Below are 266,821 nucleotides of genomic sequence, written 5' to 3'. Positions count from 1 at the left end.
TAGGGGAGAGAAGAAGCTGCAGTTATAAGGCAAGGAAATTTAAACTGTATCTAAAGACAAAACATTTTGGGGGAATAGTTAGAACCACAGTCAGACTTTTATTGCAATTGGTGTCCACTCGGGGGAGATACACCCCTCAATTTTTTTTAGTACCAAAAGTTTTTTAAACCATTTGTGGAATTCTAAAATGCCTACAGCATTATTTGCTCTGAACAAGTCATACATTTGTTCATCAGAATGCTGTTCATCACTGCTGCTGGATACACCTAAATACCCCCCCCCCCCCCCCCCACCGAGGCAGAGGACATGTGAAGAAAAACATGTAACTGAAATATGAAAGACTCTCATATTTTCAATCAAGAAAGTTGTTTTTTCTTTTTGTTTTAGCTTGCAATGCCTTGTCATATCATTCTGCTGGGGTGCCTTGGCAAAATGCCTAAAAAGTTGCTCCACTTGTCCAAAAATTTTTAACAAGGCAGCAAGTGAATCAAGTTTGCCACTGTTTTTTATTGTGAAACATTACAACCTTGGGCACCACATGGGCCAGCTGCAGGCATCCTAACAACTGATGAAATCATAGATTAATAAGAAGGATGTTGGTTGCCTGGGAATGTCCATTTTGCCCCATTTTTGATAAGTACTGGGATCATGTTAGCTGACTGAGAGAGAGAAACTGAGAAAGAAGAGAAATGCTGGAATACTAATCAGTACCAGTGTGCAGATGAATTTGCTTTGTAAAAATAAATCACCTCCAATGCTGGGTGTCCTACATGTGTGGGTGCTTCTTCAAAACTCAGTGTAATAATCTGGCTGCAAACACAAATTGTGTAACACCTCACAAACAATATGCATATTGTTTGTGAGGTGTTACACAATTTGTGTTTGCAGCCGTATTATTGCACTGATATTTGTTAGGTATTTCTGGCGCAGCACTTTTATAGGTATTTTCTTCTGCAAAACTATTAGTTTATTTTTTTACATTTTAGAATTGGGTGCCTTGAGATAGTGTCATTTTTAAAGGGCGCTTTTACTGTAAAAAAAACTTACAGAAACACTGTGATTTGCAAGAACAAATTCTCCTTCTTCTCCTGATCATTGACACGTGCTCTGATTGCAAATTCCTTAGCAGGTCAAACATGTTCTTTGGGCAGGACAGCGGTAGAACTGGTCTTTTTGCATTCAGAACACATTTAGCATTCTCCTTTTCTTTTCTTTTTTTACAGAGTACAATTAATTTAAAACTAGAAATGAATCATTCTTCCATGCCAAACATGTCAAATTTGTGGCCATGATGCTCCTTCTTTGTGGCTCTCAGTAGTTCATGTATTTAAAATTGAATGATGCCCCAGTTGTTTTTCTGTTGATGGAGGTTACTTTTCTGAACCTAACTCTGCAGCTCAGTACTTTAGGAAATGTTTTATGGACCCTTTTCTCTGGGATAATATTAATCCATACCAAAGTGCTACCAAAGTTGGTTCGGCCCTCACTGGATATAATGTGGCCCCCTTAAAGATGTATTTCACTCAGTTTGGCCCACTGTTTTATTGGAGCTTGACATACCTGTTCTATACAACAGTGGATGAAGTCACTTGTGCAAGAACAACTGTTGAGACATCCATTCCACTACTGCCATAGATACATGTAGATGAAGTAGTAGCAATACCCTGAAATAGGGATAAGCGAATTGGCCTGGGTTTGGTTTGTGGGATGTTCATTGAACCCATTGTGAAGTTTGAAAATGTTAATCTGAACCCTTTTGAAGTCTATTTCGAGCAAATCTTGAAATTTTAGTCTAACAGGCAAGAGTTTGTTGAAAAAGGGCAAAGGGAGCTGGGCACTGCCATCTGGGACATGTACCAATAAAAAAAAAAAAAATATATATATATATATATATATATATATATATATAAATATATATATTGTAGAGGGTCTTTGTTTTCATGCAGCTGCAAGGGGAACATAGGAAAATACCATGGGGTGGATTTATTAAAGGTACAGTATCTCACAAAAGTGAATACACCCCTCACATTTTTGTAAATATTGTATTATATCTTTTCATGTGACAAGAAATGACACTTTTCTACAATGTAAAGTAGTTCGTGTACAGCATGTATGACAGTGTAAATTTTCTGTCCCCTCAAAATAATTCAACACACAACCATTAATGCCTAAATCGCTGGCAACAAAAGTGAGTACACCCCTAAGTGAAAATGTCCAAATTGGGCCCAGTTCGAAATCTGCTCTCCCCAGTGTCATGTGACTCGTTAGTTACAAGGTCTCAGGTGTGAATGGGGAGCAGGTGTGTTAAATTTGGTGTTATCACTCTCACTCTCTAATACTGCTAACTGGAAGTTCAACATGGCACTTCATGGCAAAGAACTCTCTGAGGATCTGAAAAATTTCCAACTGAATTCCAAGTATTCCAACATAACAACCCCAAACACACCTCCAAGACGACCGCTGCCTTTCTAAAGAAGCTGAGGGTAAAGGTGATGACTGGCCAAGCAGGTCTCCAGATCTAAACCCTATTGAGCATCTGTGGGGCATCCTCAAACAGAAGGTAGAGGAGCACAAGGTCTCTAACATCCACCAGCTCTGTGATGAAGGAGCAAAAGAGGACTCCAGTGGCAACCTGTGAAGCTCTGGGGAACTCCATGCCCAAGAGAGTTAAGGCAGTGCTGGAAAATAATGGTGGCCACACAAAATATTGACACTTTGGGCCCAATTTGGACATTTTCACTTATGGGTGTACTTACTTTTGTTGCCAGCAGTTTAGACATTAATGGCTGTGTGTTGAGTTATTTTGAGCGGACAGCAAATTTACACTGTTATACAAGCTGTACATTTACTACTTTACATTGTAGCAAAGTGTCATTTCTTCAGTGTTGTCACATGAAAAGGTATAATAAAATATTTACAAAAATGTGAGGGGTGTACTCACTTTTGTGAGATACTGTATATAAACTGTACACTCTCAAAGGCAGCTGCATTCTGCAAGTGCAGTTGCTCCAGACCTTGGTAAATGGGTTGAAGCTTTACTTTACAAAGAATACACAATCATGTGCAAGGAAATGGGGGGGAAAAACATTTCTTTCACATGATTGGATGATATAAGTCAACAGAGCCTCCCCTTATTTAATAAGCTTTAGAGTAACTGCATCTGCAAATTGCGCATTCTATTTGCCTTTAGTAAAGCCACTTCCTTTTTATTACATGCTTGGGAGAGGCCTTAAAGTGGTGATAAACTCAAAGGAAAAAAAATCTGGTCCCCTGCAAGTTTGTCATAATGTGCTAATATGCATTGCAGTCAGTCCCCAGCTCTCTGCTCTACTCATCCAGGAGCACTGGGCTGTGCAGGGGGTGGGAATGGCTGGCCCAGGCTCTCAGCGGTGTGCTGAGAGGCTGAGCCAGGTGCTCTTCAGGCATCTGGGTGGATCCCGACAATAAAGTCAGGATCTCTTTAAATCCTGGACCCGCTGAGTGACATCAGCCGGCAGTGGGCTTTAGCCCACTGTTTTCTGAATACGGGTCACTGGAGTCCAGAACAAAGTGCACTCTTGTGACCCACAGGAGAAGTAAAGCCAAAACAGCTTTGGCCCTACTTCTCATTTAACTAAAAAAAATAGGAATTGTTTACTGACTCCATGCACACTATGTAAGCACTTTTATTAGGCCTGGGTTTTACAAGTAGAGAGACAAGGCAGGTTTTAATCAAGAAATAAAAATCGAGGTGTATAGTTTCAGAGACATAAAACCAGAAATATTGTACTGACTTCATGCACAACATTTAAGTAGTTTCATTGGAACACAGTGTCACAGGGAGACACTAAGCAGGTTTATTATGAAGAAACCAATTTGGGAGTTTATTATTTCCTTGAAAACAGACAGAAATTTTGTATTGACTCCATGCACATGTCTTTAGGCACTTTTATCAGGTTGCATTTTCAGAAGGAGACACCAGGCAGCTTTTAATCATGAAATGAAAATTAGAGTGTATCATATTGCAGAGAAAAAGCCAGAAGCTTTGTACTAACTCTATGCGCAGTCATCACTTTTACTAGGCTGTATTTTTATAGGAACCCCTGCCCCTATTTAGGAGATTGTCTACCTTTATTATCAACTATGGCAATAGACAGAGGATATAGTGCAATGTGGTGATTTGGTTCCCCAAACTGTACCGCATTAGTATGCTGTGAGGTGCTGCAAGCAAAAGGCAGCTTTGTCTGTGTTCAAGTTCACACCGCAGACCTTGAAAATAAAAAAACATAAAAAAAACCCTAGCAAATTTATATTAAAATAAAATATACCTCTCTCAAGAAAAAAAAATACAACCAAAATACTAAACCCAAACCCTATATATTTTTAGTAATAAATATGAATACATAAGAGTTGAGGCTAAACCGCAGATGAAGTGTTTGCTAACACACACAAAAAAGGTAGCCTTAAGGCTGGGTTCACACTTGTGTTTCCTTTGCGGGTTTCTGTATCACACCTAAATCGCCAGTGGTTCACACTGACATATACGAACTGTAAAGTTAATGACACCTCCAGATCGGTTCGCAGTGCAAACTGTGAAATGATGCAGGAATCAGATCACATTTGTGTAAAAAACCATGTGATCTGATTCCAATGCAGACCAAAAAAAGGGTCCTGCACTATTTGTGTGTGAATGTGATGCGATTTCAGTCATGCAGTTTGTATGGCTGAAATCACATCGCATGTGATCTGCACAGCATTATGGTGCGAATCACATGCGATGTCTGTGATCGCACGAGTGTACACCCAGCCTTAAGGACTGTTGGGTCTATGCGCTGTGACCACAGAGGGATGTAAACAATACTTGAAGCCCACCACACTGCAATTTACAGCAAAGTAGCACAATACAGCAATTTTTATAGTACTGTATAAAACATGGATTAGCATAATCCATAATATATGGATTATATATAATATAATAATATAATAATATAATATAATAATATAATATACATAACATAATAACATAATATAATAATATAATGGCAACTATTTCTCCCTGCAAACACTCTGTCAGCTATATACCCCAAGTCTTCAACTTACCCTGACAAAAGGCTGCTGGTAACCCTAACTTTTATAGGGCGGAGACTGGCACATAAGAAAACCTTCATTATCGGCTCTTAAGTCACCTGACCACAGTTCAGAGGCCAGGAAGTGCATTATAAGAGATATGTTGAAATCTATTGTGTAACTAGCAAACATAGACTTGCTTTTTAAAAGGATGTTTTTTTTTTTTTTTTTTTTTATTTTTTTTTATGTTTGATAATCAAAGGACTGTGGTACAGTTGAAGAGCACATTCTAAAATGATGCATTAACTCAGGACCATTTTGGGGCATATTTTATTAACATGTCTGCCAGTTTAGTGTGCAAAGCACCTTGTGCAGTGCCACACAGGGTCTGCCGAGTGTGATAGCATTCACTTTTAACATGTCATGCACCATCAAAGTTTTCTAAAGACCTGAATGTACAGCATTACTGTTTATTTCATACTGTGACTGTTTTGTAATGTAGGATTGCACACTATAAAAGGGCCACCTTTGACTCTTTATATTTGGCACTCTCCTGGTTGAGGAAATGTTACCTGTTTCCTATCTCGGAAATACAACAGGAAGTGAGTGGAAATATCTACAAAGTGAGGTGAAATCCCAACTTTGACAGTTTGTAAAAGGTCAATACCTATCCTTATCTCATATTTGAAAGACAAGGGTGAGATATCTGCTCACTTTGTATTTAAGAGTCGGTTCACACTATGGCGACACTACTTCGGGGCGACTTGAACAAGTCGCCGTGCACCGCGACTTCGGCGCGACTTGCACGGACTTCACATAATGGAAGTCAATGCAAGTCGCTCCGACTTCGGACAAAAGTATTGCAGGAACCTTTTTCTAAGTCGGAACGACTTGAGTCGCTCCTATTAGAATGGTTCCCATAGCACGGAATGGAGCACGACTTGTCAGGCAACCAAGTCGCCTGACAAGTCGGAGTAGTGTGAACCGGACTTAGTGACATATGTTACCAGGACAGGAAGAAATTTCCCCAATCACAGACACCAATCACACCTGACAGAACTTCTGACCCTTTCCCACTCTGAAACATATTAATGGATTTAGTTGCACGTTAAGGCTCCTTTCACACACTCTCTCCGTTGGACGGAGTCCGTTTTTCTCAGCGGGGGATTGAGCTGAGCAGCAGGAGGACAGCTGTGTCTCCGTGCTGTGTGCGGAGACACAGCTGTCAGTTCCCCAATCATCTCTATGGGGGAAATCGGATGGGAACGGACCGTCGGTCCGTTCTCATCCAATGCCATCTGATCCGATCCGCTGGACGGATGGAAAATAGTGTTTGACGGATCGGGTCGGATGTCAGCGGACATGTCTCCGCTGACATCCGATGCCCCATAGGAATGCATGGGGGAACGTTCAGATCCACCAAAAAAAAAACGGACAGGCGGATCTGAACGGTCCGCCTGTGTGAAAGGGGCCTTGCACTGTAGATTTTGAATGTGTTCACCTGGAAGCATAGGCCAGAGATATATAATCTGTGGGTTGGTACCACAAACTGGACTTTAAAATCATTTTTTGGGGCCCTTGAGTTATTGGATTATTTTAGTTGAAACTCCATCTGCTTGTAATCTTCAAATAATTATGAATCAGAAGGTAAGGTCTCAGAAACTGGGAAAAGTGGGCTATCGCATTAAAAATAAAAAAAAAAACAGGTAATCTGTGGTGCATTATTTCGTTTAAATGTGCTATTTTCATTGGTTATTGACTAAACATCATAAAGTATGTAAAAGATTATAAAGTAGAAGTATTAAATGCATTTATAAGGAATATGTGATATTTGATTTCTTTCTGTTCAATACAGGACTTTAAAAAGTTTTCAAGGATTCCATTACTGACAAGAAGAAAGGAAAATTGCAGTCCTTGTACTATGGGTTTTTCCCAATGGATGTATCCACTGACTAATTATTCAGATTTAATTATATGTCAGGATCAAGATGAGGATGTTAAGAAAAAAGCCTATGCCAGGCAATCCCACACAAACTCTCATATGCCATCAAATGCCTCCTTTGATTTGCAGCAGAATACCAAGAAAATAGACTTATCCGTTCCTTATGGAGACTTTTTTGAAGACATGGAATATCGGAACACTCATAATCCAGATCTTTTAAACAATGCTTCCTATAACTTACAGTCTGAGTTCCAAGTGACAACTAATCAGCCAACTGATAATGACAGTGGATCTTTGAAAGGGCTAGAAGATAATGGTGACATGCCTCTCCCTAAACTTAAACCAATTAATGACCTCGATCTAACATCAGGATTATTGCCAAGTGTTGTTGTCAGTGATGCTTGGGAATTAGTGAAAAAGGGAGAATGTACAGAAACCTTTCCACCAGTTTCACTAATGGACGTAATATTACCTGGATTTCCAAATGACCATGTAGAAGAAAATACCTCTGAAAACAGTTTACCAGAACATAGTAACGGCCTTTATAGATCGCAGCAGCCTGTGGAAGATTCACCATATTCATTTACTAATGGAACTTCTGTCTGTGAACAACCATACAGGTTACAACATTAACGTAATCATTTATCCATGCAAAATACTTTTAAAGACTTTCAGAATATTTTGGGGGCATTTATTTACTCATGAAATGCCCAGTGGTTTGTCAGACTATGTGGTTGTATGGTCAATGACGAGAATTACACCTAGCACAACAGCACTTTATTTTACCCACTGAGCACTAGCAATATATTCCTGAAGTATGGTGTAATTGTGCAAATGCATGTGCTGGAGCAGTACAGCAGTCAAAATATGTAAATCTGGTCAACATAAACCTTTATTTAAAGCTTGCCTGCAGATAAACAGATGCACACACAATATAAATACATATGGGAGCTGTTTATCCTGCTAAAGGATGTCCATCCAATCTCGATATTCACACAGACCTACTAGGCAGCACATTCAGCCTGGTGACCTTACTTTTTTCTGTGACATTTAAAGCGTTATTATAGGCTAATTTTTTAAAAATAAACATGATATACTCACCTGTTCTGTGCAATAGTATTGCACAGAGCGGCCCCAAACCCCCTCTTGTAGGGTCCTTTGCCAGTGCTCTAGGCATGTCCTCTCCTTTGTCTGCCCCCATAGCAAGCTCTTGCTATGGTGGCAGATGTGCAAGCTCTGTGAGGGAAATTTACTAAAACTGTTGCACACAGACTCTTGTGCAGCTGTGCCTACTAACCAATCAGCTTCTAAGATCAACTTGTTCATTTAAGCTTTAACAATAAAACCTAGAAGCTTTTTGGTTACTATGCACAGCTGCACCAGATACTGTGCACACCAGTTTTAGTAAACCTCCCCTTGTGTGTCTATTGACACGCACAGTGCTGCTTCTACAAGTGACACCCTCTGAGACAAGTGGCTCCCCAAGTATGTATGTTTTGCTTTCTTTTACCATACATACCTTTTTCCAATTTCTTCTGGTTGGTCATGTGACATGCAGGGTCCTCATTTATTTCTAATTTTCTCCAGTGGTGGGTGGTTTGTGAAGACACAGAGAGCAGTGCTGATGTGATTAGGTCAATGCTGCCCTCTGCATGAATACGCTATTAACCACTTAAGCCCTGGAAGATTTTACCCCCTTCCTGACCAGGGCCTATTTTGCGTTTCGGCACTGCGTGACTTTAACGGACAATTGCGCAGTCGTGCGACGCTGTACCTAAACAAATTTGACGTCCTTTTTTTCCCACAAACAGAGCTTTCTTTTGGTGGTATTTGATCACCTGTGCGATTTTTACTTTTTGCGCTATAAACAAAAAAAGAGCGTCAATTTTGCAAAAATAACAATATTTTTCACATTTTTTTATATGAAATTCCCAAAAAAAATGTAAAAATCAAAATTTTTTAACATTTTTGGCCAATTTGTTTTATGCTACATATGTTTGGTAAAAAAAATTGCAAAAAGTGTATTTTGATTGGTTTGCGCAAAAGTTATTGCGTTTACTAACTAAGGGAAAGATTTTTGTCATTTTTGTTGTTTTTTTTTTTAACGCGTAATGGCGGCGATCTGCAATTTTTTTGCGGTACTGCGACATTGCGGCGGACAGATCGGACCCTTGACTGACATTTTTGTCACTTTTGGGGTTACCAGTGACATTACTGCAGTAATCAGTGCTATACATATGCACTGTTACTGCAAAATGACACTGGCAGGGAAGGGGTTAACTTTATTGGGGAAGGAGGGGTTAAGTGTGTCCCTAGGGGCGTGCTTCTAACTGTGATTGGATATGGCTACTGGTGTAGGAACAGTGATCAACGGTCCTACATAGTAGAACCGTATGATCACCATTCCTACCCAGGGGAGAATGACAGGCGGCTTGCTTACATCAGCCGCCTACCTTTCTCCCTTCACGGAGGACGATCGCGAGTGACCGGCGGACATCGGGTCCGCCGGTCACACGCACGGACTTGCTAGGGAACGAGCCGGGGTGGGAGCGCACCTCCGCAGGCGCGCGCTCGCCCGCTATTGGCTCACAAGCAAGTGACAGGCTAGTGACGTATATATATGTCACTTTGCCTGGCCGGGGCTGACCGCCGCCGTATATAATCGTGCGGTGGTCGGCAAACCGGTTAAAGTGTCACTAAACCTAGGAGCCTGCATTCACTGTATATGGTCTCCCACAGTACACAGAACATGGAAATGCAATTATTTTAGTAAATATAAACTGCTAAATACCTTTTCTCATCAGCAGTATATAGCAGTCTTGTGACCTATATCAGTGTCCAGCCAAGCACTGGTTAAGCTAGTAGGAGGAGTTTTCTGACTCTCCTATAAGACTGCAAGAACCCTGACCCTCTGTCCGGACAGTGTTGCTTGGCCCTGTACTGATCACATGCACCCTCCAAAGAAAAAAAAAAAACTTCTCTAGCAATATACAGCAATCAGAGCATGTGCAGGCTGACACCATAAACTCTGTGTTATCAGGAAATGAGCAGGGGACAGTGGAAGAAGGGGAGGATCAAAGAAAACAGGATCAAACAGCACTTTTACACAATGTGCAGGATTACCCCTTAGGTTCCACAGTGAGTATAACAAGCATGCTTTACTGCATATACATAATGATTTTACTGTTGTGTGAGCTGGTTGCCCACTGAAATTAATTCCAATGAAGAAAAAAGTATCCAAGAGGTGCTGGGACTTTGATGTGAGTTTATACAAAGTAGTGAGAGGACAAAACCATTCAGAGAGCTCACTGGCTCAGGTTAGGCTACTCACCACAGACAAGGTTACCCCCCCCCCTTCCCCAGTGGGTACCCTAGCAGGTTACCAGAAAAAAGCATACACCAATGGAAGTAGTGCCAGACCAAAGGATAAGAGTCCAAATTCAGTTTGGCTCTTCTTTTGTATAAACAAATAAATTCATTTGGGCTCTATTATCCTTCCATTAGTGCACACTCAAATGAATTGGCTGTCTCCATACAGTGCACATCAACGCATGGCATAGCACACAGTAATTTATGTGCCCAATTACTTTGCATTGGACTGCACAATCTGAACAGTAAGAACTCATTCAGACCAGCCTGGTTTGCAACAGTTTGTTAAACACATGTGTTAGAGAAGCTGCTTCATTTAAATGGGATGCCCAGTGCACCACAACAAAACAAAAATCACACCTACATCATTTTCGACAGCACACTGAAAAGCACGTTATGCCGCAACGACAAGGATGAATGTCACCGCATTGTAGCAATGCATGTAACATGTATTACCTCAAAGTGATCTCGTGATTGGCCCGTAAGTTCATTAATTGTGAAAGATAAAGAGCTCATGTCATCAGTTTCTTTATTCCAAGCATTGTAAATGTCCCTTTATTGCATTCTTCTGTAGGTGTATAGAAATAAGGGCCACTGATGTTGCATAATTAAAGTTTGCATGTCTACATTGTATCCATTCTTTAAGGCTTAATTGCTTTAATTTCCATCATACAATAAAATAATATTTATTGACTTGGATTAGATGTAATGTATCCTATGAGAAACCATCAACTATTGTATAAAAAGGTTAAACCAACCAAAAACCTTTTTTTTTTCAGTTTTGGATAGAGGCTGTGTTAGGTTTTTATGGTTGTTAAAGAGCAGATCTGCCCTCACTTTCTACCCCTATATGCCACAAGTATAAGAAATTAGGAGAATAGGTGTCACCATAAAAAGAACGGCATAGACAATAAACCTCATACAGTTTCTTCCAAAGAAAAACACCAGATGTATGTCTTTTAGGCTGTGAAACCCTGGAGCGATCTTTCCTTTACAGAGTCTTAATATTTTTAGGAATCCTCCTATTTTACAAGCCCAGTATACATCTTTTACAATAATACCAAGCCCTGATTAAGGGGAGCCCCTGAAATGCATAGGATTTTTAGAATTCAGGACTCCACATACAATTTATATCAGGACTTTACAAGACTATCATTGGGTGTTTTCCTCCTTGCATACCAGGTTTTAATATGGTTACCAATGGACTCTCAGCTAAAACCTCTTGAAGAGTAATTTAAAGGACACTTCTCTGTACACTGAGATCTCCAAACTTTCTAAACAAAGGGCCACTTTACTGTCTTTCAGACTTTAAGGGGTTGGGACTAGAGCCAGTGGGAGTAGTAAATGTCCTGGCGTTTAGTCGGAATCAATAATGCCCTATCTATGGTGTCAGTGGGAGGACGAGTGCCCCATCATTAGTGTCAGTGGAAGGAATAGTGCCCCATTCTTGGTGTCAGTTGGAGGAATAGTGCCCCATTCTTGGTGTCAATAGAAGAAATTCTGCCCTATGGTTTGTTTTAGTGGGAGAAATTGTGCCCCATTGTTGGTGTCAGTGGAAGAAATTGTGCCCCACTGTTGGTGTTAGTGGGAAGAATTGTGCCTTTTTGATGGTGTCAGTGGCAGGATTAATGCCCCATTGTTAGTGTCAGCGACAGGAATTATGCCCCATTTTTGGTGTCAGTGGATGGAATAGTACCTCAAGTGCCAAATAAAAGTAAGCAAAGGGCTGTATCTGGCCCCTGGGCCACAGTTTGGAGACCACTGCTCTCCACTAAAGGACACTCAGTCAGGAACATCAAATAAAACACATGAACAAGCAATATCAATAAAAACCTTAAAAAGTTCTAACCCCTGCCCACACCATGAAAAAAAAAAGTATTGGCTGGAGTTGGGTTTAAAGGGGTTGTAAAGGCAGAAGTTTTTTTTTATCTTAATGCATTCTCTGCATTAAGATAAAAAGCCTTCTGTGTGCAGCAGCCTCCCCAGCACCCCCTAATACTTACCTGAGGCTCATCTCAGCCTTCCGGGACTCTCCCTCCTGATTGGCTGAGATAAAGCAGCGGCACCATTCGCTCCCGCGGCTGTCTATCAAACTCAGCTAGCCAAACAGGAGAGAGAGGAGGCAGCTCTGTGTCTGAATGGACACACACATCTGGGCCCGGGTGCCCCCATAGCAAGCTGCTTGCTGTGGAGGCACTCGACAGGAGGGAGGGGCCAGGAGCAGCGAAGAGGAACCCGGGAAGAGGAGTATCTGGGCTGCCCTGTGCAAAACTAACTGCACAGAGGAGTTAAGTATAACATGTTTGTTATTTAAAAAAAAAAAAAAACGAGACTTTACAATTACTTTAAAGCTGAAATCTGGGATGAGCAAATATTCTTTAAATATAAGAGACATGCATATTGTTACTTGAATCTTGGTGTGCTTTGTGTATTTTGTCCAGATCTCTGAAGTAATCCAGTGTGAAGCTTTGCATCTGTGCAGGAACTTCTTGTAGTGACTGGTCTTGTCTGGGCCACTCTACAGTTTTTTATAGGCAGTCTGTAGTGGCTGGAGCCTGCTGGGCCCCTCCCACACTCTCCTCTCTGTCCAGGCTATGTACATGTAGCACTACTTCCGAGAGGGCCGCTGGACATTTACCCCGGTTCTGCTCCCAGTGGATTGACCTACAGCCAGGCACACAATCATAGTTACTCCTTGGCTCAATAACAAGTCCAGGGATGTTATTTTTAAAGTAACTGGGATAGGGTTGAGGAAATTGAGTGGGATACTCCAAAAAGAGAACTATACATGGATTGAGGACAGTGAACTCCTTTCAGAAAAGCTGAAGCAAATTGACTAGGCTTTGTAGTAGAAGCAAGAAAAAGCAGGCTTCTTTCTTTAAAGCACCAAGAGCAAAGTCCCTTCACAAAGCCCCTCAGTCAGCTCTCTGTAGCTTCAGTATCCAGGCCCTCAGGTCACCCACCCAAGGCCTCATGAACAGCAAGCACATGACAGCACTGCCCTGGAGGGTAGTAAGCCTTCTAGGCTGTATTCTTCTCCTGAATGAAAAGACCTAGAAGCTCTGTGTTTCAGAGTATTTATACAGACACCCAGCAGTCTTCAGGGCTATCCTCCCTGGGATTGGCCATAGCTGTATAAATATTCATGATGCTATTTGCATTGCTTTACACCTATGTTCCAGGGAGTTCTCAAGTTCTCTGGATAGCAGAGGAAACAGTCTAAATTAGCAGTAGCTGACAACATGCAGCTGCACTGATTACAGTGAGCACAACTAAGTATAACCAACACAACAATGACAGCCTCCCTGGTTACAATGAGACAAGCTAAATTTACCTAACAAAAACAGCTCCACTGAGTACAGTTACCCAGCACTAAACCTAACTAATCCTAGCACCTATCTAGGAGGGTGCTACTTACAGTACAATGATGATGTCACTTTTATTTAAGGATAGTGATCATATAAAACCATTTATTATCACATAGTTGTTTGTATCCTTTTTAAATCATAATGATAAAAGAAATCACCAAAAAATGGCCCCAATCAAAATTGTACCTACCCTGGAATGTTAGGCCTTGGTACAGACACCCAAGGTGACACACACAGGTTGAAATGGCAATTTAAAAAAAGTTCCCATATCTGTGGCTTTTTAAGTTGCAGTTAGTGCCTGTATATAAATAGTTAATGACTTTGTTAGCTCTTACATTGATGCACTGAGCAGGCTAGCTACTGAGCCATAGGGAGAAGAAGAAAAGACCTGCATAACAAGGTATTATAACTTTATAAGAGATGAAAAAGGATATAGAAAGATATCCAAACCTATGAATATGCCAGTCAGTACTGTTCAATCACTAATTAAGAAGTGGAAAATTCAGGGATCTATTGATATCAAGCCAAGGTCAGGTAGACCAAGAAAGATTGCAGCCACAACTGACGGAAGAATTGTTCAGGATACAAAGACCCATGTGTAACCTCAGTAAAAATACAGGCTGCTCTGGAAAACACGGTGTGGTTGTTTCAAGGAGCAGAATATGATGATACTTGAAAAAAACATTAACTACATGACTGAGTTACCAGAAAGAAGTCTTTTGTGTGCCAGTGCCACAAAAAAGTTCAGTTACAATATGCTGCAAAACTCCTTGACACACCTAAGCTTCTGGCACACTGTAATCTGGAATGATGAGACCAAAATAGAGCTTTATGGTCACATACAATACCTACTGTGAAGCATGGTTGTGACGCACTGATGTTTTTTGATGTGTGAGCTTCTAAAGAACAGGAAATCTTGTAAAAATTGATGGCAAGGCGAATGCAGCTTGTTATCAGAAAATACTGGCAGACAATTTGCATTCTTGAGCACGAAAGCTGCGCATGGGATGCTCTTGGACTTTCCAGAACGTCAGTGACCCTAAGCACAAGGCCAAGTTGACCCTTCAGTGGTCACAGCAGAAAAAGCTGAAGGTTCTGGAGTAGCCATTACAGTCTCCTGACCTTAATATCTACAAGCCACTCTGGGGTGATCTCAAACATGCAGTTCATGCAAGACAGCTAAAGACTTTGCATGACCTGGAAGCATTTTGCTAAGACAAATTGGCAGCTTTAAGAAATGGGCTACAAGAATTCAGACAGTTATTACAAATGACTGCCCACTGTCATTGATGCTAAAGGGGGCAATACACAGTATTTGTAACTAAGGGTATGCAGATTTTTGAACAGGGGTTGTTTCATTTGTTTACTTGTTGCCATGTTTTGTTTTACGATTGTGTAATTTGGTTATGACCTACAGTTGAATATGAATCCCAAAAGAAATGTGTTTTCCTGCTCACTCATGTTTTCTTTCAAAATGGTACATACTGGATATTACCAATTATCCAAGGGTATGCAAACCTTTGAACACAATTGTATCTCCAATGTTGCTAATGAGGAATGTATTTACATGAAAGTTTGTGCCCGTATTTCGGCCTTAAGATCAGTATTTTAAAATGCAGAGATAGTAGATTGAAAACTTCAAACTGAATAACACTGATCCAGCAATCTCCATCATAGCACATGGAAAACATGTCTGTCTCTGGCTGGATTTCTTGGCTAAATATCTACGCTGAAGGACAGTTCTTTATTAGAGGACTGAACTGGCAGGGGTTAATGAGCTGACACACAACAACTTGCACTATGCTGGTATTCTGCGATAATCTCTTGCACCTGCTCCACCGCAATAATTCTCTGAAACTCTAGAATGTGCTTGCTGTCTGAAGTCTGCCATAGTGACATTCGTCATCCTTTACTATGCTACTAGTTTTTATGGTTTCTGAACAAACCTTTCATAGACTCCACTATACGTAACACAGGGATAAGAGACTTAAGCCTAGTACACACGCAACGAATTTCCCCCCCGACCGGTCGTCCGTCTTTTGTCCAGAGTGGTGTCTGTTGGTTGGAATGTGCTCTAGACTGCACACGAATTTTCCCGCACGACAGAATTCTACTTCAGAAGTGATGTCATGTGTTGGTTTGCTTTCTTTGTGTTCTTTCTTCTCTGAGCATGCCCAGTCTTGCTCATAAGATTTTTCCCTGTCGAAATCTGTACTGACTGCGCGAAAATCGGATGTGTTTTGATGGAGGACAAAAATTTTATAGCCTGCACACCAGAATTTTTTTGGGCCGAAAAGTCGGAGTCGGTTGTTGGAAGCATCATACTAACAAGCCGAAAATCGGCAGATCGGTCATCAGACGAAAATTCCCAGCCGAATTTCGACTCATGTGTACGGGGCTTTAGAAGCTAAAACATTAAAATGTATGTATAGCCGCCAACACCTTTTTTTTTTTTACGTTTGGATAGAATCACAAAGGATAAAAAGTTTATATTGCTCCCTGTTTCCATGTTGGGTAGATTTACCCTCTCTATATGTCCTTTTACCATTGTTACTGGGACAGAAAGTGACTGAAAATGCCAAATGTTATGGTTGTCACCAAAAAGAAGATATGAGGAAAAGTCTTCCAAAGGGGGTCACCTGACATGGTGACAATTATCTGAGGCTGGGTTCAGACTGAATTGGGAGCGACTCTCAGCAGGGGGTCGTGTGCGTCCCCATGCATTGTTTCAGGTTCAAATTCGGTCCGAAGACATACAGGAGTTTTTTGCAAGCCTCTCTGCAGCTGACATGGAGCTGTGAGAACCGACTCCATTGAGAGCAAGGCACAGACTTCTGTCATGTGAATTGGATGCAGGGAAAACCCACATCCAATTCGCAATAGTGTGAACCCAGCCTAAGAGGGAAATTTCCTCTTCTTTGTAGAGATTTCCACCAATGTGCTGTTCCTTCACTGGGACAGAAAGTGAAGGGAACTCTCCTCAATTCGACACATACAAAATACATAACCTGGAAATTGTTTTAGTCCTTGCCCACTCTATCCAAAAAATATATATAATTTATCATATACAATTGCCTCATGGCCACTGTGTACCCAGTAATGCAGGGCAGCAGTTTGTGCTCATACTGCAATGTGTGCTGTTTTCCAGCCAAGTCCTAATTACTTTACTTGTGTTGCCAGAAAAAAAAATGGTCATGTGGTTTATTAGCTTTCATGGAGCACCTTGTATGTTTATCAATGACTACAAGACATTTCACGATTGGCTGAGGTGAAGTTTGTGACATCATTTTCCAGCCTCTTTACCTCAGCCAATCAGGGCACACCTTGCATTCATTGATACAAATTTAAATATCTCCTTAAATGGCTGATATACAACATGACCAATTTTGCTTCTTTCCGGCCACACAAGAAAAGTGGGTAGGACTCGGCTGGAACATAGCACATATTACTGTATGAGCAAAAACTGCCACACTGTATTACTGGATACACAGCGTCCAAAGCCTTCTGTAACCTTGCAACTTTTCTCATCAAAATACTAAGTTTTCACCAGCTGATTATAGTGAACCAAAACCTCCTATTCACAATCAGTCTGCAAAGGACATTGTAAAACAAACGGCTTTTTCTTTAGAGCAGAAAAAGGTAGAAAAACATTTTTTTTAAATCCCTGCACTGTACATTGATCGCCCAGAGGGGATTTTTTTTTTTTTCAACAATAGCAGTTACAATACATTTAGTGATTTTTCTTCTTTTTTTTTTTACCAAGGACAGTACTTACAATGAATGAAAAGTGTCCCTTTTGCTAATGTGTGCTGCTTAAAATCGTTAGCCCTTTTTCCGCAGGATATCCCCATAACTGTGATCTTCTGGTGCTATGGGACTTAATGGTTCTAAAGGCAGAAGGTTTTTTATCTTAATGCAATCTTTTCATTAGGTTAAAAAGCCTTCTGTGTGCAGCAGCCCCCCTCAGCCCCCCTTATACTAACCTGAGCCCCATCTCCACTCAGCGATGTTGCACGAGAGGCTCAACTGTCCAGGACTCTCCTTCCTTATTGGTTGAGACACAGCAGTGTGCGCCATGTTGCTGTCAATCAAAGTCAGTGAGTCAATGAAGATAGAAAGGGGGCAGGGCTGAGCCACGGCTTCATGTCTCAATGGATGCACAGAGTAGCGGCTCGGCTCGGGTGCCCCCATAGCAAGCTGCTTGCTGTGGGGGCATTTGACAGGAAGGAGGGGCCAGGAGCGCCCGCAGGTGACACAAGAAGAGGAGCAAAACCCCTGCACAGAGCAGGTAAGTATAACATATTTGTTATTTTTAAACAAAGAAATACAAGACCTTAATGTCACTTTAATATGTGTGGCTTCACCTGTCCCAAGCATACATCAAAAGTGTCGGGTACACCTGCCCTTCCCAGCTTTATAGAAGCTGTACAATTGGTTCCCACAATGAAAAGCGTTCTGTGAAAGGAGGAGAGGCAGATGATTGAATGGTCCCTCTCTTCCATTCATAGATTGCTTTTTATTGTGAGAATTAATAGTATGGCTTTCATTCACACAGTAAGCACTTGACCAGTGCCTGTGACAGATGCAGCTGCAAATATTAACTCCAGCAGCACTGGAAGATTACAGCTGCAGGGGTATCTAGAGGGGCAGAAGCCTTAAGATTCCAAGCAACACAGCAGCCACCAGCAGAAGGGACCCTTTTCAATCATGGAAAGTACCATCCCTGGTGGGCAGTAAACTTTAATCTCCTAGGTGGACTGGTGTTATGTCAAAGAGATCTTATTTTTTCAGTATTCAAGCCATTTAAGAAACCAGGAGGTGACTTCATACCTACTATTCACATTATATAACTAAAACATCAGTTTGGACTGGTTTAATTAAGATTACATAATTTATTTTTTTTCATTGCACGTTGTTGGAATGAATCTGGAACAGCATTTGATTATGTCATACAAAAGTTGAACTGGGTTATGATCAACAATAAGTTGACTTGCATTTTACATAACCACCTAACTATTTTTGAAAATGCGTGGTGACCTTGGTTACATTATTTATCTATGAATATTAGAGATTCATGAAAGAAAAACATTGGTTGTCCTTGTCTTGCCCACATTTTTTCTTTCTTATCTTTTCTTTATTTCTTCCTTTTTTCTTTTTTATATAATTTATTTTATTTTGAAAACTTTAAAAACACTATTCAGTTGATTAGCGATTAATAACATCGATACCTCTTACAATAAGTAAATGCTACTTAATATAGTACTATTACTATATACTGATCCTTTTAAAATTTTGTTTAACCACTTTACCACCGGAGGATTTTGCTGTCTTACGTCTGGGCCACTTTTTGCGATTCGGCGCTGTGCAACTTTAACTGACAATTGCGCGGTCGTGCGACGCCGTACCCAAACAAAAAAAAACCTTTTTTTTCCCACAAACAGAGCTTTCTTTTGGTGGTATTTGATCACCTGTGTGATTTTTACTTTTTGTGCTATAAACAAAAAAATGCGTTTATTTTGAAAAAATAACAATATTTTTAAAAATTTTTTAGATGAAATTCCCCCCAAAAAAATGTAAAAATCAGTTTTTTTTTAATTTTTGGCCAATTTGTTTTCTGCTACCTGTGTTTGGTAAAAAAAATCACAATAAGCGTATTTTGATTGGTTTGCTCAAAAGTTATTGCGTTTACTAACAAAGGGAAAGATTTCTGTCATTTTTGGTGTTTTTTTTTTAATGCGGGACTGCGACATTGCGGCGGACAGATCGGACCCTTGACTGACATTTTTGACGCTTTTGGGGGTACCAGTGACATTACTGCAGTAATCAGTGCTATAAATATGCACTGTTACTGTAAAAATGACACTGGCAGGGAAGGGGTTAATTTTATTGGAGAGGGAGGGGTTAATGTATGCCTGGTGCTTACTAACGTGTGGGGGGGGGAGGTGACTGAGTGACACAAGGACAGATCGCATGTTCAGCTATGCTGAACACTGCAATCTGTCACTCCTTGTCACTTAGGAGATCCGCCCGCTCTGTTTACACAAGCGGGCGGATCTCCAAACTAGATTCCCCGACGATCGGGGAAGAGCAGCGGCGATCGCTGCCACTCCTCCCCTGGCCCGACTCCCGCTGTGACTGAAAACAGCGGGAGCGAGCCTCCGGCTGCGCGCGCGCGCCGCCGAGAGAGGGGAATGTCTGGTGACGTAGACCTACGTCGCCAGACGATAACGAGCCACTGTGCCGCAGTAGCAGCACAGTGAGCAGTGGGGAAGTGGTTAAACATGATATTAGTCTAATTGTTTGATTTTGTTAACTATACTGCCTATTTTCTTTTTTTATTAGGGAAAAAATTTAACGTCAGTTATATTTCTTTGTTCTTCTTTTACTTATTTAATACCTATTTAATACCTAATATTATATCTTATATTATTAACAATGTGTTAATTATATTGTGTCAAGAAAAAAACAATAAAAAATCTTGAACTTCAAAGATGACATAATTTTGTATTATTTGAAACTGTTCGAATACACATTAACATATCACTTGGTTTCAATCCACATGTTTGTTCAAGGAAGCTTCTTTGAGTAATCTTGTGGACTCTTGTCACCTTCAGGATTTCCACTGGACACCAATGACAAGCAGCTTGCACTCCTGCTGTGCACACCTTCCCGAACTGGATAGCCAAATTCACCTTAAAGGCAAGATTGCTGGAGACTTTGACAATGCTTCACTATAGCCAAGACTGATCATTTTAAACCTGTCAGGATTCATAGCAGCTGATTACCTAAACTATTGCCTGGGATGTGAAATGTAATAGAAGGTATCAGTGAGGTGTCAGAGCCTGACATCTGAGGAATAAGAGTTTGGGAGCTCCCTTTTGGTCTGTAAATAGCAACAGCAAACTTTACTTTCCATCTTGGTGGTATTCCAATGTGTTGTGATTAAATCAATTAAAATCTTTAAAGCTGAACTTCAGGAATTATATTTTTTCATAACTACTTTAGGCCAGCTTCACCTGGTGTATTCATATATGATATCTAGATTGCCACTGAGAATGCCTTAAATCACTGTAGTAGTCCACACTACATACAGTGAGATTCATGATTATCCATGTTCTGTGCAGGTGGCTTCCCCTCTACACATAGACAACAGGGGGTTGCTTACTCAGCACCTCTGCCATTCATAGAATGCCTTGTACATTTTTTAGGGGAGGTGATGCTACAATCTTTACCTCTTCCAAAAAGAGAACACATTGCATTTATTTTTATTTTTTTAAAAATAGGTGTTCTGTGAACGGTGGAGGTGCTAAGCAAGGTAAGCGGCTCACACAGAGCCCACAAAACCATGGCTCTCACTGTATCTAGTGCATACTAATACATCAATTTAAAGCATCCCAAATGACCCACAGGATATCAACTATGTATACTTAAAACGAGCCAAACTTGGCCCAATGTAAGTATGCAGAAAATTTAATTCCTGGAGTTCAGCTTTAAGGTTGTGGGTACTCATAATGCATAAAGGAATTAGGAATCGTAAACCAATCTAGTAAGGATTGACCAGAAACCCAATAATGCTAAAAAAAATTAAATCAAATTCTGCAAAGTTTTAATAGTGTTTATATTTAAAATGTTTAAATATAATGAAAACCTAACTCCTGCAGCATTAAGAAGGTATCATATTCAAACCACTGTCTTAAATACATATAGGGTGGAAAGGGGAAAATGAAGGTCATAAGCACAACCTGGATTTGGGCTTGAAGTTCAACTTGAAGTCTACCATCTCAGTTTGGGAACTGTACCTCTGGCTAGTCTGCAGGTGTATAGAGCACACTCTTTCCTGATTATTTGGTTCTTTGCGCCTGTTGTTTGCCAGGCCTTCAGCAAATGCAAGTAGGGCAAACCTGTGGGCCTCAACCCAGGAGTTGTTTTTACAGCAATTTCCCCAACTCCTTAGATGTCATGCCTCAGAAGAACTCGCGGCCACTGTTGACAACAGTTAAAATGAATGTTGATAAAAAACGTTTTTACATTAGGCCAAGGTAATAGCTTTTCAACTACACAGGCTTCGGGGTTGACATGATTGTGTCTTATGTGAGTCAGCATCTTAACCAGGGAAGTAGATGGTGACCCCGGAAATGCTTGAAGAAAGATGGCTCTGTACTTCTGGAGAGAAAAGTATATAACAGTGGGATTTTTTTTATCTCTGTGGGGAGAAAAAAAATATATATCTGTAAGTGTTACACTTACTGTACACATTACATAAAGTGTATGTCCAACCCAGGGCTGCTGTTAGAAATTATGGGGCGTGGTACAGCCCACCAGACAGGGCCCCCTACCCCTGAAGATAAGAAAACATATTTTAGCTAATAATACACTAAAATCTGTATTTGTGGACATAAACACAACACAACTTCCTACCAAATGTAAAATTAAAACCTGTATTGAGTTAATAAATAAAGGTTCGTGTGAATGTGGTCTTTGGGCATATACACATGGGCGCTGTGGAGGCGCTGTGAATAAGCATTTTTTTTTTGTTTTATGTGGCTGAAGCTGTGTGCAGGCAGCCTATGTTACGCTATGGGGACACAGCAGCTGTATGAACACAACCACAGATCCTAATTTGACAGGTGTGTGGATGCAGGTGTGTCGATGCAGGTGCATGGTCCCGAACACAGACAGTGTGCATTCCGAGCCATCTGTCCACCTGTCAAACTAGGACCCGCGGCTGTGTTCGTACAGATGTTGCATCCCCATAGAACTACAAGTGGCTCAAGCTGCACAAACAAACCACGTATTCACACTGTATTGGCAAGTGAATGAGATTGATTTGTGTACAAACAGCCTGTCTGGATTTCACGAATGACCAGCGCCACTGGCTATAGTCGGCAACACTGATCATTGTATTCTGCCGGCAAAATATAATAGCTCAATGGAAGGATTCTCCCATCTGCATCAAATGTGTGAATGGGGAAATCAACTTTTTATTAATCATGTATGGCCTGTTTTAGTAATTGAACCTAAATTCTGTACAACTAAAGAGGTGGAAATCAATATTGTCAATGATAATTCTTTGCTGAGTGATGACTTCTTGGGTCTCCCTCTGATTACCTGCAGACAGTCACTAGGGGATTTTTTACACATCCATCCTTACTCCCAGTTGCTCGTTACTCAATAAACAGTCCAGGGGATTTGGTTTACACATCCATCCTTACTCTCAGTTGCTCATTGCTCAATAAACAGTCCAGGGGATTTGGTTTTAGTAGTAGTAAATAAGGGCAACTCTCACTTGGCCTCACCAGGGTATTTGTGGAAGCAGACATACTGCTTTTACCATACTGCCACTTGTATGGAAGAATGAAATCCTCTTGCTCTCAACAGCAGCAGACTTGATGCAACTACATTATCTTCAGGACACTCTCTAGCATCCCCTTGACATACACCCGTCCACTGACTCTACTAGCATAAGGACTGGCCCTCACAAGGCATGCCCCACGACACAGATCTGTACTCACTGTATGCAGAATCAGATCCTTTCCAGTGTCTCCCTTCCAGTCAGTTCTGCAGTACCTCTGGGTTCAGCTTCTCCCTGACTCTCAGGCCCTCAGGTCGACCACCTGAGGCCGCATGGCATCTTCAACAGAAGAGGGGAAGCCTCCCCCTCCCTCTGGGATCCCACTCTCCAGCTGAAAGTCCCCGAGCACATGTGCCCTTGACATTTATACAGTATTCCAGCATGCACCGGGGCACTTTCCTCTGCCAATCACCAGGGCTGTAGTATATGCATGTGCCCTCATTCGTCAGGTTTTCTCCCACTGTTCAAAGTGCCTCCCTATTGGACCAGTGTGAAACACTTCAGACAAGCTGAGCTGCACCTGAGCACCATAACCAGACCTTACCAACAGATCCTGCTCTCTGGTAGGCAGAGCGCAATATAAATTCCCCTGGCAATCTCTTTGGTAAGCAGAAAGACCCAAAACTATACTCTCTCTTCTAGCACCTACACAGGAGGATGCTACATAATAAATCAATAACACTTTAACACTGCAAGTAATTTCTCTTTTTAAATGTCAATGTACTGGATTTAATCCACTGTTGATCAAACCCCTCCCAATGGCCTTTCTGAAATCCATCTTAATCCCTGGTATATTTATATACCCATAGTGAATTCTCTCATCCTGTTATAAAATAGAAGATGGAGTATGCTCTGAAACTTTTGTTGAGATAAGCCCAGAGATTGTTTTGGATCACAGTTCACAAGGCTCATCCTTTCATAGTGCAGCTATTTATGTAAGGCTTCGAATTGCCTTCTTTTTCTGAGAGTTGTCTGTATTGCAGAAGGGGGACATTGGTGTTATCTCTTGAGCAGAACACAGTTTCACAGTCACTGCAAAATTTGTAAGTATAATTGATTTTTCTGTTAGTATTTCAGATTTATGGTAATATCAACTTGAATTTTTATAAATATGTGGACGTGTGTACAATTTATTTATAGCACTATTAATATTATTTTAAATAGCACCATATTTATTATAGATTGTACATTTATTGTATACCCTACTGAAAGGTTCTACTGATATAAGTAATTATAATGAAGAAGGCTATGGAATAAATGCAAAAATATAAAATCTACTAAGCAGAACATGACACACATTAATAGACAAGACATAAAATCAGGGTATTTAAAGTGGAAAAGGGTCATTGAGCTTACATTTAACCTGCTCTTAGAATATTCCATAAACTTATCTATCATGAAGAGCATAAGGACTTATTTGGGCATTTTGTGTCCTTCTAGTTAACACACAGTACATTTGTGAAGCATTTTTAAAGGATAAAAATCAGTTGTAGAATATTCCATTGGATTATATGGATCCGCTGCCTGATTTGCTTTTGCCATTTGTTGCAGTGTGTTTTCAAAAATGGGCCATATTCTTTTCTGCTAAATTTCAAGTGTGAGAGTGTTTTCCAAAAGTCTGAAAAGCTTGTTTTTTTGTGACCATGCATGAGCTGAATACATTTGACTAAACTGACTTTGGTAATGATGAAATTGTACAAAAACAGTTTTTGTTCTACAGCTGCTCAGAAGGAATTTGCTGGAAAATATATATATCTTTTTTAAATAGAGTGTATGTTTTTTTTTTTTGAGGGGTGAACTCAGAGTAGTTTAGTTTATTTAATTTACTTCTTTTTTGTGTATTTTGTGTTTTTTACCTTTTGATATATTTGATCAGTATTTGTATACTGACACTTTTATTTATTTATTTCTTCTTTTTTTGCTGTATTTTTTTAATATGTGAAAAACAAAGCATAAAGGAGCTTTAAAAACACCATAAACCCCCTTGATTTTGCTTTTCTTACTGATTTCAATGCATTTCGCCAAAATGATAACATTTTGGTTAAATTCCACTGATTTTTAGGCTGTTCACAAATTTCTACTTTGCAAGGGAATTTTATCTACTTTTTATCTTAAATTGTATCTTAACTTAATTAATGAGGTGAAGCTCTGCTGACTTCAATCGATCAGTCATTTGCAAGCAAATATCCAGTTTTTATTTTCCTTGCATGTGATTGGATATTCTTTGCAAAGTAAATTTTTTACCACATTCAGTTGGTTGAAAATCCTCTTTGTAAAGTGAACGTGACACAGAAGTTAGTCCCAGATGATCAGTGACATACAATTGCCATCATCCCAAACAGTCAGTACATAAGAATAACACTAAAAAGTGTTAATCTCCTCTTGAAAAAGGGGGGGGGGATTTTTAAGGCAATAATTACTGAAAAAACAATGGATAAAATGTAAGTTACTTATTATTGTAATAAAAAATGACAAACCATGTCACTGATTGACAGATAAGAAGGTTCCATGACCGAGCGTGGAAAACCACAACAGGTCATGGATCACAAGAGTCACAAAGCATACAAACAACCAATGTGATACATTGAAACATAACTTGTAAGGAAGCAAGGGATATATACTCCTCCCGCGCCGGGATGTGAACCCCAGGCGAGGGAGAGTGTTCAATCCAACGCGTTTCGAGTAGTTTACTGAACTTTTAAGTTCCAATCTTCGTCAGGGATATGTGAACAGGTGGTCCCTTTATTTTAATACCTAAAAGGAAATACCAACAAACAAACACATAGAGAAGGCTGTTATAAAAACATTTTAGGTACATGAATGCGTCACCAACCTTGCCCCACACTCCCACCTACGGACATGAATATTGAACAATTGAAAAAAGCAGGCACATATGCATAGAATGATACCCACCAAATCCTCTTTGTAACAACAAGTAATTTCAGTTGCTGTGAAGATCCAAGCCTCAACGAAAGGGTAATATACTGTGACTGTTGACCCAAGGAGGAACCAGAGCGGCTCATAGGCTGTCCTGGATATGAAGTTTGGCACATAAAGTCTGCCCATCCAGTAGGCCCACGGGGTATATACCGACAAGAGTACCCCTTAATATATGGTGCCTAAAAATAAAAATAAGCAAATATGTATGGTGGTAACTAAGCAATTGTAACCCAATAGCCCAGGCTAAAAAAGAGAAAGGGGGTTGTTTGCAAAGGAATTCAGCCAGAAAGCCATGGTGCCTGGCTGAGGGTAAGAAAAACACCCCCAATGCTCAAAGCTCAAAATATATACAAATATAGATGTTACTTACAGACAGCCAAAGAGTAGAAGTCCCCAATAAGGCATAAGCCGAATTCAGGCAGATCCAGATGGAGGTCCGTGATGGCTAAAAATAGTATACCACAAGTATATAGGACCCCTGGCTCCCTCCTACAAAGTGGAGGAGCGTGAGGATAAGGCACCGGCTGTGGGTCTTGGCGTCCTCTATTTAAGGAGAGGCGTGGTGCAGAGCCATGCCCTCCTTGCACTCCCGCGGGTTCGCGCTACCCGGAAGTAGCTGCGTTCCCGCACATGGACCGGAAGTGGCGCACACGGCACGCCGGAAGTGACGTCACCGTCATCTTCTGGTTTCCGAGGGGAGCGATATAGAAGACTAATAGCCACCGACACTAATAGAAACAATGCACAGCGTGGTAGAACTGACTCAAACCCCGCTAGGCAATGTACTATGGCCCCCCACTGGTGTATATCCAAGTGCAGGGGCCCACATGTGCCGGACCGGAGGGGCAGAGAGACCACCAAACAGACACTTTTTACCCTCTATTTGGTCATGAGAGCAAGCAAAAAATTGTATATAAAGAAATATATGATACAAAAAAAGGGGCTTGGATCTCAGGAGGAGGAGGAAGAAGGGAGGAAAAAGGGGGAAACAGGGGGAATGGACGCCCCCAAACCATGCCAAAAAGTGCCTGCCATGATCAAAAAATATTCATAATCCATAAATAGAGAATGTGGATGGTTTCGCACCACACATGCATGCCCAAATGTATCAACCAAAACAATTACACAAGGATGCGAAAAAACAGAAAATGTATTAATCAAAGAAAAGAACAACAAAAAAATAATAACAATTGTGCAAACAATTATTATTAACCACACCAAAAATTCCGCTCTGTTGTTTGAAATATATATCAAATGGTAAGACAAAAAAAAAAAGAAGGAAAAGGAAGGGATGGGAGGAATGGGGGGTGCTGGGAGGGATTTAGTCGGTCTTGCCCGAGCTAAACCCTTGTAAAAAGGGTCTAAAGCTCTCTGACTCGTTTAAGCCTGGCAGCTTGGTAGCATCAAGAATCTGGATTCAACGTGCCTCCCTCTGGAGTAATTGCTTGTTCCAATCGCCGCCCCTTGGTGGAATGTGAATTCGGTCCAAGACGGTGAAGTTGACTCGAGGCATGCGGTATTGGTGGTCCCAGGCTACATGTCTGCCCAGGGGCAGATAGAGGTTACCAATACGCATGCCTGCCAGATGTTTGTTGCAACGAGCCTGAAACTCTTGCTTCGTCTTCCCGACATAAAATGAACCGCATTCACACTCCACCAAGTAGACGACCCCCCTGGTCTTACAGTTCGCAAAATGGCGCAGTCTATGACTGTCACTATTAGGGAGGATGAAGGAAAGTCTCCTCTGCACATAGGGGCAGAAGGAGCAAGAACCACAGGGGAAGGTACCCCGCGTACGACAGGGGTCGTGTCTACGGTCCCCTTTGAATTCTGTAACGTCCAAAAAATCAATCTGTCTCTCACTGGCCACCATGGTGAAAAACAAATTGAAGACGTTCCGGTTAAAACATTCCAAAAAAGTCTCCAAAAGATCCAGGGAGCCATCCCAGACGAGGAAAACGTCGTCTATGTACCTCTGCCACATAAGTATATGGCAGGTGTACATAGACAAAGCCTCGTCTGAGAAGACCGCCCGCTCCCACTCCCCCAGGTACAGGTTGGCATAGGTGGGGGCACAACATGTCCCCATAGCCACACCCTGCACCTGGAGGTAGTGGGAGCCCTGGAAAACAAAAATGTTATTGTAGAGGATGAAATCCAGCATGGAAAGGACAAACTGGTCGAAGGCCCAGTTGTCCATACCCTTCTGGCCCAGAATCTTGCTGATGGCCTGTGTCCCTAGATCGTGCGGGATGCTATTATATAAACACTCCACATCGATGGACACAAGTAGGGCTGACTGAGGGACTTGCACGTTCTCCAAAATTTGCAAAAGGTGTAGAGTATCCCTGGTGTAGGAGGTCAGGCCTAGGACATAGGGACGGAGGTAGGCATCAATAACTCTACTGATGCCCTCCGAGATCCTACCATTGCCAGAGATAGTCGGCCTCCCTGGTGGGTCGTCCAAATTTTTATGCACCTTTGGGAGCGCATACATGGTGGGTGTCCTTGGATGGCGAGTCCGGGCAAAATCCCAAATATCTTTGGTGATAGTGCCAGCCAACCCGGCTTCATCCAGAAGGTGATAAAATAGAGAATTGGACTTACCCACCAGGGAGGCGGATACCCGGCGGTACCATCTCGGGTCCTGAAGGATTTTGAGACACATGGGTACATATTTCTCATTGTCCATCAGGACAATATTGCCCCCCTTGTCGGAGGGCTTGATGGTGATGCTTGTATTGTCCTGAAGGGCTTTGAGGGCCGTCTGTAGAGTGGGACTCAAATTGTTAGATGATTTACTGGCACTGATGGTCTGTAGGTCCTTCATAACCCGTTTGACAAACAGTGCCAAGGAAGGGTTGGAATCGAAGGAGGGGAATTTGGATGACCCTCTACGGAGGCTAGATAAAGAGGGGCCGGCGGAGAGTGTCTCTACAGGACCGTGGGCCTCTTCCTCAGCCTCATCCCAATCCTCCGAGCCACTCTCCAATAGTAGGAGGTTCAAGTCCTTGAGGGCCCTGAAATCCGCAGCCGTGAGTCCCGATTGTACAGTTGGCTCCTGATTCTCAGTTTTGTCGAACACAGTAGAACTGCTACTGTCATTCTTGGTATTAGCCTTGGTTATGTTTTCCGATTGATTGCCAGAGGGGTTGGCTCCCTTTATTGATTTTTTATTCTGTGCCAAACTTCATATCCGGGACAGCCTATGAGCCGCTCCGGTTCCTCCTTGGGTCAACAGTCACAGTATATTACCCTTTCGTTGAGGCTTGGATCTTCACAGCAACTGAAATTACTTGTTGTTACAAAGAGGATTTGGTGGGTATCATTCTATGCATATGTGCCTGCTTTTTTCAATTGTTCAATATTCATGTCCGTAGGTGGGAGTGTGGGGCAAGGTTGGTGACGCATTCATGTACCTAAAATGTTTTTATAACAACCTTCTCTATGTGTTTGTTTGTTGGTATTTCCTTTTAGGTAGGAAAATAAAGGGACCACCTGTTCACATATCCCTGACGAAGATTGGAACTTAAAAGTTCAGTAAACTACTCGAAACGCGTTGTATTGAACACTCTCTCTCGCCTGGAGTTCACATCCCGGCGCAGGAGGGGTATATATCCCTTGCTTCCTTACAAGTTATGTTTCAATGTATCACATTGGTTGTTTGTATGCTTTGTGACTCTTGTGATCCATGACCTGTTGTGGTTTTCCACGCTCGGTCATGGAACCTTCTTATCTGTCAATCAATGACATGGTTTGTCATTTTTTATTACAATAATAAATAACTTACATTTTATCCATTGTTTTTTCAGTAATTATTGCCTTAAAAATCCCCCCCCCCCTTTTTCAAGAGGAGATTAACACTTTTTATTGTTATTTTTATGTAAAGTGAACGTGTTCTATTTCTTTAGTAGATCAACCCCATTGTGTTTTCTTTCACCATTAGAAACATTTTATTTACAGAAACAGATTGTTTTGGTTTTTACGTAAAAATGCAGCAAAAAACATCAGCATACAAAGAACAATTCAAAAAAAATAAGTTTTAAAATTAGCAATATAATTAAGAAAATCTTTCTATACCTCACACACATAAAGTATCTGAAAAATATACAAGCAAAAAAAAAAAAAAGTACTAAAATTTAAACAATCCTTTTTTATTTTAAACTTTATGCTTGTTAATCCGACAAAAGAGGACATGGGGGACAATTTAGTATTAAATATGTACACGGAACCCAGACCCTAAAAATAGCATGAGATACAATTAGGATTAAGACAGTAAAGATTACATTAAGCAAAAAATGAAATGTATACAGTAAAGATGCTGCAATTACTCTGTCTGCCAAAATGATCTATGAAATAGTTTTCCTGGCAATAAAGTGGTTGTAAACCCTCAAATATACCCAGTGAAGTGAATAGCTTTAGATAATGCACTGAGATTAAACAAATCTACCTACACAAGATTCACATGTATATCTGCTGTCTCCCCCATTCTTTGGAAAGTGTAGGTATGGGTAAATAGTTTGGCCCGAGCATGAGTTCAGGTCGAACATTTGCCTGTTCGGCCGTTCGCGGAACACTCGAATTTGCAGGGTGTTCGCCCTGACGAACAGTCTGCAATGTGCTGCAAAATGCATTCTGCTCCCTGATTGGGCAAAGCTTTGCCCAATCAGTGCTCAGTGTAAGCTGGTTTTTAAGGAGTGTGGCCAAGATGTCGGCCGCGGAGTCCTTAACAACTGATGAGTCATCAGCTGTCAATGGGTTTCCATGCAGACAGCTGAATAACAAAAAAAAAAATAGAAAAGTGCCAGTAAAAAAAATAAAGGAAAAAATGGCACGGGGTCCCCACCCCAGCCCATACCACGCCCTTCGGGTCTGATATGGATTTGGAGGGTAACCCATGCTGAAATTTAAAAAGAAAATGACGTGGGGTCCCCCCCAAAATTCATACCAGACCCTTATTCGGACATGCAGCCTGGCAGGTCAGGAAAGGGGGGGGGAACGAGTGAGCACTCCCCCCTCCTGAACTATACCAGGCCACATGCACTCAATATGTGGGGGGGTGTTTTGGGACAGGCTGCTAACCCAAAGAACCTTATCCCCATGTTGATGGGGACAAGGGTCTCTTTCCCAAAACACTGGGCTGTGGCTTTGGGAGTCTGCGGGCAGGGGGCCTATTGGAATCTGGAAGCCTCCAGATCCCGCCCCCACCCATGTGAATGAGTATCGAGTACATAGTGCACCCTACCTATTCACCAAAAAAAGTGTCAAAAAGTATTAAACACAAGAGATAATTTTTGACAATTCCTTTATTAGAAAAAAAAAATAGTGCCCCTCGATGTAAATCCATCGTCAATTACACCGCCCACCGGATTGCCGAGTCGAAAAATAAAAAACGCTCCCACCTCCTGGGAGGCCTCCCATCATATGCCTCCTCTGTGCTTTGACATTTCCTATATAGGTGAGGGGCAGGACCACCTGGCCATGTCACTCTGTGGCACCACCCCTTCTGAAGTCACATGCCCTGCATGCCCCAGTCTGTGATGTCAGAAGGGGCAGTGCCAACCATGTTGGGGGCATGTGGCCTGGTATGGTTAAGGAGGGGGGGGGGGGCGATCGCTTGTCTCCACCCCTTTCCTGACCTGCCAGGCTGCAAGTAGGGGGCTGGTATGGATTTTGGGGGGACCCCACGCCGTTTTGTTTTTTTTTTTAATTTGGTGTAATTTTTTTAATTTTGGTGTAATTTTTAAGGCGGCACACACTGCCTCTCACAGAGATTTCCCTTCATGTCCTGTCCCACTGTCAAACAGGAAGCAGGAGGAAATTCCTCAAAATAAAGGGGATTCCCTGGGGACCCTCAGGTCACCAGAACTAGTGTCCCCAATGGAAGTTTTCCCCTCTATTACTTTTCTGGGAAAACCCAAAATGTGGGATTTTCTTTTTTTTTCACTTTCAATGATAATGGTAAACAGGACAAATAGAAAAAGAGTGAATCTCCCTCCTGTGGCACAGACAGCAATAAAAACTGAATTCTAATCCCTCACCACTCTATCCAAAACAAAAAAATTTAACTTTGCCTTTAGTTATACTTTAAAGCTCAAGTTTAACTAAAAATTAAATATAAATAAATTAATAAATATAAAAATGGGCACAAAGGACATAATATATAGTTAGAATGATGTGTCCCATGTGCTGATTCCTCTCCTTTCAGTAGAAATCTTCCTCTTCCATACTACAGCTTCTATAAATAGGGGATGGGCAGGTGATAGCTCTGCCCCTTCAGTTCACAGATCCTATGTCATACATAGAGGCTGCAGTTCGACTTCTATAAATCATGGATCTGGCAGAAAGGTAGGCATAGTCAAGCCCTTTTTATGAGAGCTCCTGACTGGTCCTTAGTTGTATTAACCCCTGCCGCACCGGGAGATTATGGCAGTTGGGGTGGGGTAGGACAGAGGAAGATTTCTACCTAAAGAGAAGAGTCAACACAAGGGACACATCACCCTACTGTAAGTTGTGTCCCTTATGCTGATTTTTATGTTTTTATCTTTAGCTAAACTTTGAAGAGATCTGAGCCTGCATGTGAGGCACTCTTCTACATTTCTTACACATCACTCAGAGTAGGTGCTAAGGTGTGAAAGGGTAATCCTGCACCGATCAGATTTTGGCATATGTATTTTACATGCATATAAGCCTCATATTTTGTGAAGCCAGTTATAAACAGCACTCTGAGAAATAAGCAGATATGAATGTCATGTATTCGTCTTTTTTCGCTAGACTTGTGGATTTACGATGAAAAAGAGAATCACATATTCCTATGCAGAAGAAGAAGAATCTGAGCAGAAGAAACAGAAGTTTGAAATGGAAACTTCAACAATGAAAAAGAAATTTAGAACAAGGTCAGGTTCTGTTAATATGTCTATGTTTTATTGGTTTTTGTCTTTCCTGGTATTCCAAAATAGGACTGGTTTTAACACAGTGAGCAATTACAAAGCTAATACACTTCACCCCACTTTTACCCCGATAGAAATGGCAATGCCTATTGTAATAACTAAATAAATAAAAAAAAGGATTCTACTAATATGAACGTTTACCATATCTGATCATTAGTGACCATTTCCAAGAATAAATTACTCTAAAAATAAAAGGACATCAGTCCACATGAAAAATAGAATTGTTGTTCCTCCACTTACATATCTCTCTTGCTGTTTTGATAAATAATAGTCTCTTTAGTCCAGTTGCATGTATACATCTCCAACTCTCCCAATAAAGGGGCATGTAGTGAAGTAGTAATATTGCTCAATCTATATGTGGAAAAAGAGTCATTTATAGCTGCTTTATCCATTATATTGTTATTACTATGCTTTTTTGGGACCTGGAGTTTGGAATATCTTGATTGCAGTGGATATTCTTCTTTCACTACAGCTCCTGAGAATAGCCATCTAGGCAAGTCATTGCACTTGTCACAAAATAGCAGGTGGTGATTACAATGTCATTCTCTGTCTGGCTGCCATTTGTATCCAACACTTGTGTGTGTGTTGGATGCCTGGTCTCCCACCGTGCGCTGTGGTTCCTCCCACTGAACCCTAAGTCACTACAGTAGAAAGAAGATATATCTGTGCTCAGATCTCAATAGCTTGTACATGCATATACTCTTCCAGGTGCTAAAGGGGTGTGACCATATTAAAACTAAATATACTGGATGAACCTTCTGCACACTGCTTTACCCTTTCAAGCAAACTTCGCAAATAGAAAGCAAGACACAGTAGTGACATAGAGGTCAGCAGGAGTAACTACTGTGCCCAGCAGGGATCCACGTATTTGAAACAAACTTGGAAGTGTCGGTCATAGCTGTGCAAGATAGCAAAGACTGGAGTAGTCGTCTTTTATACAGGGCGTCTTTTGTGACATTGCGCATTCCCGCTATACGTTGCTGATCCCCTCCATTACTAAAAAAAAAAAAAAACAATAAATCAAAATTCCATAAATATATATCATAGTTTGCAGAAGCTATAGTATTCACGTAAACCAATCAATATATGCTTACTGGGATTTTTTTTAACAAAAGCGGAACAAAATACATACTGGCCTAAATATATGAAGAAAATTAGATTTTTTAAATTGTTTTTTGGATATGTTTTATAGCAGAAAGTAAAAAATAAATAAATATATATATATATATATATATATATATATATATATATATATATATTATTTTTTTTTTTTTTTAAATTGTAAGTCTTTTTTTTTTTTTGTTTATAACGGAAAAAAAAAACAAAAAAAAAACAGCAAAAGAAAGCTCTATTGTGGGAAAAAATGACTATTTGGGTACAGTGTCGCATGAAGGCACAATTTTCAGTTAAAGTAACGCAGTGCCGTATCGCAAAAGATGGCCTGGTCATGAAGGGGGTAAATCTTTTGGAGGTTAAGTGGTTAATAATCATTAATATTCATGACTATTGCTTACCCTTGATTCATGCTACTAATGCACTCATATTAATATAAGCTGTTAATTGCTGACAGTAGAATGTTCCATATCATTCTTTGCATGACTTTGAAATTCTAAGGTGAAGAATGTGAAAAACAGTTGTGAGATATTTATCCCCAGGCTAACATTGTTAGCATTAAGAAAAAGATGAACCCCGTACGACACCACCACCACTACCTAACCTGGCAGATCAAATGGCAAATATTTATGCATGTTTGTATAGCATGATAGAATTACATAGGCACTAATCCTCTCTGGCATTGAATACTGTTCTAATTAAAATAGATGTATTGGTCTTTGGAGGAGGTTAACATAGCTTTAGCTGAATGTAAAAATAAATAGGTGACTATATATTTTAAATTAGTTTGGAAGGCTATGTTCTTCAAGATACAGCTTGTGTATGTATTTTAAAAATATGATTGCATACTGTATAATCTGAATAAAGCTACCTAAATACTCTCTATGTGAAAGAACAGAAAAGCCAGTCCACTGGGGCATGATGGCAGAAAACACCAGCCTATCCTTGTTTTTCAAGCCAAATGACACCCCCCTCACACACACACACACACACACACACACACACACACACACACACACACACACACACACACACACTGGACCTGTACTTATTGGCTTCTAACATTGCATCTGGGATGCTCTTACCAACTCTGGGGCTTCAAATTAAAGTAGATCTAGATCTATAGGATTTTTTTTTTTTTTTTGGATAGAGTTAGGGAGGGTTATAACCCCTGTAAGATTTTTGTTTGCCACCTGTGTCCCATTTCAGGGATTTCCTTTCACTTCCTGTCCCATAGCCAAACAGGAAGAGAGAGAAAATCTCTGAAAATCAAGGGAAGTCCTTGAAGACCCCCAGGTCACCATTACTAGTGTCCCCATTGGAAGATTTCCCCTCTATTACTTTTCGGGGGACAACCTGAAATTTGGGATTTTCTTTTACTTTCATTTTTAATGATAATGATAAACAAGATGAATAGAGAGGGGGAATCTCCCTAATAGAGACACAGACAGCAATAAAGGCTGAAAGGTTTTCTAATCCCTCCCCACTCTATCCAAAACTAAAAAAAAAAAAAAAAAATTTGCCTTTAGTTATATTTTAAAGATGAGCATACTTTCCAACAAAGTGCACTTATCCTTTTTGCCTGCCCAACTTTGCTGTGCTAAACAAATCTACCCTCCCCCAATGCAGAAATTCAAGGTTGGAAACATCCAAAAGGGTGGCCAGTAGAAGCCTATTTCTGTTTTCCAAACCAAATGGCACCCACCCCCCCCCCCCCATCACACACAAACACACACACTGGGCCTTGTTGGTTTCTAAGACTGTATCTGGGATGCTGTAAGCAACTCTGTGGCTTCAAATAGAAGATGAGCATACTTTCAAACCAAGTACACTTATCCTTTGGGCTCTTTCACACGGTCCGCCTCCGCAGGCGGATCCGTGTTGCTCAGCGGGGATCGATCCGCGATCCCCGCTGAGCCGGGCGGATGACAGCTCCGTCTCCGCTTGCAGAGTGGAGAGGGAGGTGTCTCAGCACCCGCTGCCCTCTATGGGGGATCGGAGGAGAGCGGACCGCTTGTCCGCTCTCATCAGATCCGCCCCGCTCCGATTACTGAACGGATGGAAAAATAGGGTTTCCATCCGTCCAGATTTCAGCACAGGATCGGATGCGGATGGCAGCGGGTGTCAGCGGAGGTGTCTCCGCTGACACCTGCTGCCCCATAGAGCTGCATGGAGGATCCGATCAGATCCGCCTAAAAAACTGACAGGCGGATCTGATCGGACCGCCCGTGTGAAAGAGCCCTTTCTGTCTGCCCAACTTTGCTGTGCTAAACAAATATATCTTTCCCTAATGCGGACTTACCTAGGGTTCTCTTGGGTTCACAATGTAGGAAACATTTGAAAGCGTGGCCAGCAGAATCCAACTGGAAGCTACTGAACAGATGTGGCCAGTGTCCTAAAGGTCTCCTGGTGGGATGTAAACAAACACCTGCAGCTATAGGCACAATTTTAGGTGCGCTGTCCCTTTAAAAAAATAAACATAAAAATACATCATAATCAACACATATAATCCATCATGTGAATGAGCAATGGTGATGAGTGAATCAAACCGTTACATTGTAAAAGTCCCAATATAAGAGTCCACAAAGAGGAAGAGAACTTCTAGATGTGACAACTGAAATTAGCCAGGTTCCACAGGAAAGAAAAGTGCTGCCAGTCCGCTCCCCCAAAGTGATAAAATACACCAGAAGGACAGTACCCACAAAGAGATTATACAGCGCCTTGTTGCCCCGCGGCATCATTCGCTCTGGCTGTTATAATCCAGTAAGGGTTTGCTACATGGATTCACCCAGCAAAAAGAATAAAAACCCATAGTGTAGTACGATAAAAGCTGTATCACATACCAGGTAGCAGAGCCTGATATGATGAGGAAGGCCTTTCTTGCACCTCTGACTTGGGGCCCCTGGTAGTGTGAACAGAAGGCGTTGGAGTGCAGAGTGGCACGAGTGCCTGTAGGTCTTGCCAGTAGAAGAGCGGGTATCCATGCCAGTCAGGAGAGGTCATCAGTAGACTTCATTGTAACACGAGGGCTGGTAGACAGTTGGTGAATGGCAGACTAAAGCAGGCTGGTACAAGTGACAGCGGGCAGGTGAGGCATTCATTGGTAGCAGACTGTAGAACAGCAGGCACAGCAGGATGTGAGAGGAAACAGAGTCAGGCAAGCCGGGTCATACACTGGCAGGACAGATCAGGTATAGAGGAGCAGGCAAGAGCATGGTCTGGGTGCAAGCTGGGTCAGGAGCCAATCAATGGAAGAGAAGTGTAGGGGAAACCCCAAAACATAATGGGTTTCAGTAACATTTTGACTGCTGAAGCCATATTGAAAAGTAAATGCATTTATTTTACAAGCATGTAGGTAAATCTACATGCAGGGAGAGCAGTGCAATACATGGTGTTGGATTCAGTATTGCTCTAACTGGCTAAGGACTTCTTCTAATACAATTTATATGGCCTAAGATAAGTGGCTGACTTTCTTTGAAATTAGATTTGTGTCTCTGGTGGGACTTATTGAGATGCAAAATATTTGTTTACTGTTACTTTCAGTGGTTTTTGGATGAATGATTGAAAAGACAGAGAGCCATCTTCCCAGCTGGAGGTGTAAATCACATTTTAACACATGTAATACAGTTGTTACACAATACGACTACTGATAAAATATACATCCAATATAACTGCTTAATCAGAAATAAAGGTTTGATAATAATAATTAAATGTTTGATAAATAAAATGGCTATTCTATTTACCCTATCAGAAGCAAATGGAGCAGACAGAAGCGGAGGTCAAGGACAAGCCAGGGTTGGTGCAGGCAGAGTTTAGAGAGTGGTCAGACAAGCTGGTACAGAATCACAGTGTCACAGGATACAGGGAGGGCTTAAAGACAAAGCAGCACTGATCCTGTTCACTGGCACAGTTTAAATAGCCCATTCGCCGTCAGCATCTACTAATGCGCATGAGTATCCGCATGCCCTTATGCATGCACACATGTGCATAAGAATTAGCCTAATTCCTACGTGGAAGCATAAATTAGCCTGTGAAGAGGCACAGAAGTCTGTGTAGAGGAACCATGTTATCTACTGGCATGCCCTTCCTGACAAGCTGCTCCAGTTTATTTAGCAATTACACTTATATTGACTGTATTTCACATCAGCATATCATACACAGTATGCACTGCCAGATCACTGGCCGGCACGCGTGATGACGTCACGTGTCCGGCCCCATCCAACACATTACAAACGCCTTTAGGGAATAAAGGCTTGGTTACGTATGCAACTGGGGGAGGAAAGGTGGGTTAGTTTAGCACAGGGCAAGAAGGATGATTACACTTTATGTAAAAGTGCACTTATGCTTTAACCTTCCTAGCGGTATTCCCGAGTGTGGCTCAGGGTTAAGTTTCAGAGCAAAAAGCGGTAACCCCAAGCCACACTCAGGGTACCGCTAGGAAGATCCCTGGATCCTGAAAGCAGGGTTACTTACCTTGTCACCGGGATCCAGCGATGTATCCCGTCGGTGTCTGGCGGCGGATCTTCCTCCCGATCCTCTGTGTGCCCCGGTTTCTGTCTCCTGCGGCGTGACGTTCGCAGGGGGGGTGGAACCGGCGGCAAATTCAAATGTAAAACACACCAAACACACTGATACAATGCAAAATAAATCACATTCATTTTCCCCCAGTGCCCTTTCCTGCAGTTTTACTGTACTTTTTATGTATATGTGTATATATATATATATATATATATATATATAGTGAAATTGTCACAGCTCATTAATTTAGAGTTAACTGTAAATGATGGCCCTAGAATTATTGTTCTCACTCTGTTGAGTGACAATGCCTAATATAAGTGGTGCAATTATAATTTTCTTCTACATGCACACTTTGAATAAATATTTGCATTAGTATGTCAGTGGAAGGGGGTTTAAACTATTTTCTGTAATTGTATCTATTAAACTTATAGCGAAGCTCCACCCAAAAGGAGAAGCCTTGCTTGTCTGCCTCTTCCTCCCCTCCGGTGCCACATTTGGCACCTTGTAGGGGGAAGGGGGGAGTGGGTACCTGGTTTTGACAGGTACCCGCTTCCACTTCCTGCTGAGTTTGCCAGCCCATTTAGAAAGCACAGCGTGATTCGCACATGCGCAGTAGGAAACTGGTTTCCCTTACCCAAGATGGCAGTGCCAGCGGCTGCAGACTTTTAATTTTTTGGTGGGGGGGGGGGCTGGAGCTCCTTTTTACCAATTGCCGACTGCTTTCAGTAATCCTACTGCGGCAGTGCTGCTCCCCTGGGTCCAGCTATGTAAACCTACGTCGCTGGACTCCTAGTGATTTCGGCAGCGCGCGCCGCCAGAGGCGCGCTCCCGCTGTGTTTACACACAGTGGGAGTCAGGTCGGAAGAGGAGAGGTGGCGATTGCTGCCTCCCTTCCCCGATCATCGGGGAAACTGTGAGAAGATCCGCCTGCTTATGTAAACAAAGCAGGCGGATCCTCTCAGTGACAGACAGGAGGAGATCACAGGATTCAGCATAGCTGAACCTGCAATCTCTGTTTGTGTCACAGAACCCCCTCCCCCCACACACGTCAGTAAGCATGAGGCATACATTTAACCCATTGATCACCCATAGGGTTAACCCCTTTCCTGCCAGTGTCATTATTACAGAAACAGTGCATATTTATAGCACTGATTACTGTATTAATGGCACTGGTCCCCCCAAAAGTGTCAAAAATGTCAGTTAGGGGTCCGATCTGTCCGCTGCAATGTCACAGTCCCGCCAAAAAAACGCAGATCGCCGCCATTACTAGTAAAAAAAAAACAATAAAAATGACATAAATCTTTCCCGTAGTTAGTAAACGCCATAACTTTTGCGCAAACCAATCAAAATACGCTTATTGCGTTTTTTTATAACCAAAAATATGTAGCAGAAAACAAATTGGCCTAAAATGTTAAAACATTTTGATTTTTAAGTTTTTTTTCGGGAATGTTATCTAGCAGAATGTGAAAAATATTGTTTTTTTTTTTTTTTTTTCAAAATTGTCGCTCTTTTTTTGTTTATAGCGCAAAAATGTAAAACCGCAGAGGTGATCAAATACCACCAAAAAAAAAAAACTCTATTTGTGGGAAAAAAAGGACGTACATTTTTTTGGGGTACAGCATCGCATGACCACACAATTGTCCATTAAAGTAACGCAGTGCCGAATCGCAAAATAGGGCCTGGTCAGGAAGGGGGCAAATCCTTCCGGTTTTAAAGTGGTTAATTATGTTTTTTGAAAAATTATTTTTTCTAAGCTCAAATTTATTGCTAACTTTATTTGTTAGCATTGTGCAGGTGTCAGGTTATCTTCAAGAAGCTACCAGGGACTGATTTTTTAGTTTATTAGGTGACCCCTAATGTTACTTCTGTGCACTGCTGAAGCTGATGGAGCACAGTACCAAATTCTAATTCTCAAATCTGTTTTACTATAATAAATATTTGGAGGGGCATTCTCACTATATTACTATGCTTTCAATTATTAGAGTGTTTTTGCCCATGATATAATGCTGCATAATAGCTCTGGTCTACAGTTGTGACTTATTGTAATGCTTTTCTAAATTTTCATTTGATCTGTGATTATTTTAAGACGGTACCAAATTCTGCATTCTCCAAGTCTATTATTAGCTTGTGATATGAAATGGGGTTTGGCTGACCTAGGCCTGTATAATTACCCTTTCAGATCCCATCTAATTGGTAATCTTGGTTTGAGGCCAGCTTTTGACATTATGGTCCTACACAAGTGTTGCCATGATATCTGAGCTAACCCAGGGCAATGTTAGCATCCTGAAAAGTGTCAATGAGTGTGAACAGGTGTTTATCACAGGCAGCAATCATTTATATGATAGGTATTATGACACACTGGGGTTGATTTACTAAAACTGGAAAGTGTAAAATCTTGTGCAGCTGTGCATAGGAACCAATCAGCTTCCAAATTTTTTCTGTCAAAGCTTAATTGAACAAGCCAAAGTTAGAAGCTGATTGGCTACTATAGGGTTGATTTACTAAGTCTGGAGAGTGCAGAATCTGATGCAGCTCTTTAGAGAAAACAATCAGCCTGTTTTTTTTTTTAATCAAAGCTTAAAGAGGTTGTAAACCGAAAAAAAGTGTTTTTTTTTTTTTCACCCTGAAAGAGAAAGACATAATGAGCTAGTATGCATCGCATACTAGCTCATTATAAAATACTTACCTTCAAAAAATATAACAAAACACAGGACAGACAAAGACAAAACAGACAGAGAGACAAAGACAGTTGGGACTTTAAATGAGGCGGTGCCTGCCCAGGGCTAGCCGCCTCCATCCCTGTTCATTGTATAAGGGGGGGAAGGGGAATATGAAGGATAAAATGGGGGATAAAAAGGATATTGCAGGGGATCGGCATGTTGGTAGAATATATATAATGTGGTATGAATATATATAAAATAAAAGTACATGACATAGCATCAATGTAAAATAGTTTATAGAAAAGCCGATGCCCTATATAGGTATTGATGAGGTAAAACGGGAAAGGGGGGGACAAAAGCGGGACTTTAAATGAGGTGTGCGGAGTCGGTGGTCACAATGAAGAATGCAATTTTATAAAGATAAAGGTTTTAATGTATGTCATGAGGAAATAGCATATATGGCATAAACACATTGATACAGGTGACATCAACAGTACATGTGTGAAATGGCATAATCCCAATGTAATAAAAGGCATCGTAAATACCAAATCATAACTCAAGAAATACACAATGAGAAAAATAGATCATTGATAAAAACATTAAGACAGGTAACATGTTAATATTGGTAAGGAGTGCATCCATATTGGACTCGACGCGTTTCGTGGATACATTCCACTCGTCAGGAGCCAAGTGCACCCCAAATCATAATTTCAAGGGAAGGTCATTTCATACAAGATGTTGTAGATGGGTGCTCCCAAGGGGTCAGAGAAGTCTGTTCCGGGAGCTGTAGGAGCCCAGACTGGGGACAAAGGCACACCACACAGGCATTCTACGATGTCATGAAGGTGACAAAAGTGTTTGGGAGATGATATCAAGATGTTGATCTCCAAGGATATCTAGATGAATTAAATTCAATTAATCGAGGGAGATAAGCTGAATCATCTGAAAAACTTCAGGAATGCTAACGTCCGCAGCGATGGGGCTCCTAGCGTCACGTCCGTGCTCAAAAGTGGAGGAGGCGCTGTCATGTCCAGGATCAAAGCGCCGTTCTACAACATCTTGTATGAAATGACCTTCCCTTGAAATTATGATTTGGGGTGCACTTGGCTCCTGACGAGTGGAATGTATCCACGAAACGCGTCGAGTCTAATATGGATGCACTCCTTACCAATATTAACATGTTACCTGTCTTAATGTTTTTATCAATGATCTATTTTTCTCATTGTGTATTTCTTGAGTTATGATTTGGTATTTACGATGCCTTTTATTACATTGGGATTATGCCATTTCACACATGTACTGTTGATGTCACCTGTATCAATGTGTTTATGCCATATATGCTATTTCCTCATGACATACATTAAAACCTTTATCTTTATAAAATTGCATTCTTCATTGTGACCACCGACTCCGCACACCTCATTTAAAGTCCCGCTTTTGTCCCCCCCTTTCCCGTTTTACCTCATCAATACCTATATAGGGCATCGGCTTTTCTATAAACTATTTTACATTGATGCTATGTCATGTACTTTTATTTTATATATATTCATACCACATTATATATATTCTACCAACATGCCGATCCCCTGCAATATCCTTTTTATCCCCCATTTTATCCTTCATATTCCCCTTCCCCCCTTATACAAAATACTTACCTTAGAACGAGCCCCTGCCGTGCCGCCCGCTCACCTCTATGACGGGCGACATGTCCAGTCGCCTGTCTTCAGGGATCGCGGCATCCGGCCATCTGATTGGCCGGAGCCGCGGTGACGTCACTCCCGCGCACGGGAGCCGACGGTCACGGCACGGGGCTCTGAAAGAACGGCACGAGCGGCCGTTCTTTCAGAGCGCATGCGCCAGTGACGTCACTGGCTGCATGTAAGGTAAATATCTCCTAGACGGTACATGTTTAGGAGATATTTACAGTACCTATAGGTAACCCTTATCATAGGCTTACCTATAGGTACAACTTGCAGAGGAGGGTTTACTTCCTCTTTAATTGAACAAGCTGAAGTTAGAAGCTAATTGTGTACCATGGGGTTGATTTACTAAAACTGGAGCGTGCAAAATCTGGTGCAGCTCTGTGTAGAAACCAATCAGCTTCCAGATTCTTTCTGTCAAAGCTCAATTGAACAAGCCAAAGTTAGAAGCCGATTGGCTTCCATGCACAGCTGCACCAGATTTTGCACTCTCCATTTGTAGTAAATCAACCCCACTGTTCCTAAACACTCAAGCACTTTTCACAGAAATATTAAAACAGCTCCAGGAGCACTTTAAACTATCCTCAAGAACAGGAACTAACAATCGTTTGGCCTTCAGACATTACCTGACCAAAAATAAAATGCTTGACATATAAAAAAAGCCATTTTAGATTTATAATTGTGACTATAATATATTGAGTCCACTAAGCAATAATGTTTTAAACTAATAGCACTTCTGACCTAGAACAGTATTCAGAGCTGTGTAAATGTTCTATGATTTTGCTGGCTAACAAGACTAATTGTGGTTGGGTAGCCTACAGGAGCTTACAGTGGTCCATGTATGAAATGATATGTCATTTGCCAAGTGATTTTCTAAACAATGGGGTATATTTACTAAAACTGGGGAGTGCAAAATCTGGAGCAGGTTTGCATAGAAACCAGTCAGCTTCCAAGTTTTTTGTCAAAGCTTAGTTGAACAAGCTAAAATTAGAAGCCGATTAGCTACTATTGCACCAGATTTTGCACTCTCCGGTTTTAGTAAATCAATCCCACTGTGACTATTCCCTCTTATCTTCAAATGCATGCTTCTGATGTTCAACTTCAATGGATGAGAAGAGGAGAAATCTCTTCGGTTGAGGACACAAACTGCATCAAGACATCTTTTTTCAGTTAGAACTCTCTATAATGCCTATGCCTTTGTGTCCCAGCAACAAACCCTCTAACATTTCTTACTGTCACGGGGACAGGAACTGAGGTTAAATCTCTCCAACAGGGTACGGATAGCAATAAATACTCAACAGTGTATTTACTCCTCCCAAATCTATCCAAAAAATAAAACTGGCTGGAGGCAAGCTTGACAAATAATTAAATAAGAAATCGACACACCTGGAAGTGTCGGATTTTCCATAATCTTCAGCTGTAGGCTTTTCTTCAATACTGCAGAGACTGATGGCATTGGAAGCAGGGGAGGTGAGTATTCTATGTTTTTTTTTTTTTTTTTGCAGGAGGACATTCATTTTGAATCTGTATTTTAGTCACTTTCAGAGTCACCCATTTAGACAACCCCTTGAGTAACAAATGAAGCTGTAATCTTGTCAAAGGCACAGTGATGTATTATATTTTTGTTTTCAAAAGGTTTTTTATCTGTCAGTAAGTAATGTATTGTACTGAACTATGCGAAGAACAAAATAATGATTGATGTTATTTTAATCTGTTGTATGTTTCAGCATGGAAGAGCTTGTGGATATTCCAGTTTCATCTATTGATTTTTCAATAGCCAGGGCAGAACAAACATTGAGATCCACATTGTAAGTAAACAAACAGCTACTTTTCTTTGTTCTAAAAATGAACACAAAGTAAATAATATTATTATGTTGGACTATTATGAGGTGAACAAATCCAATTGTGAATGTTAGTTAGCTATTTCTGGCTAATCACAATTTAGACAACAATACAGACCTGCTCACGGATATAGAAATATGGGACAACTTAGGGAACAGTGACCATAGGTCAATTGGTTTCAGTATTAATTACAGTAATAGGAAACACAAGGGTAATATAAGGACACTGAATTTCAAAAGAGCCAATTTCCCTAAACTGCGCTCGCTGCTAGAAAATATCAAATGGGATAGAACCCTGGGAACTAAGAACACGGAGGAAAAATGGGAGTGCTTCAAGAGCATACTTAACAAGGGGGTGGGTCAGTGCATTCCACAGGGAAATAAATTTAAAAGAGCAAAACTAAACCCTGGGTGGCTAAACTCCAACATAAAAATGTATATTAGAGCTAAAGAAAAGGCCTTCAAAAAATACAAGACTGAGGGGTCATTGGCAGCATTTAAGCACTACAAAGAGTGTAATAAGAAATGTAAAGACGAAATCAGGGCGGCTAAAATAGAACACGAGAGACATATAGCGGAGGAGAGTAAAAAGAACCCCAAGAAGTTCTTTAAGTATATAAACAGTAGGAAAGCGAGGCCAGAGCACATTGGCCCCATAAAAGATGATAACGGAAAAATGGCCACTGAGGACAGAGAAAAGGCGGAAGTGTTAATTTCTTTTCTTCAGTCTTCACAAAGGAATCGGGGGGCTACACGAACCCCGCTTGTAAGGCCGAACTAAATAATACACCTCAGGAAGTGCCGCCATGGCTAACAGAGGATAGACTTAGAGCTAAACTAGAGAAACTTAACATAAATAAATCCCCGGGACCGGATGGCTTGCACCCAAGGGTTCTTAATGAGCTCAGCCAGGTGATTGCCAGACCATTATTCTTGATCTTTAAGGATAGTTTACAGACGGTATGGTGCCAGCTGATTGGAAAAAAGCCAACGTGGTACCAATATTTAAAAAGGGGCCGAGATATATCCCGGGTAACTATAGGCCGGTCAGCCTAACATCAGTAGTCTGCAAAATTTTGGAGGGGATGATAAGGGACCACATACAAGACTTTAGTAATGAAAACGGTATTATAAGTAGTAATCAGCATGGATTCATGAAAAATCGTTCGTGCCAAACCAATCTATTAACCTTCTACGATGAAGTGAGCTGCCACTTAGATAAAGGTAAGCCTGTGGATGTGGTGTATCTGGACTTTGCAAAGGCCTTTGACACCGTTCCCCACAAACGCTTACTGTACAAACTAAGGAAGGTAGGTATGGACCATAAGGTGAGTACCTGGATAGAGAACTGGCTCCAGGGGAGAGTCCAGAGGGTGGTGATTAATGGGGAGTACTCGGATTGGGCGGGTGTGGAAAGTGGAGTCCCCCAGGGTTCTGTCCTGGGACCAATCCTGTTTAATTTATTCATAAATGATCTAGAGGAGGGGATATCTAGTACAATCTCAGTATTTGCAGATGATACTAAATTAGGCATGCCAATATCTTCTATGCAGGATGTGGAAATCTTGCAAGCAGACCTGAACAAAATAACGGGATGGGCAACTACATGGCAGATGAGATTTAATGTAGAAAAATGTAAAGTAATGCACTTGGGGGCCAGAAACCAGAAAGCAAGCTACCCACTAGGGGGGGAACCTCTGGGTGATTCTAGGATGGAAAGGGACCTGGGGGTACTGGTAGACAACAGGCTTGGCAGTGGCATGCAATGCCAAGCCGCCGCAAGCAAAGCCAACAGAATACTGGGTTGTATAAAAAAGGGGATTCACTCCAGAAATAAAGAGATTATTCTTCCACTCTACAAGACTCTGGTCCGGCCACATCTGGAGTATGCTGTCCAGTTCTGGGCACCGGTCCTCAGGAAGGATGTGCTGGAACTGGAGAAAGTCCAGAGAAGGGCAACAAAAATAATTAGGGGAATGGAGGACATCAGCTATGAGGAAAGACTACAAGCACTGAACCTACTCTCTCGGGAGAAGAGACGATTGAGGGGGGATATGATATCAATGTACAAATACTGTACTGGCAACCCTAGCATAAGGAACAAACTATTCAGAGAAAGGAGATACAATAAGACACGTGGCCACTCACTAAAACTTGAGGAAAGGCGGTTTAACCTTAAAGTGCGTAAGGGGTTCTTCACTGTAAGAGCGGTAAGGAAGTGGAATTCTCTTCCACAAGCAGTCGTATCAGCGGGGAGCATTGATAGTTTCAAAAAACTATTGGATGGACACCTTAAAGACCACAACATACAGGGGTATACAATGTACGGTTAAAAGCAAACACACACACACATCATAGGTTGAACTGGATGGACTGATGTCTTTTTTCAACCTCACTAACTATGTAAGTGATTTTCTTTTTTGTGCTGGTTCAACATTGAGAACTATACAAATCAGAAAACCTGATTGCCAAGTCAAGAGAAAATTTTCTATTAGCTGGAAAATATCCCATTAATTATATTCTCCAGATGGGCTAGTTCACAGATTGGTATGTGCACTGTATTACTGAATTGCCTAAAATAGTTTGCCTAAGTACAACACTCAACAGGTAAAGTATCTGTAGTAAATTAGCCATGACCATGGTAAACTATACATTTCAATTATATTTTTCTAAGACCACTGTAAAAATATGAGATGCAGCTTTCAATCAAACTAGTGGTTCTTTTAAAGCAGCTACATGACAATGGAAAGAAAATTAGGGGGTCTTGTACTGCTTCCAGTTGCACTTAACTAAAAGTTGTAAACTACAATGGGCTGCTTAGGGCAATGACTATGTGATGTGCCTCCATGTCAAAGATATTAACGGCCCTTCTAACCTCCATTCCAAGGCAATTACCCTAGTGATACATTATATGAATTGCTTTCATGGTAATTGCATAGGGGAGTTTTTTCGTTTAAATACTAATGCTACCAGCATAAATTACGTTGTCATCAAGTGCCGCATTCTTTGTGTTCTTGGGCCTCATAGTAGTCCCATTAACGGCTATGGCTATAGTTCAACCCTTGAGACGGCATAATGATGTTCACATATAGGAAATCTCCTCAGAGATATCAGGCAGACATGATGGGACAACATTATTGTGTGGTTTTACTAAAGCCATGTGATTTGTCCTTTGGACTGCACTAAGCTTTAGCCTGCCTCTTTGGATTTTTCTCTTTAAAGCTGAGGCCATACTTGATTTGGAACAAAGTCACCCAGTGCTAATAGAAAAATGGTAACCAAATATTTAAATAAAATCCTATTTGTGCATAATTCCCCTTTAGTTAACATACTCTGCTACTTTGGAGGTTCTACTAGGTGAATATTGTTTCCAAGACTTTGTTAGAGCTTGAATTTCTTCTGGGATAACTACTGATACAGCAGATTCATTAATGACATATTTTTCATAGCCTTGCTGTATTTTTTAATTTCCTTGCAGATTTTTCCCTACTATATTAGTGTCATAATTGTGAGCATGCTGGCAGCTTTATGGATCTTGTTTTTTACTGTTGTGAGGGGAGGTCTGTATTAAATGTACTATAAAGTAACTCCTGTGCATTTGTTATAAGATAAAATCTTTAAAACTGTAGTATGCGATTGTATACATCTAAATTTATCTGTAACCGCTGAAATGTATCAAAGCTAGGCTCAGTTATGCAGCCTGGTTGTAGAAGTTTCAATTAAAAATGAGAATCCCCGTGCTCCCGTGAGGTCCCAGCTGTCCAGCCGTGTACTACAACGCTGAAAACCGAGAGCCTCCACATACACCAGAGTCCTGCCGAACACTCTCGGTGACTTACAGGTCCTCCTCATGTGCCTCTTTCTTGAGGTCCATGTTCCCTGTCACTCATTCACTCCAACCCCGTCTGCTCAGCTCCCCAGAGCTCCTGCGACCTGCCCCCAGGGAGGCCTGCTCACATCCCCAGCTATGTAGAGGGCCTAGGGGGGTAAGGAGAGAGATGGTTGGGTGGGAAGAAAACTCAATGCTGCATCAGTGGGATGGGTCCACCAGGAGCTCCTAACACGAGCTCCCTGTCGGTGCCATGTTAGGCTCCTCCCCTGTCTTGGAAGTATGGTTGTTGTTTTTTGATTATTGTTGCACAGCTATGTTAGTAATATGATAACATAACATAACGAACACACAAGCAATTAGTTCTAAATATTTTTTAACAAGTTCTGTTTTATTAATTTGCATCATACAATTACAAATGTACATGTACAACACAGTACAAAACAACACAGACAAGCGTACACAGTTCGACAAGAGACATCTGTCAACAAACAGTCAACAAACATGACATGCTGCACCCGAATATCTCTTAAGTTTGAAAATCATCCCAAAGTCAAAATAGTAACATATCATGCCAGAGGGGTATGCAATACCCATCATGTGGGTCCAATGGGTCCATAAGGCCTAAAAAGCAGCCATTTAGGACCAGAGGTGTTTGAACATTGGTGACAGTTAAAATAGCTTGTGTGATCTGGGACCAATAACTACTGATATTTGGACAGGTCCAGAAGATGTGTAGGAGACCTACATTAAAGTGATTGTAAAGGTTTGGTTTTTTTTCTTTTTTTTAAATAACAAAAATGTTATACTTACCTGCTCTGTGCAAGGGGTTTGCACAGAGCAGCGCCGATCCTCCTCTTCTGGCGTGCCCCAGCGTCACTTCTGGCTTATCCTCTTCATCAGGTGCCCGCACAAAGGGCCGCTTTCCATGGGGGCACCCATGCAGGCACGCTCACGAGTCCCGCTGCTGCGTTCTTTGACACAGACAGCAGGACTCTGCCCCGCCCTGCTCTCGTGTCACTGGATTCGATTGACATTAGCGGGAGCCACTATCAATCTATCCAATGAGGACCCAAGACAGCGACTGGAGCTGCTGGGCTCATGCTCGTTGCTGAAACCTTCGGGTTCAGGTTAGAATGACAGGGGGTCTGGGGGGGGGCAGCTGGAACCAAGGAGGTTTCTCACCTTATTGCAAAGAATGTCTTTTTTTACAACTCCTTTAAATGCATCCCATCATCAGCATGTGGTCAAAAGGTCGTTTGAGAACTTAGCAAGTCTCTCAGGTACAAGGTAACAACGGTGGATGATCTTGGATGATCTTGAATTGGATAAGTCTATCCCTGACTGAGACCAATTGTTGAAAAGGATAACGCAAGACATCTTCACAATCATCATTATCTAGGTTAGGGACATCCAGAGACCACCTCTCTCTCCACATTTATTTAATCCATGTGAGATGGGCTGTTGCAGGGCCTTGTATAATGTAGAGTGTGCCTTTAACAAGGGCTCATCTAGCAGAAGAGATTCCAAACTGTGGATAAATGGATGTAGAGTAAATCGAATTGAGAAGCATGTGCATGAAGCAGTTGCAAGTAACAATAAAAATACCAGTTAGTTAGAGAGTATTTAGATTGTAATTCTGAAAATTACAGTAACTTAGTATTAACAAATGGTCCTCTATGACCTTTCAAAACCCAGATGACTGGGTCCAGTAGCTGGAAGATATGGGGGTTAGTTATCAATATTTAACACTTGCAGTAGTTTAATTGATCAGTCATTTTAAGGTTTCACATTTTTTAATGATTTATACTTGTTAAAATACATGTTTTATGTTTTTACTCAAGGTATGTTATCTTCATCCCTGCTTTACTACCTTGAAAATCACTGACTTAGAATAAGCATTCAGCTGTGAACTTATTAAATCTGACTGACCTTTTCATTAGGGATGCACCGAATATTCGGCGGCCGAACATTATTCGGCCGAAAATAGAGAAAATAGCACTTTCGGTGTTCGGCCGAATAAGTCAAAAGGCCGAATAATTTTGTGCCGAACAATGTCAGCTTCTGCCCGGACCGCTCCCCTTCCTCATTGCGGCTCCCGGCTCCCTTCTCACACGCCGCCGGTGTCCTGTCCGGCCGCGAGTAGGGGGTGTGACGTCACGCGCGTCCCGCCCCCTGCTCCTGACTGCGGCTCCTTCACACTAGGTCCAGCGAGCGTGACACTATGTGCACGCCCCGCCCCCCTGTTCGCGGCTTTTGGCTCCGACCTGGCTGCAGTTCAGGTATGTGGAGCTGAGCACATTTGGGGGAGAATACGGTAGCTGCACAAGCATTAGTGTGCAGACTGCCATATGTTGTTGCCACTTGCCATGCTCATTACATTAGAGTGCCCTATAAAGTGCCCCTTAAAAAAAAAAAAAGAAAAAAAATGTGCCCAACAGAGTGCTCCCTTGACATAAAATGTGGCCATCAGCGTGCCCCTTATTTTATGCTAAGGGACATGCTGATGAGCATATTTTATGTTAAGGGGCACTCTGATGAGCATATTTTATGTTAAGGGGCACGCTAATGGGCACATTTTATGTTAAGAGCAACGCTGATTTAAATGTTTTGTTTTGCCCATCAGAGTGCCCCCTAACATAAAATGTGCCCATCAGCGTGCCCCCTAACATAAAATGTGCCCATCAGAGTGCCCCCTAACATAAAATGTGCCCATCAGCGTGCCCCTTATTTTATGCTAAGTGACATGCTGATGAGCATATTTTATGTTAAGGGGCACTCTGATGGGCATATTTTATGTTAAGGGGCACGCTAATGGGCATATTTTATGTTAAAAAATGCGAAACACCGCGTTCGGTATTCGGCCTTCGGCCTTCGGCCAAGCATTTCATTATTATTCGGCTTCGGCTTCGGCCAAGAATTTCATTTCGGTGCATCCCTACTTTTCATGCATGTTCGCTGTCATTGTCTCAGCCCTAGATCCTTGAAACTTTTGATACAGATCAATGACGCCAGTATTGCACGTTTGCCTCAAAGCCACATTCATAGTCACATTCTTTGAACTGTTTCTGGACAATCACATCCCTGTGGCAAAAATACTTGACAACTGCTTTTGGGTAATCAATTCCAACTGTCAGACAAATATTTAGAGAGAAATGCTTGCTAAATGAGCATCACCCCATTAAAGTATTTGGACCGAATTGGGGTTGAGGTATTTAAAAATGTTGCAATAGTAGGAATTATGAAAAGTAATTTTTAACCTGTGTAATGTTTGGCGAATCAGCTGGATCGCAGGACACAGGCGTTGCAATCAAAGGAACGTTTATTAACTTAAACAGGCTTCACAGCAGCAAAATAACACAACAAAGAATAACTGTCTCACCAACTTGAAGAGTTCAGAACTGCTGTTGCAGATAAACAATCCAACTTTTGGATAGGGTACCTTCCCCTGCCAACAGGTTTCCAGGCAGGATACTCACATGCACCCTCACAGCTGTACAAAAATCCACCATTTTATACTCCTTCACACCACACCTACAACTTCCTGTCTTTTTTAAACCCACTTCCTCTGACCAGTGAGTTAAACCTTTTTGTTCCCTTAAAGGGACCACAGTCCAAACAGAGGGGAAATATAGCATCCTTCCAGGGTCCAGCCTCGGCGTCCTGTACATATCCCCCCCTCACCTCCTGCCCCAATGGCAAGAAGGCAGAGGCAACAGTGGAGCTAAGACAATGGGCTCGGGAGAGGGCATCTGCATTTAGATGCTGTCTCCCGGGCCTGTGCTCCACTACAAACCTAAATTCCTGGAGTGCCAGGAACCAATAGGTAATCCTGGCATTATTCCATTTACCTGGTCTCATCCACCCAGGGCATGGGGTAGGCGTAAAACTTTGAAACTTTATTACAGAACGGCAGAGTCCCGTTGGGCTTCGGTACCAACACAATTGGGCTTGACTCCTCACTCTGCGATTCTTCAATATTCTCTAGGTCTAACATCTTCTTCACTTCCTCTGAAACAGCCTTTCTCTGAGCCTCTGGGATACAGTAAGGTCAGACACAAACTTTGACTCCTGGTTCTGTGACAATATCATGCTTGATGACATTAGTAGGACCTGGCGAGTCTGAAAATGTTTCTTTATTTCTCTGCAAGAACTCCTTTGCTTGCTGACTTTGGATTTTAGACAGGGTATTTGCTACTTGTACACTCTCCACCCCAACCTGAGGCTCAAGTCTTGCACCAGCCAGGGAGGTCACCAGTTCCCTGTCCGTACAGGGCTTTAATAAGTTTACGTGATATATCTGATACAGCTTCCTCTTGCCTGGTTGGTGGACTTTATGATTTTACCTCCCCTATTTTTTCCACAATTTCAAAGGGACCTTGCCATCTGGCCAAGAACTTACTTTCCACAGTGAGAGTTAGTACCGCTAGTCGATCACCCCATTTGGAAGTGCCTTATTTTAGTGGAACTATTTTATACCCTCCGTTGAGCCTCCTGGGCTTTTTGCAAATGTTCCTTGACCAGTGGCATCACACTTATGTTCCTTTACTGCATTTGAGAGACATATTCAAGAACACTTTTATGCTGAATAGGTTCACTTTCCCATTCCTCTTTAACAAAGTCAAGCGATCCACAAGGTCTCCGCCCATGCACCGGTGAAAACCCGTGGAGGCCTGGGGCACTTCCAGAATAGCAAATAGGAGAGCCGGTAAGAGGAAGTCCCAGTCTTTCCCATCCCTTTGTACCACTCTCTTGGGCATGGACTTAAGAGTCTTATTAAAGTGCTCTACCAAGCTGTCCGTTTGGGTATGGTAGACTGATGTGCGTAGCTTTTTAATTTGGAACAGCTTGCACATGTTGGCCATAACCTTGGACATAAATGGAGTGCCCTGGCTTGTGAGTATTTCCTTAGGAAAACTGGTCCATGTTAACAACTGGAATAACTCTGGGGCAATAGTCTTACAGGAGGTATTCTGCAGGAGTAGCGTCTCAGGATATCGGGTGGCATAGTTGAGGATCACCAGTATGTAGGAGTGACCTCGAGCAGACTTTACCAAGGGACCCACTATATCCATTGCTATCCTTTCGAATAGGACCTCAATTATGGGCAGAGGGACCAAAGGGCTATGGAAGTGAGTCACCGGCGCAGTAAACTGACAGGTGGGACAAGAGGCACAGTATTTCTTTACCTCGGCTTTCAGACCTGGCCAGTAAAACCAGTCGGTGATCCATGCCTCTGTCTTCTCCATTCCCAGGTGTCCCCCTAAAGCATCATTATGGGCCAGGTCAAGGACCTTCCATCGGTACTGTTGGGGTACCAACAATTGTTCTACCACATTTTCTCTTATTTTGTTAACATGATAAAGCAACCTATTCCTGTGCCTGGGCCAAAGTGGGGTCCTGCATCTTGGCAGTACCAAATGCCCCCTGGAGAACACCCAAATGTGGTAGGGCAGTGGTAGAGGCCCCTTTCTCATCCTCTGCCCCCCAGCATTACCTGAAGTGGAGAAGGTCCCCCCCCCTCGGTGTTCAGGTCGGTCTGAAGACCACGTATTTTGGCATCCTTAACAGTATCAGTATTTTATCACCATCAACCAGATCATTAGCATTTTCATTATCCATATCAACCTCAACAACATTTGGCAGTTCCGGGGTACTCCCCTCAACAGCAGGAACAGAGGGACTAGTTTCTTTCCAGTCTCGTTCATGTAGTTGTCCCTGTTCCCACAGTTTTGTAAACAACAAACACTGTCGTCTAATTATAAAATCATGCACTAAGTTATTTACCACCCCCACCTCATAAGTACCAGTACAACATGCCGTGGAGCGACACCGAGATGAGTGGGCACTCTCTACTGTCCCCATGAATGCACACAACCCATAAAGTTTTGCTTACCGGGCCAATCCTCCCAATTACTCTGGGATGAACCAGTGTCAGCATGCTTCCTGAGTCCAACAAAGCCCTGGCAGGAAGGTGGTTCACTCGAACTTCACACTCAAACTTCCCCTCACCAAGATCCAGATGTGTTGTGAATGCTTTATGGGCATAAAAAGACCCCCTCCGGAGAACCCCCTATTCCTTGGGCTCCTCTTGTAGTGGGCAGTGTGCCCGGGTATAGCCCCAGGAATGACACCGCTATCATTGTACATCTCCCACTTTCCAAGCAGGAAAAGACCTCTGAGGAGGCACGGGAAGTGACTCTTGGCCTTGCGGGATGAGTGTTCCATGGTTTCATGGGAATTCCTTCCAAGGGGCTGCAGTTGACCGAATAGCCTGTGCTGGACTGGGCTCTTGGTGCTTGGTGCTTGGTGGGGCAGAGCAGATCCTCCCCTACTGTCTATCTTTCCACCATCTCAACAAGGTGGTTCACTGTTTTGGGCTCTCCGTGGCTGACCCATCGTTGAAGGTCGTCTGGCAGGGACCTCGGGTATCGGTCCAACACAACTCGTTCCACGATTTGGAGGCCAGGCAACACCTCGGGCTGCAGTCATTTTTTTACCAGCTGCACCAGGTCATGCATTTGGGACCCGGGTGGCCGGTCTGGACGATACTTCCATTGGTACACTCATTGGGCCCAAACGGCCGTAGTCACCCCCAGATGAGCCAGAATTTCTGCCTTTAGCCGTTCATAGTCTCTAGCTTCATCAGGAGGCAGATTAAAGTAGGCCTTTTGAGGATCTCCAGTGAGGAAAGGAGCCTTAATGCCAGCCCACGGGTCCTGGGGCCACCCATCTCTCTGCCATCCTCTAAAAGTGTAGCAAGAAATGCCTCTACATCATCGCTCAGGGACAACTTCTGCAGAAAATGGCTTACCAGGGTCACCTGGTTGCCAGGGGCAAGACCTGTTTGCTTACGACTCAGAGAAGGATACTGTGCTGCCTCTTGCAAGTCAGTCACCTGAGTCTGTATAGCCCCTTGCTGGGCTGCCAGCTGGGCCAACAACAGGTGAGTACTTTCTTGCTGCTGAGCCAGAGCCTCTTTTTGGTGAGCTTGTTGTACCTCCAGCTGGGTCGCTAATCGCTGATTAGCTTACACATGGTAAGTCTGCGCTTGCATATTAGCCAGGGATAACTGTTTACTTAGCTCCTCCATTGTTTCAGCTTTTAGGGTTTGTGCAGATTTAACCACTTGCTGACCACCCCACGCAGATTTACTGCGGCAGGGCGGCTCGGCTGCACATAATAACATAGATCTACATGATTATGTGCACACGGTTTCGGCGGCGCATGCGCCACCCGAGACGCACTCCCGTTGTGATTAGACACAGCGGGAGGCAGACCGTGGGAGAAGGGGGCTCGATCGTCGCCAGCCTCCCGCAATCTTCGGCAAAACTGACAGGAGAGCCACCTGGAATGTAAACAATGTAAGACAGCTCTTCTGTCAGAGAGACAGGGAAAGATCCTGTGATAAAGCTAAGCTGAATCACCAATCTCTCTCTGCCTCTGTTCAATCCATCCCCCCACAGTTAGTAAGCAGAGGGAACACATTTAACCCCTTGATCACCCCCAGTGTTAACCCCTTCCCTGCCAGTGTCATTTATATAGTGACAGTGCACATTTTTAGCACTGATTACTGTAGCAATGTCACTGGTCCCCCCAAAAGTGTCAAAAAGGTCAGTTGGGAGTCAGATCTGTCCACCGCAATGTCGCAGTCCCGCTAAAAATCACTGATCGCTGCCATTACTAATAAAAAAATTAAAAAGTCCATAAATATATCCTGTAGTTTGTAAACGCTATAACTTTTGTGAAACCAATTATTATACGCTTTTTGGGATTTCTTTTTACCAAAAATATGTAGCAGAATACAAATTGGCCTAAAAGATTTTTTAATTTTTTTTTTCTCAATAGAAAACTTTTATTTATGAGAATAAACAAACAAGGAACAGTATGCAAATTTTTTTATTGGGAATGTTTTATAGCAGAAAGTAGAAAATATTGGTGTTTTTTTCAAAAATGACGCTCTTTTTTTGTTTATATTGCAAAAACAAAAAACTGCAGAGGTGATCAAATACCACCAAAAGAAAGCTCAATTTGTGGGAAAAGAAGGACATTAATTGTATATGGGTATGGCTTCGCACGACCGCGCAATTGTCAGTTAAAGCAACGCAGTGCCGAATTGCAAAAAATGGCCTGGTTATTAAGGGGGTAAAACCTTCTGGAGCTGAAGTGGTTAACATCAACTCTATAAATTTACCCATATCATGTAATGACATTGATAAATAGCAGTGATTAATCAAAGACATAAATAATATGTACTGTCCCAATAAATGTCAGTTTTACGTCCAATGCAAAAAAAAAAAAAAAATCAGCTGGATTGCAGGACACAGGCATTGCAATCAAAGGAGCGTTTATTAACTTAAAGAGGAAGTAAACCCTCCTCTGACACTTTTACCTATAGGTAAGCCTATGATAAGGCGTACCTATAGGTACTGTAAATATCTCCTAAACATGCACCGTTTAGGAGATATTTACCTTACATTCAGCCAGTGACGTCACTGGCGCATGCACTCTGAAGGAACGGCCGCTCGTGCCATTTCTTCAGAGCCCTGTGCCGTGACCGTTGGCTCCCGCGCGCGTGCGCGGGAGTGACATCACCGCGGCTCCGGCCAATCAGATGGCCGGATGCCGCGATCCCGGAAGACGGGCGACTGGACATGTCGCCCGTCATACAGGTAAGCGGGCGGCACGGCAGGGGCTCGTTCTTAGGTAAGTATTTCATAATGAGCTAGTATGCGATGCATACTAGCTCATTATGTGTTTGTCTTTCAGGTTGCAAAAAAAAAAAAAAGTTTCATGGGTTTACAACCTCTTTAAACGGGCTTCACAGCAGCAAAAAAACACAACAAAGGATAACAGTCTCACCAACTTGAAGAGTTCAGAACTGCTGTTGCAGATAAACAATCCGACTTTTGGAGAGGGTAACTTCCCCTGCCAACAGGTTTCCAGGCAGGATACTGACATGCACCCTCACAGCTGTACAAAAATCCACCATCCACAGTCTCCTTTATACTCCTTCACACCACACCTACAACTTCCTGTCTTTTTTTAAACCCACTTCCTCTGACCAGTGAGTTAACCCTTTTGTTCCCTTAAATGGACCACACTCCAAACAGAGGGGAAATATAGTGTCCTTCCAGGACCCAGTCTCAGCATCCTGTACACCTGTTAACAAGAAACAAAAAATGGATATACAGTGGGTACGGAAAGTATTCAGATCCCCTTAAATTTTTCACTCTTTGTTATATTGCAGCCATTTGCTAAAATCATTTAAGTTCATTCTTCTTCCTCATGAATGTACACATAGCACCCCATACTGACAGAAAAACACAGAATTGTTGACATTGTTGCAGATTTATTAAAAAATAAAAACTGAAATATCACATGGTCCTAAGTATTCAGACCCTTTGCTCAGTATTTAGTAGAAGCCCCCTTTTGATCTAATACAGCCAGGAGTCTTTTTGGGAAAGATGCAACAAGTCTTTCACACCTGGATTTGGGGATCCTCTGCCATTCCTCCTTGCAGATCCTCTCCAGTTCTGTCAGGTTGGATGGTAAACGTTGGTGGACAGCCATTTTTAGGTCTCTCCAGAGATGCTCAATTGGGTTTAAGTCAGGGCTCTGGCTGGGCCATTCAAGAACAGTCACGGAGTTGTTGTGAAGCCACTCCTTCGTTATTTTAGCTGTGTGCTTAGGGGCATTGTCTTGTTGGAAGGTAAACCTTCGGCCCAGTCTGAGGTCCAGAGCACTCTGGAGAAGGTTTTCGTCCAGGATATCCCTGTACTTGGCCGCATTCATCTTTCCCTCGATTGCAACCAGTCGTCCTGTCCCTGCAGCTGAAAAACACCCCCACAGCATGATGCTGCCACCACCATGCTTCACTGTTGGGACTGTATTGGACAGGTGATGAGCAGTGCCTGGTTTTCTCCACACATACCGCTTAGAATTAAGGCCAAAAAGTTCTATTTTGGTCTCATCAGACCAGAGAATCTTATTTCTCACCATCTTGGAGTCCTTCAGGTGTTTTTTAGCAAACTCCATGCGGGCTTTCATGTGTCTTACACTGAGGAGAGGCTTCTGTCGGGCCACTCTGCCATAAAGCCCCGACTGGTGGAGGGCTGCAGTGATGGTTGACTTTCTACAACTTTCTCCCATCTCCTGACTGCATCTCTGGAGCTCAGCCACAGTGATCTTTGGGTTCTTCTTTACCTCTCTCACCAAGGCTCTTCTCCCCCGATAGCTCAGTTTGGCCGGACGGCCAGCTCTAGGAAGGGTTCTGGTCGTCCCAAACGTCTTCCATTTGAGGATTATGGAGGCCACTGTGCTCTTAGGAACCTTAAGTGCAGCAGAAATCTTTTTGTAACCTTGGCCAGATCTGTGCCTTGCCACAATTCTGTCTCTGAGCTCTTCAGGCAGTTCCTTTGACCTCATGATTCTCATTTGCTCTGACATACATTGTGATCTGGAAGGTCTTATATAGACAGGTGTGTGGCTTTCCTAATCAAGTCCAATCAGTATAATCAAACACAGCTGGACTCAAATGAAGGTGTAGAACCATCTCAAGGATGATCAGAAGAAATGGAAAGCACCTGAGTTAACCACTTTAATACAGGGCACTTCCCTCCCTTCCCGCCCAGGCCAATTTTCCTCTTTTAGCTCTGTTGCATTTTGAATGACAATTGCGCGGTCATGCAACACTGTACCTACACCAAATTTATGTCATTTTCCCCCCACAAATAGAGCTTTCTTTTGGTGGTATTTGATCACCTGTGCGATTTTTACTTTTTGCTAAACAAATAAAAAAATACCGAAAAGTTTGAAAAAAAAAAAAAAGTTTTTTTGTTTATGTTATACAATTTTGTAAATAAATAAGTTTTTTCCTGCACTGATGAGCACTGATGAGACTGCACTGACAGGCACTGATGAGGAGGCACTGGTGGGGTGGCACTGATGGGGTGGCACTGATGGGGTGGCACTGATAGGCGGCACTGATAGGCGGCACTGATATGCGGCACCGATAGGCACTGATATGTGGCACTGATAGGTAGCACTGATATGCAGCATTGGTGGGCACTGATAGGCAGCACTGCTGGGCACTGATAGGCGGCATTGATGGACACTGATAGGTGGCACTGACGGGCACTGATAGGTGGCACTGACGGGCACTAATGGGCACTGATAGGCGGCACTGGTGGGCACTGATGGGCACTGATGGGCAGCACTGATCGGCACTGACGGCGGCACTGATGGGCACTAATGGGCACTGATAGGCGGCACCGGTGGGCAATAATGGGCACTGGTGGGCGACACTGAAGGATGGCAATGATGGGCACTTGTGGGCAGCACTGATAGGGAGGGCACCGGTGGGCAGCACTGATGGGGAGGGCAATGGGGGGCTCCCTGAGCCCTGATTGCCATCCCTGGTGGCCATAGTGGGCATCCCTGGGGTCATAGTAGGCATCCCTGGTGGATCTAGTGGCATCCCCCCCCCCGAGGGTCTGCACTGGTAATCAATGATCTGATTACCAGTGCCGACCCCCCCCCCCTGTCAGGAGAGCCGCCGATCGGCGCTCCTTTACTCGTGCCTGTCAGGCACGAACTAAGGAAAGCCGATCAACGGCTGTTCCTATTTACTATGTGACCAGCCGTGATTGGACACGGCTGATCACATGGTAAAGAGCCTCCGTCAGAGGCTCTTTACCGAGATCGGAGATGCAGGGTGTCAGACTGACACCTCGCATCAACGATCGCCGCTCTGCGCGCCCCCGCCGTCATATGACGTCCGGTCAGGATAACACAACCACATTCCCGCCGTCATTCTGTTATAGGGCGGGCGGGAAGTGGTTAAATATATGAGTGTCACAGCAAAGGGTCTGAATACTTAGGACCATGTGATATTTCAGTTTTTCTTTTTTAATAAATCTGCAACAATGTCAACAATTCTGTGTTTTTCTGTCAGTATGGGGTGCTATGTGTACATTCATGAGGAAGAAGAATGAACTTAAATGATTTTAGCAAATGGCTGCAATATAACAAAGAGTGAAACATTTAAGGGGGTCTGAATACTTTCCGTACCCACTGTACTACTGCCATGAAGGCATGTGTAGTGTATATGATTGGTTATGTTGGTTTAGAAATTCTAAGGTGCAGAAACAACAGTTTTATCAAATGCCGGGGAATGCCATATCCGCACACCCTTCTGCATTACATTGCCACAGTACGTCTGTAGTCTCCTGTTCTACATAATTTATGTTCAAAGATTGTTCCCCCTTCCTGTGCTCCCCCACATGAAGGAGTCTTGTTCAGATTTAACACCAGCTTATGGCTCCTACTTTCATCTCTTTGTCTGAGCTTAGATTTTATATCAACAAACTTTTTGTGGTGTATCATAAAAATGTTTTTAATAGACATACTAAACCATGTATTTGTAGAAATTATTATTCCTCTTTTTTATCATCTCCCTATCATTGTATTCTGAGCCTACTGACCAATAATGAATGTCATTTTTATGATGCACAAGTATTTTGTGTTGCATCATAAAAATGTTTTTAACTACTTCTGGAACGGAAGGTTTTACCCCCTTAATGAGCCGACCATTTTTTGCAATACGGCACTGCAATACCACTTTACCACCGGAGGATTTTCCTGCTTTACGTCCAGGCCACTTTTTGCAAGTTGGCACTGCGCAAATTTAACTAACAATTGCGCGGTCATGCAACGCCTTTCCCAAACAAAATTTACGTCCTTTTTTTCCCACAAGCAGAGCTTTGTTTTGGTGGTATTTGATCACCTCTGCGCTTTTCATTTTTTTGCGATATTAATAAAAAAATTTGACAGTTAAAAAATATCCAATATATTCAATTTTTGTCATATATTTAGGCCAAAATGTAGTTAGCTACATGTCTTTGACAAAAAAATCCTCAATGAGCGTATTTTTAACCGCTTTAAGACCGGAAGATTTTACCCCATTCCTGACCAGGCTATATTTTGCGATTCGGCACTGCGTTAGTTTAACGTACAATTGCGCGGTCGTGCAACGCTGTACCCAAATTAAATTTATGTCCTTTTTTTCCCCACAAATAGAGCTTTCGTTTGGTGGTATTTGATCACCTGTGTGTTTTTAATTTTTGAAAAAAAGAGCGACAATTTTGAAAAAAAAAAAAAAAAACATTATTTTTTACATTCTGATATATAACATTCCCAAAAAAAAATGTAAAAATCAAAATTTTTTAACATTTTAGGCCAATTTGTTTTCTGCTACATATTTTTGGTAAAAAAAAAATCACAATAAGCGTATTTTGATTGGTTTGCGCAAAAGTTATCGCGTTTACTAACTACGGGAAAGATTTGTCATTTTTATTGTTTATTTTTTTTTACTAGTAATGGAGGCGATCTGCGTTTTTTTTTTTGCATGACTGCGACATTGTGGCGGACAGATCGGACCCCTAACTGACATTTTTGACACTTTTGGGGGTACCAGTGACATTACTACATTAATCAGTGCTATAAATATGCACTGTTACTGTAATGATGACACTGGCAGGGAAGGGGTTAACTTTATTGGTGATCAAGTGGTTAAATGTATGCCTCATGCTTACTGACGTGTGTGGGGGGAGGGGATTGTGTGACACAGACACAGATCGCAGGTTCAGCTATGCTGAATCCTGTAATCTGTCACTGTCTGTCACATAGGAGATCCGCCCGCTTTGTTTACACAAGTGGGTGGATTTCCTCACTCGATCCCCGACGATCGGGGAAGAGCGGCGGTGATCACCGCCTCTCCTCCCCTGGCCCGACTCCCGCTGTATTCAGAGCGTCCGGTGGCTTAAGTTTGAGGGGAGTGCGTGACTCATCGTCTTTTGCAGGAAGCAGAGTCCCAGGAGGGAGAGTTACGGCTGTCTCCCCTCCTGTCAGAAGAAGCGGATGTCTCTGGCTGCTGCCTGAGAATCCAGAGGGTGCTGAGTTGAGCTGAAAGGGATCTGGTGTGCCAAAAACCAGCGGAGAGAGAGAGAGGGGTTCAGTCCCAGGAAAGCATACAAAGGTCGTGAGTACTGTGGATTGCCCCTGGGGGGTCTGCCTAGTGTCAGAGGGGCCCACTCCGAAGGAGGTTCTGGGGATCCAATTGTCATCTAGCTGTAAAGGGGGTGCCTGGTCAGAGGACCCTGAAGTTAGAGGAGGTACCTAGTCAGAGGGCCCTGAAGTGTCAAAGAGGGCACCTGCAGTTTGGGCCCTGAAGAGTCAGTATACAGTGTGGAGTGTACCAGTTGAGAGTTGCAGCAGCACAGGAATTCACAAAGAGCTACCTCAAGCCAGCGCAGGGCCGGAGGGAGCCAGTCAGTGACTTTTGAGTAAAGCAGTGTCAGAAGTTCAATATTCTACAGTCCTGGATCTTCTGGACTAAGGTCGAGGTTCCAGCACAGTTTTCAGTGTTATATTACTATCGAGCGTCAGGAAGCGTCGGCTGGCATCAAGACAGCGCTAACAAGCACAATTTTGCTAAAGAGTCCCAAAAGTGTACCTAGTTAAGCCAGAGGAATATCCCACTCATTCCCTTCTCCCATCCCCTAAAATACAATAAAACAACCAAACAAAGATGCCGGAATTGTCATTGTCTCAATGCTCACACCTGGGGTCGCAGCTCACATGGGCTGGAGAGGTAACCGGTAACAATGGCAGACCCAATGCCTGGAAAACCTGCTACATGTATATTAAACCATGTATTTGTAGGTATTATTATTCCTCTTTTTAAAATTCTCTCTCCCTATCATTGTATTCTGTTATACTGATCAATAATGAATGCCATTGCAGTTATCACATACCAAAATGTGACGTGAAAGACTTGTGGTTCGAAAGTAGAGGGCAAAGAAAAGGTGGATTCCGCAATGATATGGAGAAGATGGAAATCAAGGTGCTCCAGGCCTGTAGAGCCTTACGTGTAAGGACTGATCGCAAAGCCTCATATAGGAGGGTATGTCCTTTGACTCTTTTGTGTGATAATTGTATTGTCCTGCTTGCATGTCACTATTGAACACATTAACCACATCCATACCGACGCATAGTAATATGACGCCGGCAGGATGGCTTTACCGTTCCGGGCGGCCGTCATATGACGTTCGCCCGCTCTAGCTTCTACTGCGCGCCCCCGGGGGCGCACATCGCAGCGATCAGGGATGAGGCTCGTCCCTCGGACATAGCCCATCCCTGATCAAGGTAAACAGCCAATAGAAATTGGCTGTTTACCATGTGATCGGCTGTGTCAATCACAGCCGATCACATGAGCGGCTCCAGCACGAGCCGCTCGTTCTCTCTGCAATGCGCGCCCCCGGGGGCGCGCAGAGCAGCGATCGGGGACGAGGCTCGTCCCTCGGACAGAGTCGATCCCCGATCTAGGTAAAGAGCCAATGTAATTGGCTCTTTACCACGTGACCGGCTGTGTCCAATCACAGCCGGTCACAAATGTCAACAGAGAACACGGTAACTAGCTGTCACCGTGTTCTCCTCCTCACACACTGATCCTGTGTGAGGAAGAGAGTGTGGTAACAGCTAGTTACCAAATACAGTGCACCCCAAACACACTGATTGCCCCCCCCCCCAATAAAGAGCACCTGTCACTAGCCCATCAAAGTACCCGAGTACCTGTTACCAGCCCATCAGGTACTCTGATGACAGGTACTCGGGTACTCTGATGGGCTGATGACAGGTACTCGGGTACTCTGATGACGGGTACTCTGATGACAGGTACTCGGGTACTCTGATAACAGGTACTCGGGTACTCTGATGACGGGTACTCGGGTACTCCGATGACAGGTACTCGGGTACTCTGATGACAGGTACTCGAGTACTCTGATGACGGGTACGCCGGTACTCTGATGAGGGGTACTCGGGTACTCTGATGACGGGTACTCTGATGACAGGTACTCGGGTACTCTGATGACGGATACTCGGGTACTCTGATGACAGGTACTCGGGTACTCTGATGACAGGTACTCGGGTACTTTGAGTACCTGTCAACGGAGTACCCGTCATCAGAGTACCTGAGTACCTGTCACCTACCCATCAGAGTACCCGAGTACCTGTCACCTACCCATCAGAGTACCCGAGTACCTTCCACCTGCTCATCAGAGTACCTGACGCCTGAAGTACCCGAGTACTTGCCGCCTGCTCATCAGTACCCATCACGTATCAGTACTGATCATCAGTACCCATCAGTACAGTATCACCTATCAGTATCAGTACTACTCATCAGTACCTATCACCTGCCTGTCACCTGCCCATCAGAGTACCCGAGTACCTGTCACCTGCCTATCGGAGTACCCGAGTACCTGCCACCTGCTCATCAGTACCAGAGTACCTGTCACCTGCCCAACAAAGTACCCGAGTACCTGTCACCCTTCATACAGCCACCATGTCCAAGTCCAAAAAGGTTTATATACGTCCTCCGTTTAAACCTAAATACCGGTGTTATGGAAGCAGATAGCTGCCATAACCCTTGTATTTTTTTAAACGGTGGACGGTTGGCTTTCCGATAAGGGTGGTCCCAGCGGCGGATTCGCTGTGGGATCACCTCCCGCCGCGTCCGGTCCTTTTCCCCGCTTACCGGACCCGCCGGCAGCGGGGAAAACGATCCGGTCCCGGATCCTCACAGACAGGATGTTGAGTGAGGGCAAGCTTGCCCTCACTTGACTCTATGGTCTTGGAGGACCGGAGCTACGGAAAATGTTGTTGCCTAGCAACCGGTTTAAAGGTCCTTTTTTTTTTTTTTTTTTCATTTTATATAATAATTTTTTTTTTCTATCTTTTAGTGTACTTGTGAGATCTGAGGAATTTTTGACCCCAGATCTCACAAAAAAGAGGTCCTGTCGTGCCTATTTCTATTACGAGGAATGTTTACATATCTTGTAATAGAAATAAAAATGATCATTTTTTTTTTTTGTTAAACGGTGTAAAAATACAAAATAATAAATAAAATAAATAGTAAAAAAAAAAAAAAGATTAAAGCGCCCTGTCCCTGTTAGCTCGCGCGCAGAACCGACGCATACGGAAACCCCGCCCACATATGTAAACGGTGTTCAAACCACACATGTGAGGTATCGCCGTGATCGTTAGAGCAAGGGGAATAATTTGAGCCCTAGACCTCCTCTGTAACTCAAAGATGGCAACCTGTAGAAATTTTTAAATTGTCGCCTATGGGGATTTTTAAGTACCAAAGTTTGTCGCCATTCCGTGAGCGTGCGCAATTTTGAAACATGACATGTTGGGTATCTATTTACTCGGCGTAACATTATCTTTCACATTATGGAAAAAATTGGGCTAACTTTACTGGTTTCTTATTTTTTAATTAAAAAAAGTGAATTTTTTCCAAAAAAATTGCGTTTGGAAGACCGCTGCGCAAATACGGTGTGATAAAAAATATTGCAATAATCTCCATTTTAATCCCTAGGGTCTCTGCTAAAAAAAATATATAATGTTTGGGGGTTCTAAGCAGTTTTCTAGCAAAACAACTGATTTTAGCTTGTAAACACCAAATGTCAAAAATAGGCCTAGGCAAGTGGCTAGGATGCATGATGATGCTCCTTGGATGTTGGGCCCCTCTATATGGCTAGGCTGTGAAAAAGTCTCACACATGTGGTATTGCCATACTCAGGAGGAGTGGCAGAATGTATTTTGGGGTGTCATTTTTGCTGTGTACATGCTATGTGTTAGGAATATCCTATAAATTGACAACTTTGTGTAAAAAAAAAAAGTTTTTATTTTTTTCCCACATTTTCCAAAAACTTGTGGAAAAAAATGACATGTTCAAAGGACCCATAATGCCTCATAGAATATACGTTGGAGTGTTTGCTTTCCAAAATGGGGTCATTTTGTGGACTTTTCCATTGTATTGGTGCTCTAGGGCCTTGAAAAGTGTGATAGGTAGTAAGAAAGTTTTATGTGTATTTATGCTCCTAAAATGCCTTATGGTGCTACTTGGACGTGGAGTCTCTTTTTGTGGCCAGGCTGTGTAACAGTCTCACACATGTGGTATCACCATACTCAGAAGGAGTAGCAGAATGAATTTTGGGGTGTCATTTTTGCTGTGTACATGCTATGTGTTAGAAATAGCTTATAAATTGACAACGTTTTAGGAAAAAAAAGAAAAAAAAATGTTTTTCTTCATTTTCCCAAGAATTGTGGGAAAAAATTATAACTTCAAAAAACTCACCATGCCTCTTACTAAATACCTTGGACTGTCTACTTTACAAAAAGGGGTAATTTGGGGGGCATTTATACTATCCTGACATTTCAGGGCCTCAAGAAAGGAGATAGGCCATCAGTACATCTGGTGTGATCAATTTTCAGTAATTGGTACCATAGCTTCTGGACTCAATAACTTTCACACAGACTAAATAATATACACTAATTTGGGTTAATTTTACCAGAGATATGTAGCAGTATAAATGTTGGCCTAAATGTATGAAGAAAAATAAATTTTTTGCAAAATTGTATAATAGAAACTAAAAAAAAGTGTTTTTTTTCAAAATTTTTGCTCTTTTTTTGCTTATATCACGAAGAAAAAAAAACCCAGTTGTGATCAAATACCACCAAAAGAAAGCTCTATTTGTGTGAAAAAAATGATAAAAATTTTGTTTGATTACAGTGTAGCATGACTGAGCAATTGTCATTCAAAGTGTGAGAGTGCTGAAAGCTGAAAATTGGTCTGGGAAGGAAGGGGGTCTAACTGCTCTGTATGGAAGTGGTTAAACATGCTACCCCCGGTGAGTTTACCTCTAAAGACGAGCTCTGATCAAAAATAATGCAGGATACCTTTAAACAATAAGCCACTAAAAAAAATTAAAACCATTGAAAAGAGTCTTGAGAAATGTGTCCATCTTCTTCTACCATGTAGTGCTTGAAGATTGATAGCTTGAAGATGAGGAGGGGTGCCACACAGAAGAGATCCTAATAAAATTTGTGTACCCTTCCTTGAAAGTTAGGACGATAGATTTATCACAAGCAGCATATTTTTTGCAGAAACAAATATAATTTTAAAAAATCACCTTGAGTATGTTTTGTGACCATTTTAGATAAAAGCTGGGCTGGAGGAGTTCATCCTATGAATTCTAAATGTATCTTGCTTTACATACCAGTAAGAGTTTACTGTTTTGTGAAGGTGATTACACTAGGGCAATCTTAATGGTGGCTTATATTTAGAAACATGTTAAAATATTTCAATGCATGGCAGGTCAAAAAATGTTTTTGGTCCACTGTGGTTATGCCAAGTGCAGAGAAATCTAATGTCTGACCACAACTGTGTGTTTTTTGACTATGTGCAGGCTGAAGAGAAATCCAGACAAATGAAAGAATTCAGAGAGCTGTGTGCAAGACGAGCACCTATGTTCTGGATCCCGCTCAGGGCGCATTGTGTGTGGGAACGGATGTCTGTCACGCTAGTGTGCACTGTAATGGGCACACCTAGGCCATCTGTACAGTGGTAAGAACATTTCACGCACGTTTACGAATGCATTGACACTGTGCTAACAATACACTACTGGGAAATGTTTTTGTGTCTGCACCACCTTTCCTTTAAGCATCATTTTCAACAGACAAGAAGAACTAGGTTCAAACTTCTCATAGGCATTTAAAACCCCATAGCATGTGCACCTGTCTAAGTATACGTGTACTATGGATCTGCATTGACCCCAAAATTAGATAACTTAGTAAGATATAACATTCAATGAACCACCCAATGAGTAATAACAGCTTGTCTCTTTTTTGAGCAGATGAAGCTAAGCACAAATGGAACTTACTTACTGTGTGTCTTTTATTTATTACAGGTACTTATATAGTGCCATCAATTTACGCAGTGCTTCACATATATACTATGCATCCAAATCAGTCCCTGCCCTTAAAGAGCTTACAATCTAGGGTCCCTAACTCACATTCATACATATACATAGTAGGGCCAATGTAGACAGTATGCAATCAATCTGCCATCATGTCTTTGGAGTGTGGGCGAAAACCCTCACAGGCACAGGGAGAACAGGCAAACTCCAGGCAGGTAGTGCCATAGCTGAGATCCGAACCTTTGACCCAAGTGCTTCTAGGCGGAAGTGAAATAAAATGTATAAATCAACTGATATTTGCCCAAAAAAATTATCATAACCCAGATAGTAAGGATAGCTTGCCACATTTTCACTTGCAAGTTGTACACTTGCAGAGCACTTGAAGCACAAGTTCTAGTTGACACTTTTGCAATTTGTAGCAAATTTGCATGGCAAATTTCTAGCAAGAGCAAGAGCAAAGTTGCAGTGAAGAGTCTACAGCAAGAGCTCTGCAAGTCTACAGCATGAAAATTCAGCCACAGTGACCCCTGTGGTGGGATGACTATTGCACAAAATAACTGAACCAGAACTTGCAGCAGACTTTCAGAATGTTTGCAAAGAAATTTGATCTGGAGTCAGGCAATGCAGACTTTGCTGCAATTGGGCAACAAACTTGTGACGCCTGGCAAGTCTAACAATAGCTTAGCAAGTCATTTTCATCTTTACAGCACAATTGCTTGGTATCTGGGAAGTAGATTGTTTATTATATAGCTTGCTACATATACTCTGCAACGGCAGATTTGACACCCAAAGACCTAATATGACATTTAGAGAAGAGTCAAAATCCAGCCTTTGAACTGGTTGTTTAATTAACTAATTAGTGAAAATTCATATACACATAATGCATATATTAAATGGGTGAGTGGGTGAGAGAGTTGATAGTAATAAGGAAGGTAATTAAACATCTTTTGGGGTCCCTACCAGGGGTGTTGCTAGGTTTGTGAAAGACCTGGCTTACCCCTTGGCAGTCCAAGTAAAAGAATGATGTGCTGCATGTAGAGCACTGCAGCGAACAGTGGGTGTTGGCTCACTGCACTGCACTACAGTTAAAGGCTCGGGTCCACATTGCCATGGTGTCACTGAGACACTTCCTGCCAGATGCTTTGTGGCCCCTGTCAGCTCCTCTCCTCCCCTGAACCAAACCTTCTACTTCCCTACAGCCTCGCATCTCCCCTAACCAACCCTTCACAGGTCCACCCCTCACCTTCTTTAACCCACCCTCACAGAAGCACCCCTCTCCTCCTTTAACCACTTCAGCTCCGGGGAGGTTTTACCCCCTTAATGACCAGGCCATTTTTTGCGATTTGGCACTGCGTTGCTTTAACTGACAATTCGTGCAATGCTGTACCCAAATGCAATTGATGTCCTTTTTTTCCCCACAAATAGAGCTTTCTTTTGGTGGTATTTGATCACCGCTGTGGTTTTTAGATTTTGCGCTATAAACAAAAAAAGAGCGACAATTTTGAAAAAAACACAATATTTTTTACTTTCTGCTATAAAACATTCTGAATAAAAAAATTTTAAAAATCTAATTTTATTATCAGTTTAGGCCAATTTGTATTCTGCTACATATTTTTGGTAAAAAAAACTCCCAAAAAGCGTTTATTAATTGGTTTGTGCAAAAGTTTTAGCATTTACAAACTACGGGATAGATTTATGGACTTTTTTTCAAATTTTTTTTTATTAGTAGTGGCGGCGATCAGCGATTTTTATCGAGGCTGCGACATTGCAGTGGACAGATCAGACCCCTAACTGACATTTTTGAAATTTTTTGGGGACCAGTGACATTACTACAGTAATCAGTGCTAAATAATATGCACTGTTACTGTATAAATGACACTGGCAGGGAAGGGGTTAACACTGGGGGTGATCAAGGGGTTAAATGTGTTCCCTATTGTGCTTACTAACTGTGTGGGGGGATGGATTGGGCAGAGGCAGGGAGAGATCGGTGATTCAGCTTAGCTGAATCACACAATCTTTTCCTTCCTCTCTGACAGAAGACCTGCCTGCTTTGTTTACATAAGCAGGCGGGTCTTCTGTCATTGTAGCTGAAGATCGCGGGAGCCCACTTCTCCTGCAGTCTGGCTCCCGCTGGGGGACAGGAAGTGATGTCAATGGTTTCAGCGTACCGCAAATACATCAACACGTTTCGCCCCACCTTCCAGGGCATCATCAAAGGATAGTAATGGCCTTTGATGATGCCCTGGACGGTGGGGCAAAACGCGTTGACGTATTTCTGATTCGCTGAAACCATCGACGTCACTTCCTGTCCCCCGCGGAATGCATGTTGGAACGGCGTCCCCCGGAAGAACTGTATCTCATCTCACAGGCGCAATTGTTTCTATGTGCTTGTAAGTAGATATTTCTTTGTACTACAATAAATTGTTCAACATACTTCACAATGGCAGCCCTTTATTTATGTTTGAGCCTTTCAAGATCCTGTCATTGGTGGGCAACAGAGTACTACATCTATAAGAAGCAGTTGTGCACCATACCAATTCTAAGCTGTTTTGACCCCAGACTAAAACAGCCATGGGGTCTAATATTTTCGGTGAGTGGGGACACAGGAGAGGAGTGAAGCACCCCGCACCGGCTGATGATTGTTCAAGAACTTTGACATTTTATATATTTTCAAGCACAGTTATGCTCCTTTATGGACTTTTTTGAAGCACCAATGCACCTTTAGTTGTTGAATATTGAATTTTTAATTCACATAATATTGTATTTGCTTACTATTTATTTATTGGAGCACTTGTGCACTTTTATTTACATTTCTTGCTAGCGCTGTTATATTTACAAAAGTAATTTCGAATCACCATGGCGACCAGGCACCTGGTATTTGTCGAGCCCTGATGTAGTGTATGGCCCCACATATAGAGTGCAGTGATAAAGTGGATATATTGTGCAGTGCAGCCCAGCATTCAGAGTGTGATGCATGGCACATGCCCTGGGTGCCTGACGCTAGAGACATCCCTAGTCTCTACAGTAAAGAAAACAGAAATGTTATCCGGTGTGGGCAAAGTACAGTTTAACCTAAAATTTTTAAAAACAAATAAAATAGTTCAGAAAAGTCAGATATCTGCGGTACTGCTTTGATCATCCACCACCCTCAAAAGTCATCCTTCATGTATTGTTACCGTGCGCAAAAGTGGCATTTCAGAGGATGTTACCATTGTTCAGAGAAGACAGAGCCCTCACTTGTATGCATGTAAAGTCTGTACTTCTATATTCCAATTCCACGACGAAGGTAAGTAGTTGGAAGGGGGTTAATATTGAAAGCGTTCTGTGTATAAAGTGTATCGGCACTCGCGCTATCACAGTGCATGTAAAATAGATAAACAAAATGTGGGGGGTTGCTGCTAGCACTTTATAGCTTATCCAGAGCTATTTGAACAAAAAGTGTAATAATAAGTGAATAGTGCAGCACTACCTTTTCGGTGATATAATATATTACTATTCAAAATATCATAGCTTAAATCCCCAATTTAAATTAAATAATAAATAGTGACATTTCTATGCGTAATGTAACATCTTGCTGACATAAAGTGCATAAAACCACACATGTAATCCTCCAAAAGTGCACCCTGCAATTGTGCAATGAACACAGGTGTGAATAATAATATATATAGAATAATCACAAACGATAAAATAAAATATGAGCTGAAATTGACATAGGCAAAATGTCCTTAGTATATATCCAGGTGTATCCCTTCACCAATAGAAGTATTCGTGTATGATGCTTCTCTTCATCCAAGTGGCACCAATGTGCTTTCTAGCCTCACACCTGAGAATTACTTGAATTAAGCATATGGCATTATATCCTCATTAGAGTTGTTATGTGTCTTGTTCACCACTAGATGTCCTGTGCTTCTCCCCAATGCTTAATTAACTCTGTAGCTAATGGATGTTCTCAGAGGCTTGTCAAGGTACTCTCGCCATAAGATGCAGAGTGGGGATATATAAAGGATACTCTCATGGTGTAGTATATTAAAATATTTATTGAAGATAAAACAGCATAAACTCACATTTAGGTTAAAAACTTCCGGCAGCTTTTCCCTGAAGAAGTCACGTGGTATGACGTAACGAGTAGGGCACAAACTGAGGTTACCAGAAGTGACGTAGGCACTGATACAAGCATGGTGCTCTGGAACAGCTACCAGATGTTTTTAATCGGTAGCTGTAGGCCCAAGGCTCTACATGCCTTATGGATGCATAGAGCAGGGTTCAGCAGCGAGCATGAATCAGTGTCCCTACATTAGGCAGCTTGCTATTGGGGGGACTGGCCAAGGGGCAGGAGCCAGGAGCGCCAGTGGCAGTGTTAATTTCGTCAACGAAAATGTTTTTGTCAAAATTTTCATCAGTGGCATTTTTACAGTGGTGAAAACTAAACGAACTAACTCTCATGAACTAACCTCCGGTTTCTATGGAGCTCCACCTGCTTCCGCTCTCAGCAAGCAAGTGACTGTGCAGCCAACATTACAGGCCTTCGAGTACTCAGATGACCATCCAGAGCAGCACTGTGTGTTACAGGCCTCCCGAGCCCTGACGAGAGTCCCACTCCCGACTCACGAGTCACGATGACGATTAGCCAAGAGCAGAGAGAACCCACTGTGAGTGTGTACAATTACAGGCCTGAGACCTCCCCTCAGACCGCCGTTCGTCCAGAGCACTGAGCGTGCTTTACATGCCTTCTCTGACCACCGGCATCCAGTGTACTGTGCAACACAGGCCATCCCCCAGACCTGAGACCACCTTCCAGCACTGTGCAGCATTACAGGTTCCCCTGACCACCGGCATTCAGAGCACGGTGCATTACAGGCCATCCCAGTCAGACCCAAAACCACCATTCAGCACTATGCAGCATTACATGCCTCCTCTGACCAGTGACCCCTGGCATCCAGAGCACTGTGCATTACAGGCCATCCCTCATATCTGAGACCACCATTAAGCACTGTGCAGCATTACAGGCCTCTTCTGACCAGTGATTACTGTCATCAAGAGCACTGTGCATTACAGGCCATCCCTCAGACCTGAAACCACCATCCAGCACTGTGCAGCATTACAGGCCTCCGCTGATCACCGGCATCCAAAGCACTGTGCATTACAGGCCATTCCTCAGAGTGACCACCGTCTAGAGCACTGTGTGTGCATTACAGGCCTTCTCTGACCACCGGCATCCAGAGAACTGTGCATTACAGGCCTCCCCTCAGAGTGACCACTGTCTAGAGCACTGTGTGTGCATTACAGGCCTTCTCTGACCACCGGCATCCAGAGCACTGTGCATTACAGGCCTCCCCTCAGAGTGACCACTGTCTAGAGCACTGTGTGTGCATTACAGGCCTTCTCTGACCACCGGCATCCAGAGCACTGTGCATTACAGGCCTCCCCTCAGAGTGACCACTGTCTAGAGCACTGTGTGTGCATTACAGGCCTTCTCTGACCACCCGTATCCGGAGCAGTGTTCAGCATTACAGGCCTCTCAGACCACTGTCCAGATCACTGTGCAGCATTAGAGGCCTCCTCAGACCACAATTCAGAGCACTGTGTGCATTACAGGCCTCCCCAGACAGACCTCCTTAGACCGACCAGACTGGCTAAATCTGTATCTGTGAGTTTGTTTAATCCTTAATACCAATAAATAATAACATGATATTAGATTTTCTTACTCCAGGAGTAAAAAAATAGTTTAAAAATTCTATAGAGATGCTTCAATAATGCATTAAACATTAGATTTTAGTTGATTAAAATGATTTTATTCAATTAAAATGTACTGGATATTTTATTTGACTACAATACGACTAAAAACTAAAACAATTGCAGGTGACTAAAATGGGACTAAAACTAAAATGGCATTTTAGTCAAAAGACTACAACTAAAAGAAATCAAAATTTGATTCAATCCTAAAAAAAAGAAAGCTAATGCAACAATCACACCCAAAAATTGGTAAGCTGCAATATATCACATTTTTTTTTTTTTTTTTTAAGTATTTTAAGTATCGAAAAAGAAATTAGGCAACAAAACTTCAACTTTTTTGCATGAAAGCCTCCCAGTGGAATAATAGTCTTTTAAACCTTATTTACAAAATCCAAATGTGAATATTCTTCATGTGTGGTGGGCTTGAAATGTCTACTATCCAGCAGGTTTGACTCGAATTTATAATCCCATTCAAATGTTTTTTTAATTTTTTCAATTTTTTTTTTTTTTTTGTAAATGAATGACAGCAGACCCCCTTTTATTCTGTGTACCAAAAACCAACTACTTTATATTCAGAAAAACGTCTTATTGCTAAGCAGATAGAGCTGTTTCAGGTCTATCTGCACCACCCGCACTAGTTTTCAATTCAGATTGAGATAGAAACTAGCACAGGTCTTAACAGAGGGAATGCAGCTGTCACTGACATGGCATGTGACAAATACGCCATGTCGCAGATACAGCAGAATGTCAGACACGTAACAGAGAACTGATCACTCCGAATGAACAAAGTAGCTTGTGCTCCTTTTCTTACTAAGAAGTAAGAAAAATGTTGAAAATAGTAGTTCCAGCTTGTACTTGCACCACTGTTAGTTAATTCCTCCAATGTATTTATTAAGACTGAACAAAGATGCCCCAAGTGTATTAAAGAGGACCTGTACTGTGGAAGCTGTACTAAAACGCGATAAGCAGAGAGGAAAGGACTAGTCAGCAGTACTGCCTGTGGTCTCCCAGCAGTTGGTCTTGTCCCCATTACTGTCTTACCATGCCTTATTTTGCATTGTGTCTGTGTGTGGAGGTGGCCATCCTGGTAGAAGAGCGTGGCTTTTCTTCCTTATTTCAGAGCTGCATCCCACCATATAACTGATCTGATGACTGGTGGGGTAATGATCAGACATAAGTAGGAAAGGTTGAGGAAGCACAGAGCTATAGAATGAATGAAGCAGAACCAGAACAACCTATGCACTGCAGATCCTCAGGTACAGCTTTCTATCCAGCAGAAGAACTGTGAGCAGCAAGGTGGTAATGTCACTTAATCTCACTCTGAACTTCATGAAACTAGTGGTCAGAGACAGCAGTGCCAATGATCTCACACTGCAGATATACAGCCATTAAGCTATGAGGTTGCTTTAGAATTTTCCCTTAGCTTATTGAATGTGGTGAAAATGAATTTCGCAAATAGTATCCAATCAATTGCAAGGGTGCAAGGAAAGTCAAATACTGTTTTTTGTTTTTTTTTTTTATTTTTTGTTTTTTATTGTTCATGATTGAATAATAGAAGTCAGCAAAACTTCACCTCATTCGGTAAGCTAAGGGTATATTGCTTTGCAAAGTGCAAATTCTTTTACAAATTGAACAACCATTTTGTCTTTAGTAAATCTCCCCTGTTAAGCTCAGGTCTCTTATAAGACATAGCAACTAAGGAGAATTATTTATTTCAAGTGATTGTACACAATTACCTTGTAAATCAACCCAATTTAAAATAGAAATGAAATTCAAAACATGAGTGTATAGATATTAATTTTAAATATCTTTTTTTTTTACTTTTTTTTTATAAATTATCACATTTCCTATGTTCTCAACTGCATAAGAGCTGGGGGAGGAGATACAGCAGCACACTGAGCTTCCCAGTGAATGGCTGTGCAGGGGAGGCATGTCAGGAAAAGTCTGATCATTGGAAGAGGATAGGCTGAGTTCCAGCATAGCTAGAGAACTGACCACGATGTATTCTCCTGCTTAGTGTGGTCAGTTTTTAATAGGAAAGCAGAGGGACTGGAAGGAACACCTGTGATCTCACATAAAGGAAGCATACAAAGAGAACAGGATACTTTCTCATACAAGGACATGGTACAGCAGGCACATATCAGGAATATGAAGTGTTGGGGTAACACTTTATTGGTCTTGCTTCAGTAAACCAAGCCCTGATTAGTTGTTATGGTTATATTTACACATCCTTATTGATTTACCAAGTAAAGCTGATGCCAATATTGCCATCCAATGTACACAATCCATAAGTGCATTTTATTGCATTAGGCACTGCACAACAGCTTGTCCCTAGCATTCCCTTCAGAATCAGCTTACCTGTCAGACTATGAGACTTGTTCAGATGATCTGGTTTTGTTGGAATAAATCACAAACTCAATTAGCCCATTTTGCTTTAGGGATGGGAGTAAAGCAAACCATGTGTGCTATTTCTAATTCACCATCAAAGGAAAAAAAAATGTAGTATTTACATTTTTGTGACGCCAGTGTGAACATTAGAGATGCATACCTTATTTGTAGATTTTCTACAATTCCAGTACTAAAGGTATACATTACCTAAAATGTTTATTTTAGATTTGGCATGGTTGCTATTAAAGTATTATTAAAGCTTCACATTTTATTTTTTAACAACAAACATGTTATACTTACCTGCTTTGTCCAACAGTTTTGACCAGAGCAGCTCCAATCCTCCTCTTCTGGGGTCCCCCTACAGGCATTGTCTGCTCCTCTCCTATGCCGAGTGCCCCCCATAGCAAGCCGCTTACTATGGGGAACTCATGTGTGCTCACTCCTGAGCCGGCTCTGTGTGTTCATTGACACAGAGTGTGGCTCAGCCCCAAACCCACTTCCTCTTTGCTGGCTGTGATTGACAGCAGCAGGAGCCAATGGCTCCCACTGCTACCTCTGTGTCCTATGAGAGAGAGAGCCACTGCTCTCGTAGACATCGCTGGATCGAGATCGGACTCAGGTAAGTACGAGGGAGGGGGGGCTGCGTGAGGGGGAGCAGCACACTGAAGGTTTTTTTTTAGCTTAATGCATGGAATGCATTAAGGTAAAAAAAAAAAACCTTTAGGCTTCAGAACCACTTTCAGTTGAATCACACGGTCACATCATATCTTTTGGGGTCCCAAGTTGTAACATGCCCCTTCCCGTATTCCTGTTTCAGCTGAGCTGCTCTAGCTATTAAAAAGCCAATTGATATTATTTCCCTCTCTGTGCAATATATGTATCAATAAATAAAAACAACCAATTGTAAAAAGAGACATCTTTGTTGTGGTCCTGTGGGCTGTTTTGGAGCCACAAGCCTCTGTGGGGAAGTGTCATCAACTGAGTCTCTAAAAGATAGAATAACTCTGTAAGATGGATCAACTCAACATCCTTCCAAAATATATTTTGCATTCATACAGTATACATATTTAAAGTGTGTTTTACATGAAACTACCATAAGTCTGTCTTGATAACAGTTTAATGTAATGCAGAACAGCACTAAGACTGAGAGAGGAAGAAAAAGTGCTTTGGGCCAGTGCATCCAGGGGCAAACTAAGGGCAACTAAGCACAGCCCAACAATGTTGCCCCTTCAGTCTATGGGACTGTTGGCGTCTATGGGTCTCATCTACATTTGTCTCCCAAATGGGAGACGAGGGTAGATGAGCCCCATAAAAGTCTATGGGGCTATAATACACCTGCGTGGCCGGGAGAGAGGGCACTAATAAACAATGGAGGCTGAAGAAGTCAGATCTTGGTAAGTATACATTTGTGGAAGGGGAGGTGCGATTTGTTAGCTCAGTGCAAAGAAACAAAAAATGTTGGGTACATTTTTTTTTTTTAATGTGCACTCACGCTTTAAGTGCATGATAGCTAGGGGAAAAATATGTTGGGCCCCCTTCCCTTGGTCCCCTAAACACATGCATATTTTGTTCCATGGTTATTCTAGCCCTGGTTCCATTGCTTGCCCAGTAAGGGCTGTGGGGGATCGGGGGACAGATGGATGAGCAATGTGCTACAGCTCCATCACTTTCCAGTTACAGGTTATGGTCGGCCCTACTCCAGATCATTTTCCAACAACAGGTGCGTGCGTGTTAGTATATATATATGGCAGGAGATCTTTCTCTCCATTGCTACATAGAGCAATAATGCTATTGCGCACTAGGTGGTTAGCGTGTGCCTAGGCACACCCAGCACACCCTGTGTGTATGCCTATGGTATCAGCAAATGTTCTCTGGCAGGGTTGCTTGATTTAGAGGACTGACTGAGAAGGATTAGAAATCCTTTGGCGGGTAAGGCAGTTCACATATACTCTATGTATTTTAACATTGTAACTTGTATGTTTGCTAACAGAGTTACAGACAGAAAAAAAAATAAATAAAACTAAATGCAGTGCAACATTTTGCATTGAATGTAAATTATACAAGCACTCATCAATTATCTAAAATGCACATTTTGCTGCTGTAGCTACCTACTGTATATATACTGTTTACTCTCAATACTAACTCACTATTATACTGGCAGCCTATGGTTCTCTTATATTTATTGCCTAAGAACATAAAATATTTATTTGCAAATTAATCACTCCAGTTTAAATAACAAGAAAATGAAATATTTTCCTGTAAAGGTCAAAAATGTAACAGAACAAATACCAACCCTGGGACTGTATAACTTGCATTGTAAGAAAACTAGTAAGTAAAAGAAATTCTGGTTGGTTATGTGGACAAACCCAGGATTAATAAATAATGGGCTTGATGGCACCAACATCCCATTGTAATGAATACTTAGAACAGAGAAGAACAAAAATAAAGCATTAAAAACATTGACACATCTAAGTATCACCATTGGAAGACAATACATAGTATAGCTTTTAGATTATATTGCTGTTTCCACACTTGTATTTCAACATTTTTTGCTGTACGGGCTTCTTCAGGAAAAAGCACAGTGTAGATAGCTTCTAGATGAAAAAACATATCTCACAAAAGTGAGTACACCCCCCCCCCACATTTTTGTAAATATTTTTTTATATATTTTCATGTGACAACACTGAAGAAATGACACTTTGCTACAATGTAAAGTAGTGAGTGTACAGCTTCTATAACAGTGTAAATTTGCTGTCCCCTCAAAATAACTCAACACACAGCCATTAATGTCTAAACCGCTGGCAACAAAAGTGAGTATACCCCTAAGTGAAAAATGTCCACATTGGGCCTACAGTGTCAATATTTTGTGTGGCCACCATTATTTTCCAGCACTGCCTTCACCTCAGTCGACGGCTCGTTGGCCGAAACGCGTCAGCTGACCCTCCTGCAGTTCCTGGGACACGCCATTGTGATTGTACACTGCGGATATTGATTGTGCACCTACTAATTTTATCAAGACTACATGTAGGTTACTACCATAAATGTGCCCTTTGTTAAATATACTGCACTATGAGTCTATTCTCTTTTTGGGGATTGAACTGAATCTTCTGTCAAGCTTATCTGTCATCTGATGTTGTTTGGTATATGAACACTATCTCCCTGTGCATGAGGATTCAGCTGTCCATTACCATCAAGACTATTAGCTTCATTATCACCGTGCCTGTGGATTACCACCACCAGGATTGTCTGATTTTCTGCTGTATTATTAGTTTGTCTGCTAAGCAGCTGGTTTGGACATACAAGTGTGTATCTTTTCCATCTACATGGCTTCTTGGTGGTGGTTTCTATTTATTAATCATTTTTGAGCCTAGAATACTACACTATAATATTTTTTCTTTGGTAATATGCTGAGTTTTCCGATTCTGGCTTCTGGGTTGTGCTGACCGCCTGATATGGGAATCCAATTAGTCGGATGAGACAACATACCTATCTACATCGTTTATTATTACTTTGCGTCTGGTAAGCAACCTGTTAGTACACTTCTGAGTGTGTTGTGCAAACGGGTTCTTGGTGGCGGCCTCTCTGGATTTAATTTTATGTACTATACCATGAGATGCTCTCTTGTTTGATTTCATATGTCTCGCCTCTTCTGCTGAGCGGAATCGGCCAGTATTGAGAGAACCAACACCAACCTTGTTTGATGACAGGCCTGTTATTTCTTTCCATTTGGTAAGCAGCGTGGATCACACTTGTTTATGAAAACGGATTCTTTGAGCGCCGCATGCAAATCTTTTTTTACTGCCTTAACTCTCTTGGGCATTGAGTTCACCAGAGCTTCACAGGTTGCCACTAGAGTTCTCTTCCACTCCTCCATGACGACATCACAGAGCTGGTGGATGTTGGAGACTTTACGCTTCTCCACTTTCCGTTTGAGGATGCCCCACAGATGCTCAATAGGGTTTAGGTCTGGAGACATGCTTGGCCAGTCCGTCATCTTTACCCTCAGCTTCTTTAGCAAGGCAGTGGTCGCCTTGGAGGTGTGTTTACGGTCTTTATCATGTTGGAAAACTGCCCTGCAGCCCAGTCTCCGAAGGGAGGGGATGATGCTCTGCTTCAGTATGTCACAGTACATGTTGGCATTCATGGTTCCCTCAATGAACTGTAGCTCCCCAGTGCCAGCAGCACTCATGCAGCCCCAGACCATGACACTCCCACCACCATGCTTGGCTGTAGGCAAGACACACTTGTCTTTGTACTCCTCACCTGGTTGCCACCACACACTCTTGACATCATCTGAACCAAATACGTTTATCTTGGTCTCATCAGACCACAGGACATGGTTCCAGTAATCCATGTCCTTATTTTGATTGTCTTCAGCAAACTGTTTGTGGGCTTTCTTGTGCATCACCTTTAGAAGAGGCTTCCTTCTGGGACAACAGCCATGCAGACCAATTTGATGCAGTGTGCGGCGTATGGTCTGAGCACTGACAGGCTAACCCCCCCACCCTTTCAACCTCAGCAGAAATGCTGGCAGCACTCATACCTCTATTTCCCAAAGACGACCTCTGGATATGACGCTGAGCACGTGCACTCAACTTCTTTGGTCGACCATGGCGAGGCCTGTTCTGAGTGGAACCTGTCCTGTTAAACTGCTGTATGGTCTTGGCCACCGTGCTGAAGCTCAGTTTCAGAGACTTGGCAATCTTCTTATAGTCTAAGCCATCTTTATGTAGAGCAACAATTTTTTTTTTCAGATACTCAGAGAGTTCTTTGCCATGAGGTGCCAAGTTAAACTTCCAGTGACCAGTATGATTGAGTGAGAGCGATAACACCAAATTTACCACACCTGCTCCCTATTCATGCCTGAGATCTTGTAACACTAACAAGTCACATGACACCGGGGAGGGAAAATGGCTAATTGGGCCCAATTTGGACATTTTCACTTAGGGCTCTTTCACACGGGCGTTCCGTATGTCCGTTTTTCATCCCATCCGTTTGCGGATGAAAAGCGGACATAATGTATCTCTATGTAAATACGGATGTCATCGGATGATCATCCTCTGATATCCGTTTTTTGTCAGTTCAGTTCAGTTCAGTTCAGTTTTTTTGAACGGAGGAGAACCCTATTTTTTCTTCCTTTCAAAAAACGGAACGGAAGCAAAAACGGATGTCAGTGGTGTCATCCGCAGACATCCGTATTTACATAGACATGCATTATGTCAGTTTTTCATCCGCAAACGGATGGAATGAAAAACGGACATACGGACCGGATGACACAAGTGTCATCCGTGTCCGTTACAAAAAAAAAAAAGGACCTGATCGGGCAAAAAAAAAGGAACGCCCGTGTGAAAGAGCCCTTAGGGGTGTACTCACTTTTGTTGTCAGCGGTTTAGACATGAATGGCTGTGTGTTGAGTTATTTTGAGGGGACATCAAATTTACACTGTTATACAAGTTGTACACTTACTACTTTACATTGACGGAACTGCATTCCCCTACATTCCCGCTAAAAAAAAAAAAAGCCGCTGGTCATAGGTCTTTTTGGCTGCTATCCCAGGGCAAGCCCTTACCAAGAGACTGTTCTAAAAAGGCCTACCACTGCCAAAATACTTGTCCTATTTTTGGGTATCCTGCACCCCTACACCCTTTCTCCTAGAATTGTGTTCAGCAATAAAAAGTTGAAATACAAATTTTTCTTACTATACACTAAGAACCAGAATCTGAGATTGATATGTTAGCCTGTAACACCTTTTAAGGGTCATTCCACATAACCCTAAGAGGAGGAGTGTTACTGTTACACACATATTTAAACTTTCAGGCTGCAGTAGTATAAATCTATCCCTGACCATAATTGAAAAACTCATAGTACCAAAAAGTACCAAATACCATATGCCAAGAGATATGTAAAAAAGAAGCCGTGTGTGTGTGATTTTTTTTTTTTTTAATGAGTAGGGGTGCAATGTACACCATACTCATTCACATGGGGGGGCAGAATCTGGGGGCCCCCTTGTTAAAGGGGGCTTCCAGATTCCTATAAGCCCCCTGCCCACAGATCCCCACAACCACCCTTCAGGGTCAACATGGAGACAAGGTGCTTTAAGGTGGGGGGGCCCTAAAGCAACCCCTCCATGTTGAGGGCATGCGGCCTTGTATGGTTCAGGAGGGGGCACTCGCTCGTCTCCCCCCCCCCTTTCCTGGCCCGCATGCTCAGATAAGGGTCTGGTATGGATTATTCGGGGGGACCCCACACCATTTTTTTTTTATTTTGGCCTTAAAATTTATACCACACCCAAAGGGCCTGGTATGGCTTGGGGGAGGGGGGGGCCTCACATTGTTTTTTTCACATTTTTTGTATTGCCGGCAATGGTTTAAAAGCTTGCAGCTGGTAAAATCAATTTAAATGTCATTTTTGTTTCTTTATATATGTAAGTTTTGCGGCAGCAGGTTCTTTACACGGCATAGATGCACCACTTTACAGGGAGACTAAAGGGATCTCCCAGGCACTATATTTAAAATATTTTTTTTTTTTTATTGCTTCACTCTAAGCATCAATAAAATCACTGCTACCGCACTGATAAAATGATCTTTTTTAAAAACAGTTTTTGCATTCATACATGTCCCCCATAAACTTTAATAGGGTTTGCAGTTTGGGCCTTATGCGATGGTCAAGAGTTATGAATCAGGCGTGTTCAGCCCAACTGTGTTGCCAAGACATTGGGTAACACATGTGATTTCCATTTTGAACCTAGCTATAAGATCCCTAAATTTGTGTTAAGCATGATTCAGCAAGTTCAGATGATATTATTGCGCATTTTCCCATAAACACTCCATTAACATGTCAATATAATGATGGATATTCATGTGTGAACAGCCAAACAGCCATAGAAGATGCTTTCTATTAGGCGATAACTTCCTTATTGAATTCCTTACAATATTTGGCTGCATGAAGACTTACTACTGCCAGGTTCTTGGAACACAGGATACAGCTGGGGACTTAGCATGCAGGATACGGTTTCTTCCTCAGTACAGCTCACTATTCCATTAATGTACAGGTCATGCTACTTGTGCTGGTAGAGCATGACCCTGTGCTAACATTTCTGTTAACACTTTAGACAAGTTCTTGGTCCAGTTAAGAGTAAACTGTTTACTGATCATGAGAAAATTGGCATGTTTCATAAGAAATGGTGGTAAAAGTGTGGCAATTCTCCAAAAAAAGATACATTCACCAGCTCTCATTATTGCTAGTTGACAATTAAACCTAATTTAAACCTGTTTCCAAAATCATATTAAAGGCAGAGGTCTCAGCTTCATATATTTAACTAAATATGAGATTAAATAGACAGGAAAATGTACCTGTATTTTACCCGACCGTCAAATCAGTGACCCAGACTTGCAATGGGTAGCTGGATCCCTTTCATAAGTTAATTTAAATATTGCAAAGAGATAAAGCTAAAAGTTAGTCATCTGTCCATAGATTAGGTAAATATGCACTTCTCTGTGCAAATTCATTATGTACTGCTCATATGTTTACTTATCTCACTAGTGTGCCAGTCTCCGAATTGCATATAGGAAAATGGTCATTTAACAAAGCTTTTTAGGATCTTTAAAACTATAAAGAGTAAGGCTGGCTATACATTATACACTTTTCATGTACAGTTTTCCTTTAGATTTACCAAAACTATAAAATATGAGGTCAAACCTAAACATTATCATTTTGTATGCAATCAGGTAGGCCCTTGCACTACATAGTTGAAGGTAAATCTAAAGGAAATTGAGCAATAAAATTGTATACTGTATGGCCAATTTAACTGAAGCTTAACTTGAGAAAAAATAAAACCCTCTGCTGATTAAAGTACATTGCAACAAACTTTAAAACGATTTTAACAAACTTTGTAGAATATTCCTACCTTTTGTTGCATTGAAAAAATGACTCTTTATTTCACCTTGTCCTGCGCATGCTAAAACACAATCCTAAAGAGCAGTGGGACTTTCAAGGGCCGATATAAGAGGGATGGTCACAAATAGAGCCAAAATATTTTCATGTTAATATGTAAATATTTTGGCTCTATTTGTGACCATCCCTCTTAGCCCCGGTTCACACTTGTGCGTGTGCAGGGTTTGCATGTAATGTCGGAGCGCACTGCTCCGACATTACATGCGATCGGCTGTGCGGTGCGAGTTTAGCCATACAAACTGTATGGCTAAATTCGCATCGCACCCGCAGCAAACACGCACAGGAGGCATTTTTGCAGCCGCATCAGGATCGGATCGCACAGCAGTTCACACTTGTGCGATCCGATCCTGTGCGAACTGCACGATCGCACTGCGATATGCGATCAAACTGGGGGTGTCGTTAAGATTACATTGACACCCCAGCGGATCGCATATGGCAGTGTGAACTGCCGGGGGTGCGTGTGCGATGCGGGAACAGGCTGCGGATTCGCAGCCTTCCCGCATCGCATATATGTGAACCAAGCCTTATATTGGCCCTTGAAAGTCCCACTGCTCTTTAGGATTGTGTTTTGGTGTTTCATATCAGGATGATGGCCAGTTAATCATGGTACATTGTTTAAAGTCCTGTGCATGCTGATTCTGAATCAGAGGGACTGTTTCATAATAATCAGCTGGTACACTCTCAGTGTTCTAATAACGCCGTAGTATCCCTTTAACATTTGGGGAGTATGTCACTGAAATTGAAATTCTTATTGCAGGGGTGCTTAAAATTTGGCATGTATCTTAGAGCAGACTTGTGGGAAAATCAGTAAGGTAATCACACTAGCATCATCAGCTGTATACAGAAAGCCTTTAAAGAGGAAGTAAACTTCCATCACTAAATTGTACCTATAGGTAAGCCAATAATAAGGCTTATCTATAGGTAGTGTAAATATCTCCTAAACATGCACCGTATAGGAGATATTTACTGTACATGCAGAAAAAAACAAAAACGTCCAGCGGTTTACAATCGCTTTAAGTTGCCATATTGCATTAAAATTTTACAAAACATTAGAGCCACTGCAGTCTGAAAAGGAAAAGTAATTTTAATAACATTAATTTACAACATGGCTTGTGTATGTAGCGATATCCCTGTAGATAGGATGGGTCCTTTGTTCTTTGCCTCAACCTCCCCAATGGCAACAGACCCCAGGTCAAGTCCACAAAGCTTATAGCATTACAGAAATCATTAAAGGTAATACCAGGTACACAATAATGATGCTGCATCAGAGAGCAGACACCAAATAGGTTAAGGAAGGTAAACCTGAATATATTGTCACTCAGTATGGTTAGGAACCAGTGGCAGCTGGTGCTCCATGGGCTGGGGGGGCATATGGACCGCACCACCCCCCCCCCCACCGGACCACACCAGGCCACACACCATACCCCCCCCAGGACCACAGCAGGACGCAGGACATACCCCCCGCCTCACTCACCCTGCCTGGACATCTGAAAATGTGCAGCAGCAAACGGCGGCGGTGGCTTCGGCTTCTTTCCCCTCAGGCTTTTGCGTCTCCTCCCTCCTCCTCCATGCCCAATGGCATGGCTTCTCCTTTCGGCCAATCGGAAAACTGGTCTCAGGACCCGCTTCCTGATTGGCCAGGAGGAGGATCCGTGTGAAAATAGCGAATATTCATTTGCTATTGTCACAAAACTGTTTGGGCCCGGGGCGCAGTGCTCTGTGCCCCAAGCCCACCCTTTTTTTTAGCCTATTAGAGCCTCTGGCTCTAATCACATGGTTAAAAAGAAAAAAAATCCCCATTGAACTCTATGCGTCTGGCGCCCTGCATGTGGATTAGGGGGTTTGGATGCATAGATGGGGGGCGGCGCCCCTGCCCCCCAATGCACCAGCCGCCACTGTTCGGAACGATAAAGGCATAAAAGTGGATTTGCAGTAGTAGTATTAGTGAAGTTTAACATACAATATAAATGGTAAAGATTGAAGCACAAGAGTAGATTGGGATTAGTAGTCAGACAGTTTAACATACAGTATGATCATTAGTCAGCAGCTGACATACAATAACACCATGCACCAGGATCACCATGAAAAAGTTGCAAGGTCACCGTCAAGGCAGCAATGTTGTTGAAACTGAGACTGAAATGACCAGGTTGGCTTCTCTTGTATCTCTAGCCCAAGTCCCGCTAAAGGTGGAACTGAGGGTACCAAAGGACAGGAGGAAAATGAGTGCCAGCAGTCGTTGATAGGAGCACTTGCAGCAGGAGATGCAGACCCTGGCAGGCAGGAACAGTGGCTGATCCAGCCAAAGTTAAAGGGGCACTCCACACAGGCTGCAGGTTCAGATGTGAAACAGGAACAGGAACTCGCTGTGATGAGCAGAGCTGAAACAGATGACAGCTGGATAGGCACTTGAACCAGATGTGAAAGCAGAGTTGGGAACAGCAGTGTGGTCACATGTATAGCCGAGGTCAGCAGCAGGTGGGCAACGAGGTACCAAGATATAAGACAGAGACGTGGTCAAGAACGGAGTCAGGGTCAGGAACTGGCGACAGAGCAGAAGCAGGATCCAAGTTCAGGTCAGAGGCAAGCCGAGACAGCAACAGGGGAACAAGCAGAGTAATAGCAGGATACAGGGAAAAGCTAAAAGACCAGTTAGCACTGGAGCAAGAGCAGGGGCCCATTCAAATAGTCCATCTGGCACCAACATGCATTGAGTGCATGCCCCTGTGCACATGCGTACGCCTAGTCTCTATTTTGGTGAGAATTCTGCAAGCATGTGCATTTCTTTTAGCTATTCTTTGTGCATGCACATTTCTGTTAGCCAAACATCTAGCAGTAGTTCTCAACAAGATTACACTGCCAGAGTGCATTAGGGTGACCATGCTAGGCCCAGGCTAACTGAATGGAGGCACCCTTTTTGTGAGTAACAGCTAGAGACTTGTAAATCACTTGATAGGGGTAGTCCTTTACTGTGTTCTTCTGTTGGCTAAAGTTAGGGCCCTTAAAATAGCATTGGCGCACTTAGCAACAGTGTTGAAAATCTAACATGCCGTATAGGTGCAGTGTAGATGTGGTTCAGGAGCAGTGTAGGTGTGGTATACTTATTGTCCTACCTGTAGTGATTCGCTCCCTACAAGCAGTGTGGGAAATAGGCAGTGAGCCCTCTCACCAGTTCCTGGGGTGCGGCTGTGAACTCTCTCTGAACAAGGGATTCCCCCTCACTCTTTTCACATAATGCTTCCATAGATTCCACAGACGGAAGTAGATGAGAGGATGCTCTGATCTCCCTACGGCAACGGTGCAGATGCGATCTCTGTGGTCTGTGCTGAACTGCCTCCGGGTCTATGCTGGACTGGCCTCTCAGCAGTGTGGTCAGTATGCAGCAAATGTGCTCTCATTGATTCCCTTGGCGCCAAGAGAGAGAGCCTAGCTGAGCAGTCTCAGAAAAGCAGCTCCACTGCTCCTCCTTGACCCAGTGTTTTTAGGGAATTATAGTGCAAAGGCTCTATAAGCTCCACAATATGGCTTATCCATGATCCTCAGCGTTCTGCATTAGAATCCATAGGTTTTTCGGCTATAGTTCTCCCTCTGCTGACTGGAGGGGATAGTGCAACACAATATTCAGCTTAACAAAAAGTGAAAAAAAAAAAAAAGAGAAAGTGAAAGTAAACTGAATGTAAAGAGGGATATGACTTCTCCACGTTTCTGTAGTCCGGCACCTGACTACATGTAGCAACTGTATATGTGATTTTATTTTATTTTTTTTGTTAGATATTTTTCCATGAAAGTAGAGTTTACCTTTAAAGGCTGCTCTTGGCTACTTCACTTTACAGATCATCTCTACTCTGTGTACAGTCTTATTAAAGAATCTATAAAATGTGGGTTATAATTTTATGGTAACAGTCACCTGAGGATAAAATAAGGTTGCAACCTTTTGGTGAGCCTAAGAAAAAGGTCTAGTAACCAATTCCAGTAACCATTTACTACAGATCTTTTTCAGGTTTAAAAATGGTCAGCCTATTGAACTAAGAACATCACCTCCTGGAAAATACAGAATACTTAATGAATATGGGATGTTAACTTTAGAGATCCGCAGGTAAGAGATCCCCTGGACAAGAAAGCAAATGTTTAGGTTACAGCGGCTTGTTAAGTCTTAATTAGCAGCAATATGGGCATGCAGAGTAGACAGAAAACAATGTTTCAGTTTATTCTCAAACCTTTTTTACACCCATGCACCTTGCTAATGGTTTGTAGGAAGTTAACCACTTACCGCAAAGTGACGCAGGACTACGTCGGCAAACTTTGCGGGGTTATACCGGGATGATGCCTCTAGCTAGAGACACCATCCCGGTACCATGGTTTAGAGCCAATGGTCGGCTTTCCATCAGTAACGTCCGATGCGGCTCGGGAGCCGCTCGATCGTTACCCGGATGAGCGGGAGGGGACGTTCCCCGCCCCCCTCCCGCCGCCTTCCGTGACTTTCAATCCCATCCCATCCGTAGACCCGAGCACCCAGCCGGCAGGTCCGCCGGCTGGATGGAGTCCCGATCAAAGTCGGAAACGGCTTCGATCGGGTCTCCGATGACGTGACTCGGCTAATACTGTTTAGTATTTTTTAAATGCAGTGAAATGTGATTTTTCAAAATTTTTCCAAAAAAATGGCAAATACCGCATGACAAAAAATATTGCAATGACCGACATTTTATTCTCCAGAGTCTTTACTAAAAAAATATATATAATGTTTGGGGGTTCTAAGTAGTTTTCTAGGAAAAAATACTGGTTTTAACTTGTAAACAAAAAGTGTCCGAAATAGGGCTGGGGCTTAAGTGGTTAAGATATATAGAAAGCATATACTGCCATCTGGTGGAAAGATCAGCTATAACAATAACTGTTAGGAAAACCATATGAAATATACTATATTATGAACAAAAAAAGATATTATCCCATCTAATACATACGTTACAGATAATTAATTGAACACAAGTCCATATAATGCAAACAACTTAGTATAACCAGACACAGGAAAAGCATGATCTAGTGAGGTGTTCTATAGTATGTGATTGAAGATTAGCGAACTGCCTTGCTGTTATAAAAAATCAAGGCTGTTAGTTAGAACCATTACCTAAATGATTTTCTTCTCAATGATGATTTTACTTAAAATGCCCTGGATTTTACCTATACCTGAACATAAGCGCATTGATCAAATATGCTGCACAACATATTGAAAAAGGACACATAGGAGATGTATATACTGTGTGTATATATATATATATATATATATACAGTATATATACAGTATATATATATATATGTATATATTTTTTTTAGATATATATATATATATATATATATATATATATATATATATTGAAGAAATGACACTTTTATACAATGTAGTGCGTGTACAGCTTGTATAACAGTGTAAATTTGCTGTCCCCTCAAAATAACTTAACACACAGCCATTAATGTAAACAGCTGGCAACAAAAGTGAGTACACCCCTAAGTAAAAATGTCCAATTAGCCATTTTCCCTCCCCGTTGTCATGTGACTCGTTGGTGTTACAAGGTCTCAGGTGTGAATGGGTAGCAGGTGTGTTAAATTTGGTGTTATCGCTCTTAATCTCTCATACTGGTCACTGGAAGTTCAACATGGCACCTCATGGCAAAGAACTCTCTTAGGATTTGAAAAAAAGAATTGTTGCTCTACATAAAGATGGCCTAGGCCAGTGATGGTGAACCTTGGCACCCCAGATGTTTTGGAACTACATTTCCCATGATGCTCAACTACACTGCAGAATGCACGAGCATCATGGGAAATGTAGTTCCAAAACATCTGGGGTGCCAAGGTTTGCCATCACTGGCCTAGGCTATAAGAAGATAGTCAAGATCATGAAACTGAGCTGCAGCACGGTGGCTAAGACTATACAGCGGTTTACCAGGACAGGCTCCACTCAGAACAGGCCTCGCCATGGTCGACCAAAGGAGTTGAGTGCAGGTGCTCAGCGTCATATCCAGAGGTTGTCTTTGGGAAATAGTTGTATGAATGCTGCCAGCATTGCTACAAAGGTTAAAGGGGTGGAGGGTCAGCCTGTCAGTGCTCAGACCATACGCCGCACACTGCATTAAAATGATCTGCATGGCTGTCATCCCAGAAGAAAGCCTCTTCTAAAGATGATGAACAAGAAAGCCTGCAAACAGTTTGCTGAAGACCAGCAGAGTAAGGACATGGATTACTGGAACCATGTCCTGTGGTCTGATGAGACCAAGATAAACTTATTTGGTTCAGATGGTTTCAAGCGTGTGTGGCGGCAACCAGGTAAGGAGTACAAAGACAAGTGTGTCTTGCCTACAGTCAAGCATGGTGGTGGGAGTGTCATCGTCTGGGGCTGCATGAGGGGAGCTACAGGTCATTGAGCGAACCATGAATGCCAACCTGTACTGTGACATACTGAAGCAGAGCATGATCCCCTCCCTTCAGAGACTGGGCCACAGGGCAGTATTCCAATATGATAACGACCCCAAACACACCTCCAAGACAACCACTGCCTTTCTAAAGAAGCTGAGGGTAAAGGTGATGGACTGGCCAAGCATTTCTCCAGACCTAAACCCTATTGAGCATTTGTGGGGCATCCCCAAACGGAAGGTGGAGGAGTGCAAGGTCTGTAAAATCCACCAGCTCCGTGATGTTGTCATAGAGGAGTGGAAGAGGACTCCAGTGGCAACCTGTGAAGCTCTGGTGATCTCCATGCCCAAGAGGGTTAAGGCAGTGCTGGAAAATAATGGTGGCCACACAAAATATTGACACTTTGGGCCCAATTTGGACATGTTCACTTAGGGCTGTACTCACTTTTGTTGCCAGCGGTTTAGACATTAATGGCTGTGTGTTGCGTTATTTTGAGGGGACAGCAAATTTACACTGTTATACAAGCTGTACTCTCACTACTTTACATTGTAGCAAAGTGTCATTTCTTCAGTGTTGTCACATGAAAAGATATAATAAAATCTTTACAAAAATGTGAGGGGTGTACTCACTTTTGTGAGATGCTGTATATATATATATATATATATATATATATATATAAATATATATATGTGTGTGTGTGTGCGTGTGTGTATAGACACATACAACAGTATGTGCGTATAAAATGAAAGCAGATTAAGCTGTATCAGTAGTCCCTGTATAGTATTCAGAGCTTTATTTTTGTGAGTACTTTTTTTATTAATGTGTGGACAAGCTATGTTCTCACTCAGTCAGTATGCACAAAGCAAATATGGGGCTATTATGTTGTCCCTTCTCTCCTAAATAGATGTTCCATGGAAGATTCTGCTGACTACAGCGTTGTGGCTACTAATGATTTTGGCCAGGCAACCTCCTTCGCTAATGTGGTTGTAAAAGGTAAGTAGTTTAAAGCATCAAAAGCAATCGATATGTAGACAGAAACAATTTTCTATTCTAGGCCCAAAAGAATAGCATAGAAACATACAAACACCTGCTGTATTTCTTTGCTAACTTCTCTCTGGGCCCCATCTCCTAGGCCTATAGAAGATTCTTTTCAAATCTTTATACATTGCATGCTATTCTTTGTGTTTTTTGTTTTTTTTCAGAATATCATGGATTAAAAGCAGGCTGGGACTCGGTTTCATATCCTGGTAAGTGAAACAGGAATGAGTTTAATAATAAAGAGTTAACAACTAGAAACTGAACAAAAATCTCATTGACCCAGTGGTGCATCAAAATGTTTTGACTCTCATGGTAAAGGTGAGAAAATGTGTACAATGAAATTAACACTGATAAGGATTATAATGGTGCACTGTAGAGAATGCACATTTACAAAGTGAATGTTTGCCTTACTTAGTACATATGGTAAAATTGTTCACTTCAATCATCTAATCATATGCAATGCAAAATCCTGTTTTTTATTTCATCTGCACACGGTTGGAAGAACATAGGTTTAAGAAACAGGTTTATGTTAATCCAGACTCCCATAGCTGCTCATACTATACTTCGTTCACCCATAGCAGCTCATATAAAACACCTTTCACCTGTGGAGAAGACTCTTTTTAAGCTTCAAGCCCATAGGTGTGCACAGCCTATTTCATTACAGTGTGCACCATAAAGCTCAAACACACATGCCTTTCTCTGCAGCCTCAGCTGCACTGGACAGTGAATGAATAGGAAGTGCTCTGTGCTGAGCAGCTTCCTGTTCATTCACAAACCGAAGCATAGTAGCACAGTTTACTATGCTTCAGTTATGAATGAACACTGTAAGTAAGTGTGTTTAATGTGTTCATTTCGAAAAAGGAAGGGACCGGTAAATGACATATTGGCTAGCTCTTTCCTCCGCTTTCCTGAAATATCACCCACAGCAGCCGAGGGGAGAGGGGAGGAGGGAAGCCAGCAGCACTGCGGGGGGGGGGGGCAACAACATGGGGGAAGCCCTCTGCGCATGCTTATTTTTAAGCCACAACTTGGAGCTTACACAGAACTTAGAACTCTTTCCCTACAGCATGTGACAGCTTTGCGTGCCTAAATGAATGGCCTGGTACCTGCCCTGGCACATGAAAGGAGGGGGAAGGGTAGGTCACAAGCTTCTCTATACATGAAAGTACTAGGTATGCCACATTGTTTCCCCAAGGCAGGTGAAGCAAATGTAAGTAAACATCTGTGGGGACTGGAGATAAATAAATAAAGAAATAAAGTCAACCCGATGCAAGGTCTGTGTGGTGCCTATATTTAAAAAGGGATCAAAGTCTTTACCAAGTAACTACAGACTGGTTAGTTTAAAATTGTTGTAAACCTCAGACATGAAATATGAACAAAGCATATCCCTCTGTAGTGTGTACTTGTCTAAATTAGAAGCACTAAGGGGGTTATTCACAAAACCTGGAAAGTGTTTGGCGTGTCCGGCCGTGTCCATGTAAGCAGCACTCTCTCGCTGCTCCTCCAGCACCGCCGGCTTTCTTCACTGATCCTGTTGGCACAGCGGATCGGTGATCATATTGCAGTACACCCATGGATATTCCATACCCTGCTGCACCCAGCTAGATGGTTAGAATCAGGCAGAACTTGCCCAAATGGTAAGGGGACCGACTTTCAGCGGGGTCCCCCAGAGCTCTCAGGATGGCGGCGGGCCGACGCTGCTTCCTTCCTAGCCGCAGATGGAGAAAGGACAGAAGTCTCCAGCAGCTGCTCCTCTCCCTGGGACAGGTTAAAAAAAAACCCTCTGGCAACCCCTCTGCCTGGCTACAGTCCTCCTCTACTATTAAGGACCATTTTAAAGGTCCCTTGCCCCCTCATAGTTCTCCTGTATACACTGCCTCTGAGAATACAGCGGGGGGGAACTGGGGAGAAGACATAGAAGAAGAAGGCTACAGCCAGCCTCTTATTAATGATGTCTCTATTGCCACTGACTCTAGTGATGATTCTACTCTTACTTTGAAAGATGGTATGGCTGCCATTCAAACATGCCAGACTGTACTGACTACTCAAATAGAATCGGTCAAAATGGACCTATCGCCTGTGTGCCATGATATGCAGAAGATTCGCAGAGTAACCGCAGCTGAACAAAGAATCAGCGATGTGGAGGATGCTATTACCCCTTTAGCTGCTGAGGCCCGTGCCACTCAACAACATGTTGCGGACCACTCGGCTAAACTTAATGACCTAGAACAGGGGTCTGCAACCTTTAAGACATAAAGAGCCACTTGGACCCGTTTCCGAAGGAAAAAAAAAACTGGGAGCCGCAAAACCTACAAAAACCTACCGGGGGGTCGAAAACAGGGACGTAATTAGAAATCACAGGGCCCCATAGCAAAATTTGCTATGCCCAATGATCATACCCCAATGCAGAGACCAGCGTACCTGCCCCTTTCAATGCAGTGACCAGCGTACCTGCCCCTTTCAATGCAGTGACCAGCATACATGCCCCTTTCAATGTAGTGACCAGCATACATGCCCCTTTCAATGTAGTGACCAGCGTGCGTGCGTGCCCCCTTCAAAGCAGTGTGTGGGCCCCCCCCCCCCCCCAATGAGGCATCACTTCACTTACCTCACACTGGTGCCTGGCGTGCTGCTGCTGACGGGAGTCTGGACGGACGTCTTCTTCAACCTGCATGCGCGCCGCTGCCCTCCTCTCTGACAGCGGGCGGGAAGGTGACGTCGGGACGGTGCGTGACTAACGCACGCAACGCCCCCCACGCGACATCACAGCCAGGACAGCGCCACAGTGGGTAGTGTAACGGGGCGCACAGTGCGCCTCCTCCCCTCGCTAGCATCCACCCCGGAGCCGCGGCAAAGGTTCAAAAGAGCCGGGGTTGCCGACCTATGACCTAGGAGATAATTTTTGGCAAAATAACCTGCGTTTCATTGTTTTCCCTAAAGGTGTAGAGGGCAGAGAGCCTGAATGATTTATGGAAACCTGGATCAGATCTATTAAAACTCACTTTTGTCACTGTTTCCTATTGAAAGAGCTCACTGGGGCACCTCCTCGGCTTATCTTGTTGAAAATCCTGCATTACCTGGATAAGGAAGCCATTCTTCGGTCAGCTAGATCATTGGGGAACATAACCTACAACGGCAACCGCATCTCCATATTCCCAGATTTCTCGGCGGCCACTCAGAAGCAAAGAGCTGCTTTTACAGCTTTTAAACGCAGGCTGCGGGAAAAAAAGTCTCCCGTTTAGCATACTATATCCAGCGAAACTTTGTGTAGTTGCTGATGGCAAAGTTCAGTTTTTCACCTCTCCTATGGGAGCTTCTAACTGGCTTGACCATGTGAAGTGATTTTGTTTGCCTTCTCGGCTAGCTCACTTTGCCGCTGTGCCTTCCCCCAGACCCCTACTGGAAAGTTGGGTTGTCACTTCCTTTCTGACATCCGGTGTGCTGGAATAATCCTATGAATGGATAATTCAGTCATAGGTGTTGCTGGTGGACAATTTTTTGTTATTTTGATTTTTTCTTCCTTTTTGTGTTTTTTGGTATTGCTGTTCTCCTTCTTTCTCTGTTACAGGACTTGTTACAGATGCTTCCCTCACAGGATTCTGTTGGTTATGGGTAAAAGCCCGTCATATGTTTCTTGGTCGAGGCCGGGTGGGGGGTGGGGAAGTTTTGGTTTTGTTTATGTTTTTTTGTTTCACCTGAATCAGATATACTTATATGCCTATCTACATGTCCTGGATGTCACCCTTGATTTGCACTTTATATTGCCCCGATGCATAGTTCTCCAATCCTATGCCCATGTCTATAGTTTGAATCATGATGCTTAACATCTTATCCTGGAATGTCAGAGGCCCTAATACTAAAAATAAACTCTCCCTAGTTGTTGGTCAAATCAAAAGGGCTAAACCTCATATCATATTCCTACATGAAACACATTTTTTGGCTCCAGAGTAATGGCCTTGAAATGCCCACACATAGCCTATGCTTTTCATGCTACCTATTCCTCCTACTCTACAGAAGTATCCATTCTACTCACCAAGGCCCTATCAGTGCAGATTGAAGTGGTCTCTGACCCAGGAAGGCTGTTATATTATTGTTGTAATTAGGTACCTGGATTTCTTCTATAGTTTGGTTAACATTTATACAACCCCGCCATTTGATATCTCTAGACTACTTGCCTGTAGAGGGAAAATTCTCCAAATAGCTAAAGCTACTATACTTATTGCTGGAGACTTTAATGCAATGCTATCTCTCACACTTGACAGACTAGAGAGATCTTCTCAAATTGCTTTGTATGATTGGATGGAGAGCTATGACTGGGTGGAAATATGGCGATGGAAGCACCCTGATAGTAGGGAATTCTCTTGTCAATCTGATTCTCATCATACGCTATCCAGATTGAACATGGCATTTACGCAGCCGTAATCTCTGTTTAGAGTGGTATCTTTACAATACAAACCAAAGGCTTTCTCTGATCATGCCCCTTTGGTCTTGCAGTTGAGGAGCTTGGGGTCTTCTGGCTTGCGTGTGTGGTGTGTGGCATATGAGTCCTTTTTGGATGGCTGATCCCATGGTTTTGTATGAGTGTAAGGATGATTTGAGACATATCTGGGCTGAAAATGGGCCAGAGGTTACAGAAGGGTTCTGTTGGGATGCTTTAAAAGCAGCAATGAGAGGCTCCTATATGAAAGAGGTCCATGAGCTCAAATGGACTAATGATTCCAAACCTACTTAGCTAGCAAACAGTGTTAAGGATTTAGAATCTACTTACGAAACGGATCCCACAATAGCTAGTTATCAAGCTTGGAAACAGGCTGAAAAGACATATACCGTGACCCTCACAGATAAGAATAAAAAAAAAAAAAAAAACTCTGCCCAACATATTTTTGAACAAGAGGACAAGAATGGCAAACTTTTAGCATTTCTGCCCAAACCAGCCTTTGAACCCTTCACTATCCCCAGAATATTAGAAGCCACGGGCTGAATGAGAGAGTCTACTGAGCAGGTGATGGAGGCTTTTCTCCAATTTTATACCAATCTTTACACTTCTAAAGCTCAATACTCTAATGCAGAGCTCTCAGGCTATCTCCAAGCTTATCATAGGTGTGTGCAGCCTATTGCATTAGGGTGTGCACCCCAAAGTTTAAATACACATGCATGTGTTTTCCTACATGTATATGGCCCCGGTACATTACTCTCCCTGCTGGCAAAGTGAAATAGAAGTGTGTGGCACTTCTCTTATGGCAGAGCAGGTCCGAGGGAGATCTTTCCCATCTCCTCACTGGCAAACAGAGCGATAATGCTAATGTGCCCTAGGTGATTAGGGTGTGCCCAGGCACACCCGACACACCCTGTGCGCACGCCTATGAATCTTATTACTAAATTATTCGCCACTTGTTTGAATACTGTTTTTACCTGGTTAATCAACCCGGATCAAACTGGCTTCATCCTAGGACGCTCCAGGTATATCAACCTTAGAAGATTGTATACTAACCTACAAGTCCACAATGATTCGGATACCCCTAAAGTGCTCATGGCACTGGACACCCATAAGGCATTCAACTCTATAGAATGGCATTTCTTACTACAAATATTACAAAAATATGGTTTTGGGGAAACCTTTAATTCCTGGATTAACATCCTTTATACCTCGCCTAGGGCACATTTTTAGGGCTAAACATATCATATCTGAACCCTTTTCAATCCAACTGGGTATGAGACAGGGGTGTCTGCTCTCCCCTCTTTTGTTTGCTATGGCCATCGAACCCCTAGCGGAATTACTCCAAATCTCCCCTCAGTTTTGGGGCCTCCGAAATGGTTCACTAGAACAAAGAGTTTCACTATATGCTGATGACATGCTTCTATATGTGACTAAGCAGGTGTATAGTATACCAAATATCGTAGGGACCATTCAAGAATTTTGGCAATTCTTGGTGTTCAAAGTCAGTTGGACAAAATCTTGCATTTTTCCTATTGATTTGGGACTTCCTCTCTCACTACCCCAGAATTGCCCATTACAACTTACAAACTCCTTTATATTTGGGGATTCATATTCAATTACCACAAGCAAAATACTTTGCCGCTCAGTTAGTATACCTGCATTGGTGGATGTTTACGCAGATGAATAACGTGGCTACAGCCGCCGAAGCAGTCATTGTCTCATCCTATGAAACCCTAAGTAACCTTATTTACAGGCGGACTGTTAATACTACTCAAGGGACTGTAACTTTGAAAGCTTCCTTACAAATCTACAACCATTGTTTAAACATCCTTAAGACAACTAATCATATAACATCTACCAACCAGCCCTTGTGGTTTAATCCCCGCCTACACCACTTTCACACCCTAGAGGATGTGTTGCACTGAGCAGAACAGGGCTTAAAGTACTTACATCAGCTGTATGACCAAGGAGTATTTAAGCTGTTTGTCCAATTGCAGCGTGAGTTTAGGGTACCTCCAATATGGCATTTTAGATATTTACAACTTCACCATGCAGCAGAGACTCAGCTGGGTTCACAAAAGGTGCAATTAACCAATTCTAAGCTAGAGAAGGCACTTCTTTCACCTGACCACCCCAAAAAAATTATGCGCTACTCATGGATAAACCTTCACCACAATTATAGAAGGGCCGGGACAAATGGATGGCAGATATACCATCATGGAGTACGACTTAGTCCCAAATTGCCGGACAAGTCGCACAAGTGTGAACCGGCCCTAACTCGTTTGCCCTACAGCCTTGTCACCAAATTTGCAAAATCACATGCAGTATTATCACTAGAGGTTAGCACACTGATTTGATTATGAAATGCAGCCTAATATTACATAATGATCAGGAATGGCCAGCTATAATTCAGTCCACCTTTGGCATTGTATAGATAAGTTCCTTTAATGTAGTAGAATTGAGCCTAAACTCTTTTTTTCTACTTTGTAGCTTTATTGCCACCCTATGAAGGAGAGTTCACCAGTGTCTTGAGGCCTGTGTTTACCAAAGAGAAGGAATCATTTGCCTTGTCCTGTTCTGTTTCCTCCAGCCTTGAGAGACACAAGCCAAGTGTCCAGTGGTTTAGGGATGGTATGTTTTCATTTTCCTATATGCAATACAAGAAACTTTATTATCTTTAGAAAAAAAAAGAAGCCAAAAAGAATACACATATATATATATATATATATATATATATATATATATGTGTGTGTGTGTATATACAGTATATATATATATATATATATATATATATATATATATATATATATATATATATATATATATATATATATATATATATATATATATACTGTATATATCGAAAGAGATAGAGAGAGAGAGACACCTGTTCTAGTATGTGTAGTCCAGATTTTCTCAACTACCAGTTTGTGGACTACCAATTTAAAATATACTTTACAAATTACTGTCCTACCTGAAAGCGGAACTTCACCTGAAAAGGGAAGTTCTGCTTATCCTCTCCACCTCCTCGACCACTATTGGAACAGTTTTTTTTTTTTTGGGGGGAACATATTCCTATTTCTGACAAGGTCGCTTCTTCTTCTGCCTAGGCAAGCAGAGCAGAAGTTGCCCCCCGAACCCACAACCTGTGGGATCATTGAGATCATTGATCATTGGGATCATTGAGATCATTGAGAAAGCACAGCAGGGATTCAGTAGAATAGGGTAGGCCTGGCCACAAGAATATATTTCATAAATTTTTTCTTCATCTCGATTTGTGTCATGGAATCCTAGAGACATTAGGGGTTTACTATATAATATTGCCTCGATAGTCAGAAAACTGTTCCCCACTTCTTTGGCATCTTCTAGTGTACATATGTCTCTACAGCCCTTGCAGTCCTGCTTATCCTCTCCACCTCCTCGACCACTATTGGAACAGTTTTTTTTTTTTTTTTTTTGGGGAACAGATTCCTATTTCTGACAAGGTCGCTTCTTCTTCTGCCTAAGCAAGCAGAGCAGAAGTTGCCCTCCCGAGCCCACAACCTGTGGGATCATTGAGATCATTGATCATTGAGATCATTGAGAAAGCACAGCAGGGATTCAGTAGAATAGGGAAGGCCATAGCCACAAGAACATATTTCATTAATTTTTTCTTCATCTCGATTTGTGTCATGGAATCCTAGAGACATTAGGGGTTTACTATATAATATTGCCTCGATAGTCAGAAAACTGTTCCCCACTTCTTTGGCATCTTCTAGTGTACATATGTCTCTACAGCCCTTGCAGTTGATACACACTATACAATGTTTGTTGATCGATTTCCTTTAGATTTACCTTCAACTGTGTAGTGCTAGGGCCTGCCTGATTTGCATACCAATTGAAAGTGTTTGGGTTTGACCTCATATTATATGGTTTTGGTAAATCTAAAGGAAAAAATCTAAAGGAAAAAAATTATAGAAAAGTGTATAGTGTGTATGCAGCTTTACTCTCACGAATCGTTATCCTATGAGTTTTATACCTCTTATATTTTATTTCGGACTGTTGTCTCTTCCACTTAGCTCTTGGGTAAAAAACCAAGTACAAACTTTATTGTCATTCTAAACGCACTCATTGTTACTGTGCTGTTCTATTTTCTCTGTTATACTGGAAAATTGTAATAAAAATTCAGTAAAAGAGAAAGCACAGCACATCTCCAGCTGTGGAACACAAGGTAGTCACAATGTGCTTTCCACACACAAGATAGCAGCACCAGGGACCCGAAGATCAGAGAAGCACCCACCCAGGTGATGACACTGGAGCCCTGGGTTGATAGGTGTCTATCAGAATTTGTAGCTGTGGTCTTTTCATTTTTTATTGGAACTGAAAAGATTCAAACTCATACACTGGTTTGGGGTCAATGTTATTTTAATTTTTAATAGTAGTATTAGGCCCCGTTCCACTGGGGCGACGCTACTTCCCGGGGCGACCTCCGAGGTCGCGGCACGCTGCTCGCACCGCGACCTCGGATCGGCCGGCACGGACTTCATAACATTGAAATCTATGCAGGTCGCTCCGGGTCGCCCAAAAGAAGCTCCGGACCCTTTTTCTAAGTCGGAGCGACTTGTGTCGCTCCTATTAGAACGGGTCCATAGCTTCTCAATGCAAGGCGACCTACGGCGACCTGTCAGGCGACCAGGTTGCCTGACAGGTCGCCCCAGTGTGAACAGGGGCTCAATAGTCGTTTATCTGTGTTTTTTTCTACTATATGTATACAAGCTTTCTTTTGCAAATACACATTGAATGACAAAGGATTCCCAAAGCATTATGGATTATCTAAAGGAGCAACGCAGCAGAAGCAGCCTGCCTCATGGATGGCTTTGTCAGAATAAAACTTTGCATTGAGGATTAAGGATTACCTAAAATCCGCATTAAGGTTTACCTACAGAAAACAGACAAAAACAGTGTACAAGTCTAATACAAAATGTTAGTGGCATTAATTCTTTGGTGCAATGCATTTGTGTAACACTTTCTTTCAAAAAATTCTGACCAAGGGCCAGAGATCAACATTAGTAGGCTTGTTTTCTTTAGGGTTGATTCACACCTGAATCACACAGGAACTCAGTCCGCATTCCTGTGCAACTCATTGCACCATGGTTTTCTGCCTATTTATTTAAATGGGCTTAAATCGCACAAAAAATAGTGCGCACTACTTTTCAAAAACACACTGCATCAGATCGCATGGTGCATTGTTTGCGATCTGCACTTGGAGTGTCGTTAGGAATAACTGACATCTGCAGCAGATCGCACACCCAGTGCATTTTGAACGCAGTGTTGAAAAGATACATGGAACAAGGGTTCCCAGCACTGCGTTCTGGTGGGCATAAGCCCTAAGTAGATATAATATCACAATTTTTTATTTTTTTCCTTTTCATTTCATTAGGAACACCACTAAAAGAGACAGAGCACCGGGAAATAATCTGTGAGGGGTGTGAAATTTCTCTTCGTGGATCCCCGGCTTTCAAAGAAGATGAAGGATTCTATACGATCAGTGTGCCTGCTGCATCTGGTCACCAGGAGCAAACTACCTATATGTTTGTAAGGGGTGAGCAGAAAAAAAAATGCACCTTTTCTTATAACCTGTTCCTTAAGATGAATTATAAGGAATGATTTTTAAGGAATGCCATGGATTTTCATATAATTAAAGCTGAACTCCAGACAAATAGCTAAACATACAGATAAAATACACTTAAGGGAGCTGTTTTACCTGTTGAACGGTTCTTATTTCTGACTATCCAGTCCTTAGATGTACACACCTCTGCCACGCAGCACAGCCCTGTCTGGTAGGTTAGGAAACCTTATCTTTCTCTGATGCAGCTCAGTAACACTTGCAGATCCTCTCCTCTTATTGTCGGTTCACACTATGGCGATCCGACTTCGGGGGCGACCTGTGAAGTCGCGTGCACAGTGACTTTGGCGCGACTTGCACGGACTTCACATAATGGAAGTCAATGCAAGTCGCTCCGATGTCCCCCCGAAGTAGTACAGGAACTTTTTCTAAGTCGGAGCGACTTGAGTCGCTCCTATTAGAACGGTCCCCGTAGCACAGAATGGACCGCGACTTGTCAGGCTGACAAGTCACCTGACAAGTCGCGGTAGTGTGAACCGGGACTTAATGTGACTGAACAGTGAAAAAAGAAGCAGTAGACAGGTAAGCTCATCTCTTCTGATTCTGATCTTTCTTCATGTCAGCTATGGATGAGCTTAAGGTACAATCAGTTCTTTGAATTTTGTATGAATTTTACCACTTCTGGACCAGAAAGTTTTACCCCCTTAATAACCAGGCCATTTTTTGTGATAACTGACAATTGCCCGGTCGTGCGACGCTGTAACCAAATAAAATTGATGTCCTTTTTTTCCCACAAATGGAGCTTTCTTTTGATGGTATTTGATTACCTCTGCAGTTTTTATTTTTTTGCGCTGTAAACAAAAAAAGAGTGACAATTTTGGAAAAAAAACTAAATATTTTACTTTTTGCTATAAAACACGGCCAATAAAAAAGTTTAAAAAAATCTAAATATTTCATCACATTAGGCTATAGTGAACAAAATGAAAGTGGGTGCTGGTACTAGTGTTGTAATGACCAAACAATAAATAGTAGACAAAGCAAAGTGCTTAAAAAGTGCAAAAATCGATGTAGCACCCAACCGGGTAGGTGCTAGGCAAAGTATAGTGGGCCTTGGCTGCCTAACAGCAGGGCCATGATTTTCAGCTGGGCCGTCATGTCTCCCAGGTGTTGCTATTGAGGCTGGGGAGTCTCCCCACTGGCTCCATGAGAGGGGTTCTCATTGGGCAGTGGAGGAAACCCAATCAGTGGCACATTCAGGCCTGTATCTACCCCAGAAAGGCAGACTCTGCCGCACAGGATTCTGGGAGTGGGTATAAGTATCAGGGGAATGCATGACACAGCGTCTTTGGTGGCAAGCAGAGTCCCAGGAGGGAGGGTACGGCTGTCTCTCCTCCTGTCAGAAGGATTGGTTAGGTCTCGGGTGGCTGCCTGAGAGTCCAGAGAGAGAGCTGAGCTGAGTTGCAGAGAGGATGCGGTGTGCCGAGGACCAGTGGAGATAGAGGTGTTCAGTTCCAGGAAAGCATGCCAAGTTTGTGAGTACTGTGAATTGCCCCTGAGGGTCTGCCTAGTGTAGAGGGGACCACTCCGGTGAAGGTCCCAGGGATCCAGGAGCCAGCTAGTGTCAAGGAGGGGCCTAGTGAGAGGACCCTGAAGTGTCAGAGGGGGTGCCTAGTGAGAGGACCCTGAAAGTGTAGAGGGGGCACCAGCGGTTGGGCCCTGAAGAGTCAAGTGTACAGTGTTAAGCCTTGCAGCAGCACAAGCAGGTACAAGGAGCTACCTCAGTCAGTGAAGGGCTGGAGGGAGCCATTCGCAGGACTTTTGAGCTAGACAGAGTGGAAGAGTCAAGAGTTATTACAGTCCTGGATCTTCTGAGCTAACCAAGGAATTAAAGCCGAAGTTTCAGCACATTTCAGCAAAAAAAAGTATTTTCAAGCGTCGGAAAAAGTTGGTCGACATTCAGCTGGCATTAGGGCAGCACTAACAGACATTTTTCCTACAAAGTGTCCCAGTTAAACCTAGTTGAGCCAGAGGAGTATCCCACTCATTCCCTTCTCCCATCCCCATCACAAAATAAACAAAACAAACCAAAGATGCCGGAATGGTCATTGTCTCAGCTCTCACACTTGGGATTTCAACTTAAATGTGTTGGATGTGTTACCGGTAACAATGGCAGACCCACCTCAGGCCCAATGCCTGGAAATATTGCTACATCGATATAGTACAAGTGAAGTGCACAAACATACGAATACTGTTAAGACCCTATATGCGGTGCTTTAGTGTATATAAGAAGTATATATAATCATGTGATTAACGTCTGTGAATACGTAATATAAAATACAAGGATAAAAGGCAATTTTTAAGTGTTTCCAAAAAAATTCCGTGCAATATTGCCCAACTAAGATGTGCCAATTGAATGTAATCCACCTCATGAGCTGTGATACATGTATGTGCTCACCAAAAATACGTAGGTCACACAGACCTAAAGCGCTTAATCAGCAATCTAGATCCCTGGAAATGGACACTTTCTTTTTCCTCTCTCCTCCTGAAAGGGTCCCCTGGATCACTCATTCAGTGGGTATAAATGGGAAACAAGAATCCGCAAATAGTGTAATCCTGCCTTTATTATAAAATCATGAAGCAAAAGAATATAGATTGGGTGCTTACATATAAAGGGCCCTCCTGGCACAGGAAGAAGAAGTTGCTCAGTATAAATGCCAGCCATGTAGAATCTATTTCTCTCTGATAGACTGGTAGCGTGGCAGCGGTCAGCATGCGTCCCACCACTTGAGGAGTGCCAGCTGTGCAGAGTACGTCTCTCCCTGTTAGTCTGGTAGCGTGGCAGCGGTCGGTGTGCGCTCCACCGATTCCAGAGGAAATTACGTCACTGGTTAGAGTTTCCAGGCGATGCTTAGACCACAATGCATTTTGTGGATTGCGTCATCAGGAAGTCTCATCAGGGGAACTCCATGCCATTTTTTGTGTGTTGGGATTGCCCATTGACATCCATATCAGGCCCTCGTCTAGGAAAAGGGTCTGGTATAGATGAATAGACTTCCTGTTTGCTTTGTTTAGAAACATAACATGTCATTTTGCCGACAATTTAGACACACTGTTTTGTAAATGTCAGTGTTGCTGTAGTTTGTTGCATAGATCCCACAGATATGCCCCCTAACATGCAGGGTCAGAGTGTCCCCCTGGAATGTTACTTTTGCATTTTTTGTGTTTCATTTTAAAGTGGTTATAAAACTTAGTTTATTTTTGTTTTGTTTTTTAATAAAAATAATAAACATGCCTTTACTTACCTACTCTGTGCAATGATTTTGCAAAGAGCAGCCCTGATCCTCTTCTTCTGCGGTCCCCCGCCAACACTCCCGATTCCTCCTCTTCATCTAGTGCCCCCAGGGAAAGACACTTTCACTCGTGTGTGCTCCCTCCCTCCCAAGTACTGCTGCTGCATCTGTTGACACAGACAGCAGAACATGACCCCACCCCCTGCTCCTGTGTCACCAGGTTTGATTGACAGCAGCGGGAGCCAATCGTTCCCGGTGTTATCAATCTGTCTAATGAGGAGAGACACAGCAGCAGGAGCCGCTGTGCTTTTGCACATCACTGGATCGGATGGGGTCGGGTAAGGAAAAGGGGGGAATCTGGGGGGTAAGAAAAGGGGGCGGTCTGGGGGGTAGGGAAAAGGGGGGATCTGGGGGTAATGAAAGGGGGGATCTGGGGGGTAAGGAAAAGGGGGGATCTGGGGGGTAAAGAAAAGGGGGGGTCTGGGGGGAGCTGCAGCACAGAAGGTTTTTCACCCTAATGCAAAGAATACATTAGGGTGAAAAACCTTAAGGCTTTTGAACCACTTTAGGTATTACTAAGATCACTACTCCCAGACAAACACATTTTTTTTCACTTTTTATTTCTTTGTTATATTTTTTCAATGTCAGTGCTCAGCACTCCATGCCATTTGTTTGACAATCCCTAGCCTATTAGCCTAGAAAATAGCCAGACCTGTTTTTTTTTTTTAACATTAGGCTCCCATTGACTTAGTGGGGTTTGGATTCAGAAACCCAACTTTAGTCTTGTTCCCCAAACCTTTCTCAAGCTGTTTTTGACTTATCACTAAAATCAGCAAACACCTTACATTGTAGCACACCTTACTGACTCCTTTGGCCTCTCCCCCCCCCCCCCCCTCCCCTCAGCTCTGCTGTACAAGGACTGCTAGAGGCTGATACCAAGTCTAATTCAGGTGCTTAAACTGATTGAAATAATAATTGCAATGTCTTTTTATATCTCCAATGGCCTTCTTGTAAAATCTATCAGATTTGCTTCCTTCGCAACTTAAAGTGGTTCTAAAGGCAGAAGGTTGTTTATCTTAATGCATTCTATGCATTAAGAGTGTGCTGCAGCTCCCCTCTCGATCCAGCAATGTTGCACGAGAGACTCGGTTGTCTGGTACTCGCCCTCCCGATTGGCAGTCAGTGAGCCAATGAGGAGGGGGGGGTCCGAGGTGCGGCTTTATGTCTGAAAGGCTCTTGTGTACTAAGCATTAGGCAAGGCTCAATCTCCACTGCCTCTCTGAAAAGCCATCTGTGTTTGGCTTGCGGTTGTGTCACTTCCCATTGACTTCAGTGGGCGAATTTGACAAGCAATGCTGACTGTAAAACTGAAAGGCTGACTTAAATTTGCCCCAGTTGAGAAGCAAAGCATTTTAACCACTGCATGTGTATGACCCCCTCTTACAATTTAGGTATGGGAATGCAAAATATGTATTTAAAAGGCAGTAATCAATCGAAAATATGAGTTACTCTAATTTAAAAAGACAAAATGCCAAAAACTGGAATACCTCCATAAACCTTTTTTTTGTTTTGTTACTGGGATAGTGGCCACCAAGTAAGAATAGTTCTTCCAGTGGTGTCAGTGGAACAGTGGGACCAAGGACCAGTGGGTCGTGACCCAATAGTTAAGAACCACTGATCAAGATTACTCTATTGTTTCAAATGCACATTAAATGAATGTCAAACAACACCTGTCTGGATGAGTTCTTGCACAAGTAAGCTCTGGCCAGATGAACTGAGAGCTTACACTGGGCTTTTTCTCCTCACCTCTGCATGGACACAGCATACATTCACTTTAACCACTTGCTGCCCGCCCACCGTCAAATGATGACAAAGTGGAGCGGCTCTCATTCTGGGACGACATCATATGACGGCGCCCCAGAACGGCTGCTCTCGCGCACCTGCGGGGGTGCGCAGTGCGGCGATCCCCAATCTTGGTAAAGAGTCAATGGCTAGGCTCTTTACCCATGTGATCGGCTGTGTCCAATCACAGCCAGTCACATGTAAATGAGGAAGTCCTGTTTACCGGCTCTCCTCGCCTCACGCTGTCAGAATGTGTGGCGAGGAGAGCCGATCAGCGGCTCCTCCTCAAAGGGGCGTCTAGTACAGATTACAGTAAAGTAAAAAAACAGTGCCCACAATCAGTGCCCACAGTGCCCACAATCAGTACCCATAGTGCTGCCAGTCATTGCTTATCAGTGCCTTCTCATCTGTGCTGCTCATCAGTGTCCAACAGTGCCACCCGTCAGTGCCCATCAGTGCTGCCCATCAGTGCCCATAAGTGCTGCCCATCAGTGCCCATCAGTGCTGCCTATCAGGGCCACCTATCAATGCCCATCAGTGCCACCTTTCAGTTCCCATCAGTTCTGTCTATCGATGCTCATTAGTGCCGCCTATCAGTGCCACCTATCAGTGCCCATCAATGTGGCATATTAGTACCTCCTCATCAGTGCCACCTCATTAGTGCCCATAGGTGCCACCTCAACAGTGCCCATCAGTGCAGCCTATCAGTGCCCATCAGTGAAGGAGAAAAAAATACCTATTTTCAAAATTTACTGACAGAAAATAAGAAAAACTAAATTTTTTTCAAAATTTTCTGTCTTTTTTCTTTTTTTCTAGTAAGAAATAAAAAACCCAGCGGTGATTAAATACCACCAAAAGAAAGCTCTATTTGTGTGAAAAAATTATAAAAAAAATTTCATATGGGTACAGTGTATCATGACCACGCAATTGTCATTTAAAGTGTGACAGTACTGAAAGCTAAAAATTGGCCTGGGCAGGAAGGGGGTGAAAGGGCACTGTATTGAAGGGGTTAAGCCAACAACAGAATATAAGAAGCATTGCTAAGAGTTTTAAAATTTGTGATCATCCATCTATATCCATATCTCTGTGATATATCTATTGCCCAGGTGATGACAAATATAAGATCTGAGAGGGAACAGTCAACTTCCTAACATGAAAGCCTCTAAGGGTGGTAGAGAGGACACCATCTGCAGGCCAAACTATAAAGTGCAGCATTGATCCATATGGTGTTTGTGAAGAAGAGGTGACTGGCGCATACAATTGCTATGAGATTGAACATCACTGCCGTGCATGTCACCTGTGTACGGTGAATGTCTGATTGCTGCAGCTCCCTCCCCACACATAGCTGCACACAAAGAGCCTGTCTCATGTAAACTGGGTTAGTCCGCGCCTGGGTATGATAGCAGTGTGACAGAAAGCCATGGCTTGGCAGGAGGGAGGCCATGACCTGAGGGTTGTGAAGCACTGATTTAAACAGAAGGAGTAATTTTTAGAAGCTGGTGGAAAAACTTTTTGAGTTGAGATTCAGGAGATTCACCCTCTCTAACTGTGCTGTTTACCATTATCATTGAAAGTGAAAGCAAAAGAAAATCCCACATTTTGGGTTGTCCCCAGAAAAGTAATAGAGGGGAAATCTTCCAATGGGGGCACTAGTTCTGGTGACCTGTGGGTCCCCAAGAAATTCCCTAATTTGCAGGGATTTTCTGTCACTTCCTGTTTGGCTATGGCACAGGAAAAGTGAAGTGAAATCTCCCAAATAGGACATAGATGGGCAAAAGAAATCTATAAGGGGTTATAACCCTCCCTTGTTCTATCCAAAAATTATTTTTTTTAAATGTGCCTATAGTTCTACTTTAACTTACCTGGCAGCTAACCAAAACTGAAATATCTGTTTTAAAGGAAACTGACTTGAAAAAATGATAATGCCAAAAATTATTGCCAATATCCCACGTTATCCAACCCACTTCCTGTGAGTGTAGGCTGCCATGGACATGCCCCCTGGAGCTTACAGTACTACTAGACTTGAGCACCCTTCAGTCCAGGATGAGAAAAAGCACACAATGCTAAGGAAGAAGGAGTGCATGTAACATGACCAATCTGGCCTAAAAGCTGCAAGAAAAGAAAATGATCCAAACTGTATTTTTTTTTTTTTAAGAAATGCCATGGGCAGGTTCCAGTTGAGGGGGGGGGGGGTTACTTTTATTTTTTTGGCAGGATTACATTTCTTACAGCTGCTAATCACATTCAGACCTCTTTTTTGAAAGTTGAATGTGATTGGTGATATAGAATGCAGAGGAAAAGAAGTTTCTATACATAATAAAGGCTCCAGAAAGTGCACTGCTACTGTTACCATAGGTAACTATGCACATTGTGTTTGCTTTTTGTGCTGCTTTTTTAAAGCCTGTAGATACTGGGCACTTTTAGGAAAACAATATTTTACTAAAATTTTGTATTCTGACCCTGTCACTTTTGCTGGACTTCATTTTGAGAAATTTGTGAAGAAAATTGTAAATTAAAGTAAAATAAAAGGGAATGAACATGCTGAATATTATCTCTATATATTTATTACCAAATGCAGTTATAAGACTGCAACAATGGTAAAAAATAAAAATTCCATGATGTACTGTTAACACTAGTGTGCTAGAACACCAGTCTAGTTGTAACACCAAGTTATCCTTTAACCTTTTTACCCAGAGGTTTATGAACCCAATATGAAATTCTCTTATCTCTTAGAGAAGAAGATCAATCACAGTACAGATAAAGCTTACAGCATGCCACATGCAAACAAAGCATGTAGTAAAAAAATTTTAAGTTCTACACTCTTTCCATTCTATTCAGCACTATGGTATAGTTTTGGTTTTAACGTTTCTATTTAAGTAGTAACAAAATAATATGTTATGTATAATAACCACTACTATATACAGTATATACAGTGTGTATATATACAGTATATTATATATATATATATATATATATATATATATATACCAAAAAAGAGAGCGGCACTCACGAGTTTTGAAAGGTAAACACACAATGACGGTTTTAATCAACGTTTCGACGAGGCACAAGCTCGTCTTCCTCAGGATGGAAGTAGATTCCTCCTGAGAAAGATGAGCTTGTGCCTCGTCGAAACGTTGATTAAAACCGTCATTGTGCGTTCACCGTTCAAGACCCGTGAGTGCCGCTCTATTTTTGGTTTATATGCGCTGCAGTCTCTGCTGTGCACCCAGGCCTTTTGTTTATCCCTGATTTGTGTGCGGTGGCAGACATTGGCTATCATATATATATATTTATCTATTTCAGGTACTTACCGTATATAGCGCTGTCAATTTATGCAGCGCTTTACATATACATTGTACATTCACATCAGTCCCTGCCCTCAAGGAGCTTACAATCTAAGGTCCCTAACTCACATACATACACAGTAGGGCCAATTTTTTAAACAGGATTCAATTAACCTACCAGCATGTCTTTGCAGTGTGGGAGGAAACCGGAGTACCTGGAAGAAACCCACGCAGGCACAGGGAGAACATGCAAACTCCAGGCAGGTAGTGTCGTGGTTGGGATTTGAACCAGCGACCCTCTTGCTGCTAGGTGAAAGTGCTAACCACCACTACACCACTGTGCCGCCCATATATATATATATATATATATATATATATATATATATATACACACACACACACAATAGGATGATGTTAAGCTTTAGAAGCATTTGGGAGAGAGTGAATAATTTGTATCGATGTGCTTGTCTATTTTTTTTATGAAATTTAATTTTATATTATCAACTTGGAATGGCTATTTTTTCTGCATTCATTAAATGCTTAATGAAAACTCACTGGCAAAACAAGCCAGAAACTGGGGATATTTAAAAACTTATTATAGATTTATGCAATAATTGTTTGTGAACTTACTTTGCTGTCTAAAATACCCTGCTAATACAACACAACTGATAGTGCAATAAAACCATGGCAAAGTCCACAGACACATACGATAAAAACTTTAACGAATACATACCTGAGCATTGATTAACCACTTGAGAACCTTGGATATAGGACTTACACTCTAAAAAAATGTTTAGAGTGTCTCTTCTACACCCTGCAACTCTTCCCCTGTTGCCATGGACATGATACCCTGCCCCACCCCCGTTTTTGCCAGAAAATGTGCATTTTTTTATTTTTTTGGAGCCTGTAAAGCATTGCACCAGTGATCAGCAGATCATTGGTGCCATGCAGGTCTCCTGCAGATCTGTCAGTGTATCTGTGTGCCTGTACATTCTGTATGGGCAAGCAGATAGAATCTGACTGGAAGAGCTCCACAGCACCATAGTGGTTCATTGAGAACTACAAGCCGTCAACCACAAAGGATGTCGGGGCTTGTAGTTCATGCACACACAGAACTATGTGAATGAATGCCACGTGCATGTGGGCAGAGCCCTGCATGGCCACACTGATTTCAAAAAGTGACAGATAGTACAATAAACTACTTTTCTTCATAATGCTGTCACAGGGAGTGGAGAGGGGGGGGAATCGGGCAGTCGCTGCAGCATTGGGTCCATGCACACATAGGCTTTTACAAGAGTTTTGAAGTGGTTAGGGGAAGTTCAACCCAATCTCCCCTTCCTGAACGCGAAATAATCGCGTTCAGGATAGAAACGTTTTAACCGTCGGCCTCAAAATGCAGCAAAATCAAGGTAAAATTGCGCCTCAATTTTGCCACGATTTGTTAGCATTTTTCCCATGACTGGTGGTCAACTCATTTGGTGTGTACATGAACCCTAAGTGTATGGGGACATAGTACAGCTGCTTGTCCTAGTCTGACAGGTGGGTGCTGGTGAGGGGTCCCAAACACAGACAAATGCATTCAGGGCTACTCACCTACATCTGCGTGCCTGTCAGATTAGGACAAGCAGCTCTGTCCATGCAGCTGCTGCGTCCCCATACACTTTAATGGGCTGCCTGCACAAAGCACTTAGTGGCTCAAGTCACCCATATAAACAACCAGACCATTCATGGTCTACAGGCCTCAGCACCTGTGTGAATGGAGCCTAAAGCCCCTTTCAAATGGGACAGATTCTGTTGCGATCAGTAGGGGTTCTGTGAGTTGATGTCCTGCTGATTGGAGCAGAGTGGGCAGAAATACAACCGTGTCTGCTCAGTATCTGCAGAGTGGACATGGGCAGAACGCACTCTACTCTATTGGTGGATGGGAGTAAATGGACTGTGCTGTCCGATTACACCCAGCCAGCTAACTCAATTCGCTTCATCTAAAAGGGAGAAGATGGAATCCTCTCTGTTTTTTTTTTAGCAGGCCTGATTAGACCCAGAGGTAGGTGGGCGTAAGCAGACACAAGACTGTTTACACCCACCTGTCCATAGGGGTGAACGGACCTTCCAATCAAGTCAGCCTGAAAAACTGACAGGTGAATTTAATTGGAACGTCCATCTTAAAGGGGTCTTAGAGGTATACAGGTGCAAGTGTTGAGGTGGTTAAACAAAAGTAAGCTATACTGGTATAAACATAGTTTAATTTCCAATACTTTATATTTATATTTTCAAAAAGAAAAAACATATGTAAGGTTACAAAGCCAAATCCTACAGCAATTTAAAATGAATTTTATGAAAGTTGTTTATATCTCAAATTCCATTGTCTTTTTGTCTTACCTGTTGGAGTGAAATACATATCTGACAGGATAATAAATAAGGGAACAACTAATCAGGAAACAGTAAAGTAATGGTAGGGATCTTTGAGGTGCCTATTGTGGCTTTATAAACTGACCATGGCATTACTGTATATTTTTGTTATGGAATAGATGCTGAGCCAGAGAATGCCGGTGTGCCAGGATCACCACTCTGTGTGCAGTGCAACGACATACAAATGGATTGTCTAGTGTTATCTTGGATTCCTCCAAGTGATGATAGAGGCAGTCCTGTGTGCGGTTACTACATTGAGAGGTAAGTACCTATGAGAGCACTTTTGCTGCCATTATCATTACTACATGCAGTCATTCTTGATTAGCAAAAGACAACAGAAGCCCATCATACATATCTCTTCAATTTTTTGGAAAAGAGAGGCACCAGAATTTCTGGACATGTCCCTAAAATTTAAAAAAAAAAACTTTGAAGAGGAGCTTCAGTCTCCAAAAAAAAATAAAAAATTAAAAGTCAGCAGCTACAAATACTGCAGCTGCAGACTTTTATTATAAGGACACTTACCTATGCAAAAAACCAGCGATGTTGGCACACAAGCCAATTCTTCAATCAGCTTCGGGTTCCGGTGTTGGTATTGTAATCAAGGGAAACCAGCTGTGAAGCCTTACGGCTTCATAGCCAGTTTCCTACTGCTCGTGCGTGAGTTGTGCTGCACTTTGTGAATGGTCCCGTAGTCTTCTGGGACCTGTGTGTGTCCCAGAAGGCTGCTGGGGGAAGGAGGATGGGCCGAACATGCTCGTAGATTGCCACGGCGATCTGAGCTCGAAGTGGGAGCAGGTACCTGTCAAAACCAGGTATCCGGTCCCCCCCCCCCCCCCCAAAAAAAGTGCCAAACAAGCAGAGCTTCCAGTTTTGGTGGGAGCTCCACTTTAATCACCTCGAAAAAATGAAAATTGACATCCCATAAATGTTCACCTACACGACTCAAATTGGGAGTAGCAGCTGTGTCTGTGCAGCCAGTACGACCAAATTGAAATGAATGGTACTGCCAGCACAGAAAAGCACGGAACACCTGTGCACCTCCACATGGGCAAACATAGCCCTTGCACTACCATGTGCTATAGAAGGCAATCATTCTGCACATTTGGAAGTACAGACTACCAGCAAATGAATCTTATTTCTGACCGTTTACTGCATTCAATTCAGTATAAAAAAACAATTCAGCATCATGTATATCTGCATTGTTTACTGACATTTTTCTGTAAAAAAAATTTTCACACTACATATGTTTGTCGTAAAAAAACAAATTCCTCAGAAATCCTACCTATGTAACGGCTTGACACCTAATTTATGGTATTTCACACACAATAAAGTAAATCTTATGAAAAGATTGGATATTTTTTTTTTCTAACTATTTGCCCTAAAGTGTATGTACACCTAACAATGGACGTCTGTTAAAGTGGAAGTAAAGGAAAAATCTAACTAGCTCTAATTCTACTCCCAGCCGCATTCTAAGCCTAATCTATCCAACCCTGTAAAGAAAAGATCGCTATACTTACCTATTCTGAAGCCGGTCTGGTCTCCAGCGGTTCCTTCTGTCTACAGGAGACAGATGACAATGGCTAAGAAGTGACGTCACCCATAGACTTACTATAGGGCATCTGTTGTTGCTGCCTGTCCTACATACTGAAGCCACTGCTGACAGCTCAGCCTGGGACCGGACCAGAGTGGCTCAAAACAGGCAAGTGTAGCAATCTTTTCTCTACAGGGTTAGATAGTTTAGGCTAAGAATGAGAGTGAAAGTAGGTTTAGAGTTAGTTAGCTTTTGTTTTTACTTCCACTTTAAATATGTAGCACTGTTCCCGTAGTGCTTGCTGTATAATGACTTCTCTTGCCACCTCTGATTACCAGCACACAGTCACTTTGAGAACAGATCACACATCCCTCCTTACTCCCGATGGCTTGTCATACAATAAACAGTCCAGGGGTATTGGTTTTTAGTGTTTATTTTGGAACTTGGATGGGAGAAGGGAATAGTGGGATACTCCAACTGTAACTATTCACAATTGATAAGAACAACTCTTGCTTGGACTCACCGTGTTGTTTGTGGAAGCAGCTGTACTGCTTAATCCATACTGCCACATGTATGGAAAAGGTTAAGTGTCCTTGCACTTTTCTCTCCAGCAATAGAATTGGTGAATCTACATTATCTTCGGGACACTCACTAGCATCCCCTTTACTGACACCCGTACACTGACTCTTCTAGCTGCAGGGGTGGCCCCCCTCAGGTCAGGCCCTTTGACATAGATCTGTACTCACTGTACTGCAGAATCAGATCCTCTAGTGTTTCCCCTTTCAGTCAGATTCCCGGGCCTCTGGATTCAGTTCCTCACTAGCACTCTCCAGGCCCTCAGGTTGACTACCTGAGGCCGCATGGCACCTCTACAGAGGAGGAGGCAGCCGCCCCCTCCCTCCAGGATTACGCTGTCCAGCCCAAAGACCCCGAGCACATGTGCTCCTGGCTTTTATACAGTAGCTTCTGGCTTTTTACAGACACTGCATGGTTGGAAACCCTGGTGATTAGGTTGTGCCCAGGCACACCCCTTGCGCACACCTATGTCCAAGCATTTATTTTGACCCTGTCCGAAATCTTGTGAGCTGATAACTTTCTGCCTGTTATGCACTCTTATCAATTATATTGTTCCCAATGCTCTCTGAGGTCTACAGTACATGTTATGGGGGTGAACAGTGGGGGGGGGGGGGGGTGTTCTATAGTCCTGTCTAAGGATAACAGGGTTGCTTTTCAATAAATACAGTACTGTGAGTGACCATTGTTATCCTTGGACAGGCATTGTGTTACTGGCAAAGAAAAAAAAATCACAACCATTTTAGAATTTAGGAGGAACCTTGCAATGGGGACACTTGTTCCGGTGTCAACTGTCTGAGAGGTGATTTTCCTCACTTTGGGAAGATTTCATCTAACTTCCTGTTGTGTCTACAGGATAGAAAAAGAAGGCAAACCTTGCCAATGAGACAAAAGGGGTTGATTTACCAAAGGCAAATAGACCTTGCACTCTTCAAATGCAGATGCACTCTGGAAGTGCACGTGCTCCAGAGATTAGCAAATGATAAGAAGATCCATTATCCAATTTTGTGTATGCAAAAATGCTGCTTTTGTTTTTTTTCCTTGCATGTTACTGGGTATTTTTTATAAAGTGAAGCCTCATCTTATTTACTAAGCTCTGGAACAACTGCACATGCAAAGTGCAACTGAACTTGGAAAGTGCAGTCTATTTGCCTTTAATAAATCAACCCCACAGATGGCAAAAAACTGACAGGGATTATAATTATTCTCTGCTCTAAATGATATAGATAAAAATGTTGCAGCGCTCAATAATTAATAAAAAACGTAAACACAGAAAAAAGTCCTAGAAAATTAATCCAAGTAAATGTTCACTAAGGTGATCCAGTGCTGAGATGATAAGCAGTAATCACTCGTTATAGTTATCCTCCACCATATAGATAAATGTCGCACTCACCAGAGCTATAGGCTCTCTAAATTATAGGACAGCAATAGCGTGTATATCTACTGATGTCTTTATCCTGGAAAAACGTGAAGATCGAAATAACCTCTGCAGGAATCTTCCTCCAAACGATTGAGAGTTTCAATATATCACATATGTGCATCAAAATGAAAAGGAAAAGCTCATAGTGTAGCATAAATGTGAAAGGGTTTAATGAAGCAAAAATACAAAATAAAACACTGACCAAACAGTGCAACGCATAAAAAACAGAATCCAATGGAAAAATACAGGGGGCAAAACATGAAATGATCACTCACATCATAAGCCACCACACTGGTGGCTCCTGAAAACAGCCGTAGAGCCATAGAGCTACCAATGCATGCCCGAGGTCCAGTTGCCACTCTGATTACTTAGTGTGGTGGCTTATGATGTGAGAGATCAGTTCATGTTTTGCTCTTTATATTTTTCCATTGGATTCTGTTTTTTATGCGTTGCACTGTTTGGTCAGTGTTTTATTTGTATTTTTGCTTTATTAAATCGTTTTACATTCATACTACACTATGAGCTTTTCCTTTTCATTTGGGTGCACATATGTGATATATTGAAACTTTTTAGATTGCTCTAAATGATAGGTTTTGGTTTTAGATAGATTTTAAATATCACTTGGAATACCCACACTGTATAAACTTTAATAAAAATATGAAAAGGTAAGGAGATAAAAATGTAAAAACATTTAGTAACCATACACTGCAAAAATGCTTTTTGCTTTCCTTAAGCTTTGATACTTCAACAAAAGAGTGGAAGAGGTGCAATGAAATTCCAGCAAAGATCTGCCGATATCCTGTATCTGGTCTTATTCCTGGGCATACATATCAGTTCAGAGTAAGAGCGCTCAACCAGGTTGGTGTCAGCCATCCATCAAAACCAAGTGATCTTGTGACTACAAGAGATCCAACACTGGAAGAAAGAACAATAGGTTTGTTCTGAACCCATAGTATTTACTCAATCATCAATACAATGTAAACTGTCATTTACATGTGTGAACAATAATGTGAACATCAATAAAAATAATTTTGTAATGTTGAGAAGTGAATTTTACAACATGGATTACGAGTTTACTTTTAAAAACTAAAACCCAATGGCCATCACATCTCTATTTTCAGCTTTGTAGTCAAATGTATATATGCTGCTGCCTGTATATAACAGAACCACAAAAAGCTTTCAGTCCAGATCCCAAGTTTAATCCCAACTCATTACAGTGCAGTCCTTTTACCCTCTGAACGCAATATGCTGCCTTTTGGCCAATATACTGCTGGATACTTAATTAAAGCCCAACTCCAGGAATTAGAAAAAATCTACAGCTAGCTTGAGATGATGTATCATAGATCATACAATCATGTGTATCCTGGTGCCAGTACTATTCTTAAGCCGACCATACATGGATCCAAAATTTGGCTGGTCCAGCAGGGATTTCATTCCTTGTAAGGGCAGGCTTGTTGTATACAAGTCAATCTATTGATCAACTTGTGTACAACAAGCCTATCCGATTAATGTCCAACCATCAGTGCCACCTGCTTTAGCCAGCGACATTGATCATTGTATACCGACAGAGGGGACGTTTCTTCGCTGTCAGAATACAGTAGCTCAGTGGGAAGGAGTCCCCCATTCACATTGAATGTGTGGAGGAGGGAATTGACTTGTTTTTTTCATTCAACCCTCGAAAGAAAAAAAGGAATTACGTATGGCCGGCTTTAGCTGTGTTTATAAATTTATGACAGAGGTCAACCCCCCAGCTTAAGCCTTTCACTTTGTGCTACAAAGTTAAAATGCTGCAGTCTAATTACTGAGTAAAAGGAGACTGAGGAAATACTGATGAAATCATTTCAGCCTAGGTAAAACCTTGACTGGAGATTACGGGCTGCTTTTTAGTGATGAAAGGTCAAGCATTTTAAAATAAAAATAATGCTTCTGTATATTGTGGCAGTCCAGTAATGTACTAACGGTGCCTTGTATAGAGACCAAAAGTCAACTTTAAAGGTATAGTGTGCTCAATAAATCATCTGATTTTGATGCATAAACAGTACACTAAAAATTTGTCCAAAGTACAGTCCCAAGTACCAGTGCAAGTAGTAGCATGGAACAGAGTGCGGCTAGTAAAAATGTCCGTGTACCACCACCAGCAAGCCGTGATCACCCATCAGATTGGAAACTCACCAAATCACGGATAAAAACAGGCCTGTAAATGTCAACGCTGGCTCCTCCACCGAGACCAATTACACCAACCGTGTCCCTTACTTCCTCCTTGGTCCAGAAATAATACATGTAGGGTACCCCTATACAGTCAGAGCGTTATGGTGACTTTCCTCCATTTATGGCCCCATGCTTTGGGTCATTCGTTGTCTTCAGAAATCTCTTTTTTGCTCAGAGACTCTGCAGAGCTGAATCATCAACTTCATAGACCATGGTTCCAACCATTATTGGAAGCAAAATAATCAATTATCAATAATCGATTATTTTGCTTCCAATAATGGTTGGAACCATGGTCTATGAAGTTGATGATTCAGCTCTGCAGAGTCTCTGAGCAAAAAAGAGATTTATGAAGACAACGAATGACCCAAAGCATGGGGCCATAAATGGAGGAAAGTCACCATAACGCTCTGACTGTATAGGGGTACCCTACATGTATTATTTCTGGACCAAGGAGGAAGTAAGGGACACGGTTGGTGTAATTGGTCTCGGTGGAGGAGCCAGCGTTGACATTTACAGGCCTGTTTTTATCCGTGATTTGGTGAGTTTCCAATCTGATGGGTGATCATGGCTTGCTGGTGGTGGTACACGGACATTTTTACTAGCCGCACTCTGTTCCATGCTACTACTTGCTCTGGTACTTGGGACTGTACTTTGGACGAATGCTTACCTATACATCAGCAGGAGGTTTTGACCACTGATGGACATATTTTATTATTATTTTATTGTTTGTTGATCAACCATTCTTAGCCATGATGTTTTAAATATTTTAATTATTTATGATATATATATCCTGTAGCGCTGCTAGTGTCACAAATCAGTTTATGCAAGCTATATTTGTTGCACCCTGTTTTAGATTTCTCTTTTTTATAGCAGCAGCTTTCACCTTTATGGTTTTATGCATTAATTGCTTGTTCTTATAGTGGTTTTTAGCGCTGGGTGAGTAAGTGGTTTTACACATCAGTGTTTTGATTTCTTGTTCTTATAAGTACACTAAAAGTGATCCTTCTAACATTGCGAAGACTACAACCTAATGTGTTTTTGTGTATCTAAAGTTGGAGACATTTTGGCCATAAGTCTTTCTAAAGCTTAAAGAAGTCAGGAACATCAAGTGAATATTAATTGAGTCCTGCTTATGAAAGCATCTAAGTGATTGTGTTCTTCTGATCTATTGACTTTCCAGCTTTTGTTCCCTACTGTTGACCCAGGTGTATCTGTTATAAAGAACAGTCTACTTCTTTTTGTGATATGCCCAGCAACAGAATGGCTGCATCAATGATAGAGTATTTTTTAGAAATGTTATTCTGACTAATCTCTTCTTATATTCAGTAATACCATATAATGAAGGAAGGAAAATTACTGTGAACAGAGGTGAACTGAAAGGTCAGTAAGTACTGCATTCTAGATTACATCTTTTATGTGTGCTAAGGAACATTATGTGATGAACAGGTTGCGATAGCTGGGGTCATGGTAACCACATCTTTTTTTTTTTTGTGTTTGGTATGTACCAAATGTCTCCCCTCTCTTCAACTACTTGTGTGCAGCCTTCTCAGTGTTTTCCGCATTTTATCTAAATGAATAATGAACAAACATGTCCTTTTCAATATATGTGCTATGTGTTCTCATTCAATGAAATCTTGTATCATTCTTCTAATTCAGAAGATGTCAAGGTGCCCTCACCCCCAAGAAATGTTCAGGCTTCTGAGATCACAGAGGACTATGTTGTACTTTGTTGGGAAGAGCCAGATCCTCGTGGCAAGGAGCCTCTAAAATACAATGTAGAAAAGGTATTAATTCATTCATTTTTAATCAGCTACATCGCAATATTGATAAACACAATAAATTATAACTGTGTACAAGAAAATGAATAAATGCAAAAACAATATCCTATTATTATGTAAGTTGGTATTGGTACTGTATTTTTATCTACTTGCATTACCACATTATGCAGTTAAATTAATAAATAAATTCAAAATAGGAATGGATTATTTTCTAATTCAATATTTAAAGAATGAAATAAACTGATCTGGCTGCCCTGGAGGATTTATCTATCTAAACTCAATGGGGTTGTTTTACTAAATTACTTATTCATTTTATTAAATTTCCACATGGTTGGGTATTTACAGTGGACATAGTATCTCTTTATTCACTAAGCTAAGTGATTGTTAATCTTGCTAAGTAAACATTCTCTACCCCTTAGTAAAAAAATATCTAATAGTGCTCTTTCACTATTAGATATTTTTTAAATGGAAAAATATGTAAGAGCGTATACCAGAATAGTATATTCAACAGAAAAACAAAATATCTTTCCTCTGTTCACTCTAACTGCGGTAATAGTCAAAGCTCTATGCTGGCAGACGACCTGAACAGTAGCTGCAACTGATTGGATGCAGTTTGGTTAGCACTTTTGTGCCAGATTACTTCAATTTTTCAATTAAAAGATGTCGGGCAGGAGGGGGCCAACAGACCCACCCACATAACAAATTTAGCTGGTTCAGCTAGAACCGGCCAACATTCGCACAGTGTATCACCAGCTTTAATATTCCCCTCCCTCTGAAATATATTTAGATGTTTACTATCTGTGTCACTATTTTTTAGTCTGTTGAAGGAAGCAACAAATGGGAGAGGATCAACCTGGAAGGACCCTTGTCTTCTCCAAGGCTTTCCGTGCTGGATCTTGATAAAGAGAAATCCTACAACTTCCGGGTACAAGCTGTGAACAAATATGGAGTCAGTGATCAATCCGAGCCTAGTGCACCTATTTCCCTTAAAACGGCATTGGGTAATTTATGCTACTTTTTCTGCAAATAATTTATAACAATACTGACATCTAGACCGGTAATACTGTAAGGGGGATCTCACATGTAAACAGAAGTGGATAATATTCAAAACATATAGATCTATTTGGATCAAAACAGAATAAAGACTAATGATGTTCTGTGATCTATAGCAACCAATTATATTTCATCTTTAAAGCTGAACTTCAAGACACATATTACTTCCACCATGTGTTGATTATTAAATGCTTAAAATAATTTTTGTAAATGCAAGCAAAGTAGGTATTTGAATTTGGCTTGGTATTGGCAGTGCCTGTACAGAAGACGGGGGGAAGAGAGGAGAAGCTCAAGGAGCCGATCAGTTGTTCTGCAGTGCATGGAATTTGCTAATAGGAGGAGGTGCAGAGCGATAGAGAGATGCGCTCATGCCTAATTCTTCTCCTTTCACTGTTCTGTCACAGGGTGGGGAGAGACAAGACCTAAAAATGTTCCTGAACTGAAGTAGGGAAAAAATCAGGTGTCCTACCCTGCCAGACAGGGCAGTAACAAATTTCATAACTGGATGGACATTATTATAAACTCTTTGGCAGTTACAACTGCTCCTTTATTTGCATTTCATTTTTGTAATTAGCTATTTGCCTGGAGTTCAGCTTTAAGGACATACAGTGGGGAAAATAATTATTTGATCCCTGCAGATTTTGTAAGTTTACCCACTTACAAAGAAATGAAGGTCTATAATTTTTATCATAGGTGTATTTTAAATTATATATTAACCAAAAATCCAGAAACATCACAATACAAAAGTTATAACTGAGTTTCAGTTCAGTGAGTAAAATAAGTATTTGATCCAGAGGCGTAACTAGAACCTTCAGGGCCCCGATGCAAGAAACCATGAAGGGCCCCCCAGTCCTCTGGCCGGGGCCCTTCCCTTCAAGCCCGGGGCTCTTCCCACTAATCCTGGGGCTCTTTACTCTCGTTGCATGGCCTTTTATTATGGTCCCGCAGCAGGATACTTTCACAAGTTCTGCAGTGGTCCCCCTTCCTGCAATCTTGGGGCCTCCCCACAGTGGTGCAATGCCAGGGCCCGGTCGCAAGTGTGACCTTTGAGATCCTGGAAGTTCACCCACTGGTTTGCTACCGGGCCCCCTGGAGCATGGGGCCCGGTAGCAATTGCAACCCCTGCAACCCCTGTAGTTACGCCCCTGATTTGATCCCCTACCAATCAACCATAATTTCTGGTTCGCACAGACTGGCTAGAGTATGTGCCCATGTGGTACACAGAATAGTCGCCTCATTTTAAGAAGGGGCTCTAAACGACACCTGTCTACAGAATCTCTTTCTTCCATTCAAACCTCAACATCATGGGTTAGACCAAAGACCTGCACAAGGCTGGAATGGGCTACAAGACCATCAGCAAGAAGCTTGGTGAAAAGGAGACAACTGTTGGAGCGATTAATCGTAAATGGAAGAAATACAAAAAAACATCAATCGCCCTCGGTTTGGAGCTCCATGCAAGATTTCGCCTCATGGGGTAAGGATGATCATGAGAAAAGTGAGGGATCAGCCCAGAACTACATGGGAGGAGCTTGTGAATAATCTCAAGGCAGTTGGGACCACAGTCACCAAACAAACCATTGGTAACACAATACACCACCACGGATTGAAATCCTGCAGCGCCTGCAAGGTCCCAGGCCTAAAAAAGGCACATGTACAGGCCTGTCTGATGTTTGTCAATGAACATCTAAATGATTCAAAGATGGATTGTGAGAAAGTGCTGTGGTCAGATGAGACCAAAATTAAGCTCCTTGGCATGAACTTGACTCGCAGTGTTTGGAGGAAGAAAAATGCCGACTATGACCTAAGAACACCATCCCTACAGTCAAGCACGAAGGTACAGACCGACTTTGCCACATTGAGGGGTCAGTGGGTGGGGCCATGTATTGTAAAATCTTGGATGTGAACCTTCTTCCATCAGTCACAGAACACTGCTGATGGGTCGTAGATGGGTCTTCCAGCATGACAATGACCCAAAACATACCGCCAAGGCAACAAAGGAGTGGCTCAAGTAGAAGCACATTAAGGTCATGGAGTAGCCTAGCCAGTCTCCTGACCTTAATCCTATAGAAAATTTTTTGGAGGGAGCTGAAACTTCGAGTTGCCAAGTGATAGCCAAGAAAGGCTTTAGAGAAGAACTGTAAGGAAGAATGGACTAAAATCCCTCCTGAGATGTGTGCAAATCTGGTAACTAGTTACAAGAAACGTCTTACCTCTGTGTTTGCCAACAAGGGTTTCTCCACCAAGTACTAAATCATGTTTTGCTTGGGGATCAAATACTTATTCTACTCACTGAACAGCAACTCGATTTATAACATTTGTATCGTGTTTTTTCTGGTTTATTGGTTGATATTCTTTCCCTATCATTTAACCACTTGCCACTAAATAACGTACCTGTACGTCATCTGGCTTTAAGTGGTTGTACTGGAGGGATGCCTGCTGCTGCAGGCATTACCCCAGTACAGTTATTTTAGAGCTGTTTTTCAGAGCCGACAGTTAGCTCTCTTTTAATAACAACCAATGCGGCTAAGCAGCCGCTCGATTGTTATTACAAGCAGTGAGAGGGGATGCCCCCCTCCCGCCGCTTTCCGCTGCTCGTCCAGGCTCTCCCGTCACACAGAAAACCGGAATCTGCTTTGATCAGGTCTCCGATATGGTAACCCATGTCAACATCATGACATCATTTCTGGTTTACTGGCATCCTAAAGACATCAGTTTGGAGAAATCGAAAGTATTCAAAAACACAGATCTTGGCGTTTTGAATTCTTTCAAGTGAAAAGGAGGGATTTGGGGTCTTCTAGATCCCGGATCCCTCCATAAAGAGTACCTGTCACGTGCCTATTGCTGTCGCAGGAATGTTTACATTCCTTGTGACAGCCATAAAAGTGATAAAAAATAAATAAATTGAAAGCAACAGTGTAAAAAATAAAAAAAATAATCTAAATTATTAATATCCCTGTGCCTGTGTGGGTTTCCTCCGGGTACTCCGGTTTCCTCCTACACTCCAAAGACATGCTGGTAGGTTAATTGGATCCTGTATAAAAAAAAATTGGCCCTACTATGTATGTATGTATGTGAGTTAGGGACCTTAGATTGTACGCTCCTTGAGGGTAGGGACTGATGTGAATGTACAATGTATATGTAAAGTGCTGTGTAAATTGACAGCGCTATATAAGTACCTGAAATAAATAAATAAATTAATTGATTAATATTATTTGACTGGTTGACTCTGGACAAGGTCATAAAAATATTTCCCAATAACGGGTCTACTTGGCTTAGTTTCAGCAAAGGTATGTGTATGTTTCCATACATACCAAGTTCAGAATGCTGTATCTGTGCAGTGCTTTTTTAGCTGTAATAGCTTAGCTTAGACAATTTATCTATAGGTCTTTAAACACATTCTATGTGTAATAATATTTACCTTTCTGCATACAAATGAAATAGCTTGATAAAAATATGTTCAAATGATATTTCAATTTTCTATAACACTTCTTTAGGATTATCTGTATACTAAAGTAAAGCTTAGAATGTGGAACTCAAGCCCAAGAGTTTTGTCATTGTTTAAAGGATAAGTTAAACCTTTAGCGAAAAAATAATAAATGCACATATTTTTGCAGGAAAAAAATGTGCATTTCTTATTTTTTCCCTAAGGAGCCTGGAAAGCATTGAACCCATGATCAATGTATCAGGGGTTCAATTTCAGACACCTGCAGACAAGCTGCAAGACTGTTTACAAGCTGCAGGGCTTGTGAGCCAACTACGAGGCTGCTCATCAGCGACCTTGCCATCCATTCAGAATTACACGCCATCAGCCACAATGGATGACAGTAGTTGTAGTTCATGCAGTCACAGGAAACTATGAATGACACAGCTATGTGGGTGGAGTCTGACAGGTACGTTATTTTCAAATAGTGACAGTGGGCGTGGGAAGAAGACCCCCTGCTCGCTGTCACAGGGAGGGGGGGAAGGCTTCAGCTGCTTGAACATGTTACATGTTCCACCCTTAATACGGGTGGAACATGTAACATGTTCCAAATGGTGAACTTATCCTTTAAGATAGAAGATGATCGGTGAGGGTGCTGTGTGCTCACTGTGGAGACTTCCCCTCACTTCCTCTTCTTGACACATGGACAATTTCTCTTCACATCTTGGTCCAGTGACTTATTTCCTGGTGACCATTGTCATTGGAACAGGAAGTGAGGAGAAATCTCCTCTACAGGGAACAGGGAAACAATAATGATAATAATCAAAACCTGACAAAGGTGATGATCCTTCCCCACTCTGTCCAAACTTTCTCTGGGGTTGTGCTTGACTATTGGATTTTTTTAAATAAGTAAGTTGAAATATTTTCCATTGCAGCTCTTCCTCCAGCACCTGAACACGTTTTAGCACTCAGAGATACAAAGACATCTGCCTTAGTGCAGTGGGGTAAGGTTGAAGCTATTCCAGAGATTCTTGGCTATTACCTTTACAGTCGAATGTTAGGTGAAGAGGACTGGCAACCAGTAAACAACAAGCCCCTGCAGTCTACAAGGTAAGGGATTTTAAAGCTATATATGAATTGAAAAAAGTCTACAAGTGCAATTAGAGGAATGGGAGGTATATTCAATAACACACATACAGTGGTGAGAATACTCTGACGTGTTTCGTGCTACAATCCTCTGTGTAAGGCTGGCCATACATGTTCAATTTGTTTGCACAATTTTCTGTTACCAAAAAAACATATAATATGAGGTCAAAATTGAACAACACTTTCAATTGTATCCAATTAGGCAGGCCTTTGTACTACATGGTTAAAGGTAAGGACATTGGACAGAAAATTGTATAATGTGAGGCCAGCTTAAGTGAGGTTGATTTACTAAAGGTAAATAGGCTGTTCGCCAGCAAGTGAATTTTCACTCTGTGCGGAAAATGTTCTCTTAGCTTAGTGAACATGGAAATATTCAAGTGGTAAAAATTCACTTTGCAAAAAAAACCTAATAATGTGCAGGGAAACATTAGGTTCATACATACAGTATTTTGATGATGGAAGTCAGCCGAGCTTCACCTCATTTACAAAGCAAAGAGACAATTCTTCTGTAAAGTGAAAATTGTATTGCAAAGTGAACCGCCTATTTGTCTTTACTAAATCAACCTTAGTATGTCAAGGCATTGTGATCACAGTATGTGTGAATAAGCAAAAAGGGAATGTGGTGCACTCCAAATGTCTTAAAGCCTGGTAGAAATGTGTGCTATAGTGCTTCAAAGCCACTAGTACCTGATTTAAAGAGGTTGAAAACCTCCGGAAAAAAACTGAAAGACAAAGGCATATGAACTAGTATGCATCGCATACTAGCTCATTATGAAATCCTTACCTTACAACAAAGCCCCCACAGTGCCGCCCGCTCACCGGTTACACGACCGACATGTTTGGCCGTACTGCTTCCTGGTTTGCGTCCTTCGGCCATCTGATTGGCTGGAGGCACGATGACATCACTCCCGCACTTGTTCACGGCACAAGGCTCTGAAGGAACGGCACGGGTGACAACGACGTCATCGGCTGCATGAAATGTAAATATCTCCTAAACAGTGCAAGTTTAGGAGATATTTACAGTACCTATAGGTAAGTCTTATTAAAGGCTTACCCATAGGTACAAGTTATAAGAGTGGGTTTACAGCCTCTTTAAAAGCTCATATTACCAGTGCATTGCATGCTGAATCAGGGCTTTTATTTAGTCTCAAACATGCAACAATGTGGAGCCCACATACTAGCTTCTTTTTCAGACGATAGCGGCAGTGATGATTGATGAAGTAGCTAGCATATGGGATCCGAAAACATTGGATGTTTGTAACATAAAAAACTCTGATTGAGCGTGCAATGTGCAGGTAGTACCTACCTTTTGAATATTTCTTGTATAGACTTCAGTTTTCCTTTGTTTCAATCATAGACCATGATTCATGATCATGGACTACGTGATAAATTACTCAGGCAAGATAAGTATTTTAATGAAAATAATGTATATAAAGTGCAGGCATGTTTACATGGACTACTTTAATAATAGTGTATTTCAGTGCTAACATTCTATTAAAAGTAGAGAGCTTGCCTTTAAGATAGAAGTGACATAGCTATGGGTGTCTTGCACATACAGTTACTGTATGCCTAACGTGTATAGATTGCGTCCATCAAACATTAGACATTACTAGATGGCTAGACAGGTGAAATGTCAGCATAACTCTTTATTAAGCACAGAAGGTTGATTCTTATCTATAAAGATTACAACTAAACATTGCTCTTGCAAAAGACATAATTGCAAAATACTGTGAGTAATATTCAACTAGAGTATTGCCATATACTAAAAAACATGCAGAAGCTTTAGTAGACGTAGTGTAATACCAGAGGCGTAACTAGAACCTTCAGGGCCCCGATGCAAGAAACCATGAAGGGCCCCCCAGACCCCTGGCCGGGGCCCTTCCCTTCAAGCCCGGGGTTTTCCCACTAATCCTGGGGCTCTTTAATCTCATTGCATGGCCTTTTATTATGGTCCCGCATCAGGATCCTTTCACAAGTTCTGCAGTGGGCCCCCTTCCTGCAATCTTGGGGCCTCCCCACAGTGGTGAAATGCCAGGGCCCGGTCGCAAGTGTGACCTTTGAGATCCTAGAAGTTCACCCACTGGTTTGCTACCGGGCCCCCTGGAGCATGGGGCCCGGTAGCGATTGCAACCCCTGCAACCCCTGTAGTTACGCCCCTGTGTAATACATCCCTATGTGGAGTCTCTATGTTATTTCCTACACATTTATCTCTAAATGTTCTAATCTTACAAAATGAGTCTAAGAACTTGGGAGAAAATGTAATATCAATATAATTTACCATAGCCAGTACACTATTCCATATAACCAGGGCTCTTTTTCCCTGTGAATAGGTGCAGGTACTCCCCTCTTCTGAGTCACTCCTTGTCTCCACCCCCTACCCACCTCCGAGCACTGTCCTTTGGTTTCACCCCCTACCCACCTCCCAGTACCCCCCCCCCCCTTTTAGAGAACACAAAACCAAGTATCATGTTGTGGTTCTAGGTAATTTGTATAGAATTTTTTAATGATAACTAGAAAAGCAGTAACATAGATCCCCTGGAATCAGCAACAATAGATCCCCCCAACAATAGTTCCCTCAAGCAATAAATCCTTTACTGCAACAATAGCCCCCCCCCCCCCCCATGACACAACAAAATGCCCTCCAGCAACAATAGATTCACCCCAGCAACAATAGATCCCACAGCAGCCAGCATCAATAGGCCATTCAGCTCACCCTACTGACCCCAGCACACCTTTGCCATTGCATACATTCAGACTGGAGGTGCCGGAACTGCGTTCCCCCGCGTTCCCGCTGAAAAAAAGCCCTGCATATAACTCACAAACATTGTGAGAATGCACCATTTTACTACAGTTAAATCAGACCTGTGGAATAGCTGACATTCAATAGGAAAGTCAAACAGAAAGTCAGATGCAGGATAGAAGAAACCTAAATTATATCTAAAGACAACATTTTTAAAAAATAGAGAGTGTTAAAAAAAAAAAACTAAAACCCATCAGTTTTTTTTTTCTTTTTGCCACCTGTGCCCTATTTGAAAGGTTTCCCTTCCCTCCCACACTCCCACACACGGAAGACATTCCCTTCTGTTCCTGTTTTAGTCATCTGGAAAAACAGACAGGGTTAATCCCCCTGACGGGGACACAGACAACAAGAAAAACTGCTCACCACTCGAACCAAGACTGAAAAAAGAAATTTCAGATTTAGCCACCATTCACATTGGAGCCTACTGTCATGCAGGTCAAATCGCATGACAAGCTGCATCCTATTGCCAGCAATGGCACTGTTGAAATCAACCTACTTTGCAGTGCCTCACCGATTTGAATACGTAGTACATGCACTACTTTTGGCGAGTTGAATAGACATCTGTGCATGAAGTTGCACAGATGTCTTCAAAGTCGCACCCAAAGTCAGACTGAGATGCGTCTTTGAAATCATGCAATTTCAGATGAAGTCACACAATTTCAAAGCCGCAGTCAATGTGAACGGGGGCTTAGACCTCATGAAAAAGGACGCTTGTAGGTATGCAACAAAGATTGTGGATGTATTTCCGTGCCCGAGAGAGACAGTAACAGCATAAATCCAACCACGGTAAAGATTGGCTGTATGCTAGCTGTACGTGGATATACAGAATGCTAATGTACACTTTTTTTTTGTATACAAACTTTTATTGAAAAAATATTATGGTGGTACAAAAGAGATTGACATATTGTTATTACAGACATTGGTATCACATATGGTTTACAAAAAAGGTTTCCTTATTTTCTCTTTTTTTTTTTTTTACAATAAGGCATTGTGATCTAAGGTTGGGTAAGAGGAGATAGAATTAAATATAAGGCCCCTTTCACACAGGCGGACCGTTCAGATCCGCCTGTAGGTTTTTTTGGTGGATCTGGATGGATGCCCCATGTATCTCTATGGGGCATCGGATGCAAGCGGAGACATGTTCGCTGACATCCGATCCGATCTGTTAAATCTGGATGGATGGAAACCCTATTTTCCATCCGTCCAGCGGATTGGATCGGATGGGATTGGATGAGAACGGACAAACGGTCCATTCCCATCCGATTCCCCCATAGAGGACCGATTCCCCCACACAACGCGTAGACACAGCTGCCATCCGTGTGCCCAGTGGGGGATCGGCGGATCGATCCACCACTGAGAAAAATGGACTCCACAGTGTGAAAGGGGCCTAAGAAATCACCAATTCAAAACTGTATCAATGAAGTTGTACTTTGAATAAAACATATAAACGTGTTTATAAACATTCAGGGAGGATACATAAAGTTGAGTATATGTACTTGTATCTCTAGCATCAGTAGATTGAAAAAGAAGTTCTGAGTGTGCAACCCATGGATTCCATTTGTTCGTATGGAATTGCGTAGAATTATAGATGGTGTGAAAGATTTTTTTCCATAAGATAAATAGAGTTTAATCTTGCTTTAATTTGGAGGGTAGGAAAAGAAGCTGATTTCCAGTGTGTAGCGATCAACCATTGTATTGCTACAGATATTGTATGAATTAGTCTAGTTTGTGGTATAGATAGGTTTGTGATAGGGGTAAAAAGATGACAGTTGGGTGCACATTGCGGTTCTCGCGAAGGAAGGTAAAGATCCCCTGGTCTGCGCCAGCTACAGGCCTATCTCGCTCCTAAACGTCGACCTGAAGCTCTTTACTAAGATCTTGGCCTCTTGGTGGGCTTTGTCGCTTCCCGGGAAGCCCGTGACAATACCACCAAAGCGCTTGACCTGGTGCACCTTGCCAATACCCGCCGAATCACGACTTTGATCGGGTGAACTGGGAATTCCTCTTGGCTACAATGGAGCACGTTGGAGCGGGGGAGCGGCTTATGTCCTGGGTTCGAGCTATATACTCAGCCCCTTCGGCGAGAGTGAGGGTAAATGGTCCCCTATCTGACCCCCTGGTAATCTCCAATGGGACCCGACAGGGTTGCCCACTCTCCCTGATCTTCGTTTTAACCCTCGAGCCTTTCCTGCGCACGGTAAGGGCTAATGCTGATATTTCTGGGGTATCGGTCTCCCCGATGCTTTCCCCTAAGGTGGCGGCGTACGCGGATGACCTCCTCTTCTTTCTTACGACACCTCTGACCTCTTTGCCCAATTTACTGAAGGAGTTCCGCATTTATGAATCCCTTTCGTTCTATAAAATAAATCAGACTAAGTCTGAAGCCCTAGCGGTGGCAATTTCGCCCGCTCTCTCCGCTCTTCTCCGGGCGGACTTCCCCTTTAGGTGGGGGTCGTCCCATATTCGCTATCTGGGGATTTCTCTACCTCACTCACCGGACAGAGCTTTTGTCTGCAACTTCCCACCTTTGCTGACACGTATTAAGAAAGATTTTGATGACTGGCACGGGGGCCGTTTTTCATGGTTCGGGCATTGCAAAATAATAAAAATGAACGTGATGCCCCACCTATTATGTGTTCCAGGCTGTCCTGGTGGCCGTCCCGGCCTCCTTTCTTCGGAAGGTTAATCGATTGTTCCGGGAGTTTCTGTGGCGTAGGGGCTCCCCGAGGTTGGCATTACGTGTCCTGCGTATGCCTAAATTGAGCGGCGGCATGGCTCTGCCGGATGCCGTAGCCTATTATGAGGCGTGTCACTTATCTTGTATTCTGGACTGGTACCGCCATGGCCCCCTGAAGCAGTGGGTACGATTAGAGCGGGGCTCGGTGGGGATCCCGCCCGAGGCCTCTCTGTGGACTCCCTCGGCTGTCCAGAGGGAACTGTCTGAACACCCGACCATTGGCCCCACCTTGCGGGTGGGGAGGCGACTGTGCCACGGGGGCACACTGGCTGCCCTGCCATCCCTCCTTCTCCCGGTGGTTGACAGCCCTGACTTTCCACCGGGGGTGGACCAACAGGGATTTCAATCCCTAAGGGATGCGGGACACGGTCAAGCCCGCCACTTTGTGCGGGACGGGTCCTGGATCACTAGGTCTCGCCTCCATTCTGATGCCACCTTCTCTGAGCTGACCTTCTGGCAGCAGGTCCAACTTTCAAATTTTTTGCAGTCTTTGCCGGCGGCGCCCCTGTTCACCAGACGTCTCACCTACTTTGAAGAACTCTGCTCTGTTCCGTCTCCTTTACGACACACTATCTCCCTCCTGTACAGGACTCTGGTCACCCCGGAGGCGCCATTTTGACCTCCCTATATAGGGCGTTGGGAGCGGGATCTTGGTCTGTCCTTCACCGATCCACAGGTTGAACGCCTACTGTTTTTCGCATACAAAACTTCGATCTGCTCTCGTTATCAGGAGGTAGGTTACAAATGTCTGACTAGATGGCACTATACCCCGGAGTCGGATGTTCCAGACCAGTGTTGACACGTGCTGGAGGTGTGGGAAGGAGCAGGGGACGTACCTCCACATTTTTTGGTCATGTGAATGGGTGCAGCCATTCTGGGCCTCGGTACGCCTCATTGCCCAAAAATTCACGGACCACTCTTTGACGCTGGACCCTGCGCTTTTCCTGCTCCACCATCACGAGTTTCCGAGGGCGTCTTATCGGAATTCCATCTTGCCGTTATTGTTCACGGCAGCGAAGAGTTGCATACCCCCCCTTTGGAAGCAGACCCAGCCCCCGACCGTGGCCATGTGGCTGAATAAAGTCAAATGCATTAATAAAATGGAAGATCTGATGGCGACGGAGAGGGGAACCAGAGAGAAATTTACGAAACGCTGGTTCTACTGGCACGAATTTGCACTTTCTACGGAATACCGTGATCTGCTGCTTTAAGGCTCTCATATTGTGGGTGCTACTGGGCCGCGCGGTCCATCACCACCCCCCCCCCCCTACCCCTCTCCCTTACCCCTCTCTTTTCCTCTCCTTATCCCTCTTCTTGCTGTCCCTCCTATATTTTTTTTTTTTCTTTTCTCTTTTTCTCTTTCTGGTTTACTCTTGCAGGCATATTTCTCTAGTTATCTGTTGAATCCACATCTTGCTCCCGGTCGGACGTACTGATGTCAATCCCCCCCAGCCCCCTGGGGAGCGATTTGGAGTCCGTTGGGGGGCGACCCCCCGCGCGCCTGATACCGGCCATGTGTTGGATGCCGGTGGTGTCGGGGGTTTGCCCCACTGTGGCCCTTAGGCTCCTGGTTATACACTTGGTACCATATTTCTTTATGTGCTGGGTTTCGGGGGGTCGAAATGCTCGTATTTCAGTGTTGAGGGTTATGCGCCCCCAAGTTCCACTGTGATGTTATCCTGTTATTACATGCTGTCTGTGTTGCCCGAGAGCTATGTTTCCTGCTATTGTACTGTTGATGCTCACTGTCTTTATCTGGTGACTTGTAATATGCCTTATTTCTGTTTAAATAAACGAATTTACAAAAAAAAAAAAGATGACAGTTAGGGAGAGAAAATGAGATATTGTTATCTGATATTTCCGATGCAAAGATTTCTAACTGAAGCCAAATGAAAGAGATTTTCTCACAATTCCAAAAAATATGGGTAAATGAGCCTTGAGAGGAACATCCTCTAAAACAGGCAGATAAAGTGGATGGGAAAATGGCGTGCAGTCTCAGAGGTGTAAGGTACAATCTAGTGCTAATGGAGCTTTTGTCCATGCAGGACAGGAGGGGCGGCTGCCCTGGGCGCATTGGGTTATTGCAGGGATGGGGGGTGCCCTGACCCTAAGGCTGCATTCACATGTCAGCTTATAATCGCGGGCAGAACCGCCGCGGTTCCGCCCGCGATTCGGAGATTTATTGCAAATCGCGGGACGCCTAGCATTGCCCGTTGATTTGCAATAGCCCCCCAAACGCCGAGCGATGTTGCCGCGATTTACGCCCGCCGAATCGCGGCAACATCGTGCAAACAAAATCGCGGGACGCAATACGCTCCAAAGAAGCTCTTGTACTTTTTTGGAGCGTATTGCGTCCCGCGATTTTGTTTGCGCGATGTTGCCGCGATTCGGCGGGCGTAAATCGCGGCAACATCGCTCGGAGTTTGGGGGGCTATTGCAAATCAATGGGCAACGCTAGGCGTCCCGCGATTTGCAATAAATCTCCGAATCGCGGTCGGAACCGCGGCGGTTCTGCCCGTGATTATAAGCTGACATGTGAATGCAGCCTAAGGTAAGGAGGGGGCACAGTTTGGCATATTTGCCTTGGGCGCTTGATGACCTTGTCCCAGCACTGATACTAGCAGTGATTCTTATAGCAGTCCCCTTTTATTTTGAGGAAAAAAGGTTGCTGTAAATGCTGAAGCACCATGGCAGCATAATCCAACCAAGCCACTATAATCTTCCTCCAAAAATAGGCAACTGGAGGCATCAACCAAGTCTAAAACATGCCTGTGTACAGAATAATCATTATTCCATCTTGCTGAAATCATTCTAACTGCGTAGAGATCATCTCATGGCTATCAATACCTTCAGGTTTACAATATTCCTTAATTGTTAATCTTTTTTCTATTCAGGTTTACTGTTCCTGAGTTGCAGACTGGGAAAGACTACGAGTTCTGTGTAAGAGCAGTAAATGAAGTCGGACTGAGTGAACGGTCACCTGTATCAAACCCTCTGAATATAAATGAGGCCATTTGTGAGTATAGCTCCCAACTGTCCCTGATTTGGAACAAAGTCCCTCTGTCCCTCTTTCTGACTTATTTGTCCCTCATTTTGGACTGATCTGTAACGTTGTATATAAAATGCACTTTTTATCCTTCAAAAAGTGTTTCCCAGTGCTAAACATTTCCTTAAATTTCTAAACTGCTTCATTTTTAAATTTCAAAAGCTAGTGGTTAAAAAAAAAGAAAAAAACAAGCACTTGTGGGTTTAACTAATGAATTTTTTTTTGTATAATTCTTCTTTAAGGGGGCGTGTCCTGTGCCTACATACTTCTGCTAATAGGTGTCCCTCGTTCCCATCTCAAAAAGTTGGGAGGTATGTTTAGTTCCGGTTCACACTGTAGCGATGACAGACATCGCATGTGATTCGGAGCGCACTGCTCTGAAAATCACATGCGATGTCTGTGCGATGTGAATTCAGCCATACAGATTGTATAGCTGAATTCACATCAGATTTGAACAGAACACACACAGGACCCTTTTTTGGGTCCGCACCAGACTCAGATCGCATGGTGGTTCTCACCTATGCGATAAGATTCATGTCCGAACTGACAGTCCGCACTTTGATATGCGAACTGATCTGGGGGTGTCATTAACTTTGTATTGACATCCCCAGCAATTCACATATGGCAGTATGAACTGCCTGCAATTTGAATGCGATGCGAGAACCCGCAGTGGATTCGCAGGATCCCACATCGCATATGTGTGAACCGGCAATTAAAGTGGTTCTAAAGCCTCAAGGTTTTTCACCTTAAAGCGGAGTTCCGGCCTCAAATACCTTTTTTAACCACTTGCCTTCTGTGCACTTAAACACCCTTCCCATCCAGGCCAATTTTCAGCTTTCAGCGCTGTCACACTTTGAATGACAATTGCGCGGTCGTGCTACACTGTACCCATATGAAATTTTTATCATTTTTTTCACACAAATAGAGCTTTCTTTTGGTGGTATGTAATCATCTCTGGGTTTTTTATTTTTTACAAAAAAAAAGAATAAAGACAAAAAATTTTGAAAAAAAAAAAAAGTTTTTCTTATTTTCTGCGAGTAAATTTTGAAAATAAATTTTTCTCCTTCACTGATGTGCGCTGATGAGGCGGCACTGATGGGCACTGATAGGCTGCACTGATGGGCACTGATGAGGTGGCACTTATGGGCACTGATGAGGTGGCACTTATGGGCACTGATGAGGAGGTACTAATATGCCGCACTGATGAGCACTGAGAGGCGGCACTGAGAGGCAGCACTGAGAGGCGGCACTGATGAGCACTGATAGGCGGCACTGCTGGGCACTGAGAGGCGGCACTGCTGGGCACTGAGAGGTGGCACTGCTGGGCACTGACAGGTGGCACTGCTGGGCACTGAGAGGCGGCACTGATGGGCACTGATAGGCGGCACTGATGGGCACTGGCGGATGGCACTGGACACTGACGGGTGGCACTGATGAGCGGCACTGATGGGCAGCACCATCAGTGCCCACACTCAGTGCCCATAGTGCTGCCAGTCAGTGCTCATCAGTGCCTAGATGAGCAGGCACTGATGGGCACTGACTAGCAGCACTATGGGCACTGATTGTGGGCATTGATGGGGGGCACTGATGGCGGGCACTGTGGGCACTGATGGGGGGGCACTGTGTGTGTGTTTTTTACCTTGTGTAATCAGGGCACTGGTGATCAGAGCCCTGATTACATTGCTGTGTCCCCAGCGGCTGTCGGCTCCCCCTCCTTCCTCACACTGCAGGCTCCGTGTGAGGAAGGAGCGCCGGCGATGAGAGATGATCTCATATGTTTACATATGAGATCATCGCTCATTGGACGGCCAGATCACGTGGTGAATGGCCGCTGTGATTGGCCATTCACCACGATCTGTGATCGGCCGTGTCCAAGGGACACGGCCGACACAGATTTTCCCCGCAGCGCGCTCGCGGGAGCGCGCTGGGGGCGTGTCACTGGGAGGCCGTTTAAAAACGGCCTCCCGAAAATTCGAGTCCGCGCTGCAGCCGTATATAGGCTGTAGCGCGGACGGGGGGAGGTTAACTAAAAATACCCCTATAATACTAATCCATCGCCCTTTACAGAACCGCTATTCTCATACTTACAAGGTGTACAGTATTGGATTTTAGAAATGCTGTCTGGGCGTGACCATCTTGGATGTGGGCATCTGAAGCCGCAGTGTAATCTGCTGTGTCCTTCTTCCTGATTCCAGGGAGTGTTGTGGGAGTTCTTCCTGATTCTAGGGAGTGTTCTGGGAGTTCTTCCTGATTCCAGCCTCCTGGGAGTGATGACAAACAGCTCCCAGGATGCAATGCAAAGGCGGAAGTGATGTTGGTGGCCGTGGCCACAGAAGGGGGAGAAGGAGGAAGTATAATCAAAAATGCCCTGAAAATAAGGTAAGGGATCCCCAAAAAAAAATTGAAAATGCCCAATTGTTGAACAGCATAGCGAGCACTCCAGGAATCACTAAAGTTGCAAAATAGGCCGGAACTCCACTTTAATGCATTCTAAACAAGCAGAAAATTGGGGGAGCAAACCCTGAACATGTATATCTAAAGCCAGTGCAGCTATGGACCAAGCAACATGTATATTAAAAAAGAATAGCGCACACATGCAAAAGAAATGACTATCAAATATGGAGACAATCCATAAATAAAAATGGGGATTTAGTCCCACCATATGGCCATATCGTGCTCAAGCCCACCACTGCGTCAAAGTACCCCATTATCAGTGGGTCCTACACTATCCATAAAAAAGGGGTGAATCCAGCCTCTCCAACCCTTGGAGACAACACTCCTTTCTGGGAAAGATGTGCTAATGCACTACAGGGGACTCCTCCTATATCTACTTGATAGTGGACACCAATAGAGTACAGGTGTGTGTGGGAGAGATGGGATGCTCAACCTCAGAAGTCTGGTCAGACCGAAAACATAATAAACAAGCAAAAAATTGGGGGAGCAAACCATGAACATGTATATCTAAAGCCGGTGCAGCTATGGACCAAGCAACATGTATATTAAAAAAGAATAGCGCACACATGCAAAAGAAATGACTATCAAATATGGAGACAATCCATAAATAAAAATGGGGATTTAGTTTGTTTAATGCATTCTATGCAATTAAAAAAGCGGTGTTCTGGCCTCCCCCTCCAAAATTTTAAAGTCAGCAGCTACACATACTGTAGCTCCTGACTTTTAATATTAGGGCACTTACCTGTCCTGGAATCCAGCGATGTCGGCACCGCAGCCAATGTTTCCATCGGCTGTCGGATGCTACCGCCACCATTGCCAGTAAGGGAACCCTTCACAGCTGGGTCCCTACTGTGCATGCGCAAAGCGTGCTGCGCTCAGTTACTGGCCAGAAAGCAGGGGAAGGAGGAGGGGTGCAGGACTGCTGATGTTGATCGCCGTGGTGGGGTCCAACGGAAGTGCGGACAAGGTACCTGTCAAAAACAGGTACCCAGTCTCCCCCCCCCCCCCCTCGAAAAGTTCCAAATGTGGCACCAGAGGCAGGGAGAAGACAGATAAAAATTCCACTTTCGAGTGGAACTCCACTTTAAGGTGAAAAACCTTCTGTGCTGCAGTTCCCCCCAGACCCACCCTTTTTCTTCCCTGAGCCCGATCTGGTCCAGCGATATGTATGAGCTTGGTTCCCGCTGCTGTCAATCAAACCCTGTGACACGGGTTGCAGGGCCAAGTCCCACTGTCTGTGTCAATGCATGCATCAGCAGGACTTGGGAGCGAGCCCGCACGTGTGCCCCCAGGGAAAGCGGCTTTCCATGGGGGCACCCGATAAAGAGGAGGAGCCTGGAGCGCCAGCGGGGGATCAATCGAAGAAAAAGAGGATCGGGGCTGCTCTGTGCAAAATGACTGCACAGAGCAGGTAGGTATGGCATGTTTGTTCTTTTTATAAGAACATAATCAACTTTAATATAGTATTAAGCAGAAGCCTTCTGTTGATTCAGGTATGATTAGCTATGGGTTAACCTATAAAATGTATTTCCATTTGTTATTAACGGAATCATGCATATTATACAGATTAGCTTAGTAATATTAGTATTTTTGTGTTAAGCATTCCATGGAGCTCTCCAGTAAATAACACCAAGCGTGGATCTGCCAATAGTATATGATATACCATGCATTGTTAGGGGGATTTTAGAGGAAAGTAAAGTTTTATCAAGGAAGTAAAAAAACGAATCAGGAGGGATATCCATATTTACTTGTTTTCTGCTTTTTAATGATTTTTTAAATTACTTGATTGCAATTAAATAGACTCATGAGTGGATGATAAAGTCAGTAAAACAATACACAGGAAGCTATACTTAGCCCTTAAATCTTTATTACACCATGTACATGTCATAAATATTAGATCCTTTAGTGCCATAAAAATACTTTTAGTGAAAACATGCCATAAGGAAGACATGCCGGCTGTCATGGATACCTGCCTGCCATGCTAATTCATTTGCTTCAGTGACCTGAACAAGTATGTGGATAAGGACTTCTGAATTTCCTGATGCATACTTGTTCAGTGTCAGTGACTCATGTCAGGTTTACTTTAACAACAAAGGGAGGAGGAGGCGAAGGGGTTAATGTACAGGTCACATACTGTAGGAGATGAAGGGGTTGATGTGCAGTATAAAGGAATAATAATGAAGTGATAATATACAAGTCCCATAGAGAGGCAGGATGAAGATGAGATGTGCAAGAGAGGAGGGGGTGAAAGGGTTAAAAAAAAAATATTTGTTAAGACTCCTCACCATTGAATCTGCGCTGATCCTTCATTCATGCAAGCTTCATTTATTAATTACTACTTCCTCTCCTTCTTCCATTGTGATAGGAAGTTTACAATTGTGAATGCTGTGATTGGCCGCTTGTGTTAGCTCTGTACACTGAGCCTATAATCTGAGCTGTCCGATGGCGGCTCAGAGCACAGACATTATCGGGCACACCAGCTGCCTGAGCACATTACAAATGAACGTCCACCACCTTCTTAGACATGCAATAGTAGTGAAGTAGTTAACAAATTATTTTATGTTTAAATATAAAAGCAGAATGTATTGACCTTGGTGGCATATACAGTAGTATATTCTGTTTAAAATGCCGCTTTATGAAAAGCCATGCCGCCTTGGACCCAGTATGTCCAGACGGTATGGTCACCTGCTGAGTTTGCACCATCCACAGGCAGCTATACTCTTCAATTAGATACAGAAGCTGAATCCAATTCAACTTTACTCTAGCTAATTGCAGTACAGAGGATGTTTTTTTCAGTAAAGTGGAATAAGATAGTAACTTTCCTAAGCCCTGTCTCTGCAAAGTACTAACACTGACTGATGGAACATGGAAGAAACAGGGTAGGCCTAGCTAGCACTGAGCTAACTAGCACTAAACAGGAGGGAGGAAAGAGGGAGAAATCAAATCACATAGTAAACAAGCCCAAAACTGCTACTAGATGTCAGCATACTACAATAACCTGTTGCAGTTAAATACAACACAAAAATTACATATGAGTAGGACAGTACAAAGTACCGTATATTAAAATAGGACGGTACCCTTCCATTAAAAAATATTTGCTGCAGCGCCTAACTATAAGTTTATATGCGCTTACAGTTTTTTGTTCGCCCCCTTACAAAGTCCCACTAATACCCGTTGATCCTGCCAGTGACTTCAACCTAATGTAACTTCCTGTGATGGTGTTTTGGATTTTCTTCTTTAATGACTAGGATCCCTCACCATTTAAACAATGAATAGGACATCACGCCCTACTACGAGTAGTTCTTCATTTGTACCCCCTTCATAAGATTAGAGGTCCACAAGTTGTACCAGTTTTTCTCCTGCGTTGTATGTTCTTGAGATTGTGTATGTGGGGGTATTTAGCAACCATTTGTGTCTATTAGGGTCTAGGTCAGTAAATTCTCCCCTATATTTAATAGCAATCTGGATTGTTCTTTGATTTTGATAATTTATTTATATACACTCACAAGTCGATTGAGCAATGCCGTTTTGGTTGTTACAATATATAGGGGTGTCAAGAAGTATTTTTTTTAGCAATGACTTTGTTGATTTTATTCATATTTGTGAAGGATAGATATTTTGTTGTTTTTCTTCTATCCAAATCTATATGACTTATAGGATTTATATTTATTGTAGTACCCTCCTAGGTAGGTGCTAGTGAGAAAGTATAGTTTTGAGCTCTCTGTCTGCTTACCAGAGGGGCTGCAGGTAAATCTATATTGTTCTCTGCCTACCAGAGAGTAGGTTCAGTTAGTGGGATCTGCTCATTGTGCTCAGTATGCAATTTATTCAGTCTAGAGAGTATTTTGCACTGGTACAATAAGGAGGCATGTTGGACAGCGGAAGGAAACCTGACGAATGGGTGCATTGGCTTTTGATACAGTCCTGATGATTGGCAGAGGGCAGGTCGCCTCAGAGCATGCTGGGATACTGTATAAAAGCCAGGAGCAGATGTGGGGAGGGGGCTGGCTGCCTCCTCCTCTGTAGAGGTGCCATGCGGTCGCAGGAGGTCCTCCTGAGGGCCAGGGGAGCGGCTGAGAGGAGCTGAACCCAGAGGTCCAGGAAAGCTGACTGAGAGGGGAGACACTAGAGGTCCTGTTTCTGCAGTATCGTGAGTACAAGAACTTGTGTCAAGGGGCCTGACCTGAGGGGGGCCACCCCTGCTCCTAGGACAGTCAGTGGACAGGTCTCAGCTGAAAAGGGATGCTAGGGAGAGTATCCTGAAGATAAGATAAGGTTCACCAAGTCAGCTTGTTAGAGAGCAAGAGACTTAACCCCATTCACACTTGTGGCAGTGTGGATTAACAGCTTGGCTGTTTCTGATCATGAAAGAAGTTCTAAAGATAGAAGTCCTCATCTATGTGAATAGTTCAGTTGGAGTATCCCACTATTCCGTTCTACTATCCCAATTACCAATAAAAAACAAAAAACCAACACCCCTAGACTGTTAATTTCTGGGAAGAGCCAACAGGAGCAAGGAAGGATACAGCCAGGATCTGTATCTGCTTATAACCGTGTGTTGGTAACCAGGGGAGTATCCAGCAGTCCCCGCGGGGGCAGTGCTATATTATAATTATTCTTTTATAATTATTCTCACTTCTTTCACACACATTTGTTAATCCATTTTTTAGTATCGAACTGCATAAACCTTATGTAATTTGAGATATCATCTTTTTGGCACTTTACCTGGGCAATAGAGCTTTTAATTTTCTCTTATTTTCTCTGCACATTGATTGATAATATGTGTGGCACTTCCTTGATAGAGGCTGGTCACACTGTATATTGGTCAATATTTGTGCCTATATACCTAGTATCCGGTCACCCCTTTGTCACTTATATAAAAGTATTTTAAGTTTTTATATAATACATTATACTCTATTTCAGTTTATGCATATTATTACATGTACATTTTCTCTCTAAGTCCCCATGCACAAAGGACGTTTTTGCAGCTGCTGTTAGGAGCGTCAGGCGTTTTTTTTTTGCATTACGCCCCTCCGTGTTATTCTATGGCCTCATGCACACACAGGCTTTTAGGAGCTCCATGTGGCATAGGCGTTTTTAGGCTGCAAAAAAAAAAACAGGACCAGTGCATTCTGGAGCTGCAGCGTGAAGCTGTAAAAACGCCCAACGCTGCTAAACGTGCCTAAACGCGGCTTAACGCTGTATATCAGGCTTTTAGCAGCGTCAAGCGGTTTTTAAAATGTGAAAAATGAAAAATGTGATTGGTCACAAATAGAAGAGGGTTGTGTTTATTTAAAAACGCTGGTTAGCGCCGACACGCCCCAACGCGCCTAAACGCGCTATGAAGCCAATGCAAAACGCTGCTTTTTCCTGGCATCAAAAATAGCTTTGCAGCTCGTTTTTTATGACGCCCTGTGTGCATGGGGCCTTAAGGGTTTGTCAAATACCAGTGTGAGATGCAGGGGCTTTGTTTCCCCGTATCTCGTTTATTTAAAAAATAATTTTTTTCATTTTCGTTTTTCTTCTTTTTTCTTTTTCTTTTTTTATTCTTATTTGTGCTTTTTGACATGTTGAAATTAATTGTTTGTACACACTGTTATTGTTGTTTTTATCATGCAAATCTCTATGTGTCAGTATGGAGACAATCAGGCAACCAATTGAATATAGGTGTGAGCCCTACAGGGTATGTATTTAACCACTTAGGGACCGGAAGGTTTTACCACCTTAATGACCGTATTTTTGCGATATGGCACTGCGCTATTTTATCAGATAATTGCGCGGTCGTGTGACGCTGTACCCAAATAAAATTGATGTCCTTTTTTTCTCACAAATAGACCTTTTTTTTTTGTGGTATTTGATCACCTCTGCGATTTTTATTGTTTGCGCTATAAACAAAAAAATAGCGACAATTCTGAAAAAAAAACTATATTTTATACTTTCTGCTATAAAACATTCCCCAAAACAAATCTATTATTACATATTTTTGGTAAAAAAAAAAAATCCCAATAAGTGTGTATTGATTGGTTCCAGCAAAAGTCATCGCGTCTACAAACTAGGGGAAAGATTTTTATTTATTTCTTTTTTTTACTAGTAATGGCAGCGATCAGCAATTTTTTAGCGGGACTGCGAAATTGCGGTAGACAGATCGGACACCTAACTGACACTTTTGGGGGGACCAGTGACATCACTACAGTAATCAGTGCTAAAAAATGTGCACTGTTACTGTACTGACAGTGATAGGGAAGGGGTTAACACCAGGGGCGATCAAAGGGTTAAATGTGTGCCTTGTTTAGACTGTCATGTAGGAGTACCTGGATTTACTTGTTTAGATTGTCATATAGGAGTACCTGAATTTACTTGTTTAGACAGTCATGTAGGAGTACCTGGATTTACTTGTTTAGACTGTCATGTAGGAGTACCTGGATTTACTTGTTTAGATTGTCATGTAGGAGTACCTGGATTTACTTGTTTAGATTGTCATATAGGAGTACCTGGATTTACTTGTTTAGATTGTCATATAGGAGCATTGAATTGTTCTTTAATATCTTTAAAGTAATCCAGCTTCGTAATGTCAAGTTATAAGAAGTAACTCTAAAAATTATTTTCTTTTTTAGATTGTCCATCTGCTCCTTATGATTTTGATCTCCTAGACTGTGGTAAAGATGAAATGACCATATGTTGGAAGGCTCCTAAATTCACAGCGGGAAGGGAAATTTTGGGATATTTTCTGGATCAGCATGATTCTATGGAGGTGTCATGGCGGGATGTCAGTAGTGAACCAATTCCTTCCAGGGTTTATACGGTATGATATCATAGGCAATTACTATTTTGATCCTTAAAGCGACACGTAACTCTGGTTTTAAAAAAATCTATGCAAATATGTATTCTTAAAGAGGAAGTAAAGCACTGCTTTTTTCTTTTTTTCCGACCTGCAAAATTAAAGGCATCGCATACTAGCACATTATGTGAAACTTACCTGCAAACTTAGCCCTCGTTGTCACCGTTTGAGGCCGCATCTGTCTTCACCTGTCTTCCTTCTGGACCGACTCCAGCTGTGTGACAGGCCAAAGCCGCATGACGTCACTCCTGCGCGTGTGCGTGGGACCCGCCGGTCAAGGCATAGGACTCTGAAGAAACGCCACAGGTGGCCATTCCTTCAAAGCGCAGGCGCCGATGACATCATCAGCTGCATATACAGTAAATGTCTCCTAAACGGTACATGTTTAGTAGATATTTACAGTAGCTATAGGTAAGCCTTATTATAGGCTTACCTATAGGTACAAACAATCATGGAATGTGCCTAGACTGCACACGAATTTTCTCGGCCAACAATCTACTCAGAAGTGATGTCATGTGCTGGTTTACTTTCCGTGTGTTTTTTCTTCTCTGAGCATGCCCAGTCTTGCTCATCAGATTTTTGTCTGCCGAAATCTGTACTGACTGACGGAAAATCAACCGTTGTGTTGACGGCCAACAAAAATTTTATAGCCTGCACACCAGATTTTTTTCAGCCGAAAAGTCGGAGTCGGTTGTCGGAAGCATCATACTAACAAGCCGAAAATCGGCCGATCGGACTTTGGCCGAAAATTCCCGGCCAATAATCGATGCGTGTGTACGAGGCATAAGGGATTTGTAGTGTTGCATAGAACAGATCTAATATGATCAAAACTAATATGCACTGCTCATTCCAAACAAATAGAAGTAGAAGGGTAAAGGAGAGGTTTAGGATATCATGGAGGACTATACAAGGAAGTAGGAAAATACAGAAAAGAAACAACTTCATGAATGTGTATCGATTATTTTTTTTAAATAAGGAGCAGGGGCGTAACTACAGGGGTTGCAGGGGTTGCAATTGCTACCGGGCCCCATGCTCCAGGGGCTTTGGGGCGACCTGGAGCAACCTGCATTGACTTCAATGATATGAAGTCCGTGCATGTCTCTCCGAGGTCACGGTGCGCGCTGTGCACCGCGACTTCACAGGTCGCCCCGGCAAGTCGGGTCGCCTGTATGTGAACCGGCTCTGAGAGCTGCAGTATGCATGATCCCAAAGAGTGGCATATCAGCCACCCTGTTATAAATTAGGGCACTCATTTGCTATGGTTATTGTTAGGCTTTAGAAAAAAATATGTCTATCCGAAAAACCCTTGAAAATAAATAAACAGCTGAATTTGCTCCTATCGTATGTATGTTGTGCTTCTTTCACTTCAAACCCTATTTTTAAAAAAATCAGCCGAGTGATTGGGAGCATTTTTTTTAATTTCTAACAGGTGACAGGCCTTACTGAGGGACATTTTTATGAGTTCCGCGCTCGAGCAATAAATATGGCTGGTGTTGGAAAGATGTCAGAACCAAGCGATCTTTTTAAATGTGAAAAATGGACGATGCCTGAGCCAGGTAATACATTAAAATGTTAACTTTGAAAGATTGTTATAAAATGTATGCTTAATGTCTCTCAAGACGTAAGCAATTTTTAAGCCTCTAACAAGTTTTGACCCTCTGTCAAATTTCTATTGTTATTTGTGTCCCTGCTAGGAAGATTAACCCCTCTATTTGTTCTGATGTCAATTGTAATAAGGCCAGAAAGTGAGTGGAAATCCCCAAGCTGTCACCAGAGCAAGAGTAAGGGAACAGTGTCCAATGAGGGACATAATGCTTTAAGATGGGAATTCCATTGATTTTGGAGAAATTTCCTCTCACTTTTGCTATGATAGCATACATGGACCAGCCATAACTTTATGGCCACCCACCTAATAGTGAGTAGGTCCCCCTTTTACTGACAAAACAGCCCTGACCCATTAAGGCATTGACTCCTCTAGGACTCTAAAGGTATGCTGTGGTATCTGGCACAAAAGCCGTTAGTAGCAGATCCTTTAAGTCCTGTAAGTTGTGAGGTGCGGTCTCCATGGATCAGACTTGTCTTTCCAGCACATCCCACAGATACTGGAATGGCTTGAGATCTGGAGAATTTGGAGGCCAAGTCAACAGCTGGAATGTTCCTCAAACTATTCTTGAACCATTTTTGTAGTGTGACAGGGCACATTGTCCTACTGAAGGAGCCCACTGCCATTATGTTTCCATAAAGGGATTTACTTAGTCAGCAACAATATTTTGATAGGTGGTATACGTTAAGTAACATCCACATGTTTCCCAGCAAAACATCAAAGCATCACATTGCCTCTGCCAGCTTGCCTTCTTCTCATACTAGCTCCTGGTGCTATCCCTTCCCCAGGTAAGTGATGCGCACACTCCCAGCCATACACATTATGTAAAAGAGAATGTGATTCGTCAGACCAGGCCACCTTTCTTTGGTCTGTGGTCCAGTTTTGATGCTCACAAGCCCATTGTAGGCACTTTTGGCTGTGGACACAGGTCATCATAGGCACCCTGACTGGCCTGTGGCTACGTAGTCCCATACACCAGTAGTCCTCAACTCCGGTCCTCAGGGCCCACTAACAGGCCAGATTTTAAGTATTACCTTGGGGGAGATGCAGACTAGAGTACTGCAATCACTGAGCAGCAAATGATATCACCTGGGATGTATTTCAGTTATCTTGCAAACCTGGCCTGTTAGTGGGCCCTGTAGGCCAGGGTTGAGGACCACTGCCATACACAACAAACTGTGATTACCGATTTTATTTGCTGCCTAATATATCCCAAGACATTCAGATGCCATTGTACCAAGATAATCAATGCTATTCACTTAACCTGTGGTCAAAAAGTTATGGATAATCAATATGTAATAATATGTCAAAAAAAGTGAAGAATGTTCTCAATAAATACAGTTTTCCAATATCTAAATAGAGCAATGGAAAATTGATTTTATTTTAAATACTGTATAAAGAGTTCCAAAATATTACATCCAGGGCATGTGAGGACCGCCTCTAATAACGTTTTTTTTTTTACATTCATAGGTCCCCCTTATGATGTCCGATGTAGAGAAGTACGTGATAGCACACTGATGCTCCATTGGGAGCCCCCTGTGTATATTGGGAGCAGCCCAGTCAATGGCTACATAGTAGAAGTATGTGAGGAGGGCACTGAGACATGGAGGAAGATTAATGAGGATCCTACTATGGAATCACATATGAGGGTATTGTATAATAAAACTGCTTATATTTTGCCTTCCCCAATCAACATTTTTATTACAATTTAAAAAAAAAACTTTTTGTTTTCATTACATATCTTATTTTAGACCCGGATTGCTGTGTTTCTGAGTTTCTCTATGCAATGCATAGATCATGGATGCTGGGAGGGGCTGGTAGAGTACAATACATACTGTAGCTTTCCAAGAAGATCACAGCATCCTGACTCAGTACTCCTTCCAAGAGCCCTCAGACCTGATGCAAGCAGTGCTCTAGCTCTTGGGAGAAGTTATACAAGAATGCCTTGATGGGTGAATTTCATAACTGAAAGAACCAAAATCCAATGAATAAAAGGGATGGGCCAGGGACACCCATGCAGGGGAGGAAAGGACTGGGTGATGCTGGCTCCTGTCAGGAAATGGAGCATGCCCAATCTAACTTGCTGCCCTTCTTAATGAACACAGCATGTTCAGTATAGGAGATGGTAAGGGGTTGCAAGGTAACTACAGGGGTTGCAAGGGTTGCAATTGCAACCGGGCCCCATGCTCCAGGGGGCCTGTGCGGCTCCCCTGTACACCGACCTGGACAGGAGGGGCGGCGGGGGCAGCATGTAGAGAAATCACTGTCCTCCTTTTTCCTCCTTTAGCTGCAGGAGGAAAATGGAGGAGATTTGTTCCTCTGTATGCCGCCCCTCCTATCCAATTCACTTTTGTTCTGCTGTCTCTGGCCCCCTGTGCACTCCACTGCCCCCCCCCCACTGTGCTGCCCCCCCCCACTGTGCTCTCTCCCCTCTGCTGCTGGCTGCTGCAGGGGGTGTGTCACAATAGAGAACCAGGAAGGGGTCAGTAAATATGTAATTTACCAGCTCCTTCCTTTTCTGAATGGATAGAGTCAGTGCCGGTTCACACTAGGGCGACCTGTGAGGCGACCTGGTCGCCTCACAGGTCGCCGCAGGTCGCCTCCCATAGGGAAGCTGCAGACCCGTTCTAATAGGAGCGACACAAGTCGCTCTGACCTAGAAAAAGGGTCCGGAGCTTCTTTGGGGCGACCAGGAGGCGACCGCCATAGACTTCAATGTTATGAAGTCCGTGGCGGCCGCTCCGAGGTCGCGGCGCGCTGCTCGCACCGCGACCTCCGAGGTCGCGGTGCGAAGTAGCGTCGCTGTAATGTGAACCGGCGCTCATAGTCAGTGACATTGTAAAAAAATAAACAAATAAAATGATACAAAAAAATAATACAATTAAAATACCAAAAAATAAAAACTACTGACACCAGTGGGTGAACTTCCAGGATCGCAAATGGCATTCCACCACCGTGGGGAGGCCCCAAGATGGCAGGAAGGGGGCCCACTGCAGAACTTGTGAAATGGTCCCGCTGCAGGACCATAATAAAGGGCCCCACAATGAGAGTAAAGGGCCCCAGGATCAGTGGGAAGAGCCCCAGGCTTGAAGGGAAGGGCCCCCGGGCCAGGGGTCTGGGGGGGCCCTTCATGGTTTTTTGCACCGGGGCCTAGTTACGCCTCTGATTATATTGATATACAGAATTTATATAGCGCCAACAGTTCATGCAGTGCTTTACAACTTGAGGGTAGACAGTACAACTACAATACACTTTAATACAGTAGGAATCAGAGGGCCCTGCTCATTAGAGCTTACAATCAAAGAGGGAAGTTCAGCTTTAAAGAATATGTAAACCCAACATTTCATAATTACCATGTAATTGTATGAGGAAGTATCCTGTTCCCTTTGTATTGCTTCCTTTGTGTGAAATTCCTAGTGTTCCTGCCAGTCCCTCTGCTTTCCTATTAAAAAATGACCACACTAGGCATGAGAGCCCAGCGTGGCCAGTTCTTTAGCTGTGCTGGGGACTCAGTGTACTCTCCTCCAATGATCAGACTTGTCCTGCCCAGCCTTTCATTAGGAAGCTCAGTGTATTACTGTTTTTGCTCCTCCAGTTCCTATGTATTTGATAATACAGGGAATGTGATCATTTAAAAAAAAAAGGAAACAAAAAATGTATTTATAATGTTTTTTTTATATATATATATATATAATTAACTACAGAAATGTTTTTGCCTTTCATTTCTATTTTAAACTGAATGGATTGTATTACAAGATGATTGTTTACAATCACTTTAAGTAGCTCTAGCAATATGTATGTCACTGTGAAGTAAGTGCTGAGTTACTATGTGAACTCTTTTTCCTAGGACAATGTACTAATATATTTTAGAATAGTATCTCGAAATGGAGAGTGTCATATTTGAAATAATATACATTTTTGATTTAGATCTCTGAGTTGGAAACAGATAAAAGGTACCAGTTCCGTGTCCTTGCTGTTAACACATCTGGGCCTGGGATTCCATCTCTCCCATCTGATTCTGTGTTGCCTGCCACTAAAGAAGGTTTGAACTTTCATAAATGAATATATATATATTAAAAACACACACACATATTATATATATATATATATATATATAATTTTTTTTTTTTGCTCAAGGTCACTATTGTCTTCTTTTGGAATGTGCATGCTTAAATGTTTCCTTATTATTAGCAAGCGTCGTGTTTGTTTTCAGACCATGCTTGATATGGTTTGTATTGGCTCTATTTCCTAACCCTAATGACAGCATTCCTGTTAAAACAACGCTTTTGTGTTCAAATAACAAAGTAATGTTTATCCACAGGCACAAATGAAATTGAGGTTGGGGTAGACGAGGAAGGATTTATTTACCTTTCATTTGAAAACTCAGAGCCAGTCGACAATCCACAGTTCCTCTGGTCCAAGGACTACAAGGGACCTCCAGACTCAGAAAGAACAGACATTTCTACAGATGGAAATACGTAACTACTGAAATAATTATTTTACCTTCTGGGTCCATGGACTTGACTGTGAAATTTCTTTATACTTTCCATAGAGAGATGTTATTGTTATACTATGAATTAATATTCATTTAAGAATTATGCTCACAGCTATTTCTGCATCTATATCTATTAACTATTCTACCTCTATGTCCATGTTGCTGTATGTTGTCCATCTTGCTTAGTCATTGGATACTTGCTGGATATACACATCTCATACAAGAGGCACATAGACACTCTGTCTGTATGCACATCTATGCATACCTCAAAACAGGGCTTTTTTCTCAGAGAATAGGTGCAGGAACCCACCCTCGCCAGTCAACTCCCCTCCCCCAACCCTGCCCCTATTCCCGCCCCCAATCCTGCCATTCCTCGGGAAAGAAGTATTGCCAAATAATGGGTGTATTCAAGGCTTACTTTCTCCCCCCTGTCCACAGTTCACCTCCCTCCATCCACAGCCCACCTTCTTTCCCCTTGTTCACAGCTCACCTCCTGGTCCACAGGTCACCTTCTCTATTCTCGTCCACAGCTCACCCTCTCCCCCCCGTCCACGGCTCACCCCCGTCCATCCACAGCCCACCTTCTTTCCCCTTGTTCACAGCTCACCTCCTGGTCCACAGGTCACCTTCTCTATTCTTTTCCACAGCTCACCCTCTCACCCCTGTCCACGGCTCACCCCCCTCCATCCACAGCCCACCTTCTTTCCCCTTGTTCACAGCTCACCTCCTGGTCCACAGGTCACCTTCTCTATTCTCGTCCACAGCTCACCCTCTCCCCCCTGTCCACGGCTCACCCCCCTCCATCCACAGCCCACCTTCTTTCCCCTTGTTCACAGCTCACCTCCTGGTCCACAGGTCACCTTCTCTACTCTCATCCACAGCTCACCCTCTCCCCCTGTCCACAGCTCACCTCCCCATCCACAGGTCACCTTCTTTACTCTTGTCCACAGCTCACCATCCCCCCCCCCCCATGTTCACAGCTCACCTCCCTGTCCACATGTCACCATCTCTACTTTCCTCCACAGCTCACCCTCTCCGCCCTGGTCACCTTTTCAACTCTCATTGCCAGCTCACCCTCTCCCCCTTATCCACAGCTCACCTCCCCATCCACAGGTCACCTTCAGTACTCTCCTCCACAGCTCACTCCGGAAAGGTCTTACCCCTCTAATGACCAGGCCATTTTTTGCTTGACCAAAAGTATCGGTACTCGTACTCGCCGGTAAAAAAAAAACAGTATCAGTGCAACCCTAATAGTTATTATTTTATATAGTGCAGCGCAACACTCCCAAAAAAACCTAATTACATATAGTCCATTCAAGTATAAACAAATGTATCAAACAGTCCAGCCAGTGGTGTATTTTGGTTTTATGCTACCCTAGGCAAGACTAAAATTGGGCTCCCTCCCTCCTCCTCCTATGTAAATTTGCCCCACTCCTTTTTTAATGAATGTGATCCAAAATTGAAGACTACAAGTCCCAGCATGAACCCCTGAGATCTCACGAGAGGGGGGTGAGAGGGGATGAGAGAGAGGGTGAGGGAGGGAGGGAGGGAGAGGGGGGGATGAAAGAGAGGGGGGGTGAGAGAGAGAGAAGGGGGGATGAGAGAGAGAAGGGGGAATGAGAGAGAGAGAGGGGAAGAGAGAGAGGGGGATGAGAGAGAGCTGGGAGAGAGAGGGGGGTGAGAGAGTGGGGGGATTAAAGAGAGGGCGGGATGAGAGAGGGGGATGAGAGAGAGAGCGAGAGAGAGGGGGAATGAGAGAGAGAGGGATGAGAGAGGGGTGATGAGAGAGAGAGAGAGAGAGAGAGGGGGATGAGAGAGAGAGAGGGGGATGAGAGAGAGAGAGGGGGTGAGAGAGAGAGGGAGTGAGAGAGAGAGAGAGAGGGGGGGTGAGTGAGAGAGGGGGGTGAGAGATGCGGCTCTAGCAACCAGTGGCCAATCGAGTCTCAGGTGGGGGGGGGGGGCAGCTCTAGGCCTGGGCCTTGTTGGCCTAGGCCAAAATACAGCACTGAGTCCAAAACCTAAAGCTTCTTGTGTGAATAAAGAATCAAACTTCTTGTGTAAATAACAAATCAAACTTCTTGTGACAAGTAGTCCACCACCAGATGAAATGCCTGCTCACCTCCCACAGTATGAATAAACGCGCATCAATATCATTCCGACTGATACTATTAAATCCCGGCAAACATCTAACTTCATTCCCGGATTCCAGGAATCAGCTCTTTCTCCTGACTCTTCCTCCTCTCATGAGTTCCTCCACATGTTATAAGGGACAAAAATGCAACACCATAGTGCTCTCTATATAAAAAACAGATTTATTGTCCCCCACAGTTAAAAACACTCAGAGTAACTAGGCAACATGAGCTTGTATAATCACTTGTCAGTCAACTCACCACTGCGAACCCGACCGCGGCGGTGGTGTGACTTCCCAGGTTCGGCTTCACTTTCCTATAGGCCTGTGACGTCACACCACCGATGCGGTCGGGTTGTTGTGGCGAGCTGGCTGACAAGAGATAATACAGGCGCATGTTGTTTTAGTTCCTCTAAGTGTTTTTTATTGTGGGGGACAATAAATCTGTTTTTATATGGAGAATGGGAGTGAAGTGAGGAGATGTTTGTCGGGATTTAATAGTATCAGTTGGATGATATTGATGGGCATTTAATCATTCTGTGGGAGGCGAGCAGGCATTTCATCTGGTGGTGGATTACTTGTCACAAGAAGTTTGATTCTTTATTCACACAAGAAGCACTGGGTACTGGACTGTTTGATACATACTTGAATGGACTACATGCAATTCGATTTTTTTTTGGGAGTTTTGCGCTGCACTATACAAGATAATTATTAACAAGCTATGGTGAGGTGAAAACACCTGAAAGTGTTACAGCTTGCCACATAGGACACTTAGAGTATTTTATTCAATTATATAATAATAATTTTTTGTTGATTGTTTTATATTACATGATGTTTATAGGAGTGTTGTAGTTTAGTAGCGCCAATTGTACCAATGCACTAATTTTTAACCCTAATAGTTGTAATTGACAATTCAATATTAGTTTACTTGAAAAAATCTCCTTTCATGTTGTGAGTGCTGCCTGTCTGCTGATCATCTCTTTTCACAACTTCCTGGATTCCCTGCATGCTTTGCAGCTTCTTTTCTGCTGTTTACTTTCGATTCCTGTACTGACTCCGCCTCCTGAAACTCCTCCTCTCAGTACCTCTGTAGTTCAGAAGGCCGGTGTTCTGCCGAAAACTCAAACTTGCAGAGAACTCCAAATACGTTTCTTCCTGTGACTGTACAGCAGGAATAATTGGAGATTTCGACCACTTGGTGTTTTCACAGAACACCGGCAGTCTTTACACTCCGGTACACGCTATAATGGTGGACATTGTTAGTCCTCCAACTAGTTGTTCCTGCCTTGGAGGCGGCCATGTTGTTGGTTACTAGCAGGCAGACTAAAAATGTCCACATATTATAGCATGTACCGGAGTGTAAAGGCTGCCGGTGTTCTGTGAAAACACCAGGTGGTTGAAATCTCCAATTATTCCTGCTGTACAGTCACAGGAAGTAACGTGATTGAGTTCTCAGCAAGTTGGAGTTTTCGGCAAAAACACAGGCTCTGTGAAATGTGTGACACAGCAGTGCCTAGGCACAGGGGATGTTGAATAGGTGTTACAGAATTCAAGAAAGTGTGTTGGAATCTTCACATAGTAAGTTTACCACCTTCAAGATTGTTTAGAATAATAGAATTAGGCTAGAAAGAATTGATTTACAATGTAGAAAAGAATATGATTTTAGATTTGGACCATAGCTATGCTTTATTGATGTAAGCACTATAATGTTTTATTCTTCAATTATAAGAGCAAACAAACAATAAAAACATATATCCTTTTGCTGTTTATTGTTATAGGTCCAAACTTATTCTGACAAATCCTTCTGAGGAAGACATAGGCACCTATGCTGTTGAAGTGCCAAATACAGATGGAGTATCTGCTAGTCACATGCTAACAAAGGAAGGTATGAAAAATCCTCTTATGGAGGAACAGTCCATCTTTTGGAACCAGATCTTAATCGTCAGCTTTCTTCTCTAATTGTACCTTTCTATTTAGTCTGAAATATATAATATTATATGTACTATTTAAGTATTAAAGTATATCTACAGTCAGTGCTTTTTCTGCTGGAACATACCTGTAGCCAGGCTGTACCAGGGTTGGATCTAGCCTGTCTAACCTGGTGGTGTAGTATAAAAAAAGTCAAGGAGGCATATTGTCAACATACCGTTTGTTCTATCCTCTCCAGCTAGCTTTTCCTGTTCCCGATTAAGAGTGATCACAGAGCCATGGCAGATGAAGCTGGTGTTGCAAGGGTGGTAAAAATAAACTTCTGCTGTTGGCTGGTACTATGCAGGTAGTATAGCACCAATGAATAGCTATAAGGGTAGCCACACAGCTGTGACAAAAGAGGGTGGCCCTCAGGGTAAGGGTGGCAAGAGGTGGGTACCTAGGTCAGACAAAGAAGTAGTATTGGGGCCAGAGTGGGGTCAGTTACTGATGGCCACAGAGCAATGGCAGAAGAGAGTGGTCCTGTGTATGTAAGGGTGGCGAGAGTTGGGTCAAGTACAAGTGGTGTTGTAGGTAAGAGATGCAAACTGATTGATGTGTTGTAGACAAGAGTGGCCAGCTGAGGGTGGTGCTGTGGTTAAGGGTGGTCACAGAGCCAGGGCAGAAGAGACTGGTGTTGTAAGTGGGTGGGGTAAAGGATGTAGGTGGGTAAGTGGACACAGAGCCATAGCGGAAGAGGGTGGTGATCAGGGTAAAGGTGGCCAGCTGGGTGGGTGTGTGGGGGGGGGAAAGGTACTAAGGGCTGTGCCCAGAGTTAGATGACGTATGTATAAAGGAGGTCAAAGAGCCTTGGCAGTTGATGGCATTTCCAGATTTGGGTGGTTTTGGGGGTTGGGTAAGGCTGGAAAAAGATTTAAAACAAACAGGTCTGATCGGGCACTAAAGGCTCAGCACTACAACAATGCACATGCTTTATCACATTTTTATGTGTTGAGATACAATGAGGTACATGCTCCCTATTCCAGACTGCCTCATTCTGTATGCTGTGATGTACTGTACAATTGCCGTTCCTAAGCTGGTCATTCTGGGAAAGGACCTAGTGATTAAGGTGGCAAGGAATGTATGATGATGCTGTGCTATTATGCTCTACCCACAGCAGCACTCCTTTGTGTTCTTGTGCTGGTGCTGGATTTCAGTTAAAGGGGAGAAGTGTGTCATATAGGCTTTTGCTTTACAGTGATGTCACACCACTGCCATGCAGTGCTGGCCATGAATAAGTGTGGATATAGCTGTCATTGTGTGACGTCAACTGTAAATTTTGAGGAACACTGTTGTCTTTGGATGCTGGCTGACAAATGATGGTCTGGGGGCTACTGCTTGGGGTCACTAGCCATAAATAAGGGAAATGAGCATAGCTTTGTCAAAAGGTTTGTGTGCACCTGTTAAAACTCTCACCTGTGATACAGTAATAAGGCATATTTTGTGGGTACAGGTACTGAAAGGATGTGCTATAAGGTTTTTATGTGTTGAGGTGCAGTGCATTATTCAATCAAATCATTCTGACTATCATTGCACATGAAACAAATATGTCCTGAACTCATTTTTTTTAAATATGCGTTCCCTATTGTACACCATTCCAATCTATACAATGTGTTGTACATTCCTTATTCCACACCTCCTTGTTCTGTTAGAATTGCTGTACCCTCCCTATTTCACACCTGCTTTTTCTGTAAGCTGTTCTTTATGTTCCCTATATTATGCCACTTCATTCTGCACACTCTCTTATACATTCTCTATTCCACAAAGCCTCATTTTATAGAAAGGGTATAGAAAAGAATCACCCCCATTTAAAAAAAAATCAAATTTTGTTGTTTTGCAGCCTGAAATAAAGACAGACACAGTTTTTGTTTTATCAAGCTGTATTTACTCGGAGCAACTTATAACATCCAAGTAAAAGATATAACACCAACATGTAAGAAAAAAATTCAAAAACAGAATCACTGAGTTGGAAAAAGGCTCACCCCCCTTGTGTCAGTATTTTGTTGAACCGCATTTTGCTTTAATTACAGCCTTTAGTCTGTTGGGATATGTCTCTACTAACTTTGCAGATGTGGACTTTGCAATATTTGCCCACTCTTCTTTGCATAACGGCTCAAGTTCAGTTAAATTTGATGGTGATCGTTTGTGGAATGCAGTCTTTAACCACTTGAGGACCACCCTATGCAGATATACTGCGGCAGGGAGGCTCTCCTGTGCAAACCGACGTACCTGTTGCTTTGGGTCTGAGGTGCACGCTCACGCTGCGGATGACCAGCTCCCGCTGTGATTGGACACAGCAGGAGACAATCAGCGGCTCCCGCTGATTGTTTAGAGGAGAGGCAGAACTATGTAAACAAGGCAGACCGCTGTTCTGTCACAGAGGAAGAAACAGAAGCAGAAACACAGATCTCTATCTTCCTCCAGTTAGTGTCAGATTTGTCTGCCGCAATGTCACAATCCCGTTAAAAATCGCTGATCGCCGTCATTACTAGTAAAAAAAATAAAAATGACATAAATCTAATTGTGTACGCTATAACTTTTGCACAAATCAATCAAGATACATGTAGCACCCTACAGGTAGGTGCTAGGTAAAGGTATAGTGGGCCTTGTCTGCCTAACAGCAGGGCTGTGATTTATTTAGTCAGGGTGTCATGGTTTCCAGATGTGCCTACTGAAGGGGGAGTCTCCCCACTGCCTCCTGTGAGAGGTTTCTCATAGGGCGGTGGAGGAAACCCAATCAGGGGACACATCCAGGCTTGTAACTACCCCAGAAGGCAGATTGTGCTGCAAGGGATTCTGGGAGTAGGTATAAGTTTGGGGGTGGCACATAACACGTTGTCTTTGGTGGGAGCAGAGTCTCAGGATGGAGAGTGTGGCTGTCTCTCCTCCTGTCTAAGGAAAGAGGATGTCTTGTCTCTGGGTGTCGCCTGAGAATTTAGAGAGTGCTGAGTTGAGCTGAGGGGATCCAGGGTGCCGAGAACCTGCGGAGACAGAGAGGGGTTCAGTCCAAGGAAAGCCTACATAGGTCATGAGTACTGAGGATTGCCCCTGGGGGTCTGCCAGAGTCAGAGAGGACCACTCCGGAAGAGGTTTTGGGATCCAGTGTCAGCTAGCGGGAAAGGGGGTATCTAGGCTGAGGACCCTGAAGTTACAGAGGGGGGTACATAGACAGTGAACCCCAAAGGATTCAAGTTAAAGGGGGTGCCTACTATGGGGCCCTGAATTGTACAGAGAGTGTGCCTGTTGGGATTTACAGTTCTACATCATACTACCTCAAGCCAGAGCAAGGCGGGAGGGAAGTATTCAGTGACTTGTTGCAGTGTAACAGTGTCAGTGATTCTACAGTTTCACAGTCCTGGATCTTTTGGACTTTAAGTCAAGGATTCAGCACTTCTATTAAGCTACAGAGTATTCTCAGAGTTAGTGAGCGTTGGCTGGCGCCGGCTGGCGTCAAGGTAGAGCCAACAGGCATTTTTCAGGAGCCAAGTCCCAAGTGTACATAGTTGAAGCCTAAAGGAGTATCCCACTCATTCCCTTCTCCCATCCCCTTTATCTACAATAAAACAACAAAACCAAGATGCCGGAGTTGTCCATGCCTCCGTCTCTACATCCAGGGCCGCAGCTCACATGGGCTGGAAAGGTAACCGGTAACAATGGCAGACCCGCATTAGGCCACAGGCCTGGAAAATCTGCTACATTCACTTATTGGGATTTTTTTTTTTTAACAAAAATACGTAGCAGAATACAAATTGGCCTAAATTGATGAAAACATTTGATTTTTTACATTTTTTTTATTGGGTATGTTTTATAGCATAATGTAAAAAATATTGTTTTTTTTTTTTTTTAAAAACTGTCAGTCTTTTTTGTTTATAGTGCAAAAAATGAAGTGGTTAAGTAATTTCACAGATTTTCAATGGGGCTTAAGTCTGGGCTCTGACTAGGCAATGCAAGTTCATTTGCCCTTTTCTCCTTCTACCATTGTGTGGTCATTTTGGTTGTGCTTTGGGTCATTGTCACGTTGGAAGGTAAACCTTGTTCCCGTTGACAACTTTCTGGCAGAGGGAAGCAGATTTTCCTATAATTACAGACTAAAGGCTGCAAATAAAGCAAAAGGTGGTTCAAAAAAATTACACAAGGCGGTGATCCTTTTTCCAACTCAGTGATTCTGTTTTTGATTTTTTTTTCTGACATGCCGGTGTTATCTTTTACTTGGATGTTATAAGTTGTTATATGGCTGGAAAAAGCAAAAACTGTGTCTATCTTCATTTCAGGCTGCAGAGCAACAAAATGTGATTATTTTAAAGGGGGGTGATTCTTTTTCATACCCACTGTATGTATCTGTTCTTCTCTAGAACACCAATGATTAGTAATATGGTGGGGGCACCCACTATACCACCAGGGATTATTAGTGAGAATGTTTTATATTGGGTCTTCTGGTACAATGTGAGCACAGTCTCAGAGTTCCACATGTGCCATATTGGGGCACTATTATATTTTGACGCTGTGATATTATATTCTGGTCATGTTTTGCATTGTGTTGTGGGCACCTCCGAGTATTGCATAATCATGGTTGGTTTCTGATATAATAGAATGTGAACTCTGATGTACTTTTGGAGTTGCAAAGCAATCTGTATACTGTGCAGTGCTTTTAAATATACAGTCAGGTCCATAAATATTGGGACATCGACACAATTCAAATTTTTTTGGCTCTATACACCACCACAATGGATTTGAAATGAAACAAACACACTGCCGACTTTCAGCTTTAATTTGAGGGTATTTACATCCAGTTCAGGTGAACGGTGTAGGAATTACAACAGTTTGTATATGTGCCTCCCACTTTTTAACCACTTCCCGCCCGCCCTATAGCAGAATGACGGCGGGAATGTGGTTGTGTTATCCTGACCGGACGTCATATGACGGCGGCAGGATAACACAGCTCTGGGCGCCCCCCCGGGGGCACGCAGAGCGGCGATCGGTGATGCGAGGTGTCAGTCTGACACCCTGCATCTCCGATCTCGGTAAAGAGACTACTGACGTAGCTCTTTACCATGTGATCAGCCGTGTCCAATCACGGCTGGTCACATCGTAAACAGGAACAGCCGTTGATCGGCTTTCCTTAGTTCGTGCCTGATAGGCACGAGTAAAGGAGCGCCGATCGGCGGCTCCCCTGACAGGGGGGGGGGGGCGGCACTGGTAATCAGATCATTGATTACCAGTGCAGACCCTCGGGGGGGGGGTGCCACTAGATCCACCAGGGATGCCCACTATGACCCCAGGGATGCCCACTATGACCCCAGGGATGCCCACTATGGCCACCAGGGATGGCAATCAGGGCTCAGGGAGCCCCCCATTGCCCTCCCCATCAGTGCTGCCCACCAGTGCCCTCCCTATCAGTGCTGCCCACAAGTGCCCATCATTGCCATCCTTTAGTGTCGCCCACCAGTGCCCATTATTGCCCACCGGTGCCGACTATCAGTGCCCATCAGTGCTGCCCATCAGTGCAGATCAGTGCCGCCCATCAGTGCCCACCAGTGCCGCCTATCAGTGCCCATTAGTGCCCGTCAGTGCCACCTATCAGTGCCCGTCAGTGCCACCTATCAGTGTCCATCAATGCCACCTATCAGTGCCCAGCAGTGCCGCCTATCAGTGCCCACCAATGCTGCATATCTGTGCTACCTATCAGTGCCACATATCAGTGCATATCAGTGCCGCCTATCAGTGCCGCCTATCAGTGCCACCCCATCAGTGCCACCCCATCAGTGCCTCCTCATCAGTGCCTGTCAGTGCAGTCTCATCAGTGCTCATCAGTGCAGGAAAAAACGTATTTATTTACAAAATTGTATAACATAAACAAAAAAAACTTTTTTTTTTTTTTTTCAAACTTTTCGGTCTTTTTTTATTTGTTTAGCAAAAAGGAAAAAACCCAGAGGTGATCAAATACCACCAAAAGAAAGCTCTATTTGTGTTGGGAAAATGACATAAATTTGGTGTAGGTACAGTGTTGCATGCCCGCGCAATTGTCATTCAAAATGCAACAGCGCTAAAAGGGGAAAATTGGCCTGGCCCTGTTTTAAAGTGGTTAAGGGACCAAAAGTAATGGGACAATTGGCTGCTCAGCTGTTTTATGGCCAGGTGTGTGTTATTCCCTCATTATCCCATTTACAAGGAGCAGATAAAAGGTCCAGAGTTCATTTCAAGTGTGCTATTTGCATTTGGAATCTGCTGCTGTCAACTCTCAATATGAGATCCAAAGAGCTGTCACTATCAGTGAAGCAAGCCATCATCAGGCTGAAAAAACAAAACAAACCCATCAGAGAGATAGCAAAAACATTAGGTGTGGCCAAATCAACTGTTTGGAACATCCTTTAAAAGAAAGAACACACCGGTGAGCTCAGCAACACCAAAAGACCCGGAAGACCACAGAAAACAACTGTGGTGGATGACCGAATAATTCTTTCCCTGGTGAACAAAAAACCCTTCACAACAGTTGGCCAGATCAAGAACACTCTCCAGGAGGTAGGTGTATGTGTGTCAAAGTCAACATTTAAGAGAAGACTTCACCATACAGAGGGTTCACCAGAAAATGTAAACCATTGGTGAGCCTCAAAAACAGGAAGGCCAGATTGGCAGAGTTTGTTAAACAACATCTAAAAAAGCCTTCACAGTTCTGGAACAACATCCTATGGACAGATGTGACCAAGATCAACTTGTACCAGAGTGATGGGAAGAGAAGAGTATGGAGAAGGAAAGGAACTGCTCATGATCCAAAGCATACCACCTCATCAGTGAAGCATGGTGGTGGTAGTGTCATGGCATGGGCATGTATGGCTGCCAATGGAACTGCTTCTCTTGTATTTATTGATGATGTGACTGCTGACAAAAGCAGCAGGATGAATTCTGAAGTGTTTCGGGCAATATTTTCTGCTCATATTCAGCCAAATGCTTCAAAACTCATTGGACGGCGCTTCACAGTGAAGATGGACAATGACCCGAAGCATACTGCGAAAGCAACCAAAACGTTTTTTTAAGGGAAAGAAGTGGAATGTTATGCAATGGCCAAGTCAATCACCTGACCTGAATCCGATTGAGCATGCATTTCACTTGCTGAAGACAAAACTGAAGGGAAAATGCCCCAAGAACAAGCAGGAACTGAAGACAGTTGCAGTAGAGACCTGGCAGAGCATCACCAGGTATGAAACCCAGCGTCTGGTGATGTCTATGCATTCCAGACTTCAGGCTGTAATTGACTGCAAAGGATTTGCAACCAAGTATTAAAAAGTGAAAGTTTGATTTATGATTGTTAATCTGTCCCATTACTTTTGGTCCCTTAAAAAGTGGGAGGCACATATAGAAACTGTTGTAATTCCTACTCTGTTCACCTGATTTGGATGTAAATACCCGCAACTTAAAGCTGAAAGTCTGCAGTTAAAGCACATCCTGTTTGTTTCATTTCAAATACATTGTGGAGGTGTATAGAGCCAAAAAGATTAGAATTGTGTCAATGTCCCAATGTTTATGGACCTGACTGTAGTGCTATATTAATGCCTGCGTGAAAAAATTTGATCTCTTGTTCTCTAAAAAAAGGGAGTGGAAGGGGCAGTGTTTAGTGGTGTATGGAGGGCATACCAGGGGAGTACCGGCACCTCTGCTGAGACAAAACAGAGCCCAAACAATAACGAACAGTGTTGTAAATATACTGTTATTATAAGTATACTAACAAAATTATCTGTTTTCTTGTTAGAACTAGAGGAACTGATGCGCAAAAGCCATGATGTGCGACATCCACGTAAGTGGTTTTTGGTGTTCGTGTGATATTTAGAGATTAGGCTTTGTCAATCATTGAAGGTCATTAAAACAAGGAAAAAAACATCAGAATGAAATTTGAAAAATATAAATGTTTTTTGAACCTGTAGACCAAGTGAAGATACATATATGTGCTGCTAATACTTTTGATCACTTTTTGGAGACCGTGATTACTGTACAAAACAACATTGCTTTGTCATGAAAAATCTCCTTCTATCCTTTAATGAGCAAAAGGAGATAATTAATTAAAGTAGTTATATTAATTAAAGTAATAATACCCCTCAGCATTTTTCAGCTGAACACGCTGAACACAATAAAATAAACATTCCCCAGTAAGTTATTTGTTAAAATTCTTACCCCAAAACTTGCGGTTTACAATTTTCAATGCTTCTGGTTCCTGCTGTCTCATTGCTGCTTTTCAGAACTTCCAGTCTTCACAGGAAGGAGTAACAGTAGACAGTACAGTCTGGAGTAAATCTGTTGGCTTGGAGAAGAAAGGAGGAGGGAGGATCAGGGGAGTGTCTTGCCATCCTAGGCTACAGGGCTTTGTGTTTCTATTGATGCACACAGTGTAGGTAGATACAGCTCAAGTCCCTGCATGGAAGGATGGCTCCATGGGACACTGAACGTGAAAGGAGCCATCATAAAACAGGAAAGCTGGGGCAGTGATTATGACACTAGTTTAAACTGGACCATAGGCAAGGATTAAAAGATAAAGACTCTGCATACTTAAGTGATTAAATCAGCTTCAGGTTCTTAAATGAAGGAGGTGCAGGTGACTGTCACTCTCCACCAATCTAAGATCGCCTTAAATTTAGTGAAAAGAATGCAAGGCTTTCTATAAATGGAGGAGGTGCAGAGAGAGCAACCTCCTGTTATCTCTGTTCTACAGTCGGACCTGCAAGTTTCAGCCCTGGACTGTATATCTACATTATGCGGTTGGAAAGGCAACTCAGGCACTTCTAGGTAGGGGTTGTGCTGCCGGAAACCCAGCTATGCTGTGATTAAACACAGCAGATGTTGATTACCTGGTGCCGGCCAAGGGACCCGGTGATTGTTATGAATTTACATAGGACAGGACTCTGCCAATGTAACCAAGGTAGAGCCCTGTCTTGTCAGTGGGGAAGTAATACATTTTCTTTCCTGCAAAGCAGGGATTAAAATCTTTTACTTCCCCTAGTGAAAGCACCACACCATGTACACATAAACACTGGTTAGGCACACATTTAACCCTTTGATTGCCCTAGATGTTTAACCCCTTCCTAGCCAGTGTCATTAGTACAGTGACAGTGCATATTTTTAGCACTGATCACTGTATTAGTGTCACTGGTACCCAAAAAGTGTCAAAAGTGTCAGTTATTGTCCGAGTGTCTGCCAAAATATCGCATAAAATGCTATAAGTTACTGATTGCCGCCATTAATAGTAAAATAGAAAAAAAATTAAAAATTCCAGCATTTATCCCATAGTTTGTAGATGCTATAACTTTTGCGCAAACTAATCAACATATGCTTATTGGGGTTTTTTTTTTTTTACCAAAAATATGTAGCAGATCACATATTGGCCTAAATTTATCAAGAAATTCGATTTTTTACATTTTTTTATTGGATATAAAAGGAAGAGGAGGATTGGGACTTTAAATGAGGCATGTGTCATATGGCTAACAAACTAGTCAATGTTAAAAAAACGTATGTTTATTTCCTGGAACAATCAATAGCAGAACAGTATCGCAGTGGGTACTTACATAGGATTGTAAACATGTCAATGACATATTGCAAACCATATACAGTATACATATAAATAACAGTATAGCACATTGCATAGTATGATAAAAAAAAAAAAAACTGTCCTCCATATCATGAAATCACTTTAAAAACAGAATGATGCACTGTGGGCTGAATAAAAGAAAAGGGCATGTAGAACCGTCTTTCAAAACATGGTGCATTTGTATAGGCCAGCGATGGTGAACCTTGGCACCCCAGATGTCTTGAAACTACATTTTCCATGATGCTCAACTACACTGCTGAGTTCATGAGTATCATGGGAAATGTAGTTCCAAAACATCTGCGGTGTCAAGCTCGCCATCACTGGTATAGGCGCTACGCACCCCGTGGACTCGCTCCACTTCTTCAAGGGTGGATGCACCAATCTACAAAGAGAGACAGAGATACCAACATCAATATGGTCCAATGATATACCCAAATGTTGAAGAAAAAATATGAGTAGGGTGAACAAAGTTGCCCATCCCATATAAATAACAGTATAGCACATTGCATAGTATGATAAAAAAAACTGTCATCCATATCATGAAATCACTTTAAAAACAGAATGATGCACTGTGGGCTGAATAAAAGAAAAAGGGCATGTAGAACCGTCTTTCAAAACATGGTGCATTTGTATAGGCCAGCGATGGTGAACCTTGGCACCCCAGATGTCTTGAAAATACATTTTCCATGATGCTCAACTACACTGCTGAGTTCATGAGTATCATGGGAAATGTAGTTCCAAAACATCTGCGGTGTCAAGTTCGCCATCACTGGTATAGGCGCTACGCACCCCGTGGACTGGCTCCACTTCCCCAGGGGTGGATGCACCAATCTACAAAGAGAGACAGAGATACCAACATCAAATTGGTCCAATGATATACCCAAATGTTGAAGAAAAAATATGAGTAGGGTGAACAAAGTTGCCCATCCCTTTGAATACTCACATATCAGCTGTGTGTGGAGCATGTGAAGCTGGAGGCAAGGGCTGCTTGTAATGTCTGTCCTGGGAGCTGTGGTAACAGGGACTCATGGAGGGACCGGGAGCACTTAAATGATCTCCCAAAAGAAAGCTATCCAAGTGATAGTATGGCCTGATCATGAAGGGGGGTAAATATTCCAGAGGTAAAGTGGTTAGCCAGAAATGGGGCACACTCCATTTACTCTGCAAAAGTACAAAAATTGTTTTTGCCCATACATCATCTTTAAAGTTTGCCTTCAACTGTAAGCAGTAAAGCATATGCAGGTATAATCAATAAATAATTATGCTGTTGACCCACAATAATGCAAACACACTGTGTAGATATTGTTGATTTGAATGTTGGAAACACATCAATCTTGAGAGAATTTTATATATTTTAAAATCTATTTATTTAGTGATACAGAAAATCTCAGGCTGGAATGTGGAAGTACTGGAGAATGGGGACGTACGCCTCTGGTTACAAGTAGAAAAACTGTCCTCTGATGCAGATTTGGAGATGATTCTTAACGACAAAGTCATTCAAAATACACCGGTATTATGTTTTTCTTAAATATGTAGATCTGTAATAGAGTATATAATATAGGCAAGAGTGCCACATTTTTTTTCACTTTCACATTGGTTTATTGCATAAAGTTTGGCGTTTATACTTAGGTCAGTTTTTTAAGTCGATTCCCGCTACCTTATCTAAAAGGCGGAATAAGTGTTAAAAAAAAAAAAAAAAAACCTGTGGGAAAAAAAATATATTATACTCCCCTTACCTCCTACCAACAAGGTCCTGGGATTGGTGAGCTCTTCAAATCTTGCAGTGTTGGTAGTGTGCTCTACATTCCCCAAATCTGTCTGGAGGATGATGTAAACTTTGTCTAGGCCTAGGTGCCGAGGACAGAAGCCAGGAGAAAGGCAAGTTCATTATCTACATTTTTCTCCAACAGTTATTCTCAAAGCACTAATGCTGCTTTTAGGGGCACTTAAGGGCTCTTTCACACAGGCGTTCAGTTTTTTATGCCCGATCACTTCCCTTTTTTTTTTTTTTTTTAAACGGACACAGATGACACTTGTGTCATCCGGTCCGTATGTCCGTTTTTCATCCCATCCGTTTGCAGATTAAAAAACGGACATAATGTATCTCTATGTAAATATGGATGTCAGCGGATGACACCACTGACATCCGTTTTTGCGTCCGTTCCGTTTTTTGAACGGAAGAAAAAATAGGGTTCTCTTCCGTTCCAAAAAACTGAACTGAACGGACGAAAAACGGATGTCAGCAGATGATCATCCACTGACATCCGTATTTACATAGAGATACATTATGTCCGTTTTTCATCCGCAAATGGATGGGATGAAAAACGGACATACGGAACGCCCGTGTGAAAGAGCCCTAAAAAGCGTACCTTGCATTTTTTTATTTCATATAGGTCTGCTTTAAGGCTTAGTTCACACTATTGCATTTTTGGAATGAGCATGGTAATACCATGCACCCCAACGCCTGCCACTTGCATTGGTGCTTTGTGGTGCCATTCTTTCTGAATGGCAGGCCAATACACCTTGTGGACGTACATGCATTGTAGCACTGTGCACTAACCTGTGTTGTGATGCGCGACCAGAAAAGGTACAGGTTCATTTAATTGGACATTGAGGTGCGTTTCCAGCCTATTTATTTTGAATGGGCTGCCTAATGCAGTGCACATGAAAAATGCGCAATACCCCAGTGGCAAAATGTGAACCTAGCTTAAGTGATACTCTTTAGTGCCTACTTAGGTTAATAAAGACACAAGCTTGTAGGATCTGTTGGATTCTTTCCTCAGGCATACTTATCTCTAGATTTTGCATTAGTCAATATTGCAATATCCTACTTCTACAAATTGCAAAATCAAATGTATAATAATAGCCCAATCTGTGCGTCTCAGTTCGTTATATCATACATTCAGCGGCGCTTCAGCACACACAATGTATGTGTGCAAGTATATTAGTCAGTTCCTGCAGTGCTTCAGAGCCTGCAATTGCAAACTAGTCCCAACTCCACAGGATGTGCAGTCACAGCCAGCAAAAAGATTTCTCCTCTGATGTTCAGCACCAGTGATTGTACACACAGTATCACTAATCCTTCACCACACCGACTGTGCACCCCTATGAAGTGGCCACTCACCGAATTGCCCTTGAAATATCGCCTTTATGCATAAGCTGCATGAGCCCTTGCTTCTAGTCGGTCTGTCGTCTCTTAGGCACGTCCAGATCCTATCCGTCCACCAGGGGTCACTATCAGGCTGTATATCTCCTCAGTGCAATTTGTAAGCAAACGGCATGAAGCAAGAGAGTAGTGTAATACTGTTTCGACTTTAATAATTAAATAAAACTTCCCTCCCCTTCAGCGTATATGCTTACATTTCAATCACCCTTTGCACGCATATCATAAACACAGAGGCTTTGAAAGGTACCGCCGCTCGCCGACCGCGAGCTAGTCCCTGCTGTGGATTACAGCGCTCCTGCGGCTAACAGGCGAGATCCAGAACAACAGCGGTATCCTCCCTTTGTCTCCTCAGCAGCAGCGTACGTGCATCCTGACCGGTTTCGTCTGGTAGACTTCAACAGAGGACTAACGTGCGCTGCTGCAATCAAGATTAATGTATGCAGCCGGAGGACCTCCCTCCCATCATGATTGGTTTACACCACTGATGGGTTCAAACACCTCTTCATTGCCATTACCTGGCCTGAAGGAAATTCAATATGGACATACCATAGAATCATTTTCTAAATACCGGAAAAACAAGATTAATCGATACAAAACAAAGTTTAATACCGCTATTAACTCTCTTATTACTGCAACCAGTATCTGAATGGGTATTCCCCGGGTTTGAATCACACAGAACCCCAGATCTGAGCATGTATGTTCAAAATTTCCAAACCTATCGATTTGTAAAAATTGGTCATGGAGTTCTTTCTACCCCTAATTCTACATGCCATCTTGCCCTATCCGGATGCATACATCTTAAGTACTACTAATATTTAAAACGGTTATGCTAAAATCGATATAACCAAAATTTGACACAAAAATAAACCTACAGCACCTGGTATTCCCAGGTGGTCTCCCATACAGGTACTCACCAGGCCCGACCCTGCTTAGCTTCTGAGATCAGATGAGATCGGGCATGTTCAGGGTGATGTGGCCATAGGTAAAATGTAAAGTGCATTCTAATGGTGAAACCATCATGTATGACCACTGTCCTCAAGATGTCATACTTATTACATAATTAGCACATGTCATGTAATTTCTGATATGTTTTAAAACCAGTAAATGTCAAATCTTAAATAAATCATTTCATAAATAGTAGATACATAATAAATAAATACATTAACTTCATAAATAATAGGTACAATTCATATGTTGAGATTACAAGAAAACCAGATACTGGTTGCAGTAATAAGAGAGTTAATAGCGGTATTAAACTTTGTTTTGTATCGATTAATCTTGTTTTTCCGGTATTTAGAAAATGATTCTATGGTATGTCCATATTGAATTTCCTTCAGGCCAGGTAATGGCAATGAAGAGGTGTTTGAACCCATCAGTGGTGTAAACCAATCATGATGGGAGGGAGGTCCTCCGGCTGCATACATTAATCTTGATTGCAGCAGCGCACGTTAGTCCTCTGTTGAAGTCTACCAGACGAAACCGGTCAGGATGCACGTACGCTGCTGCTGAGGAGACGAAGGGAGGATACCGCTGTTGTTCTGGATCTCGCCTGTTAGCCGCAGGAGCGCTGTAATCCACAGCAGGGACTAGCTCGCGGTCGGCGAGCGGCGGTACCTTTCAAAGCCTCTGTGTTTATGATATGCGTGCAAAGGGTGATTGAAATGTAAGCATATACGCTGAAGGGGAGGGAAGTTTTATTTAATTAATAAAGTCGAAACAGTATTACACTACTCTCTTGCTTCATGTCGTTTGCTTACAAATTGCACTGAGGAGATATACAGCCTGATAGTGACCCCTGGTGGACGGATAGGATCTGGACGTGCCTAAGAGACGACAGACCGACTAGAAGCAAGGGCTCATGCAGCTTATGCATAAAGGCGATATTTCAAGGGCAATTCGGTGAGTGGCCACTTCATAGGGGTGCACAGTCGGTGTGGTGAAGGATTAGTGATACTGTGTGTACAATCACCGGTGCTGAACATCAGAGGAGAAATCTTTTTGCTGGCTGTGACTGCACATCCTGTGGAGTTGGGACTAGTTTGCAATTGCAGGCTCTGAAGCACTGCAGGAACTGACTAATATACTTGCACACATACATTGTGTGTGCTGAAGCGCCGCTGAATGTATGATATAACGAACTGAGACGCACAGATTGGGCTATTATTATACATTTGATTTTGCAAGTTTTACGTTTACAGTGGCAGCTAGTGCATTAAAAGGATGCACAGAGTGACATGTTTTACATGATTTTATCTACATGATTTTATTTACTATTTATTCATGATTTGAGTAGATATATTTATTTCTTTATACCTTACACTGATTTATATATATATTTTAGCGCCGGGCGGGTGGTTGACGTTTTTTAGCATCAGTTACCTTTTACACTACTTCTACAAATGATTTTATTTATTTATTTTCACAATTACCTATAAACCAAACTGTCCAACAAAGTGACAATGACTGTGGTTGGGACAATCTATAATACTGCTGGGGTACTGAAGCAGTTGTAATAATGATTTTTGTAAACATTTAAGCCATGTGAATAAAAAGTGATAATTTTTAGGCACCACTGGCAGTATAATAGTTCGCTCCAAATCCTATTGCAATCACTTTTTCATGATCTGCATGTCAATGTGCAGTAACATTTTAATGAAGGCATGTAAATAACAAAAAAAAGGAATTCATATATTACAATTGTAGCGCTACCCCCACAGGAGCCGCTGGATATTTGGGTCCTTTCCTCATGTCCCCCCCCCCCCCCATGTGATCCTCACCTCCCCGACTCCAACAGAACACCTTGTTTGTAGGCCCCTTGTAGGCACAGAACAGTTATACACACAACCCTTTAGAAGATAGGCAGACTGTAATGGTAGATGAGTTTTATAAAATATACTAGAGAAAATTGGCACAGGAATGTCAATAAGCATAAACACAACAATAACTGGATAACTCAGCCCACAGGGGAGCTTGTGGAATGTAAACTTTCAACTTATACTGTGACCTCAAAAGCATAAACAGTAGCGTACGAGATGATACACCTCAAGTGACCCAAAAACATGGGCAAAAAACAAAACATAGGAACTATTTCACTTGAGAGCTCTCAAGGGACTAGGTTTAGGCCATAAAATTCAGACCTGTGATCAAACATGGTTCTGTTCTCAGAGTAAGGTAATCTGGGTAAGTCTTTGTGATGGATTTTCTGCCAGCTACAATGGGGACCTTTAAACTGTTGGCGCGCAAGGTGGTGATGATGAGTCAATATATGGCGTACAACAACAGTATATTGCAGATGTTGGGTCTGGTAGAAGAAGGAATCTCCTCTGAAGCAAATGAGTACAAGAAGGGGCAGGCACAAGTGCAGCAGCTGTGGGGGAGGGGGCTAGGATATATGCAGTGATAACAGTCAAAGAGGAAAGCAAAACAATGTCAGCACTCTGAGATATAGGACAGACTCCTGGGCTATGTAGGGTTCTGCCTAAAATGGCTTGGTATTTCACACAGCAGCAGGTGTAAGGGGTCTAGGATGGTTAATTGTCAACCAGTGATTCCAACTTAATGGTGGTGTTGGTAGTGGTGGTGGGGGAGGGGGGGGGAGGAATCTGTGTCTGTATGTTACTAGCTGGTAATTACAACTTAAAGTGATTGTAATGTTTTAATTTTTTTTCTATTAAAATAACAAACATATTATACTTACCTACTCTGTGCAGTTGGTTTTGCACAGGGCATCCCAGAGCCTCCTCTTCTCAGGTTCCTGGCTGGAGCTCTTGGCCCCTCCCCCTCTGTTGAGTGCTCCCACTACAAGCAGTTTGCTATGGGGGCACCCAAGCCGAGCTGCAGCTCTGTGTGTCCATTTAGACATGAAGCTGCCATTCGGCCCCACCCCCTCTCTTTTTTGATTGGCTAACTGAGTTTGATTGACAGCAGTGGGAGCCAATGGCACTGCTGCGGTGCCTCAGCCAATCAGGAGAGAGTGTCCCGGATGGCTGAAGCACTCATGGACATCGCTGGATAAAGAGGGGACTGAGGTAAGTTTTAGGGGGGCTGAGGGGAGCTGCTGCACACAGAAGACTTTTTATCCTAATGCATAGAATGCATTGGGATAAAAAACCTTCTGACTTTACAACCCCTTGAATGGTGGGTCTGTGACCCTCTCACCAGCTCCCTTCTCAACATGGAGTAATCCCTGAACTACTGCAGCAGCTATAGTACCCAGAAATGTTCAGCAAATTCAGCACACAGGCCCGCTCTCCAGGCACAGCACAACACAGCACCTCAGCTCTCTCTCTGCTCCGGTTGGCATGCTTCCCAACTTTCCTTTTTATATGATCCCTCCTGCTCTCAGGTGTATATGGGTATTGTAGTTGCTGCCAAGGGATGGTTGTGGCTCGGATCCTCCTCCAAACTACATCTCCCAGACTGCCCATGTGTAAAGCCAGCCACTAGCTAACAAGGCATAGCTAACATTGCCATCTTGTGGGCAAAAAGAGTTCTGCTCTCAGTAACATTGTCTAATGTTACACAATCATTATATGTTCAGTAAGAGAAAAAAGTATTTGATCCCCTGCTGATTTTGTACATTTGCCCACTGACAAAGAAATGATCAGTCTATAATTTTAATGGTAGGTTTATTTTAACAGTGAGAAACAGAATAACAACAAAAATATCCAGAGAAATGTATTTCAAAAAAAGTTATAAATTGATTTGCATTTTAATGAGTGAAATAAATATTTGATCCCCTATCAATCAGCAAGATTTCTTGCTCCCAGGTGTCTTCTATACAGGTAACGAGCTGAGATTAGGAGCACTCTTTTAAAGGGAGTGCTCCTATTCTCAGCTTGTTACCTGTATAAAAGAAACCTGTCCACAGAAGTAATCAATCAATCAGATTTCTGCATACAGTTATCAGAATACTATATGGTTTACAACTGTAGTACTTTCAACATGTGCTCGCATAAATGATCTTATACAGACAAAAAATGAACTGCCAATTGAGTTTTAGTTCTGTTCAGCATATCCTGTGAACTACAAAAGGAAATAGCCATTCAGATGAAATCTTTATTTGCTGGTTCAGCTTTAAAAAATGTATTGTTTCACCACTCTGCCTGCATCATGCTCAGTGGACAATAAATCAGAAGTGTGATGATGCCATCTCTTCATTTTGCGGCTAAGCTGAATGAAGAAAAGGAGACATCCATGACCTAGCTTTGCTATAAGGCTGAATTGTGTGAATCAGAAGGCCATCTAAACACTTTCTACTGTACTTTGGACACAGCCACAGAACATGTTGCCATATTGAATGAGCCCTGTTTATCTTGCTTTTTTACAGAAACGAAAAATAACATTTGACAAGGAAAATGGACTTATTGAAATAATTAAGGAAGATTTTGGTGAAGAAGATAAAGGAACGTATACTGCAAAAATAGTAGATGGAAAAGCATCAAACCAGATCAGTGTTACCCTTACTGGGGAAGGTCAGAAACTACTGTATATGTGTGTACTGGGCCTGTCAAACTATTTTACACCAAACAACAAGAATAGTGGTTGTGCACTGTATGCTGGCTTACATGTAAGGATATGATTGTTCAATATAATCATTGTTTCAAAAAAAAGGATCACATCTTCAAGAACTTCACAGGAAACAAGTCTTAATTTTTCATGATATAGAACAGTCTTTGCATTGAATACGTAACCCTTTATATGCTGTACATTCACATCAGTCCGTGACCTCAAGGAGCTTACATTCTAAAGTCCTTAGGTCACATGCATCCATACAGGCACCAGTGCCGGGGAGAAGGTCATCTAGAGCCAAGGCTGAACATGCCAAACTGCCCTCCCCGCCCAAAAAAAAAAAGCACCCCCTCCCCTCAAATAAATTGAGCACTAATCTTCTGTGATTCCTGATGACATAAGACGTTTGCTGACAAAACGCGTTGAGTCTAGGGTACGCCGCTACGTCACTTCCGGTACTTGGAACGCAGTTGGAAAGCGGGAGGGCGTTCTGGACCTTACATTGTGATTCCTCTCGCTGGCACTCGTAATTTTAACTGTAAGTTGCTATATTATTTAGTAAATGGATTTTTAGCATACTACATTATAAGCCCCTCCATCTTTCCCCTGCATTTGTCCTGGTTTTTGTTTGTCACCGAGTGGACCGCTGTGGGGACCCATATTTATATTGACACTTTTCAAGGTACATCTGGTAAGTGGGCTGTGCATGTGGTGTCGGTGGAGGAGAGCACTAACCCATGAACACGAATGAGCAGTGTCTTTGGAGACAAGGAAACCCATCATACTCACTTATAGAAGTTTGCCACAAAAAATATTTTTTTGAACACGGACTCTATTATATTATATTATTATTCACATTGAGTTATTGTTTGAGCGCGGTCCCCCCCCCCCCCCTTTGTTTCACTAATCTTCATGCTTAGCTTAAATCCCCACTCCTCCCAGGACAAGTCCACCCCTGCTAAAATTGGCCCTCCCAGCACAACTCTTTGCCCCCCCATCTCCCCTCCTAGCTCAGTTCCTCTACCCACAAAGAAAAAATCAAGCTTCGTAGCACAAATCCTCTACCCCTCAAACTTCACATCCCGCCCCCACTCCAAATCCCCCCTCCCAGCACAAATGCTCCCCATCCCCCCATCTAGCACAAATCCCCCCCCAAAAAATCCCCCTAGCAACAATTCCCTCCCCCTCTACCACATCACCTATTCTAGCACAAATTCTCTTTCCTCATCCCCCCGCCCAATACAAGTCCCCCCAAATCACCTTTCCTAGCACACCCCTCAAATTTCCCCTCCTAGAACAATTCTTACCTCCTGCTGCCTCGCAAATTCCCCCACCCAACACAAATCCCCCTCTTCCCCAATCTCCTTGTGGCGCCCCCGTGCCTCACATGATACCACAATGCCTAGGGCAGCCTCCCCTCCTAACCACCCCTTGTCCTTGCCCTGACAAGCACTCACATAATAGGGCCAGTGTAGACAGGAGCCACTTATCCTACCAACATGCATTTGGATTTATAAGAAAATCATAACTAAATTTAACCAAACTGACCTTTTCTTTGATTTGTTACATATAGTCACAGTATATATATATATATATATATTGGTAAAGTTGAATAAAGACACTGTGTTGAACAGTAGCTATTAAACAAAAGTTAATTTAAAGTTCTAGCTTGCATTACCTATAGGTGCTCTAAAAGTTCTGTACATTTTCAAAAAGTTACAGCCAAAGAGGGACAGATGTCTCCCCAACTCAAGGATGATAGGTGAGAAGTCATGTACTCATCCTTACTTGCACAGGGACCTGTTGTCAATTTTAAGCTGACACTTTGCTGATTAAGGCAAATGGGGGGGGGGGGGGCATTACTACTCACAAACTGCTACCTGTATTTGATTTTTGTCATCATATAATGAAAATGTGACACACTGATCAATTTTTCTGACACCAACATATTTAATTTATTTTTTCTTTTCTAAGATTTTGATAACGTTTATGACGAGTCCCAAAAGAAGAGGAAGGCATGGAAAAAAAAACAAGGTAACTGTGTATAGGTAAAGACCACACTCACAACCAAGAATCCATCTGCAGACAGAGCAGCATGCCATATGTTCTAATTAGCAAAATAAAAATTAAAAAAACAAAATGAAAACAGCGCTAAATCTCAAAAAGTCTTGTTGAAATCAAATATTTTGTGTTATTATACTGTAGGATTGCATGTGTTTTGCATGTTCATTACACTTAAAGAGGTTGTAAACCCACCTCACAAACTTTTACCTATAGGTAAGCCTATATTAAGGCTTACCTATAGGTGCTATAAATATCTCCCAAACTTGCACCGTTTAGGAGATATTTAGAGTGCATACTGCCGATGACGTCATCCGTGCCGTTTCTTCAGAGCTCAGTGCCGTGAACGGCGGCTCCAGCGCGCAGGCGCAGGAGTGATGTAATCGCGCCTCCGGCCAATCAGATGGCCGGAGGACGCGAACCCGGAAGCAGGACGGCCGGACATGTCGCCGTCCTGTCGCTGAGGTGGCGGCACGGCGGGGGCTTCGTTTTAAGGTAAGTACTACATAATGAGCTAGTATGCGATGCATACTAGCTCATTATGCCTTTCTCTTTACAGGGCTTTTTTTTCTCGTTTTTTTTTTTCGACTTTACTTCCTCTTTAATGCAGTTTGGTTTCAATATTTTATTTCAACATGATTTTTTGAGATTTAGCGCTGCCTTTTAGTTTGTTTGTGCTGCTGTTGTTTGTTGGACCTGCAGGATATGCAGGGAAAAAGTCTCTGACCCTTTTTTAAAAGGCGGCCACTTGGAGCGGCACCGTTCAGTTTTACGTACCAGAAAACTCACTGCATTTTCCAATGTGTAGGGGTTCCATTAAGACATAATGGCACCCCTGTGCATCTGCAAAAGAACAGCCTGTTTTGCCAGGGGGTCGTAGAACGATGTGTGAACATTGGCTTACTGTAAATGTGGTTTCGTTTTGGAACAATTAAAGGTATTTTAACTTGCATGCTCTAGGCACATAAGAAACCTTTTTATTATGTTTGGTTTTCCTTTTAATTCCTGAGTCTGGGTAAAATTTTAAGGGCTTTTGATCAAAACTAGTTGAGTCATCTGTCCTCTACAGCCTTATACAACACCCAGAATTTACACAGAATCTGTCAGCATCTCTCCGCAGCAGAAAGCAGGGAAAGGGGATCTGAATTCACACCGTGAACATCTAAGTGCAGCACCGTCCTAGGTAGATGCTAGTGAGAGAGTATAATTTTTGGTTCTATCTGCCTATCAGAGGAGCAGCTGGGAAATCTATATTGCTTTCTTCCTACCAGAGAGCAGGATCTGTTAGTGAGGTCTGCTCAGTGAGCTCAGTGTGCTCAGTATGTGATTCATTGGGTCTAGAGAGTGTTTCACACTGGTGCAATAGAGAGGCATGTTGGACAGTGGGAGGAAACCTGACCAATGGATACATAGGCTTTGATACAGTCCTGGTGATTGGCAGAGACTGGCTGTCTCGGTGTATTCTGGGATACTGTAAAAAAGCCAGGAGCACATGTGCTGCGGGGTCTTTGGCTGGTGAGCAGAGTCGCGGAGGGAGGGTGGCGGCTGCCTCTTCCTCTGTAGCAGTGGCATGTGGCATCAGGAGGTCGTCCTGAGGGCCAAAGGAATGGAGCTGAACCCAGAGGTCCAGGGGAGCTGACTAAGAGGGAGACACTGGAGACCCTAGAAAAACAATATCATGAGTACAGGGGATCGTGTCTAGGGGCCTGACCTGAGGGGGGCCACCCCAGAGTAGGATAGTCAGAGGACAGGTGTCAGTGGTCAAGAAAGAGGATGCTAGGAGAGTATCCTGAAGAGAATTTAGTTCATCAAGTCATCTGGTTAGAGACTTAACCCCAAATTCACCTAAGTGGCAGGGTGAATCAACAGCCTGGCTGTATCGAGAATTAAAAGTCCTCCATCTTGTAAATAGTTAATTTGGAGTATTCCACTATTCCCTTCTCCCATCCCTAATTTAAATAAAGCACCAAAAACAACTACATATCCCTGTACTGATCATTGACTGAGCCAAGAAGTAAAGTGTTAAGTTTTGAATGCCAGTGTTACTAACGTTAACCGAGGGGGACCCGAAAGTGTAATATCCAGCAGCCCTCAAGGGGGCAGTGCTACTTAAGGGAGAAGAGCTGTGAGCCCTGATTGAAGGGAAGGGACACACACCCCTCCTCACACTATAAAGAACAAGCCCAGCTGTGGATGTCAATCACAAGCTATGTGCTGCAGCTCTCCTACCCGCCATCTTTTTTTATCTCTGGTGTAGAGAAAACCTGTGAGAAGTGACCTATGTAGAGAACAGAGAAACAAGGCAGCAGAGAGAAATCACACAGCTTTGCATAGCGACAAGTACATAGTATAAAAGAAAGTACTTTGTTCAGATTTCATATGTGAGGTTTACAACCGGTTAACCTCTTCCCACTGTCCATATGCATATATGCGGCCTCTCAATGGGTGGGCTTTAATGCCGAGAACCAACATATATGCGGCCCAATTTAAAAACATTACTTTGCTGAGTGTGCGCTCCCTGTGTGAACCCAGCACAATAACCGGAGGGTAACGGAAAGCTTCTGTTCCGTACTTGCAATCGGCATTTTTCCAATCATGTGACTGCTGTGACTACCAATCACAGCTGTCACATGATCGGAATGCCCACCTCTGCCTCCTGGCATTTGAAATCTCTTAAAGGGCCAGGCGGGAGGCGGCGGCAGGAAGGAGTTAAAGGAGTTGTTTAGTCTCATGGTTTTTCACCTTAATGCATTCAATGCGAGTTTGGGGTGAAGGAACTTGACTTGCCTGCACAGAGTCCTGACCTCAACCCAACAGAATACCTTTGGGATGAATTAAGAGTGGAGACTGTGAGCCAGGCCATCTCGTCCAACATCAGTGCCTGACCTCACAAATGCAATTCTGGAAGACTGGTCAAACCTTCCCATAAACACACTCCTAAACCTTGTGGACAACCTTCCCAGAAGAGTTGAAACTGTTATAGTTGCAAAGGGTGGGCCAACTCAATGTTGAACCCTACGGACTAAGACTGGAATGCCATTAAAGTTATGTGGTGTAAAGGCAGGCGTCCCAATACTTTTGACAATATAGTGTATATTCTGCAATAAAGCTCAAAGGAGTTCAGCTACAGTCTTCAATGTAGCTGAATATATTTTGGATAGTAGCCCCATAAAGGACTATTGCAAAAAGGTACCAAGGTGTCCGACAAAAATGTCAGCAACAGGAACCATAACACCACCAGGGTGCTTTAGCATTTGCTTCAACAGTTTTTTTTTTTTTTAAAGATGTGAATGACAGACAATGGTTTTAAGCATTCCTGGCTATAATATGGTTTGCCCCAACCCCTGTCACAGTCACCTTTTACTGGACAGCATAATCAGCATGTAAATGTGAAGAAAAAATATAACTAAAGGCTTGTGAAATTCATAAACTGATTATTATTAATATATATATATATATATATATATATATATATATATATATATATATATATATATATATATATATATATATATTATATATATATATATATATATATATATATATATTAACCAAATACAGCTACCAAAATACATATTTTTTGCACTATTGGATCTTTTTTTTTTGTTTAATTTCTTTTTATTGAAAAATTTTCAAGAAACAAAGAAAAACAGAACATAGACAGTACAATCCGACATGAAATACAATAAGAAACAATGGAACAGTATCATCGAGTGCATGAAAATCCCAACGTGTGCCGTGCACACCTAGTCATAAAACTGGTGTCTATTGTCTAGACAATCACTGCACCAATAAATCCGAAAAAGCATAACGATAACATAACATCTTGCATAATAAAACCAATGTCGGAAAGAGCCCATAGGAAAATGAGGGGATAGCGAAGAGCACAAAAGAAAGGGAAAGAAAAGAGCAGCCAGAAAGAAAAGGGACAAAAGGTGAGGGGGGGGGGGGATTAGGCCACGGGTGACATACATTCCACATATGAAACCTTAAACAGTCAGGTTTGCATTAGAAGGCGATAAACCAGTGGCGGTGTCCTCAGTGAGCAGAGCCACATAGGACGAAGTGGTTTTAAAGGAGGACTAAGGATACCAGGTAGAACGAAAACGGTCCAGTTTGTCACGGGCTATGAATGTAAGTTCCTCTAATTGGTATGTCATATCCACCTTCCGTAGCCATTGTCGTACTGTGGGAATGGTCGGTGTGCCCCAGAAGGTGGGAATCAGGGCTTTAGCCGCATTGAGCATATGAGGAATCATTGATCTTTTGTACTTAGATAGCGGCGTGGTAGTTCCATGCAGCAGGACAACCCATGGATCTAATGGAATAATATCTTCCGTTATTACTTGAATGAGTCGGAGAACTTCCAACCAGAACGGTTATATTACTGAACAGAGCCACCAGATGTGTGCATGTGAGGCGGTATCTCCGCATCCCCTCCAGCATAACGGGGAGATGGCCAGAGAAATATTGTGTAGTTTCCATGGAGTATAGTACCATTGGGATAATAGCTTGTAGTTGGTTTCCGCCACCTTGGTGGAGAGAGAGGAAATGTGAGCCAATGTAAGAACTTTGTCCTTCCGAGCATCAGAGATTTGAGATCCAATATCCAGTTCCCACTTATGTAGAAAGTCCGGGTAGGGTTGGCCCTGCAAGGAGATAAGGGCCTTGTAGAACTGTGAGGTGGAGTGAAGAGGGGGGTCCCGAGGGTAGAATATTGCCTCAACAGGGTTCAACTCCTTGGAGTCACGCAATGGACGTGGAAGAGAAGCTATGAACGTGGTCAACTGCCTGTGTCTCCAATGGTCCATGACCGTTGCAGATCGTGAGCCCAATATGTGGCTCAGGGGTTTCACAGTGTTGGAGTGGACTACGTGGTGTAACAAGAGAGGAGTCTTAGAAGACCAACTTTTAAATCCAGTGTCCAAGGATCCAGGCATGAAGTGTTTGTGGTTCAGCAGAGGCATGAGGGGAGAGTTGTAGTTCCAGGAAAACTTTTTATGAAGGGAATCCCAAACAGACAAGGTAGAAAAGGTCAGGGGAGAAGTGTTTGGGGAGAGGGCCCTGACGGACCTCGGGATCCATGGCACAGCAGACAGGTCCCCTCCACATAGGTCATATTCCAGCTGTACCCATAATTTAGAGCTAGAAGAGTATTTCCAGTCAGCCACACGGGTTAGCCCGGAAATAGTCCCTGATACTATTGAGTGCAAGTCCCCCAGAACGCTTTGGACGATAAAGCGTCGTCCTGGCAATCCTGGGGCGCCTGCCCTGCCAAATGTACCTTGAAATCAAAGACTGCAAAATAGTAAAAAGCCCAATAGGCACACCCAGCGGCAACATTTGGAAGAAAAATTAAATACGAGGTAAAACGTTCATCTTGACTATGTTGGTCCTGCCCAGCCAAGAATGGTGTAAGGAGGACCACTTCCTAAGATCAGATTTTACAGTGTTCAACAGGGGGAGGTAGTTATGACCGAACAGGGAGTCTAAATGGGGGGTCAAGAAAATACCTAGGTATTTCAATTTGACTGGACACCACTGAAATGGGAAATGTGGGGCTAGTGCGTAAACCTCAGTACGGGGGAGGTTAACATTTAATATTTCGGACTTAGACATGTTAATTTTGAAGTTTGAGAGCTGGCGAAAGTCTGCAAAGGCTCGTAAGAGTACGGGTAAAGAGATACGGGGTTGTTGGATGAAAAAAAGTATGTAATCCGCATATGCGGCATATTTATGCGTCTGACGGTTCACAGTGACACCATGTATATCGTTGGAATGTCTAATAGGGGATAAAAAGGGTTCAAGGGAAATGGCAAACAGCAGGGGCGACAAAGGGCACCCCTGCCGAGTGCCTTTATGAAGGGGGAAGGGAGTACTTAGGAGGCCGTTAACTCGTACCTGTGCCGTCGGTTGGGCATACAAAGCTGCAATTTGTTGTAGAGCCCTAGGGCCCAGGCCAAAGAAACGTAGGGTAGTCAACAAGTAGTCCCAGTCCACCCTGTCAAACGCTTTTTCAGCGTCGGTAGAAAGGAACAGGGTGGGCTGGGACTTAGTGCGGACAAAATGGATCAAGGAGAGAGCTCGAAGAGAGTTATCCCTCGCCTCCCTACCGGGGATAAAACCAGTTTGATCCGCAGAAACACTATAGGATCTTAAAGTGGAACTTCACTCCCTAAGTCAACAGTGACTATTTTTAATCCTTATACTGCTAAAAATAGTAAATAGATAGGAAAGTTTCATATTCACTTGTTTTAAACTATTTTTTTACATTTCATTAGTTACTTTCTGATTTCCAGGCCTAGGCAAATGATATCATACATCCCAGGAGTCTTCAGGAGTGAGGAGGGTTTTTGTAAGCTAAGCACACTCTCCTGCCTGCATGCCTGAGCTAAGGGCAGATGGATTTCCGGAAGTAGATGCTCCATGAATCACCTGCCCTTACTCAAGATGTCCACAGCCTAAAATGCTAGGGGCTGTTTTTCAAAGTGATTTCTCGCAAAATAATGCATGGAGACATGGATGGATGAGTTTGCTTTGAATATTAAAAATGAATTAAATGGCATTTTTGGTTTGTGGTACTCAGATGCAGCATAGTTCCGCTTTAAATCAAACACAGGCATAACTTATCTAATGATGAGTAGTGGGAATGTCACAGAAAACTCCATAAGTACAAATGCTCAGACACAGTTCACTATTGTGCCAAGCCAATCCACAAACTAGTTATTCATATCTATGTCCTGCTAGGACCGCATTTTGAGGAGCAGTTGCAGTGGAAGGTCACAGAAGACTGCCATGTGATTATGACATGCAAGGTATGACATTTTGTATATTTTATGATCATTATGAACATATTATAATTTGAACAGTATTCTACTCATCAAGGCCCATGTCACAGTTGCAATGTTGTCACTGCTGAGAACTCAACAGGATTGCTATAGTATGCAAAGAGAACCCCCTTCTGTTTTTTTATGGATTGCTCTCTTGCTGGTTAGATCAGTGAGATCTAAAATGCTGCAGAATGTGAGTCATCAAGAGGAGAGTGACATCTTACACATCTAGCTGGTGAGTGACACATGCAAGCAAGTGAGTAAGTCACCTCTCTGTTGTGTCCTCCATAGCAGTCCTGCCGCTAGCTAATGCTTGGAAGTGGCAGTATTTCAACGGTGAGATTGGCCTAAGGTTATTTGGTGCTCAGACGGCCAACGCCATTTAAAGTTGATAATTCAGATTAGAGCGATTGCTATTGAGGTAAATAACACCTTTTGTTTTATTCCTCAGACACTCCATAGCCAAGATAGTTTGCACCTTTACCTTTCACAAAAACTATAGCAAGGTGCTACTCTTTCTCAGCTGAATCACACAATTATTTGGCTATTGTACATTATAAAGAGTGTATCAGGGCAGTGAAGCTAGTTGACTTGTGATTTCTGATAGAAACTCAGAAAAATCAATCTCTGAGAAGGTCAGCATTGGGCACCTAAAGGAAAGCATAATGGGTATGGCAAAATTGAGCTAAGAGTTGGAGGGGCTTAAATTTTAGCCCACTCATTGTAGCACAGTCCTTGCACCCAGAAAATATTTGTTAATTACTGTGCAGCAAGTAAGCATCTAACAGCTGTCAGGGGTGTGTAACACATAGAGTGCAGGGATCAGGAGTCTGTAAGATCAGTAGACAGAGTACAACAAAGAAATGACCTCCCTCCCAGAGCCTAAATCCAACTCCCCACTCCATATACTGTACATCTCTTCCCCAGTACAGATCTCCCCCTGTCAGGGTGCCAGGAAACCAGACCACATGGGGATGCAGGTAAAATAAAGCAGTTTATTGGAGCAAACAACAATAAACGCACAGCAAGAGTGAGGAAGTGAGAGCAGGAACAAGCCGGGGTCAAATTCAGAAGCAAGTAGCCATCCAAGCCGGGGTCGAGTCCAGAAGCGGGTAGTCTACTGATGCCAGATCATCTGCCGATGCAGGGTCAAGAGCCAGGAGAGTCATCAGCCAAGCCAAGTCATACACGGAGGAACACAGAAAACAGAAGACCGCTAGCAGAGATGCACCTTGGAGCACAAATGCAAGGGCAAGGACTACAACACATCAGGTGATAGATATAGTCAGGTGTGCAGCATCATCTCTGTGCGACGCCCAGGCAGCAGGCAAGTGATGATGCAATCAGAGTCTATAAGAGACAGCAGTCTGCACATGTCCAAGTTGGCTACCAACGAGAGGGCAAGGTGAGACCTTGACACCCCCACAGTTCAGATCTTCCCCCAATACAGCTTCCTCCAGTACAGTTCTCCCCCCCCCCCCCCCACAGATATGCCCCCACAGTACAGACTCTCCCTCAGTACAGTTCCCCGCTCTACAGATTTCTCCCGGTACAGATCCACCTTACCCCCATTACAGTTCTCTTCTCCCTCTACACATTTCTTTCACCAGTTCAGCTCCCCCAAAGTAGGAAGGGGTGTCAGGAATGCAGTGTCTCAGCGCTAACCAACACCATCCCGGACACTCTGGGTGGAGTGGGAGGGGGTGTTTAGACCATCCATCCCCCACTTATGTGTACCCCTGACTGTTACAATACTGATGTTTTAGAATAAAAGTGTATGCTGTGATCATAACATTTCTTTAAATAATACATGCACATAAATTTGCCAGCAACACCTTTATTTTTAACCATACACTATAACATTCTTGCATGCAGATCAAAAAGGTTAGAGTTGTGATTGTGTTACCAGCAGAATAAATCTACCACTATAATGGAAATGGTATTTTGATTATGAATGTTATTGTCTCAAAAAATACCTTTAATGTGAATTGTGCTTCTTGATCACTACACAAAAATGGGCAATAAATCTATATCATATTAGAAAATGCTGGATAGCCTGAAAAAAATGTAAACGCCATTATGACGCACAGATCAAAAAATACTAGCATTGGTAAATAATTCTATTTTGAGGTTTTCATGGTCTCCTGTTTAACTTGCTGAAACAGTCTGAACAAAATTACAGAGTTTTGTTGGCTTTACGTTAAGATGCAGTTGTTTTTTGCAGGTGAAAAATACTAAAACAGAGACCACGCTCAAGTGGTCTGTGGGCAAGAAACCACTATCTAATGGACAATTTGATAAACAAGCTGGGTTAGGGGCACTTGTAATTAAAAAGGTAAGTTCAACAAAAGGAGACACTGCACTCTTAATAAGCAATAAATATTTTATACAAATAGCTGTATTGTACTTAATGTATCTGATTGCTGGGCTTTCCCAGGGCCTGCAATCAGAAATTTGCACAAACATTTTTCCAGCTTTGCAGATTGAAATGAATGCTTGTAATTTATATATGTTATTAGCCATAAGACAGGGGCGTAACTACAGGGGTTGCAGGGGTTGCAATCGCTACCGGGCCCCATGCTCCAGGGGGCCCGGTAGCAAACCAGTGGGTGAACTTCCAGGATAGCTAGGGTCACACTTGCGACCGGACCCTGGCATTGCACCACTGTGGGGAGGCCCCAAGATTGCAGGAAGGGGGCCCACAAGATTGCAGGAAGGGGGCCCACTGCAGAACTTGTGAAAGAATCCTGCTGCGGGACCGTAATAAAAGGCCATGCAACGAGTGCAAAGAGCCCCAGGATTAGTGGGAAGAGCCCTGGGCTTGAAGGTAAGGGCCCTGGCCAGGGGTCTGAGGGGCCCTTCATGGTTTCTTGCATCAGGGCCCTGAAGGTTCTAGTTACGCCTCTGCCATAAGACACTCGTGAATACTATCTTGGGGACAAAAGGTTAGTGGCCAACAATAAAAAAGAATTACCCCCACAAACACACATATCCAATACTTGGAGTATAAAGTATATGTTACTAAGAGAGTATTTTTTTCATTTAGCCAAGTAAATCTGTCTTCACTTCAAACACCCAGTTATGCACAGTGGAATGTTAAATATATCTAAAGCTTAAACCGATTTTTGTATAGTGTAGAATAGTTGAAACACCAGGTTTTTTACTGCTGTCATGCCGCATTGATGCAGTAATTCATACAAAAGGAGCCCCGACCAAGTATTGAGGGCATACTATACTGTACATGGACATACTTTTCAGTAAGCCAACATTTCTGTATTAAAAATCCTTTTTTTTTTTTTTTATTGGTCTTATGTAATATTCTAATTTTCCTAGATACTGAATTTTGGGTTTTCACTAGCTGTAAGCCATAATCATCAAAATTAACCACTTAAGCCCCGGAGGATTTGGCTGCTCAAAGAACAGAGCCTATTTTGAGATTCGGCACTGCGTGACTTTAACGGACAATTGCGCGGTCGTGCAAAACTGTACCCAAATGAAATTGATGTCCTTTTTTTTCCCACAAACAGGGCTTTCTTTTGGTGGTATTTGATCACTTGTGCAATTTTTATTTTTTGCGCTATAAACAAAAAAAGAGTGTCAATTTTGAAAAAATAACAATATTTTCACATTTGTTTAAATGAAATTCCCCCCCAAAAAATGTAAAAATCAAAATTTTTTAACATTTTAGGCCAATTTGTTTTCTGCTACATATTTTTGGTAAAAAAAAAAAAAAATCGCAATAAGCGTATTTTGATTGGTTTGCGCAAAAGTTATTGCGTTTACTAACTAAGGGAAAGATTTATGTCATTTTTATTGGGTTTTTTTTAACTAGTAATGGCGGCGATCTGCGATTTTTTTTGCGGGACTGCAACATTGCGGTGGATAGATCGGACCCCTGACTAACATTTTTGACACTTTTGGGGGTACCAGTGACATTACTACAGTAATCAGTGCTATACATATGCACTGTTACTGTAAAAATTACACTGGCAGGGAAGGGGTTAACTTTATTAGTGATTAAGGGGTTAAGTGTGTCCCTAGGGGCGTGATTCTAACTGTCAAGGGGCGTGGCTTGTGATGTAACCACAGAGACATACGATCCTACATAGCAGGACCGCATGATCTCTGCAGTTACACCAGGGAGAATGACAGGCGGCTTTATTTACATTAGCCGCCTGCCTTTCTCCCTCTCCAGCGGGAGATCGCGAGTGGCCGGTGGACATCGTAGCACTCGCCCCCATACAGGCTCCTGGGTGAGCGACGTAGTACTACGTTGGTTTGCCCAGGAGAGGCTGACTGTCGCAGCAAATATACTGTGGGTGGACGGCAAGCGGTTAAAAGAAAGAAATGCTTGAAATATATCACTCTGTGTGTAACGCATCTATATAAACTATATGAGTTTCACTTTTTGAATTGAATTACTGAAATAAATTACCTTTTTGATGGTATTCTAATTTTATGAGATGCACCTGTATGTGCAACCTGGCACATTTATAGTTAAAATAGGGAGGCTTCTGTTCTTTTTGTATTCCAATTATTATCCATCAGAAAATTGCCCTATTAATGTTTAGTAGTGGAGATAATGAAATAATGACTTTTAACTACTTCGTCAACTTCTATAGCAATGTTTGGCAGATTTTGCATAAGAGTCAATCTGTGTGTAATTATCCATAGTTTACAAACGAAGATAAAGGACTTTACAAAGCTGTGGTAAAAGATAGCAGGGGAGAGGACACCACTGAAATGGATCTTACCAAAGAAGGTAGGTGATGATCATCATTCAGCTGAAGGCTGTAAGTTTACTGAATGTGCACCTTCAAGGAAATGGTTTTATCTCTTTTCATATATTATAATATGATTACTTTTTTTTATTTTCTGTATTATTACACAGAATGTATTTTCTCTATGGTGATGTGTTTTTTTTTTTATTTTATTTTAAAATATATTAACAAAAAAAAAAACTTCCAAATAACTAACATAAAACTACAGGTTCCGTAGTATACTAACATTGATACCTGGGCCAATTTACCTACCAGCATGTCTTTGGAGTGTGCATAAAACCCATAGGGTCCTTTCACACGGGCTTTCTGATCAGGTCTGCCTATCAGTTTTTCAGGCGGACCTGATCGGATGCTCCATGCACCTCTATGGAGCGGTGGATGTCATCGGTGACATGTCCGCTGACACCAGCTGCTATCCGATCCGATCCTGTCCGCGAAATCTACACGGATGGAAACCCTATTTTCCATCAGTCTGGAGGATCGGATCAAGCGGTCCGTTTTCATCTGATCTCCCATAGAGGAGAGTGGGATTCTGATGGACCTGTCATCCGCCTGCCTGTGATCGGCAGATCGATCGCCTCTAAGCAAAACGGAGTCCACTGGACGGAAAGCCTGTGTGAAAGGACCCATACAGTCATGTTTGAGATTTGAACCGACAAACCTACTATGGGATGCTTTTATCTTTTAATTCCTTTAACTTTTTCCCTACACAAACTAATCTTAGAATGCTCCTTTTCCTAATTTAATAATTTCTTGCTTTTTGTTCACTTTTTATCTTTTTTAGGTTTTGAAGATATAATGCAGGAAATTTGTAGAATAAGTGGTAAGTGTTTAGGCACTGCATAGAAAAATTTGACTGTGAGTGCCTACGGTGGCCATGATTCAACATTTTGGGGTCAATTTATATTTTTTTTAACCAAGATTCACACAATTTTCACCCAAGATGTAAACATTTTTAAATTTAACGTGCAAATTTTTGAATCTTGGGTAAAATGTTAAAAAATAAACCCTTTTGTTTGTATTTTGTTTCATAATATTTATATATTTTCATACACAACAAAGTGAAAAAATAATATTAACCTTAAAGTAGAACTTAGCCCCCGTTCACATTAAGGCGACCTGTGAGGCGACCTGGTCGCCTCACAGGTCGCCGCAGATCGCCTTCCATAGGGAAGCTGCGGACCCGTTCAAATAGGAGCGACACAAGTCGCTCCGACTTAGAAAAAGGGTCCGGAGCTTCTTTGGGGCGACCAGGAGGCGACCGCCATAGACTTCAATGTTATGAAGTCCGTGGCGGCCGCTCCGAGGTCGCCCCTGGAAGTAGCGTCGCCTGTATGTGAACGGGGACTAAAAGGAAAAACTTTTTTTTTTTGGATAGAATAAGTGAGAGTTATAAACGCTGTCAGATTTTTTGCCATCTTTGTCCCATTAGGGAGACTTCTCTTATTTTTATGTCCCAAAGCCAAAACAGCAAGTTAAAGGAAATCCCTCAAAAATGAGGAAATCCCTGGTTGATACCAGGGTTACCAGAACTAGTGTCCCCTTTTGAAGATTTCCCTTCTTTTCCTGCTCTAGCGACAATGCAAAATTTTGGTTTTTCTGTGATAAAAACACATAGGATAAATAACGAGGATGAATCTCCCTAAAGGAGGCACAAACAGAAAATAAAACCTGACAGGTATTTTTTTAATCTCTCTCCACTCTATCCAAAACTAAAAAAAGGTTTGTCTTCAGTTGTAGGTTAAAGACTATATTTCACAAAACTACTAACAAAAATAGCAAAACGGACCTTCACTTTGGCTTTAAAGTTACCTTTGTTGGAATTATCTGCCCCTCTTGTAATTTAAATGGTGAAAAAAAATAAAAAAAATGTTTTAATAGATCTAGTCCACTTCCTTTTTCAATTACCTGGGCATATGATATAGATCTCATACTCCCAATAACTCCTGGGATATCATCATCACAAAAGTCTGCGTTTTTTTTTTTTTTTTAGCATGGGCAGGGCTGCTGTTAGAAATTATGGGGCCCCATACAGCCTACCTGACAGGGCCTCTTCCCCCTGCTGAAAGTGACTGAGGGCATATATTTATCAGCCCCTTTCTCTGTAGCCTTAGCTGCACAGATGAATGAATAGGAAGATCATTCACAAACTAAAGCACTGTAAACACAGTTTACTATGCTTCAGTCATGAATGGACACAGGGGTGATTGGTGCTGATCGCTCACTGTTCATTCAGGAATGGAAGGGGCCAGTAAATTGCATACAGTATCTCACAAAAGTGAGAACATCTCTAACATTTTTTGTAAATACTTTATTATATCTTTTCATATGACAACACTGAAGAAATGACACTTTGTTACAATGTAAAATAGTGAGTGTACAGCTTGTATAACAGTGTAAATTTGCTGTCCCCTCAAAATAACTCAACACACAGCCATTCATGTCTAAAGCACTGGCAACAAAAGTGAGTACACCCCTAAGTTAAAATGTCTAAATTGGGCCCAAAGTGTCAATATTTTGTGTGGCCACCATTATTTTCCAGCACTGCCTTAACCCCCTGGGCATGGAGTTCACCAGAGCTTCACAGGTTGCCACTGGAGTCCTCTTCCACTCCTCCATGATGACATCACAGAGCTGATGGATGTTAGAGACCTTGCGCTCCTACAACTTCCATTTAAGGATGCCCCATAAATGCTCAATAGGGGTTAGGTCTGGAGACATGCTTGGCCAGTCCATCACCTTTACCCTCAGCTTTGCAAGGCAGTGGTCATCATGGAGGTGTGTTTGGGGTTGTTATTATGTTAGAATACTGCCCTGCGGCCCAGTCTCCGAAAGGAGGGGATCATGCTCTGCTTCAATATGTCACAGTACGTTGGCATTCATGGTTCCCTCAACCAGCACTCATGCAGCCCCAGACCATGACACTCCTACCACCATGCTTGACTGTAGGCAAGACACACTTGTCTTTGTACTCCTTACCTGGTTGCCGCCACACATGCCTAACACCAGCTGAACCAAATACGTTCATCTTGGTCTCATCAGACCACAGGACATGGTTCCAGTAATCTATGTCCTTAGTCTGCTTGTCTTCAGCAAACTGTTTGTGGGCTTTCTTGTGCATCATCTTTAGAAGAGGCTTCCTTCTGGAACAACAGCCATGCAGACCAATTTGATGCAGTGTGCAGCCTATGGTCTGAGCACTGACAGGCTGACCACCCACTCCTTCAACCTATGCAGCATTGCTGGCAGCACTCATATGTCTATTTTCCAAAGCATCATAAACCTCTGTTTATGATGCTGAGCACGTGCATTCAACTTCTTTGGTCAGCCATGGCGAGGTCTGTTCTGATTGGAACCTGTCCTGTTTAACCGCTGTATGGTCTTGGCCACCGTGCTGCAGCTCAGTTTCAGGGTCTTGGCAATCTTCTTATAACCTAGGCCATCTTTATGTAGAGATACAATTCTTTTTTTCAGATACTCAGAGAGTTCTTTGCCATGAGGTGCCATGTTGAACTTCCAGTGACCAGTATGAAAGAGTGAGAGCGATAACACCAAAATTAACACACCTGCCTCCCATTCACACCTGAGACCTTGTAACACTAACAAATCACATGACACTGGGGAAGGAAAATGGCTAATTGGGCGCAATTTGGACATTTTTACTTAGGGGTGTACTCACTTTTGTTGCCAGCGGTAAGGTTTGTTGCCAGCAATGATGGCTGTGTGTTGAGGTATTTTGAGGGGACAGCTAATTTACACTCTTATACAAGCTGTACACTCACTACTTTACATTGTAGCAAAGTGTAATTTCTTCAGTGTTGTCACAGGAAAATATATAATATATTATTTAAAAAAATGTGAGGGGTGTACTCACTTTTGTGAGATACTGTATTTACCAGCCCCTTCCCCAGCTCTCCATCCTAAAACATCCCCCTGTGTACCCACAGCAGCTGCCAGCAGAAGAGGAGAGGAGGGAAGCCAGCAGCGGTGAAGGGGAAAGGGGCACACAGGGGGGCCCAGACAGCAGATGGAAGGTGCGAATGTGCTAGAACCAATCCCCTTGCAGTGCCAGCCAGAGGGAGAAAGAAGAGGAGAAGCTGGCAGCACTGCAAGGAGAGGCAGAAGAGGTTTGGTGTCTGCAATAAGACAGTACAGCCAGACCTCCATCTCAGCAGGTGCTCAAGCCCCATTTTGAACTGATGGGACCCAGGCACAGTACAGGAGGGCTGGCTGTACTGCCGTATCAGCGGCCCTGAGCGTGTAATTTACTTATGATGGGAGTAGGGCAAAAGAGGATGGAGGAGGAGGGTGGAGATAGGCAGAGACTGGCAGAGGAAGGCGGAAACGGTTTGATCAGAAGCTTCGTAGGCCAGAGAAGACATCTGAGGTCTAGAAGATATCAGATCAGATCTCTTCATAAAGAGGACCTATTATGCTTATTGCTATCACAAGGGTTGCTGTTCATCCTTTGTGGTAACAATTAAGTTGGCGTACGCAATTTTAAAGCATGACACGTTAGATATCTATTTACTTGGCGTAACATCATCTTTTTTATTTTACCAAAAATAAGGTATTATATAGTGTTTGTGTGCACTAAAATTCATTAAAGTGTATTTTTTTTTTTTTTTTTTTAATGTGTTTGAAATAGACATACTTTGTGACATAAAAAATTGCAATACCCACCATTTTATTCTCTAGAGTCTCTGCTAAAAATAAATATATATATATATATATATATATATATATATATATATATATATATATATATATATATATTGTTTGGGGGTTCTAAGTAATTTTCTAGCACAAAAAATTTACATTTTTACATATATGTGAGAAATTTTAGAATTGGCCTGGGAGTCAAATGGTGAAACTGACCAATTTTATGTTGTCTTCTACAAGCAATGTCTGCCTCCCCACTGAAATGTAAAGGCACAGCTGACGGAATTAAGATCTACAGTGATGTGAAATATTTCATGGAGAGCATGAATCCTGTGTGGCACCACAAGTATGTTGATCAGTATTCCTTTAACTAATACAATTACCAGCACCCTCTTGTGTATGCACAGAGCAGCCCGAATCCTCCTCTTCTCAGGTCCCTCTTCGCTGCTCCTAGCCCCTCGCTCCTGTTGAGTGCCCCCACAGCAAGCAGCTTTCTATGGGGGTAACCGAGCCGAGTCACAGCTCCCTGTGTCCATTCAGACATGGAGCCCCAACCCAGTCCCGCCCCCCTCTCTCTCCTGATTGACTAGCTGATTTGATTGACAGCAGCGGCAGCCAATGGCTCAGCCAATCAGGAGGGAGAATCTCAGACGGCTGAGACACTCGTGGACATCGCTGAACAGAGAGGGAACTCGGGTATGTGTTAGGGGGGCTGCTACACACAGAAGATTTTTTTTATCTTAATGCCCAGAATGCATTAGGATAAAAAACCTTCTGACTTTACAACCCCCTTTTCAGGGCTGTGAATGAGGTAAATGAACAGTACCTGATGAGACTGCCCAGGAAATAGTTTGCTTCCTGGGGGCTGAAATTCCAAGAAGATTGTTGCAGACAGAAGCTTCTCACTCAGGTGTCATGACGATTGATTTTTGAATATCTTTTAGTTGTTTGGATGATTTTGATTATGTATTACAAAAATACCATTATATAATTTAAAGAAAAACATCCATTGTTCATATAGTATAACTAAAGGCAACATTGTTTTTTTTTAGTTTTGGATGTAGTGGAGAGGGATAAGAACCCCTGTCGGGGTTTTTATTTCTGCCTGCGTCCCCATTAGGGGGATTCACACTCTCTATTTATCCTGCTTGCTAATATCATTAAAAGTGAAAGTAAAAGAAAATCCCACATTTTGGGTTGTCCCCAGAAAAGTAAGAGTGATGAAATCTTCCAATGGGGACACTAGTTCTGGTGACCTGGGGGTCCCCTGGAAATTCCCCTAATTTGCAGGGATTTCCTCTCACTTCCTGTTATGTTCCTTGCTATGGGACAGGAAGTGAAGGGGAATCTCTGCAATGGGACAGAGATGGCAAAAACAAATCTGATAGGGGTTATAACCTTCACTTCACTCTATCAAAAATGGAAAAAAAAAGGTTATTGCTCATAGTTTTACTTTGATGTTTAAAGAAAACTCATGTCATTATTTGTTGCACACAGAGATAAGAAATTAAGCAGTACAGATCGACTTAAATCAGGAAGCACAATGGAGCAGGTTTGGCTGCACATTACAAATCCTACAGATTCAGATCGGGGGCTGTACATGCTGGAACTGTCTGATGGCAAGGACATTCATAAGCGAACTTTTGATCTGAGTGGTAAAGGTAATATCAGCTAATTTACCTCCCAAATGTTAAGGTTGTAACCGTCCAATACAAAGATGAAGACATTTATAATGGCACCTAAACCATATCTAACTTAAGAGCCAACATTTCATATAATGCAACTTACCAGTCTTTAGATGTGGTGGCTGAATTTGTTTTCTTTTTTCAGAAACATTACCAGCAAGTATCAAAATTTCCCAGTGATCTTGCCATAAATGCAATGTTCTTGTCACTTCCTGTGAGCTGAACTGAAAGCACAGACAACCTTATCTTTCTCCTGTAAACTACTAATGTCCTACCCCCAATAGAATGGAAACGAAGAGAGAAGGACATATTTGTAGTCAGGCCTGGATAACAGCCATGGCTGCCTCCATAGATATAGTGGGTGGGTGAGCGTAGCGATCCAGGGACAGGAAGTGCGTTTTTCTCAGTAACAGTATAGGTAAAAATAAAGAGAAAAGGCCTGCAAATTGGAAACTAATGCAACCACCTCATCCAAGGACTTGTAAGCTGCAATATTTTGAACATGTGTTGCACATGTTAGCGTTAATTCACAAAAGCATAACGTATGCAGTATTTCACTTTCAAGCTCTCTTTAACTTATGTTAACTATAACATTAACAATACCAATATCATTATTACATGGATCTGCTGGAATTTCCTTGCATAAATTATTGATTATTTTTAAAATATATTTTCTATATGTAAAAGTCAAGTCACAAAGATTATAGGGTTCCTAAGGTACCTAAACACCCAGTGTTTAATTTTTGGGGTTCTTGGAGACTTTTTTTTAGCATCAAACGGCCAGCTCTTGGGTTGAATTTGCTGACCTGGCCACTTCTGGACAAATTACAAGTTCTTTTAAGTCTAAGCCACTTGTAGATTATTTTCCTTACAGTGAAATTATTGATTTCAAATCATTTGGCAATCCAATTTCCAAACTCGTAGGCATGCACAACTTTCTTTCTGGAGGACCTTGGAGAGCTCTGTTGATCTTGGCATGATGACAATACATACAGTATGGCAATAGCAAACAGAACACTAGACCCTAGATATCTGCGGTTTAAATAAGACATATTCCACTTGCCTACTGTATAAGAAGCTTCTAGTCATTGGCACCTAATCTGGAACACCAGATTCCCTTCCCCCTCCCTATCAGGCAACCCCATGGGATAAGTCCCATGCTGACCAAAATAACATACCATGTCCCTCAAGGGTACGAGTTCATGTTCAAATACGGAAATATAATTTGCAGAATACATAGAAGACCACATTCTAATATAAATAAAGGGAATCAGAGGACAACTCGTCGGGGGGGGGGGGGGGGGAGTATCTTAGGCCAACTCAAACCCAAGGAGCAGTAAGTGTACACTAGGACTGGAATGGACCCCAGATCATAACCATCAGTGCCTTATGAGCATAATAGAGTAATAAGGTCAATAGTGTGCGCTGAGCTCTAGTAGGCACCAACCCCTCCACCAGACCAAGCAGGCATACCGCCACAGTCATGGGGACGTGTATTGAGGTAACCTCCATTATTGATTTAAGTATGTAATTCCAGTGATCCTTGACCAGCGGACAGTGCCAAAACACATAGCCAAAATCAGTGTGCACCAGTTTTAGTAAATCTCCCTCACCATGTCAGTTTAATGTGTCATTTGTTCAAGTATATCATCTTTATCTGTAAGCACTGAATGAATCAAGATCCAATGTTTGCCTGAATTGCAATCATGTTTAACTGTTGTGAAAGTGAAAATTACATTTATAAGTACGTCATCTTTTTTTTATATACTTGTCTTTTTTTAGTATTTGATGATTTATTGGCAGAACAACAGAAATGCAAGTAAGTATATATAATATATAGTTTGACCTGGTTTATTAAAGTAAAACTCTAATCAAACACCTACATTCACAAATACGTATAATGTATAATTACTAGTGATGACTGAACCTGCTTGGGTTGAAATTGTGAGCTGTAATGCAAATCCTATTGAAGTCAATAGGTGAATCTTTAAAATCATCCCCCCAATCCCTAACCCCTGAGCCACATCAAGCCGCAAGCCTTCAGCATTAGTAAATAGATAGGAAAGTATATCATATTTACTTGTTAAACTTTAACATTTCCTTATTTACTTCCTGGTTTCAAGGCCTAAGCAAATTATGTCATACATCGCAGGAGTCTTCATGAGGGGAGGAGGGGTTTACTAAGCTAAGCACATCCTTTTGCCTGTATGCCTGAGCTAAGGGCAGATGGATTGCAGGAAGTAATTGCTACATTAATCATTTGCTTTTATTTAAGATGATCACAGCTACAAATGATTGAAGGGGGTGTTTTTCTAAGTGATTTCTCTGCAAAATAAAGCATGGTGACTTGAATCAATGGGGGAGATTGCTTTAAATAATAAAAATGTATTACATAGCGCTTTTGGTTTGTGGTGCTCAGATACAGTGTAGTTCTGTTCTTCTTAAGAAACAGCATGATCATCAACAATTCCTAGGCCTACTCATGGCTTTTTTTCTAAGAGAATAGGTGCAGGAACCCACCCTCCCCAGTCAACTCCCTGCCCCCAACCTCACCCCCTCTCGTACCCAGTCCCGCCCCCCAATCCCTCCATTTCTCGAGAAGTAAAGTGATGCCAAATAATGGATGTGGCCAAGGCTTACCTTCTCCCTAGGGTTGCCACTTCATCCCTCTAAAACCAAACACATAATAATTGCACAGGTTCTGAGGCTACTTTAATGCAGACAAGGCACCAAGTGAATTTAATTACCACCTTAATCAGCCACAGAACCTGTGCAATTAATATGTGTTTGGTTTTAAAGGGATAAGGTGGCAACCCTACTTCTCCCCCATCCATAGCTACCCCCCCCCCCTCCGTCCACAGGTCACCCTCCCCCATAAACATCTCCCCCCTCATCCACAACTCACCTCCCCTGCCATCCACAGCTCACCTACCTCCTCATTCACAGCTCACCTTTCCCCCCCATTCACAGCTCACTCCCCTTCCCCCATCCAAAGCTAACCATCTTCCCCCATCCACAGCTCACTCATCCTCTCCATCCACAGCTCACTCATCCCCTCCATCCACAGCTCACCCTCTCGCCCCCCATCCACAGCTCACTCCCCCCCAATCCACATCTCACCTTCCCCTCAATCCACAGCTCACCCCCCATTTACAGATTAGCCTCCCCCCCTGCCCACAGCTCACTATCGACCCATCCACAGCTCACCCTCTTCCCCCATCCACAGCTCACCCTCTCCCCCCCCCCCCCATCCACAGCTCACTCCCCCCCCAATCCAAAGCTCACCTTCCCCTCAATCCACAGATCACCCCCCCCCATTTACAGCTTAGCCTCTCCCCCCTGCCCACAGCTCACTATCGACCCATCCACTGCTCACCCTCTTCCCCCTATCACAGCTAACTTGCCCCCTCCCCCCATCCACAGCTCACTCTCTCCCAAATCCACTACTCACCTTCCCCCCAATCCACAGCACCCCCCCATCCACAGTGCAACCCCCCTCCATCCACAGCTCACCCTGTACCCCCTGCACACAGCTCACTCTGCCCCCAACCACACCCCCTCTTTCCACAGCTCACCCCCCCACCTGCCCACAGCTTACCTCCCCCACCATCCACAGCTCACCCTCTCCCTTGTCCACAGCTCACACTCCCCCCATCCACACACCAACTTTCCTACACAGTTCACTTTCTCCCCCCCCCCCCACATTCCATAGTTCACCTTAGCATGCAACACCCCCCCCCCCCCCATTCACAACTCACCCACCTTTTTTACCCTCTGTCAACTTGTCACCTCTCAATCCCAACTCCTCCACCTTTCACCTCTGCACGTCCCCCAACAGCTCTCTTCTAAGTCTGTACAAATTCCCCTGCACCTAGCTCTCACTTTAAACAATCTATAGCATAGATTGTTCCTCCAGCTCTGACGTCTGGAGAATATCAACAGCTTCTCCACAGCTGTCTCTCTGCCCATTCGTTCCCCCACCCCCTTCCCTCCCTTTCCCTCTGCAGTTCTCTCACCTCTTTACAGTTGCAGTGGTGCAGCCGGATGGGCTTTTTTTTTTTCCATGTCTCCTTTGTGCAGCTCCACCTATTAGATCTGTGTAGCACAGATCCGAGGAGAAGTTTCAGATCGCTTCACTCGACTCGGTGCTACACAGATTTGACAGGCAGTGGGCAGTCACAGAAGCTGCCTCCGGAATTTCAGTTAAAAAAATGCTGACAATTGTGGGGTTTGGACTCTGGGCACCCATCAACCAATGAGTGGAGGTGCCCTGGATGCTGGGGCTAGCACAGAGAAGCTGGTGGAGGAAGTGGGTAGAACTTCCTCTACCAGCTTCTGTGTTAAGTGACAGGCAGGAGAGGAGAGAGCTGTGGCGGAGGTGGCGGAATGGCGTTCTGCCACGTTCCAGGCTGAAAAAAATGCCCTGGGCCTACTTATTGTTATGTTAAATCTCCAAATCTTTATTTATCCAAAGTTACTGAATAGACATGTAAGAACTACATAAGAGAACTATTGTCAAGTAGAAGCTAGAACATTTTGTTTTTAATAAGATGTTTAATTAAAAATGTATGCTATTCATTCCATTCTGCGTATCAGCATGTGAAACATGAATAATATTTTATTTTCTGTTTTCTAGGCAAGAAGAAATAATAGAAAAAAGTAAGTGAAAATAAACATTTAACATTAAAACATTTAATAAACACTTGATATAAATAAGTCCCTTCAACATACATGTGCAATTATATTCCTAGTAGAAAAAAAGAAGTTACTTACTAAATTACTTTATTACACAATGACCATAATGGTTTGCTGTACAACTGAAATGTCATATAGTGTTACTTCGAAATATAGATAAGTGACAGCAGAAAAGGACCAAGTGGTACATCAGGTCTGCCACTTTTTTAATTTTGTTTGGTTTTTAACCTTTTTGTCTAAGCATAGGTCTTTTTGTCGCAATCATGTTTAAAACAGAAGTATGGACTTTAGTTTTTTTTTAGTTTCATAATTACCTAGGTCAATGCAGCATTAGTTTGATGCTGCATCTGTCCCCCACTGGCTCTAACAATGAGAACCGAGTGATCTAATATTGCATATCGCTGGGTTCTCACAGCTCCCCGAGCAGAGAGCGGCTGACTGTCAGTTCTGCTCTGCCCCTCCTCGCTCACTGAAGCGCTGGGCTGTGGAGGGGGCAGGAGTGGCCAGTTTAGGCCCTCAGTGGCTCGCTGAGAGGCTAAGCCGGGTGCCGATCCAGGCACGTGGGCAGATCTTGGTCGCAATCTTGGCCGAGCCTGGACCAGCTCTGTGACGTCAGCAGATAGCGGACTTCAGCCCGCTGTGTGCTGAAAATGGGTCACAGGAATGCAAAACCAACTGCACTCCTGTGATCCACAGGAGAAGTACAGCGAAGCAAGCTTTGGCTGTACTTCTTCTTTAAGTTCCCCCATTGTTGTACACTTAGGATTATTTTTCCCTAAGTGCATTATTTTGATTATTACCAAATGCTATGCTGAAATCAGGATAGGCTAGGCCCACAGTATCACCCTGGTCGAAATAAAATAAAGATATTTTTCAAACTACCAGTGCCTCAATTTTTAGTGTAACACAGTAAAAATGACCCACTTTGTTGTTGCAGCTAGAACACTGTCATGTGTACCCACATCCTCCAGACATATACGTACATAAATAAAAGCGCAGTGCAACAAAAATAACCAGATTCATATAAGTATTGTGAATTATCCCCTGTATACAACCTAGGTGTATTATACAATGCTCAAATTAAAAAACGTGATAGATACGTGTCTCCTCTAATGGGCAGACTCCGACAACATATGTTCACACAAGTCGGTGAATATAATCAATGGCTTTACAATTCAGAAATAAAGTGCAATAATCCTCAGTGAGCGAGTTGTTGCTTGACGCAGAAAAACTGGTGTAGAGTACTCTTGCAGATAACATATGCCACAGTTCTCACTATTGAATATCACAGAGAATAGAAGTCACCGTGCCCCATTTCCATTGCCCATCACCCAGGCCCGCCACATGTGTGCATGAGGGATCCTGTATTGTGATCACTGTAGGAGAATGGTGAGTTAACACCTGCTCTGGTAATTTGTGTGTTTATGATACTTCCAGATCGAGCCAAAGTGGTCCGAGGTCTTCCAGATCTGGCAACAATAATGGTAGATAAGGTATGTTTATGAATGGTCATTGCCTTGTAGTGCATAATATGTGTTCATGCCATAATAAACAGTATATTGTAATGAAAGTTGTTTTAATAATGAATAGATAACACTATGCACAGAATCTAAAATATCAACAATATAAAGCTGATCTTTTCTCCAAATAAAAAAAAAAATGCATTTTATTTGACTGAGAGCGAAGGGCAGAAATGCCAAGAGCATTCAGCCAATATAGCTTTTTATTTTTTTTTACATATAACGTACTTCTACCATTATAAATCACACTTAGCGGATCTATGTATAAAATGTTCATTGTTCGGATCTCTTAAGGGAGTTCTCTGGTTACAGCTCTGGTTACAGCATTCTCTTTCAATTTATAACATCAGCATTGTAATAATAGTACAAACAATAGTTATATCTGACAATCCAATATAATTTTACTTGAAAAATCTCCTTTCATGTTGTGAGTTCTGCCTGTTCCACAACTTCCTAAATTTCCTCCATGCTTTGCAGCATCTCCTCTGCTCATTTCTATGGTTTACATTTGATTTCTAAGAACTATATATCCCATGGTCTGTAGTTCGGAGACAGCAGGCTCTATGAAATGTGTGACACATCAGTGTATATACACAGAGCATAATAAATGTGTGATATATAAATCAAGGAAGTAAATCTGTGCGATTCTTCACAAAGTAGGTTTACAAACTTCAGAATCCTTCGCATTAATAGGAGTAGACTTTTAAGCACTTTTAGTAGCTTATTTATTCACCTACGGAGTATGCAGCTTTTTTTATCTTTAAATCCTTGCTTGTGTTCCATTTTAAGCTAGTGCCACCAGGTTTCCTGTTTCAGTGGATCCTTTCCTATGCAACATGCTATGGAATTACCCTTGCATGCAGAGACTAGAGCACACAGCACTGTAGCCTAGGATCACAAGGCACTCCCTGCTCCTCCTACTGCGCCCCCCCCCTTTCCTTCTCCAAGCTAATAGACTGGCATTGTCGGCTCTTATCTCTTTTCTGTAAAGACCAGATGTTCAGGGAAGTAGGACTGAGAGAACAGGAGTTAGCAACATTAAAAGCTGTGAGCAGCAACAGCTGGCGCAGGAGTTGTATCAGAGAGTTTACTGGGGAATGTTTAGAATATTATACTGAATGTGTAAAGCTAAAAAACACTGAGGGCCTAACACTACTTTAAGCATTTGGACATGATGAATGTCTATCACAGCCTTTCTCAACCTTTTGAGAATTCTCAACCTTGAAATAAATTTCTGGTCTCGGGGAACCCCTGCTAAAAATAAAAAATCTACAACTCATGACACATTAGTGTGACAGTCAGTGGGAAGAATGTTCCTTACTCTTGTCATCATTGGGAAGAATTCCCCCCTTACAGATAGCTAAAAAGAACAATGGTGTCATTGGGAACTTATCTGAGAGGCAGAAATCGCCCATTGCTCAAGAAACCCTTAGCAACCTAGGGAGGAACCCTGGGGTTCCACTGAACCCTGGCTGAGAAACCCTGCTGTACATCAATAAAAAAAAATACTGCATAATGGCCAGTAGATGGAGCTGACAATCATAGGAGATAATTGTTTTACAAATAATATGGCAGACCTTCACAGCGAACATGTTATACATAGACCCCTGATTGTTTTATATGTAAACAATTTCTGTAGAAAATTGTTTTCATTTGGGCTTGGGCTATTCCATGACCTGTGGGGTATATTGCATTCCTCTTCTCCCTGTTTGTCCCTACCTTTAACCTGCCTGCTTATTTCTGGTAAGTGGAGATGCTGTCCAGTCATGTGATTACAGTAAGCAATTCTCCCTGGTTACCCATTATTTTCCTAAAAGGACATGCAGGGGGACACATAGCACTGGGTAGTTCAAGATAGGAACATTTCATTTCTGCTGCATCTGCTACTTACTTACTTATCTGCATCTTGCTAACCAGATGTAGAAAATACATAATAACAAAATTATACAGTATGTTTATTACATACAGTGCATCTGGAAAGTATGCACAGCACTTCACTTTTTCCACATTTTGTTATGTTACAGCTTTATTCCAAAATGAAATCAATTCATTTTTTTCCTACAATTCTTAAAATTCTACAAACAATACCCCATAATGACAATGAGAAAGAAGGTTATTTGAGATCTTTGCAAATTTATTAAAAATAAAAAACAAAAAAAATCACATGTTCATAAGTATTTTCAGCCTTTGCTCAATACTTCGTTGAAGCACCTTTGGCACTAATTACAGCCTCAAGTCTTTGTGAGTATGATGCTACAAGCTTGGCACACCTATGTTTGGGCAGTTTCTCCCATTCTTCTTTGCAGGAACCCTCAAGGTCTATCAGATTGGATGGGGAGCGTCAGTGTACAGCCATTTTCAGATCTCTCCAGAGATGTTCAATTGGATTCAAGTCTGGGCTCTGGCTGGGACACTCAAGGACATTCACAGAGTTGTCCCGTAGCCACTCCTTTGTTATCTTGGCTGTGTGCTTAGGGTCGTTGTCCTGTTGGAAGATAAACCTTTGCCCCAGTCTGAGGTCCAGAGCGCTCTCTGGAGCAGGTTTTCATCAAGAATGTTTCTTTACATTGCTGATTCCTGACTAGTCTCCCAGTTCCTGCCACTGAAAAACATCCCCACAGCATGATGTTGCCACCACCATGCTTCACCGTAGGGATAGTATAGGCCAGGTGATGAGCAGTGCCTGGTTTCCTTCAGACATGACGCTATTCCGGTCAAAGAGTTCAATCTTTGTTTCATCAGATGAAAGAATTTTGTTTCTCATGGTCTGAGAGTCCTTCAGATGCCTTTTGGCAAACTCCAGGCAGGCTGTCATGTGCCTTTTACTGAGGAGTGGCTCCCATCTGGCAACTCTACCATACAGGCCTGATTGGTGGAGTGCTGCACAGATGGTTGTTCTTCTGGAAGGTTCTCCTCTCTCCACAGAGAAACGCTGGAGCTCTGTCAGAGTGATCATCGGGTTATTGGTCACCTCCCTGACTAAGGCCCTTTTCCCCCCCGATCGCTCAGTTTGGCCAGGCGGCCTGCTCTAGGAAGAGTCCTAGTGGTTCCAAATGTCTTCCATTTGCGGATGATGGGGGCCACTGTGCTCTTTGGGACCTTCAATGCTGCAGAAATGTTTCTGTACCCTTCCCCAGATCTATGCCTTGATACAATCTTGTCTTGGGGGTCTGTACAATCTTGTCTCGGGGGTCGGTACAATCTTGTCTCGGGGGTCTACAGACAATTCCTTGGACTTCATGGCTTGGTTTGTTCTCTGACATGCACTGTTAATTGTGGGACCTTATATAGATGGGTGTGTGTCTTTCCAAATCACACAAGTTGTAGAAACATCTCAAGGATGAACAGTGGAAACAGAATGCACCCGAGCTCCATTTTAAGTCATGGCAAAGGCTGTGAATACTAATGTACTTGTGATTTTTTCCTTTTTTATTTTTAATAAATTTGCAAAAATCTCAAACAAACTTCTTTCACGTTGTCATTATGGGGTATTGTTTGTAGAATTTTGAGGAAAATAATGAATTCAATCCATTTTGGAATAAGGCTGTAACATGAAAAAGTGAATCCCTGTGAATACTTTCGGGATGCACAGAGCATACTACAAACCTAGGTACTGTTTTTTCAGTATAGAAATAGCCATGTATAAATACAGAACATAACAGACAGTTTCTAATAATGCAACTTTAAATGGTTTAAAAAGCTGGGGGGCTTAGAGTTTAAATTACCAAGAACAGACATGGCCACTAGAGACATCAATAAAACGGCGCTCACCACCAACCATCATCCGCCCCCCATTTTTTTTTTTTTTCAGTCTTTCCTTGTTTGTTATACTGGAAAGAGCATGCATATACATTTACCATTTTAACAGGCAGGGCAGCTGCAATAAGGCAGCTAAAAGGACATATACAAGATATATTCAATTTTACACATGATACAAAATACTTTGTTTTTCGCCTGCATTTACTTTGTGGAATGCAATAGCCAAAATATCAGTGAAAATATATTTTGCATAAAAATTATGGAATAAGGGCTCATTCACACAGGCAGGCTGGGGGGGAAAAGCGGTATAAGCAGGTGGTTGAGCAGCAATTTTACTGACCCCTTGGCCACCCACCCAAACAGGGCAATGCAACCACCCAGGGATGTAACCTTGCATAGCAATCACAGTTGTTGCAAAAATGAAAAGGCGTGTCACATTTGACAGAAGATCACTTTTCAGAGGTGTTTGACAGACACTGCCTGCTTTAACTTTCAAAATGCCAACCCACTGCATGGCAACCACATGCAGTGGGTTGGCATTTTGAAAGTTAAAGCAGGGAGTGTCTGTCAAACACCTCTAAAATGTGATCTATTGTGGAAAAAAAAATGGTCAGGGTGTAGGTTATTTAAGAAAATATTTCACATTGTACACATTTATCCTTGCAAAAGTTGAACTTGAATACTGCATGTGACATTTTTTTATTTTTTGCTTGTATTGCTAGACTTTGTGTTTGACATGTCACATATCTGGAGACCCTGCTCCTGAAGTCTCCTGGGTAAAGAATGAGAAGAAAGTGATATTCAAAGATCGTTATAAACTTGAAGTTCAGGGTACTGTGGTAACTATGACCATAGAGAAGATCTGTGCTGAAGATTCAGGCCGCTATCGTATAACTGTGAAAAACAAGTATGGTTCAGAGGTTGGGCAGGTAACAGTAAGTGTATTTAAGCACGGTGAAGAACCAGAAGAACTGAAGAACGTACCAGACATAACTGCAGATCTAGAGTCACTGACACCATGAGAAGAAGGGGAAATCGTAACACTTTATTCAAAAAACATGTAAAGTCTGCAGAAAGATTGCAATTAAATAAAAAGATGAAAGCAATAAAAAGATGCTGTGTATATTTGCGTTTGTTTTCATTTCTCTGTCTTAGATGTTCTCTACTAACTTTATAACTTTACTGATGGAAATCGAGGTTTAGTGCATTCACATAACACTTAAGGCAGGGGTGTCCAAACTTTTTTCAAAGAGGGCCAGACTTGATGAAGTGAAAATGAATGGGCCGACCATTTTGCCTGACATGACCAATGTAGAATAGATGTCACCCCCAAACTCTTAGGCTGCTTAAAGCCAAAGGCTCCACCCCCATGCCATAAACCTTTCCCTTTACCTAAATAATTGAGACCACACCGTGCTTGGAGTTAATTGGCCACAGCAGCCATTTTATTAACCCTTTTACCTTAAAATTAACATAAGGAGAAAAAACATTCCTTACAAACATAAAACAATCAGTCATTAGGCCTGTTGGTCTTTGAGGCTCCTCCAAATAATTCCAAATCCTGCACTGCGGGACCTGTGCCCTGATAGGCCTCCAGCCGCGTCACCGGCTCGGAGACAAACCACTCCCCGCAGTGCCACCATTTTGAATTCCATTTAAACTGACATTAAATGGAATGCACCATAGGGACCCATACCAACGATAAGTCCCAACCATACCCTTATCCTAAACTGTTCACCCCCCCTGTGGGTCGCACCACACGAAAACTTAAAGACAGATTTAGGGAACACCTTAGTGATGTCAGATTGAGGAAATCCACGAATGTGGCCCGACATTTTAATTCAGAACATGACGGTGATCTGTCTTTGATATCAGTCCAAGTGATCGAACGTGTGGTTGCTCCTGTAAGAGGGGGCGATATGTTCCGCCTTCTGTGTAAGCGGGAGGTTTTCTGGATTCATAAACTCCAGACCCGCTTACCTGGCGGTTTAAACTTTGAATGGGATGTTACTCACTTTTATTCCCAGTAATGATTCATGTATCTATTCGTGGGTACATACATTTAACTATACATACAGAGAGGGCTACCTGTATCCCATACACATACATGGTACATGTTTCTTTGATTGGCCATTCTATGTCTTAGTGTTTCTTTGTTTCTTCTTTTCTCTTTTTTTTTTTTTTTCTCATTTCTCCTTCCCTTTTGTCCCATTTCGGTCTCTGCATCCTTTTTTTTTTTTTTTTGGAATGCATGTGTTCATCGATATATATGCATGTTGTTCCGTTCGGCTTGCCTCCATGGCTATATATTTATGCAATGTGTGGCTGATTCCTTTATGGATATTGATTGTGCTATATGCACGGTGGTTCACACATGTGCATGCTATACTCTGTGTTCAGTATGATCTAAGTCGACATGTACACGTAAGCATATATATATATATATTTTTTTTTTTTGTTAGATCGATGTGGGATATGCCTGAGATGTTACCAATGTCTTGGGTATATATCCATTTAAATGTCCCTATTTTTATATCTTTATAGGGGATAATAATACCATTATGCTGATAAAGACACACAGGACTTCTATGTTTATGCATTTATGTATTTATTATTATTTTTATGGTAATGTTTAGTGTTCTTACATATCTCATTGGTTATTTTTATATTCTTTCGATTGGGTGGATTGCCCTATGTATGTGAACACAGTTGCAGATATACCACTCAATGGATGGGGTTATACGTTTTTGGGGGTTGTGCTCATACCTATTACATATGTGTACAATTTCCCCCCCCATTTATCTATTTGTTTCATATGCTATATGGACGTGATGTATGTGTTTGTGGTTACACATTTATTATTTTTATGTGTACCACTTATATATTTACACATATATGCTCTTCATGACTATATTATACACCATTTCTTTTTATACCATAGTTCCATCTGGGTATGAATACATCTATATGCTTCCGTTTTACTGTTTTCTTTTTCTTTGTCTTTCTTTTTCTTGTTTTTTTCTTTTTTCCTCTTTTTTTTTTTTTTTTTTTCCCTTCGTTTTTTTTTTCTCTTCGTTTTTCTTTTTTTCTTTTCTCCCTTTACTTTGTTTTTGTTAGTTTTTTGGCTTCTACCAGCTGTCTTTTTATATTATCACTACTGTTTTTTCCTTAGTTTTATTGAAAGCTTTTTCGCATATGCATTTATAGAACTTTTTTGCTATGCGTTTTTGGACAAAAGGTGAAGCAAAAGCAAACATACAATTCCTGCTGGGCTGTTTGTGTGCCCTTAATTGGGATTTAGTATCTGCAGCTGTGTGGGCTCAATCAAGCACATTCTGGGAGGTACATGTTATTTGAAATGCCTTTTCCTCTATATATAGCAGTGTCTTGTATTGTACAGCATGGTTACGACTAAGCGGAAGACTCCGTGAAACGCGTCAACCGCCGTGCTCCCCTTTTCCCCCCCATGTCTCCGACTGTTTTGGTTTCATCTTGGATGATTTTATCTTTTTGCCTGCAAAATAAATTTGGATTTTAACTTTTTGCATCTTCAACCAGTTGTGCGGCTTTTTGTGCTCTTCCATTTGCTGCTATCAGGACTGCGGATCCGTGCCTGCACCTGGGTTGGATGTGTTTGGAACTATCCCCTCACTTGAGCGGTTCTTTTCCCTCTTGACCGTTTGTTGCTGTTCACCTCCCCCGCCAGCAAAGACCAACAAAACGCCCAGCTGCCATGACAATATAAAATCCCCCAGAAAGGACAGAAAGCACAAAAGACATGAAGCAAAATCAACCATAACAGTCCTAGAAATTAGGGAGGGCGGGTGGGAAGCTTCTTCTTCCTTCGTCCGTTGAACTTCCACTGACCTCCAATCTGAGGGGCCACCCCTCCTAACTGTACCTCAACCCCTCCCAAACTTGATACACCAATCCCTGAATACCCCCCAACTCAAAACAATTTAATTTTAACTCACACCTGCCCTGTCTCCCCTCTTCACATGGTCATGTCTGCCCTGCGCTATTTTTTTTTTTTTTTTTTTTTTTGCTTCGGGCCTTGCTTGACCAATGTAGAATAGATGTCACCCCCAAACTCTTAGGCTGCTTAAAGCCAAAGGCTCCATCCCCATGCCATAAACCTTTCCCTTTACCTAAATAATTGAGACCACACCGTGCTTGGAGTTAATTGGCCACAGCAGCCATTTTATTAACCCTTTTACCTTAAAATTAACATAAGGAGAAAAAACATTCCTTACAAACATAAAACAATCAGTCATTAGGCCTGTTGGTCTTTGAGGCTCCTCCAAATAATTCCAAATCCTGCACTGCGGGACCTGTGCCCTGATAGGCCTCCAGCCGCGTCACCGGCTCGGAGACAAACCACTCCCCGCAGTGCCACCATTTTGAATTCCATTTAAACTGACATTAAATGGAATGCACCATAGGGACCCATACCAACGATGAGTCCCAACCATACCCTTATCCTAAACTGTTCACCTCCCCCGCCAGCAAAGACCAACAAAACGCCACCAGCACCCAAGGGTGACACCTTACCCTTGCGTGCCCCTCCAAACCCTCAAGGCTCGCTGGATCCCATCCTGTAATCCCAGGGCCCATAAATCTATACCCACCGCATTGAGGTGGACTCCATCATCCCGCAGATACCGCCATGTGTCCACTTCCAACTCCAGGTGGCGAACCACCAACCCCCCATTCCGACACACAAAGCGCCCCACTTCCTTGTTCAACTTAATCCGAGCCTTATTAAGGCGCGCGACCGACCTGGCCATGCGCCAGGACGTGCGGGCCACCATATCCGACCAAACTACAAGCAGCGCCGGAAAAGCCGTGCGCAGCCGAAGGAAATCCAACTTGATGTCCCTGATCAAGGCCCGCGCGGACCTGGCCCCCAAATCGTTGCCCCCGGCATGCAGCACCAAAACATCTGGCTGCCTGTCCAATCGGGCGAAAAGATGCACTTCGGGAAGGACCCTGCCCCAAGTAAGCCCCGGCACCCCCAGCCACCTGACACAAGCCTCCTGCCGAGAAAAACCAAGTTGTCTACCATTAGGACGCACATCAGCTCTCCGGGCCCCCCAGAAAACATACGAGTGTCCCACGATCCAAACAAGGCAGGGGTCCAAAAGAAAAGGGGACAAAAGAAAAAGAAAACCAACCAATAATCAGATAACCAGCCGGGCCCACACCCCCCCCAGCGACAAAACCACCCCCCCGCACATACCTTACACCAACAGCTGTGGACGAACGTACAACAAGAACCTCCTAGACTCCCAGCGCCCAATGCGTTTGACCGCATCGTCGTTCAATCCCCAGCGCGCAGCCTCAGTGGCCGCCCCGATCCGAAAGGAATGAGATGCAAACCTACTGGCGTCCAAACCCAAAGAGCCCACACACCTTCTGAACACCGATACGAATTGAAAACGAGATAACGACGACCCGTCCGCATGCATCAAAAATGAACCGGGCCGCGAAGGGCGGATTGCCCAGTAATCCTGAACCGCCCCTACCGGGCACAGCGGCGAAGACGGCACCGCGAACAACCGGACACGGACCCCCTTGCCCCCTTGATAGTAACCCCCTCCCGACCGACAGAGACATCCTGAACCAATAAGCCCCCCGGCACCGTCCGGGAGGAGCTGACCAATTCCCCAATCCGGAAAGCCCCGAAAAAAGCGAGAGAAAAGGCCGCCGTAAACAACACCACCTCGTAACTCGAGGCGCAGTGCACCCCCAATTGCCGGCAAACGTCCTGCAAAAGAGCGAAGGACACCGGGCGCCTAGTGTCCCTCCTCCGATAAGCCCTGGAATAGCCCCGTAACGCCTGTCTCACCACGAAGTCCTTCGTGTAGTCCTGACAACCCAGAAATTTAAACAGAAAGGCCAAGCCGGACAACTTGCGAGCCACAGCGGAAGCCGACGCGCCCCTCTCAAAATGATCAGAGACAAAAGAAAGTAACACCCACCTGACCTCCGGACCCAGAGGATCCACCGATGCCACCCGCAACACCTCCAGCCACTCCAACCATACCTTGCAATAAGCCGACCACGTGGACTCGCTCACCGACTTCCTGATCCATCCAGCGAGGACCCCAAGGCAATCCCCCATAGCCACTCCGGACACGTGACTCCGCGTTGCTCCGCTGCCGGTGCCAACTCCCGGAACCTGTCCCACTGAAAACGAGACAGCGCGTCAGCAATATCATTCTTAACCCCCGGAATGTGCACAGCGTACAGGAAAACATTCAACCGTAGACACCGCAAAACCAAATACCTGAGGAGGCGCACCACCGGCTGAGAAGAAGCCGACGCGCGGTTGATCACCTGAACCACCCCGAGATTGTCGCAATGGAGGGGAACCTTCAGGTTCCTGAACTCCGCCCCCCAAATCTCCAGGGCCACCACCACCGGGAACAGTTCTAGCAAAACCAAGTTGCTGGCCAGCCCCGCTACCTGCCATGCCCCCGGCCAAGGGGCGGCGCTCCACGCCCCCCGGTGAAAAGCCCCGTACCCCGCCGAACCAGCAGCATCGGTAAACAGTTCCAAATCAAAGTTGCTGATCGGCCCGGCCATCCACAAGGATCTACCATTGTACGTGGCCAAAAAACCGTGCCACAGACGCAAGTCATCCCTGTGTTCCCTGTTGAGCCTGACGAAGTGAGTGGGCAACTTCACCCCCGAAGTCGCCGCCGACAGCCGTCGGCAGAAAACCCGGCCCATGGGCATAATGCTGCAGGCAAAATTCAATCTACCTAGCAACGACTGCAAGCTGCGCAACTGAATTTTGCGCAAACCCAGCACCCCTTCAATTTCAGCTCTCAAAGCCCCCAATTTATCCTCCGGTAGGCGACACTCCATGGCCTCCGAATCCACGACAATGCCCAGGAAGCTGAGCACCGTGGTCGGGCCTTCCGTCTTGTCCGGGGCCAACGGAATGCCGAAACTCCCGGCCACATGCTGCAATGTGGCAAGCAGGATTGCGCACCCGTTGGAAGAGGGCGGGCCCACACACAGAAAGTCGTCCAAATAGTGGATCATCGAATTCACACCGGAAACCTCCCGAACCACCCACTCCACAAAGGAACTGAAGGTCTCAAACAGCGCGCACGATATGGAGCAGCCCATAGGAAGGCAGCGATCTACATAATACGCCCCTTGCCACCGGCAGCCCAGCAATCGAAAACTATCCGGGTGAACCGGGAGCAACCTGAACGCCGCCTCAATGTCCGATTTGGCCATCAAGGCCCCCCGCCCATAATGTCGCACCCAGGCCACCGCGGCGTCAAAGGAAATGTAAGACACCGTACAGGCATCCGGGTCGATGGCGTCATTCACAGACCCACCCTTTGGGAAGGAGAGGTGGTGAATGAGGCGAAACTTGTTGGGTTCCTTCTTGGGAACCACCCCCAACGGCGAAACCACCAAGTCACGCACCGGCACCTCCGAGAACGGGCCCGCCATGCGACCGAGAGCCACTTCCTTGTGCAACTTATCCGACACCACCAAAGGGTGGCGCAATGCCGAACGCAAATTCCTCGCCACCGGAGGCACCGAGGCCAAAGAGCAAGGGATACGAAAACCCACCGCAAAAGCCTCCCCCAGAAGTCGGGCAGCCGCCCTATCGGGGTACCTATCTAGAAAAGGCCGCAGCCTTTCCATCCTCACCGGCGTCGTCCCCTTTGTGCGAAGGCTCTCCGGACCGCCCTTTTCCGGACTTAAAACACCGAGCCAAGGAATGGGAACCTCCGCAACCGGAGCATTCATGTTTGAAGCGACATGTGCCACCGAACTTACAGGAACCCTCATTAAATTGCCAGCAGAAACCCCTCCTCTTTGCGGCCGGCTGTCCCGGGGTCGCAGAACCACCGGCCCCCCCTGGAAAAAACTGATTCGGAGCCTTCGCAGACGACATGAGCCGCATCCACAGGCTGATGTCCTTGTGGTCCCACCGCAAGGACGGCCTAACCGCCTTCCGCTGCCGGAACTGTTCGTCGTACCGCAGCCAGGCCGACCCCCCGTAAACCCGATAGGCTTCCCCTACAGCGTCCATGTAGCAGAACAGGGCCGAGCAGTTTTCCGGCGCCTTTTCCCCTATGACGCCCGCCAGAATGGCAAAGGCCTGCAGCCAATTGGCGAAGGTCCGAGGGATAAGCCGATAGCGTCGCGCCTCCTCGTCCTCCTTCTTGCGCTCCTCCGGTTTAACCCTGTCCAGGTGAAACTTCTCGAGGGGCAACAGCGTGAAGATTTCCACGTACTCACCCTTCCAGATCTTCTCCCGGACTTCCTGCTTCAAATGTGCCCCCAACGGGCCCTCAAAACAAACATATACCTCACCTTTCGCTGAATCGTCCAGGCGAACAGCGTCCGCCTTCCCCTCCTTCGCCGTCCCGGTCTTGTCCCCCGCCGCCCCGGCCGTCACCGCCACCACTGCCGGCGCACCAACAACCTGGGGAGGGGCCCCAGCCCCCCCGCAACTAGCCCCGTGGAAGACGGCCCCGCCAGCCCCGGGGCCCCCCCCGGCTCCGTGCCCGAGCCCCCCGCCGGAGGCACCCAAGCCGCCGCCGGAGACAAGCGGCCCCCGTCCCCCTGGGGCAAACGCCCCAAGAGGTCCCGTAGACCCAGGAGGAAGCCCCTCAAACCCCCATCAGCACCCCCATCCGGGGTCCCCGCCCCCACTGGCCGGGACGCCCCCACCCCCCGAGCCCCTCCAGCACTCCCACCCCCCACATCAAACAAGCCCCGCAAATCAGACAAAGCCAGAGAAGGAATTGTGACCTCACCTGTCTGCCCAGGGGGGGCGCCCCCAGCCGCCGATCCAGCCTCCCTCGTCGCCGACCGAACACCGACATCCTCTTCCACATCCGATCCGGACACCTCGCCTTCCGAACGATCGTCCCCGGGCACCGCTGGCATCCGTCCACCAGGTGTCGCACTCCCGCCATCTGCAGAGCCGAGCGACAGGCGTCCACGCCCCCGTACTCCAGCTCCGCCCGACGGAGACCTCTGTGAACCAGCCGAACTTCCGATGACCCGGCCACGTGACTTGCCCCGCCGCGTCATCTCTCTGCGCCCAGCCGAGGCCGACTCCGAGTCCCGCTGATCCCTGCTGCCACCGGCCGCCATGAAGCCGCTCCCACGCCGAGGCACCCCTCCGACCGGAGCATCACCAGTAGGGGAGCCCGCCAGTCCAGTAGCACCCCGGCGAGAGGGACGGGGAGAGACCGAAGGCCGCCTCCCCCCACTATCCCCAGAGCTCCGTCCCTGCAGAGGATTCCTCCCAGAGGCGCGCACGGCTGCAGCAGAAGTACGCTTAGCCGGCGGCCCTGAAGGGTCCCTGTCGGGGCTCCTAGGATGACGCTGAGCTCGAGGGGAAGGGTCCGGTGAAAAACGCTCCGGCGGCCGTGACCGCCGAGCCCGCGGGACCGCAAGCCCCTCCGAATCCTGTGCAGAGTCCTGAACCCCCATCAACGTGGAGACCTGGGACCAGAGCCACTCAGTCCCCTTCACCGCGGCAGCGGCCTTAATTTGCTCCAGCAAAACGTCCAAATCCGCCATCGCAGACCAGGGAAGCCGAGGTGAGATGCTCTGCAGTGAAAAAGGTGGGTGACCAAGCTTCTTCTTCCTTCGTTTGTTGAACTTCCACTGACCTCCAATCTGAGGGGCCACCCCTCCTAACTGTACCTCAACCCCTCCCAAACTTGATACACCAATCCCTGAATACCCCCCAACTCAAAACAATTTAATTTTAACTCACACCTGCCCTGTCTCCCCTCTTCACATGGTCATGTCTGCCCTGCGCTATTTTTTTTTTTTTTTTTGCTTCGGGCCTTGCTTTAAAGCAGGCCAGGGTCCCCCTCCCAATATAGATCACCTTAGAGCAGGCCAGGGTCCCCCTCCCATTATAGATCCCCTTTAGAGAAGGCCAGGGTCCCCCTCCCATTATGGATCCCCTTAGAGCATATCAGGGCATGTCCCTCCCCCATAGAAAAGATCTGATCCATAGTGAGTACTGTAGAGAGTGACTCTGTCTTGACTTCAAAACAGTTCTCTTCTTACTTTGCCTACCTTAGGCTGTTGTCTCAAGTCCTCTGGCCCAGCCTCTCTCTCCAGTCTCTAAGAATTTATTCCTCCAGAGTCCAAATCCTCCCTCCATCCAGTTCTCCTCCTGCGCTTTGGCGGCGGTGCTGCTGTGCACAGTCTCAGTCCCTCCCCCAGCCAGGGCCCAAAGATCACTCTGCACTCTGCAGCCGCACAGTCGCGTGTCTTTCACCGTCACCACTTCACTTGTGGGCAGCGCTGGCAAGATAGAGGGCGAATCGGGACTTGGTAGTGGGCGAGCCGAGCTGCCGAGGGAGGCCAGAGGCAGCGAGACCCCGCCCCCGAGCCATCGCATCGGCATTGGGGCGGGGATTTGACAAGTCTCAGAGAGACATTGAGAAAATTCAGCGGTGTCCCTGGGGCCGTATTAAACTGAAGCACGGGCCGCAACTGGCCTGCGGGCCGGACTTTGGACATGACTGATCGAAGGAGAAGTAGGTCCAAAGCTCTTTTGGCCTTACTTCTCCTGGGGACCACAGGAGTACACTTCTGTACTTTTGTGAACCGTATTCAGCCAACAGCCACTCAGCCAGTCCAGACTCTGGAGAGGTCCCGACTTTAATGTCTGGATCCACCCAGATGCCTGGACCACCAGCTGTCTCAGCTGCTCAGCACACCACTGAGAGCCTGAGCCAACAGCTCCCAACTACTGCACAGCCCGACACTCCAGTGAGCACTGGAGGGGCAAAGTAGAGTGCTGGTGACTGTTCGTCACTGGCTCTCTGCTGACTGAAGACCAAGAACTGAGCAAAAAGCAGTCTTTGATCACTCTGTATAGAGGTGACAGGGGACAGATGCAGCATTGGATTGAGGCTGCATTATCCTAGCTGAGTGTGAATGTTTGTTTTTTTAAATCCCGAGCTTCTCTTTTAAAGTGTACATCCAGCCAAAACTTTTTTTTTTGGATAGAGTAGGGCTTGATTTTCAGCTTTATTTGCAATCTGATGCGCAGTTTTTCCTTCACTTATGGTATGGCTGGCAACAATTTCACCAGACTAGAAGGAAAATATGCAACTGGGTCACAGACAGAAATGCATAGCTTAGTGCCGGTTCCCACATATGCAATGTGAAATATCGCATGTGATTCGCACCGCACTGCTAAGCAAATCACATGCAATGTCTGTGCGATGCGAATTCAGCCATTCAGATTGCATGTCTGAATTTGCATCGCATTCGGACCAAAGTCATGCAGGACCCTTTTTTTGGTCCGCACCAGAATCAGATCGCATGAGTGTTTACACCTATGCAATCCAATTACTGTCCGAACTGACAGTTCACACTGTGATATGCAAATTAAACTGGGGGTGTCGTTGACTTTGTATTGACACTCCCAGCAGTTTGCATATGGTAGTGTGACCTGCCCGTGAGTCGGGTGCGATGCGGGAACCGGCAGTGAATTTGCAGGGTTCCCGCATTGCACCAGTGTGAACTGGCACTTACTGGGGTTCTTGCCTTCCCCACCCTACTTTAAATAAAATATTTGTTGGAGATTTATCCTTATTTCTTGTATGACAAAACGGTTGACAGCTAGATAGTAAAGTGGGGGTACATCAATCTAACGGAGTCCTGGATAGCACTCTTAAACTAAGCAAAAAAAAAGCTTGGCTGGATATACACAAGAATTCACTAAGCCAGGGATCAAACTACGGCCCTCCAGCTGTTGCAGAACTACACATTCCATGAGGCATTGTAAAACCCCGACATTCACAGACATGACTAGGCATGATGGGAATTGTAGTTCCTGAACAACTGGAGGGCCATAGTTTGAAGACCCCTGCACTAAGCTAACAAACTCATTATTTATCATAGAGACAATTTTCAGCAGTGACAGAAAATGAGAGCTACAAATAATAATCACATGACTGAAAATCATCATCATGGCACATAACACATGCATTTTATCTTAGTGAATTGAGTCTATATTATGAATTTAGTAATTTGGTGCTAAATGTAAAAATAGAATGCTTTTTTTTTTTTTTCATTCTGATACCATAGAGATCCAATTATTAACCTTCAGTAATACAGGTCAAAGGTCAAAATTAACATCAAATTCCAGAAAAATAAGATCCATCAAAACCCCTTTAAAACAGAATGAAAGCTGCAAACAATTTCATTAAATACACCAAAGTGTAAAAGAAATTCATATACAAATATCCAGGAATATCCATAAAAGTCTAAGCACAGAGCATGCTTACTGTGGAAAGTGTACTACTAATATCAGCAATCACAACAGGCTCTGAATAGATACTTGCATTTGAAACTTTTGATTTTCTTTTTTTTTTCCAGGGTTGTGGCCTTGTCATTCTCATAGCAATAGAGGTCAGTGAACTTTGTATGGCACAGCCAACCCTGTAAGGTTAGTAACCTAGACTTCATTTAGAAGACTGTAAGGTTTCATATCAGTTACCACTCTGTTCCTCTCTGTTGCATTTGTCATTGTCAGTTCCGCAAGGTCAGTAACCTGGGCATTATTCACAAGCCGAAAATTCTATGTCTCAGTTACACAGAAGGTCTGTTTGTTGAATTCCCTATGTAACAACGATAGTAACAACGATAGTTGTTTCATGCACACTATATTTCTGCTTCTCTTTGGCAAGAGTTTGTGAGATTTACTTAAAAAATCATGGCAGATGTATTTTTTATAACCAGGTCCCCTCGCCCCACCTACGGTCACCATTTTGCCACCTTTTTGCTGTCTCTTGGGTGGTGCAAACATCTTACAATAAACAAATGCCTTTTTTTTTCATAATATTAGCCAGCTATTGGATAGGTAGGCACACAGGACATGTTCCAAGGTACACAAATTTTTTTTTTTTTAAATGTAATAATGTTGATTGTAAAATTATTCTTTGTCTATTTCTATTCAGCTTTAAACACTACAATAATTGTGCTCCTAAAGAAGCCTTGTATTCGGCAAAACAAAAAATATCACTATAATTGGTTTCCGTCAAAAAGAGACCATGGCACGGTTATTGATTTTAGTCTGTTTTTAAATTAATTATGAATAAAATTGTTGATGTTTTTATATAAAATTTGGATACATTATTGTTATTTAAGCACCTTAAAAGTCCTGTATCACTTCTAATCTTTTTGTACAATTATTGGGATGTAATGCGCTATTTTCCTCATCTCCACCCATATCATGTCGCTTGACTACTCTAGTTGCCATATTTGTGTATTAGCCCCTAAATATGTGGGCATGATGCACTATAATGCAATAACAGTTTTTTTAATAGCTGTCTTGCATTATCTAATGTCCCTGCCACACTCCTAGACAATAGGACTATTTGGGGAGCTATTTAAACTACCTTGCACACTATGCATGGAACATATAAACCCCTATGCGGATCACGCCCCTGGCTTACTTCCCAACTTTTGAAGATAAGAATGAGGGACACCTAAGGGGGAGAGTGACCTGCTGCGCGCGTAGCGCGCTGAGGTGCAAAGTGGGTGTGGTTAAATTCTGATGGCAGGGAGGGGACAATCTGGAATCCCCTGGGTGCATTTACTGCTACCCCCTATAGCTGCAGAGGCAGCACCTCCTAGGGGTGTAAACATACTGCGGTCACAATGCTTTGCTTCACAGCTGCGGAAATAATTATACCCACTGTTTAACGTGACCCATTCATGTGAATGGAGCGGCAATGCACATGGTTGCAGCAGGCTAGTGCGGGGTTGAAGCAGTTAAAGTAGGTGATGAGGAGGCGATACACCTCCTTATTGCCATAATTATATATATTCCAATTTATTTTTGTTTTCAGAATTTTATTTATATTTTTTTTACTTTTTAACAGCTCTGTTGGGCTTTGGTGATGTCTCACTTTTAAGGAAGAGCAGGGTATTAGTGGAGCCCAGTGCCAGGACTCCTTTCCAACACTGGGCTCTGGAATTTAGCCTGGATCTTAGGGATGCTGGGATTTAAATGAAATCTCGGGACAATCCCACCCATTCTGGGATGGTTGGGATGTATTAAATAAATGTGTTACCAACTTGGTGATTTCAAAAAAAGGGGCAATTAGCAAAAAACGCCGCTAACTCACTGATTCAGGTGTGGATGAACGTACCTAGAAAGATGGGTCAACAACACATAAATAAAGAACTTTCCTAAAAAAAAAATTAAAAAAAATGAAATGCCCTCAGTTTTCCAAGCAATCATACACCACAAAGTGCTCCGCCGTTTCTGCAATCCGGGCCGGCGTTTGTGCCAATTGCTGGAAATTATATATTGGGTGATGCAAGACGTGACATCAGGATCACGCTGATGCGCTACAACACATTTTCGCACGTATGATACATTATCAGGAAGTCAGCAGCGCCATCTTACTCTTGGTATTTATACTATTTCCTCCCCAACTAGGACAGAATACCAGAAATACCGATTCAGCCATATTGACACATAGAAAAATGCCCATATCCAACCTACTAATTTATACAGCAGTGAATTAATGGCTGGGTGAACTGTCACATTTTAGATATACACTCACTGGTCACTTTATTAGGTACACCTGTTAAAATGCTTGGTAACACAAATTGCTAATCGGCCAATAACATGGCTGCAACTCAATGCATTTTGGCATCTAGCCGTGGTGAAGATGACTTGCTGAAGTTCAAACCAAGCATCAGAATGGGAAAAAAAAAAAAGAGGATTCAAGTGACATTGAATGTGGCATGATTGTTGGTGCCAGATGGGCTGGTATTTCAAAAACTGCTGATCTAATGGGATTTTCACACACAACCATTTCTAGGGTTTACAGAGGATGGTACAAAAAAGAGCGTTAGTTGTGTGGATGAAAATGTCTTGTTGATGTCAAAGGAGAATAGGCAGACTGGTTTGAGATAAAAGAAAGGCAACAGTAACTCAAATAGCCATTCAATACAACCAAGGCATGCAGAATACCATCTCTGAATGCATAACACATCAAACCTTGATGCAGATGAGGTACAGCAGCAGAAGACCACACCAGAGCCACTCCTGTCAGCTAAGAACAGGAAACTGAGGCTACAATTTGCATAGGCTCACCAACATCGAATAGGAGAAGATTGGAAAAATGTTGCCTGGTCTGATAAGTCTCTATTTCAGCTGCAACATTAGGATGGTAGGGTCAGAATTTGCCATAAACAACATGGAAGCATGGATCCATCCTGCCTTGTATCAACAGTACAGACTGGTGGTGGTGGTGTAAGGGTGTGGGGGATATTTTCTTGACAATTTGGGCCCCAATTGAGCATCATTTAAATGTCACGGCCTACCTGAGTATTGTTGCTGACCATGTCCATCCCTTTATGACTACAGTGTACCCATCTTCTGATGGATACTTCCAGCAGTATATTGCACCATGTCACAAAGCTCAAACCATCTCAAAATGGTTTCTTGAATGTGACTGTTCACTGTACTCCAATGGCCTCCACAGTCACCTGATCTGAATCCACCTTTGGTATGTGGTGGAATGGGAGATCCGTATCATGGATGTGCAGCCAACTAATCTGCAGGAACTGCGTGATGCTATCAATATGGACCAAAATCTCTGAGGAATGTTGACAACCAGCAGATGTGACAACCAGAAGTATCCATCTGCCTCATGCATTTCGCTCCACCCAGGAAGCGTCCTCAGAAGCCACTGGAGAATTATTTTTGAAACACAGGCGTTTAACCCATCACTAGTCGGTGAGTAAGGGCACATAAGGAGGGGAGCACAAAAGCACTTGTTGGAACATACTGGCACTGGAAGAATAAGATAACCAGCACTTTACAGGACTTACTGTTCATGCACATTTTTTACACACATTTTTTACACTGTTTGCATTTAAATTTTTTAAAAGTATTATGTATTGCGATTTAAATATTATGTTTCTGCACAAATAATGAATAGAGATACATATTAAGCACTTTATGGTTAGACAGCGCTGGGTGCTACATACACGGTTTACTTTGTCTGTCAACCTGGACGAAAACTAGCAGCCAGCAGTAGCGGCAAAGGAGCAGTATTGGGAGGGTGACGAGGATGAGTAAGCTAAGTAGTGCTATGAATGTCATTTTTAAGAGAGGGGAGCAAGGCATAGCATGATGCCAGGCTTAGGCTGGAGTTCAGCTTAAAGCAAAAATGTAATTAATAAGCAAAAAACTCAGGAGGGCCAATTGAATGTGTCTAACAAATTGACCCCAAGTGCCATTTATTGTAGGTGATGGTTTTGTTGGCTTCTATCCTGCAAGCCATGGACATTTAAATACAGTTTAGAAGTATACTGCTATGCCTCTATTGGCTAACAAGAGAACTTTCCAGTTTTTATTGTAGCACCCTCCTAGGTAGGTGTTAGAAGAGAGTATAGTTTTTTGATCTTTCTGCTTACCAGGTCGATTGCCAGGTAAATGTATAGTGCTCTCTGCCTACCAAGGAGCAGGATCTATTGATAAGGTCTGCTCATGGTGTTCAGGTGCATCTCAGCTTATCTGAAATGTTTAACACTGGTCCAATAGGGAGGCATATTGGACAGTGGGAGGAAACCTGACAAGTGAGGGCACAGGCATTGTTACAGCCCTGGCAATTGGCAGAGGAAAGTGCCTCAATGCATGCTGGGTGACTGTATAAATGCCAATGGCACATGTGCTCGGGGTCTTGAGCTGGAGAGCGGGGTAACAGTGGGAGGGGGCGGCTTCCCCTTTTCTGTAGAAGCTGCCATACAGCATTGGGTTGTCGACCTGAGGGCCTGAAATTCAGATAGAAGCTGAACCTAGAGGTCTTGCAGAGCTGACTAGAAGGGAGACACCAGGAAGGATCTGATTCTGCTTACTGTGAGTACAGATCTGTGTCATGGGGCCTGTCCTGTGAGGGCCATCCCTTCAACTAAAAGAGTCAGTGGATGGGTGTCAGTCAAGGGGATTCTAGAGAGTGCCCTGAAGATAATGTAGTTGCATCAAGTCTGCTGCTATAGAGAGCAAAAAGACTTAATTCTTCCATACAAATGGCAGTATGGTCAAAGCAGTGTGTCTGCTTCCACAAATATTCGGCCAAGTGAGAGTTGTCCTTATCTACTGTGAATAGTTCAGTTGGTGTATCCCACTAATCTCTTCTCCCATCCAGGTTCCATAAAAAATACAAAAATAAAACAAATACCCTGGACTGTTTTTTGAGTAACAAGCAAACAGGAGTAAGTAGGGATATGTGAAAAAACCCCAGCAACTGTCTGCAGGTAATCAGAGGAAGGCCTAAGAAGTCAACACACAGCAAGCCTTATGGGGACAGTGCTACATTATACTAAGGAGTTATCAAATTTCGGACAGATGGGAAAAGCACTCAATCACTAATTCTTCCCCCTTCTTTCCAAAGCTAAGAACAACATTTTTGGCCACACATATGCCATTATATGGCCTGAACACAAAAAGTGAAGACTGGCTTTCCAAAACGGGATAGAAATGTTAATTGTGCCTAAGTATTGCCCTTAAAAAAAATCTACCTTTTTTTTTTTAAATTCACCCATAGGTGAGTTATGGAAGAAGATAGCAGTAAATATAATATTTTCTACATTTTATATTTATAAAAAATAATATAGGGGGGGGGCCTTTTGTTGGGCATGATTTTTTTTTTTTGGGGGGGGGGGGCAGCATTTCATTCTTGGACCCAGGCAGCACAATGTCTTGGACCAGCCCTGCCGCACTGGAAACCACACTCCCCTATGTGGATTCCCTGCGCCCCCTTTTTCTGGAAAGATGCAGGGATCTTTTCCCTGTGTTTTCTGCGGTTATAGCAGCACATTGAAATGAATGGGTTGCTATGCCTAAACAAATTCAGCCACAAGGAAACCCGCATAGATACAAATCAAGCCTAACCCAGGAGGTGAGAAGGCAATATAATCCCTCCTCACCACCTGTCAAATGCCAAAAACAAAGGGAATGGCCCACAGGACTTTTAAAGAGACACATACCAAATATTAAAAATATACAAGTTTATTGCACATCATAATGTACATTTAAAATCCAATAATGACAACATGGTGAATTCAGAAACAACACAAAAAAAGTAATAAAACACAGATTCATAACATATACAACTTCATATATGAATAACAGTTTGTACTGTATAAGTCTTGTTATGCACAATAGCATGTAAAAGCAACAATCTGTGCTGCATGAATCTCAATGCGTTTCGCAAAATGTTTCATTTGCTTCATTAGGAGAAGCACAGATGTATATAAATGATACAACAATTCGGATTGTTGCAAATGAACAAACAAGGGTCTTTAGCATCCAAACGGTCATCCCATCAAAACATATTGTCGACAAGGGTGACAGGGAAGTCCCCCCCCAAAAAAAGAGGGTCATAGATCTTCCCTCCAGGAGTTGGGGTGAGGAGGAAAGTTGGATCACAGGTAAGTTTCCAGCATCCCCTGGGAGTCCCAGGGAGCTGTCATGGTCTGACAGAATCAAGCGCTGATGTCAAATGCCCTCTGAAGAGTGATCCAACTCATTTGTCAGGGGGCACCACATGTGTAAATGAGGCCTTACTGTTCCTCTTGCTGGAAGGAAAGCTGCAGTGCAATTATCTCCCTACTTCTGTGCCTCTCATAGGTGTGCACAGGCTGTCGCATTAGGGTGTGCACCTCAAAGCTCAAACACATATGTGCATGTAAATGTGTATACTGACGGTGTTAGTAAGGCAGAGATTGGTGTCAGTTTTTATTATTTTATTTTTTATTAATTTTTACAAATTTTTTAGTAAAAATTTATAAAAAAATACCAGTCCCATTAGGGAGCTCTGGTGAAAATATCAGGGGTTTAAACGGGGAATCTGCACCACACAGGGTGATTAGGGTGTGCCTAGGCATACCTGGCACACCCTGTGCGCACGCCTATGGTGCCTCTCCTGCTGGTTCTTAATTACCCCACCAGTAATCAGATCCCCAATCATCAGGGGCAGCACTGGCTTGAGAAAGCAAAGCACTAACCCTCTACCAAGATGACTACTTCTACACAGAATCACAGTGCAGAACATGACGTGGTAACTGCAGGGACAATCTTTGTGGCTAACCCTTTGTTCTCTGCCTGTCTTTTATTAGGTACAGTTTCCACAATTCAGGTCCTCTTTAATAGGCACAAGCATGAATACTAGGTTCACTCATGTTGTTAAAAGACTTCTCATCAGAAGGGTCTCCTACTGATCGCACAGCACCTGCATGATCTTATTTAGTTGTCGCTACGGTCAACGAAGTAGCACATTGTTGTCATAATTTCTTCATACACACTGTACAATGTCCTTCAGAGGTACATTTTTGAATGTCAGACTAAAAAGGGCTCTATTACATAATATTCACCATTGCAGAAAACACTGGACAGTGAACTGTGGGTCATTTCCATGACCATCAAACAAATCATTAATAATTGATAACCATCAGGTTAATAATTATGACATGCATTCGGATATATAGTGCCTTAGTGAAAGAAGGTTATTATCACTCCTGTCATTTCCATACAAGCGCATCCTGATCCATCACAAGATTCACTATGGTCTTCAGCGGGACCTGGAACGTCTATTCTCAAGAAAACTATGAAAATTTCTTAAAGGCCGTGGGTAAGTGTGCTATTTACATAGAGGCTATAATTAAGAAGTACAAACATTTTTCAGTGATAAAGGCATAAATATCAAATATCCCATACTGTGTTGCAAAAAAAGTAGCTGCATGATTGCTATATTAGGAATTATTCTATTTAATATTTGATACAATATTGTAGAATTAAGACGTATATGCTGTGTACCTATAATATTGCAAAACAATTGTTGTATGCTTAATGTTATTCTATTAACTGCTGATTACGGCAACTTTTTACCACAAGGGAATTAAGACCTGATCAGTGGTATCAACTCCCCAATTTTGATTTCTGCAAATCCTACTATAGGGTGCCATGAGTAGACAGTATGCAGCTGCAGGGTAATGAGGCAAGGTGAGATACTTATTTAGCAAACCTTGGCTGCTAAATGTTAAAAAAAAAAATGCAATCTATTCTAAACTTAGGAATATTTTTGTAAACATAGGTACACTGTGCCTCATCAAAAGCAAAGGGATTTCCAGTCACTACTTACCAACCAGCCAAATTAACCTGTCTAAAAGTATGCATTAAAAACAGGGGTTTAGTTGCACACATTTGCAAATACATGCGTAAGCTGCAGGCCGCGCCAAGGCACCCTGATATCTGCAGTCCCTAACTCTACCTTTAAAGAGTCTCCACAATGGGAGCACATGCATTCTGATGAGATAGATGGAGGACAGGTGACTGGAGGGAGCCCACCCCTCCTTAAAGGCACAGGGTCACACTGAACACCCAGCACATAGCACAATGGCAGCGAAGGTGTCAGTGCGTTGCCTGACCAATATAAACGTTATACGATATTGCAAAAAGTGGTCACCTCCTCCACCTATAACTGGTCTGGATAGTAAGGAGCACTGGAAGGGCAAACGCAGATCAAAAATGAAGGGATTTCCAGTCACTACTTACCGACCAGCCAGCAACCAGCCAAATTAACCTGTGCCTCATGTATCCAATATTTCCAAAGAGAGGATCTTGTGTTGCTCATAGAAGCCGTAGTAAAATTAGTGGGTCCATGTCAACAAATGTAGAGGACATGAATCACAAATTATACAATTATCTTTAATAAACCAGTAATTTAATTCGCAAAAAAATACTTTTTTAATGTGTTATGTGTATTATACAACCTTTTGCATTCCAGGTGTGCCTGACGACATCATCAAAGTGGCAAAAGATATTAACCCAGTGATTGACATCCAGCAAAATGGAAATGACTTTGTTGTTACTTTGAAGACCCCAAGGAACTCTACCAGTAATTCCTTTACTGTTGGGAAGGAGGCAGAAATCACAAGTGCTGGAGGGAAAAAGTTTAAGGTAACAACCTAAGCCTACACCTATCAAAGGATAATGCTTGTGTTTTTATTTTTTATTATAATTTGCATAGCAATTTGCCCGGTAAAAGTGCATGTATAATTCTTCTGTGCGAATGGGGAAAAAAACAAATGGTAATGGACTTTTTCCTTTGCTGGTTGAATGTTTTTCTTTGATTTAAAATTAAACATACTACATTTTGGGCACTAGATGATGCAAAGTATCATAGGGATTTTCATATAATACTTAGCACCATCTAATTACCAAGTTGACATGATGTCCAATAGCTAGTTCCAAATAAATTCCCCTAAAACCGTGGGATGACATTGCTGTGGAATATTCTAACCAAGGGACACCTCTTTTCACCCAGCTCCTCCAATATCACTGCCCAGCTATACATCCATATGTCCATCAAGCCAAAGATAGGAATAGATATTTAAGCTTGTTTTGATGCTGGTTTTACAGTGAGGCAGGGGTGCCGTGGAGTCAACAGCCATTAAATGGCACTTCGTTAGGAGTATTATGTGACATGTAATCACAATGTTATGGTATGTAGAATGGCTTCCTTTCCAACTAGCTCAAAACACAAGGCATAGTCAGCGTTACCCCACATATCAGAAAATACAGGGGTACCCAGAGATACAGGGACTACCACCCCAGATGTCTATACGCATTGGCTTTTTTTTGTGGTCATACACACATTGGCAATTTCTGATTACACACAAGTCATAGTACCAAAACTACACTTGCAACTGTAACCAACGTACACCTGTAACTGCTGGTAGGTGCCATGTGTTTTGGTCTTGTTGGATGGGGAGCCATTGTACATACTATAACAATAGGAATCCAACTCTAATGATACTCTGGATCAGCCTTTCTCAACCTTTTCGACACAGAGGAACCCTTGAAATAAATTTCTGGTCTCGGGGAACCCCTGCTAAAAATTAAAAATCTACAACTCATGAAAAATTAGTGTGACAGTCGGTGGGAAGAATGCTCCTTACTCTTGTCAACATTGGGAACAATTACCTCCTTACAGATAGCGAAAAGGAGAAATGGTGTCATTGGAAACTTATCTGAGATGCAGAAATTTCTCATTGCTCAAGGAACCCCTAACAACCTCAGGAGGAACCCTGGTTGAGAAACCCTGCTCTGGATGAAACAGCATTTATTGCCCACAAAGCACATTGGGTTTGATTTACTAAATGTGCAAAAGCTGGTGCAATTCTGCATAGAAATCAGCTTTCAGGTTTTTTTCAAAGCTTAATTGAACAAGCTGAAGTTATAAGCTGATTGGCTAATATGCACAGCTGCACCGGATTTTGCACTCTCCAGTTTAAGTGCCGGTTGACATCTGTGCGGCTTTAAAGTCGTGCAACTTTGACAGCCAACATCCTGCACAACTTCATTGTGGCTTGCTTGTGACTTCATTAACAGAAGTCATGGCAAGTCGGGATGAAGTCGCCCCAAAGTAGTGCAGGAACCTTTTTTTTTTTTTTTTGAGTCACACCAATTAGAACAGTTCCAATGCCGTTAATGGGGTGCGACTTGTCATGCAAATTTGAACTCTTAGGCCCCTTTGACACTATCCGTCCCTCGGACGGACTCCGTTTATCTCAGCGGGGGATCGATCTATCCAGGATGACAGCTGTTCTCCGCACTGTGTGCGGCCGGAGACACAACTGTCAGTTCCCCATACATCTCTATGGGGAAATCAGATGGGAACGGACCGTCGGTCCGCTCTCATCCGATCCCATCCGATCCACTGGACAGATGGAAAATAGGGTTTCCATATGTCCAGATTTGACGGATCGGATCAGATCGGATGTCAGCGAACATGTATCCACTGACATCCGATGCCCCATAGGGATGCATGGGGGGACCGTTCAGATCCGCAAAAAAACGGACAGGCGGATCTGAACGGTCCGCCTGTGTGAAAGAGCCCTTAAGTCGCATGACAAGTCACAGAAGTGTGAACCAAGCCTTAGTAAAACAACCCCATTGTGTTAAGTCACCCCACCTCACTCTGCAACCTGCATACAGAAACAACCCAAACATTTTTTTTTTTTTTTTTTTAGACCAACAGATAAAATTCGAATGTATTCTGTTTTTCTTGCCCATATTTTTTTTTGGGAGGGAAATACTTTTGCGTGGATTAATAAAAACTCTAAAAATTAAACTCTGATTATGTATATATGTTCATGTCTTCTTGTTCTTTAGGTGACTGTAAACCTAGAAGGAGGAAAACTTATCTGCAAGGGTGATACATTTTCTCACATTCAAGAAGTTATTGGAGATGAAATGGTGGAAGTATGTATTCATTGGAATATCTTGTTCTAGAACAGTGTTTTCCCAACTCTATTCTCATGTTCCACATGAATATTTGCAATTTAGCAACCTGTGGGGATGTGCTTAAAACATACATTTTTTGCAGGTACTTGATAACAGGTTTGGCTTTTATAGTAAAGTGATTAAAACAGGGTATACACAGGAAGTTTTTTTTTTTCGTTCAATCAGTGGGTTGAACAAAAAAAAAAACTTCAAAGATTCCTATATCAACACAAGCAAAGTTGATGCAGGAATCTCTCCTGCTGTTCTATAGTATTCTGACAGTGGGGACTCCCCCGTCAGAATACATTGATCAGCACTGTAGCCATTGGCTGCAAGAGCTGATCGCATGCTGTTTTCCAGCATGACAATTCGACAGAAGCCGGTCATTAGACTGGCTTCTGTGGAACAGACAGCAGTACAGGCGTACTGAAATGCAGGCCTACCGAACTTGGCCAGTTCCTGCTGAACCAGCCGAATTTCAGTACATGTACGGTATACCCAGTTTATGAATGCATGTTCCTTTGTGTATATGTAGTTGATGCAAGCTTTGTTAATGGATTTACACAAGTTGAAAGGCATTTATAAACTGCAGAATATAAGATACAGAGCGCCCTGTGAACTGTGGAATCTGATCATGACAATCTGGAGCTGTATAATTTTATGGACACTGAAAAAGACTCGGCTTAGGCACACTCCAAGGGGATGATATAAAAAATGCATGGAAGCTAAAAGGTTGAACTCTTATCAGCCAACAGCCATGAAATGACAATATAGAAGAAATGGCTGCACTCCAGGTATCATCAAAATTCTGGTTTATTAACCGAACATCCCAATGTGGCAAACAACAGGTAGACAGACGTGTTTAACACACTAGCAAGTGTGCTTAACCACTTAAGCCCCGGAAGATTTTACCCCCTTCCTGACCAGGGCCTATTTTGCGATTCAGCACTGCGTGACTTTAACGGACAATTGCGCGGTCGTACGATGCTGTACCTAAACAAATTTGATGTCCTTTTCCCCCACAAACAGAGATTTCTTTTGGTGGTATTTGATCACCAGTGCGATTTTTACTTTTTGCGCTATAAACAAAAAAAGAGCGTCAATTTTGCAAAAATAACAATATTTTTCAATTTTTTATATGAAATTCCCCAAAAAGAATGTAAAAATCAAAATTTTTTTAACATTTTAGACCAATTTGTTTTATGCTACATATGTTTGGTAAAAAAAAGAATCGCAAAAAGCGTATGTTGATTGGTTTGCGCAAAAGTTATTACGCTTACTAACTAAGGGAAAGATTTTTGTCATTTTTGTTGTTTTTTTTTTTTTTTAACGCGTAATGGCGGCGATCTGCGTTTTTTTTTTTGCGGTACTGCGACATTGCGGAGGACAGATCGGACCCTTGACTGACATTTTTGACACTTTTGGGGTTACCAGTGACATTACTACAATAATCAGTGCTATACATATGCACTGTTACTGTAAAATGACACTGGCAGTGAAGGGGTTAACTTTTTTTGAGAGGGAGGGGTCATGTGTGTCCCTAGGGGCGTGATTCTAACTGTGATTGGCCGTGGCTTGAGGTGTAGGAACAGTGATCAACGGTCCTACATAGTAGAACCGTATGATCACCATTCATACACAGGGGAGAATGACAGGCAGCTTGTTTACATTAGCCGCCTGCCTTTCTCCTGCTCTAACGGACGATCGCGAGTGACCGGCGGACATCGGGTCCACTGGGCACACGCGCGGGGGGGTCCGTGATCAAGTGGGAGCGCACCTCCGGGGGCGCGCGCGTGCTCCCTAGACCCTCACAGGCTAGCGACGTAGCCCTACATTGCTTTGCCTGTGAGGGGCTGACTGCCGCCGTAAATAGCCGTGCGGCGGTCGGCAAGCGGTTAATCATTACGATTAAGCACACTTGCTAGTGTGTGAAACGCATCTACCTGTTTGCCACATTGGGATATTCGGTTAATAAACCAGAATTTTGATGATACCTGGAGTGCAGCCATTTCTTCTATATTGATTGTCTGCAGAGGCGAGCCGAGGCGTGCACCTGTACATCATCAGGATTCTTGATTCACCTGGAGCAGTGAGTTTTCCTTGTCTTTGTAGCCATGAAATGACAATTTAGACCTCATAATATGATTCTTTTAGGATTCTCCACTTTAAAAACTGTAAACTGTAAAACAAAAAAAATGTAAGCTTCCTCCTAAAAAGCAGTAAACTTCCCATGTTTTTGGTCAGCTACATAGTGTTCTAAACGCTATACAGTGAATCTAGAAAGTATTCATAGCGCTTCATTTTTTACACATTTTGTTATGTTACAGCCTTATTCCAAAACGGATTACATTCATTATTTTTCTCAACATTCTACAAACAATACCCCATAATGACAATGTGAAAGAAGTTTGTTTGAAATCTTTGCAATTTTATTAAAAATAAAAAAAAAATCACATGTACATAAGTATTCACAGCCTTTGCCCAAAGTTAGTATTGGCCAGGTGAACTTCTTTCACATCATCATTATGGAGTATTGTTTGTAGAATTTTGAGGAAAACAATGTATTGAATCCATTTTCGGAATAAAGCTGTAACATAACAAAATGTGGAAAAAGTGAAGCACTGTGAATACTTTCCGGATTGACTGTATAGAGGCCTTTATTCCAGAAGGTTAATACATTTTATTACATATTATATAATACACACATACTGTATGTAAATCTAACAGCAAATAGAAAAGTATTTACATTAAAGTAGAACTATGAGGAAAATGTTTTTATTTTATTTTAGATAGAGTAAAAGTTGGTTATAACCCTGCTCAGATTGTTTTTCACCATCTGTGTCCCATCGCTGAGATTTCCCTTCACTTCCTGTCCCATGGCCAAACAGGAAATGAAAGGAAATCTCTGCAAATTAAGGGAATTCCCAGGTCACCAGAACTAGTGTCTCCATTGGAAGGTTTTCCCTCTCTTACTTTTCTGGGAACAACCCAAAATTTGGGATTTTCTTTTACTTTTAACTTTCAATGATAATGGTAAACAGGACAAAAAGAGAGGGTGAATCTCCTTAATGAGGGCACAGACAGCAATAAACCTCTCCACTCTATCCAAAACTAAAAAAAAAGTTTTGCCTTAACCCCTCCGTTCACATTGAAGTGACTTGTCATGTGATTTGACAGTCAAATCGCATGACAAGTCGCAGCCTAATCCTGGCAATCACGCTGTTCAAACTAGTGCGACGCTGACTTTGTGGTGCCGCACTGATTTGAAAAAGTAGTTCATGTGCTACTTTTAACAATTTCGGGTGTGACTTGCATAGACATCTGTGTATGAAGCCGCACAGATGTCTTCCAAGTCGCACTGACATGTGGCTTCGAAATGATGCGACTTCAGATGAAAGCCGCAGTCAATGTGAAGGAGGGCTTAGTTATACTTTAAAGAGTTAGGCTCCATGTACACGGGACGCTGGAAATGGCCGTTTAGGAGCAGTTGGGCGTTTTTTTCATAAGCCCCTGAACCCACCTACATGTTATCTTATCTGTCCATGTACACCAGGTCGTTTACAGTCATTTGCAGGCAGTTGCGTTCAGGGACTGTTTTTAGAACGCAATTATTTGCGTTCGAACGTGTGTTTCCCGGCGTTTCAAATGCACAAATGCGTCCGAACGCGTCTGAACGCGTCCGAACGCACCTGAACGCGATGACCCGCGTTTAGCGTTCGCGTTTTTCCATTTTAAAGGGGAATAATTTTTTTGACCTCTAGGAACGCTTCTAAACGCAAACGCCCGCAAACGCTGCTAAACGCCCACTAAACGCGGGTACAAACGCGACCGAACGGACGTTTCAAACGTCCTAAAAATTCCAGCATTCAAAGGGACTTTTAACAACGTCCCATGTACATGGAGCCTTATCTCAGGACAAATGACATACAAACATTAAGACAGTCAGTATGCAAACATGACATCAACTTGTGTTCTTTCTTTGCAGCAAATCACCCTCGGCTCAACAACACTGATCAGGAAAAGCAAGAGATCCTAACTTAAAGATAGTATTTTTTTTACCACTAAACTGAAGAAGTCTGTTGCCCAATAAAATAACATTTATTCAAGTATTGTAATGTGTTCTTATTTTATGCCTAAAGTACGGTATAGCTAAAGAAAAAAAAAAAAAATCTTTGTCCTTTTAACTTCCTGTATGCTGACCTTATATAACAAACCATCTCATCAGCTTTTGTAGTTCTCTTCTGTGAACTATAAAAACATCTCCATGTAATGGAGATGAGAAAAGGAAGAGGTATTTGTAGACCAAGTCAGGAAACCAGTCTTTTAAGGCATCTGCATCTCACTTATCTCTTACTTTTTGGTTATATCCGTAGCCGCCGCACCATTGGTTCAATTTTGATGTTCCTCTGTACACAGAGGCGTAACTAGAACCCTTCAGGGTCTGGTGCAAGAAACCATGAAGGGCCCCCCGGACCCCTGGCTGGGGCCCTTCCCTTCAATCCTGATCCTGGGGCCCTTTACTCTCATTGCGGGGCCCTTTATTACGGTCCCGCAGTGGCACCCTTTCACAAGTTCTGCAGTGGGCCCCCTTCCTGCCATCTTGGGGCCTCCCCACGGTGGTGGAATGCCAGGGTCCGGTTGCAAGTGTGACCTTTGCGATCCTGGAAGTTCACCCACTGGTGTCAGTAGTTTTTATGTTTTGGTATTTTAATTGTATTATTTTTATCATTTTATTTTATTTTTTTACAATGTCACTGACTATGACTCTGTCCATTCAGAAAAGGAAGGAGCTGGTAAATTACAGATTTACTGACCCCCTTACTGGTTCTCTATTGTGACACATCCCCTGCAAAAGCCGGCAGGAGAGGGAAGGGAGCACAGTGGGGTGGGGGGGGGGGAATCACAGTGGGGGGGGGGAGCACATAGGGTCCCAGAGACAGCAGAACACAAGTGAACTGGATAGGAGGAGTGGCGGGGCAGCATACAGAGGAACCAATCTCCTCCATTTTCCTCCTGCAGCTACAGGAGGAAAAAGAACAGTGATTTCTCGACATGCTGTCCCCGCCGCCCCTCCTATCCAGGTGTACAGGGGAGCCACACAGGCCCCCTGGAGCATGGGGCCTGGTTGCAATTGCAATCCCTGCAACCAATGTAGTTACGCCCCTGTTTAATACGGTTGCTCCTCCATAAATACGGTCCAGTGAGTGAGTGTTGTCACTTTAGTTCGGACAAGGATGTTCTATTAGTGTGATCAACAAGTAAAACTAAGGGGAAAAGCTTTAAAAAAGAAACCTAATACAGCCACTTTTATAAAACCACTAGTAATCTGCAAAACTGTATATTATATTTTTTTGATTTACATACCCTTTAAGATATGCAGTAAATCAGTGAAACAATCACCTGCTTGAAACAGAGTTCAGGTTCTGAAATATACTATATTGTCAAAAGTATTGGGAAGTCTGCCTTTACACGCACATGAACTTTAATGGCATCCAATTCTTAGTCTGTAGGGTTCAATATTGAGTTGGCCCACCCTTTGTAGCTATAACAGCTTCTACTCTTCTGGGAAGGCTGTCCACAAGGTTTAGGAGTGTGTCTATGGAAATGTTTGACCCATTCTTCCAGAAGTGCACTTGTGAGATCAGGCACTGATGTTGGATGAGAAGGCCTGGCTCACAGTCTCCGCTCTAATTCATCCCAAAGGTGTTCTATCGGGTTGGGGTTAGGCCAGTCAAGTTCCTCCACCCCAAATTCACTCATCCATGTCTTTATGAACCTTGCTTTGTGCACTGGTGCAAATCATTTGGTGGTGGGGGGGGGGGGGGTATGGTGTGGGGTTGTTTTTCACTGGTTGGGCTTGGCCCCTTAGTTCCAGTGGAAGGAACTCTTAAGGTGTCAGCATACCAAGACATTTTGGACAATTTTATGCTCCCAACTTTGTGGGAACAGTTTGGGGATGGCCTCTTCCAACATGACTGCACACTCTCGTATCTTAGCATTAAAGAGGATCTATGAATATCTGAATGTAATTTAAAGTTGTGTTAAGATTATTGCTGGAATGGCTAACTAAGAGCTCAGTTGCCATCAATACAGGAAATATTATTGATCCAGGCTCCTCTAATGCTAGGTACATGAAAAGGAGGCCTAGGCATTCTGCCAATATAAACTCTGATTCTAACTTTTAACAGAGATAACATGACCAAAGCCTAGGATTTTGGTCACATGAACAACATTTTCTCCAGGAAGGCTAGGATTTCATCTCTTCTGTTACTCTTCAGTTAGTCTTGATTACATGCTGTTTTCATATCTGTTTATCATTTGAATATAGCTGAAGCCAGGGTGCCATGAAAATGAAGTCTGTCTGCTTGATCCCCTCTTTTCTGGTGAACAATTTAAAGTACAGAATATTTAGTACTCCTAATAATATGCCCCTTTATAGTGAATAGCAACCTAAATTGCATCCATATTTATACATCTCAGTTATGGGGAGCCTTCGACAACCTATGCATCCCTCCTATTGCCCTCTGTCTTCGGTAATTAGGAAAAAAGGTCCTCAAACAAAATTCCTTTTACATTGTGGTCAAATGCCCTTGCAGTAAAACATTTATATTGGTCCGTAAAGTGTTTCTAAACCCAGGAGCCTGCATTCACTATATCTGGTCTCCCACAGTACATAGAACGTAGAAATGCAATTATTTTAGTAAATATAAACTGCTGAAAACCTTTTCTCATCAGCAGTATATAGCAGTTTTGTGACTTCTATCAGTGTCCAGCCGGACACTGGTTAAAGCTTGTAGGAGTAGCTTTCATTCTCCCCTGATTGTCCTATGAGGCTGCATGACCCCTGAACCTCTGTCTGGACAGTGCTGATTGGCTCTTTGCTGATCCTGCACTCTCCCAAGAAAAAAAAAATCTCTAGAAATACACACCAAACTGAGCATGTGCCCCAATGCTCTGTTCTATCAGAAGATGGTTTGGGGACTGTGGAAGAAGGGAAGGATCAGAGAAGACAGGATCAGACAGCCTTTTTACACAATGCAGAGGATTAACCCCTTCGGTTCCACAGTGAGTATAACAAGCATGCTTTACTGCATATACAGACTGATTTTACTGTTGTGGGTTTAGTAACACTTTAATGAAAAAATGTGGCCTAGAAGAAGGCACTGTGTCATGCAGGTAGTGGACCCTCTGTGTCACCAGGGGAATGTAGGCCTAAATGGGGCTAAAGCTCAGGGTCTAAGGAAGCACCCAGTGTTCTCCAGAGCACCTTGCAATAGATGATGAGCTTTGCTATGGACGTTGCAGACCTTGGTTACACTTGGAGTAGCAACAGCTGACAGCAGACATAAAACCCAGCGTAGTACAAAACCAGCAAGTAAAAACATGGTAAAACAGGAAAAAGGTCAGAGCCGGCAGATAACAAGAATCATTGAGATAAAGGCAAAGGTCCATGGAAAAAGGTACTCTGAACACTAAGAGCCCATTCAGACTAGCGCGACTTGTCAGGCGACTTGTCAGCCTGACAAGTCGCGGTTGGTCGAGGTCCATTGAGTAGTACAGGACCCGTTCTAATAGGAGCGACACAAGTCGCTCCGACTTAGAAAAAGGGTCCTGTACTACTTTGGGGCGACCTGGGAGCGACTTGCATAGACTTCCATTATGTGAAGTCTCTGAAAGTCGTGCCAAAGTCGCGGTGCACAGGTCACCCCCCAAAGTCGGATCGCCTCAGTGTGAACCGGCTCTTATAGGTGGACTTGTAAACACTTCATTCAGTTGTCTGGGATTTTGAAAAATTTCTATAGATGAACACGCCTCCCAACTTTTTGAGAAAGGAACGAGGGACACACCCACATAAGACACACCCACTGTCACACCCCCTTAACTAAGGGCATTTTTTGCGATACGGCACTGTGTTTAACTGACAATTGCGCGGTCGTGCAACGCTGTACCCAAATAAAATTTCTGTCCTTTTTTTCCACAAATAGATCTTTCTTTTGGTGGTATTTGATCACCTCTGCGGTCTTAATTATTTTTGCTTTTAAACAAAAAAAAAGAGCGTCAAATGTGGAAAAAAAAACACAATATTTTTTACTTTCTGCTATAAAACACAGCCAATAAAAATGTTTCAAAAAATCTAATTTTTTTCATCAATTTAGGCCAATATGTATTCTGCTACATATTTTTCATTAAAAAAACTAATTCCCAATAAGTGTATGTTGACTGGTTTGTGCAAAAGTTATAGCATCTAAAAACTATGCAATATTTTTATGGAATTTTTATTTTTTTATACTAGTGATGGCGGCGATCAGCGATTTTTAGTGGAACTGGGACATTGCGGTGGACAAATCGGACATCTAACTGACCCTTTCTGGGGACCAGTGACACTAATATAGTGATCGGTTCTGAAAAAAATGCACTGTCACTGCACTAATGACACTGGCAGGGAAGTGGTTAACCTCAGGCGTGATCAAATGGTTAAATGTGTCCCTAGGGAGTACTTATTAACTGTGAGGGGGAAAGCAGCTTAGCAGGAACCTTAGATCTCCATCTTGTCCCCTTGCAGAACAGTGATCTGCCTTGTTTACATAGACAGACCGCCGTTCTGCCTCTCCCAGGGATGACCACAGGTGGCCAGCGGACATTGGGTGTGCCAGACCCACTGATTGACATCCCCGCAAACCAATCACAGCCATTTAGTGGCTATTGAACGAAATGACGTTCAAATATGTCGCTTGGCGCAATAAAGCCATGTTGCCGCAGTAAATACACAGTGGCCGGTCGGCAAGTGGTTAAGGGAGAATTATAAAAGAAAATGATTAGTTAAACCTACAATTGCCTTTATAAGTAGCAGGGCCGTGTGTTAAGGAATGTAAGTAAAGATAAACCCATAGAAGGTTCCCCACAGCGTCAAGACAGCACTAGAAAGCTGGCAGGAAAGCCAAAATACACCAAGAAAACAAAGGTATTATCGTTGGTCTTGTCCATATTATTGGAAGCGTGGATCTTCCTGCTAGATGAATATAAGACCTGCATATTACAGTGGCCTGTAGTGACGGATAATGCGATAATTATAGCAAGATTTTGGCTGTTTCATCTGGCCATAGATTCACATCATGCTGCTGTTGACATCCCTATAATTTGAGGGTCAACAGGTATTTAGTGAGGGGGTGGTTGTGGGATACTGGAAAGTTGTGATTGTAAACTCTTGGTTTTTTTTTTTTAAATACTTACCTGCTCCGTGCAGTAGTTTTGCACAGATCAGCCCAGATCCTCCTCTTCTCGGGTCCCATGTCCATAGTTGCCAACATTTAAAAAACATTTCCAGGGACACTTTGCAGCACAGCTATCAATTACCACACCCACATCCCTGAAGCTCCGCCCACTCTGCATAATTAATCTCGCCTACTTATCAGATTATAGAGTCTTCTTAATATAGAGAGAATTACAGGAAATGAAAAAGGGAATTTCAAACTTAAGGCCACAGTAGCAGAGTTGGAATAAGTCTCCTATTTAGCTGCACTACTTCTGCGTAACATTTACGGGCAGCCCTATTAACAGGCGCTTCCAGGGACAATATAAATTACCTGGGACAGGCTCCTATTTGTAGGGACTGTCCCAGGAAAAAAGGGACAGTTGGCAAGTATGCATGCCTGTGCTCCTGGCCCCTCCTTCCTGCCAGGTGCCTCCACAGCAAGCAGCTTGCAATGGGGGCATCCAAGCAGGCACGCTCCTCATCAGCGGTGTCCATGGCACAGCCCCGCCCCTTCGTCCCTGATTAGTTCACTGGCTGTGATTGACAGCAGCGGTAGCAGCCAAAAGTCTATCAGAAGTGTGAGTCCCAGGAAGAGAACGCATAAGGGAATGCATAAAGGTAAAAAAACTTGTGCCTTTACAATCACTTTAACGTGGTAGTAAAATCTTCTTTTTGCCTATAATTAGGCTTACCTGTAGGTACAGTGAATATATCCTAAACTTGCACTGTTTAGATATTCAAATTGCAGCTGTGACTCCTGCGCACATGTGCGGGAGTGACCTAATAGTGGCTCGGCCAATCAGAGGGCCAGAGCACTCAAACCCAGAAGGAAGACCGGATGAAGATGCAAGCCCTGTCAGCAGTGACAGCACACTGCTGGAGGGCTTTGTTCTAAGGTAAGTATTTCATAAAGTGCTTGTATGCGGTGTATACTACAACATTATGGCATTGTCTTGCAGGGTTTAAAAAAAGGTGCGGTTTACTATTGCTTTAAGCAGTGGTAGATGGTGTATACAGGGCGCAGGGGCGCCGCCCCCACATCCATGCGTATGGCCCCCAAATCTGCATGCAGGGCGCCGGACGCATGGAGCTTAATGTTTTTTTTTTTTTAAATCACCTGATTAGAGCCAGAGGCTCTAATAGGGTGATGCAAAGGGTGGTCCCGGGGCACAGAGCAGTGCGCCCAGAGCCCACCCATTGTGTGACAATAGCGAATGAAAATTCGCTATTGTCACACTGATCCTCCTCCTGGCCAATTAGGAAGCCGGTCTAATACCGGCTTCCTGATTGGCCGCTTGGCAAACCCCATGCCATTGGCCGAGGAGGAGGCTGGAGCGGGAGGACCAGAGAAGACGCGCTGCCGGAGTGAGAAGAAGCCACCCGCCGGGAGTCCGGGACTGAAGACAAGAGAAGCCGTCGCCGCCGGGCTGCTCCAGGGATCCAGGTAAGTGCACTGCTCTGGGGGGGGGGGCACGCACGCTGAACTCTGCATTGATGGGGGCACGGCACAATGTTCATTGCATTGAAGGGGGCACGCACGCTGAACTCTGCATTGAAGGGGGCATGTACGCTGTTCATTGCATTGAAGGGGGCACGCAGGCTGAACTCTGCATTGAAGGGGGCATGTACGCTGTTCATTGCATTGAAGGGGGCATGCACGCTGATCTCTGCATTGAAGGGGGCACGTACGCTGTCCATTGCATTGAAGGAGGCACGCACGCTGAACTCTGCATTGAAGGGGGCATGTACGCTGTTCATTGCATTGAAGGGGGCACGCACGCTGATCTCTGCATTGAAGACGGCATGTATGCTGGTTACTGCATTGAAGGGGGCACGCACGCCGATCTCTGCATTGAAGGGGGCATGTACGCTGGTCACTGCATTGAAGGGGGCATGTATGCTGGTCACTGCATTGAAGGGGGCATGTACGCTGGTCACTGCATTGAAAGGGGGCATGTACGCTGGTCACTGCATTGAAGGGGGCATGTACGCTGGTCTCTGCATTGAAGGGGGCATGTACGCTGGTCACTGCATTGAAAGGGGGCATGTACGCTGGTCACTGCATTGAAAGGGGGCATGTACGCTGGTCACTGCATTGAAAGGGGGCATGTATGCTGGTCTCTGCATTGAAAGGGGGCATGTACGCTGGTCACTGCATTGAAGGGGGCATATACGCTGGTCTCTGCATTGAAAGGGGGCATGTACGCTGGTCACTGCATTGAAAGGGGGCATGTACGCTGGTCTCTGCATTGAAGGGGGCATGTACGCTGGTCACTGCATTAAAGGGGGCACGCTGGTTACTGTGCATTGAAAGCGGCACACTGGTCACTGTGCATTGAAAGGGGGCACGCTGGTCACTGTGCATTGAAAAGGGGCACGCTGGTCACTGTGCATTGAAAGGGGGCACGCTGGTCACTGTGCATTGAAAGGGGGCATGCTGGTCATTGTGCATTGAAGGGAAAACACTGGTCACTCTGCATTGAAAGGGGGCACGCTGGTCTCTCTGCATTGAAAGGGGGCACGCTGGTCTCTCTCCATTGAAAGGGGGCACACTATACCTTAATTACTAAAGGCCCCTTTCACACTTTTGTGAAATCAAAGTCACGTAAATTTTACAGCGTTTTTTGCAACAAAGCAATGCCTATTACATTTTTCTGTTTGCGCCACCAACCCCCCCCCCCCCAAAAAAAAATTTGAGCACCCGCCGCCACTGGCTTTAAGCCTTTAGAACCACTTTAATACCTATATTTAAACTGAACAAAATTATAAAGGCAACACTCTGCCCCCATTTTTCATGAGCTGAACTCAAAGATTTAAGAAAACCAGGATTTATCTGTGAAAAGAACACTTCTCCAAAATGCCAGACGTATATGCCCACCCAAGTCGGTTACAACAATAAACTGCAGTCAGGTCGAGACCCCAATGAGGACGACGAGCATGCAGATGAGCTTCCCTGAGATGGCTTCTTACAGTTTGTGCAGAAATTCTTTGGTTATGCAAACCGATTGTTGCAGCACTTGTCCGGGTGGCTGGTCTCAGATGATCTTGGAGGTGAAGATGCTGGAGGTCCTGGGCTGGTGTGGTGACACGTGGTCTGTGGTTGTGAGGCAGGTTGGATGTACTGCCAAATTCTCTGAAACGCCTTTGGAGAAGGCTTATGGTAGAGAAATTAACATTCAACTCATGGGCAACAGCTCTGGTGGACTTTCCTGCAGTCAGCATGCCAATTACATGCTCCCTCAAAACTTGCGACATCTGTGGCATTGTGCTGTGTGATAAAACTGCACATTTTAGAGTGGCCTTTTATTGTGGCCAGCCTAAGGCACACTTGTGCAATAATAATGCTGTCTAATCAGCATCTTCATATGCCACACCTGTGAGTTGGATGGATTATCTCAGCAAAGGAGAAGTGCTCACTAACACAGATTTACACAGATTTGTGAACAATATTTGAGAGAAATAGGCCTTTTGTGTAAAGTCATTCCAGCCAACACCAAAATATCAATTCTGATGTCAAACCCCAGAGGGAGCAATGATGACATCCCTTTCATCAAATGATAGTTATCAGGCCTAGCAAATGGCTGCTAACCCCTACCACTACCACATGGGAGGAGGTCACATGCTACCTCACGCTCGAAAGGTAGGTAGATTGTGCATTGAAAGGAAAACACTGGTCACTCTGCTCGAAGGTAGAGTGTCCCTTTAGGCTGGGTTCACACTTTAACCACTTCTGGACCGGAAGGTTTGCCCCCTAAATGACTAGGCCATCTTTTGCGATTTGGCATTGCGTTACGTTAACGACAATTGCGTCGTGCGGCGCTGTGCCCTAAAAAGATTGAAGTCCTTTTTTTCCCACAAATAGAGCTTTTTTTAGCGGCAAAAAACAAAAAAAAGAGCGAAACTTCTGAAAAAAAAACAATATTTTTAACTTTCTGCTATATAACATTCCCAAAAAAAAATTGTAAAAATCTAAATTTTTCATCATTTTAGGCCAATTTGTATTCTGCTACATATTTTTAGTAAAAAAAAATCCCAATAAGCGTATTTTGATTGGTTTGTGCAAAAGTTATCGCGCGTCTACAAACTAGGGGGAAGATTTATGGAATTTTTTCTAGTTTTTTTTCTAGTAATGGCAGCCATTAGCGATTTTTAGCAGGACTGTGACATTGTGGCGGACAGATCGGACCCCTAACTGACATTTTTGACACTTGTGGGGGGGGACCAGTGACATTACTACAGTAATCAGTGCTGAAAAAATATGCACTGTTACTGTACTAATGACACTGGGAGGGAAGGTGTTAACCCAGGGGCGATCAAAGGGTTAACCCATTGTCAGCCCCGGCCAGGCAAAGTGACGTATATTTACGTAACTAGCCTGAGCCGCTCTGGCGCGCGCGCGATCCCGCCGATGGCTCGATTGGGTTCAGAACCGATCAGTCATCAGGTCCAGGCCAATCATTTTTGGCCTGGACCTGTTGATCGGTCCTGCCCAATCAAGTGACACTCTAAGCCTGTGAAATGTAAACACAGGCTTAGAGAAGATGTGCCCTCCCCTCCCAACGGTCTTTTTGGATCCAGCGTGAGAGGAGAGCACATCTAACTGTGAGTAACTGCACCAAGCACACCACACACAGCTAGATAGGCACATTTACCCCCCAATCGCCCCCCAATTAACCCCTACAGCCCCTGACACAACACACACTGTATACAGCATATAGCATTTTCCTATATACCTGTATACGTGTGATTTGTGGTCAGGTGTAGCGCTTGCGACCCCCCCTTTTCCACTTAAATTACCCCCCACCCCCCAATAAAGATTTAACCCCTTGATCCCCCCTGACCCCCCCCCCCCGATCACCGCCAGTTAACCCCTACACCCTCTGTCACATCAGCACTAATACAAATGTAATATACAGTGTTTTTGTATTTTGTATTAGTGTGCTTGTGATCAGAATTAGCGCAGGCGACTACGTTTCTGTCCCAAGAAGGTTTAGGGTCCCCGCCACCCCTCCAATAAAGATTTAACCCCCTGACCCCCCCTGATCACCCCTACACCCCCTGCCATAACACACACCGTATACAGTATATAGCATTTTGCTATATACCCGTATAAATGGGATTTGTGGTCAGGTGTAGCGCTTGCGCCCCCCCCTTTTCCACTTAAATTACCCGCCACCCCCCCAAATAAAGATTTAACCCCCTGATCCCTCCTGATCCCCCCCTGATCAGCGCCAGTTAACCCCTACCCCGCTGTCACATCAGCACTAATACAAACGTAATATACAGTGTGTTTGTATTTTTGTATTAGTGTGATTGTGATCAGAATTAGCGCAGGCGACTAAGTTTCTGTCCCAAGGAGGTTTAGGGTCCCCGCCACCCGCCCCCAGATCCCCGGCGCATAGTTAGAAATAACCCCTTGATTACCACACACACACACACGCACGCACATACACTTCCATTACTAGTATAGTGTTTGAACAGATCAATATCTGATCTGATCAGAACTATACTAGCGCCCCCATAGTTTAGGGTTCCCAAAACGCAGTGTTTGCACGGTCAGCACTGATTCCTGCCAGCACCTGCGTTTAACCCTTTCACCCAGGTAAGTGTAGTAATCAATAGACTACTGTCACTTACAAAAAAACACAACACACAAAACCGCTGTGTTAGCAGAGTCAGGCCTGATCCCTGCTAGCATTAGCAGTTTTTTTGGTAGCGCTTGAAATAGTCCTTGACAACCAGGTGCTTTTATTACCTGTGAGTCGCATCACTGTACAGGTAAATTTAGTTACCAAAATGACCAAACGTTTGTACAGTGATGAACATATATATAGTATAATGACCATGTCAGATGAGAGCGATGGGGAAGCCTCACTGGCAGAATCAGGGTCAGTATACGAACCAGATGACAGCAGCGGATCCCTGTCAGATAGCTCCGACGACAGATGGGTCCCTGTTAGACCCAAGCGTACCCGACCCCATTCTGGAGTTGTTGAGATGCAGGAATCGCAGGGTGCTCGTATGGAGCAGAGTGTGGTTACTAGTGCTGCTCATTTTTCTGGCGACCTGGCAAGCGCCAGCGGCCTAGTACACCCTGGACCTAGTACAACCAGCACTGCAGTATCACCTGGTGACGTGGCGAGTCCCCTAAGTGCAGTTGAAGCTGGTGCGGTGGCTAGCACAAGTAGTGGCCCGTAGCCACCGCGTATTCGTAGACAGGCCCGTAGAGCCCATAGTGCCCTCCCTGATGCGCTGGCATATCCCGATTGGCAACTCACTGATTCTACAGCGCCAGTACTTCCCCCATTCACCGCCCAACCTGGAATCCACGTGGAGACAGCTGGTTTTACGCCCCTAACTTTTTTGAGCTGTTCTTCACTGAAGATCTTTACAGATCTATTGTGGATCAATCAAATTTATATGCACGACAATTCATCGCCGCCAACCCAAATTCGCCCCTTGCCAGACCATTCGGCTGGAAACCTATAACGGTTTCCGATTTTAAAATCTTTCTGGGCCTTTCCCTCCACATGGGCATAACTAAACAGAGTGAATTGTGGCTATATTGGTCCACTAGCCCAGTTCACCATATGCCCATGTACTCTGCCTCCATGTCCAGGGTGAGATACGAGCAAATTCTGTGATTTGTGCATTTCAGCGACAATGAACTCTGTCGTCCTCGGGGAGACCCTGAATATGATCGGCTCCACAAAATTCGGCCCCTCATAGACCACTTCAATCAGCGGTTTGCAGCCTTGTTTACCCCCGAACAAGTTGTCTGCGTTGACGAGTCCCTGATTAAATTTACTGGCCGCCTTGCTATGAAACAGTACCTGTGACAGGGCCACAGGTTCTACAGTTAGTTTCCGGGTCTATGAGGGAAAAGATAGCTGTGGGGAGCCCCCGAACTGCCCAGACTACATAGGGAGCAGCGGTAAGATTGTTTGGGACTTGGGGTCACCCTTATCCGGAAAGGGGTACCATTTGTACGTGGACAACTTTTATACAAGCGTGCCACTATTTAGTCACCTGCTCGAATTACAAATTGGCGCATGTGGCACCGTGCGACCTAATCGCCGGGGCTTCCCCCAACAGCTTGTAAATTCCCGTCTTAGTCGGGGGGCGAGAGCCTGCTTGAAAACGGACAAATTGCTTGCGGTGAAGTGGAAGGATACACGGGATGTTTATGTTCTGTCCTCCCTTCACGCAGACACGACGATCCAAATCCCTACGGCAACTGGCGTTATGGAGAAACCCCTCTGTGTCCACGAATATAACCTTAACATGGGAGGGGTGGACCTTAACGACCAGCTTTTGGCGCCGTATTTAGTTGCCCGTAAAGCCAGACGCTGGTACAAAAAAGTGTCTGTTTACCTTTACCAATTGGCTATGCTGAACGCCTTTGTCCTATACAGGGCGTCAGGACAAACTGGATCCTTCCGGGAATTCCAGGAAACGATCATCCTTGCCTACCTGTACCCAGGAGGCATGCCTGCCTAACTTCCCCTTCCAAATGCAGTGAGCCGGCTGCATGAGAGACATTTTCCTTATGTCCTTCCGAGTATCCCTACCCAAAGATACCCCCAAAGAAGATGTCATGTCTGTAGCAGGCGCGGATGTAGGAGTGACACCCGTTATTATTGTCCCAAATGTCCTGACCAACCTGGTCTCTGCATCGGGGAATGTTTTGAGCGCTACCATACACTAGTGGAGTATTAGTGTAGGGTACAGCACGACACAGTGTAGGGCACACAAACACAGGGTCTCGAAAGATGTTGGATGTCCATCGACATTTTGAGAGACCCAAGCTGGAAGATCGCAGTCCCAAATCAAGACATGAAGAAACAGTTAGAAAGAAAAATAAAAGGATCCAAAAACTGTTGTTGTGTCAGTCATTTTATATGTTCTTCTACTCTTCCTACTGTACTTTTTTTAATGTACTTTGTTTGTTTTTTCATTCTTTTGTGACCTGTTTCTTCTCGTCGGCTACCATGACATTGATTTTATATATTCTGACACAAACAGTGTTTGCGCTCAGCATATATGGATACCTTTGCTGATAGCAGCTGTGGTGATTTTCTGATTTCAGCACTGCAGTTAAAATCCTATTTTGGTATACGTGGATAGTGTCGTGTATACCCATCATTAAATTCAGTGGGTGGCTGTTTGGGCGGTTAATGATGAGTAATACTACGCATTATTCCTGTGCTGATTTCTGATAGGTTCTCTTTTTTTCTGTTCAGCCCACAGGCTGCATGAAAAAAAAAAAAACCTATATGCCAAACAAGGAACAGCAATGTACTGGTACGTTGCTGGACTTTGAGTGGTTATAGCAGGATGATGCCTGCAGATTTAGGCATCACCTTGGTATCGTTTTTTACAGCCAGCGGTCGGCTTACATGTAAAAGCAATCCTAGCAGGTAATTGGCCGCTAGACTGCTTTTACATGCAGTGGGAGGGCCCCCCCCCCACCGCCGCCTTCCGCAGCCTTCCGTGGTTTTTCTCAGGCTCTCCTGTCCCACCGGTTAACCCGAGAGTGCAGCCGGTGGTTCAATTATCTAACCATAGAGCTAATTGGAGATTAGAATGGCTCCAATCATCTCTATGGCCTAAGATGCCGGAGGCTACGAGCATTTCATGACTTCTTTTTCGCCAGAAAAAAACAGGGCCATTGGGAAATTGGGAAAGTATTTTATCACACCAATTTTGGTGTGGTCAGATGCGTTAAGGTCAGAGGAGAGATCTAGAGTCTAAAAGACCCCATTTTTTTTTTAAAAAAAAGAGTACCTGTCACTACAGATTGCTATCATAGGGGATATTTAAATTCACTGTGATAACAATAAAAATGATTTAAAAAAAAAAAAAAAAATAAAGAAAAGGTGTCAAAATAATATAAAAAAGCAAAAAAAAAAAAAAAAATCGAGCCCTTTCCCCCCGTGCTTGCGCGCAATGGCACACGCAAGCATTGGTCTAGTGTCATATGTAAACCGCAATTGCAGCATGCATGTGAGGTATCGCCGCGATCACAAGATCGAGTGTAGTAATTCTTGCAGTAGACCTTCTCTGTAAGTCTAAAGTGGTAACCTGTAGAGACTTTTAAAGGTTTTTAAAAATGTATGTACTTTGTTGCCGCTGCACAGGCGTGCGCAATTTTTAAAGCATGTCATGTTTGGTATCTATGTACTCGGCATAAGATCATCTTTTAAATTTTACCAAAAAAATTGGAATTATATAGTGTATTTGTGCAATAAATTTAAAAAAAAATTGCGTTTGGAAAATCTGTGCGCAATTACCGTGTGACAAAAAAAATTTGCAACATCCACCATTTTATTCTATAGGGCCTCTGCTTTAAGGAAATAAATAATGTTTGGGGGTTCAAAGTAATTTTCTAGTAAAAAAAAATATTTTTTCATGTAAACAAAAAGGCACAGAAAAGGCTTGGTTTTCAAGTGGTTAGAAGAGTGGGTGATGTGTGGATAAGATTGAGCATAAAATGCCGGGACAGTTCAAACACCCCCCAAATGACCCCTTTTTGAAAAGTAGACACCCAAAGCTATTTTCTGAGAGGCATGGTTAGTCCATGGAGTATTTTATATTTTGCCACAAGTTTCGGGAAAATTATTCTTTTTTTTTGTTGTTTTTTTACAGAAAGTTGTCACTAAATGATATATTGCTCACGCATGCCATGGGAATATGTAAAATGACACCCCAAAATACATTCTTTTGCTTCTCCTGAGTACAGGGATACCACATGTGTGAGACTTTTTGGGAGCCTAGCTGTGTACGCGACCCCGAAAACCAATACCCATCTTCAGGTTTTCTAATGGCGTAAATTGCTGATTTTATCACTGAGCTACCTTTTCAGTTTCAGAGGCCCTGAAATTTCAAGATAGCACAAAACCCCCCCAAATGACCCCATTTTGCAAAGTAGACACTCCAAGCTATTGGCTGAGAAGCATGGTGAGTCCATGGAATAGTTTATATTTTGCCACAAGTTTCGGGAAAATTATTTTTTTTTATTTAATTATTTTTTTTTACACAAAGTTGTCAATAAATGATATAGGAGAAGCAGCAGAATATATTTTGGGGTATAATTACACATATACCCATGGCATGTGTGAGCAATATATCATTTCAATGACAACTTTGTGTACAAAAAAAAAATTTTTTTTTTAGTCATTTTTCAAACACCTGTGACAAAAAAATGAAATATTCAATGAGCTCAACATGCCTCTCAGAACATTCCTTAGGATCTCTACTTTCCAAAAAGTGGTGGTTTGGGGGGGGGGGGGGTTTGTACTGCCCTGCCATTTTAGCACTTCATGAAATGAGATAGGCAGTCAGAAATTAAAGTTACGTAAATTTCAGTATTTACACCATAGTTTGTAGACACTATAACTTTTGCGCAAACCAATAGAAATATGCTCATTGATTTTTTTTTTTGTCAAAGACATGTAGCTAAATATATTTTGGCCAAAAAAAATGACATAAATTGAGTATATTGGATATTTTTTAAAAGACAAAGTTGAAAATGTCATTTTTTTGCAAAATTTTCGCTCTTTTTTTATTAATATCGCAAAAAATAAAAAGCGCAGAGGCGATCAAATACCACCAAAAGAAAGCTCTGTTTGTGGGAAAAAAAGGACGTAAATTTTGTTTAGGTACAGCATTGCATGACCGCGCAATTATCAGTTAAAGTCACGAAGTGCCAAGTTGAAAAAAGGGGTCTGGTCTTTAAGCTGCAAAATCCTCCGGGGCTTAAGTGGTTAAATGTGAGTCTAGGGGGTGTTTTCTAACTGTAGGGGGATGAGCTTGTAATATCAACACAGAGACCTGTGTTCCTAAATAGGAGGAACACAGGAGCTCTGTATTGATTCCTGAGAGAACAACGGTCTGCTGTGTTTACATTTTTGTAAAATCTTTATCCATCTCTATCCAGCGATGTCCACAAATGCCTCGGCCATCCAGGACTCTCCCTCCTGATTGGCTGAGACACAGCAGCGGCTCTATTGGCTCCCACTGCTGTCAATCAACCTCAGTTAGCCAATCAGCCTAGAGGGGGTGAGGCAGAACTGCGGCTCCGTGTCTGAATGGATACACGGAGCTGCAGCTAGGCTCGGGTGCTCCCATAGCAAGCTGCTTGCTGTGGGGGCACTCAACAGGAGGGAGGGGCCAGGAGCAGCAAAGAGGGATCAGAGATGGGGAGGATCTGGGCTGCCCTGTGCAAAACCACCGCATAGAGGAGGTAAGTATAACTGGATTTTTGTACTTACCTTAAAATCCTTTTCTCTGAAGTTCATTGACAGACGCAGTTCCATTTCTTCTTAGACCATTGAATTATGCTCCTCCCATCAGGAATAGGACACTAGGCAGGCAAAATCTTTACCCCACCTATGGGGCTGTCCCTGTAGGCATAACCCCACACACTCTGCTATAGCCCTTAGTTAAGTTGCAAGCAGTGTTTAGAAGACAAAAAAACCCATTTCACTCACAAGTAGAAGGATGGTAGCTGCGTCTGTCAATAAACTTCAGAGAAAAGGATTTTACGGTAAGTACAAAAATCCAGTTTTCTCTATCGTTCATTGACAGACTCAGCTCCATATCTTCTTAGACCATTGGGATGTCCCAAAGCAGTATATCTATGAGGTGTGGAAAAAACAACGCAAAGAAGAACATAATTCCCCAAAGGCTAAAATTAGCCAACCAGGTAACATGGAGCTCAACCAGGAACAACTGCAGCTCACCTAGAAAAAACATACACCCTCAAAGAGAACAAACAAAAAGGTTCTCTTTTAAACAGCAGCCTGAAAAACCTTGCGGCCAAAAGAGGCATTCGAAAATGCCAACACATCTACTTTGTAGAAATTTGTGAACATATGCACAGACGACCAAGTTGCCACCTTGCAAACTTGCATCACTGACGCCTGATGGCGAAAAGCCCAAGAGGCACTCAGCGCCCTAGTAGAATGCACCTTCACAGGGAAAGAAGGAACCTGACCCTTCAGTGAACAAGCCTGAACAATCGTCTGCCTGATCCATCTGGATATGGTCACAGCAGACGCAGCCAATCCTTTATGAGGTCCCTCGGTAAGGACAAAAAGAGCATCTGATTTTCTGAAAGACTCAGTGGTCGCCAGGAAAACCCTGATCGCCAGAACCACATCCAAAGATTGCAAGGCAGTTTCCTTGGGATGCTTGGGTTCGGGACAAAGTGAAGGCAGCAGAATGTCTTCATTCAAAGGAAAATCAGAAACCACCCTAGGAAGAAAAGACTGATTAGGTCGGAGTACCACCTTATCTTTGTGGACCACCAAATAAGGTGAGCGGCAGGACAACGCCACCAATTCAGACACTCTGCGGGCAAAAGTGATAGCTACCAAAAAGGCAACCTTCTGAGACAATGAAAGCAGAGAAATCTCCCAAATGTTCTCAAAAAGAGGCCTTTGAAGAACAGATAATACCAAATTCAGATCCCGCGAAGGTAGCAGGGATTGTCTCGGGGGAGCCATATGGCGCACTCCCTGAATGAAAATGCAAATCAAGGCATGCGTAGCTAACGGGCGTTGGAAATACAGTGGGTACGGAAAGTATTCAGACCCCCTTAAATTTTTCACTCTTTGTTATATTGCAGCCATTTGCTAAAATCATTTAGGTTCATTCTTCTTCCTCATGAATGTACACATAGCACCCCATACTGACAGAAAAACACAGAATTGTTGACATTGTTGCAGATTTATTAAAAAAGAAAAACTGAAATATCACATGGTCCTAAGTATTCAGACCCTTTGCTGTGACACTCATATATTTAACTCAGGTGCTTTCCATTTCTTCTGATCATCCTTGAGATGGTTCTACACCTTCATTTGAGTCCAGCTGTGTTTGATTATACTGATTGGACTTGATTAGGAAAGCCACACACCTGTCTATATAAGACCTTCCAGATCACAATGCATGTCAGAGCAAATGAGAATCATGAGGTCAAAGGAACTGCCTGAAGAGCTTAGAGACAGAATTGTGGCAAGGCACATATCTGGCCAAGGTTACAAAAAGATTTCTGCTGCACTTAAGGTTCCTAAGAGCACAGTGGCCTCCATAATCCTCAAATGGAAGACGTTTGGGATGACCAGAACCCTTCCTAGAGCTGGCCATCCGGCCAAACTGAGCTATCGGGGGAGAAGAGCCTTGGTGAGAGAGGTAAAGAAGAACCCAAAGATCACTGTGGCTGAGCTCCAGAGATGCAGTCAGGAGATGGGAGAAAGTTGTAGAAAGTCAACCATCACTGCAGCCCTCCACCAGTCGGGGCTTTATGGCCCGACGGAAGCCTCTCCTCAGTGTAAGACACATGAAAGCCTGCATGGAGTTTGCTAAAAAAACACCTGAAGGACTCCAAGATGGTGAGAAATAAGATTCTCTGGTCTGATGAGACCAAAATAGAACTTTTTGGCCTTAATTCTAAGCGGTATGTGTGGAGAAAACCAGGCACTGCTCATCACCTGTCCAATACAGTCCCAACAGTGAAGCATGGTGGTGGCAGCATCATGCTGTGGGGGTGTTTTTCAGCTGCAGGGAGAGGATGACTGGTTGCAATCGAGGGAAAGATGAATGCGGCCAAGTACAGGGATATCCTGGACAAAAACCTTCTCCAGAGTGCTCTGGACCTCAGACTGGGCCGAAGGTTTACCTTCCAACAAGACAATGACCCTAAGCACACAGCTAAAATAACGAAGGAGTGGCTTCACAACAAGGCCCAGCCAGAGCCCTGACTTAAACCCAATTGAGCATCTCTGGAGAGACCTAAAAATGGCTGTCCACCAACGTTTACCATCCAACCTGACAGAACTGGAGAGGATCTGCAAGGAGGAATGGCAGAGGATCCCCAAATCCAGGTGTGAAAGACTTGTTGCATCTTTCCCAAAAAGACTCCTGGCTGTATTAGATCAAAAGGGGGCTTCTACTAAATACTGAGCAAAGGGTCTGAATACTTAGGACCATGTGATATTTCAGTTTTTCTTTTTATAAAGAAATCTGCAACAATGTCAACAATTCTGTGTTTTTCTGTCAGTATGGGGTGCTATGTGTACATTCATGAGGAAGAAGAATGAACCTAAATGATTTTAGCAAATGGCTGCAATATAACAAAGAGTGAAAAATTTAAGGGGGTCTGAATACTTTCCGTACCCACTGTATATAGCCAAAGCCGACACTTGGCCTTTGATAGTGCCCAAAGCCAACTGCTGTTCAACCCCTTTCTGCAGAAAGGCCAAAACCTTAGCTACTGAAAACAAGCGAGGGAGCACCTTCAATGATTTACACCATGCAATGTACGATTTCCACGTACAATGATAGATCTTCCTGGAAGTCGACTTGCTGGCCTTCAATAGTGTAGGAATCATAAATCAGAAAGACCTCTATCTCTCAACACCTGGCTTTCAACAGCCATGCCGTTAAAGCCAGTGACTGTAAAACAGGATGGCCCTTGAGACAGCAGATATTAACTGAGAGGAAGTCTCCAAGGAACGTCGACGACCAACCTTACCAGGTCTGTGTACCACAACGGGCGAGGCCAGTCTGGGGCCACCAGAACGTCCGGAACCCCTTCCAACTCTATCCTGCGTAGAAGCCTTGGCAGGAGTTTTAGCGGAGGAAAGGCATAAATCAGCTGATACAAACCCCAAGGAGCCACCAGTGCATCTTTGGCGTCGGCCAGAGGATCCCAAGACCTGGCTATGAACCTCTGAACCTTCCTGTTGAGACAAGAAGCAAACAGATTGACCTTAGGAGTCTCCCACTGGACACACAGGAGATGAAACATCTCTGGATGTAGGGACTATTCCCCTTTATCCAACACCTGACGACTCAGGTAATCCGCTTGCCAGTTCTCCACACTTGGGATGTGTACAGCAGAGAGGGTTGGAACAAACTTTTCCAAGAGCTTTCCCAGCACCCCACCACAGCCTGACATGCTGGTGTCCGTGGTCACCACTGTCCAAAAAAACAGCAGGAAAGACTTGCCCTGGCATAGTGCTGGCGACTGAAGCCACCACAAAAAAGAAGACTTTGTGTTGTGGCTCAACCTTCCATTCCATTTGAAAAGAATCTCCATTTGTAAAGGTCTCATGTGGAACTGAGCAAATGGAACCGCCTCTAAGGTTGATACCATCAGACCCAGGGCCCGCATGCAAATCCACAGAGGGGACAGATTGTTTGCCAACGGCAACCGAACCGCCCCCTGAAACTTCTGAAGCTTGTCCAGGGGAAGTAAGACCCTCGCCAAAGCAGAATCCAGAGTCAGGTCCAGTCTCAATGAAGGGATCAGGGTGGATTTCTTACAGGGTTCTGACAGTGATCAACAGATCGCCCAACAGGGCTGAATGAGAGTCCACTCTCAACAGGAGATTGTCAAGATACCCCAGTACCACAATCCCCTGTTGGCGCAGCAATGCCAACACCGGGGCCAGTACTTTGGTAAAATCCCTGGGGGGTGGAGGCTAGACCAAAGGGTAACACCACAAATTGATAATGCTCCTCTGCTACGGAAAAGCAAAGAAGCCGCTGATGCCCAGTGAGATAGGGATGTTTAGATATGCCTCCTTGATATCTATGGAGGCCAAGAAGTCTCCCTGCTGTAGGGACGCCACTACCGTGTGGATGGATTCCACCTGAAACCTCTGTGTCCGCACAGAGCGGTTCAGAGCCTTGAGATCCAGGATTGGACGCACCTTGCCCTCTTTTCCAGGCACAGTAAACAGGTTTGAATAAAACCCTTGAAAGCATTCCTGGGAACTGGCACAATCACCCCTTGTGCAAGCAGATCTTGTACTGCCTCTCGTAGATCCCTTAACCGGTCTGTAGATGGATGAAGATTGGACGGGAAGAACCTGTCCAACGGTCGGGACCAGAATTCGATCTTACACCCTTATCGGATCAGTTTGTAAACCCATTTTTCCTGAATCAAGGAAGTCCATGGTTCCTGAAAGAAGAGAAGAGGTCACCACACCCCAGAAGCAGGTGAGGGCGCCCCTTCATGCAGACTTTGATTTACCTGACTATGGCTTCTTGGAACCCCCAGAAGACCTGAACGGTTTTTCTTTTTCTTGCGACCCAGAGGTACGAAAAAGCCGCCTATGAAGGAAGGCCCCTCTTTATGATGTGGCGCCTTGCCCTTAGACGATTGAGGAAGAAGAGTACTCTTCCCACCCGTAAGACCTTTGATCAGTTCATCCAGAGAGGATCCAAACAACCTCTCTCCCATAAAGGGATGATCAGCCAAGGCCTTCTTGGAAACCTAGTCCACCGACCAGCTTTTTAACCATACCATGCGTGTAATGGCAATCCCCACTGCAGACACCCTGGCCACTAGGGGGGCTGCATCCAAGGACGCATCCCACATAAACACAAGGGCTTGAGCCATCTGGTCCAGGAGTTCAATCAGCACCGGGGGGAGCTGTTCAGATCCTAAGTTCCCCTAAGTAACTTCACCTTTTCAGTGACTGTCTGTTACACCAGAATGTTCACAAAGATTGGTTTTAATATGGAACACATGTAAATGGCAGGAAAGAGCCTCCACCCGTCTATCCACGGGGTCTGTAAAGGCCAGGGATTCCTCCACCGGAACCACAGTAGAGTTATTCAATCTGGAAACTGGGTGATCCACCTTTGGTGGCAGGGTCCATTGAGTGGAAACAGCCACCGCAAAGGGATAATGGCGTTTAAAGCAATTGGGCACCACTAACATGTGCTTGATGCCGCCATTGTTCTTTAACAATATTGTCAAAAGCTCCGGATAAGGAAACACCTTGCCTGACTTCTGGGCTTTGCAGGAGCCAAAAGACACCTGCGTACCTAACGCTGTAGATTCATCTGCCATTTTTAAAGTTTCTCGCACGGAAACTATGAGTGCTTCCACCAATGCACGTTCCCATACAACGACTGAAGAGGACAGGTCCTCTTCACCATCAGAATGCAAGGACACTGATCCATGCGGATGGGGAGAATCCGTGGCGGCCATATCTGCCTCAGAATCTGAGTATACCACCGATGGAGGTGAAAGCAGCGGACATTTGTGGCTACCAATACTCTTGGACACATAATCTACCTATGACACCAGGCTTTCCAAGACTGCTGTAAAAGCAGACAGAGACTGCAACCCAGAAGGTCCCGCAGTCGCACTGAGGGGCTCTGTAGGTTAAACATTGTCCTGGGACTCAATTTTTTACTGATTTAAAATAATGCTGTGTCACTTTAAAAAGACTGCAAAATAGCGATCCCACCGCCGCACTAGCGGTATCACAAATCCCAATCCAGTACAATCTGATAGCAGAGTGACTAAGGAAAATCTACAAGGGACCCCAAAAACATTACCCAACCGCTCAGGAGGCTTCCTGGAACGTTCTGTGAAACAAAGTAAAAACGATCTGACACAGGAAAAAGAGATAGGAAAAAATGCCTGGGTCATTGCTAGATCAAATGTGTCATGTCTGCTGCCTGTCCAGCGATCTGGACTGCTAGAAAATGGCCGCCCAATGCATTCCTATGGGGAGCTAACAGAAAATGGCTGCACATACATTGTCAATGGAAAATAACAAGCACAAATCTACAGCAAAATGGCGGCTCGTGCAGTCTCCCGGACCCCTGAGGGGGGTCCCAGACAAGTGGCATCGGAAGTTCCTTAACAAAAGACCCCACCAGGACAGTTGACCCCCGCAGGAACACCGCAACGGTCTTAATATTACTGCGAACCAAGGTAGGAACCTACTAGGGGAAGGGCGGGAATAACTAGAGGGGGGGACCTGGTATGTCCAAGAGGCCATGGGAGCCGAGGGATCCCCTGAGGGTCTGACCATTCCCAGGAGGTGGCCCACATCCACCCCAAGACCGCCAGAGGATTGGGGGACAGCATACCACGGTACCAGGTGGGCGCCACTTCGAAAAGACCACCTCCCACCTGGGGTGGGGGTGCTGCCAGCCAGGGGGTACGTTGCGACTCAGGATGTTCCAGGTCATCACGTCCCAGCGAGACGGTTCACTTGCAGGCTCGTCCCCATCCATCGGGGCTCTTTCGTGGCGAGGCCTAGTGCTGGACTATAACCTGCTCACGCTCACTGGCCAGGCTGGGAGACCTTAAGGATCTAGATTATAGAGTCCGAAATCCAGCCAGGTGTTACTTGTAGTTCTCCAGGAACTCTAAGCTAGTAAATAAAAATTACATATAACAAAAATTTCCCTTTTAAATAGCTAAGACCGAAAGCCCTAGCAGGGAACTAGGTCCTACTTCTAAACTAGGCAGAAACAAAACTAAGGGCTGTAGCAGAGTGTGTGGGGTTATGCCTACAGGGACAGCCCCATAGGCGTGGTAAAGCTTTTTCCTGCCTATTGTCCTATTCCTGATTAAAGGAACATAACCCAATGGTCTAAGAAGATATGGAGCTGTGTCTGCCAATGAACAATAGAGAAAACATGTTTGTTATTTTATTTTTAAACAAAAATGAGACTTTACAACCACTTTAATTAGCAGCCAGGAAATTTGAAAAAATGTAGTGTAGATAGCTAATACAGTAGACACACATTCTAGTAAAAACATTCCTGCAAGTATCCATTCACACCATCAGATATTTATGTGCATTACAACAGTAGGGCTCCATGCACACTAGCTTTTTATTTTTAGCTCACAGAAGCTGTTATTAGCATTCTGCTCCTAGAAGTGAAATAGTGTAATCCTATGTGTCCATGCACACTACTTAGCATTTTTGAGCTTCAGCATCTAGGAGCAGAAAAAAATGTGTTTTTGTAGAGTTTTTCCAGCAGAAAAAAAGCTGAATGCTCCTAGCTGCTTCTAAATGCTCCTAGCTGCTTCTAAATGCTACTAACAGCTTTTTTTTTTTATTCATGTACTGCAAAAATGTTAATAAAATGCTAATGCTTCTAAAAGCTGCTAAAATGCTGCTAGAAGCTGGCACAAAAACGCAATTATCAGCATATTTCATCTAGCGTTTTTTTCTAGCTTTTTTTGAGCTTATGAAAAACGCTAGTGTGCATGGAGTCTAAAAAATGAAAACTAGCTACCATTATAATCTATGACGCTATTCACATCCGTGTGTTGCATTAGAGGGCTGTGTATTGTATTTTTGTAAAATTCTGTTTGCTTCATCTTTTATGCATTTTTGTAAAAAGGTCAAATTATAGTCAAAGGTAACGCATGGAAAACACACTAAAAAGCTATATGGTTTTTAATTATTTCATTTTTCAAGTCACGTATCCATATTACCACGAAGTGACGAAAATGTGGAGAAGGTAAAAAACACATCTTATCATGCATTAACTTTTATCACAACGCATTAAGGTTATGTGTACACAAGACTGCACAGTAAATCGCAATGCTTTATCACCCTGGCTAGTGTTAGGTTTGGCTGTGGTAGGGAACTAAAATGCGTATAACACTGTTATTTATTTTTTTATTTTAATTTTTAACTTTATTTTATCACACAGTGACACTTCATTCACGCCACTGCAAAGCACCATGGTGCTTGGTGCTGTTGTGTAGTGACATGCGGTGTGGAAAATTGCAGACGTGCTGCATTTTTCCGCACTGCACCACACGTCACACCGGCATTGTGGTGTAAAACAATTGTTTTCTATGTGCCCTAGCAGTGACCTGCGTCTACCCAGTGCGAAAAACTCAGGTCACTACGCATAGTGTGAATGGGCCATACAAATGCATAATGCAATTCAAGTAAAACGCGTGTGCGTTTTCTAAAGTGATGGTGTGACTGTGAACGAGCCCTAATACAAACTGTTCACCAACACTACTACTAATGACACACCACAAGGTGGCAGCCATGTACTCAAAAATTAAAATGGAGAAGAGCTGCAATACAGTAAGGGACTGTAGGTTTATAAAGTACAGTATAACTAAAGGCTAAACTTATTTTTTTTCAATTTTGGATATGGTGTTGTAGTTGGGCATGACTTAGAACACCTGTTAGTTTTTATTGCTGTCTGTGCCCCCACTAGGGAGATTCACCCTCAGTTTTTGTTCTGTTTAGCATTATCACCAAAAGTAAAAGAAAATCCCAAATTAAGGGTTAACACCAGAACAGGAATAGAGGGGAAATCTTATAATAAGAACGCTAGTTCTGGTGACACCCCAGGATTCCATCACTTTGGAGGGATTTCCTCTCACTTCATGTTTTAGCTATGGGACAGGAAGTGAAGTTAAATCTCCCAAAGCAAACACAGATGGCAAAAAACGGACAGGGGTTAAAATCCTCCCTTCAAACTGGAAAAAGTTTAGTTCTACTTTAGGAATATTTCATTTTTAGTGCTCTTACCCTTCTCTACCTTCCTTCCCCCAGTACTTTGAGAACAGAATATACAGATGCATCTCAAAAAATTAAAATATCCTCAAACGGATAATTTATTTCAGTAATTCAATTCAGAAAGTGAAACGTATACAGTATCTCACTAAAGTGAGTACACCCCTCACATTTTTGTAAATATTTTGTTATATCTTTTCATGTGACAACACTGAAGAAATGACACTTTGCTACAATGTAAAGTAGTGAGTGTACAGCTCGTATAACAGTGTAAATTTGCTGTCCCCTCAAAATAACTCAACACACAGCTATTCATGTCTAAACCGCTCGTGACAAAAGTGAGTACACCCCTAAGTGAAAATGTCCAATTTGCCCAATTAGGCATTTTCCCTCCCCGGTGTCACATGATTCGTTAGTGTTACAAGGTCTCATGTGTGAATGGGGAGCAGGTGTATTAAATTTGTTGTTATCGATCTCACTCTCTCATACAGGTCACTGGAAGTTCAACATGGCCCCTCATGGTAAAGAACTCTCTGAGGATCTGAAAAAAGTATTGTTGCTCTACATGTAGATGGCCTAGGCTATAAGAGGATTGCCAAGACCCTGAAACTGAGCTGCAGCACAGTGCCAAGACCATACAGCAGTTTAACGGGACAGGTTCCACTCAGACCAGGCCTCGCCATGGACGACCAAAGAAGTTGAGTGCACGTGCTCAGCATCATATCCAGAGGTTGTCTTTGGGAAATAGATGTATGAGTGCTGACGGCATTGCTGCAGAGGTTGAAGGTGTGCGGGGTCAGCCTGTCATTGCTTAACCATACGGCGTACACTGCATCAAATTGGTTTGCATGGCTGTCGTCCCAGAAGGAAGCCTCCTCTATAGATGATGCACAAGAAAGCCTGCAAACAGTTTGCTGAAGACAAGCAGACTCAGGACATGGATTACTGGAATCATGTCCTGTGGTCTGATGAGACCAAAATAAACTTATTTAGTTCAGATAGTGTCAAGTGTGTGTGGCGGCAACCAGGTGAGAAGTAAAAAGATGAGTGTGCCTTGCCTACAGTCAAGCATGGTGTTGGGAGTGTCATGGTCTGGGGCTGCATGAGTGCTGCTGGCACTGGGGAGTTCATCGAGGGAACCATGAATGCCGACATGTTCTGTGACAAACTGAAGCAAAGCATTATCCCCTCCCTTCGGAGACTGGGCTGCAGGGCAGAATTCCAACACGATAAGGACCCCAAACACAGCTTAAGAAGCTGAGGGTAAAGGTGATGGACTGGCCAAGCATGTCTCTAGACCTAAACCCTATTGAGCATCTGTGGGGTATCCTCAAAAGGATGGCGGAGAAACACAAGGTTTCTAACATTCACCAGCTCTGTGATGTTATTACGGAGGAGTGGAAGAAGACTCAAGTGGCAAGCTGTGAAGCTCTGATGAACTCCATGCCAAAGAGGTTTAAGGCAGTGCTGGAAAATAATGGTGGCCACACAAAATATTGACACTTTGGGCCCAATTTGGACATTTTAATTTAGGGGTGTACTCACTTTTGTTGCCAGCGGTTAAGATATTAATGGCTGTGTGTTGAGTTATTCTGAGGGGACAGAAAACTTACACTTTTATACAAGCTGTAAACTCACTACTTTATATTGTAGCAAAGTGACATTTCTTCAGTGTTGTCACATGAAAGATATAATAAAATATTTCCAAAAATGTGAGGGTTGTACTCACTTTTGTGAGATACTGTATATTATATAGATTCATTACAAACAGGATGATATATTTCAAGCATTTCTTTTTCAGTATCTCAGAAAATTAGAATATTACCTGAGACCAATAAAAAAAAATGATTTTTAATACAGAAATGTTGGCTTATTGAAAAGTATGTACATGTTCAGTATAGTATGCACTCAATACTTGGTTAGGGCTCCTTTTGCATGAATTACTGCATAAATGCGACGTGATATGGAGGCAATCAGCCTGTGGCACTGCTGAGGTGTTTTGGAAGCCCAGGTTGCTTGGATAGAAGCCTTCAGCTCGTCTGCATTGTTATTTCCGGTGTCTCTCATCTTCCTCTTGACATTACCCCACAGATTCTCTTTGGGGTTTAGGTCAGGCGAGTTTGCTGGCCAATCAAGCACAGTGATACCATGATCATTAAAGCAGGTATTGGTAGTTATGGCAGTGTGAGCAGGTGCCAAGTCCTGCTGGAAAATGAAATCAGCATCTCCATAAAGCTGGTCAGCAGAGGGAAGCATGGACAGTGCCTTGCCTACATGAATTTCCTGCTAGAGGGCTACCCTGACTTTGGACTTGATAAAACAGAGTGGACCAACATCAGCAGATGACATGGCTCCCCAAATCATCACTGACTGTGGAAATGTCACTCTGGACCTCATGCAATGTGCAAAATTTACTTTCATTCGAAAAGAGGACTTTGGACCTTTGAGCCACAGTCTGATCCTTTTTCTCCTTAGTCCCCCTGATGTTGTCTCTGGTTCGGGAGTGGCTTGACACAAGGAATGCGACAGTTGCAGCCCATCGCCTGGATACATCTGTGTGTTGTGGCTCTTGAAGCACTGACACCAGCCGTAGTCCACACCTTGTGAATCTCCCCCAAATTCTTGAATGGCCTTTACTTCACAGTTCTCTCAATGTTGTGGTTATTATCTTTGTTGCTTGTGCACCTTTTTCTACCACACTTTTTCTTTCCACCTTAACTTTCCATTAAGATGCTTGGATACAGCACTTTGTGAACAGACAGCTTTTTTTAGCAATGACCTTTTTTGACTTACCCTCCTTGTGGACGGTGTCAATGACTGTCTTCTGGACCATTGTCAAGTCAGCAGTCTTCCCCATGATTATGTAACCTACTGAACCAAACTGAAAGACAATTTAAAAGCTCAAGAAACCTTTACAGGTGTTTTGAGTAGGTTAGCTGATTAGAGTGTGACACCATGAGTCTACAATATTAAACTTTTTTACAATATTTACATTTTTAGAGATACTGAATTCTGGGTTTTCACTAGCTGTATGCCATAATCATCAAAATTAAAAGAAAAAAATGCTTGAAATATATCACTCTGTTGTAATGAATCTATATAGTTTATGAGTTTCACTTTTTGAATTGAATTACTGAAATAAGTTAACTTTTTGATGATATTCTAATTTTTTTAGATGCACCTGTAGTTAACTACTAAGTAGATCTTCACTGTGTGACCTGCTTACTCTTCCAGGCTATATTTGACCTTGATCAATGCAGTTTCCATTCACTGCAGTGAAACAGGGCCTGACATCCTCTTCCTACTTTAGCATGCCTGGAAGACCAGTCCACACACATTTGGCCACAGACACAGAATTTATGATTAAAGTTCTTTAAATTAAAAAAATATATGTATTCAGAAATATAACATGGTTGATGGTTAAATGAGTGTGGTAGGTTGTTTAATTTTATATCTATCCTCCCTGGACATAAGTAAGTACACCAAAAAAGTAGACTCACACAGGAGATAACAACTAATGGTCAAGGCCTTCTAGAATATGACATGCTGTTTCCCTTTATAGTCAATTAAAGCAGCGGAAGACCAGTCCACACACATTTGGCCACAGACACAAAATTTATGATTAAAGTTCTGCAAAATAAAAAATAAAATGTATTCAGAAATAAAACATGTTAGATGGTTAAATGAGTGTGGTGGGTTGTTTAATTTTATATCTATCCTCCCTGGAGATAAGCTATAAGTACACCAAAAAATTAGATTCACGCAGGAGATAACAACTAATGGTCAAGGCCTCCTAGAATACGACATGCTGTTTCCCTTTATAGTCAATTAAAGCAGTGGTCCCAACTTTTTTGGCACCAGACACGGGTTTCATGGCAGACAATTTTTCCAGAATCCCGGGGGAGGGGCGTTAAAGGGTGGATGGGTCTGGGGATGGGATATCCACGGAGTCTGCCCTTGGGTCCCCTTTACAGCACAGTCCCCCTTTTATATCAGTGTCCTCACTCAGTTCCCCTTCACATCACATTACATTACATTTCAGTGCCCCTTTACAGTGCAGTCCCCTTCACATTGCTGTGCCCCTTTACATTAATGTAATGGGAACTATTCTGTAAAGGGGGCACTGTAATGTAAAAGGGGGCTGTGATGTAAAGGGGACTGCGCTGTAAAGAGGGCACTGTAATGTAAAGGAGGAACTGTGATGGGAAGAGGACTGCTCTGTAAAGGGGGCTCTGTGATGTAAAAGTGGGCTGTGATGTAAACGCGACTGTACTGTAAAGGGGGCACTATGATATAAAGGGGACTGCACTGAAGAGGAACACTGTAATGGTTACATTGCCCCTTTACAGTGTAGTCCCCTTTATATTACAGTCAGGGCTGCTGATAAGGCAGAACAGCAAGCTCCCTGTACTGGGCAAGGAGCAGATCAATTCAAAAGGGTGGCCCACACTCCTGATAAGCAGGACTGCAGGCTGTACTGTCTTTTTGTAGACACCAATCCTCTTCTGCCTCCCCCTGCAGTGCTGCCAGCTTCTCCTCCTGTATCTCCCTCCAGCTGCACTGAAGGGGAAGTGGTTCTAGCACATGCACCCCTTCCATCTGCTGTGCAGGCCCCCCTGTGTGCCCCTTTCCCCTGCAGTACTTCCAGCTTCCCTCCTCTCCTCCGCTGCTGGCAGCTGTTGAAGGCACACAGGGGATGTTTCAGGATGGAGAGCGGAAGAAGGGATCCATAAATATTTAATTTATGGGCCCCTTCCTTTCCTAAATTAACACAGTGAGTGATCATTACAAATCACTCCCGTGTCTATTCATCACTGAAGCATAGTAAACTGTGTGTGTAAGGGGGGGGGGGCCTGTCAGGTAGGCTGTATGAGGCCCCGTGATTTCTAATAGCAGCCCTGATTACAGTGCCCCTAGCAAATACAGCCTCCTCCATCACAGTGCCCCTGGAGTCTGCACCACACAACCCCCCCCCCCCCGCTTTCCTTTCTAACATGAAACTTCCCCATTCTCATCTATGCCTCCCCTGCACAGGACTCCAGGGAAGGGCAGAGGCTGTGATCAATCCGTGTGTCCTCTCTCTCCCCTGCATGCCCATCCTAGCAGCAGGGCAGGGGGTGGAAGGAGCTCTCCATTCCAATCTGCAGCTCTTCCTGCCCCCTGCCTTGCTGATAGGATGACATTGTCAGCAGAGGTGCTGGGAGAGGACACACAAGCATGGCCCAAAAGAAGAAAGTGAGTGTCCACCACGGTCTGTGATAGCCTCATCTCCTGCTGTGGTGTCTGGTTATCAACAGTCCATGGATCTGCACCGTTCCACATCCCGGCGGTTGGGGAACCCTGAATTAAAGACCTGTTGCAATGAAAAAATGATCCACATTTGGTGGGGTAGGCGTTAAAGTGTTGTCTGGAGGGGCTGAGTCTCAGTGTGATGTACCCAAACAAGTGATCAAATATACTTACTGCAAAATGCTTTAGTATTAAAGAATAATTTATTTTCATTTAATTTCCTGCTCACTTTGCTTTCTAATGCATCGATGCTACGATAACTATGCAACTGCTAGTGTCAGTTATACATAAATGAGATAAAATAGCATAAAGGTGACTGTGGATTTCCCAGAATTGATAAAGAGCAAAGCACAAGAGCACCACAACATGCTGAACTACTTTTGTTAATTCACCCTTACTGAATGAAACCCTTGGGCACTAGCCAAAAAATGGCAGTGTCTATTATAGCAGTGGTTCTTAACCACTGGGCTGTAGCCCACTGCTGGGCCATAGAGTTCTCCTGGGCCTCCAGCTAGCTGCAAATCCCTTAAAATTCAGCTCTGGGAAATCTAAACATTATCCCTTTCAGTGCGACTGTGCTCATACTGCAAGGGTTAACTGCTTGTTTATGTCTAGGAGAAAGCAAACAGGCACTTTTACCTACTCGATTCTCTGTAGATGGTGTTCCTCTATGCTCCAGTGGTGGACTGTGTTCCTTATAGTGTCCTCAAGTCCAGTGCAGAGCTATGTACCCTGCATCAAGACATCAAGAACTTAGAACGATGGAGCTTTGGGGAGAAGCAGGGCCGGACTGGGAATAAAATTCAGCCCTGGAAAAAATGTCATACCAGCCCCATAGCAATATTATACCGGCCCAACAGCATAGCGCCATTATTTCCTTGTTCATAAAAGGGAAAACCATGCATTTTAAAGCAAATTTGAAGAGTGTATTATACATAGATAAGATAGATATGAAAGCATATAGTGCTTTATATATAAAAGAGCAAATTCTAGTTAAAAGTGGTAAAAGTGCGGACATGGTAAAGGAGATGTCAGAGGCTCTGCCCACATGGTACAGGACATGTCAGGGGCTGTACGGACATGGTACAGGACATGTCAGGGGCTGTGTGGACATGGTACAGGACATGTCATAGGCTGTGCGGACATGGTACAGGAGATGTCAGGCTGTGCGGACATGGTACAGGACATGTCAGGGGCTGTGCGGACATGGTACAGGACATGTCAGGGGCTGTGCGGACATGGTACAGGACATGTCAGGGGCTGTGCGGACATGGTACAGGACATGTCAGGGGCTGTGCGGACATGGTACAGGACATGTCAGGGGCTGTGCGGACATGGTACAGGACATGTCAGGGGCTGTGCGGACATGGTACAGGACATGACAGGGGCTGTGCGGACATGGTACAGGACATGTCAGGGGCTGTGCGGACATGGTACAGGACATGTCAGGGGCTGTGCGGACATGGTACAGGACATGTCAGGGGCTGTGTGGACATGGTACAGGACATGTCATGGGCTGTGCGGACATGGTACAGGACATGTCAGGGGCTGTGCGGACATGGTACAGGACATGTCAGGGGCTGTGCGGACATGGTACAGGACATGTCAGGGGCTGTGCGGACATGGTATAGGAGAGGTCAGAGGATGTGCGGACATGGTACAGGAGAGGTCAGGGGCTGTGCGGACATGGTACAGGACATGTCAGGGGCTGTGCGGACATGGTACAGGACATGTCAGGGGCTGTGTGGACATGGTACAGGACATGTCATGGGCTGTGTGGACATGGTACAGGACATGTCAGGGGCTGTGCGGACATGGTACAGGACATGTCAGGGGCTGTGCGGACATGGTACAGGACATGTCAGGGGCTGTGCGGACATGGTATAGGAGAGGTCAGAGGATGTGCGGACATGGTACAGGAGAGGTCAGAGGATGTGCGAACATGGTACAGGAGAGGTCAGAGGCTGTGAGGACATGGTACAGGAGATGTCAGAGGTTGCAGACATGATGAGGGGGGTGGGATGAGTGGCAGCAGGGGTGGTGGTGAGGGGGGTGGAATCAGTGGAAGCTGTGGTGATGGTGAGCGGGGTGGGATAAGTGGCAGCAGGGGTGGTGGGATCGGTGGCAGCGGTGGTGGTGAGGGGGGTGGGATCAGTGGCATCAGGGGTGGTGGTGAGGGGGTTGGGATCGGTGGCAGCAGGGGTGGTGATGAGGGGGGTGGGATCGGTGGCAGCAGGGGTGGTGATGAGGGGGGTGGGATCGGTGGCAGTGGTGGTGAGGGGGGTGGGAATCGGTGGCAGTGGTGGTGGTGGTGAGGGGGGTGGGAATCGGTGGCAGTGGTGGTGGTGGTGAGGGGGGTGGGAATCGGTGGCAGTGGTGGTGAGGGGGATGGGAATCGGTGGCAGTGGTGGTGAGGGGGGTGGGAATCGGTGGTAGTGGTGAGGGGGATGGGAATCGGTGGCAGTGGTAGTGAGGGGGGTGGGAATCGGTGGCAGTGGTGGTGAGGGGGGTGGGAATCGGTGGCAGTGGTGAGGGGGATGGGAATCGGTGGCAGTGGTGGTGGTGGTGAGGGGGGGGGAATCGGTGGCAGTGGTGGTGAGGGGGGTGGGAATCGGTGGCAGTGGTGAGGGGAGATTAGTGGCAGTGGTGATGGGGGGTGCCATCCTCCCCACCGCCACTGCTTCCCCCCCATCCTATTAGGGATAAGATCTGTGGGGGTGGTGAGATCAGCAGGGGGCAGTGGTGGTCTGGTGGAGGTCGGAGGATGGGATCAATAATTGCACTGCAGTCTGCTGATTTTTATTACTAACTTGGTCAGAAGACAGTCGGACTCGATTCCCCGGGCGGGTGCGATCATGCTGCTGGGCTGGCGTCCATGTAGTGGGTCCCTCGGCGCCGTCACCGTGACCGTCCGTCTTGCTGACAGTCACATGATCCACCGCCGGCCGGCGCCACGCAGCCGGCCGCTCCCGCCAGATCTGACGTCATGCCGCTCATAGCGGCTGAGGTACTACAGACTTCACCAGGGCTTCAGCGGCCATCACAGCGCGGCCGCGTCTTAAAGCGGCCACAATAGCGGCCGCGTCTTAAAGCGGCCACAATAGCGGCCGTGTCTTAAAGCGGCCACAATAGCGGCCGCGTCTTAAAGCGGCCACAATCTCAAAGCGGCCCCAGGGCCGGCGGCCCACCGGGAAATTTCCCGATATCCCGGAAGGCCAGTCCGGCCCTGGGGAGAAGACACAGTCCAGCAGCACAAAGAAACAAGTAAGTAAATCTACTTTTCCATGCACTCTAGACCTAAACATTCAGTTAAAGTCAAAATGGCTACCTATCCTACCCACCCCCAACCCTAAACACTTACCTGACTCCTGTCACCACTCCAGTGTTACCCTGGCTGCAGCGCTGCTCTTCTCACTCCTTGGTTTCACAGGAGACACTAAGAGCAGCAGGAGCCATAAGCTCAGGAGCACAATGCTCATGGGTGCCTCCATAGCACCTGGCTTGCTAAGGAGGCATTTGGAGGAAGGAGAAACGGACAGCACCAGGGGGACTGCCAAAATGGGGGTAAGGGCAAAATATTGCACAGAGCAGGTAAGTATACCATCTTTTTTATTTTAACCAAGCCCTTTAAAAGATTTAGGTTCCCGGGAGGCAGGGCGTGGTTTAAGATCATGTGACCGCAGTGATTGGCTGTCACGGCGGTCATGCGAACCGAAAACTTGCGATTGCATGCAGAGATAGGGAGCTTTTGGCTAGGCATCGCTAACTGTGCCCGAAGTGTGCAGGGCGTGCGCTCTCGGCACTGCGGTATTAACTGCAATTCACACAAATATGTGGCCTCTCAGCGCCAAGGCCCAGGCACTGAGAGGCCGAATATTTGCGTGCCACCGGCGCCAAGGGGTAATAGAAAAAAAAATTAACCTTTAGAATCACTTAAACCCTTGCAGTGAAGACACAGCCCCACTGCAAGAGAGAATTTTTTAAGTTTGCTGGAGTTGCTGAAGTTGGGCTTTAACCACCCATAGTGCCACCCAGCTCGAATAGTGCCATCCAACATCCCATAGTGGCCCACGGGTATCCACAAGTACCCTGAGAGCCCTCAGCCTTTAACTACCCCCCAGCCTGTTCCAGAGCCTCTAGACCTCCATAGTGTCCCAATCTCCAACAGTGCCTCCTTTAGAAACGGCTAACCTACAAGGCCAGCAAGTCTGCTGCAGCGTCCCCCAACCTATTCCACAACCTCATTCCACTCCTCCCACCCCCTCCCAGAGTGACTACCAGCCCCATCCAGAGCCTTCCAGCAGTTCATTACCTATTTTGCAATCCCATACATTTACTGTGTGAGTACAAAACTTTATTTTTTACTGTTATGGCATGGAAGATTTAAGAAAAACTTACCGGACCCTAGCCTCAAAAAGGTTGAGATAATAAAAGGTAATTGAGGTATTCTAACTGTAACATTGATAAAAGCTCACATTCTCAACTGTGACACTGATAAGCACCTTCTGTAGCATTTCCCAAAGTGTTTTTTTACAGTAAAAATTGCGCTATATGTAAAGAAATGTAAATAAAATGGCTAGGCATTTTTTTAGTGTATACTTATATCACTATACGAATTAGCACGAACTGTAAAAAAAAAAAAAAACAATCTTCCTAGAAATAGAAGCCTACAAATCAATTATGACTTTTGCAAGTGCTCAGAAACCTAAAATATTCTGTAATATGAGGTTCAGTCGCCCAGAAATATGGAGGTATAATAGGTACAGTATACAGTTTTGTATAGTAAGCTTGGTAAGTATAAAAGAAACAGAAAATATGAATTCCATGATTGGTTTTGAACATAGCCCAAGTGTTAAAATGTATGTAGATCAAAAAGAAAAGAGTATAATATTGCAGCTTTCCAGTCCTTAGATGTCGTTGCTGCATTACTTTTCTTTTTTAGACTGTTTTTTTTCTTTATTATCACCTAGTGATCTGGCCAGTAAACTTGTTATTTTTCAATTTCCTTTACCCCTTTCGCTGCCAGGCCCGAATGGTATAAGCAGGGCCATCTTACCGAATGGGCACGCTGGGAAGTTGCCCGGGGGCCCCACTTGTCCGGGGGGCCCCACCTGCCCAGCAACCCAGCCCCAGCCAAGCATTAGTCCTGATTCACATGTTAGTCCTGATTCGCCTGTCGGCCCTGCGCTGCTTTTAGGCCACTTGGGCCATGGAGGGGGAGCCCACAACTGCAGGAATGCCTGTCCGCCTCCACGGGAACAGGACTCCCAAGGGAACAGGCACGAAACAGAGTCTGACTCCCCTCCGTGTGTGTGTTCACCGAACCCAGCCGTCGAACTTGGAAGCTGTCATTAGCCTTGTACTGCTGTACCAATAAATATCGCCTTATCGATAATTTGCATTTTTATTCTTGTGGGTGATTGTGTAGGCAGGGCCCCAGTGCACTGCATTGCCCGGGGCCCTTTAATGCTCTTAAGATGGCACTAGGTATACTGACCTACAGTACTGCTTCCAGCTTGCCAGGTCCATACGCCATATTCCTCACATTCCATCTTCTGTTAAAGGCTCATGGTCACTTCAGTGACTATGAATTTATATCAGAACTGTTGATGCTTGCTGAACAAAGCAATAGCTCTGATTAGCAGCTAACAAGCTGAGAGCTATTAACCTAAAATGTGACCCACCTCCTCCAACCCACTGCTACTGCAGCGTCACTCACCTCTCACTCGCTGCTTCCTCCCCTCCACTTCCCTGCACTAGCTGCCAAACTGCCCCCCCCCCCCTTACTGACCTCTTCCCCCCAGCATCTGCGTCCCACAAGGCCGAATGTGCAGCTCAGCTTACAGTGGCCGGGCAGATCCTGTGTGCCGGGATGACTGGCTCCAGGGCATGCACAGTACCAATGTCCAAACTTCTTCAAATAGATATGGACCCTTCTTTTTTTGGGGGGGAGTGGCTTTGTTTTCTGTAATTTTGTAACCATAAAGTCAGAAACTAATCAGTTATTATTTTGAAAATCAGAAAAGAAGTGTGAAATGTAAACTAACCCAAATAATTAAAGTGGAACCCAAGCCAAAAAAGAGTTAGAAACTTTGTTGGGGTTTTTCAGTGGTGGCCGCCGCCCCCCTATCCATGCGTCCGGCCCCCTAATCTGCATGCAGGGGCGCCGGATGCATGGAGTTCAATGGGGCTTTTTTTTTTTTTTTTTGCATGACCTGATTAGAGCCAGAGGCTCTAATAGGCCGCAGCAAAGGGTGGACCCGGGGCGCAGAGCAGTGCGCCCCGAGCCCACCCATTGTGTGACAATAACGAATGAAAATTCGCTATTGTCACACGGATCCTCCTCCTGGCCAATGAGGGAGCGGGTC

General features: G+C 43.4%; 4 protein-coding genes across 5 annotated transcripts in view; all 4 read left to right on the top strand.

Annotated features, from left to right (window-relative positions):
• The window catches only part of IL22RA1 (interleukin 22 receptor subunit alpha 1), a 42,088-nt gene extending 34,174 nt beyond the window's left edge, over positions 1-7,914 (top strand). Inside the window, exon 7 of the mRNA XM_082246317.1 lies at positions 6,902-7,914. Within this exon, the coding sequence (XP_082102443.1) occupies positions 6,902-7,621 (720 nt within the window). The 3' untranslated portion in view covers positions 7,622-7,914. The remainder of the gene's footprint in view (positions 1-6,901) is intronic.
• A 16,133-nt stretch (positions 7,915-24,047) lies between these two features.
• On the top strand, positions 24,048-101,265 carry LOC309548112 (uncharacterized protein; the record flags this gene model as incomplete). The annotated part of the gene is made up of 12 exons (XM_082248078.1): positions 24,048-24,120; positions 32,792-32,913; positions 44,686-44,766; positions 63,434-63,593; positions 67,939-68,096; positions 88,520-88,615; positions 91,826-91,914; positions 92,124-92,168; positions 93,851-94,193; positions 95,528-95,571; positions 98,888-99,028; positions 101,153-101,265. The coding sequence occupies exons 2-12, from the start codon at positions 32,807-32,809 to the stop codon at positions 101,263-101,265; spliced, it is 1,377 nt and encodes a 458-aa protein (XP_082104204.1). The 5' UTR covers positions 24,048-24,120; positions 32,792-32,806.
• A 598-nt stretch (positions 101,266-101,863) lies between these two features.
• MYOM3 (myomesin 3) lies at positions 101,864-194,117 on the top strand. Of its 2 annotated transcripts, XM_082244303.1 has the most exons (25): positions 101,864-101,978; positions 112,947-113,088; positions 117,086-117,285; positions 119,886-119,939; positions 120,216-120,343; positions 121,155-121,338; positions 125,747-125,921; positions 134,389-134,510; positions 143,609-143,796; positions 145,262-145,388; positions 146,906-147,084; positions 149,363-149,477; positions 149,757-149,913; positions 153,837-153,943; positions 161,771-161,815; positions 164,971-165,107; positions 172,093-172,237; positions 174,249-174,308; positions 181,083-181,150; positions 183,390-183,500; positions 185,840-185,927; positions 186,731-186,769; positions 190,849-190,954; positions 192,106-192,269; positions 194,076-194,117. In XM_082244303.1, the coding sequence occupies exons 1-25, from the start codon at positions 101,966-101,968 to the stop codon at positions 194,114-194,116; spliced, it is 2,895 nt and encodes a 964-aa protein (XP_082100429.1). In that variant the 5' UTR covers positions 101,864-101,965; the 3' UTR covers position 194,117. The 2 variants fall into 2 exon arrangements, with proteins under 2 accessions (XP_082100429.1, XP_082100430.1); XM_082244304.1 differs by lacking the exon at positions 119,886-119,939.
• Positions 194,118-221,784: 27,667 nt separating this feature from the next.
• LOC309547135 (fatty acid-binding protein, liver) lies at positions 221,785-229,705 on the top strand. Its single transcript, XM_082246925.1, has 4 exons — positions 221,785-221,943; positions 223,099-223,271; positions 225,489-225,578; positions 229,585-229,705. The coding sequence occupies exons 1-4, from the start codon at positions 221,877-221,879 to the stop codon at positions 229,633-229,635; spliced, it is 381 nt and encodes a 126-aa protein (XP_082103051.1). The 5' UTR covers positions 221,785-221,876; the 3' UTR covers positions 229,636-229,705.
• Positions 229,706-266,821: the final 37,116 nt, after the last annotated feature.

This window comes from Pelophylax lessonae (genome assembly GCF_965119305.1).
Source record: "Pelophylax lessonae genome assembly, chromosome: 2".
Taxonomy (NCBI): Eukaryota; Metazoa; Chordata; class Amphibia; order Anura; family Ranidae; genus Pelophylax; species Pelophylax lessonae.
The sequence above is the reverse complement of the archived record's forward strand: the minus strand, read 5'-3'. Positions and strand labels throughout refer to the sequence as shown.

What these genes read in the sequence shown, in the direction of transcription:
- MYOM3 (XM_082244303.1), top strand. An exon ending in ATGTGATTATGACATGCAAG is followed by an intron (nt 181,151 to 183,389) that starts GTATGACATTTT and finishes TGTTTTTTGCAG; the next exon opens with GTGAAAAATACTAAAACAGA. An exon ending in AATCCTGTGTGGCACCACAA is followed by an intron (nt 190,955 to 192,105) that starts GTATGTTGATCA and finishes TGTTGCACACAG; the next exon opens with AGATAAGAAATTAAGCAGTA.
- LOC309547135 (XM_082246925.1), top strand. Translation starts at nt 221,877, where the DNA reads ATGGTCTTCAGCGGGACCTGGAACGTCTATTCTCAAGAAAACTATGAA. An exon ending in AAATTTCTTAAAGGCCGTGG is followed by an intron (nt 221,944 to 223,098) that starts GTAAGTGTGCTA and finishes TTTGCATTCCAG; the next exon opens with GTGTGCCTGACGACATCATC. An exon ending in CTGGAGGGAAAAAGTTTAAG is followed by an intron (nt 223,272 to 225,488) that starts GTAACAACCTAA and finishes CTTGTTCTTTAG; the next exon opens with GTGACTGTAAACCTAGAAGG.